At 43.3% G+C, this 288,358-nt stretch overlaps 1 pseudogene; it reads right to left on the bottom strand.

Moving 5' to 3' along the window:
- Nucleotides 1–85,055: 85,055 nt before the first annotated feature.
- Nucleotides 85,056–210,939, bottom strand: LOC120050693 (annotated as a pseudogene).
- Nucleotides 210,940–288,358: the final 77,419 nt, after the last annotated feature.

Raw genomic sequence — 288,358 nt, forward strand, 5'->3', positions numbered from 1 at the left:
AAGAGGTGTCACTACAGTCCCTGGTTCGAATCCAGGCTGTATCACATCCGGCCGTGATTGGGAGTCCCATAGGGACCGCACAATTGGCCTAGCATCGTCCGGGTTTGGCCGGGGTAGGCCATCATTGTAAATAAGAGTTTGTTCTTATCTGACTTGCCTAGTTAAAGGTTAAATAAAAATTCAAATAAACAAAAAATGGCACTGACCATGCTAAAACGGCCTTTTGGCCACTAGAGGCTTTCATTCTTTATTGTCTTAGCCAATCAGTCAGTCAGGACCAAGGAGAGTTCCTACATTAACTAGCCAGGGATGGGCAACTCCAGGGCTGCATTCAGTACAAAAAAACACAATAGAACGTTCAATTGAACGGAAACGGTGCTGTACTGAACGACCAGTTGAAAAACAGGGAGGGGTTAGGTTTAGGGTTCAAAATGCACCACCCTTTAATAAATACGTCACTCATTGCTTAAAGCCACAACGGAGGAAACGTATCTCAAAGTCTGTTCAAGAACGTACAAGAATGTTTTGGGAAAACGTGTCATTCAGTCCAAACCGTTCCGCAACGTAACAAACATTCAAGCGAAATGAACACACCTCAGTCCTCAGGGGCCGGTGAGGTGTCACACTTTTCCCCAATCCCTAGATTAAGCTAAGTGCATTCTAAACAGACGATCCTGATTAGTTGATTATTGGAGTCAGGTGTGTTAGTTGCCCATCCTTGAGCTAGACAGTTCCTAGCATTACTTGCCAAGCTTAGTGCAGAGCAACAACTACAACTCAATCTGAGCTCACAACACCGTCACTCTCCTGCAGTAGATGAGTCAGTAATAGGCCTGATAGAGAATGCAAGAGTCCTCACAGTAGACACTTATCCCTAAGATCAACAATGGCATGAGAACCTCTGCTAAGTTTGGTCTTTGCTCAGAAATGTATTCCAATACTCTTTTCCAAAACAGTCGAATCATCATAAAAAATATGACATTCAGATATAGTTTTTCAAAATACACAGTTGTCTGTTCTTAGAAAATATTTAGGCTTGTATACATTCTCGGCAATGATATTGTACTATCATAGGTTACACAAACATACAGTAGCTGTACAACCTATGTAAAAAAGGTAAATGGTTTTATGGTTTGGGCCATAAAATAGCTTGGCATCAATGCAAAAATGAACTCGTGAAATCCTTTGGAGATTCTTACAGAGTTCACAGAAGAGGACATTGACATTACAGCAGAAACTGGGGGCAGTGAAGTACTGGTAATCCGTGACTTAACACAAATTAATAGGTGTCAGCAACATAGTTTTCACCAATCCAGCCATGGCAGATCAGTGAATTCCTCCAGGAAGAGAGGAAGGAACGACCTTCGGACAGGGCCTGTTTCTTCTGGAATGCACCCCTTTCAAAGAACACAGGGAAATGACACTCACAAGAGAGAAAAAGCCTTCCTCTACAAACCTGCCAGTTCTGCCTATTGACTCTCACCAGAGAAACCATAACTGCCATTAATCATAGGGCTGGGACGATACCGGTATTGAGATACTCGTTAGTATAGTGGCAAGGAAACAAAACAAAAAACAGATTTAACTTCTTTAGGAGAACCCCCACTGCTGGAAACAAACATCATTATGTTGTCATCTAGAGTTACATATTTACAAGGTATAGCGCATAATATTTTACATACAGCAGGTTTTTAGAGGACCAAAGAGTTTGATCTGCTTCCTGTTTTCATTTTTCCCATGGAAAAAATATTGCGATATTGGTATCGTCGCAGCCCTAATTAATCATCTGTCACTTTTGGGGCTTTGTAGGGGGGAGAGAGCGAGAGTGAGAGCTAACATTTGTCCTCTACACAAAAGCTCCTGGCTGCTGGGGTGTGGGGAGTCGACTAATTACTTTATTAATCATAGGGCTGGGACGATACCGGTATTGAGATACTCGTTAGTATAGTGGCAAGGAAACAAAACACGAAGCAAATTGAACTTCTTTAGGAGAACCCCCACTGCTGGAAACAAACATCATTACGTTGTCATCTAGAGTTACATATTATTTCAAGGTATAGCACATAATATTTTACATACAGCAGGTTTTTCAGCAGGTTTTGTCACTTTTGGGGCTTTGTAGGAGGGAGAGAGCGAGAGAGTGGGGGCTAGCATTTGTCCTCTACACAAAAGCTCCTGGCTGCTGAGGTGTGGGGAGTCGACTAATTACCTTATCACATTTTGTCTTCAGACAATAAATGAACAAATCGATGAAGCGAACATCTGTGGAGCACCTTGTAATAGCACATGTGCCTCCTTAGCAGATTTCACACTGGGAGAGAATGGGCTGTACTGCGAAGGTATAGGAGATATTTTTCCGGATGCCAAGTATCAGTGTCAAGGGATGGGCTTCGACTCAAATATATGATCAGCGGGACAATGAAAACCAGGGATCTATCCCAAATAGCACCAGATTGCATTTATAGTGCACTACTTTTGAAAAGGGCCCATAAGACTCTGTTAAAAAGTAGTGCACTAATAGGGTGCCATTCGGGACGCATTCTAAGGAATAAAAAAATATTAGTTTGGAGGTAGGTACATTTCAAATGATGTAGGACTAGAAGGTGCTATAGGACATCAGAAATTCAGAATAAGAGAAAATTTCATTTTTTAAAACTTGATTTGGTAAGCAAACACATTGATCTAATATAAAAAAGGTAAGGATTTTTGGATATGAACCTATTATTCCTCTTCTTGGTATGACACATCAATGTCTGACCAGAGGTCTCTCTCAACTGCACAAGTTTATAATCATATTTAATAAAGAACCTGGGTTGTGTTCATTAGGGTATCCCACATAAAAAAATTGCAACCAGAAAGCGAACATGAGTGATTATTACTGGAACAAATCCAGGTTGACCCTCCACTTTCTGCCTTTAGGTACATAATGTACACGACATCATAACCATTAGCGGTAGTTTAACCCTCCTTATTGAAACACATTTATTTCATACCAAGATGAACCAAGACGAACCCAATTGGAACATGTTGATGTGATGATTGATTTGTCAAGATACAGACAAACATAAAAGGGATCTATAATGCACAACATGTTATCCAATCTTAATTAGATATAATTTGATCATGGACATATTAAATTAATTAGACTTATACTGTTTGCCCCCAAGAACTACTAGTGTTGTCAGGTGATCCATCAAGATGTAATTTTATCAGCAAGCTCTCTCAGTACTTTCCGCCATTTGACAATTAAAGATAGTCTAGTTTCATTGCTATTTTTTACATAACATTTTGATTTGAGTATGGCTGTATGTTTCATATATATAATTGTAATGATGGGGCGTTGAGTCGGAAGCAGGTGAAACTTTTTAATAAAACAACAAAACCAAGAACACGCCACTAACATAAGGCAGACAGCCGATACACAAGAACAATACCAACTGGTGAGTGAACCTGGGAGAGTGACATATAAAGGGGAAGAAATAATGAAGGTAATGGAGTCCAGGTGGGAATCATAATGATTCACAGGTGCGCGTAATGATGAGTGCCAGGTGTGCGTAATGATGAATCCCAGGACCGGTGGTTAGTACTCTGGCAAAGTCGTACGCCGGAGGGGAGGAACAGGAGCAGACATGACAGTACCCCCTCCTCTGACGTGCGGCTCCAGCCACAGGATGACGCCGACCAGGGGGACGACCCCGAGGACGAGGAGCGGGTCGGTCCGGGCGGCGAAGGTGGAAGTCACGGATGATGTTGGGGTCCAGAATGTCCTCCACCGGAACCCAACACCGCTCCTCTGGGCCATACCCCTCCCAGTCCACAAGATACTGGAGCCGACCCCCACAACGTCGGGAGTCCAGTAGGGATCTGACAGAGTACGCCGAAGGGGAGGAGCAGGAGCAGACATGACAATAATATTAATCAATTTATTAACTCATGAAATCACACAAATCCTTAGTTTCAGGTAAATGTATATATATTTTCTCAAGGTTGTGGGGAAGTGTATAATGAGGTATTTTATGGACAATATTCCTGTCCATTTTGGGGATCCCCCACAGAAGCAATATATCTATATTGCCTTTTTAACGTACTGTCGTCATAGTATGACTACAATTGTTTTGAGTAAAAAGAGCAGAAACACCCAAATAAAGAGAAACACCCAACTGCATTTGCCATCCACAGTCATAACAGACGACTCCAAATATCATAGCTGACTCAAGATGTGCTCATCACATCCATCCGGCGACTAACCTTCTCTGGCTAATCCTAATCGGATAAGAAATCCTCCCAATGTCCTGCCTGCTTGTCCTGAATAGGTGAGTGTTTTGGAGATGATGTAGGTAGAATCCATAACCAAACCTTAGCCCACTTTTCAATTTTGTTCACATCCCTTTATCGGGTTGGGAAACTCCAACCTGAAATAAGGGACGTGTTCATTCAGCACCAAATGAAGGGACTACCTTGACTTGTCCAATAAGAAATGCTAATTTTTGTTTTCCGTTACAAATCATTTCAAAACGTTTCCGTTATGTGCCCAAATAAATTTAACCCACACAGGAATATACCTCCAAAGCAAGACACGTCCCCCCAGTAAATTGCCAATGAGATTGTATTAAAAAACAAGCCAGCATCTTGGGGTTCTCTGCCAGTGAAAAAATTACTTGGGAGGACATTTTGACCTATTGAACATCAGTGGGGAGGCTCGTCGTTGATTTTGGAGAGCGGGCGAGTGCACCGCGGTGGGCTTGATTAATGCTGAGCTCCCTCCCACTTCAAATATTTCCCTGAGTCATTAAGAATTGCACTTGTTAAAAGTGGAGTTTTCTGTCGACAATGAAACTTTCCCTCTCTCTGCCTACTACTAATTGACAAGGTCAATTCCACTTGTCTATAAGGATTCACTCAGGAGTCTAAAGATGTCTTTCCAGGGTTCTGAGTAAAGAGACACCTCTGGCATCCAAATTACTTCCTTGGAGTGTTAACCCTGCAGTGACTGATGTCTTTGTAATGTCTAATTGTTGCTGAACTAATTGTTAGATCATGAGGTATTAATCTCAAAGACTCAAACTACTTTGACTGAAAGGAGAACAAGGGGTTGTCAAAAATCACAAATTAACATGATTGCAATAATGCACAGTCATAGATTTACAGAGATTTTAGAGTATATGTGAGCTTAAAGGGATAGTTCACCCAAATGACAACATGACATATTGGTTTCCAGTCTATGGACTAAATGCTCATGTCTGTCCCATGACTTGAATGGGATTTGTGCTACTAATGCTAAAATGTGAAAACGCTGCCAGGGAAACTAAACCAAAGCATGAATTGCTGTCATACCTTGTCCATAGACTGCTTGAATCAACATTGTTTCCACGGCATTTCAATGAAATTACGTTGAACCAATGTGGAATAGACGTTGAATTGACGTCTGTGCCCAGTGAGATGTCCTTTTGTAATTTGGGTGAACTATCCCTTATCCCTAAGTCTACAAGATAAGTTGTATTGTCAAATGTAAGTGTAGTAAACTACAACCCAATGCCTTATATTGACTCAAACCACAGCCAAAATCTGGCAACTGTGATTATGTGTGTGATTTTGCAATGAACAAGACATTGTCAACTCATCCACTCAAGTTAACTGTGGGTAACTTTTGTGAGATAATTAAGTGTAGAATCGTTCAACAAGTTCCATTCCCCTGAGGTCAGTTTCATTGTTTACATAATTTCCCCCCTCAGACACTGGCTCTCTCTCATCTAGAGGAAAAGCACTTTGTCATAATCGTCTCGATTGAGAGAGATGGGAAGAGAGAGAAAGAGTGAGAGAGAGATGAAGAGAGAAAGAAAGCGAGAGGGAATGAATGAGATAGATAGTGAGAGAGAGAAGATTGACAGAACGAGAGCGAGAGATAAATAGATAGATAGAGAGAGATTAATAGATACCAGGAGGAAAAGGGAGAAGCAGAGCGAGAGAGCAAGAGAGAAAGATGAATAGCTACAGAGAGGAAGAGAGAGGAAGAAACAGAACGAGAGAGAGGTAGAGGGAGGGAAGCTGCACTAATTGCCTGGGCTCTGGGGGTGCCCGGTCGTCTGAAGCTGCGCGGTGACATTAAAATTGATTTCTTCTCTCCTGCGCAGCTGCCACGGATCACCTGCACCCTAGGAGATAAATCACAGTCACGCCACAACCTCGGCGCTGCCGGCCGTGAGGACAGGAGAGGGAGCAGGGGCACAGGAGGTCAGCACTGCAGCCCTCGGCAGCTGCGCATGCAGGGATGCAACGTGTGTGTGTGTGTGAGAGAGAGAGTGTGAGTGAGTGTCTATGTGTGTGTGTTTGTATAAGAGAGAGAGAGTATGAGTGTGTATGTCATGTTTGTGTCAAAATGATATCTACAATGCAAGTCTGTGGCATGGGCAGTTATCAAGGATGTGTTTCTTGCTTGTACAGTAGAGGGGTTGACATGACTTGTGTAGACCACAAGTTCTCTCTTTAAACCCCTACAACATTCTAATTCCCTTACTGTAAATTGCAAACCAGAACCCTACACTGGGTACGATTAGTGGGCCTTTCTACAATAACAGCCTCTTCCAACTTTATAGTACCTTTGTCTGGCACTAAGGCTGCTAGCCTGCTACCTTTACAGCTCTCTTTCTTAATCTCTCCATCTTATCTCTCTCTTTCTCACTCACCATTCTGAAGGGGGGAAAAGGTGTGCGGAGGTTCTCACATCTGTTGCATCTGATCAAGGATTCCTCAGCTGTGCACCATGGTAAAACGTCTTCATCAGTATCTGTCAGAAGAGAGCTTTGCTGCGAATCCAGACCTCTTCAGATGCTCAAGGCAGAACACGCTGCCATGTGAAGTGTGATGCTGCTTCCTTCTAAAAAATACCTGCTCTGAATTTGCTAAACTAACACCCAGGAAGCCCCCCGTGGGACCAGCGAACCGTAAACCCACCGTGCACGTTCGCACTTGTGCTGACGAAGATGACAGCTCGTGGTCGGCGTTCCTCGTTTTTACAAGGTGGTGCGCTCTAATATTTAATTATTTGGCGGTGAGTGACTTCAAGGAACCAAAAGAGCTCTCTTGTGATCAACTCCCCTATAAACCAGTCCCGGTGAATGAGGATTCCTCAGAGAGGGAGATGAGAGGGTGTGTGAGGGAAGAACACTGATAATTACTCACAGGATTGTTTCTGTAAGCTACTGAACAGTTCATACAAAGCATTCATTTCCATTTCATCTGTCAGTGTATTTGGAGCCCCTCTATAGGATATCATATGAGAGAAAAATATGGTATAGATATCAATATAAATTGGCTGGTGTGAACTCTGCAAGATATAGGTTTATCACATCCAATGTGCAGCAAGGATAAATTAAAAAATTGCTAAAGTTGTCCGTGATAAGATTCGAACTCGCAATCTCTGAGTTGCTAGATGTTCGTGTTATACGCCTACCCACCCTCCTTTGGTTTTTGCTTTAAGTAATCATCTGTCTTATGTAACCATACCAAACGTAACATATGATTCTAAATGTGACCCAGCACCTCTTTTCAGTCTGATGTAGCAACATTTTAAATTGTATTTTTTACATTGGATAAAAGTACAGACTCAGAGCTACAAAACTGTATATCATACACTGCAGTTCAGGAACAATGGGAAAGTAATTCTGCTTTGAAAGTTGATAAACTTGTAACCCCACTTTTGAGAAAATTGCCCTTAAATGTTTTGTACACCTACTGGAGAGCTCTTCTTTGTCTACACCCATTCAGCGTTATTCACACCCTCTTAAGCCTTAGCCCCAGGTAAAAATACACTTTATCTCGTCCTTAGCCTATATCCTAATCTGACTTTGGTGCAGGTCATGTTGTTCTTCACAGTACCGTCTCTGGCAAACACACACTATATCAAATCAAATCTAAATGTATTTCTCACAAGCACAGGATACAGACGGTATAAACAGTATAGTGAAATGGTTACTTGCATAGTAGCAGTATCAAAAATAGAACGTGTACAGATGAAAATATTTTATAATTATTAGATGATGCTTACCCAGACACACTTGTCTAAATTGATGGGTCATGTGAAAGAAATTCTAACCACCCCCCAGCCACAAGTGGATGGGTCACTATTGTCTAGACATGTACACATGTGCATGAAATACAATAGATGACCATAATCACCCCCAGACACACCAGGCTAACTTGATAGGTAATGTGAAAGAGAGGCTATAACCACCAAACAGCCTTTTCTAGCTAAGTGGATTGGTATCTACATAAGGTGTAAATGGTACAGTGAAATGGTTACTTGCATATTTGTATAGTAGCAATATCAACAAACAAAAAAAGAACAAAGTGTCAATGCCAGTAGAGAAAGAACAAAATAATATACAGTACGTACAAGAACAATATCAGTGATATTGGTGATAGTTGAGGTACTGTAGTTATATGCATACAATCTGGGGTAAAGTGGCTGAGCAGCAGGAGAAAAAAAAAATTGTACCAGCAATGTGTGTGTGTTAGGAGAGAGTCATGTGAATGTGCGTAGAGGCACTGTAGATAGTCCGTTTGACTGGGAACTCACCCCCAGTGATGAAGTGATCTGTCTGCACCACGCATGAACAAGGAAATCTATATTCGGACAGACAGTTTCTGTCCTGCCCTTGACTTTGGTGCACGGCATGTGATGTCCATGCCCTGTTCTTTGCAAAACTTCCTGACTTTCTCAAAAAAATACAGTGCGTTTATCTAGTTGTGTCCAGTCCAGGTAGTGCTTGTACAGGCAGACCATCTATCGGAGGAAGGACATCAGTGTTGCGCAGCAGCTGAAACGTGGTCCCGACTGAGTCAGAACGCTCCTTGGCGACAACAACACCACGCTCCAGAGCATCGAAGCTGTAAAACAGGAAAAAAGACCCCCAAAAATGTAGAAGACATTACAACATTGCATAACATCAGTTCACCTCCCAAGTTTAGATAAGAAGAATAACCTCATACAGTGCAATGAGAATTTGATCTGTAGCAGCGACCTGAAGTACGGAGTCAGGTGTTGTTGCCAGCCATAGCTTTCCACCAGCACCATACAGTTGTCATGACGCTGGCCTGGGGGTAGGTATACCTCTCCCCCCCTTTTTTCCTCTCTCTACCCTACTGATGTGACTATTGAAAATCCCTTGGTTAACATAGAGATTCTGGGAACATCAGAAGGTGGGGGGAAATGAACCATATTTTGGTAATCCGACCAGTTGAACATATGCATGGGTACTTAACTTCTACTTGCACACAATCCCGGATTGTGAGAGTATTTCATTTGCTGTCCAACCTGTATTTTTTAGTCAAGTCTATGATTAGTTACTGATTAGATTAGGTGCCTCTCCCAAGATTTCTCCCGACATATTGTTGGCAGCTTGGCTACTATTCTCATTGTATAACCACGATTTGTGCCGCTAAATATGCACATTTTCGAACAAACTCTATATGTATTGTGTAATATGATGTTATAGGACTGTCATCTGAAGAAGTTTGAGAAGGTTAGTGAAAAAATTAATATCTTTTGCTGGTTTATTCGTTATCGCTATTGTTGGCTTGAATCAATGCTGTTGTGTGGTTGGCTATTGTAGTAAGCTAATATAATGCTATATTGTGTTTTTGCTGTAAAACACTTAAAAAATCTGAAATATTGGCTGGATTCACAAGATCTTTGTCTTTCATTTGCTGTACGCTGTGTATTTTTCAGAAATGTTTTATGATGAGTATTTAGGTAATTCACGTTGGTCTCTGTAGTTATTCTAGTTGCTTTGGTGAGAGTTGTGATGGTGGCTGCAATGGTAAACTATGATTTATACCTGAAATATGCACATTTTCCTAACAAAACATATGCTATACAATAAATATGTTATCAGACTGTCATCTGATGAAGTTGTTTCTTGGTTAGTGGCTATTTATATCTTTATTTGGTCGAAATTGTGATAGCTACCTATGCAGGAAAAAAATGGTGGGAAAAAAAAGTTGTGTCTTTTGCTATCGTGGTTAGCTAATAGATTTACATATTGTGTCTTCCCTGTAAAACATTTTAAAAATCAGAAATGATGGCTGGATTCACAAGATGTGTATCTTTCATCTGGTGTCTTGGACTTGTGATTTAATGATATTTAGATGCTAGTATTTACTTGTGACGCTATGCTAGGCTATGCTAGTCAGCTTTTTTACTGATGGGGGTGCTCCCGGATCCGGGATTGTGTGCAAGTAGAAGTTAATGCAATCGCTGTGTTAGATTTTTAAAATGAACGTTACTACGACATACAGCGTGCGTTAAAGCGAGACCGCACCGAAATTAATGGCGGAATATGAGTTTTACATTTTTCAACAGAACAACGAATTAACATCATAAATAGTTCTTACTTTTTGATGAGCTCCCATCAGAATCTTGGGCAAGTTGTCCTTTGTCCAAAATAATCGTTGCTCGGTTGTAGATTGTCGCCTTCAACTTTGGAATTAGCAGTAAACATTAGCCATGTGGCCCAGACGTGCCCAACTCACCAGAACGCAGCACAAATAAATACCCGAAAATCGCAATATACTGATATAAACTGATATAACTCGGTTTAAAATAACAACATTATGATGTCTTTAACACCTATATCGAATAAAATCAGAGCCGGATATATCTAAGGGCTATAACGGGAGCTTTCTAGAACGCCATCCTGAGGTCTGTCTTGCGTCATGGCGAACGAAGGAAAGAGAGGACCCCACGTTGCCAGCCCATTTATAAGGCCTCAGATCTGCCTAGCAACTCCATTCCAATTCTCACTATTTGCTGACATCCAGGGGAAGGCGTATGCAGTGCATCTCAACCAATAGAAGACATGCAAATTAATAAACTGACCTCAGAACAGCCTGCAGATTTCAGATTTCTCACTTCCTCATAGGAAAATTGCTCCAACTCGTGTTCTGTTTTACTCACAGATATAATTCAAACAGTTTTAGAAACTAGAGAGTGTTTTCTATCCAATAGTAATAATAATATGCATATTGTACGAGCAAGAATTGAGTACGAGGCAGTTGAATTTGGGAACGAAATTTTTACAAAGTGCAAACAGCACCCCCTATTGAGAAAAGGTTAATGAATATGATGTCAGTTCGGTTGTCATCTGAGACATTCTCATCAATGATAGGATGACATAAACGGTACAGTGGAAAGTCTACACATTATAGTTATCAGATTCACATGGAATTGTTGTGCAATTTAAATGTTTGAATATACAATTATTGGTGAAAAGATTAAAAGTAATTTTAGCTTCCAAATGAGAGATTTGGGTTTTCATAAGGTTAGGGCTCTGCTCAATCAGTGGCCCGCCCCTGTGAAGAGACATGCGTTATAAAACTATGAAAACACACCCTTCTCCCTCCACTATATAAGCCCTGGACGAAAATGTAACCTCCTGTTCCGAGGACGTGAGGACGATGGTCCATACGTTAAAAAGGACTAACATGTCAACTACAGAACTAAGCCAACCTCAGCGTTAGCTTTGGTTGTGAATGGTATGAACTTTGAACTCTTATTCACTAAAGAAGTGAGACATCCTAGCTGTTGAGTTAGCAACAGCAGCTGTAAACGTGGGCTAGGAAAGGACAGACAGAGTATCCCATCTACCACACAATGACACTACAACGTATCCCGTTCACCACCAGAGACACTCTTCAAAGGACAAAGGACTCTGTTGGGCAACACGGCCTTCCATCTACCACCAACCTATTGAAGCGCAGCTCAGAGTAAATATTTATTGCATTTTCCTTTTCCAAATGGGCGGTAATTTAGAATGCATAAGATTCTGTATTTACGATAGAGTAGCTGCCTACGGCCCGATAGAGACATCGCTTCTCCCTTTGTTCTTCAGTCTTCCCTCTCTTTCACTCTAACCCAGCCCCCTTTTCTTTGTGTAACCAGCTGTCATATCTGTTCCGTCTGCTAGGGACGTTTTCCTTTATGACATAATTTGTAATCAAGGTATTTAGGTATTTAGTAAATAAATAATTAAACCCAATTTTGTATTGCTGATTCAACTTGTTAGCCAGGGTTCGTGAAGATAACCAAGAATTTACAACTTTCAGATGAGACTGAAATAAGGTGACGATTAATATTGACTGCTATTGATGTAAAATATTACTAGGTCTTTAAGAGTTTATTCGGAAGATAACAGCTCTATAAATATTATTTCGTGGTGCCCCGACTTTCTAGTTAAATACATTTACATGATTAGCTCAATCGGGTAATATTAATTACGGAGAAAGGATTTTATAGAATAGCATGTCATATCACTTAATCCGGCATAGCCAAAGACACGACACAGTCCTCCAGTCCAACCAGCTGTGGGATGATGACCCATGCCAGAGTACTTGTCCTTCACCACACCAGCAATCTCTGACAGTGTTCACTCTGGTCTTTCTGAAGCGCTGCTTGATTAGGTTCGAAGCACTAGTCGGGAGAAAACTTGGTGTGACCTGTGATCAGGAAGTGAAGGTCCAGACTGTGGTGAAGCTTGTGCATGATACAGGTCCAGCAGTACACTGAGATGGAACATTTTATGTTTCTGCTTTTCTAATAACCAATTTCTGTGTTCTATGTTTGTGTTTTTCTAATAACATATTTCTGTGTTCATGCAAGTGACTGAACAATCCTCACTATCAGTATCTGCAACTTGGCAGTACGCCCAGAACCTTGTTTTGAGAACGAAAGGATATCTCAGTTTCAAGTTCTCAGCTTGGAGAGAAGAAGCCTCGTGAGGTATTGGTGGGTCACATGCATGAACCAAATGTTAATGATACATTAATTATGATTAATGAATAACCTAATCATGCAAATATAACTTGTCTGTGTAAGCAGTATATAAGAGAACTAACGGGACTGCCGCATGGGAGCGTTCATATCAGACCGGTACTTTATACATCTAAGTTTGACTGTGAACTCTCCAGCTTGATTTTTTATGGAATATCTACAGTTGAAGTCTGAAGTTTACATATATTTTGGTTGGAGTCATTAAAACCCGTTTTCAACCACTCCACACATTTCTTGTTAACAAACTATAGTTTTGCCAAGTCAGTTAGGACATCTACTTTGTGCATGATAAAAGTAATTTTTCCAACAATTATTTACAGACAGACTATTTCACTTAAAATTCACTGTATCACAATTCCAGTGGGTCAGAAGTTTACAGACCATGCCGTTAAACAGCTTGGAAAACTCCAGAAAATGATGGCATGGCTTTAGAAGCTTCTGATAGGCTAATTGACATCTGAGTCAATTGGAGGTGTAACTGTGGATGTATTTCAAGGCCTTCCTTCAAACTCAGTGCCTCTTTGCTTGACATCATGGGAAAATCAAAAGAAAGCAGTCAAGACCTCAGAAAAAAATGATAGACCTCCACAAGTCTGGTTCATTCTTTCCAAATGCAATTTCCAAATGCCTGAAGGTACCACGTTCATCTGTACAAACAATAGTACGCAAGTATTAACACCATGGGACCACGCAGCCGTCATACCGCTCAGGAACGAGACGCGTTCTGTCTCCTAGAGATGAACATACTTTGGTGTGAAAAGTGCAAATCAATCCAAGAAGATTAGCAAAGGACCTTGTGAAGATGCTGGAGGAAACAGGTTCAAAAGTATCTATAGCCACAGTAAAACGAGTCCTATATCGACATAACCTGAAAGGCCGCTCAGCAAGGAAGAAAGGCCGCTCAGCAAGAATACGTTTTGTTATACTCACAGACAATATTTTGACAGTTTTGGAAACTTTGGAGTGTTTTCTATCCTAATCTGTAAATGATATGCATATTCTACGATCTGGGCCAGAGAAAATGTCAGTTTACCTTGGGAACGATATTTTAAGAAAAAAAAAAATCTGACCCCTAGCGCTAAGAGGTTAACTTGCTAGGTAGAGACTTAGTATGGACAGAGCACACCACCTATTGGGGACTTATAGACAGTGCCAGCCCAGTTATTGTGAAAGTTGATCCCAGAAAGAGACTCTAGTCTTGAGAGCTACTTTAAAAAAGGAAGCTCCCTCCAAAGTTCCTCTTCCCTTCTGAATTGGCCGATGCATTTTATAAATTCAGCGCATTACATGTTAATCTTAAAATAATAGACATTTAATAAGTATGACGCAGAAAGTGAATATCCAACAGAAATTGGTAATAAATACATAGAGTAAAACTGTTTGGGTAGACTAAAATTAAAACAATGCCTTCCAATATGGAGAAAGTTATCATGTTTGTTTTGTATTTAAACCTTGCAATAGGGGGGAAAGCAGACCATTGTTTGAGAGTGATCCGACTATATTAGCAGTAGAGATTGAGAAGGTCTTCCAATGGGGAGGAAGGGAGTCCTAGTTGAAGGAAACAGATATGGAGACTAGTGAAAGTAACAAAGTGAATGGTAAAGTTAGTGGCTTTCAGATAGCACTCTAGTAATGCAATGTCTTAGTAATTTGTAAATGTAAAATTAAATGTTTCAATAAAAGGGCACATGACAAACAGAGGGATTGAGCATTGGGACTGATATTAAATTAGAGGCTGCCATCTGTTATTTGGGCTAAAGATAAGCTTCCTGTGGAAAATAAGTAGTACTCACTGAATTCAAACAGGCTGTAAGGGACACAGTGGGACATTTGGCACAGAGGTTTAAATAATTGAATAAGAGACATTTTTGACAATTTCAAATTATTATTACTGAATTCTATAGTTTGGGTAGCACCAGTGATTTAAGTAAGAAGGTAATGTCATCTAAAACAATAATTTGTTTTGACTACATGGAACTGTGTCCAGAACTGACGTGCATCCAAGTAAATGTTTTAGTACCGAATATTGAGCTGATAAGCTAGCACCAACATTTTGAAGGTCCTAGCAGATTTGTTAAACAACAGGTTTCATATTTTGACTAGTTTATGTCCCAGGGACAGTTAGTACAGAACTGTATGTCAATGCAACAGGTACAAAATTACAATAAGATTACAAGAGAAGGGCTCTGGGATTGTTTACTTTAGAAGGTGCCTATACCGCTTGTCGGGACACTGTGTCATCTGATGTGTCTGAAGTATAATTCTGTATACGCATGGTTTAATCAAGACTCCCTGCCCAAGATGCAGTAAACTCAATTAAGATTAAGAATTTTTAGGACTGATTATTTTTATTTTTTTCTTCCAAGACTTATGGAATGTCCACTAACAAGTATTCTGATGAGTTTAACAATGATTCTGTATCTCTCCCTTTGAAATGCTTTCTGAGGCAGGTGCCTTGGGAGAACAGTTAGAATAAATGTACCCAGGACCGGTTGTTAAGAGAGCTCTCAAATTATGTAAGGCCTGGCCATTTTGTTTGTTTGTTTGAAATATACTGAAAAACCCAACATAAACCTGATTTACAAAATGTTTGAAATATATTTAAATAATGTCTGAGGTACAGGGAAAGAAACACCCACTTAATGGGGTTGAATGACCTCTGACCTCTGTTCTGACTTTCTGCTGAAGCCTGATCACCCTAACTAGATAGACAAGAGACATTGGGTGAGATTTAAATGGACTATGTTATCACTAATAATTAGGAAGAAGTTTATAATTTATAAATAGTCCTATGTGTGATTCGTACCACGAGAACGACAGAGAGAAAACGCTGCCCCTGAATGAGGGACACCTGTCTCTAGTCCTTGAATTACCTTTTGGGATACAATCAAGTTAAGGTGGAGTCATCAAGGGTTGTGATTCTAATTTTATTTGTTATTTTGATTTAACAAGCAGTGTTGTTGTTTTTTTGGACTCATAAATCACAATGTGAGTCATGTGTCTAAAGGGGGAATTACCAGTCCCCCGGGGCCCTTTGGTAAATATGCAAATTGATTTTGTTCATATGCCTGCCTGTAAAAGGAAGTGTATTGCTGTTGTTAGTTTTGTTTATGTCTTGCTTCAATATAAATCTCACCAGATTGGGTCTGGTGGATGGTTGGGATTTCTCCCTAAGGATTAGTCCTCTAACTCCCTGACCCTGTAACTCTGCGTAGAGGTCCTCAAGATGATAACGGAGTATAAGGCAATTTGAAAAAAATATTGTTTCAACTATGACATTTGTCTTAGACATTTGTATTAAGAATACTGGTAGTAGTAATAATTTGTCATACAGTTGTCTGGATTTCCTGAATCAGTAATTCCCAAAACTAAACTGTTGTTCTGTCCTCTCTCGAGGTCATGGTGATCCCAGATGGTATCTAGATGCATGGAGGCGATAATTCAACCGAGAACATTGTGAGCTTCACCCCCTCTAACCAGCTGAAGTAATGGCGACAATGGCGTTCACCACCAAAAACCTGTACACAGAATCCAGTCAACTGCCTTTTCTTTCAGGAGTGCCAACATTTTTTATTTATTTTACCTTTACTTAACTAGGCAAGTCAGTTAACTTCTTATGGCTGCAGCCCGACGTCGGTACACTTATGACAACAGCCAGCTCAAAGTGCAGGGCGCGAAATTCAAAAGATATTTTTTTTTAAATATTTAACTTTCACACATTAACAAGTCCAATACAGCATATGAAAGGTACACATCTTGTGAATCCAGCCAACATGTCCGATTTTTAAAATGTTGTACAGGGAAGACACAATATGTAAATCTATTAGCTAACCACGTTAGCAAAAGACACCACTTTTTTTACTCCAACAGTTTTTTACTCCATCAGTAGCTATCACAAATTCGACCAAATAAAGATATAAATAGCCACTAACCAAGAAACAACTTCATCAGATGACAGTCTGATAACATATTTATTGTATAGCATATGTTTTGTTAGAAAAATGTGCATATTTCAGGTATAAATCATAGTTTACATTGCAGCTACAATCAGAAATTGCACCGAAAGCAGCCATAATATTTACAGACACCAACGTCAAATACCTAATTACTCATCATAAAACATTTCTGAAAAATACATAGTGTACAGCAATTGAAAGACAGGCATCTTGTGATTCCAGACAATATTTCCGATTTATCAAGTGTTTTACAGCGAAAACACAATAGAGCGTTATATTAGCGTACCACAATAGCCAAAAACACAAGCAATTTCCCATTAGCAAAAGTTAGCGATCGTAACAAACAAGCAAAAGATATATAATTTTTGACTAACCTTGATTTTCTTCATCAGATGACAGTCCTATAACATCAGGTTATACATACACTTATGTTTTGTTCGAAAATGTGCATATTTAGAGCTGAAATCAGTGGTTACACATTGTGCTAACGTAGCATCTTTTTCCCACAACGTCTAAACAGCAACGATATTTTTCTGACACGTTTTCTGACACACATATTCTGACCAAATAGCTATTCATAAACATAAGTAAAAAATACATGTTGTATAGGAAATGATAGATCCATTAGTTCTTAATGAAATCGCAGTGTTAGAATTCTAAAAAATAACTTCATTACGACATCCAGCTTCGGTATAGCTGAGTACCCCAAAGTTGGGCGCCCACGACTAATTCACATGCACGACAGATATATGAATTAGCATCATAAAATGTTTCTTACTTTTGGTGATCTTCCGTCAGAATGTTGGACAAGGTGTCCTTTGTCAAGAACAGTCGTTGTTTGGATTCAGAACGTTCATTTTCCCTCTCGATTTAGCACGCACACTTGCCAAGTGGCACAAAGCTCTCCAAGTCAACAAACGGAAGAGAACGGAACACGGCAAAACTCCCGAAAAATTTTCAATAATCTGATGAAACTATATTGAAAAAACATACTTTACGATGATATGGTCACATGTATCAAATAAAATCATAGCCGGAGATATTAGTCGTCCATAACGACAGCTAAACAGAAGGCAAATCCATGTCCCTTTCGCGCGCTCCAGAAAACAGAAAATGGACGGTCACGTCATACAAAGAGCTGTTATTCCACCTCAGACCAAGATAAACACGAAATTTCTTCTCTCACCGCCTCTTGACACCCAGGGGAAGGTGTATGAAGTGCACGTAGACTCTTACGTATCATGCCCATGTATAGGCAGGGAGTAGAAGAGAGCCTCGGTTTCAGACATTCCACTTCCTGGTCAGGAAGTGTGCTGCAGAATGACTTCTGTTTCACTCAGAGAAATAATTCAAACGGTTTTAGAAACTAGAGAGTGTTTTCTATCCAATAGTAATAATAATATGCATATTGTACGAGCAAGAATTGAGTACGAGGCCGTTTGAAATGGGCACATTTTATCTGGCTACTCAATACGCCCCCTGCAGCCCAAACAGGTTAAGAACAAAGTCTTATTTCAAATCAAATCAAATTTTATTTGTCACATACACATGGTTAGCAGATGTTAATGCGAGTGTAGCGAAATGCTTGTGCTTCTAGTTCCGACAATGCAGTAATAACCAACAAGTAATCTAACCTAACAATTCCACAACTACTACCTTATACACACAAGTGTAAAGGGATAAAGAATATATACATAAATATATATGAATGAGTGATGGTACAGAACGGCATAGGCAAGATGCAATAGATGGTATAGTGTACAGTCTATACATATGAGATGAGTAATGTAGGGTATGTAAACATAAAGTGGCATAGTTTAAAGTGGCTAGTGATACATGTATTACATAAAGATGGCAAGATGCAGTAGATGATATACAGTACAGTATATAGATATACATATGAGATGAGTAATGTAGGGTATGTAAACATTATATTAAGTGGCATTGTTTAAAGTGGCTAGTGATACATTTTTACATAATTTCCATCAATTCCCATTATTAAAGTGGCTGGAGTTGAGTCAGTATGTTGGCAGCGGCCACTAAATGTTAGTGGTGGCTGTTTAACAGTCTGATGGCCTTGAGATAGAAGCTGTTTTTCAGTCTCTCGGTCCCTGCTTTGATGCACCTGTACTGACCTCACCTTCTGGATGATAGCGGGGTGAACAGGCAGTGGCTCGGGTGGTTGTTGTTCTTGATGATCTTTATGGCCTTCCTGTGACATCGGGTGGTGTAGGTGTCCTGGACGGCAGGTAGTTTGCCCCCGGTGATGCATTGTGCAGACCTCACTACCCTCTGGAGAGCCTTACGGTTGTGGGCGGAGCAGTTGCCGTACCAGGCGGTGATACAGCCTGGTACGACAGGATGCTCTCGATTGTGCATCTGTAGAAGTTTGTGAGTGCTTTTGGTGACAAGCCGAATTTCTTCAGCCTCCTGAGGTTGAAGAAGCGCTGCTGCGCCTTCTTCACAACGCTGTCTGTGTGGGTGGACCAATTCAGTTTGTCCGTGATGTGTACACCGAGGAACTTAAAACTTTACACCTTCTCCACTACTGTCCCGTCGATGTGGATAGGGGGGTGCTCCCTCTGCTGTTTCCTGAAGTCCACAATCATCTCCTTTGTTTTGTTGACATTGAGTGTGAGGTTATTTTCCTGACACCACACTCCGAGGGCCCTCACCTCCTCCCTGTAGGCCGTCTCGTCGTTGTTGGTAATCAAGCCTACCACTGTAGTGTCGTCCGCAAACTTGATGATTGAGTTGGAGGCGTGCATGGCCACGCAGTCGTGGGTGAACAGGGAGTACAGGAGAGGGCTCAGAACGCACCCTTGTGGGGCCCCAGTGTTGAGGATCAGCGGGGTGGAGATTTTGTTACCTACCCTCACCACCTGGGGGCGGCCCGTCAGGAAGTCCAGGACCCAGTTGCACAGGGCAGGGCCTAGGAACAGTGAGGTTAACTGCCTTGTTCAGGGGAAGAACAACAGATTTGTACCTTGTCAGCTCAGGGATTTGAACTTGCAACCTTTCGGTTACTAGTCCAACGCTCTAACCACTAGGCTACGCTGCCGCCCACATTGATTGAGCATGGAGACAGATCCCGTCCAAACTTCTCTCATGCAGTACACACTGGTAGGGAAATGGACTGGACATAATGGACCATAAACGACATTGGCGGCTCAGGTGAGAGATTCGTCTGCTTTGAAATTGGGACATTATCAAGGGCCATCCACTTTGAACATGTGTGCCATTGGGAGGATGAACTGTAAAGCTATCTGAAGAAGAAAATTAAGAAACGCCAGAAGAAAGAGTGCCTTGGAGGGGGGTGGTCATTCGTACCCATAATTGATTTAGGCTTGTCCAAAATTGTAAATTTGGGGTATCAGGTTGATTGTGGAGGTCTGCACACTGCGAAATTTATAGTAATTTAGACTAAGAATGCATTGAGATACCAATCTGTCATTATCACAAATGGGGGCCATGATGAGAAAAGTTTATGCTAAAAATATAAGATGAATGACTATATAAGATGAAATGTTTTTGTGGCCAGAGGCAAAGTAGAAGGAGTCCTGAGTGAAAGGGACCAATGCTGGCCCGGAGTAGAAGCCAAGGAGTAGATGGTCATCGTGTGTCATAAGTGTAGAGAGGAGTAAGCAGACACAGGTTTAGAACTACTGAATTTATTAACGCACTATATAGTATATAAAAGCGTGACGAAACCCAAAGTGCAAATAATAAAGTACTCAGGAGAGAGGAGAGATTTCTCTCAGGAAAACAAGAAACATTTACAATGACCGACAAAGACAAATGACAGTGACGACCGTCTAGATTGTCATTGTATACTGTAATGTTAATATTTCCCTTCACTGGAGCTAAGGGGCCTAGCCCCAGACAACAATTCCTCCTCCACCAAACTTTATAGTTGGCTTAATGCATTAGGGAAGGTAACCTACCACTTCACCGCTGAGCCGTTGTTTCTTCTAGACTTTTCCATTTCCCAATAACAGCACTTACTGTTGACCGGGGCAGCTCTAGCAGGGCATAAATCTGAACAAACTGACTTGTAAGGTGGCATGCTATGACGTTGAAAGTCACTGAGCTCTTCAGTAAGGCCATTCTACTGCCAATGTTTGTCTATGGAGATTGCATGGCTGTGTGCTTAATTTTACACACCTGTCAGCAACGGGTGTGGCTGAAATTGCCGAATAGACTATTTTGAAAAGGTGTCGACATACTTTTGTATACAGTTGCATTCGGAAAGTATTCAGAACCCTTGACTTTTTCCACACTTTGTTAAGTTACAGCCTTATTGTAAAATGGATTAAACCTTTTTTTCCCCGTTCATCAATCTACACACAATACCCCATAATGACAAAGCAAAAACAGTTTTTTATAAAAAATAAAAAATAAATCACATTTACGTACAATACCGTTCAAAAGTTTGGGGTCACTTAGAAATGCCCTTGTTTTTGAAAGAAAAGCACACTTTGTTGAAGCACCTTTGGCAGCGATTACAGGCTTGAGTGTTCTTGGGTATGACACTACAAGCTTGGCACACCTGTATTTGGCGAGTTTCTCCCATTCTTCGCTGAAGATCCTCTCAAGCTCTGCCAGGTTGGATGGGGAGCTTTGCTACACAGCTATTTCAGGTCTCTCCAGAGATGTTCGATCATCCGGGCTCTGGCTGGGCCACTCAAGGACATTCAGAGACTTGTCCCGAAGCAACTCCTGCGTTGTCTTGGCTGTGTGCTTAGGGTTGTTGTTCTGTTGGAAGGTGAACCTTCGCCCCAGTCTGAGCTCCTGAGCGCTCTGGAGCAGGTTTCCATCAAGGATCTCTCTGTACTTTGCTCCGTTCATCTTTCCCTCGATCCTGACTCTTCTCCCAGTCCCTGACGCTAAAAAACATCCCCACAGTATGATGCTGCCACCACCATGCTTCACCGTAGGGATAGTGCCAGGTTTCCTCCAGACGTGATGCTTGGCATTCAGGCCAAAGAGTTCAATCTTGGTTTCATCAGAACAGAGAATATTGTTTGACATGGTCTGAGAGTCTTTAGGTGCCTTTTGGCAAACTCCAAGCGGGCTGTCATATGCCTTTTACTGAGGAGCGGCTTCCATCTGGCCAATCTACCATAAAGGCCATATTGGTGGAGTGCTGCAGAGATTGTTGTCCTTCTGGAAATGTCTCCCATCTCCACAGAGAAACTCTGGACCTCTGTCAGATTGACAATTGGGTTCTTGGTCACCTCCCTGACCAAACCTCTTCCATTTAAGAATGATAGAGGCCACTGTGTTCTTGGGGACCTTCAATGATGCCACATTTTTTTGATACCCTTCCGCAGATCTGTGCCACGACACAATCCTGTCTCGGAGCTCTAAGGACAATTTCTTTCAAGCTCATGGCTTGGTTTTTGCTCTGACATGAACTGTCAACTGTGGGACCTTATAAATACAGGTGTGTGTCTTTCCAAATCATGTCCAATCAACTGAATTTACCACAGGTGGACTCCAATCAAGTTGTAGAAACATCTCAAGGATGATCAATGAAAACAGGATCCAACTGAGCTTAATTTCAAGTCTCATAGCAAAGGGTCTGAATACTTGTGTAAATAAGGTATTTCTGTTTTTAAGTTCAAATACTTCTAAAAACCTGTTTTTCACTTCTCATCATGGGGTACAGTGTGTAGATTTGTCATGACTTCCGCCGAAGTCGGCTCCTCTCCTTGTTCGGGCGGCGTTCGACGTCCCCGGCTTTCTAGCCATCGCCGCTCCATTTTTCATATGTCCATTTGTCTTGTCTTGTTCCATACACACCTGGTTTTCATTTCCCCAATCAAAATACTTGTATTTAACCCTCTGTTTCCCATCATGTATTTGTGTGTAATTGTTTCATGTTATGTGGTGTTTGATTTATGCGCTTGACTTTTATTTATGTTCCGTGTTTTGAGCGAGTTTGATTATTGTAGTGCTCTCGTTTTGGAACGGAAAATAAATGTGCGCCTGTTAACTATACTCTGCTCTCCTGCACCTGACTTCGCCTCCAGTACACGCCATAACAAGATTGATGAGGATAATGTTTTATTTAATCAATTTTAGAATAAGGCTGTAACGTAACAAAATGTGGGAAAAGTCATGGGGTCTGAATACTTTCCGAATGCACTGTATATAGTGTATCTAGAGCAGTGTATCTAGTGTATCTAGAGCCCAAGAAGGGTCATGGTCATTGGCAACAGATAAAATTACATCAAATCACGTTATATCTACAGTACAGTAGCTTTGATTGGCTATGTCAACATCATACTTTCAAAATCTTAGCTAGCAAGCTAGCATTCATCATCATGAATCAAGTCAATCTACTGGCAAATGCTTTTTAATCCTTGTCATATGAAGATAAATAATGAAGATAAATTATAGATAAAACGTATTGGTGCTCATCAGCCATTGGTCATTAACATGACACAACAAATTGGAAATTGCAAATTCAACAATGAGTGGTTTGGAAGGAATCAGTGGCTAACTGCAACCATTGCAAAGCAATCACTAGCCTGCTATTGGGTGGAGTAGGTGTGTGGTCCCAAGTCTGGGTTTAAGGGTGTAGATAAATTATAGATAAAACGTATTGGTGCTCATCAGCCATTGGTCATAAACATGACACAACAAATTGGAAATTGCAAATTCAACAATGAGTGGTTTGGAAGGAATCAGTGGCTAACTGCAACCATTGCAAAGCAATCACTAGCCTGCTATTGGGTGGAGTAGGTGTGTGGTCCCAAGTCTGGGTTTAAGGGTGTCTTTTCCAAGCTTAAAAGGATAAACATTCAACATTGGACATGCTGTCAATCCAGCATGACTTCTGCCGTTCTCAGAACATCTGGAAACTCGGAACTGGGAACTATGACTTCAGTTAGTTCAAGACAACTGGGAACTCAGGAAAAGAAATTAGCTCCGACTGGGAAAATACGTTTTCAATGGTCATCCAACTCGGAATTGCAAGTTGGGAACTCGGTCTCTTTCTAGAGCTCCAACCTGAAGATTACTGACGTCATCATGATTCTACTTTTTTTTTTTTTTTTTTTACAGAGTTTCCAGTTGTCTTGAAAGCACCATAAATTCAGAGAATTTCCAGACTTTGATGACAAAGTTTGATGACAACATTTTCCCACACAGGATCGCTGCGCCACCTTCCTGTTCAAGTGAGCATAGCGCAACAAGGTGAGTCCAAAAATGTATTGTATGCTGCTGCAAAAATTATGCAATATGCCAGGAGATATGTATACTGTAGCTAAGAAGGTAATACTAAGTGTATGTTGTTTAGTAAGCTGTTAGTAGCCCATGTGCCTCACCCTAATAATTTGGTCCCTTTTCCTCTCTTATTTTCACCTACTGTTCTGACTTGGTGGTGTACATGTAGTCTATAGCCTGTTTTAGAGAAATGTATTCATTGAATATTATGCTTATATGGCCCCTATATTTATCCCACGGTTCTGACTTGGTGTACAGGGAGAATACTGTGATAACGGCCCATGTTCTGAATTCTATCGCTTTACATTTCTAAAGCGCTCAACAAATAGTTATATTGACTATGTTCGTCTTAGATCACTCATTAATGTCTCAATCGAAATTACAGATTGCCTCTTATCCGCTCTTCTTCCCCTTATGCTATAGTTTGTACTTCTCAATTGTCAGCAGAAACCAAATTTGTTTAAGCAAGTCAGCCATATCAGCTATGTTTTTTAAAGGCAGTAAATGAGTCTGAATGAACTGTTTTGCTGCCAGACAAGGCTCAGTTGAAAGCCAGGTGAAGCAGTGGTAAGGTGTTGGTACTGCTGTTGGGTCTCTGCTGTTGGGACTCTGCTGTTGGGACAGCTTTATATAAGGGCACAAGGCAAGACCTAAACGCAGACACAGGAGGCAGATGGTAGAGCTCCGATATTTATTATAACAAAGGGAGTAGGCAAAGGCAGGTCAGGGACAAGCGAGAGTTCATAAACCAGGTCAGAGTCCAAACAGTAACAGACGATAGGCAGTCTCGAGATCAGGCCAGGCAGGGGTCAGAAACCAGATCCAAGTCCAAAAACAGTACAAGGGGATAGGCAGGCTGGTAGCCAGAACAGGCAGAGTGGTCAGGCAGGCAGGTGGGTTCAGAGTCAGGACAAGCAATGGTCAAAACCAGGAGGACTAGAAACAAACAGAGACTGGGGAAAAATAGGAGCAATAAAATCCACTGGTTGACTTGGCAAACAAGACGAACTGGCACAGAGAGACAGGAAACACCGGGAAAAATACACCGGGGATAATAAGCGACACCTGGAGGGGGTGGAGACAATCACAAGGACAGGTGAACCAGATCAGGGTGTGACACTTTATGTAGATCCTAACAGTTTGTGAGCACCGTTTGTCACCGTTATAGCCCAATTAATGTATTGTTTAGTGTTGTGTTGTGTAGTGACTTTGCTGGCATGCAAAAAAAAATTATAATAATGTTTGCCTCACCAACATTTACATGCTAAAATCCCCACTGATTTATTGACAAAATGCATCCTAGGATGCAAAACGTATTATCATGATGATGTGGCAAGTGACACTGCTTCCTGAAAATCCTATATATAGAAAACTTGACTGCTGACAAGTAATTTTTGGGGGGTTAAAATAAAAAATATTTTTCCTTGAACTGTTCTGCAAAAATCTGATGAAATTAAAGAACATTTTGGTAACCACAGCCTTCTTCTGTGGATCCACTCCACATGTTTTGAATACAAATGAGCCAGGCATTAATTATGGTGATTTAATATTTTTTTTTTTTGTATTTTACCCCGTTTATCTCCCCAATTTCGTGATATCCAATTGCGATCTTGTCTCATCGCTGTAACTCCCCAACGGGCTTGGGAGGGGTGAAGGTCGAGTCATGCATCCTCCAAAACATGACCCGCTAAACCGCACTTCTTAATAACACCCACCAGTTTAAACACCTGCCCGCTTAAACCGGAAGCCAGCTGCACCAATGTGTTGGAGGAAACACCTCCATTCAACTGACGACAGAAGTCAGCCTGAGGAGTCACTAGAGTACGATGAGCCAAGTAGGAGCCAAATCAAACCAAACAATTAAAATAAATAGTACAAAAATAGTGCATATGGTGTCAAAATAAGTCAGCTTCAACATTAACACATGAGTTGGCACTCATACGCATGGTGAAAAAAAAAAGCTGTTAGAAACACAACCGTGAGCTCATTCTTTTCTGGGAAATAAAAGGAGCTGGATGTAAAACGAGCTGAATTACCATGGCAACCTATTTTAACCGTGCTAGCTTCCAATTTCGTTACACCCATTCCTTGTCTTTCTGGCTCCGTACATATGGTGTCAAAATAATTCGGCTTCTGGCTCTGGAGCGTCCGTGCGCCAAACGATGTGAGGTTAAGTCATTCATCTATCGCCAAATCACGCAGCTAGCTTTCGCTAGAGCAGATCTTCTATTAGTTTGTGGCTGTGGTACCCCATCTGTTTAGGTAACATGCAGAAAGCGTAACATTAACTTCTTAGCTTTGTATGTCCATATTTCTTTAGTGTTGCAGTCTTAGGTTTCCACAACAATCCTCTTCAATCGTGATGGATTACTACTTATTATCAGTTAATACTACACAGATTACTACACAGACTACTTTATCTTTTTTGCCTTGCAATGCAATCAGAAATGTAGGTTGAGTAATAGGGCTACAGGTGATCATGGCCTGCTATGCCATGGCTGAGATATGAGTCTATGGCTACATGAGCCCAATGATCACTTGTAGACAAGCCTATGTGTGAGATCAACGCCTGTCTGAGCGGGTGGTTTTGTGCTTCAGACACAGCTAAAGGTGAGAACAGGTGGCTGACTGTCGCCCTGTAATGCTTATAGATCTCAGTCAAAACATTCAGGGGAATATATGAGCTGCCAGGCCTGTGAGATGTGACATAAAATGACTGCAGACCATGGTTGGAGTAGCCTCTTGTGACAGACGAAAACATTAAAATGTCTGTCAGTCTATGATCATTACTCCAGTCCAGTGAGCTGGATTTGCATCAATGTTATAGTTGGACAAATCATGATTTTGCATAGATGCCCCTACAGCTAACACCTTTGGAATTTTCAGAAGGGGAGAGGTATTTTGGCAGAGGTAATCAAGGGGACTTCTAGCCGCCAAAGAGGTTATTAGCTGCCACTCTTTAGCATTAGTCCAAACATCACATTCCATGTCCAGTACCAAATCAAGTAGCTGCAGCACTCACATAAGATTTGGTACTGGGCTGCCAAGCTTACGGTTAGGTCCAATTCCATTTCAGTAAATTCATTGGTATTGACATTTTAGGTTACTTTCTGAATTGACTGAATTAAAAGAGAACACAAATTAACTCCCCTTCCCCTTACACCCGACTGCTACCTGCGCTGGTTTGCAGGGAGCTTCGACTTGATCCTAGTAGAACCACATGTCAACACATCTCCCCAATGCCTCCAAACCGAGGTGAAGAGGGAGTCTGCAAAGCACATTGGACACCAGCTCTCTTAAAAGTCACAGAAAGCTGAATATGAATGTATCAATTACTAATAGGCTATTTTTAAAAGCGATGCCATAAAGCAAATGAAGCAAAAGCTCATTTTAATTGCAGAACAAATTAACTCGCTGACACATTCAAGGGTAAGGTGGCCTGAGCTGAACTGCTTGGGATGCTAAAAATGGCAAGGATGCGCCATACTCATTTCTGTACAGGCATAATCCAATACAGATTCTAGCAAGCTTTTAATATTGCATTGTAAGATTTAGGCACACACTAAACCCATAGAACCACTCCTCTGTTTAATGAACAATGTTTATTCAAGTCTGTTTAATCTAAAATGGAATCTTGCCCTCCCAACAAAGCAAGGCTCAACTGTTCTTTTCCTCCCCTCTACAGAATTATCTGAGCTTTGTATATTTGGTGCTATATTTGGTTCAGACAATTTAACCCCGGCCATATTGGAAACAGGTTACTGCGGGGTTAATGGATGAATTCTGTGCAGGCCCTGAATCTACAAATATATTTTAAACCGTGTTCTAGCTGTGTGGGAAATGTGGTGCCTCCATAACTAAAGTCACAATCCAAAAACATAGCTGCCCCACTAAATGTCATTCTTTGTCTATTGGTTGAGCTTCCAACATTCTAATGTTGATGGCACTATTTTGGCCCCAAAAAATTACAATAATTGCAGCTTTTGCTTTCAAAGTTGGATATATCATTTGAAAAGGTAATTGAATGACCTTTCGGAACTACTTGTCAAACAAAGTTTAAAACTGAATAGGGTTTAATTTTTAAAGAAATGTATACAGGTAAATTATATATTACCTAGAGGTCATAGGTTCTGATCACCCAAACATTGTGATCGAAGCATTGCAATGATATATGATTAAAGTTGCAACCCGAACAAATTCACATAGAAATGTGAGTTATAGATCTATCACTCTCATTGAAACCAAGTCTAAGAAACGGTAGATCTGTTCCATGTACGCTATTTATATGCTTCCCGTTCTTAAGTTTAGTTTTTGCATCTTTTACTTTCGGTTTTGTACACCAGCTGAAAATACAATATTTGAAGGTATTGAAAAGATATTTCACAGCGGTTTAGATGGTACAATAATTATCTACACTCTGAGTGCTTATTTTGTCACATTTAGGTGAATTGTTAGAATTTTAGCAACCAGGAAATGCCGGAGTGATTTCTTCATATTGCACATTTGAAGGGTATTTCGAGCAATAACTTGTTGTATAGTGACATTGTTTTTAATAGGGCAAAATCCTTATGGGAAAAATGAATGGGATGGAGATAGGAGTGATAACACTTAGAAAACTATCATTGCTGTAATGCTATCACACATTTTCCAACTCTAGGGACATAAATCTTCAAAAAAAAATCACTATGAGACATCTTCATCCCAAATCAGGGCTCTTCAACCCTGGGGCCTCATTTATAAAACGGATTTACGATACATTTTGATCTTAAGTATGACTTACACAGAAAACCACGTATAAGTAGTTATTTATAAAACCTTACTTTAATGTAAAGCATAGAATTAGCTTCCAAACGAGGTTACAATATTTCTCGAGCTATGTTTATACATTTATAATATAACCTGTTTTTCTGTTACACATAGTACACAGTTGGGTACCAGAGTGATCCTCTGGTCATGAACGGATGCCGGGACCTACCAGAAAGAGCAAAGATGGGTATCATAATTGTCATGCCTGCTCTTGCTCTCCCTCTCTGGTGCTCGAGGGCTTAACGCGCAGCTGCGCAATATTGGACTCCATTACTTTATTGATTACACCCTCTATCTGTCTGCTCCTCAGTTTGTTCCCTGTGTCAGCATTGATGTCGATATGTTTCCCCTGTCCAGACGCTGTTCCTGTTCTGGGTCATGTCCATTGTTTATTAAATGGTCTCCCTGTACCTGCTTGTCATCTCCAGCGCAGATCCATACAGAATGCTGACACCACTAAAGGAAGCATCAGGGAGTTTTTATTTTGGTTGCTGACGTCGGGTCTGGGTGCCGTCGCCGATGGAACCAGGGGTGCCTCAGCTAGCTCGTTGGGCTTCCACGCCTTAGCTGGCTCGAGGTCTTCTTGCCTCGGTTGGCTTGGCAGGCGCCTACCTCACATCATGCTTCAGCCGGCCCATCAGGCTCCTACGCCTAGGCGGGATCGTCAGGCTTTCACGCCTCAGTCGGATTGTCAGGCTCCCATGCCTCTACCGGCTCGCCGGGCTTCTACGCCTCAGCCAGCTTTTCTAGCGCCCATGCCTTGGCCGGCCCGTCAGCCTCGCCCAGGTGGGACGCCGGGTGGCACGCCTAGAGGGCGGGGTACTGTCAGGCCTTCTCCCACTCCCCCTCTCTGGCACTCAAGGGCGCCAGGCTGCCCTTCATTACGCACACCTGTCACCATCATTACGTGCAGCTGCGCAATATTGGTTTCACCTGGACTCCATTTGTTCCCTGTGTCAGCATTGATATCGTTATTTTTCCCTTGTCCAGACGCTGATCCTGTTCTGTTTCAAGTCCGTTGTTAATTAAATGCTCCCCCTGTACCTGCTTCTCATCTCCGGCGTCGATCCTCACAATAACATGTCCAGCAATGGGATTGCAATGGTTCAGCCACCTCCAAAAATTATTGTTCAATTGCTTTTTTCACAGCTTGTCAGGCAAGACCTCAGAATAAAAGTGTGCTATGCGCAGTGGCAATTTTAGCATGTAAATCTTGGTGGGGCCAACTCCCTCAATTTTTTTTAGATGCATGCCAGCAAAGCTACTAAACGACACAACACTAAACAATGCATTAATTGGACTATAACAGTGACAAACGGTGCCTGCTGTAACGGTGTTCCTCCTCCTCTTCATACGAAGAGGAGGAGTAGTGATTCGACCAAGGCGCAGCGTTGTGATATGACATGATATTTATTTAAACAAGACGAAAACAAACTATACTTGACTAACTAACAAAACAATAAACGATGTAGACAAACCTGGACGTAAGAACTTACATGTAACACGAAGAACGCACGAACAGGGAAATGACTACATAAAAACCGAACGAACAAAATGAACAAACAAACCGAAACAGTCCCGTATGGTGCAACATAGACAGACACTAACACAGGAGACATCCACCCACAAACAAACAGTGTGAAAACACCTACCTTAATATGACTCTCAATCAGAGGAAATGAAAACCACCTGCCTCTAATTGAGAGCCATATTAGGTCACCCTTTAAACCAACATAGAAACAGAAAACATAGACTGCCCACCCAAACTCACGTCCTGACCAACTAACACATACAAAACTAACAGAAAACAGGTCAGGAACGTGACATAACCCCCCCTTAAGGTGCGAACTCCGGGCGCACCAGCACAAAGTCTAGGGGAGGGTCAGGGTGGGCATCTGACCACGGTGGTGGCTCAGGCTCTGGGCGAGGTCCCCACCCCACCATAGTCAATCCCAGCTTACGTCTCTCCCTCAGAATGACCACCCTCTTACTCCACCCACCTAATATACCGGGTAACATCAAAATAAGGGACAGCTCCGGGACAAGGTAGCTCAGGACAGATAGGTAGTTCAGGATAGAGAGGTAGCTCAGGATAGAGAGGTAGCTCAGGATAGAGAGGTAGCTCAGGATAGAGGGGCAACTCCGGACTGAAGGGCAGCTCCGGACAGAGAGACAGCTCTGGACTGAGGGGCAGTTCTGGATACATGGCAGCTCTGGACTGAGGGACAGCTCATGGTTGGCTGACGGCTCTGGACGCTCATGGCTAGCTGACGGCTCTGGACGCTCATGGCTAGCTGACGGCTCTGGACGCTCATGGCTAGCTGACGGCTCTGGCTGATCCGGTCTGGCGGAAGGCTCTGGCTGATCCGGTCTGGCGGAAGGCTCTGGCTGATCCGGTCTGGCGGAAGGCTCTGGCTGATCCGGTCTGGCGGAAGGCTCTGGCTGATCCGGTCTGGCGGAAGGCTCTGGCTGATCCGGTCTGGCGGAAGGCTCTGGCTGATCCTGTCTGGCGGAAGGCTCTAGCGGCTCCTGTCTGGCGGAAGGCTCTAGCGGCTCCTGTCTGGCGGACGGCTCTGTAGGCTCATGGCAGACGGGCGGCTTTGCAGGCTCATGGCAGACGGGCGGCTTTGAAGGCTCAATACAGACGGGCAGTTCAGGCGCCGCTTGACAGACGGGCAGTTCAGGCGCCGCTTGGCAGACGGGCAGTTCAGGCGCCGCTTGGCAGACGGGCAGTTCAGGCGCCGCTTGGCAGACGGGCAGTTCAGGCGCTGCTTGGCAGACGGGCAGTTCAGGCGCCGCTGGACAGACGGCAGACTCTGACCGGCTGAGACGCACTGTAGGCCTGGTGCGTGGTACCGGAACTGGTGGTACCGGACTGGAGACACGCACCTCAAGGCTAGTGCGGGGAGCGGTAACATGACACACTGAGTTCTCAAAGCGCACTATAGGACTGGTGCGTGGTACCGGGACTGGTGGTACCGGGCTGAGAGCACGCACCTCAGAATGAGTGCGGGGAGAAGGAACAGTGCGTACAGGACTCTGGAGACGCACAGGTGGCTTAGTGCGTGGTGCCGGAACTGGAGGCACTGGGCTGGAGACACGCACCATAGGAAGAGTGCGTGGAGGAGGAACAGGGCTCTGAAAACGCACTGGAAGCCTGGTGCGTGGTGTAGGCACTGGTGGTACTGGGCTGGGGCGGGGAGGTAGCACCGGAAATACCGGACCGTGCAGGCGTACTGGCTCCCTTGAGCATTGAGCCTGCCCAACCTTACCAGGTTGAATGCTCCCCGTCGCCCGACCAGTGCGGGGAGGTGGAATAACCCGCACCGGGCTATGTAGGCGAACCGGGGACACCATGCGTAAGGCTGGTGCCATGTATGCCGGCCCAAGGAGACGTACTGGTGGCCAGATATGTAGGGCCGGCTTCATGACATCCGGCTCAACGCTCAATCTAGCCCTACCAGTGCGGGGAGGTGGAATAACCCGCACCGGGCTATGCACACGTACAGGAGACACCGTGCGCTCTACTGCGTAACACGGTGTCTGCCCGTACTCCCGCTCTCCACGGTTAGCCTGAGAAGTGGGCGCAGGTCTCCTACCTGCCCTTGGCCCACTACCTCTTAGCCCCCCCCCAAGAAATTTTTGGGTAGTACTCACGGGCTTTTCGGGCTTCCGTGCTAGACGCGTCCCCTCATAACGCCGGTTTTTGGCTTGATTCTCCGGCCTCCAGCCTTGCTTCCTTGCTGCCTCCTCATATCGCCTCCTCTCAGCTTTAGCTGCCTCCAGCTCCTCTTTGGGGCGGCGATATTCTCCTGGCTGCGCCCAGGGTCCTTTGCCTTCTAGGTCTTCCTCCCATGTCCATTTCTCCAAATAATTCAGCCTCTCCTGTTGCGTGTTCCACTGCTCGAACTCACGCTGCTTGGTTCTGGTTCGGTGGGTGGTTCTGTAACGGTGTTCCTCCTCCTCTTCATACGAAGAGGAGGAGTAGTGATTCGACCAAGGCGCAGCGTTGTGATATGACATGATATTTATTTAAACAAGACGAAAACAAACTATACTTGACTAACTAACAAAACAATAAACGATGTAGACAAACCTGGACGTAAGAACTTACATGTAACACGAAGAACGCACGAACAGGGAAATGACTACATAAAAACCGAACGAACAAAATGAACAAACAAACCGAAACAGTCCCGTATGGTGCAACATAGACAGACACTAACACAGGAGACAACCACCCACAAACAAACAGTGTGAAAACACCTACCTTAATATGACTCTCAATCAGAGGAAATGAAAACCACCTGCCTCTAATTGAGAGCCATATTAGGTCACCCTTTAAACCAACATAGAAACAGAAAACATAGACTGCCCACCCAAACTCACGTCCTGACCAACTAACACATACAAAACTAACAGAAAACAGGTCAGGAACGTGACACCTGCAAAATGTTAGGGCCTACATAAAGCTGTCCCAACATCAGAGTCCGACTCATGGTGTAATTATTACAACGTACAGGAACTCAAGTCCTTTTGTTCACCTGACTTCGAATTCCTAGAAACCATATATCCTGAGGCTGTATTTATTGTAGCTGGGGATTTTAACAAAGCAAATTTGAGAAAAAGGCTACCTAAATTCTATCAGCATATCGACTGTACCACTCGCGCTGGAAAAACACTGGACCATTGTTACTCTAACTTCCGCAATGCATACAAGGCCCTCCCCCACCCTCCTTTCGCCAAATCTGACCACGAATCCATTTTGCTCCTCCCTTCTTATAGGCAGAAACTCAAACAGGAAGTACCCGTGCTAAGGACTATTCAACGCTGGTCTGACCAATCGGAATCCACGCTTCAAGAGTGTTTTGATCACGCGGACTGAGATTTGTTCCGGGTAGCCTCAGAGAATAATATTGACGTATACGCTGATTCGGTGAGTGAGTTTATAAGGAAGTGTATAGGAGATGTTGTACCCACTGTGACTATTAAAACCTACCCTAACCAGAAACCGTGGATAGACGGCAACATTCGCGCAAAACTGAAAGCGCGTACCCCGCATATTTAACAATAGCAAGGCGACTGGGAATATGGCAGAATACAAGCAGAGTAGTCATTCCCTCCACTAGGCATTCAAACAAGAAAAATGTCAGTAAAGACACAGGGTGGAATCGCAATTCAATGGCTCAGACACGAGACGTATGTGGCAGGGTTTACAGACAATCACGGACTACAAAAGGAAAACCAGCCACATCGCGGACACCGACGTCTTGCTTCCAGGTAAACTAAACACATTTTTTGCCCGCTTTGAGGATAATACAGTGCCTCCGACGTGGCCCGCTACCAAGGACTGTGGGCTCTCCTTCTCCCTGGCCAACGTGACTAAGACATTTAAACGTGTTAACCCTCGCAAGGCTGCCGGCCCAGACAGCATCCCTAGCTGCGTCCTCAGAGCATGTGCAGACCAGCTGGCTGGTGTGTTTACGTACATATTCAATCTCTCCCTATCCCAGTCTGCTGTCCCCACATGCTTCAAGATGGCCACCATTGTTCCTGTACCCAAGAATGCAAAGGTAACTTAACTAAATGACTATCACCCTGTAGCACTCACCTCTGTCATCATGAAGTGCTTTGAGAGACTAGTCAAGGATCATATCACCTGTTCATTGACAATAGCTCAGCATTCAACACCATAGTACCCTCCAAGCTCATCATTAAGCTTGAGGCCCTGGGTCTCAATCCCACCCTGTGCAATTGGGTCTTGGACTTCCTGACGGGCTGCCCCCAGGTGGGGAAGGTATGAAACAACATCTCCACTTTGCTGATCCTCAACACTGGTGCCCCACAAGGGTGCGTGCTCAGCCCCCTCCTGTACTCCCTGTTCACCCATGACTGCGTGGCAATGCACGCCTCCAACTCAATCATCAAGTTTGCAGACGACACAACAGTAATAGGCTTGATTACCAACAACGACGAGACAGCCTACAGGGAGGAGGTCAGGGCTCTCAGAGTGTGCTGTCAGGAAAACAACCTCTCACTCAATGTCAACAAAACAAAGGAGATGATCATAGACTTCAAGAAACAGCAGAGGGAGCACCCCACCAGCCACATCGACGGGACAGCAGTGGGGAAGGTGGAAAGTTTAAGGTTCCTCGGTGTACATATCAATGACAAACTGAAATTGTCAACCCACATAGACAGTGTGGTGAAGAAGGTGCAACAGCACCTCTTTAACCTCAGGAGTCTGAAGAAATTTGGTTCGTCACCTAAAAGCCTCAAATTTTACAGATGCACAATTGAGAACATCCTGTCGGGCAGTATCACCGCCTGGTACGGCAATTGCACCGCCCACAACCGCAGGGCTCTCCAGAGGTTGGTGCAGTCTGCACAACGCATCACCGGGGGCAAACTACCTGCCCTCCAGGACACCTACAGCACCCAATGTCACAGGAAGGCCAAAAAGATCATCAAGGACAACAAACACCCGAGCCACTGCCTGTTCACCCCGTTACCATCCAGAAGGCGAGGTCAGTACAGGTGCATCAAAGCTGGGATCGAGAGACTGAAAAACAGCTTCTATCTCAAGGCCATCAGACTATTAAACAGGCATCATTAGCACAGAGAGGCTGCTGCCTACATAGACTTGAAAGCATTGGCCACTGTAAATGGAACACTAGTCACTTGAATACACTTGAATACTCATCTCATATGTACAGTATGTACTGTAATCTATACTATCTATTGCATCTTAGCCTATGCTGCGCTGAAATTGCTCTTCCATATATTTATATATTATTTTTCTATTCCTTTACTAAGTTTTTTGTGTATTAGGTATTTGTTGTGGAATTTTTAGATATTACTTGTTAGATGTTGCTGTACTGTCGGAACTAAAAGCACAAGCATTTCGCTACACTCGCATTAACATCTGCTAACCATGTGTAGAAAATTTGATTTGACATTACCACTCACCTGGCTATCACCGGAGCCTTGTCTGGCAGCGAAACAGTTCATTCAGCCTCATTTACTGCCTTTAAAACAAACATAGCTGATATGGCTGACTTGCTTAAACAAATGTGGTTTCTGCTGACAATTGAGATGTATAAACTATGGCATAAGGGGACGACGAGCAGGTGCAATCCGTAAGGTGCAATCCGTCATTTTGATTAAGACATTAATGAGCGAGCTTGGACGGACGTAGTCAATATAACTATTTGTTCAGCACTTTTGAAATGTTCAGCGACAGAATTCAGAACATGGGTCGTTCTTACAGTATTCTCCCTGTACACCAAGTCAGAACCGTGGGATAAATAAAGGGGGAATATAAGCAGACAACGAAAGCTCTTACAATATTCGATGATGACATTTCTCTAAAACAGGCTATAGACTACATGTGCACCACCAAGTCAGAAAAGTAGGCTAAATTGTGAGGGGAAAAGGGACCAAATTATTATGGTGAGGCACATGGGCTACTAACAGCTTACTACACAGCGTACACTTAGTATTACTTTCTTAGCTACAGTAAACATATCTCCCTGGCATATTACATAATTTATGCAGCAGCATACAAGACATTTTTGGACTCACCTTGTTGTGCTATGCTCACTTGAACAGGAAGGTGGGGCAGCGGTCCTTCGTGGCCAAATTTTGTCATCAACTTTGTCATCAAAGTCTGGCATTCTCTGGATTTATGGTGCTTTCAAGACAACTGGGAACTCGGAAAAAAACACGGTTGAATCATGACTTTGGTGATCTCAGGTCGGAACTCTAGAAAGTTGGATGACCGTTCAAAACCTATTTTCCCAGTCGGAGATCATTTTTTTCAGAGTTTCCAGTTGTCTTGAACTCACTGAAGTCTGAGATTTCCCAGTTCCGGGTTTACAGTTGTTTTGAAAGTGTCAGAAGTCATGCTGGATTAACAACATGGCCAATGTTGAATGTGTATCCTTTTAAGCTTGGAAAAGAGACCCTTAACCTGTTTGGGCTGCAGGGGCAGTATTGAGTAGCCGGATAAAAGGTGCCCATTTCAAACGGCCTCGTACTCAATTCTTGCTCGTACAATATGCATATTATTATTACTATTGGATAGAAAACACTCTAGTTTCTAAAACCGTTTGAATTATATCTGTGAGTAAAACAGAACTCATTTTGCAGCAAACTTCCTGACAGGAAGTGGAAAATCTGAAATCGATGCTCTGTTCTAGGGCCTGCCTATAAATGTCCTTGATATATATCAGTATACATGCACTTCATACGTCTTCCACTAGATGTCGACAGGCAGTGAGAGAAGAAATGGAGTGTGTAACTTGATCTGGGGTCGAACAAAAGCTCTTTGTATGACGTGTCACCAGTTTCCTGTTTTCTGGAGAGCGCGTGAAGGGACCTGGTTTTGCCTTCTGTACAGCTGTCGTTATAGACGACTAATATCTCCGGCTTTGATTTTATTTGATACATGTGACAATATCATCGTAAAGTATGTTTTTTCAATATAGTTTTATTAGATTATTGAAATTTATTCGGGACGTTAGTGTCACGCTTTTTCTAAAGTAGAACCCAGAAGCAGACCAGGACAAGGAGAGTAGGACGAAGGTGAGTATTTATTTACAAGTTTAAATGTAGAGGTAGAAAGATCCAGGTGGCGGAGCGGGCAGCGGAGGTGAGTTGATGGGAATGAATAGGCAGATCCAAGGGAGTAACAGAAGCCACCGACGACCAGGCAGGAATGGGGTGAGTGTTCCGGGTGAATTACTGTAGACAGAACAAACGGAGGTAAGTTCAAGGCAAGCAAGACGTACAAAACAACAAAACAAACTCTAACAAACTGGAAGCTGATACGCTGGCACAACATACTGTTCATGGCTAACGATCCGGCAGGGAATGGATGTCAGGTCAGCGCTTATGAAGTGGAGGGGTGATGATCAGGACCAGGTGTGCAGATAGCTGATGGGATACAGGTGCGGGTACTCAGAGATCTTCCAACTAGCTACGTCGCCCGGCAACCAGACAGGGTGCGTTCCAGGACACCGGAAAAAACACTCCAGGACAGAACACAGGCAAAAACAGACTCAGGAAGCGGGATTCGTGACAGTTAGGCGTGTTGCGTTGTGTGCCTTTGTTCAGGAAGGAGAGCTTCGCGCCACTTTGCTAGCTTTCCGTGCTAATTGACTGGAGAAGAGGACATTCTAAATCCAAACAACGATTGTTCCCGACAAAGGACCCCTTGTACAACATTCTGATGAAAGATCGTCAAAAGTAGGACCCATTTTATGATGCTATTTCATATATCTGTCGAACATGTGAAATAGTCGTTTGCGCCCAGATTTTGGGTACTCTCTCGCTATACCTAAGCTGGATGTCGTAATGAAGTTATTTTTAGAATTCTAACACGGCGATTGCATTAAGAACTAGTGTATCTATCATTTCCTATACAACATGTATTTTTTAGTAACGTTTATGTATAGTTATTTGGTCAGAATAGTTGAGTGCCATAAAAATATCTGCACATTCTGGGAAAAAGATGCTACGTTAGCATAATGTATAACCACTGATTTCAGCTCTAAATATGCACATTTTTGAACAAAACATAAGTGTATGTATAACCTGATGTTATAGGACTGTCATCTGATGAAGCTTATCAAGGTTAGTCAAAAATTATATATCTTTTGCTGGTTTATTCGCTATCGCTAACGTGCCTATTGCTATCGCTAACGTGCCTTGATGAATGAATGCGGTAGTGTGGTAGGCTATTGTAGTAAGCTAATATAATGCTATATTGTGTTTTCGCTGTAAAACACTTAAAAAATCGGAAATATTGGCTGGATTCACAAGATGTTTGTCTTTAATTTGCTATACACCATCGATTTTTCAGAAATGTTTTATGATGAGTATTTAGGTATTTGACGTTGGTGTCTGTAATTACTCTGGCTGCTTCGGTCCTATTTGTGACGGTAGCTGTGATGGTAGCTGCAATGTAAAACTGATTTATACCTCAAATATGCACATTTTTCGAACAAAACATAGATTTATTGTATAACATGTTATAAGACTGTCATCTGATGAAGTTGTTTCTTGGTTAGTTTGGTTGGTTCTTGGTTAGTTAGGTTGGCTTTGTGCATGCTACCTGTGCTGTGAAAAATGTCTGTCCTTTTTTGTATTTGGTGGTGAGCTAACATAAATATATGTGGTGTTTTCGCTGTAAAACATTTTAAAAATCGGACATGTTGGCTGGATTCACAAGATGTTTATCTTTCATATGCTGTATTGGACTTGTTAATGTGTGAAAGTTAAATATTTCTAAAAAATATATTTTGAATTTCGCGCCCTGCACTTGAAGTGGCTGTTGTCATATTGTGCCCGGCTTCGGGCTTGCAGCCCAAAGAAGTTAAACCCAGGCTTGGACCACTGGATCCACTCCACTGAATAGCAGGCTTGTGATTGCTTTGCAATGCTTGCAGTTAGACACTGATTCCTTCCAAACCACTCATTATTGAATTTGCGATTTTCATCTTGTTTTGTAATGTTTATGTCCAATGGCTGATGAGCACCGATATGTTTTATCTATAATTTCTCTTCATAATTTCTCTTCACATGGCAAGGATTGAAAAGGATTTGCCAGTAGATTGTCGACTTGATTCATGATGATGACTGCTAGCTAAGATTTTGAAGGTATGATGTTGACATGATCAGTCCAATCAAAACTACTACAGATATAACGTGATTTGACATCATTTTATTTGTGGTCAATGACCTTGAGCCTTGGATGGGCACTTCTAATATACCTCTATGGCAGCCCCAAAGGGGCTTGAATTCTTTTGTGCAACCTGTAGATTTTGTGGTGATGTAGTGTCCCCATGAGTGACAGAACACTGAGCCAATCACGGCGCAACTAGAGAACATTACCAACCCCATACGCTCCGTATTTGTCACGTTCCTGACCTTATTTCCTTTGTTTAGTCTTTATTTAGTTGGTCAGGACGTGAGCTGGGTGGGTATATTCTATGTTCTGTGTTTCTATGTTTAGGTTTGTCATTTGGCCTGATATGGTTCTCAATCAGAGGCAGGTGTTTTTCATTGTCTCTGATTGGGAACCATATTTAGGTAGCCTGTTTTCACTATTGGTTTGTGGGTGATTGTTTCCTGTGTCAGTGTTTGTGCCACACGGGACTGTTTTGGTTAGATTCACTTTTGTTATTTTGTATTGTGTCTTGTTCAGTTGATTATATTAAAACATGGACACTTACTACGCTGTGTCTTGGTCCGATCCCTGCTACACTTCTTCAGACGAAGAGGAGGAAATCTGCCGTTACAGTATTTTCTGCTGGCTACCCCACCACCACAGAAAGCATTGAGCTGGGCTAAAACACCTACATTTTGGAGCTGCCTTACTCAAGAAAGCAAAAAAAGAGACCATGTTTGTATGCGGCTTTATTAACTCAATTATTTTTTTTACATTGTTTGCAAACTAATATGTGACACGTATTAATGCCAAAATAACATGCAAAACTGTTTTTACGCTAAACAGGTGGGGCTCAAAACGGGTATCACAAGTATCCTTGTGATACCTTCTCCGTTGTTGCCAGAGTTTCCTTCGACTCCTATGAAAAGGACATGTCCTCAGGAGGCCTCTGATAGTGACTGCCCTGATGACACAGATGTTTTCATCAACAACAACAGGTAATGTGTGTTATGTGAAATGTTGTTTTAAAAAATACCCGACTTGATTAAACAGTAGGCTAATTCCCCAGCCAAGCAGATACAACTAGTAGAGTCATTGAAGTCCATCAGCAAAACACATGGTCCTTTCTTTAGAACAAAATACAATTTACCACTTGGCTGTGTATTATATCACATATATATTATATATGTCACAGGCTCTCCCAGTCAACACCACCTCATCAGATCGCCTGCTGCAGTTGTGCGAGAGATGTCCAGTTTGCAGCAGAACATGCAGCATAGAGAAGATCAGCAATGGGGCATGCCCTCGCTGTGAGCATTCCTATGAATGGAACAGTCAGCTACATGTTGGCAAGTATCCGGTCAGCAACCTTCACCTGTAAGCAACAATAGCTTTTGTACAAATACAGAAGGTAACCCACTTCATTACTTTGATACATTTGATAACCCAATTGTGAAACAATTTATGTAAACTGACATTATTTGTTGCTTATTTTCTTCTTCTCAGATGCATATAATGTCAAGGGCATAACCCTTCCACCAGCCTAATCTCTGTGTTCACCATTCTATTTCACTTAACGTTTTATGATATTTGAAGTGAAATAGAAATGTGAATACAGCGATCAGGTTGGTTCCACCAGGTTAATCATAACCACCATTGATAATGCCATTAGTGCTCTCTGTGTGATGTGGGGCCAGGAGCTGATCTATGCTGCTATGTCCATCAATGGGGCTCTGGCAAAGACCTCACCTATTTAGTCTGACTTGTTCAAACTTCAACATAGTATATGTTTGTGTGTCAGATATCACCTATCCCTCTGCCATTGGTAATTGAACAGTGACTGTGTGTGTATTCACAGATGCATGAGATGCAGAGAGACCTGGCCCTCAACTCATCCACTCAACACATCCACAATGAGGTGATTATAGAACAGTAACTATGTGTGTGTGTTCACAGAAAAATGTACAGTGCCTTTAGAAAGTATTCACACCCTTTGACTTTGTCCACATTTTGTTGTGTTACAAAGTAAGATTCAAATGTATTTAATTGTAATTTTTTGGTCAATGATCTACAGAAAAAATTCAAATGTCAAAGTGGAAGAAAAATCAATTTAAAAAACAACATTTTATTATGGAAAATAAATCACAAATGTATCTTGATTAGATAAGTGTTCTACCTCCTGAGTCAATACATGTTAGAATCACATTTGGCAGCGATTACAGCTGGGAGTCTTTTTGGGTAAGTCTCTATGAGCTTTGCACACCTGGATTGTGCAACATTTGCCCATTATTCTTTTCAAAATGTGTCAACTGCCTCTGTGGCACAAGAGAACATTCATGGTTACCAAAGTATCCAACGTATCCATCTCAAGACAAGGGTTTAGATGTCCTAAATTTAAGTACATTTCCAAGAAGAAATCCTAAAACATTATTTTCAAGAATCCCGTTTCTTCTTAACTTTTTTTGTTAGGAAGAAACATAGGGAAAAAAGTAAGAACATTTCCAATAACTTTATTGAGGAATAGCAACTTTGCTTAACTTTCTTCATAAGTCTATAGTTAAGGACAAAATGGCAGTTAAGAAGAAATTTCTTCTTAAGAAGGTTTTGTGAATCCGGCACCTGGATGTATACTGTTTTGAATGGCATCTTATAGATTTTATGCATTTCTATCAAATCAAAAATCAAATTTGTATTATTATTTTTTTTAAATATTCAAGCTCTGTTAAGTTTGTTGTTGATCATTGCCAGACAGCAATTTAAGTCTTGCCATAGATTTTCAAGCCAATTTAAGTTACAGTTTTAACTAGGCCACTCAGGACATTCAATGTCGTCTTGGTAAGCAACTCAAGTGTGTATTTGGCCTTGTGTTTTAGGTAATTGTCCTGCTGAAAGGTGAATTTGTCTCCTAGTGTCTGTTGGAAAGCAGGATTTTGCCTGTGTTTAGCTCAATTCGGTTTATTTTTATCCTATAAAAAGTCACTAGTCCTTGCAAATGACAAGCATACCTGTAACCTGATGTAGCCACCACCGTGCTTGAAAATATAAAGAGTGGTACTCAGTGATTGTGTGGTTTTGGATTTGCCTCAAACATAACGCTTTGTATTCAGGACATAAAGTCTATTTCTTTACCACATTTTCTGTTGTATTACTTTAGTGCCTCATTCCAAAGAGGATGCATGTTCTGGAATATTTGTATTCTGTACAGGCTTCCTTCTTTTCATGCTGTCATTTATGTTAGTATTGTGGAGTAACTACAACGTTGTTGATCCATCCTCAGTTATCTCCTATTACAGCCATTAAACTCTGTAGCTGTTTTAAAATCGCCATTGCCATTGGTGAAATCCCTGAGGTTTCCTTCCTCTCCTCTGTCTTTGTAGTGACTGGGTTTATTGCTATACCATCCAAAGTGTAATTAATAACTGCCCCATGCTGAAAGGGATATTCGATGTCTATTTGTTTTTTGTGAACCTTTGGAAAACGTCTCTGGTCTTTGTGGTTGAATCTGTGCTTGAAATTAAGCACTTTTACTCCTGGACATACTGTATTTAGGCTTGCCATAACAAAAGGGCTGAATACTTATTGACTTGAGACATTTCAGCTTTTCAGTTAAAATGAATTTGTAAACATTTCTAAAAACATAATTCTACTTTGACATTATGGGGCAATGTGTGTAGATCAGTGACATGAAATCCAGGCTGTAACACAACAAAATGTGTGATTATTATTTTTTGAACCTTTATTTAACCAGGTAAAATACTGTCTGAAGGTACTGTATGGAGCCGGCACATGGAGACTTGCAAGATGATGTGATGGTCCAGACGGACAGATGGGCTTGATACTTATGTCTCTGAATGGAGAGAGACCTGGCACTCAGCATAAACATTTTACTAGACAACTTTTACTTGTATTGTCTTTTTTTTAATTGAATGGTATCAGTCAATATTGGGAGGGAGAAACCCTGTGTGTTTTGCTCCGGGATCAGGGAACTCCTGTTGTATACAGGACACCACACAGGAAGGTATGACCACTCTGACATGTTTGCCAGGGTAGCCCCAATACCACCAGACAAAATGCCGATGGGAACAGTATCTGTATCGGCTGGGAATGATGATGAAAGTGTACATTGTTATATTAGCAGAACACTGCTTCTATGGTATAATGTAAATAGTTGTTTATTCTACATGGACCTGTTTGAAAGTTATCCAAGCACTTAGCTTAGAATATCTTGTTAATATTACTGTGTATTTATTCCTTGTTGTTTTTCTTTCTCTGCATTGTTGGGAAGGGCACGTATGTAAACATTTCCCTGTTAGTCTACACCTGTTGTTTACAAAGCATTTGACAAATACAATTATTTTTACAAATGTGATCTACATATATTCAGCAATTGCATTCCTCTCATATTACTCTGTAAGCTACTGACCGATTCAACTTTTCTTCCGGCATCTCACCATACATCTGCCTGTAGTTATTGAACTCAACCTGCAGGAGGTTTGTTTGTTGTGATTGAGTGGGGGGAAAACAGCTGCGGGCAAGGTTCTGACAGATGGGTGTGTCTTGGTGGTGACAAGGAAACACCCCCAAAACACCTAAATTAAACCACACCCCCAAGCCAACTCACATTTGGCTTCTGTCATGGCTGCCAGCATTTCTTGAGGAGTTCCCCTTTAATTGGACCTGATCTGAATAAAGCACAATGCTTAATGTTTTCTCCCTTTGCTGCTGCGGCATCTGCAGTTATTAACCCTTACCCCGCCTGCACCAGAGCTCCCTCCTGGGTGTAGTGGATAGACATGGGGATACATCATGATACGTTATCATTATGTTTGATAGACCTCTAATAGAAAAAGATAAATGGGACGAGAGGAGAAACACGAGACAAATGATGAGTTGGTGTTGTGTGCTTCGTGATAGTGTTGCCCTTTGGAGGAGAATAGGGGCCTCTGAGGCATTGGAGCCTCTGATGCATTGGATTTCTGGGTGAGTTGTTTGTCCGGGCTCTGTTTGAGGATGTCGAGCTGTTGAAGCATCTGTATGCCTTAGCACCACATTCGCCCAATTAGAAAGATCCTTTACGAGGCAAATATTTACTAAGCACGGTCATGACATAGATAGAAGCGCAATATAATAAGTGACAATATTTTGAGCTCACTGGGAATGTATATTTTCTAATGCAGAAACGTGATATTTTGTTCAATGTACATTTTAAATATTGTACATACTGAGCAATACTGTGGGCATGGCCTCCCAAGCGGGATACTGCAGATCAATCTATTTTCATACAAGGTGCACTAAAATGTAAAGGTACAAGGACAGTGTCATTTGATGGCACGATTAAAGGGATAGTTTGTGAGATGTTTTCATACCTCAAGTCACTACACAGCTGGTTCATATACTGTAGCGTCAGTGGCGACCCGTCATTCAGGGTTGTTTTGAGCCCCACAGGCTTACCTGTTTTGCATGTTACTTTGGCATTAATACGTGTCACATATCAGTTCGCAAACATTGTAAAAAAAAATTATACAACATTGAGTTAATAAAGCCGCATACAAACAGGCAGCTCCAAAATGCAGGTGCTTCAGCCTACAGTAGCTCAGTGCTTTTGGTGGTGAGGCAGGCCAACAGAAAATAGGAGCATTGCACCGTGATTCGCTCAACGTTCGGTCACTCATGGGGACACTGCATCACTTGCCTTTAGTAAGGGTAGACATCAAGAATGTGAGCCCTTCTGGTGCTGCCATAGAGTTACATTAGAACTGCTCTTCCAAGAAGCCTCTTTTGCCACAGAGAAAACCTCGTCAAATCTACAATAGCTTTGATGTCATCTTACTTTCAAATCTTAGCTAGCAGTCATCATACATCAAGTAGACAATCTACTGGCAAATCCTTGTCATATGAGAATTGAAAATAAATTATAGATAAAATGTATCGGTGCTCATCGGCCATAAACATTACACAAGTTGGACATCTCAAATTTAACAATGAGTTGTTTTGAAGGAATCGGTGACAGTGGCTAACCGCAAGCATTGCAACTGGGAAGTCAGACTGGGAAAATACGTTTTGAACGGTCATCCAACTCGGAATTGTACATCCTTTTCTTTAAATTACTAAATTTGCCAACAGGGGACCGCCGCGCACAACAAGGTGAGTGCAAAAATGTCTTATACGCTGCTGCATAAATTATGTAGTATTGAAGGGAGATATGGTCAGCCATATCAGCTATGTTTAAAAAAAAAAAAAGGGCCGTAAACAAGGCTGAATGAATTGTTTCGCTGCCAGACAGGTGTAGCGGTGGTAAGGATTCACTCTGGAAAAAAAGCTCTTCTGTGGGCACCGCTTGTCACCATGAATGTATTGTCTAGTGTTGTGTAGTGGCTTTGCTGGCATGCATCTAAAAAAAAAAAAAAATGGGGGGGGTTTGCCCCACCAACATTAACATGCTAAAATTGCCACTGTGTAGAGTTACAAATGATAGTAAACATGTGCATACAGTTCATTAGATGGTTCAACTCCGTCCCAATAGGGTATGTCACAGATTTGCTTTGACTGCTGATGCATGCTGATGCAGATAAGCTGCCAACACCACAAGCCTTCATTTAAATGAGAGAGGATTGGCTCAACAAGATTAATGACTCGCAAATTACAGAGACTGCACACACTGATTGTCGCAACTGTCACTCCAACAAATTGCCTCCAACAGTTTAAGACTTCCTTCTGGTTATCAATGTCCACTTACCCTACAAGGGAAATGCCATTCGTTTTGAGGGCCCTGATTGGGTGAGCCCGGAAGAGGAAACATTGCCATAGGTTTAAAAGATAGGGGTAAAGAACTTTCAGGGTTAGATATTCATGGAGTACTTAACGAGGTCGATGCATAGTGAAGGAAAATTCACAAGTCATAAAAAATAGCAGTAATACCAGTGTCATGAACAAGCTCAAAGCCTGGAACAAAAAGGAAGACACCTTTGAGATAATTAATAAATACATATTTTTGTTATTCATTGAGGTAACCTATATACAAATAAACAATGGTGTGTCTAGTCAGTAATCAGTAGTTTGAGTGGTTGCGTTTATAGGTGTGATAATGAGGTGTTGAAAGGTGCCAAAGCAAGCGCGCAAGCAGGCCACAAAAATGCCACAGCCAAAATCAAACAGTTTGTCTGCATGGAGAGCGTCTCCTCAAATGAATGGGGAAAAGGTGTATTTATCCTGGGACACACCCGGGCCCAGGTGTGTCCCATTTCGCTGACGACCCTCCAGGCGCGTTCCCCCGACATCCTAATAAGGAAAACAAGAGCAAAGAGAAAGAATTCGGCAGAAAGAGTGGGAGGGTCGTCACCCAGCCCCCCATAAAACCGGAGACCAACAAGGACCCCGGAACACCACACCAATCACAAACAAAATACTGTCCTGTATCCTAGTAGAAGACCCAGCCTGCATCCCAAATGACCCAGCCTGCATCCCAAATTCATGAGGGGGTACGTGTTCACACTTCCACTTGCCCCAGCCAACCTCGTCCTCCCCAGACCTCAGCAACCTTTGCGCACAGGAAGGAACCTTTAAGAGGAAAGAAGAAAAAGAGGACAGCAGGGAACAGACAGGAGCGACAGAACATGACAATACCAAACAAGATAAACAATGGTCAGTCACGTAGACATTCAGGAACAGGGCGCACAAGAGCGCGCGTCAGCAACAAGCTCCAACGAAAAGAACGTCTCAGGGTCCTTCTCATAGAATTTTGGCAACAACCTTAAGTTTCCAACAATATCAAATGAGTCCGGGGCACGATCGAAAGAGGAGCAACCGCCAGGTAAATCTGGGTCACCTTCCCAGAGCAAACTCTCCCCTGAGAGCTTTCCTTCCCTAACCAACTCTAGCCGCTCTGGTTGCAACTTGAGTTTAGCGCGCTCCAAATCCTGTTTAAAAACCAATTCCTTTTTATATTTTGCACAACCATGCTCTAGCTTAACACGATCATACGCTAGTTGTACGAGAAGCAGTTCTTTCTGGTGTTCAAAAGACAGACTACTAGGGCTAACAGATGGAGCGGACATTGAAACGAAATGGGGAGACGGCGAGTCCTCCTCAGAGGCTGCCCCAGTGGAAACTTCAAGAACACCACTCTCCATCAGATTGGCTTTCAATATCAACCTAACAGAATTTTATTTCAGACACCTATCACTAATTTCAACCGTGTAGGGTTCAGCGTTCAACAGCTGTTCTTTAGTACATCATTCTAACAGTTCCTCTGATGGAAAGCGACTGAACGTGTCTACGTTAGACGCCATAGTCAAGTAAATACCCCCAAAATTCTCACTCTTCCCCTCTGCTGAGCACACCACACCGGACCACAATAGAAACACCAATCACACTGGGCACCACAGGAGAGAAATGAGATATATGGAGCTTCCCCAAAACCTACAATAACTCAACCCTAGTCTTCATGCAGATTCGTGGTGGGTAATTACTCACTGTAGCCCGCTGGCAAGGAAAAACCACCCAGCATGCTGGCAGATTCCCCCCAAGCCACAGATGTGCCCCCGAGACAACTGCTCAGTCCACGGACACCACACAAAAATAAACAAAATAACCATGCCCAAATTATTCCAAAGTGAAACACATTACTAAGCCTAAAAGGGGAAAAAGAAAGGCTATAGCGCCGGGTAGCAAGTGGCACTACCCTACCCAAATCTCCCACTGAGGTACACAGCAGATTGTATTCACCTCAGACCGATGTCCCAACAGCGAGTAGAGCAAGAGTTTCCAGCCTGTGCAGGGGCCTGGAAACTAACCAATGTACTCTCTCCAACGCAGCACACAACCAACTATCCACCGCAGTGGCAAGTTTACCAAGCAGGCAACCAACACTGGGCCTACCAAACATTAAAACTCAAAAGCTGTAACAAAAGATGCAAACACAGCACCTACAGAGTCCTCAAACATTAACTCCACATTTTCTCCCAAACACAATACACATACCAGTAAGCCCAACAACACTAGTATTAGGCCCACTGGCATACTCTACCAGACAACACACTTGTTTAATGATGTCACCGGACAACCAAAATCACTGATACGTATCGAAGGCACTATACCAAACACCGTGAATACCAACCAAAGCGCATTCCAATAAGCATTAACCCATCATAATGCAACAAAATACTATCCACAAAAATGTCTAGGAACCAACCTTATGATCCCGGATGACTCGCACCACAAAGCGAGAATCATACCTTTCAGATCCCAGACAAGCCCCCACTTGTCACGTACCGGCTCGAAGCCCATAACAAAAAGGGAGACAACGTGGAGATTAGGAATAACAAAAATATATTTATTAACTGAGGTAACCCATATACAAATAAACAATGGTGTGTGTAGTCAGTAGTGTAAGTGAGTGGTTGCGTGTATAGATGTGATAATGAGGAGTGTTGAAAGACACCAAAGGAAGCCGGCCACAAAGCTGCCACAGCCAAAATCAAACAGCATATCTGCATGGAGAGAATCTCCTCAATGAATGGGGAAGAGGTGTATTTAACCCGGGACACACCCAGGCCCAGGTGTGTCCCATTTCGCTGACGACCCTCCCGGCTCCGCCCACCGACATCGTAATAAGGAAAACAAGAGCAAAGAGAAAGAATTTGTCAGACAGAGTGGGAGGGTCATCACACCAGTAAAAATACTTTATTTTAAATCCCGGTTTAAGCTGGTACTGTACAGTACTATAATGTACCTGGTATTTACATGGTAACTAAGAAACTATATGGGAACAACGGATACTTTCTGGTACTTACCTCAAATAATTTAATTGTAACTATGCGATACCAAACAGTGATGCTTGTGTCAAGAAAGCTCAAACAAATTGTGTAATTACTGTGTAATTATTAGGTAATTACTGATTTAAATAATTTCAAAGTAACTACCTGGAAAATAGCGGTAATTAAAGGGCTATTGAAATGTCTATAAACATGACTGTCCACAGGATACCTGCCACAGACATTCGTTGACAAGCAGGACTATTTACTGTCTTTTGGAGCATAATTAAAGCTTTTGAGTATCTTACGCATAAAGATCTGAGTCATGTGGCTAGGGATGGGTATTTTCTCGGGGGCCTTTTTGGTTTCATAACTCTGCACGAATGCTAGCCAACACACCTGAAGACAAGACAATGATTACAATTGATTACTTGAATCATGTGCAATAGCTGGGGCTAGGGCAAAAGTGTGACACCAAACAGGCCCCTGATGTTGTTCCCCCCTGCACTAGGCAATTTATTATGTTTAATGTCTTTAAAAAGGTCGACTTAATTGTGCCATTGATTCTTTCTTTTATACCTCTTGAACTATTGGGCTTCACAACACAGGTTTGAGACAAGAAGCAACATGTCTTCGCAACATGTCGATGTTAAGACAAGACAGGAGAGCATCCTGCTGCTCCTCACTTACCTAAGCGTAAAGCTTTGGGCTTCTCAGTGTGCTGGAAGACATACAAATCTTTAATGTTTAAGATAAATACCACATGCTCTGTTGAAGTGCAATCTTCAAAGATGTAATGGCAGACACTGTGTGTGCACGTGTATGTGCTTCAGAAGGAGGTTAAAGGGGAAATCTGCAGTTAAACAACAATGTAGAACACCTTGCCATTGTTTCGGTAAACAGCTGAGGGGTTGGGCTGGAGAAGCCACTTTTAAAATCATAGACAGCGCTATGGATGCATGGACTGCCCACACAAAATTATATGTATATAGTGCATTTGGAAAGTATTCAGACCCTTTTGACTTTTCCACATTTTGTTACGTTACAGCCGTATTCTCAAATGGATTAAATAAAACAATTTATTCATCAATTTAACTACAATACCCTATAATGACAAAGTGAAAACAATTTTTTTTTTTTACATTTTGCAAATGTTGCACTTAAAAACTGAAATACCTTATTTATATAAGTATTCAGACCCTTTGATATGAGACTCGAAATTGAGCTCAGGTGCATTCTGTTTCCATTGATCATCCTTGAGAGGTTTCCACAACTTGATTGGAGTCCACCTGTGGTAAATTCAATTGATTGGACCTGATTTGGAAAGGCACACACCTGTCTATATAAGGTCCCACAGTTGACAGTGGATGTTAGAGCAAAAACCAAGCCATGAGGGGCCGAAAAATTTGCAATCAAGGGAGAAGGGCCTTGGTCAGGGAGGTGACCAAGAACCCCATGGTCACTCTGACAGAGCTCCAGAGTTCCTCTGTGGAGATAGGAGAACCTTCCAGAAGGACAACCATCTCTGCGCCACTCCACCAATCAGGCCTTTATGGTAGAGTGGTCAGACGGAAACCACTCCTCAGTAAAAGTCACGTCAGCCCACTTGGAGTTTGCCAAAAGCACCTCAATTCTCCGGTCTGATGAAACCAAGATTGAACTCTTTGGCCTGAATGCCAACTGTCACGTCTGGAGGAAACCAGGCACCATCCCTACAGTGAAGCATGGTGGTGGCAGCATCATGCTGTGGGGATGTTTTTCAGCGGCAGGGACTAGGAGAAGAGTCAAGATCAAGGGAAAGATGAACTGAGCGAAGTACAGAGAGATCCTTGATGAAAACTTGCTCCAGAGCACTCAGGTCTTCAGACTGGGGTGAAGGTTTACCTTCCAACAGGACTACGACCCTAAGCACACAGCCAAGACAACACAGGAGTGGCTTCAGGACGAAAATAATGTCTCAGGGTCCTTCTCATAAAATTTCCTCAGGGTCCTTCTCTCTGAATTTCCTTGATTGGCCCAGCCAGAGCTCGGACTTGAACCCAATTGAACATCTCTGGAGAGACCTGAAAATAGCTGTGCAGCAATGCTCCCCATCAAACCTGACAGAGCTTGAGAGGATCTGCAGAAAATAATGGGTGAAACTCCCCAAATACAGGTGTGCCAAGCTTGTAGAGTCATACCCAGGAAGACTAAAGGCTGTAATCGCTGCTAAAGGTGCTTCAACAAAGTACTGAGTAAAGGGTCTGAATACTTATGTAAATGTGATATTATTATTTTTATGTTTTAATACATTTGCTAAAAAAAAAAAAAAAAAAATGTTTTTGCTTTGTCATTATTGGGTATTGTGTGTAGATTAATGACGGAAAAAACCATTTAAATCGATTTTAGAATAAGGCTTTAACGTAACAAAATGTAAAGTAAAGCGGTACATTTTACCCACTTTTCTCCCCAATTTCGTGATTACGATCTTGTCTCATCGCTGTATCTCCAACGGGCTCGGGAGAGACGAAGGTCGAGCCATGCGTCCTCCTGTCACGGATCCCTCCGGAACTCTCATTACGAACATTTGGCCCATATTTCCATTGTGAGTACCTATGGTATGTTGTTTTGGCTTTCGTGCCACGTATATTGTACAGATGATTATGGGTCTCGTCCCGTGTGATCATCATTGTGCAATTGTGCATTTATTTGAGGTACTCCTCGCTCTTTTGTATGGGGTTCTACCCTGTGTTTTGTATACGTGTTTGTTTTGTCTTCGTCCCCGTGCCTTTACAAGGCACGCTGTAATTTGGGTTTCCCGAACATTAACATGGATTTTTTGGGGGATTTGTATCATTTGATTTATACAACATGCCTACCACTTTGAAAATGCAAAATACTTTCTCTTGTGAAACAAACAACAAAGAAGACAAAAAAATTAAAACTTGAGCGTGCATTACCATTCACCCCCCCCCCCAAAGTCAATACTTTGTAGAGCCACCTTTTGCAGCAATTACAGCTGCAAGTCTCTTGGGGTATGTCTCTATGAGCTTGGCACATCTAGCCACTGGGATTTTTGCCCATTCTTCAAGGCAAAACTGCTCCATCTCCTTCAAGCCGGATGGGTTCCGCTGGTGTACAGTAATCTTTAAGTCAAACCACAGATTCTCAATTGGATTGAGGTCTGGGCTTTGACTAGGCCATTCCAAGACATTTAAATGTTTCCCCTTAAACCACTCGAGCGTTGCTTTAGCAGTATTCTTAGGGTCATTGTCCTCCTGGAGGGTGAACCTCTGTCCCAGTCTCAAATCTTTGGAAGACTAACAGGTTTCCCTCAAGAATTTCCCTGTATTTAGCGCCATCCATCATTCCTTCAATTCTGACCAGTTTCCCAGTCCCTGCCGATGAAAAACATCCCCACAGCATGATTCTACCACCACCATGCTTCATTGTGGGGATGTTGTTCTTGGGGTGATGAGAGGTGTTGGGTTTGCGCCAGACATAGGGTTTTCCTTGATGGCCAAAAAGCTCAATTATCGTCTCATCTGACCAGAGTACCTTCTTCCATATGTTTGGGGAGTCTCCCACATGCCTTTTGGCGAACACCAAACATGTTTGAGTATTTGCTTCTTTAAGCAATGTCTTTTTTCTGGCCACTCTTCCGTAAAGCCCAGCTCTGTGGAGTGTACGGCTTAAAGTGGTCCTATTGACAGATACTCCAATCTCCGCTGTGGAGCTTTGCAACTCCTTCAGGGTTATCTTTGCCTCTCTGATTAATGCCCTCCTTGCCTGGTCCGTGAGTTTTGGTGGGCGGCCCTCTCTTAGCATGTTTGTTGTGGTGCCATATTCTTTCCATTTTTTAATAATGGATTTAATGGTGCTCCGTGGGATGTTAAAAGTTTTGCATATTTTTTTTATAACCCAACCCTGATCTGTACTTCTCCACAACTTTGTCCCTGACCTGTTTGGAGAGCTCCTTGGTCTTCATGGTGCTGCTTGCTTGGTGGTGCCCCTTGCTTAGTGGTGTTGTAGACTCTGGGGCCTTTTAGAACAGGTGTATATATACTGAGATCATGTGACAGATCTTGTGACACTTAGATTGCACACAGGTGGACTTTATTTAACTAATTATGTGACTTCTGAAGGTAATTGGTTGCACCAGATCTTATTTAGGGATTCATAGCAAAGGGGGTGAATACATATGCACGCACCACCTTTCTGTTTAAAATAAATTCATTTTTAAAAAAGTTTTTTTTTCATTTCACTTCACCAATTTGGACTATTTTGTGTATGTCCATTAAAATCTATTTAAATTACAGGTTGTAATGCAACAAAATAGGAAAACCGCCAAAGGGGGATGAATACTTTTGCAAGGCACTGTATATAGGCCTATGTAGCCTTTAATGTATTTATCTTTTGCAGTCAACTTGGTTTCATTTCAAGTATCGTTCAATTTTTTTGCTTGTTTGTAACAATTGCAAAGACATTGGCAACTTTGTATTAGCAGTCACCTTCGTTCTGAAGTTATCAGAGGTCAATGAGAGACAGATAAACCTCTTGATTCTGTGTTTAGCAGAGATCTTCTGTGTATAAAGTGATGCAGAAGTGCAAAAATTAAATGCACTTATCTGTTCTACTAGTGTTCTGAGGCCTCAATCACACCAGAAGTACATTCATTTTCATGGAACACTGCTTTTGCCTTGCATTACAGAGGCAGTTGCAATGTGTTCTGTGTCATGCATACGTTGGATTTGGCCGGCAGTGAGAAGAGTTTAACATTCGACTCCCGAGTGGCGCAGGAGTCTAAGGCACTGCATTGCAACCCTCCCCAAACCAGGACAACGCTGGGCCAATTGTGCCCCGCCCCATGGGTCTCCCAGTTGGCGACAGAGCCTAGTCTCAAACCAGGATCTCTAGTGGCACAGTTGGCACTGCGATGCGATGCAGTGCCTTAGACCACTGCGACACTCAGGGGGCGAACATTGAACTTCTGTTGCACACATATCCAGATGATGCTGCATACCATTTTGCGCAAATATACTGTAGGTATGATCGAGGCGAGGCGAGGCAGTCAGTAAATACGCATTTTCAAGTGCAAGTGTAGTAAGGATGGTTTTGTGAAACAGCTTGGCTATTAAAAATGTATCGTAACATGCTGACCAGAACGTCCACGTGCACCATTGCGGGCATGTTGATTTTGTCCACCCACACCAGATGCGATCAGGACACGCATGTTGAAATATCAAAACAAACTCTGAACCAACTCAATTAATTTGCGGCAATTTACTAAATGTATGGCAATTTAGCTTGCTAGCTTGCTGTTGCTAGCTAATTTGTCCTGGGATATAAACATTGGTTTGTTATTTTACCTGAAATGCACAAGGTCCTCTGCTCCGACAATTAATCCACAGATAAAAGGTTAAACCGAGTTCGTTTCTAGTAATCTCTCCTCCTTCAGACTTCTTCTTCTTCTTTGGACTTTATATTGCGGTTGGCAATCAACTTTAAGGTGCATTACCACTACCAACTGGACTGGAGTGTGGACCTTAGTTCATCTTTCAATCCCCCACGTGGGTTTATGCTCCTAAAAACCAATGAGGAGATGGGAGAGGCGGAACTTGCAGCGCGTCAAGCGTCACAAATAGAACCAAGTTCTATTTTAGCACCCGACTATACAGACACTCGTTGACGTGCTCGAGCAGTGTGGGTGCAATGATTGAATAACATGTACAGTATGTGTACATTTATTTTGCAAAACGAGCAGTGTGGACAGAATGTAAGATGGTTCTAATGATGATCTTAACGCTACGAAGGCTCTGGGAAATGAGAAGCTGGACTCCTAAGTACTGTCTTTAATTTCCTACTCTTTCAGTGGGTGAAAAATACCTTATGTTTCTCTTCAACTTTCCCAAATATCTTGGTGCCGTGGCTCCATGCTCTAGCTTGGTTTTGTATTTTTTGAGAAGGTCAAGTTCCTTACTTCCCATCGGTATGTTTGAGGTATGGTCATGCACTAATGGCCAATTCTCAAAATGGCAAATGTGCAAAGTTGTCTCTTAAAGGTACACATCTCTGTCAGACTTAAGAAGTAGTCTGGAGGTTAAGAGTACCGCTGAGGATAGGCCTCACCTCTGAGCATGGGTTCCTCTCTAGATTTCTTCCTTCTAAAGAGTTTTTCTGGATACTTAGCTTCTGCTTGGTCTTTGGAGTCTAGGCAAGGTTACTGTAAAGCTTTGTTACAACTGTAAAAAAGGGATACAAAAAGATATTTGATTGATAGATTTTTGTCCCTGGTAATGCATTGATGAATAAATATACCTGGTTAGACACACCTGGTGTGTCCCAGGTCTGAACCAGTTCCAGAAGAGGTAGGGAGAATGTACCATGTTTAATAAACCTATGATTTTTTTTAAACTCCAGTTCCGAAAAACATTCATTTCAAAACTCTCTCTACTAAATCTATTTAAAAAACATGTTATCCCTTTAAAATCGGATTTAATTGCCACCCACGTACACTTATCACGTCACAATTCAATTTGTACTCCCAGGGGCTTTTTGTTCTCTCTGTTCCTCTTCAACCCATTCAAAAAAAAAGAAACACAAATAGAAACATTGTCATAAAGAAGGGGCCCTTTCTTTCCCAGGTCTTTTCTGTTGGGTCAGTTTGTCAATCTAGCGCTGTGTAAAGACTACATACCCAAATGGCAGCAGTGAAACAACAGGGGAATCATGACGGCCTCGAACGAAGATTAGATCCAGGGGATGATGATGTGGGAACGTTTCAAATGACTTCTTAATGAAGAGGCTTCCAGCGCATAATAAAATACGGAACTCAATAGTCTCATCTGGTATTTATATGGATTCTTACAGTCTTAAATAGAATAGCGGGTGTGGGGGATCTAGTGTGAATGCATAAACACTCTGTAAACAAGACAATTATCTAATGAGGGCACAGGTTGTTCCAGTATAAAATGTAGTATAAAATCATTATCGCAGCTCCTCAAATATGTGTGCTCTGCTCCGAAGGAACGATTGCCACGACTTTAACCAAACGTCGCCGTTTATTTGAAATCACCTGTTAAGCAAACGGACATGAAGGACACTCTTTGTACTTTCACCCAGCACTGAGACAATACCCACTTATATTCTCAGGTAGTGCACCAACACCAACCAATACCATCCTCCCTCCCCACTGTTAATAACACATCCTTTAGGAATATACTACTAATGCAAATGTACAAAATGAAAACTCAAAAGGACTGTATTGCCAATTGTGTTTGTTCGTTGGTCTCTCTTACCAGGCTGGCGAGGAGCCAGTGGCATGAAAGGCTTTAGGTGAAGGCATATTAAATCAAACACATTCCCCCTCTGGCGACACGATGCTGTGGATTGAGCTATTTAGGAACGGCCGCCCGCCGCTTCACATGAAAGGTTACTGGAGTCTGTAATGATAAGAGTGACTTGGTACTACAGCGGTAGTAGATCCTAGAGTAGATCTGCCTCTCTGTCCATAATAATTATCTGATCATTTCATATACTGGGGTTGGAACTGAAATTATTTTCCAATTGTTCTTAACAAAACCATCATTTTTGTTCATCCCTTTCCACTGTTTCGATCAGCAAAATAAAGTTCTGAACCGGGTCGAAGCAAAAAAGTAACGATTTTATCAAAATAATTGATTTTATTTTTTACATTTAGCTCAACATTAAATTACTTCAATCATTGTGCAAATAGCAACTTGCTATGGAGCAGCTTGCTATGGAGCGGGCAAGCTATAGTTGTTTAAATGCATTGGACAGACAAGGGTAGGGCATAAGATGCGGCTGAAATTTTGCAGGTGGGGAGAGAGCGAGAGAGTGCTGGGCTTCTTGTTATTTGGTATTTGGTATTTTATTAGGATCCCCATTACCTGTTGTAAAAGCAGCAGCTACTCTACCTGGGGTCCACACAAAACATGAAACATAATACAGAATGACATAATAAAGAACATCATTAGACAAGAACAGCTCAAGGACAGAACTACAGTACATACATTTTTAAAAACACACACGTAGCCTACATACAGTGGGGAGAACAAGTATTTGATACACTGCCGATTTTGCATTAATTAATTACTTAAAAATCATACAATGTGATTTTTTGGGATTTTTGTTTTAGATTCCGTCTCTCACAGTTGAAGTGTACCTATGATAAAAATGACAGACCTCTACATGCTTTGTAAGTAGGAAAACCTGCAAAATCGGCAGTGTATCAAATACTTGTTCTCCCTACTGTATCAATGCATACACACAAACTATCTAGGTCAAATAGGGGAGAGGCGTTGTGCTACGAGGTGTCGCTTTATCTGTTTTTTGAAACCAGGTTTACTATTTATTTGAGCTATATGAGATGGAAGGAAGTTCCATGCAATAAGGGCTCTATATAATATTGTAAATTTTCTTGAATTTGTTCTGGATTTGGGGACTATGAAAAGACCACTGGTGGCATGTCTGGTGGGATAAGTGTGTGTGTGTCAGAGCTGTGTGTAAGTTGACTATGCAAACAATTTGGGATTTTCAACACATTGATGTTTCTTATAAAAAGAAGAAGTGATGCAGTCAGTCTCTCCTCAACTCTTAGCCAAGAGAGACTGGCATGCATAATATTTATTTCAGCCCTCTGATTACAATTAAGAGCAAAACGTGCCGCTCTGTTCTGGGCCAGCTACAGCTTAACGAGGTCTTTCCTTGCAGCACTGGACAACACGACTGGACAATAATCAAGATTAGACAAAACTGGGGCCTGCAGAACTTGCTTTTTGGAGTGTGGTGTCAAAAAAGCAGAACATCTCCTTATTACGGCTTCACCTCTCCCCATCCTTGCAACCATTGAATCGATATGTTTTTAAATGTTTACATTTTTATTTCACCTTTATTTAACCAGGTAGGCCAGTTGAGAACAAGTTCTCATTTACAACTGCGACCTGGCCAAGATAAAGCAAAGCAGTGCGACAAAAACAACAGAGTTACACAAACAAACATACAGTCAATAACACAATAGAAAAACGTATGTACAGTGTGTGCAAATGTAGAAGAGTAGGGAGGTAAGGCAATAAATAGGCCCTAGAGGTAAAATAATTACAATTTAGCATTAACACTGGAGTGATAGATGTGCAGATGATGATGTGCAAGTAGAGATACTGGGGTGCAAAAGAGCAAGAAGGTAAGTAATAATATGGGTATGAGGTAGTTGGGTGTGCTATTTACAGATTGGCTGTGTACAGGTACAGTGATCGGTAAGCTGCTCTGTCAGCTGATGCTTAAAATTAGAGAGGGAGATATAAGACTCCAGCTTCAGAGATTTTTGCAATTCGTTTGTCATTGGCAGCAGAGAACTGGAAGGAAAGGCAGTCAAAGTAAGTGTTGGCTTTGGGGATGACCAGTGAAATATACCTGCTGAAGTGCGTGCTACGGGTGGGTGTTGCTATGGTGACCAGTGAGCTAAGACAAGGCGGGACTTTACCTAGCAAAGACTTATAGATGACCTGGAGCCAGTGGGTTTGGCGATGAATATGTAGTGAGGGCCAGCCAACGAGAGCATACAGGTCGCAATGGTGGGTAGTATATGGGGCTTTGGTGACAAAACGGATGGCACTGTGATAGACTACATCCAGTTTCCTGAGTAGAGTGTTGGAGGCTATTTTGTAAATGACATCGCCGAAGTCAAGGATCGGTAAGATAGTCAGTTTTACGAGGGTATGTTTGGCAGTATGAGTGAAGGAGGCTTTGTTGTGAAATAGGAAGCCAATTCTATATTTAATTTTGGATTGGAGATGCTTAATGTGAGTCTGGAGGGAGAGTTTACAGTCTAACCAGACACCTAGGTATTTGTAGTTGTCCATATATTCTAAGTCAGAACCGTCCAGAGTAGTGATGCTAGTCGGGCGGGAGGGTTAGGGCAGCAATCGGTTGAAGAGCATGTACTTAGTTTTACTAGCATTTAAAAGCAGTCGGAGGCCACAGAAGGAGTGTTGTATGGCGTTGAAGCTCGTTTGGAGGTTTGTTAGCACCGTGTCCAAAGAAGGGCCAGGTGTATACAGAATGGTGTCTTCTTCGTAGAGGTGGATCAGAGAATCACCAGCAGCAAGAGCGACATCATTGATATATACAGAGAAAAGAGTCGGCCCGAGAATTGAACCCTGTGGTACCCCCATAGAGACTGCCAGAGGTCCAGACAACAGGCCCTCCAATTTGACACACTGAACTCTATCTGAGAAGTAGTTGGTGAACCAGACGAGGCAGTCATTTGAGAAGCCAAGGCTATTGAGTCTGCCGATAAGAATGTGGTGATTGACAGAGTCGATGAAGACGGCTGCACAGTACTGTATTTTATCGATGGCGGTTATGATATCATTTAGGACCTTGAGTATGGCTGAGGTGCACCCATGACCAGCTCGGAAACCAGATTGTATAGTGGAGAAGGTACGGTGGGATTCGAAATGGTCGGTGATCTGTTTGTTAACTTGGCTTTCGAAGATTTTAGAAAGGCAGGGCAGGATGGATATAGGTCTATAACAGTTTGGGTCCAGAGTGTCTCTCCCTATGAAGAGGGGGATGACCGTGGCAGCTTTCCAATCTTTGGGGATCTCAGACGATACGAACGAGAGGTTGAATAGGCTAGTAATAGGGGTTGCAACAGTTTTGGTGGGTAATTTTAGAAAAAAAGGGTCAATGGGCACCTTTCATCCAAGCTACTCAATACTGCCCCTTCAGCCATAAGAAGTTAACCATGTCCCATTGTCCTAGGTCACCTAACAGTATGAACTCTGAAGATAGATGGGGGCGATCAATTCACATATGGTGTCCAGGGTACAGCTGGGGGCTGAAGGGGGTCTATAACAAGCAGCAACGGTGAGAGACTTGTTTCTGGAAAGGTGGACTTTTAAAAGAAGACGCTCGAATTGTTTGGGTACAGATCTGGATAGTATGAGAGAACTCTGCAGGCTATCTCTGCAGTAGATTGCAACTCCGCCCCCTTTGGCAGTTCTATCTTGTTGGAAAATGTTATGGTTAGGGATGGAAATTTCTGGATTTTTGGTGGCCTTCCTAAGCCAGGATTCAGACATGGCTAGGACATCCGGGTTGGTGGAGTGTGCTAAAGCAGTGAATAAAACAATGTTAGGGAGGCTTCTAATGTTAATATTCATGAAACCAAGGCTTTTACGGTTACAGAAGTCAACAAATGAAAGCGCCCGGGGAATGGGAGTGATGCTGTGGGCTGCAGGGCCTGAGTTAACCTCTACATCACCAGAGGAACAAAGGAAGAGAAGTATAAGGGTAAGGCTTAAGGCTATACGAACTGGTCGGCTAGTGCGTTCGAAACAGAGAGTAAAATGAGCAGATTTCTGAGAGCAGAAGAATAGATTCAAGGCATAATGTACAAACAAGGGTATGGTAGGATGTGAGTACAGTGGAGGCAAACCTAGGCATTGAGTGATGATGAGAGAGGTTTTGACCATGACATGGTTTTGACCATGACAGTTTACAATCTAAGGTAACGCCAAGTAATTTAGTCTCCTGAACTTGTTCAACAGCCACACCATTCATTACCAGATTCAGCTGAGGTCTAGCACTTAAGGAATGATTTGTACCAAATACAATGCTCTTAGTTTTAGAGATGTTCAGGACCAGTTTATTACTGGCCACCCATTCCAAAACAGACTGCAACTCTTTGTTAAGGGTTTCAGTGACTTCATTAGCTGTGGTTGCTGATGCGTATATGGTTGAATTATCAGCACACATGCTTTTGTTAATGCCATTGGCAGGTCATTGATAAAAATAGAAAAGAGTAGAGGGCCTAGAGAGCTGCCCTGCGGTACACCACACTTTACATGTTTGACATTAGAGGCGCTTCCATTAAAGAAAACCCTTTGAGTTCTATTAAATAGATAGCTCTGAATCCACATTATGGCAGAGGTTGAAAAGCCATAGCACATAAGTTTTTTCAACAGGTTATGGTCAATAATATCAAAGGCTGCACTGAAATCTAACAGTGCATCTCCCACAATCTTCTTATTATCAATTTATCAATCATCAGTCATTTGTGTCAGTGCAGTACATGTTGAGTGCCCTTCTCTATAAGCATGCTGAAAGTCTGTTGTTAATTTGTTTACAGAGAAATAGCATTGTATTTGGTCAAACACAATTTTTTCCAACACTTTTCTAAGAGCTGGCAGCAAGCTTATAGGTCTGCTGTTAGAACCAGTAAAGGCTGCATTACCACTCTTGGGTAGCGGAATTACTTTGTCTTCCCTCCAGTCCTGAGGACAAAGACTTTCCTCTAGGCTAAGATTAAAAATATGACAGGAGTGGCTATAGAGTCAGCCACCATCCTCAGTAGCTTTCCATCTAAGTTGTCAATTCCAGGAGGTTTGTCATTATTGATCGTTAACAATCATTTTTCCACCTCTCCCACACTGACTTTACAAAATTCAAACTTGCACTGCTTTTCTTTCATTATTTGTTTTTTTATGCATTAATACACTGCTCAAAAAAATAAAGGGAACACTTAAACAACACAATGTAACTCCAAGTCAATCACACTTCTGTGAAATCAAACTGTCCACTTAGGAAGCAACACTGATTAACAATAAATTTCACATGCTGTTGTGCAAATGGAATAGACAACAGGTGGAAATTATAGGCAATTAGCAAGACACCCCCAATAAAGGAGTGGTTCTGCAGGTGGTGACCACAGACCACTTCTCAGTTCCTATGCTTCCTGGCTTATGTTTTGGTCACTTTTGAATGCTGGCGGTGCTTTCACTCTAGTGGTAGCATGAGATGGAGTCTACAACCCACACAAGTGGCTCAGGTAGTGCAGCTCATCCAGGATGGCACATCAATGCGAGCTGTGGCAAGAAGGTTTGCTGTGTCTGTCAGCGTAGTGTCCAGAGCATGGAGGCGCTACCAGGAGACAGGCCAGTACATCAGGAGACGTGGAGGAGGCCGTAGGAGGGCAACAACCCAGCAGCAGGACCGCTACCTCCGCCTTTGAGCAGCAGGAGCACTGCCAGAGCCCTGCAAAATAACCTCCAGCAGGCCACAAATGTGCATGTGTCTGCTCAAACGGTCAGAAACAGACTCCATGAGGGTGGTATGAGGGCCCGACGTCCACAGGTGGGGGTTGTGCTTACAGCCCAACACCGTGCAGGACGTTTGGCATTAGCCAGAGAACACCAAGATTGGCAAATTCGCCACTGGCGCCCTGTGCTCTTCACAGATGAAAGCAGGTTCACACTGAGCACATGTGACAGACGTGACAGAGTCTGGAGACGCCGTGGAGAACGTTCTGCTGCCTGCAACATCCTCCAGCATGACCGGTTTGGCGGTGGGTCAGTCATGGTGTGGGGTGGCATTTCTTTGGGGGGCCGCACAGCCCTCCATGTGCTCGCCAGAGGTAGCCTGACTGCCATTAGGTACTGAGATGAGATCCTCAGACCCCTTGTGAGACCATATGCTGGTGCGGTTGGCCCTGGGTTCCTCCTAATGCAAGACAATGCTAGACCTCATGTGGCTGGAATGTGTCAGCAGTTCCTGCAAGAGGAAGGCATTGATGCTATGGACTGGCCCGCCCGTTCCCCAGACCTGAATCCAATTGAGCACATCTGGGACATCATGTCTCGCTCCATCCACCAACGCCACGTTGCACCACAGACCTTCCAGGAGTTGGCGGATGCTTTAGTCCAGGTCTGGGAGGAGATGCCTCAGGAGACCATCCGCCACCTCATCAGGAGCATGCCCAGGCGTTGTAGGGAGGTCATACAGGCACGTGGAGGCCACACACACTACTGAGCCTCATTTTGACTTGTTTTAAGGACATTACATCAAAGTTGGATCAGCCTGTAGTGTGGTTTTCCACTTTAATTTTGAGTGTGACTCCAAATCCAGACCTCCATGGGTTGATAAATTTGATTTCCATTGATAATTTTTGTGTGATTTTGTTGTCAGCACATTCAACTATGTAAAGAAAAAAGTATTTAATAAGAATATTTCATTCATTCAGATCTAGGATGTGTTATTTTAGTGTTCCCTTTATTTTTTTGAGCAGTGTATAATTGCTCACTGAATGTCATGGGCATTTCCTTCCTAAGTTTGCCCACTGTGCCAATGAAATATTAATTAAAATAATTGGCAACATCAAATGGTTTCTGATGAATAAGCCATCTGATTCGATGAAAGATGGAGTTGAATTTGCTCACAATTTCATTTAAAGTACTCCAAAGTTTTTTTCCATCATTCTTTATATCATTGATCTTGGCTTCATAATAAAGTTCTTCTTCTTTTTGTTGAGTTTAGTCACATAATTTCTCAATTTGCAGATGTACAGCCAGACGTATTAGCCACTCCTTTTGCCCCATCTCTTTCAACCATACAGTTTTTCAATTCCTCATCAATCCACAGAGTTCTAACAGTCCGTTTCCTAACAGGTGCATGTTTATTAATAATTGAAAGAAGCAATTTCCTAAATTCATCAAGTGCAGCTTCTGGATGCTCCTCATTAATCACATTAGACCAACAAATATTTTTAACATCATCCACATAAGAGTCACAGCAAAATCTTTTGTATGATCTCATATACACTATTTTAGGCCCAGCTGTTTGAACTTTGGCTTTCCTGGATATAGCAACTCTATTGTGATCACTGCATCCAATGGGTACGGATATAGCTTTAGAACAATGTTCTACAGCATTAGTAAAAATGTGATTGATACATGTGGATGATCTTGTTCCTTTAGTGTTTGTAAACACCCTGGTAGGTTGATTAATAACCTGAACCAGATTACAGTCACTGGTTACAGTAAGAAGCTTCCTCTTGAGCGGACAGCTTGATGAAAACCAGTCAATATTCAGGTCCCCAAGAAAGTAGACCTCTCTGTTTACATCACATACACTATCAAGCATTTCACACATATTATTTAGATACTGACTGTTAGCACTTGGTGGCCTAAAGCAAAACGCCCCAAAAGAAAAGGCTTTAGATGTGCCAAGTGAACCTGCAACCACAACACTTCAATAACACTTGAAATAAGATATTCTCTAAGCATTACTCCTCCCGCATAAGCATTTCTGTCTCTTCTATAAATGTTATATCCTTGTATTGCTACTGCTGTATCATCAAATGAATTATCTAAGTGAGTCTCAGAAATGGCTAATATATGAATGTTATCTGATGTTAGCAAGTTATTGATTTCATGAACCTTATTTCTAAGGCTACATATATTATTATGGGCTATTTTCAGCCCTTTCCTGGGTAGCTTATCAGAGATAGACATAATATTGAAAAGAGCAGACAAAGCAAGATAAATAAATATACATTCAGCAGTCCATTAATCAATCAATCAATCAAGTTTATTTTATATAGCCCTTCGTACATCAGCTAATATCTCGAAGTGCTGTACAGAAACCCAGCCTAAAACCCCAAACAGCTAGTAATGCAGGTGTAGAAGCACGGTGGCTAGGAAAAACTCCCTAGAAAGGCCAAAACCTAGGAAGAAACCTAGAGAGGAACCAGGCTATGAGGGGTGGCCAGTCCTCTTCTGGCTGTGCCGGGTGGAGATTATAACAGAACTATGCCAAGATGTTCAAAAATGTTCATAAGTGACAAGCATGGTCAAATAATAATCATGAATAATTTTCAGTTGGCTTTTCATAGCCGATCATTAAGAGTTGAAAAACAACAGGTCTGGGACAGGTGGCGGTTCCATAACCGCAGGCAGAACAGTTGAAACTGGAATAGCAGCAAGGCCAGGCGGACTGGGGACAGCAAGGAGTCACCACGCCCGGTAGTCCCGACGTATGGTCCTAGGGCTTAGGTCCTCCGAGAGAAAGAAAGAGAGAAGGAGAAAATTAGAGAGAGCCAAGATTTTCAAAATGTTCATAAATGACAAGCATGGTCAAATAATAATCAGGAATAAATCTCAGTTGGCTTTTCATAGCCGATCATTAAGAGTTGAAAACAGCAGGTCTGGGACAGGTAGGGGTTCCGTAACCGCAGGCAGAACAGTTGAAACTGGAATAGCAGCAAGGCCAGGCGGACTGGGGACAGCAAGGAGTCATCATGCCCGGTAGTCCTGACGTATGGTCCTAGGGCTCAGGTTCTCAGAGAGAGAGAAAGAAAGAGAGAACGAGAGAATTAGAGAGAGCATACTTAAATTCACACAGGACACTGGATAAGACAGGAGAAGTACTCCAGGTATAACCAACTGACCCTAGCCCCCCGACACATAAACTACTGCAGCATAAATACTGGAGGCTGAGACAGGAGCGGTCAGGAGACACTGTGGCCCCATCCGAAGATACCCCCGGACAGGGCCAAACAGGAAGGATATAACCCCACCCACTTTGCCAAAGCACAGCCCCCGCACCACTAGAGGGATATCTTCAACCACCAACTTACAATCCTGAGACAAGGCCGAGTGTAGCCCACAAAGATCTCCACCACAGCACAAACCAAGGGGGGGCGCCAACCCAGACAGGAAGATCACGTCAGTAACTCAACCCACTCAAGTGACGCACCCCTCCTAGGGACGGCATGAAAGAGCACCAGTAAGCCAGTGACTCAGCCCCTGTAATAGGGTTAGAGGCAGAGAATCCCAGTGGAGAGAGGGGAACCGGCCAGGCAGAGACAGCAAGGGCGGTTCGTTGCTCCAGAGCCTTTCCGTTCACCTTCACACTCCTGGGCCAGACTACACTCAATCATATGACCTACTGAAGAGATAAGTCTTCAGTAAAGACTTAAAGGTTGAGACCGAGTCTGCGTCTCTCACATGGGTAGGCAGACTGTTCCATAAAAATGGAGATCTATAGGAGAAAGCCCTGCCTCCCGCTGTTTGCTTAGAAATTCTAGGGACAATTAGGAGGCCTGCGTCTTGTGACCGTAGCGTACGTATTGGTATGTACGGCAGGACCAACTCGGAAAGATAGGTAGGAGCAAGCCCATGTAACGCTTTATAGGTTAACAGTAAAACCTTGAAATCAGCCCTTGCCTTAACAGGAAGCCAGTGTAGGGAAGCTAGCACTGGAGTAATATGATCAAATTTCTTGGTTCTAGTCAGGATTCTAGCAGCCGTATTTAGCACTAACTGAAGTTTATTTAGTGCTTTATCCGGGTAGCCGGAAAGTAGAGCATTGCAGTAGTCTAACCTAGAAGTAACAAATGCATGGATTAATTTTTCTGCATCATTTTTGGACAGAAAATTTCGGATTTTTGCAATGTTACGTAGATGGAAAAAAGCTGTCCTTGAAACAGTCTTGATATGTTCGTCAAAAGAGAGATCAGGGTCAAGAGTAACGCCGAGGTCCTTCACAGTTTTATTTGAGACGACTTTACAACCATCAAGATGAATTGTCAGATTTAACAGAAGATCTCTTTGTTTCTTGGGACCTAGAGCAAGCATCTCTGTTTTGTCCGAGTTTAAAAGTAGAAAGTTTTCAGCCATCCACTTCCTTATGTCTGAAACACAGGCTTCTAGCGAGGGCAGTTTTGGGGCTTCACCATGTTTCATTGAAATGTACAGCTGTGTGTCATCCGCATAGCAGTGAAAGTTAACATTATGTTTTCGAATAACATCCCCAAGAGGTAAAATATATAGTGAAAACAATAGTGGTCCTAAAACGGAACCTTGAGGAACACCGAAATGTACAGTTGATTTGTCAGAGGACAAACCATTCACAGAGACAAATTGATATCTTTCCGACAGGTAAGATCTAAACCAGGCCAGAACTTGTCCGTGTAGACCAATTTGGGTTTCCAGTCTCTCCAAAAGAATGTGGTGATCGATGGTGTCAAAGGCAGCACTAAGGTCTAGTAGCACGAGGACAGATGCAGAGCCTCGGTCTGACGCCATTAAAAGGTAATTTACCACCTTCACAAGTGCAGTCTCAGTGCTATGATGGGGTCTAAAACCAGACTGAAGCATTTCGTATACATTGTTTGTCTTCAGAAAGGCAGTGAGTTGCTGCGCAACAGCTTTTTCTAAAATTTTTGAGAGGAATGGAAGATTCGATATAGGCCGATAGTTTTTTATATTTTCCGGGTCAAGGTTTGGCTTTTTCAAGAGAGGCTTTATCACTGCCACTTTTAGTGAGTTTGGTACACATCCGGTGGATAGAGAGCTGTTTATTATGTTCAACATAGGAGGGCCAAGCACAGGAAGCAGCTCTTTCAGTAGTTTAGTAGGAATAGGATCCAGTATGCAGCTTGAAGGTTTAGAGGCCATGATCATTTTCATCATTGTGTCAAGAGATATAGTACTAAAACACTTAAGTGTCTCTCCCCATCCCAGGCCCTGGCAGAGCTGTGCAGATCCAGGACAGCTAAGCCCTGGAGGAATACGCAGATTCAAAGAGGAGTCCGTAATTTGCTTTCTAATGGTCATGATCTTTTCCTCAAAGAAGTTCATGAATTTATTACTGCTGAAGTGAAAGCCATCCTCTCTTGGGGAATGCTGCTTTTTAGTTAGCTTTGCAACAGTATCAAAAATAAATTTTGGATTGTTCTTATTTTCCTCGATTAAGTTGGAAAAGTAGGATGATCGAGCAGCAGTGAGGGCTCTTCGGTACTGCACGGTACTGTCTTTCCAAGCTAGTCGGAAGACTTCCAGTTTGGTGTGGCGCCATTTCCGTTCCAATTTCCTGAAAGCTTGCTTCAAAGCTCGGGTATTTTCTGTATACCAGGGAGCTAGTTTCTTATGACAAATATTTTTCGTTTTTAGGGGTGCAACTGCATCTAGGGTATTGCGCAAGGTTAAATTGAGTTCCTCAGTTAAGTGGTTAACTGATTTTTGTCCTCTGACATCCTTGGGTAGGCAGAAGGAGTCTGGAAGGGCATCAAGGAATTTTTGTGTTGTCTGAGAATTTATAGCACGACTTTTGATGCTCCTTGGTTGGGGTCTGAGCAGATTATTTGTTGCGATTGCAAACGTAATAAAATGGTGGTCCGATAGTCCAGGATTATGTGGAAAAACATTGAGATCTACAACATTTATTCCATGGGACAAAACTAGGTCCAGAGTATGACTGTGGCAGTGAGTAGGTCCAGAGACATGTTGGACAAAACCCACTGAGTCGATGATGGCTCCGAAAGACTTTTGGAGTGGGTCTGTGGACTTCTCCATATGAATATTAAAATCACCAAAAATTAGAATATGATCTGCTATGACTACAAGGTCTGATAGGAATTCAGGGAACTCAGAGAGGAACGCTGTATATGGCCCAGGAGGCCTGTAAACAGTAGCTATAAAAAGTGATTGAGTAGGCTGCATAGATTTCATGACTAGAAGCTCAAAAGACGAAAACGTCATTTTTTTTTTTGTAAATTGAAATTTGCTATCGTAAATGTTAGCAACACCTCCGCCTTTGCGGGATGCACGGGGGATATGGTCACTAGTGTAACCAGGAGGTGAGGCCTCATTTAACACAGTAAATTCATCAGGCTTAAGCCATGTTTCAGTCAGGCCAATCACATCAAGATTATGATCAGTGATTAGTTCATTGACTATGACTGCCTTTGAAGTGAGGGATCTAACATTAAGTAACCCTATTTTGAGATGTGAGGTATCACGATCTCTTTCAATAATGGCAGGAATGGAGGAGGTCTTTATCCTAATAAGATTGCTAAGGCGAACACCGTCATGTTTAGTTTTGCCCAACCTAGGTCGAGGCACAGACACAGTCTCAATGGGTATGGCTGAGCTGACTACACTGACTGTGCTATTGGCAGACTCCACTAAGCTGGCAGGTTGGCTAACAGCCTGCTGCCTGGCCTGCACCCTATTTCATTGTGGAGCTAGAGGAGTTAGAGCCCTATCTATGTTGGTAGATAAGATGAGAGCACCCCTCCAGCTAGGATGGAGTCCGTCACTCCTCAGCAGGTCAGGCTTGGTCCTGTTTGTGGGTGAGTCCCAGAAAGAGGGCCAATTATCTACAAATTCTATCTTTTGGGAGGGGCAGAAAACAGTTTTCAACCAGCGATTGAGTTGTGAGACTCTGCTGTAGAGCTCGTCACTCCCCCTAACTGGGAGGGGGCCAGAGACAATTACTCGATGCCGACACATCTTTCTAGCTGATTTACACGCTGAAGCTATGTTGCACTTGGTGACCTCTGACTGTTTCATCCTAACATCGTTGGTGCCGACGTGGATAACAATATCTCTATACTCTCTACACTCGCCAGATTTAGCTTTAGCCAGCACCATCTTTAGATTAGCCTTAACGTCGGTAGCCCTGCCCCCTGGTAAACAGTGTATGATCGCTGGGTGATTCGTTTTAAGTCTAATACTGCGGGTAATGGAGTCGCCAATGACTAGGGTTTTCAATTTGTCAGAGCTAATGGTTGGAGCCTTCGGCGTCTCAGACCCCGTAGCGGGAGGAGTAGAGACAAGAGAAGACTCAGCCTCAGACTCCGACTCGCTACATAATGGGGAGAACCGGTTGAAAGTTTCTGTCGGCTGAATGAGCGACACCAGTTGAGCATTCCTACAGCATTTCCCTCCAGAAGCCATGAGAAAGTTGTCCGGCTGCGGGGACTGTGCGGGGGGGTTTATACTAACGTTACTATCTGTACTTACTGGTGGCACAGACGCTGTTTCTTCCTTTCCTACACTGAAATTACCCTTGCCTAACGATTGCGTCTGAAGCTGGGCTTGTAGCACAGCTATCCTCGCCGTAAGGCGATCGTTCTCCTGTATATTATGAGTACAGCGACTGCAATTAGAAGACATCATGTTAATGTTACTACTTAGCTTCGGCTGTTGAAGGTGCTGACGAACCATGTCCAGATAAAGCGTCCGGAGTGAAAAATTTGAATGAGGGAAAAAAGTTGCGATGGAAAAACTAAAAATATAAACGGTAATTAAAAAGAAAAAAAAAAAAACGTAAAGTTGTCAGCTAGCAAAGTAAAGTTGGCAGCAAAACGCACAGCAATAAAACGCACAGCAACACGTCTGCAAATTCAACAGGAAGTGATTCAACAGGAAGTTTGTGAAGATATCCCTCTAGTGGTGTGAGGGCAAGCTCATTAATCAATTGGTGTGTGTGTGTGTGTGTGTGTGTGTGTGTGTGTGTGCTGCGGGGTTGAGGCTATGAACCCATAGGCTTGGCTCTCTCATCCCTTCCAGGCTTCTGGGAAGGAGGGTGGACAATTAGGACCTTAGAAACTTATCACCTGGGCCGGTGGTGGGTTTTCCAATCCTGTGGGCGCGCTCCACCTCAATCTTCCTGTGATCCATCTTCAATTTCTCTGAGATGATTTCCCTCACTTTGTCCTCAGATTCCATCCAGGTCTCATGTGGAGATTCTGCAATTCTGTCCACAACCATGTTGTTTCGCCTTGATTGTCCCTAGAGATAGTCTGATTTATCTGTCATTGTTACCATGGATTCACACACAGAACTGATGTCCTCTCTCAATGACTTACAGATTGCTGTCCTCTTGCTGTTCTCCTGTTTGAACTCGTTGAGCTGACCCTGGGAGAACTGCAAACTGTTCTTCAGGTCCTGGACCTCTCTGGTCAGGTTGTCCATTCTTTTATTAGTAGAATCCACGAATATTTGGACAAAACACTTGAAACTATTTTCTGTTGTTGTAACAACTGCTTATAGGTCTTTTTTTGTTTGTTTAAAAGATCCTTCACGTGTGATAGAGAGACACCACTGGCACTGTCCTCAACAGTACTCCCGCCAGCTTTGGTCTTTGTCATGGTAGCTAACAACGTATGAAAGGCTGTTACTCCTCGCAGTTCCAGATAGGGCAGGTCACGGGGAAAATTGAAAACAACAAACAGCAGGGATTTAGACAGCCACAAACCCGGAACAATCCGCGGTCCCAGCCACAATGGCTAACTGCGTCGCGGGTTGTGTTCAAGAACACCTCGCTAGCTTGATGTCCAGTTAGCTAGTAGCTGCGATGCCAAATAGCTCCTCAGACCCTTCCTTGGTCGGCAGGATAACCGGAAAGATACAAGCAGTCCCAGAAACTGATGCCAACTGCGTCACGGAATCCAACATAAGAAGCCAAGAACTTTCCAATATACTTTTAAACAGCAAACTTTCCAAACAAACAAAATCGAGCTCTTCCTCGTTGACATGCATTATCTGAATTAGGCCCACAGAATTATACCTATGGAGTAGTGGCATCTATGAAGGAACTTTGAATGTCTGAACTTCCGAGAGTTGGCTTAACGTTGGACCAGAGCTAGCTAGATAGGTAACCAGCGTGTGTGCAGAACGGCACCATAATTAAAATAAAAACACGTCTTAACATTTTGGAGTTAATAAACCCAATGTGAAATGTGATAACTATAGTTCCCTTAACTAGCATTGAAAAAGTTCATCCATTCTTCTCTAATAAAAAATCTCTCTCCCTAATTTTTGAATCACACTTGTAACGTCAGTAGGCTACAGTAGCCTATGCTTCAGAGGGGGAGGGGCAGGTAGCCTACACAAACACACATTATCATTCTTCAATAAAATATGAGGTCAAACAAATGCAGTTCCCCCGGACACACGCTGTGATTTTGTTAATTACATGTTGTGTGACTCTCCAGGCTACTCTTTTTAGAAATTCAGGAGTGAGAAGACCTATTTTCAGTGAGTGAAGAGGGTATCCTGCAGACAAAGCGTTACAAACTGACCTACACACTGGTTGTAATGTGGTTGTAATCATTATAACCAGTTTTGTCTATTGGGTAAAGGGCTCAGACTTGTTATGTATCTATAGTCACAAGAGCGACAGAGCGAGTGACAGAGTGATGAGATCAGCGATGTTTAGAGGGATGTTTGGAGGAGTTGGGCTGGGCTGAGGGGAAAAAGAGCTGGGAGGAGGCCCAGTGCCAAAGCAGGAAACCCACTCTAATTGGTTCCAGTCAGCTAGAGAGAAGACTGCTCCCATTAGCCTGGGACAATCATGCACCCTTTTCTCGCTCTCTCTCTTTCCCTCTGTCTCCGAAACTCTGACTTGCACACACACACACACACACACACACACACACACACACACACACACACACACACACACACACACACACACACACACACACACACACACACACACACACACACACACACACACACACACACACACACACACACACACACACACACACACACACACACACACACACAAAGATTTTCAGCAGGCAGACACTGGAATAAGTTTCTGAATGACAGAGTGAGGGCTTTGCATTGGCACTTTGTTCTATTTTTTTGTGGGACTCAAAAATGCTGGAATTTAAAATAACATGATTAACTGGTTCCCATAGATGCGGAAAAGAGGTCGATCGAACTCGACCAAAACAATGGATGGAAACGCGTGGGCAAAGGGCCGTGAGGGAAAGATCCCGAATCTCCTCATTGCCCCCCAGAATAATTAGCATACATTTAGGCTATTGTATATATGTGTATTTCACACTATGTTGAGCTTAAAATGTGGAGTATAATGCTTGTATGGATGTCATCCCCAACACATGTTCATGTCATCGTTACTAAGCAACTGCATTACAGTTAAAAACTATTTTGACTATGACCACCGATTTCTGTATGCCAGCTATGATAACCAGCTTATACAAACGGGAGTTAGCATTTAGCAGTCACTTCTTCTAAACCTGACAACTTCTCCATGTTATGCAGTGAAAACAGACAAATATATCCAAATCCGACTTAAGTAACCACATTGTGGGCCTGTTATAATACATAAATCACGATGGATTTGATGAATATCCACTTTGGATCTATCTAGGTCAATGGATCTATGCTTTTAAAATAACGGTTCTGTTCAAGAAAAGTATAGATAACTTTCGTTCCCGGTTCTGATTCTGTTCCTCAAAAAAGGCCTTTATTTTCCGGGTTTCAGGTTCTCCTCCCTGAACCGGTTCCAACCCTTGTATGCCACTTAGCATACGTTTTTGTTCAAAGCAACTTACAGTACAATGAGAGCACATATTTTTTGTATGTGATCCATGCAGTAATTGAACCCACTAGTGCTAAGCTCTTACCAACTCTGCCACACAGGACCACTATCTAACAATCACATGAAAGGACACCTGTCCTTACACTTTCAAGGAGGTCTAGTAGGTACTACAACCAGTTCCAGTCTCACACTTGAAACATGGAGCTCATGCTTAGGGCTGTGGCGGTCATGAAATTTTGTCAGCCGGTGATTGTCAAGCAAATAACTGCCAGTCTCACGGTAATTGATCGTAAATGAACATAAACTCATTCAGCATCTCCTGGTTTCCACGCATAACCTACAAGCCACTGACACAGACCTTTGGAACATCTACATTTTAAAAAGTCTAATATATCCATTTAATATAGCCTACACCATCACACTAAATCCAATATTTATTTTAGACAGGTTTAAGGAAACATGATATGAAGAAAATGTAGTCAATTTCAGAAGAACCTAATAGCATATTCTGAGTTGTGCTTATGTTAGGCCCTGATCTGGCAATGCCATTTGGCTGTGGGCTACACTAGTTCATTTAGCAGGCAATATTTGCTTAGAATTCCGTGGAATGATTTTACATAATTTTTTATAGTATGACGAACACAATTGAACATAGCTGAATAAAATAGAAAGGAGATTTTCTCCAAACGATTTGACGGAGTGCACATGTGGCTATTCTGTGTTGAGCTGTTAACAAAAAAACAGGTCCTCATTTGTTTTGGTACTGTCCATATGTAGCTTGTTTTTGGTCACAGGTCCACGAATGGCTGAAGAATTGCAATATTTACCTGGAGCTAACCCTGCAGATAGCACTACTGGGTGATCTGAAAAGTCATAGTCAATCGATCAATAATATTATAATACTTTTAGCATTTTTTTTTCAATTTGTATAAACAATGAGAATAGAAAGGTTCAGAACTTTTGTGAAACATCACAGCACAGTTGAAAAACATATGACAAATAGAAATCCAATATGGATGGTGTTAAGAGACAGATGGCAGGTTTTGAATGGAGCTGAAGGTTGGGACTAATAACAACAAGATAACTAATGCAAAACATACTGTGCCCGTAAAACGAATATAGGTTGAAAACCTTTTTGAAAGAGCACATATGGCAAATAGAAATCAAATTGAATGGACATAAGAAATAGATGGAAGAGGTTGAGGAAGGACAGGAGTAAAAACAAACAAAATAAAATAAAATATATATAATATGTATAAGCTGGAAATGCAGGCCTAAGTGTTGTTGTTCACTAGTTTGCTCCAATTGTGGGAGGGGTGGTAGGGTTGGAGGGTAATAAGGAAGATAAAGAAAAAAAAGAAGGTCCTCCTATTTGCTTAATTTAGAGTTATTTATGCAACTTTAGTTGTGATTCAAATGTTGGGGTATATATTTAGATTTTTAATACATTCTAAGGCTGCATGATGCGACTCTAAAGATGATCTGAAAAAAGACATGAGCACCAAATCGTTTTTTTTTTGCAAAGGCTGCACACACTTCATCAGTGGCATCCCCTTTGTGTGGTCATAATGCCCCCTAAAAAAATCCATGCCTTTTGCGGACAGTGGCCATTGTGCCCTTGGGCTGAATATAATAATTAGAATTCCCTTCTCCTGGCTGCATGCTCCGAAGCACCTCTCAAACTCATGGCTCTCTCAGATATCTCAATTCTTATTAGCCAATTCCAGTCATGTGACTGGGTCCTTCTCACAGCATCTCGGGTCCTTATCACAGGCTACAAGTGAAGACAGACACATTTGGGAAGCAACGGCGCGCGTCCTTATTGAATTCGGACAGGGTATATTGAAGATGTTGGAAGAACTGTCCACATTTACTTTTGTCAGCCAACAAGATGAGAAGGCCAAACGAACAGCAAAAGTACTAGCCTATGTCGATCTAATATCCCTCATAGTACAAAAGTTGACCTATTTTATTGGTCAACTTGTCCTTCTGTGCGAGAAACAAATATTCCAAACATAGTCTGGGACAGTTGTGGGATGCGATGGATCCCAAATGATTACAATCACTAGCATTAAAAAATTATTTAAAAGCAATGAGGCTGATGCAACAGATCAGAACGTTAAGCTTAAAATGTCGATACACTATTAGGCTATTAATTCACATTATAAGTGCAGCAATGTGCACACGGCAGTAGGATATAAGCGTGAATGTTCCAAAATGCAATCAATTAAAATGCAATCAATTACCCCATAATGACATTTGCAAATGTTAAAAAAATAAAAACAGAAACACCTTATTTACATAAGTATTCAGACCCTTTGCTATGAGACTCGAAATTGAGCTCAGGTGCATCCTGTTTCCATTGATCATCCTTGAGATGTTTCTACAACTTGATTGGAGTCTACCTGTGATAAAATCAAATTGATTGTACATGATTTGGAAAGGCACACACCTCTCTATATAAGGTCTCACAGTTGACACTGCATTTCAGAGCAAAAACCAAGCCATGAGGTTGAAGGAATTGTCTGTAGAGCTCCGAAACAGGATTGTGTCAACGCACAGCTCTAGGGAAGGGTAACAAAAAATGTCTGCAGCATTAAAGGTCTGCAAGAAAACAGTGGCCTCCATCATTCTTAAATGGAAAAAGTTTGTAACCACCAAGACTCTTCCTAGAGCTGGCCACCCGGCCAAACTGAGCAATCAGGAGAGAAGGGCTTTGGTCAGGGAGATGACCAAGAACCCAATGGTCACTCTGACAGAGCTCCCATATCCTCTGTGGAGATGGGAGAACCTTCCAGAAGGACAACCATCCCTGCACCACTCCACCAATCAGGCCTTTATGGTAGAGTGGCCAGACGGAAGCCACTCCCCAGTAAAAGGTACATGACAGCCCGCTTGGAGTTTGCCAAAAACACCTAAAAACTCTTAGACCATGAGAAACAAGGTCTGATGAAACCAAGATTGAACTCTTTGGCCTGAATGCCAAGCGTCTGGAGGAAGCGTCTGGAGGAAACCAGGCACAGCTCATCACTTGGCTAATACTATTCCTACGATGAAGCATGGTGGTGGCAGCATCATGCTGTGGGGATGTTTTTCAGCTGCAGGTACTGGGAGACGAGTCAGGATCAAAGGAAAGATGAACGGAGCAAAGTACAGAGAGATCCTTGATGAAAACCTGCTCCAGAGCGCTCAGGACCTCACACCCGGGCGAAGGTTCACCTTTCAACAGGATAATGACCCTAAGCACACAGCCAAGACAACACAGGAGTGGCTTCAGGACAAGTCTCTGAATGTCGTTGAGTGGCCCAGCCAGAGCCTGGACTTGAACCCGATCAAACATCTATGGGGAGACCTGAAAATATCTGTGCAGCGACGCTCCCCATCCAACCTGACAGAGCTTGAGAGGGTCTGCAGAGAATGGGAGAAGCTCCTCAAATACAGGTCTGCCAAGCTTGTAGCGTCATACCCAAGAAGACTTGAGGCTGTAATCACTGCCAAAGGTGCTTCAACATAGTACTGAGTAAAGGGTCTGAATACTTATGTAAATGTGATATTTCAGTTTTTATTTTAATACATTTGCTAAAATATCAAAAAAAGTTTTTGCTTTGTCATTATGGTGTATTGTGAGCCGATGAAGGGAAAAAACAATTTAATCAATTTTAGAAAATGGATGTAACGTAACAGGTACTTAATTAGTTATTTCTGTTTTTAATATTTCATAAATTTGTAAAAAAATCACCTGTCAGGGTTGTGTGCAGAGAAGTAGCGGAGTCAAGCGCAGGACACAGGTGTTGAGCGAAACCACAGCGTTTACTCAAAAATTCAGCAAAATTCCTCAAATGGAATAATAATGAACACACACGTAAACAACAACCACTAACGCAACAAACAATCACGGACAAAACAGAAATGAATGCCAGAGGGTTAAATAAGGAACATGATAGGGGAATTGAAACCAGGTGTGTATAATACAGACAAAACAAAACGAAACTGAAAAATGGATCGATGGTGACTAGAAAGCCGGTGACGTCGACCGCCGAACACCACCCGAACAAGGAGAAGGGCCGACTTCGGCGGAAGTCGTGACAGTACCCCCCCCTTGACGCGCGGCTCCAGCAGCGTGACGACACCGGCCTCGGGGACGACCCGGAGGGCGAGGTGCAGGGCGATCCGGGTGGAGACGGTGAAACTCTTGTAACATTGACGGATCTAGAATGTCCTCCACCGGTACCCAGCATCTCTCCTCCGGACCGTACCCCTCCCACTCCACGAGGTACTGAAGGCCCCTCGCCCGACGCCTAGAATCCATGATGGCTCTTACGATATACGCCGGGACCCCCTCGATGTCAAGAGGGGGCGGAGGAACCTCCCGCACCTCAGACTGCTGGAGCGGACCAGCCACCACCGGCCTGAGGAGAGACACATGGAACGAGGGGTTAATACGGTAATCAGGGGGGAGTTGTAACCTATAACAAACCTCGTTCAGTCTCCTCAGGATTTTAAATGGCCCCACAAACCGCGGACCCAGCTTCCGGCAGGGCAGGTGAAGGGGTAGGTTTCGGGTCGAGAGCCAGACCCGATCCCCCGGTGCATACACCGGGGCCTCACTGCGGTGGCGGTCGGCACTCGCCTTTTGTCTCCTGATGGCCCGTTGTAGCCGCACATGGGCAGCGTTCCAAGTCTCCTCTGAGTGCCGAAACCATTCATCCACCGCAGGAGCCTCAATCTGGCTCTGATGCCATGGTGCCAGGACCGGCTGGTAACCTTGCACACACTGAAAAGGTGATAGGTTGGTAGAGGAGTGGCGGAGGGAGTTTTGGGCCATCTCCGCCCAGGGGATGTAAGCTGCCCACTCCCCCGGCCGGTCCTGGCAATAGGACCTCAGAAACCTACCCACATCCTGGTTGACTCTTTCCACCTGCCCGTTGCTCTCGGGGTGGAAACCTGAGGGTAAGGCTGACCGAGATCCCCAGGCGTTCCATAAACGCCCTCCAGACTCTAGACGTAAATTGGGGACCCCGATCAGAAACTATATCCTCAGGCACCCCGTAGTGCCGGAATACGTGGGTGAACAGAGCCTCCGCAGTTTGTAGAGCCGTAGGGAGACCGGGCAAAGGAAGGAGACGGCAGGACTTAGAAAACCGATCCACAACGACCAGGATCGTGGTGTTACCCCGCGACGGGGGAAGATCCGTCACGAAATCCACCGATAGGTGTGACCACGGTCGCTGTGGAACGGGAAGGGGTTGTAATTTCCTTCTGGGCAGATGTCTAGATGCCTTGCACTGTGCACATACCGAACAGGAGGAAACATAAACCCGCACGTCCTTAGCTAAAGTGGGCCACCAGTACTTCCCAGCAAGGCAGCGCACCGTCCGACCGATACCAGGATGACCAGAGGGGGGTGACGTATGAGCCCAACAGATCAAACGATCGCGGACATCAAACGGAACGTACAGACACCCAGCTGGACAGTCAGGTGGAATGGGCTATGTACGTGACGCCCGTTCGATGTCCGCGTCCACCTCCCACACCACCGGTGCCACCAGGCGAGAGGCTGGAATTATGGGAGTGGGATCTGTGGACCGCTCCTCTGTATCATACAGCCGGGACAGTGCGTCTGCCTTAACGTTCTGGGAACCTGGTTTGTAGGAAAGGGTGAAATCAAAACGGGTGAAAAACATGGCCCACCTTGCCTGGCGAGGGTTCATTCTCCTCGCCGCCCGGATGTACTCCAGATTGCGGTGGTCAGTCCAAATGAGAAAAGGGTGTCTAGCCCCCTCAAGCCAATGTCTCCACGCTTTCAGAGCCATGACAACAGCCAGCAACTCCCGGTCCCCCACATCATAGTTTCGCTCCGCCGGGCTGAGCTTCTTCGAAAAGAATGCACAGGGGCGGAGCTTTAGTGGCGTGCCCGAGTACTGAGACAGCACAGCCCCTATCCCTGCCTCGGACGCGTCCACCTCAACTATGAATGCTAAGGAAGGATCAGGATGAGCCAGCACGGGAGCTGAGGTAAACAGAGCCTTCAGGTGACCAAAAGCCCTGTCCGCCCCAGCTGTCCACTGCAGTCGCACCGGTCCCCCCTTCAGCAGTGAGGTAATGGGAGCCGCTACCTGACCAAAACCCCGGATAAATCTCCGGTAGTAGTTGGCAAACCCTAAAAACCGCTGCACCTCCTTTACCGTGGTTGGAGTCGGCCAATTACGCACAGCTGAAATGCGGTCATTCTCCATCTCTACCCCTGACGCTGAAAAGCGGTACCCTAGGAAGGAGATGGACTGTTGGAAGAACAGACATTTCTCAGCCTTGACGCACAGGTCATGCTCCAACAGTCGACCAAGCACCCTGCGCACTAGGGACACATGCTCGGCGCGTGTAGCGGAGTATATTAGAATGTCATCTATATACACCACTACACCCTGCCCGTGCAGGTCCCTGAAGATCTCATCCACAAAGGATTGGAAGACTGATGGAGCATTCATTAAAACCTCTTGGCAATAGGGGGGCGCCATTTCGACTTTGTAAAAATTCGTTCCCAAATTAAACTGCCTCGTACTCAATTCTTGCTCGTACAATATGCATATTATTATTACTATTGGATAGAAAACACTCTCTAGTTTCTAAAACCGTTTGAATTATTTATCTGAGTGAAACAGAACTCATTCTGCAGCACACTTCCTGTCAAGGAGTGAGATTTCTGAAATCGAGGTCTCTGTTCTGGGGTCAGTTTATAAATTCCCATGTAAGCTATGGGGCTACATGCACTGCATACGCCTTCCTCTAGATGTCAGTAAGCGGTGAGAATTTGAATGGAGTGGATTGCACCATCTGGGGCCCTATATAAGCCCGTGGAACGGAAGGTCCGACCTTTTCAACGGGGCGCCTGGCGCAGGAGGGACATCACAATGGCGTCCTGAAAAGCTTTCGTTTTAGCAGTTCTATATCTCCGGCTCTGATTTAATTTGATTTTTGTCTTAAAAACTTCATAAGGTAGTTAATTTGAACCGACTTATAGCAGTGTATATCAGTTTATTGCGATTTTCTGGAATTTCTTTGTGTCGCGCTATCACCAGTTGGACACCTCTCCTGCACATAGCTAGCGTTAGCTGCTATTTCTACAGGAGAAGAGGACATCTTTCAACCAAAAGACGATTGTTCTGGAGAAAGGACACCTTGCCCAAGATTCTGATGGAAGCTCGTCAAATAGTAAGAAGTCTTTATGCTGTTAATTCGTATTTATGTTGAGAAATGTTAAACAATAATTCCGCCATGAATTTCGGTGCGGTCTCGCTTTGTAGCAGTAACGTTAATTTAAAAAATATAACACAGCGATTGCATTAAGAACTAATTTATCTTTCATTTGCTGTCCAACCTGTATTTTTTAGTCAAGTTTATGATTACTTATCGATTAGAATAGGTGCCTTTCCCAAGATTTCTCCTGACATTTTCTTTGCAGCTTGGCTACTTTTCTCATTGTATAACCACGATTTGTGCCGCTAAATATGCACATTTTTGAACAAACTCTATATGCATTGTGTAATATGATGTTATAGGACTGTCATCTGAAGAATTCTGAGCAGGTCAGTGAAAAAATTAATATCTTTTGCTGGGTTATACGTTATCGCTATTTTTGGCTTGAATCAATGCTGTTGTGTGGTTTGCTATTGTGGTAAGCTAATATAATGCTATATTGTGTTTTCGCTGTAAAACACTTAAAAAATCTGAAATATTGGCTGGATTCACAAGATGTTTGTCTTTCATTTGCTGTACGCTGTGTATTTTTCAGAAATGTTTTATGATGAGTATTTAGGTAATTCACGTTGCTCTCTGTAGTTATTCTAGTCGCTTTGGTGAGAGTTGTGATGGTGGCTGCAATGGTAAACTATGATTTATACCTGAAATATGCACATTTTTCTAACAAAACATATGCTATACAATAAATATGTTATCAGACTGTCATCTGATGAAGTTGTTTCTTGGTTAGTGGCTATTTATATCTTTATTTGGTCGAATTTGTGATAGCTACTGATGGAGTAAAAAAATGGTGGAGTAAAAAAAGTGGTGTCTTTTGCTAACGTGGTTAGCTAATAGATTTACATATTTTGTCTTCCCTGTAAAACATTTTTAAAATCAGAAATGATGGCTGGATTCACAAGATGTGTATCTTTCATCTGGTGTCTTGGACTTGTGATTTAATGATATTTAGATGCTAGTATTTACTTGTGACGCTATGCTAGGCTATGCTAGTCAGCTTTTTTACTGATGGGGGTGCTCCCGGATCCGGGTTTGGGAGGAATTAGAGGTTAACCCGTACAGCATGACGAGGTACTCATAATGCCCAGAAGTGGTGCTAAATGCTGTCTTCCACTCATCTCCCCCCTTGATACGCACCAGGTTGTAAGCGTTCCTGAGGTCCAATTTTGTGAAGAAGCGCGCCCCGTGTAATGACTCGGTCATACATGAGTGGTAGCGGGTAACTGTATTTTACCGTGATCTTATTTAATCCTCGATAATCAATACACGGGCGCAAACCTCCATCCTTCTTCTTCACAAAAAAGAAACTCGAGGAGACAGGTGAGATGGAAGGCCGCATGTATCCCTGTCCCAGAGATTCGGTGACATATGTCTCCATAGCCACCGTCTCCTCCTGTGACAGAGGATACACGTGACTCCTGGGAAGTGCAGCGTCTACCAAGAGATCTATCGCACAATCCCCCGGTCGATGGGGTGGTAATTGAGTCGCCTTCTTCTTACAGAAGGCGAGTGCCAAATCGGCATATTCGGGAGGAATGTGCATGGTGGAAACCTGGTTTGGACTTTCCACCGTAGTGGCACCTAAGGAAACACCTACACACCTCCCTGAACACTGACAGGACCATCCCTTGAGAGCCCTCTGTTGCCACGAAATAATCGGATCATGAGAGGCCAACCAGGGAAGACCCAACACAACAGGAAACGCAGGAGAGTCGATCAAGAAGAGACTAATTCTCTCCTCGTGATCCCCCTGCGTTCTCATAGCAATGGGCGCTGTGACCTCCCCAATCAGCCCCGACCCCAAAGGACGACTATCTAAGGCATGTACAGGGAAGGGAACATCAACAGGAATAATAGGGATCCCTAATCTATGTGACAAAGAGCGGTCAATAAAGTTCCCAGCTGCGCCTGAATCTACTAGCGCCTTATACTGGGGATGCGGGGAAAACTCAGGAAATTCTATCGGTAACCACATGTGTGCAACAGAAGGCTCTGGGTGAGTTATGTGCCTACTCACCTGAGATGACCCACCAGTGCTCCGCCTGCTACCTCGACTTCCAGGAGAAACACCCCAGCACCGGATAGCAGTGTGCCCTCTGCGTCCACAGTTGGTGCATGGAATGGTCCCCCCTCCGGTCTCCCTCCTAGCAGCCCCTCCTAACTCCATAGGTGTTGGATCCAAGGTGCTGGGTAATGGAACGGGCGGACCCCGATCTAGACGTCCGCGGGAGACCAACAGGTTATCCAGCCGGATAGATAAATCCACCAGCTGGTCCAGGTTGAGAGTGGTGTCCCTGCAGGCTAGCTCCCTACGAACGTCCTCACGTAGACTACACCTGTAGTGATCGATCAGGGCCCGCTCATTCCATCCCGCACCAGCGGCCAGAGTTCGGAAGTCCAGGGCGAATTCTTGAGCGCTCCTCATCCCCTGTCTTAGATGGAACAATCGCTCTCCCGCCGCTCTCCCTTCAGGTGGATGATCAAAGACGGCCCAGAAGCGGCGAGAGTCATCATAGTTATCCAGGGTTAGGCCCTCTCTTCCCCAGATGGCGTTAGCCCACTCCAGGGCTTTACCAGTCAGACAGGAGATGAGGGCGCCCACCCTCTCGCGTCCCGAAGGGGACGGATGAACAGCTGCCAGGTAGAGCTCCAGCTGTAGGAGGAACCCCTGGCACCCGGCTGCTGTTCCGTCATACGCTCCTGGGAGCGAGAGCCGAATCCCACTGGGTCCTGACGATGGAGGGATGGACAGTGGTGTAGGTAGAGGTGCGGGTGGAGGTGATGGGGTATGATTTACCGGGAGATCTCCTCTCTCCCATCTGTCCATTGTTTGCAGCACGCGATCCATGGCTGTCCCTAAACTGTGCAACATGGTCGCGTGCTGTTGAACTTGCTCCTCCACTGGGAGAGAAGGGCTGGCTGCGCCTGCTGACTCCATTTGAAGTGGTCCGTGATTCTGTCAGGGTTGTGTGCAGAGAAGTAGCGGAGTCAAGCGCAGGACACAGGTGTTGAGCGAAACCACAGCGTTTACTCAAAAATTCAGCAAAATTCCTCAAATGGAATAATAACGAACACACACGTAAACAACAACCACTAACGCAACAAACAATCACGGACAAAACAGAAATGAATGCCAGAGGGTTAAATAGGGAACATGATAGGGGAATTGAAACCAGGTATGTATAATACAGACAAAACAAAACGAAACTGAAAAATGGATCGATGGTGACTAGAAAGCCGGTGACGTCGACCGCCGAACACCACCCTAACAAGGAGAAGGGCCGACTTCGGCGGAAGTCGTGACATCACCAAAACTTTTTTGGCTTTGTCAGGGGGTATTTTGTGTAGATTGCTGAGGAAAAACAATTATTTTATCCATTTTAGAATAAGGCTGTAACGTAACAAAATGTGGAAAAAGTCGAGGGGTCTGATCAATTTCTGAAGGCACTGTACTAATTAATATATGTGTGAAATTTGTTTTGATTTAGAATGGACCACTATCATGCACCTGTCTCGAAACATGGATAGTGGAAAAAGTACATGTCATCTATGCACTGAAATTGTCACGATCGTTAGATGGTGGAAGAGAGGAGGACCAAGGCGCAGCGTGATAACAATACATCTTCTATTTATTATAACGAAGACGAAGAACACTTAAACAAACTATACAAAAAACAACAAACGAACGTGAAGCTATAATTACAATAAGTGCAGACACAGGCAACTTACATATAGACAATCACCCACGAACTACCTAATGAATATGGCTGCCTAAATATGGTTCCCAATCAGAGACAACGATAGACAGCTGTCTCTAATTGAGAACCAATCTAGGCAACCATAGACATACATACACCTAGACTAGACACTGCCCCATAAACATACAAAACCCCTAGACAATAAAAAACACATACATCCCCCATGTCACACCCTGACCTAACTAAAATAATAAAGAAAACAAAGATAACTAAGGCCAGGGCGTGACATAAATAGCAAATGGAGGATGCTTTTCCCGTGGTTCATTTTCACGTAATTTTCATGCGTACCTGGTGTAGGCTATAATCCTGTTGTAAAGAGAAGCAATGTTCTTAATATTCGGAAAGTTCAAAAAAATAAATAAAGTAGCCTATAGAAAGCTGATGGGATCCTCCTCCTTTTAATAGAGGCCATCAAAACGTGTTTTCTCATGCAATTGCATAGCCTATACAAATGTTGCCTAACATGAGCTCATGGGCTCTCATGAAGTGTTTGATTAGATTTTCGATCACATTTGCATTGATGTCAGAGTGATTAGAGGGAACATAGAGCGCTGAGTATCAGGCAGTTAGCAAGTTTGGTAGGCTACTAATGACCATCAGCAGCATCAGAACTTGGAGAAGCCTAGTTACCGTGACTAAACGGTCATGTGGAATTTGATTGCGGTTATGACTCGTGACCTCTGGTGTGGGTGTAATACGGTCACCATAACAGCCCTTCTCATGCTTATGTTCCGTAGGGCACACAGAAACAAATGAAAATACATTTTTCAAGGTTGTGCCTGTTTTAAAAACAACCCCCCCCCCCCCTTCCGTGCTTACTGAACACGACCCACGGGAGGGGGCGGCGGAGGGTGTCTCAGTACTGCCCCTTTACGCCCATTCCTGCTCGGCAGTGTGCTCTATGGCGGCGTTGAGAAAGCGCACCTCCTCCTGGGTTAGGGTCCTCTCCATGTGCCGGTAGGTGATGCGGTAACAGTGGCTTTGCTTCTGCATCCTGCGGAGAGAGAAGAAGGTTAGGAGGACAGAGAGCTCAAGGGAGGGTGTAAGTCACAGGGAATCGTAGTCGATTTAGGAATTTAAACTTCACGAACATGATTCAAAAACACATATATTTTTGGAAATCTGTAATGCAGAATAATGAACACAAAAAAACCTAAATGCAAGAGCTATGTTTGACCTCTTCAGTGATATCCACATTGACAATCCCAATTAGATCAGACGATGCTTTTACAATATTCAATTGTCACATGTCCCCCTATTCCTGATAGGCATGAAAAGACATCAGAAGGTGAAATATTATACATTTACCCAGAGCAACTTACAGTATTGAGTGCATACATTCTTTCAGAATGGCCCACCATGGGAATTGAACCGACAACGCTGACGTTACAAGCTCCATGCTCTACCAACGGAACTACATGGGACCACAGTAGTTGGGACTAGCCTACAGTAGTCAAGATACTGGATTGCGCACACACGCATGCACGCACGCACGCACGCACACAAACGCCACACACACACACAGTCCCTGTCTCTCTAGGGGACAGAAAATTACGATCTTCAGAGCACAGCGAAGGAAAAAGAGATAAACAACAGTAGTATTAAAAGGCTAAGCATGTGCCTTTTGTCATTTCCATATTTCAGGGCTCATTGAAACCAACGGCTGAGATTTTGTATTGTGCCCCAGAGCACCTAGCTAACACAAAATGTCTGAGAGAATACTTCTGAAAGACAGAGCCTTGGGATTCCACAGTCCAAACCCCATGGGATCCCCTAGAAAAGCCTATTTAGAATCGGCTTCATACCAGCAGACTCCCACTGTCAGGACGACACATCTGGTGTCTACTGCTGCAGAGATAATAATGCAAACAGAGAAGTGGTGACTAAGGGCGCATGTCAAAAGCCTTCCTCGGCACAGCACCCCCCCCTCAAAAGAGAAGCCTTTCGTGAACTAACACTCGCACTTGACTCTCTTCCCCCTACTATCTCTAACTTCACTGATATATTGAGGAAAAATGTACTTACTATAACTGTGATATAAGGTTGTCCCACCTAGCTACAGTATCTTAAGATGAATGCACTAACTGTAAGCCGCTCTGGATAAGAGCGTCTGCTAAATGACTAAAATGTAACGGAATATGCAAACACTGGGCGTCAGAAAGTGACAACTGTTTTCTGATCAAACAAATGTGTTTCTACTTTCCACTACCAGTTCGGTGAGACTACACAAGACAATAAACTCTTAATTTATCAAGGCTACAGCAGAGACGTCACAGACTATGCCTGGGAAGTTTCACGGAGTAACGAAATTCCAGTCGCCACTTATCATTACAACATGGGGGCTCATTTTCTAAAACGGTGCAGACGACTGCGGCTCATTACTGTGAAAACATAGGCAAGCTCTTTTCTCTGACACTACAGATATCCACTGGAAATGAGACGCCGCAACTACGACGAGGCAGCGGCGGCAACACTCGGGCCGGGGTTGAAATGGAGCCTGGGCCTTAGCTACGTTTAATCAGGAAACCCTTCACACCCATAAACGGGAGATACACTCTTGCCTTTCATTTCTCTCCAGCGGACAGGAGAATAGATTACATTCTTCCATCTTTCGCGGATTTACAGTGTTCTATACGGTGGCAGGGGCTGTGCCGGCAGTGTCTCTTGCTCCCGTACTCTACTCTCTGAAAGGGCAACCTTGTTTCACAGATAACCCCCCCCCCCCCCCTCGCGGGCTGCCACGCTAAGAATAGCGGTAGCCCGAGAGAGTGTGATCTCCGGGGAACATCATCGGGAGGTGACTGACGGATTAGAAAATATAATTTTGAGGAAAGAGATAATTGGTCTATCGGGCCGACATCCTCTTTATAGGGAAACACAAGGAGAAAATACATTAATTAATGCGGGGAAGAGAGCAGAGGAGAGAAAACGCAGAAAATAACTAGTTGAGTTGGTTATTAATAGGCTGGAAATGTTTTTTCCCCTTAAAGTGGCAGCAGAAACACAGGACACAGTTTTCCAGTCCCCCTCACTAGCCTATGGATTCCAGCACAGCTAGCTGGTGTAGGCTTCGTCTGGCTGGTGCCGTCCCTCACACTCTCAGCCAGAGAGCTACTATGGGCAGCTTCGCAAATATCAACCCTGACAAATTTAGGCCACCACTGATTGCCACTGGGACACATATGCTTGCTTCGCACTGCACACACACACACACACACACACACACACACACACACACACACACACACACACACACACACACACACACACACACACACACACACACACACACACACACACACACACACACACACACACACACACACACAGCCAAAAGCAGCTCTGAGCTTTCTCATTGTTCTTCTCCCTCTCCCTCCATCATTGACTCGACATGTCAACAGAGGACAATACTTCACGTAGAAATGCAAATTAATGAGCTAATGGAATTAGCTCCAAACTAGAACTGTGAATCAATGATAATAGCAAGCAGCCCAAAACTATAAGGGAGAGGAGGGGACATTTCCTGAGGCAATTCCGACTTGATAATGGAGAAATAAATTATTCAGGGTTCGAGCCCATTGAAAATAATCAATGATCAGCTATGACGCCCTGTTAGAAAAGGCTGTTTTTGACGGCGGATGGTTTACGCATAGCTTCCCTTGTTTCTCTCTCTTTCTCTCCCTCCTCCTCCCCCCTCTGTCTCAGCAAAAAGAGCATCTGACATTTCCACCAAACGCACAGGTGTTCAATAATTCAACGAGCGCAGGAGGAGAACAGTGATCCAAACATACACAACAATTGCTTTTTATTGTAGCAGTCTCCATTTTTATTGCCCTGCAGAATTTTGTTTACAGTGAGACACCTGGCTGTGGGTTATTCACAGTGGCTTCTTCCAAAGGGAGAAAAACAGACCTGTCCAGGAGAACGGAGGATGGGGCAGATGTGAGAAAATAATCGAACAAAGATTGGAGTACTGTAATCGGGAATGTATGTTCAGAAAGAGTTATGTAGTGAAGCAAAACAAGCTATGTTGTCGCAGGAAACTCTAGTCAGACTTACAGCACATCAGCTGACAATGTCGAAACCAAATGTATTATCATTCTTCAATAAAATATGAGGTCAAACAAATGCAGTTCCCCCGGACACACGCTGTGATTTTGTTAATTACATGTTGTGTGACTCTCCAGGCTACTCTTTTTAGAAATTCAGGAGTGAGAAGACCTATTTTCAGTGAGTGAAGAGGGTATCCTGCAGACAAAGCGTTACAAACTGACCTACACACTGGTTGTAATGTGGTTGTAATCATTATAACCAGTTTTGTCTATTGGGTAAAGGGCTCAGACTTGTTATGTATCTATAGTCACAAGAGCGACAGAGCGAGTGACAGAGTGATGAGATCAGCGATGTTTAGAGGGATGTTTGGAGGAGTTGGGCTGGGCTGAGGGGAAAAAGAGCTGGGAGGAGGCCCAGTGCCAAAGCAGGAAACCCACTCTAATTGGTTCCAGTCAGCTAGAGAGAAGACTGCTCCCATTAGCCTGGGACAATCATGCACCCTTTTCTCGCTCTCTCTCTTTCCCTCTGTCTCCGAAACTCTGACTTGCACACACACACACACACACACACACACACACACACACACACACACACACACACACACACACACACACACACACACACACACACACACACACACACACACACACACACACACACACACACACACACACACACACACACACACACACACACACACTTGGAGTCCATATACTGTATGTCTGGTCGGTTTAGCACAACACACTTTACATTTCTTATACAGCCACTCTAGTCTCTTCAAATTGAGATGTTTTCCCACCCTCAAACAATCTTTGTTTGTTTTAATGTTGATTGCAAGTCATGCCATACTAAACATGCTATATTTTCAAGTAATTCATCTATAGTCCGGAGGGATGTTATCCTATACGCACCAATGTAATTGAGAAATAATCTCGAGTAACCGCAGCATACAGGAATCGGAACATCTTCCGCATTTGCATAGAATTGTTTGTCTTTTCAGTTTGTATTTTTTTCTTAAAGCTTTGTTTTCTATTGTCTCCTTTTCTCTCTGTTGCTTTTCACACTGATGTCATACTGAGCGGAGCATAGAGACTCTCTGCATCCAATTTATATTATTCTCGAAACCCCTGAAACAAGAACTGGGGGGATACATCTAAACCATCCTTCATCTGAAAATAACCATGATGAAATTGGTGCTTCAAACCCGACACATTATACACACGCATCATGATATGTAGGTCACTTCTAAACTGAGACAGTTCATTGACTACGGGAGCATGGGATTTGCATTATCATGCAATGTAATGTATCGGCAATCTTGCCAAGAATACATTTCTTTGACACAAGTCTCACAAAACAAAAAAGCATAACAGTCGTACAAGGTATATCAATCACATGCCTCGTCAGATCGGGGGTTTATCTGAGGCAATTTGCAGATCCAGGGGATTTTGGGGCGGCAGGAATAAGCATTCATTTTCATGTTGCGTATGTTGCTTTAGGCCTGGGGATGGGCAGCGGAAAGACGAGTGTAGCATTTCATTCACAAGAGGGAACGGGGGAAGGCTGCTCACTGAGACAACACCCTTGAAAGGCCTGTTAGTTCTTCCTGAGATTATATTCCGAGATGAGAGGAAAAAGGAGCAGACCGGGGACTCTCCAGACTCCATGCTATGCGAATGGTGCCAAGCAGTACTGCTAGTAACCCACAAGGCACTGGGGTAGTAATGCGATACACATTTAGCGATGCTGGATCAGGTTTTCACAACGCGGATGTGTTTGGGCTTGTTTCGTTTGTCTCTTCGTCTTTGGGATGAGTTTCTATACAGTCTCGGCTGTTGAAGAGGAGATCTCAATATCTTTTCACTTCAAAGACACAGGCTCTAAGACAGGCTCTCTTTTTTCATGATGGCGTGGTTTTGCCAATGTTGAGGGCTGTCCTATTGTCATCATTGATGTGGTTGTGAGAGTGAAGAAATTGCTTTCTATAAACCACACACATAGCCACCCCAATAGTACATGCGATTTTCCAAACTGTAGAGCTTTATTGAACAAAAGAGATGACATCACAGTCTGGCAAAGAACACACAAAAATGTGAGTTCAGTTACTGAGAAATCCCAAATGAGGAGAAAATGTGTGTCTCTCAAGATGTCTACCTTCATTAGTGCTAGATATAGATGACAGCTACATGTTAGCAGTAGAAGAAGACATAGTGGTACCTCTGTAAGAGGGTTTGGCTCAGGTTCGAACACTAATCTGCGTCCGCCGGCCCGAATGAAAGGTAGGTGGCGGAAGAAAGACCTGTTCCCTCTCAAAAAAGCGATGGCAGCCTTCGGGTTCAGATCTTCACCTAGCTTGGAAGAGATGTGGGCACAGAAATCAATTTGCATTCCATTAAACTTTCCTATTTCGCCCTCTCGACTTTCTTTATTAATCCGACAAGTCATTCATTTTCTAATTAGACCCAACAGACAAGTAGGGTTACAAAACAACACTCCCTATTTTTTTCAGAGCGGGAGAACTCATCTTCGTCCAATGGTTACGCAACAGGGCCAGGTTGGATGATAATGGAAGAGTCTTTTCTTTTTGCAGTTTTGCTGTTACTGGCCCACTTCTGGTCAACATGTGGCCCCTAACACTTGTTTTGGAGGGGTGGGGAGGAGGGTCTTTGGAAATACCAAACCAAAGAAGAGGAGAAGCCAGAAATCTTTGTGAGTGCTTGTTTGTCCAGTCATGTAAATGGTTGAAGAAAATCTGTGCAAAGTCTGTGTGCAAAGTCAGTGAGCAACACATATGCTAAAGTAACTGACAAGTATAGCTTTCAGTCGAGGGCAATTAAATGTCTCCGTGTCATGCAAGGTTACTAATGATGTGAGGACTTGGCACACCTTGGTTAGACTAGATGTACTATAAGTGTGCATAGTTGATATTCGTCTTTCATTTTGACAGATTTTGTTAACCCTTCATGCTGTAAAACAAGGGGGGTGGAGGGGGGGTTGTCAGCAAATCCTCAACCCTTGACTGAGAAAGTGTTGGAACACTGAATCTCATTTCGACACACAAATCCGGAGGAACCACCTGGTGCACCAGTCGCTCACATTCCCTTCATGTTAAATTCAACAGCATCTCTCCCCTATCTGCACCGACGCCCCAGATCTCCAAGACAATGAGTGGAAGAGACACATTGCACATGACAAAATAATGTGCCTAAATAAAGTGAAAGAAAGAAAGAAAGAAAAGAGAGGAAGAGAGGGAAGAGAGCAAGAGGGAGAAATCGAGAGAAATCGAGAGAGATTCTCTCACGATGAGAACAAGAAACTATGCTGAGGCCCCGAATTAAAATTCAAGCTCAGATGAGCAGAAGAAGTCTCCCGGCGGAACGTCAGCGATTTAATTATTAAGATCTCCTGTCACAAAAGAGGGGGAAACACTTCTATCTATCAATAGATGGATCTGGGGAGAAAGAGATAATAAGTGTTCTTCCATGCACATCACGATGGTGGGGCCAAATGAAGCAGGCATCCAGTAGGGCCAGTGGGAGGCTGGATACAAGACACACAAGGGGCCATATGATTATGAGTATGATAATCATTCCATAAATGTATCGCTGACTGGAACAGAGCGGTAGGGGGTTGATGTCACAGCTAGCTTACCACTGACAAATTCTCTATAGAGGGATATACCATTGGAGATGTTGATGTATTTTTACAAACATGTTACCCTACTCATCTGATCTAGGTGTGTGTGTGTGTGTCCCACTGAAATCACCTCTATTATAATGGATAACGCCATTGTAATGATGTCATTCCAACAGGAGACATTTATTTTAGATAATGACCAGATGAAGACCTAATAATGGGAACGCTGTTTTAATTGCGATGGGAATTCTGTTTTTAATACTGTGGGGGGAGGGGGGGGGGGGGGGGGGGGGGGGGGGAGGGGGGGGGGGGCATTGCAACGTTCATATAAGGTTTTATTATTATTGGTTAGGGTGTGTTCTTCACATATGCAGCTAAAAGCTGAATTCCAGACAAGAAAAATTAAAAATAACTACCTGAAAAGAACTACAGATCCAGTTCAACTCACTGTCAATGAGTACGGTTACATGCACAAAATAATGCGATTATTGTGGATAGTCAGATTGTGTAACGGCTCTCGTCGTTGGAAGGAGAGGAGGACCAAAGCGCAGCGTGGTATGTATCCATATTTATTGGAATACTACTTTCAATACGAACAAAAAAACAATAAACAGACGAAAACAACGAAGCTACAGTCCTGAACCTGAGAACATAAAACACATGAACGCACGAACAGGAACAATCACCCACAAACAAACAGTGAAAACAGGCTACCTTAATATGGTTCCCAATCAGAGACAATGACAAACACCTGCCTCTGATTGAGAACCATATTAGGCCAAACAACAAACCCAACATAGAAACACAAAACATAGAATGCCCACCCAGCTCACGTCCTGACCAACTAAACAAAGACTAAACAAAGGAAATAAGGTCAGGAACGTGACAGATTGATATAATAGTTTGATTAAAACGTTTACATGCTTTGCAAGAAGAACGATTTACCTATTAATCCTATTTACATGGACACATCTCAAATCTGGCTACCTGATAATATACTCTGACAAATGCAGAAAATCGCCAATCAAAATGAACATTCTACCGCAGAGAACATGTTATTTTTGGGAAGCATATTTGGATCTCAGTTCGGACATATGAAGTTTGTATGTGAAAACTACATCTAAGATCAGTTGTTCCCGAACACACTTCACTCGCCCTAAAGAGGGAGACCCGCTCGGCTGGTGCTAGCACATTCACAGATCAAATACACATCCGGAACGCAGATTAAGGAGTTTACATGTCCTAATAATTTGAAAGATTGCTCAGAAAAATTAGGTGTTTTAATCGGAGTATGCTTACTTTGATTTTGACCTTACACCGACTAAGATAAGCAGAGTAACGTGTTCACATGACTATTGCATAATCTGCCTACTGCCATAATTGGTTTAATATCGAGTTACTAGTGTGCATGTAAACGTACTCAATGAAGGAGTTAGAGCAGTCACCAACGTTACGACGTAAGGTATACAAAAATCACTGACTGTGTTGAAAATCAGCTTATAGTCAATTAGATGTATTCTTTTTTCAGTATGAAATGTAGCAACTCTGGGTGCTATCAGCTTTCATACTACTAAAATAAAAACAAATCAAGCAAATCAAAATCTTATCTGTGTGTGGGCCACACATCTATTATTCCATGTACTCTATATTGTTTCAGGTGATCAGCGTTAGTAGAGTCAAACTATTTACAACGTGCATGTGCTGCTTTTTGAATTCATTTGTTTTTAGTGTGGGTTGTTTGCTGAGGAAAAGGGGTGGAGATGAGTGGGAGAGGTGAGTCAATTAAGATATTAAAGAGCAGGCTCAGGTGGTGAAACACCCTGGAGGGAGAGGGGCCCTTGGGACATTCAGCATTTCCCCAGTGGATAGTTTAAAAAGGTAGTCTGGTCCCAGATGTGCTGCCCTCATAGCCTGGTTCCTCTCTAGGTTTCTTCCTAGGTTTTGGCCTTTCTAGGGAGTTTTTCCTAGCCACCGTGCTTCTACACCTGCATTGCTTGCTGTTTGGGGTTTTAGGCTGTGTTTCTGTACAGCACTTAGAGATATCAGCTGATGTACGAAGGGCTATATAAATAAATTTGATTTGATTTGCTCTCTTGCCAACTCCTATGCCATTGTCATGCCATTGGCAAGACAGCATAAACAGATCTGGGACCAGGCTTCCAAAAAAAGCAAAGCATTAATAAGAAGGAGGGGGAAAAAACAGTGAGATGACAATGATTAAACAGGTGACAATTCATCAGGAAATGTACTCGCGCTCAGGGATGGTCTGTCAATTATTTGTCAATATGAAAGCGCTTCCATCGCTCGCTTACACAGTTGCCTACTTGCCATCTGTTCCGATCGCAAGCTGCCGTTGAGTCTTTCCTGTGAATCAGAGACCGGATGGGCCCCTGCTTTGAAGACGGCCCATAATGGGACAGTTGCGTGGTACACAACATGCCCATACCTGCAGATGGATGGAGTTTTTGATTTGGATGAGCGAAACCAGTGCGGATGCTGTTACCTTGAGATACAGCACCAGAAGCATTTACACAGAAAGGGATGATCGATCCAGCCAGCATGGATATGGTGTTGCCATGATTAGCCTTTCAAAACGTCTGTGCATTCCGGTGTCAGAGACAGAGTCTTGATCTCGACAGTCTTGGCCCTATTATGGTCTTGGTCTTGGCCTGTATCTTGACTTCATCACTGGTTGGCCTTGAGGAACCAGCAACAGATTCTGACAGCTAGCCTATAGCGAGCTACTGCACAGACAGCCATGTGAGGGTAGCTAGAGTAATAAAGCATGTCTACTTTTCTCTACCAGTAACCACAGTGACCAGGAGGAAAAGGAAACATTGCTTGCCAAGGTTTATCATACTTGAAGACACTAACTACCTTTAAGAGGACAACGGTACATGGGGACGGCGATTGTTTGTCGAAGGATCAGAGGCTAACACGCGGCTGCTGCTTCCTCTTCGCCTGGGGTCTTGCTTCGGCACTGTAAATAACTCAAAGCCCGGGCTCTCCATGGGGGGGGCTCCACTGCAGGGATTTTCCAGTATTTGCCTTTACGACTTGAACCTCCAGTGGGGGCCTGGAGTCCCAGGCTCAGAATATATGAGTAATAAACCCTCCCTCCCCTAGAAGCGAGGCCCCGGCCTTTGAGATATTGATGGTCTGGGATAAATCCCGCATGGGCAGCGTCGAGGGCAGCGGCGGCTCTGGATGGAGCGGCGAGCCAGAGCTCAAGTAATAACGTGGCCCTTACTGTCGTCATCATGGCAGGCTGCCGAGAAAAAGCTTAGCGGGAGAGTGCAGAGATCAACAGCCGACATGATTCACACCACAGCGTGGTGCAACGTTCATATAAGGTTTTATTATTATTGGTTAGGGTGTGTTCTTCACATATGCAGCTAAAAGCTGAATTCCAGACAAGAAAAATTAAAAATAACTACCTGAAAAGAACTACAGATCCAGTTCAACTCACTGTCAATGAGTACGGTTACATGCACAAAATAATGCGATTATTGTGGATAGTCAGATTGTGTAACGGCTCTCGTCGTTGGAAGGAGAGGAGGACCAAAGCGCAGCGTGGTATGTATCCATATTTATTGGAATACTACTTTCAATACGAACAAAAAAACAATAAACAGACGAAAACAACGAAGCTACAGTCCTGAACCTGAGAACATAAAACACATGAACGCACGAACAGGAACAATCACCCACAAACAAACAGTGAAAACAGGCTACCTTAATATGGTTCCCAATCAGAGACAATGACAAACACCTGCCTCTGATTGAGAACCATATTAGGCCAAACAACAAACCCAACATAGAAACACAAAACATAGAATGCCCACCCAGCTCACGTCCTGACCAACTAAACAAAGACTAAACAAAGGAAATAAGGTCAGGAACGTGACAGATTGATATAATAGTTTGATTAAAACGTTTACATGCTTTGCAAGAAGAACGATTTACCTATTAATCCTATTTACATGGACACATCTCAAATCTGGCTACCTGATAATATACTCTGACAAATGCAGAAAATCGCCAATCAAAATGAACATTCTACCGCAGAGAACATGTTATTTTTGGGAAGCATATTTGGATCTCAGTTCGGACATATGAAGTTTGTATGTGAAAACTACATCTAAGATCAGTTGTTCCCGAACACACTTCACTCGCCCTAAAGAGGGAGACCCGCTCGGCTGGTGCTAGCACATTCACAGATCAAATACACATCCGGAACGCAGATTAAGGAGTTTACATGTCCTAATAATTTGAAAGATTGCTCAGAAAAATTAGGTGTTTTAATCGGAGTATGCTTACTTTGATTTTGACCTTACACCGACTAAGATAAGCAGAGTAACGTGTTCACATGACTATTGCATAATCTGCCTACTGCCATAATTGGTTTAATATCGAGTTACTAGTGTGCATGTAAACGTACTCAATGAAGGAGTTAGAGCAGTCACCAACGTTACGACGTAAGGTATACAAAAATCACTGACTGTGTTGAAAATCAGCTTATAGTCAATTAGATGTATTCTTTTTTCAGTATGAAATGTAGCAACTCTGGGTGCTATCAGCTTTCATACTACTAAAATAAAAACAAATCAAGCAAATCAAAATCTTATCTGTGTGTGGGCCACACATCTATTATTCCATGTACTCTATATTGTTTCAGGTGATCAGCGTTAGTAGAGTCAAACTATTTACAACGTGCATGTGCTGCTTTTTGAATTCATTTGTTTTTAGTGTGGGTTGTTTGCTGAGGAAAAGGGGTGGAGATGAGTGGGAGAGGTGAGTCAATTAAGATATTAAAGAGCAGGCTCAGGTGGTGAAACACCCTGGAGGGAGAGGGGCCCTTGGGACATTCAGCATTTCCCCAGTGGATAGTTTAAAAAGGTAGTCTGGTCCCAGATGTGCTGCCCTCATAGCCTGGTTCCTCTCTAGGTTTCTTCCTAGGTTTTGGCCTTTCTAGGGAGTTTTTCCTAGCCACCGTGCTTCTACACCTGCATTGCTTGCTGTTTGGGGTTTTAGGCTGTGTTTCTGTACAGCACTTAGAGATATTAGCTGATGTACGAAGGGCTATATAAATAAATTTGATTTGATTTGCTCTCTTGCCAACTCCTATGCCATTGTCATGCCATTGGCAAGACAGCATAAACAGATCTGGGACCAGGCTTCCAAAAAAAGCAAAGCATTAATAAGAAGGAGGGGGAAAAAACAGTGAGATGACAATGATTAAACAGGTGACAATTCATCAGGAAATGTACTCGCGCTCAGGGATGGTCTGTCAATTATTTGTCAATATGAAAGCGCTTCCATCGCTCGCTTACACAGTTGCCTACTTGCCATCTGTTCCGATCGCAAGCTGCCGTTGAGTCTTTCCTGTGAATCAGAGACCGGATGGGCCCCTGCTTTGAAGACGGCCCATAATGGGACAGTTGCGTGGTACACAACATGCCCATACCTGCAGATGGATGGAGTTTTTGATTTGGATGAGCGAAACCAGTGCGGATGCTGTTACCTTGAGATACAGCACCAGAAGCATTTACACAGAAAGGGATGATCGATCCAGCCAGCATGGATATGGTGTTGCCATGATTAGCCTTTCAAAACGTCTGTGCATTCCGGTGTCAGAGACAGAGTCTTGATCTCGACAGTCTTGGCCCTATTATGGTCTTGGTCTTGGCCTGTATCTTGACTTCATCACTGGTTGGCCTTGAGGAACCAGCAACAGATTCTGACAGCTAGCCTATAGCGAGCTACTGCACAGACAGCCATGTGAGGGTAGCTAGAGTAATAAAGCATGTCTACTTTTCTCTACCAGTAACCACAGTGACCAGGAGGAAAAGGAAACATTGCTTGCCAAGGTTTATCATACTTGAAGACACTAACTACCTTTAAGAGGACAACGGTACATGGGGACGGCGATTGTTTGTCGAAGGATCAGAGGCTAACACGCGGCTGCTGCTTCCTCTTCGCCTGGGGTCTTGCTTCGGCACTGTAAATAACTCAAAGCCCGGGCTCTCCATGGGGGGGGCTCCACTGCAGGGATTTTCCAGTATTTGCCTTTACGACTTGAACCTCCAGTGGGGGCCTGGAGTCCCAGGCTCAGAATATATGAGTAATAAACCCTCCCTCCCCTAGAAGCGAGGCCCCGGCCTTTGAGATATTGATGGTCTGGGATAAATCCCGCATGGGCAGCGTCGAGGGCAGCGGCGGCTCTGGATGGAGCGGCGAGCCAGAGCTCAAGTAATAACGTGGCCCTTACTGTCGTCATCATGGCAGGCTGCCGAGAAAAAGCTTAGCGGGAGAGTGCAGAGATCAACAGCCGACATGATTCACACCACAGCGTGGCAGGTGGATAGGGCCTTGCTTCTGAGTGCGTATGCAACTAGACTGTGTTTGTGTGTGTGTGTGAGTAGGTCAGTGAGGGGTTAGAAGACATTACGCTTCTTTCTCCATCTGATTGAATTCCCCTGCCAGAGACCAAGACACATTACAGTGGGAGGAAAATGATGTGAGCAGGTCACACACAGTTAGCCTGAACCCACCGAGGCCCTCTGCTGTACTTTGCATCCACTCCCTTCTCATTACCCAGACTACGGAGCTCAGTTCAATCAAACTAGTTGAAGCAATGCTGTTAACGCAGTATCTCTGTTTACACACACTGACAGCACACCTCTTGTCTGGAACCTGAAGTAGAGTTTATCTAACGTTAATTTTACAATTGTTTTGTAGAATGCCTGAGAGAAAGTCAGTTTTTGTGACTTCTATACTCCAAAATGAATGAAAATAAAAAAGATGCTGACAGCACCTAAAATATTATTTTCCCTTCTAGAAATCATTTATCCTTTATTTAACTAGGCAGTCAGTTAAGAACAAATTCTTATTTACAATGACGGCCTACCGACGATGCTGGGCCAATTGTACGCTGCCCTATGGGACTCCCAATCACAGCCGGATGTGAGATACATGTTATCAGGCTGCTGTGTTATTTAGTAATAAGCATTATCACCTGTATCATAAATTATGCAGCATAGTGGCTATAAAAAAAATAGGCTGAAGCATGGGGTTGCCCATCTGTATTTGTGCTAATTATTAGCTAGATTAGTGCTTGCTAAACTTTTTAAGTTACGCCCCCCTTTCATCATGGGAGAGCATCCTGTGCCCCGCCCCCCCATGCCCCCTTTTTTCCTCCCCGATTGAATGAACTGCTACTATTTTTACACAAAAATATGGTACAAGAATAACACAATTGTTCGCATTAAGTTAATAAATTTGCCTTATACTCATCAAGAAACACTACATACAAACACCTGGTTTCCCTTCCATATTGAAATCAATAAGAAACATTTAATAAAGGACAAATAAACTAGCTTACTGCTTTGCAATGTGGCATGCATCCATACACACTAAATACAAATAGTTCTATATAGTGCTAAATAAGGGTTATTTGGCTTGTAACCATAGCGGATCCCTTTAAGGTGCTATATATAAAGCGAGACCGATTCAAGACCAAGACTGGAGCAAATTGAGTCCGAGTCAAGACCGAGACCGGGAGGGGGGCGAGGGTTCCGAGACCGAGCCAAGACCGAGACCCCAGAAAAATGTGAGTCCAATTCAAGACCGTGAATTGTGTCAAATCGCCACCAAAACAAAAGTTAATAATCTCCAGTATTTCTGTGTTAATATGTCAGAAGAAAATATGGATTCTTTAGACCAGGGGTATGTAAACTTTTACAGCCTGAGACCCAAATTAAAATATTCCCCCTTTTTGCCATGGGGTAGAGAGAACATTTAGACATTTTATAACAAATGTCCTGCAATTCTACACATTTTGCCATGAATTATGCCCTATATCTGAGTGAGAGTGACTAAGAAAATCAATGTGTGACCCACCTGGAGGTCAAGGCCCCTGGGCACGTGCCCTGCTTGCCCGGTCGGTATTCATCCACGATAACTAAAAGTTTAGAAAGCTGGCTAGAATAACTTACCAATCCAAAATGTGTTAGCTGACATGACTAATTGAGTGACTGTCATGACAAGAGAAAAACTGCTGATGCATAACCAAATTTCGAAATTGCACCTTGAGTCTTCTATTATTCAACATGAAAGGTATGATCCGTTGTAGCTCAGCTGGTAGAGCATGGTGCTTGTAACAACAGCGTCGTGGGTTTGATGCCCAGGACCACCCATAAGTAAAATGGTGGCACACATGACAGTAAGTTGCTTTGGATTAAAGTGTCTGCTAAATGGCATATGTTATATGATATGTTCTAACTCTCAACAGTAATTTGAGACCTTGATTGAGTTCCTAATTATTATGGGCTCGCCTACCAACCAGTAAGAACTCTGGCTCTCACAGACCTGTTAGTTTTTCTTTAAGAAGCTTTTTCTTTAAGAAGGACAATAGGCAAGCAGCTTGGTGAGAAGGCAACAACTGTTGGCGCAATTATTAGAAAATGGAAGAAGTTCAAGATGACGGTCAATCACCCTCGGTCTGGGGCTCCATGCAAGATCTCACCTCGTGGGGCATCAATGATCATGAGGAAGGTGAGGGATCAGCCCAGAACTACACGGCAGGACCTGGTCAATGACCTGAAGAGAGCTGGGACCACAGTCTCAAAGAAAACCATTAGTAACACACTACGCCGTCATGGATTAAAATCCTGCAGCGCACGCAAGGTCCCCCTGCTCAAGCCAGCGCATGTCCAGGCCCGTCTGAAGTTCGCCAATGACCATCTGGATGATCCAGAGGAGGAATGGGAGAAGGTCATGTGATCTGACGAGACAAAAATAGAGCTTTTTGGTCTAAACTCCACTCGCCGTGTTTGGAGGAAGAAGAAGGATGAGTACAACCCCAAGAATACCATCCCAACCGTGAAGCATGGAGGTGGAAACATCATTCTTTGGGGATGCTTTTCTGCAAAGGGGACAGGACGACTGCACCGTATTGAGGGGAGGATTGATGGGGCCATGTATCGCGAGATCTTGGCCAACAACCTCCTTCCCTCAGTAAGAGCATTGAAGATGGGTCGTGGCTGGGTCTTCCAGTATGACAACGACCCGAAACACACAGCCAGGGCAACTAAGGAGTGGCTCCGTAAGAAGCATCTCAAGGTCCTGGAGTGGCCTAGCCACTCTCCAGACCTGAACCCAATAGAAAATCTTTGGAGGGAGCTGAAAGTCCGTATTGCCCAGCGACAGCCCCAAAACCTGAAGGATCTGGAGAAGGTCTGTATGGAGGAGTGGGCCAAAATCCCTGCTGCAGTGTGTGCAAACCTGGTCAAGAACTACAGGAAACGTATGATCTCTGTAATCGCAAACAAAGGTTTCTGTACCAAATATTAAGTTCTGCTTTTCTGATGTATCAAATACTTATGTCATGCAATAAAATGCAAATTAATTACTTAAAAATCAAACAATGTGATTTTCTGGATTTTTGTTTTAGATTCCGTCTCTCACAGTTGAAGTGTACCTATGATAAAAAGTACAGACCTCTACATGCTTTGTAAGTAGGAAAACCTGCAAAATCGGCAGTGTATCAAATACTTCTTCTCCCCACTGTATATATATATATATTATATTTGAGATTCTTCAAAGTAGCCACCCTTTGCCTTGATTACAGCTTTGCAAACTGTTGGCATTCTCTCAGCCAGCTTCATGAGGTAGTCACCTGGAAAGCATGTCAATTAACAGGTGTGCCTTGTTAAAAGTGCATTTGTGGAATTTCTTTCGTTCTTAATGCGTTTGAGCCAATCAGTTGTGTTGTGACAAGGTAGGGGTGGTATACAGAAGATAGCCCTATTTGGTAAAAGACCAAGTCCATATTATGGCAAGAACAGATCAAATAAGCAAAGAAAAATGACAGTCCATCATTACTTTAAGACATGAAGGTCAGTCAATCCAGAAAATTTGAAGAACTTTTAAAGTTTCTACAAGTGCAGTCGCAAAAACCATCAAGCGCAATGATAAAACTGTCTCTCATGAGGATCGCCACAAAAAAGGAAGAACTAGTGGTACCTCTGCTGCAGAGGATACGTTCGTTAGACTTAACTGCACCTCAGAAAGTGCAGCCCAAATAAATGCTTCACAGAGTTCAAGTAACAGACTCATCTCAACATCAACAGTTCAGAGAAGACTGCGTGAATCAGGCCTTCATGGTGGAATTGCTGCAAAGAAACCACTACTAAAGGACACCAATAAGAAGAAAAGACTTGCTTGGGCCAAGAAACACGAGCAATGGACATTAGACCGGTGGAAATCTGTCCTTTGGTCTGATGAGTCCAAATGTGAGATTTTTGGTTCCACCCGTCGTGTCTTTATAAGATGCAGAGTAGGTGAACAGATGATCTCCGCATGTCTGGTTCCCACCGTGAAGCATGGGGTAGGTGGTGTGATGCTGTTGGGTGCATTGCTGGTGACACTGTCAGTGATTTATTTAGAATTCAAGGCACACTTAACCAGCATGGCTACCCCAGCACTCTGCAGCGATACGCCATCCCATCTGGTTTGCGCTTAGTGTGACTATCATTTGTTTTTCAACAGGACAATGTCCCAATACATCTCCAGGCTGTGCAAGGGCTATTTGACCAAGAAGGAGAGTGATGGAGTGCTGCATCAGAGGACCTGGCCTCCACAATCACCCGACCTCAACCCAATTGAGATGATTTGGGAAGAGTCGGACCGCAGAGTGAAGGAAAAGCACCCAACAATTGCTCAGCATATGTGGGAACTCCTTCAAGACTGTTGGAAAAGCATTCCAGGTGAAGCTGGTTGAGAGAATGCCAAGCGTGTGCAAAGCTGTCATCAAGGCAAAGGGTGGCTACTTTGAAGAATCTCAAATATAAAATATATTTTGATTTGTTTAACGCTTTTTTGGTTACTATATGAATCCTTGTGTGTTATTTCATAGTTTTGAATTCTTCACTATTATTTTACAATGTAGAAAATAGTACAAATAAAGAAAACCCTTGAATGAATAGGTGTGTTCCAACTTCTGACTGGTACTGCATATTTATATTCCGGAATCTGCCATTGCTAGTTCTTATATTTCTTAATTTCTATATTTTTATTTGGGGGATTTATGTGTATTGTTATGTACTACAATGTTGGAGCTAAAAACATTAGCATTTTTCTGCACCTGCAATAACATCTGAAAAATATGTGTACGCGACCAATAAATGTTGATTTGAGGGACCCTCTTAGTGTGTATCAATGAAGATTAGGGTGGCTCAATTTCTATTACAGATTCTCAAATTGAAATAAAACATTTTGTTAGTTCTGGAGGTATTTTAATGGTGATTATTAGGTTGCATAAACATGATTAGTGGTTTCCCCTCACAATTGTTGCCTTCAAATTGGCATAATTAAGGAGGATAGGCTGCTACTGTTGGTCAATGGTCAGGGTCTGGGAGACAGGCAAACTGCCTCTGACTTGGGAGAAAAATTAATGAACACAAGGGGAGACAGAGAGCTGGTTTCAAGTGCAGGGCGCAGCAGGGTGTTTATTGCAGAGGACCACAGGAGGAGGCAGGTAACTGGGTCCAGGGGCAGGCAGAAGGTCATACACAGGGGGTCCAAAAGGGCAACAGTACAGGCAGGGAAAAGGCTTGTAACGTAGTCCGGGAGATCAGTCAATAGGTTGATAACAGGAAATCCAATAGGCTAAAGTACAGGCAGGGAATAGGCAAAAGGCATCGTTAGTGAGGCAGGCAAAAACTATCATATACAGGACAAGTACATCACAGGAAACCCATGCTCTGAAAGCCGTGTATCACAAAACAAACAATACCTCACAGTGATGGGGTGCAAAGAACTGAACTAAATAGTGTGTGATAATGACATACAGGTGTGTGAACAGGTGATTATAATTCAGGTGATTGGGATCACCTGAAGTGAGCTGCGTTCAGGGGATCTAGGTGTTTGAGAGTGGGAGCTGGAAAGTGGGCTGGAAAGTGAGCTGCGTTCAGGGGATCTACGTGTTTGAGGGTGTGAGTTGGAAGCAGATGTTACAGAAACAGGCTTGCTTGAGTCTACTGCCTAAGATTAATAGAAACAACCCTTCTCTAATAGCCTAATATAAACTCAATCTTTTAAGATTCAAAATACTATCAAAAGTTTCCTTTGAACACTCAAAGTTCAGCCCAATATAACCGTTACCAATTACTAGTTTTGAGAAATAGTGCTCTAATGTGCTTAGCCATAATAGATTGTGACCCTACACTTGCTTACAGCTACACTGGGCCCGTACACGCTTCCTGTTTAGGTTAAAACACCACAAAGCCGGTGTGAGATAATGCTCGGAAAAATGTACCTCAATCCAGGGCTGATAAATGTGTTGTACTATGAATTGTCCCATTATCCCAACTGTTACACCGAGAAGATTGAAGGACTGCTCATTTTTAAGTAAGCTACTGTTTTCGTCCTCATGTTAGCTAGCAGTAGCCACAGCAGCCATTATGGATGGAATGACATGTTGCATTGCAAAACAAAAGGAGCTGATTGGCTGACACTGCCATTCCAAAATGGCTGCTGTGGCTTCTGCTATCTATCATGAGGACGAAAAGGGCAGTTTTCCAGAAAACTACCAGTCATTCAGTCTTCTCGGCGTAACAGATAATTATCACGACTCAGGATATGACCCTGATGCAGACACGGGAGGCGGATAGTACAGTTCTCAGATGATTTATTAGAAACACGGGGCAGGCAAAGTGCAGGTCGAGGGCAGGCAGAGGTTGGCGATCAGGTCAGAGTCAGTCAGGTACAGGATGGAAGGCAGGCTAGGGGTCAGGGCAGGCAGAGGTTCGTAATCAGGTCAAAGTCAGGCAGGTAAAGGACGACAGGCAGGCAGAATGGTCAGAACCGGGAAAAACTAGGAAACAGAACTAGAGAAACAGGAAGGCGGGAGAGAACGCTGGTAAGACCTGACAAGATGAACTGGCAACAGATAAACAGAGAACACAGGTATAAATACACAGGGGATAATGGGAAGATGGGCGACACCTGGAGGGGTGTGGAGACAAGCACAAAGACAGGTGAAACAGATCAGGGTGTGACAATAATGGGACAATTCGGAGTACAAAGCATTTGTCATCCCTGGATTGAGGTATGTTTTTCTGAGCCATACAGTCCCAGTCAAAAGTTTGGACACACCTACTCATTCAAGAGTTTTTCTTAATTTGACTATTTTCTACATTGTAGAATAATAGTGAAGAAATCAAAACTATGAAATAACTCATATGGAATCATGTAGTAACCAAAAAAGTGTTAAACAAATCAAAATATATTTTATATTTGAGATTCTTCAAAGTAGCCACCCTTTGCTTTTGCACATTCTTGGCATTCTCTCAACCAGCTTCACCTGGAATGATTTTCAATGTGGAACATAGTAAAAATAAAGACAAACCCTTGAATGAGTAGGTGTGTCCAAACTTTTTATTGGTGCTGTATCGCGCAGGCTCCAGGGTGTCTTAATCTTAACAGGAAGCCTGTCCAACCCCAGTGCAGCTGTAAGAAAGTTTAGGGTCGGAATCTATTCTGGGTAATACGCGAGATGCGCATTTCATCACTTCAAAATAGAAACTTTCTCCATTTGAAAAAACATCACTTTCTATATCACTCTTATTCATGCTGCTGAATTTACCATGTTAAATTTGACTAATATTTTTAAGTTTCAAGTTTCATAGTTAGCTCACAGATTTGAGGGTTTGTTAAGAAGAGAGAGAAAGAGAAAGGAGATATTGCGCGTTTATCTGTTCTCCTTACAAGTTTGCTCCCTTTCACAAACCACGGCCTCTGAGGACCGGCCCAAACCAAGAGCATATTGGCGGCAATCCAATCATAAAATTAGGAATTGAGTAGCACAGTGTTGTGTAAAGACACAGAAAGCTAGTTACTGCCTGATGCTTTATGGTGTATTTTTTTCCCTATCAATCAAATGCATCATGGTATATTATTGGGGGGGGTCAAATTGACCCGTCTCTAATATAGAGGAGGGGGGCAGGTTCTTGACCCCTCCTGTCCACCCCACAAGATACACAGCTGTGGGTGACACTATCACTTCCAGTTCATGAAAGTCTATGAATGTGCTCATCTCATGTATGTCTCATTGACACTGCATGCTGAATGAGGCTAAGGCCAAAACCCGTCCGTGCAGGTAATACATTAATTATTGAAGATAACCTTTTGGACTGCTGTCCATTGAACTTTCTATGTTTCCCCACTTAAATGTGAATGAGATGCCTATGGCAATTGCACAAGAACAAGAATTAGGAACGTTTATCTCCAGGTTAACAAATAATGACATTTGTAGTTAATCAGATATCCAAAAAGTTTTTCTTTCTGGAAGTGTATTAGCATCAAATCAAATTGTATTTGTCACATGCGCCGAATACAACAGGTTCACCTTACAGTGAAATGCTTACTTACAAGCCAACAATGCAACAATGCAGTTTTAAGAAAAATACCTAAAAAATAAGAAATAAAGTAACAAACAATTAAAAAGCAGTGGTAAATTAACAATAGCGAGGCTATATACAGGGGGTACCGGTACAGAGTCAATGTGCGGGGGCACCGGTTAGTCGAGATAATTGAGGTAATATATACATGTGGGTAGAGATATTGAAGTGACTTATGCATAGATAATAACAGAGAGTAGCAGCAGCGTAAAAGAGGGCTTGGGGGCAATGCAAGTAGTCTGGGTAGCCAGACTACTCCGCTTGCCGTGCGGTAGCAGAGAGAACAGTCTATGACAAGGGTGGCTAGAGATTTTGATTATTCTTTGGGCCTTTCTCTGAGACGGCCTGGTATAGGAGGTCCTGGATGGCAGGAAGCTTGGTCCCAGTGATGTACTGGGCCGTACACACTACCCTCTGTAGTGCCTTGCGGTCGGAAGCTGAGCAGTTGCCATACCAGGCAGTGATGCAACCAGTCAGGATGCTCTCGATGGTGCAGCTGTAGAACCTTTTGAGGATCTGAGGACCCATGCCAAATCTTTTCAGTTTCCTGAGGGGGAATAGGTTTAGTCGTGCCCTCTTCACGACTTCATGGTCCAAGCACTACTTGGTGTGCTTGGACCATGTTAGTTTGTTGATGATTAGGACACCAAGGAACTTGAAGCTCTCAACCTGCTCAACTACAGCCCCGTCAATGAGAATGGGGCGTGCTCGGTCCTCCTTTTCCTGTAGTCCACAATCATCTCCTTAGTCTTGAACACGTTGAGGGAGAGGTTTTTGTCCTGGAACCACACGGCCAGGTCTCTAACCTCCTCCCTATATGCTGTCTCATCATTGTTGGTGTTCAGGCCTACCACTGTTGTGTCATCGGTAAACTTAATGATGGTGTTGGAGTCGTGCCTGGACATGCAGTCATGAGTGAACAGGGAGTACAGGAGGGGACTGAGCACGCACCCCTGAGGGGCTCCCGTGTTAAGGACCAGTGTGGTGGATGTGTCATTACCTACCTTTACCACCTGGGGGCGGGCCATCAGGAAGTCCAGGATCCAGTTGCCAGAGGGAGGTGTTTAGTCCCAGGGTCCTTATCTTAGTGTTGAGCTTTGAGGGCACTATGGTGTTGAACGCTGATCTGTATTGAATGAATAGCATTCTCACATAGGTGTTCCTTTTGTCCAGGTGGGAAAGGGCAGTGTGGAGTGCAATAGAGATTGCATAATCTGTGGATCTGTTGGGGCGGTATTTAAATTGTAGTGGGTCTAGGGTTTCTGGTATAATGGTGTTGATGTGAGCCTTGACAAGCCTTTCAAAGCACTTCATGGCTACAGACGTGAGTGCTTCGGGTCGGTAGTCATTTAGGCAGGTTACCTTAGTATTCTTGGGCACAGGAACTATGGTGGTCTGCTTGAAACATGTTGGTATTACAGACTCAGACAGGAAGAAGTTGAAAATGTCAGTGAAGACACTTACCAGTTGGTCAGTGCATGCTCGAAGTACACCTCCTGGTAATACATCTAGCCCTGCGGCCTTGTGAATGTTGAACTGTTTAAAGGTCTTACTTACATCAGCTGCGGAGAGCGTGATCACACAGTCGTCTGGAACAGCTGGTGCTCTCATTCATGTTTCAGTGTTACTTGCCTCACAGCGAGCATAGAAGTAATTTAGCTCGTCTGGTAGGCTCATGTCACTGGGCAGCTCTCGGCTGTGCTTCCCTTTGTAGTCTGTAATAGTTAGCAAGCCCTGCCACATCCGACGAGCGTCGGAGCCATTGTAGTATGATTCGATCTTAATCCTGTATTGATGCTTTGCCTGATCGATGGTTCGTCGGAGAGCATATCGTGATTCCTTATAAGCTTCTGGGTTAGAGTCCCGCTTCTTGAAAATGGGGGTTATACCTTTTAGCACAGTGCGGATATTTCCTGTAATCCAGGGCTTCTGGTTGGGGTATGTACGTACAGTCACTGTGGGGACGATGTCATCGATGCACTTATTGATGAAGCCAGTGATTGATGTGGTGTACTCCTCAATGCCATTGGAAGAATCCCGGAACATATTCCAGTCTGTGCTAGCAAAACAGTCCTGTAGCTTAGCATCTGCTTCATCTGACCACTTTTTTATTGCCCGAGTCACTGGTGCTTCCTGCTTTAATTTTTGCTTGTAAGCAGGATACATTTTTTTTTAAATGTACCTTTATTTTACTAGGCAAGTCAGTTAAGAACAAACTCTTATTTACAATGACGGCCTAGGAACAGTGGGTTAACTGCCTTGTTCAGGGGCAGAACGACAGATTTTTACCTTGTCAGCTCGGGGATTCAATCTAGCAACCTTTCAGTTACTGGCCCAACACTCCAAGCACTAGGCTACCTAGTAGGGAATCAGGAGGATAGAATTATGGTCAGATTGTCCAAATGGAGGGCGAGGGAGAGCTTTGCATACATCTCTGTGTATGGAGTAAAGGTAGTCTAGAGTTTTTTCCCTCTGGTTTCACATGTAACATGCTGATAGAAAATAGGTAAAACAGATTTAAGTTTCCCTGCATTAAAGTCCCCGGCCACTAGGAGCGTCGCCTCTGGATGAGCGTTTTCCTGTTTTCTTATGGCGGTAAACAGCTCATTGAGTGCGGTCTTAGTGCCAGCATCGGTCTGTGGTGATATTTAGACAGTTATGAAAAATACAGATGAAAACTCTCTAGGTAGATAGTGTGGTCTACAGCTTATCATGAGATACTCTACCTCAGGCTAGCAAAACCTTGAGACTTCCTTAGATATCATGCACCAGCTGTTGTTTACAAATATACATAGATTGCCACCCCTTGTCTTACCAGAGACTGCTGTTTTATCCTGCCGATACAGTGTGTAATCCACCATCTGTATGTTAATCATGTTGTTGTTCAGCCACGACTCGGTGAAACATAAGATATTACAGTTTTTAATGTCCCGTTGGTAGGATATACGTGCATTTAGCTCGTCCAATTTAGTTGGTCCCCTTGTTCGATAATATGCAAACGTATGGCCTGGTAGCAAATGTCATCGCCATTGAGCTAGTTATCATATTAGCAGTAAACAGCAGCCAGCAAGTGATATGAGCGATGGAGAGCGGTGTGAAATGGAGCGGAGTTACAGCCTCACTCTATCCAATCGTAGCAGTAGGATCAAGTTACAACCTGCCCATTTCTTGACAGATAGCTGAACTAGCCAATTGAGTTGTTTGGATATTAGTCCTGGCTGCTGAGTTGTTTGGAGATGCGCAGAGCCAGATGTATTACCAGGACGTATACTCCGAGCATTTTTCAATCAAGTTTTTTTACGTCTTCTAGACCATTCTCAAAATACAATGAGCAAATGTCATCAGGACTGGCAGTTGACTGACTTTGACATGTCGTTTTCACAATCAGTCCAAGAATAAGTGACAGAAATGATATGGTCACCCGCAAAATATTAGATCCGACAATGGTAGTGTAATGACAGCTCCAGCTTTTCAGCAACTTGACAGCTGTGTCAACCCCTAATGTTATCTCGCAGTCCATCTTTCTGATGTGGCATTGACACAACATCATTATTTCCATCCCAAACATACACGCTATAGTAGAGAAACAGCCCATCATGGTGAGAAATACTCAACAAGCTCCCCCTCCCCCCTGAATATTTCACCAACTTCAAGTGATCCCATGCCCCGGGTTGAAATAAATCAAAGCTGTCACCATCACTCCTTTCCACCTTGCATCAACAATTAATTATTGCCCGTGCAGCAGTGTGACTACCTTCCTCTCTGCAATAACCATCAGGCACCCGCATGGGTAGCCGCATCTTTGGTAATGTGGGCTCCGGTGAAACGTCTACTTGGATTTCCGTAAAATGCCTCAGGCTGTCGTTTGTTGGATTTGTTTGTTTTCTGCCAGGATCTTAATATCTTCTAAAGACAAACATTGTTTTTATTTATGTGCTGTATTAGCATACGCATTGCTCTACTCTTTCACGAGAGTAACATCTATTTCTATCTATTTTTGGTAATTTGTCATTATGCCTGCACATGGGTATTTTGTCCAATCATAGCCTGCATAGAGCAGCACATATATAGCCCACTCATATTTGTATATTGTGTCATGCATCATCTTGCAAAAAATATTGGCATTGCCACTAGAGAACGCATTAATGCATCAATTTTAAAATCGAACAATACATTTGACTTTTTATCAACCTAACTACATAACATAATGGTAATACTTTTATTTGAATGGTAAATCTCTTGATAAACTTGGTAAATTAAGATGGCATAGGGCAACTCACAATACAGGTGAATGCATATTCAGTAGGAGTGTGTATGCATGCATTGAGTTATTCAGCTTATTTTGGCTGATCAGTGGAGTCTATGGTGCTACAGATGACAAACAAGCCATTTGCCTTCAATGTGGGACTTATATTAACCTGCTGATAAACAACATTTGCATAGAAGCATCACTTCAGCATGTCATGCCTGTATGGAAGGACATCATATAGGCACTGCTGTTGGTTTGAGAATTTAAAATATCTATTCATTGCAAATGGGTCCAACGTATCGCCATGATTTGTGATCATGGAAGCTTCTGACTTTTCTTCTCATTTTTCGTGATCTGGAAAAATATATTTTTGATCAGAACAAAAGTTTTCAGCTGAGCTAACATAATTACAAAAGGGTTTTCTAATCAACAATTAGCCTTTTAAAATGATAAACTTGTATTAGCTAACACAACGTGCCACTGGAACACAGGAGTGATGGTTGCTGATAATGGGCCTCTGTACACCGTATGTTGATATTCCATAAGAAATCTGCCGTTTCAACCAACAATAGTCCTTTACAACATTAATAATGTCTACATCGTATTTCTGATCAATTTGATGTTATTTTAATGGACAAAAAAATTGCTTTTCTTTCAAAAACAAGGTCATTTCTAAGTGACCCCAAAGGTATGTGGACACCCCTTCAAAGGAGTGAATTCGGCTATTTCAGCCACACCTGTGGCTGACAGGTGTATAAAATTGAGCACACAGCCATGCAATCTCCATAGACAAACATTGGCAGTAGAATGACCCATACTGAAGAGCTAAGTGACATTTAACGTGGCACTGTCATAGTATGCCACCTTTCCAACAAGTCAGTTTGTAAAATTTTTGCCCCGCTAGTGCTGCCCCAGTCAACTGTAAGGGCTATTATTGTGAAGTGGAAACATCTAGGAGCAACAACGACTCAGCCGCAAAGAGCTAGGCCACACAGGCTCACAGAACGGTACCATCAAGTGCTGAAGCCCATGTAAAAATGGTCTGTTCTCAGTTGCAACACTACAAATCGGTGTGGAAGAACTTGACTGGCCTGCACAGAGCCCTGACCTCAACCCCATCTAACACTTTTGGCCTGAATTGGAACACCGAATGCGAGCCAGACCTAATCGTCCAACATCAGTGCCCGACCTTACTAATGCTCTTGTGGCTGAATGGAAGCAAGTCCCTGCAGCAATGTTCCAACATCTAGTGGATAGGCTTCCCAGAAGAGTGGAGGCTGATATAGCAGCAAAGGGGGGACCAACTCCATATTGACGCCCATGGTTTTTGAATGAGACGTTCGACGAGCAAGTGTCCACATACCTTTGGCCATGTAGTGTATATTCTTTTGTATCTAGAATTGTGACCTGTCAGATTCAATGAAACTCTATGACTGTTATATGACTGAGTGGAATTTCTTAAAATTAGACTGAATAAATTAATATTTCCTGTCACTGAAATTCAAATTCTACATCCTGTGGGGTATGGTCAATTAAATTAGAATTTCAACTCATGAGTTGAATGGGAGTCAACTGCAACACAACAGTTGCAACTGCAACAATTCTAAAGTTCTGAATTGAGCACAAGCCTGGCAAGTAGAAGTAGTCAAGAGCTGGCCATCTGAGCAACCGGGCAAGAAGGAACTTGGTCAGGGAGTTGACCAAGAACTCAATAACCACTCCGACAGAACTAAAGATTTCCTTGGCTGAAATGGAGAACCTGCCAGAAGGACAACAGTCTCTACAGCATTTCACCAATCTGGGCTTTATGGTAGGGTGGCCAGATGGAACCCACTCATGAGAAAAACACACATGACAGCACGTCTGGAGTTTGCAAAAAGGAACATGAAAGACTCAGAATATAAGGCAAAAGATGTGCTCTGATGAGACAAAAATGTAACTCTTTGGCATGAATGCAAAGTGCTCTGTCTGGAGAAAACCAGGCACAGCTCATCAGTCGTCTAACACCATCCCTACCGTGAAGCATGGTGGTGGCAGCATAGTGCTATTGGGATGCTTTTCAGTGGCAGGTACTGGTAGACTGGTAAGGATAGAAGAAACATTGAATGGAGCCAAATACAGGTAAATCCTTGATGAGAACCTGCTTCAGAGTGCAAACAATCTTAGACTGGGGCAAAGATTTACATTCCAACAGGACAATGACCCCAAGCATACAGCCAAAGCAATGCTGGAATGGCTACAGAACAAGAATGTGTCCTTGAGTGGCCCAGCCAAAGCCCAGACTTGAATTCCATTGAAAACAGTGGAAACACTTGAAAGTTGCTGTTCACTGCCACTCCTCGTCTAATTTAACAGAGCTTGAGAAAATCTGCAAGGAAGAACGGGAGAAAATCCAGATGTGCAAAGCTGATACAGACATACCCAAGATGACCGAAAGCTGTAATTGCCGCCAAATGTGCTTCTACAAAGTATTGGCTCAGGGGTGTGAATACTTATCTAAATGAGATATTTCTGTATTTAGTTTTAAATAAATTTGCACAAAAAAATACATGTTTTCCCTATATTATTATGGGGTATTGTGTGTAGATTGGTGAGATTTTTAATTAAGGCTGTAACACAACAAAATGTGGAATAAGCCAACAGGTTTGAGTACTTTCTGAAGGCACTGTAGTTCAATATCTTTCCTGCATGCTTTCTATCTGGTTTTGGACGTTTAATTTCACACAAACTGTTTTTCCATCCTGTAATTAGCTCCAATGACTGTCATTTCCTCCATACTAAAGGTATAGTTCGAGATTTTAGCAATAAAGCCCGAGTCGGATGAACAGGAACAGCTAGCATGGTAACTATTCCTGCAGACTTCCAATCATTGAGCTAACGCTACTTAGCATTGACTTGTGAAACTAGCTCTAACTTTCTTCATATTGGACGCAGAGACATAAAAATGGTATCCACGATGATATTCTTTTGCAGCTAGCGATATTCATACAATAATTGATTTCCCAAACAATTATTTTTTTTTTTTACATTTAAGGACCCCCTGCTGTACTTCCGCGGAACCCCAGGGGGCCCCAGACCCCAGTTTGAAACCCCCTGGCATAGCCTATAGAAATGTTGCGCAATGACTGGGCTTATAAGAACACTTATTTCATTCCATGCATCAACCAGCTATTTGAGGAGCTGGCTCTTGCTGCACTACAGTTTTAAAGAGCACCGTTTTGGAGAAGACTAGTTACGTGACTGAATGGTCCGCGTTAAATTTGAATACAGTCATGACTTGTGACTGTCGGTGTGACGGTAATACGGTCACCGTAACAGTCCTAGTGATGGACTACTGCCCTAGTTCTGTACATTAGCACATAAACAGGAAATCATGTCTGTGTACTGTGCACTCCCTTAAGGTACTGTAAACTGCAACAGTCAACTTCCTGAATTTACAGTGCAGTAGTGCGATTAACCAAATTTCCTTTTTTGGGGGGGTTATTAAAACCTCTACCGATTCACCCTCCCGGATCCGGGATCCTCCTCATCAGAAACGCTGACTAGCATAGCCTAGCCTTGCGCCACAGGGATATCATATAATATAATTTCATGAAATCACAAGTCCAATACAGCAAATGAAAGATAAACATCTTGTGAATCCAGCCAACGTGTCCGATTTTTTAAATGTTTTACAGCGAAAACACAATATATATTTATGTTAGCTCACCACAATAGCCAAACACACAACGCCATTTTTCCACCGCAAAGGTAGCTTTCACAAAACCCACAAATAGAGATAAAATTCATCACTAACCTTTGAACAACTTCATCAGATGACAGTCTTATAACATCATGTTATACAATACATTTATGTTTTGATCGAAAATGTGCATATTTATAGGTATAAATCGTAGTTTTACATTGCAGCCACCGTCACAAATAGCACCAAAACAGCCAGAATAATTACAGAGAGCAACGTGAAATACATAAATACTCATCATAAAACATTTATGAAAAATACATGTTGTACAGCAAATGAAAGATAAACATCTTGTGAATCCAGCCAATATTTCCGATTTTTTAAGTGTTTTACAGCGAAAACACAACATATATTTATGTTAGCTCACCACAATATCCAAAAACACACCGCCATTTTTCCACCGCAAAGGTAGCTTTCACAAAACCCACAAATAGAGATAAAATTAATCACTAACCTTTGAACAACTTCATCAGATGACAGTCTTATAACATCATGTTATACAATACATTTATGTTTTGTTCTAAAATGTGCATATTTATAGCTACAAATCCTGGTTTTACATTGTGAATACGGCGCCATAATGCACCAAATTGTCCGGAGAAATTTTGGACAGTCACGTAATCTAACCAAAAAACTCATCATAAACTTTGCTAAAAAATACATGTTGTACAGCAAATGAAAGATACACTGGTTCTTAATGCAACCGCTGTGTTAGGTTTTAAAAAATAACTTTAGTACAAAGTACAGCATGCAATATTCTGAGACAGCGCCCAGCCATTCTCCGCCATGTTGGAGCCAACATATTCCACAAAAATACGAAATAACATAACAAATATTCTCTTACCTTTGATGATCTTCAATCAGAATGTAGTGCAAGGAGTCCTAGTTCCACAATAAATCGTTGTTTTGTTTTAGAATGTCCATTTCTTCTGTCAAATTAGCAACTTTGGCTAGCATTGTGGAGCGCACAATGACCGTAAACCATTGCGCCTGTTCTTTTCCGGCTCGGACGCAGATGGATACACTTCTAGCCTGCTACATTAGGTTAGATACACACACAATGACCAGAGAGAGGGATAGAGAGTTCATGAAAATATGACTGACCTACTTTGAAGAACTAGTAAAATGATAACATCAGACAGCGTTCTTAGGCTAGACTAGCCTAGCTAAATGGGATGACTAAAGACAGTAGCCTACAGTATGGGGAGAACAGAGATTACATTAGATAGTTGTCTGGCTGGCTGGCTACTACTGCCTGAGCAGAGATAAAGTGAGATTATGACTTTAAGGACTGAAACATTTTATAGTCCTGAAATAAAATATACACAATTTCAATATTGAATTATCTAATAGTAATTTCCTATTTTTCTATGTGGATCTGACAGACACAATGGACTACTTTCAATGTTTTAGACAAATGAATGTTCACTATTTTTGGCTTTGGCATTACCATTAAAAAGCTCTAATCATGTCTTTATTTCATAATGCATTTAATGTAAAAAAAAAAGAAAATTGAAACCCAAAAACCGTGATTAGTTTGTAATAATCAAACCGAAACCGAACCAACCTTAAAATGTACTAATCGGTCAGCATTACAGTACAGTAGCGACAGGTGCTTCAGGGTGAAACTAGCTGTAGCACACCATTAGCACTAGTGCTTAGCTATGCTAAAAACAGTGCTAATGGTAGTCCTGGTTGTATGATGAGGGGGCTGTTCAGGACTGCCACACTGTTCCAACCATAGAAATATTATTACTAGAATGGATATTCACATTTAAATTAATCCTCTGATGGGAGGAGCGGCGGCCATATTGTGTGTACCCATGAGTGGTCAGGTCAAATTGCTGTGGTCCGAGGGGGTTTTGCCCGTTCTAGTAATTCTATTTCCATGGTTCCAACACCATGGCCAAACAGGAGCACAGCAAGGATAATAAGTCATTAGGCCAAAAGAGTCCTGGGTTTGTGAACACACTTGACATTAGCCTGGATGATTCACCCAGAAATTACCCCTGCTCATTCCTGTTATTTCATTGAATTATTTATGCCTATTTATTTTATAGCTGCCAATTCCAGACTGGCATTTCCTCCTGTTAATTTCTTGTTAAACGTTCCACTTGACCTTTATTGGAAAATAAAACAATTCCGGGTTCCATCTTGCCTATTTTTTTCTTTAAAACACCACAACTTTCACAGACAGTTTCTGTATTTCTTACTCTGGTTTTAAGAAACCACTTCTTTGATTGAGACGATGCATGATATCAACACGGGATTGCGGGCTAGCTATCTGTTCACTGTCCATTCCCCTAGTGAGGTTGACTAAATGGGGACTGAAATAGATTCAGAGTCCCCTGACCTCTACTGACAGCCATCTTTCAGTCGGTGAGACTGTCAGGTATTGTATCGCTCCCGTGGTGCAGGCAACAGTGAGGGTGACAGCAGGAAGCAGCATAGGTAGTCACCGGCATAAATGTTTAATACGGCTGTGGCATTCTGGCAGATCAATAATGGCTGGCGACTTGAGCATTATGGGTGATTGCCGAGACAGGGGTGGACCCCATGCTGTTATTGAGGTCAGGTTTTCACAGTCCGTGATTGTTTTTGGGCTTGTACACCCATTGATATTGCAGGTGTTATTTGCATAAACAGATGAGATAGCAATCAAACCGTAGCTTTCTAATGCGGCCCGTGATTTGTGTTTCCCAATTACCAGGCAGGTCAATCATTTCATTTGGTCTAGACTAGACTGGTTAGCACTGGCATGACTCACTTCTAATCTTGCGGGGCCATAAGTATCCAGGTGATGAAATTGGTGGCTACAGCACATAAACAAGTGGAGGGGAGTGTAAATACTCTCAGTAAAACCCCTAATTTTCTCTCCCGCTAAACTACTCTGAAGTTCGTTACAAGCGGCGGTGACGCAAACACACATCGACACACACACTTACTTGTATACGATAAGACATATAAGAGTAGACATACTCATACAAACTGTATAGCACTTAACAAGAGTCAGTGCGGTCATAAATACAGATTCACTCTTTAAAAAGAGAAGAACTTTGGAAGAAGTGGGGGGATAAAGACAGCCATCATGTCAAATGTAAATCAAACTGATGTTACTTTCCTACAGTACCACTTGGGCAGAGATGAACAACAACTTAATACTGGCTGATGAGGAAGATTCAAAACACAAAATGGCTTCTACCATAGCACTGCATACAGAGATATACCTTAACCCGGGTATCTTCCCTGCCTCACCCTGGAGTCTCGCCAGTGCAGAAGCCCAGAAACCCAAGAGAAACCCAAGCTCTTGATAATTAGTGAGCCAGAGCCGCAAACTGATGCTGCACTTTCCACTACCCGGGACCCTGGGGGACACAGCGTGGGGCGCCAGGACTGCACTGTCTGAAACGTTTAACCGTCTCCCAGGCAGTGGTTAAGCCCAACGGGCCTGGTGCTGGCGGCCACAGAAACATACGATAGGGGGGTCATGAACTGGATATCCTTCAGCCCCCTGCCACCTCTTCAACTCCACATCTCCATAGCCTACTCTACTAAACGCTGAGCTAGTTTTGCAGTGTAGTCTTACGGTCGTAGAATTATACTGCAGTGGCCCTCCCATTGAGAGGACATGGAGGATGGGAGGCATACACCGTTAGATGAATAAAGAAGGCTTCCAGACCTCCCAACGCTTACATGAAGCATATTCTAACAAAGCCTGAGCATTCTAATATGAAGTATCACTTACCACGTTTCCATTCACAGTCTTTATAAAGTAAAGACATACCATATAAAAACTCCCCCACAACAGTTGTGATGGAAGCAGGAAGTTTCTGATATTGAAAAAAAAAATGCCTACAGATACACTATGTGGACACCCCTTCAAATTAGTGGATTCAGCTATTTCAGCTCACAAAACGGGACCGCTGAGTGCTGAAGCACGAAGTGCTTAAAAATCATCTGTTGCAACACTCAATGCCAAGTTCCAAACTGCCTCTGGAAGTGACATCAGCACAAGAACTGCTCGTCAGGAGCTTCATGAAAAGGCTTTCCATGGCTGAGCAGCCGCACACAAGCCTAAGACAACCATACCAAGCGTCGGTTGGAGTGGTGTAAATCTTGCCACCATTGGTCTCTGGAGCAGTGGAAACGCATTCTCTGAAGTGATGAATCATGATTCACCATCTGGCAGTCCGATGGACGAATCTGGGTTTGGCAGATGCCAGGAGAAAGCTACCTGCCTGAATGCATAGTGCCAACTGTAAAGTTTGGTGGATGAGTAATAGTGGTCTGGGGATGTTTTTCATGGTTCGGGCTAGGCCCCTTAGTTCCAGTGAATGGAAATCTTAACACTACAGCATACAATGACATTCTAGACGATACTGTGCTTCCAACTTTATGGCAACAGTTTGGTGATGGCCCTTATTTGTTCCAGCATGACAATGCCCCAGTGCACAAAGCGAGGTCCATACAGACATGGTTTGTTGAGATCGCCGTGGAAGAACATGACTGGCCTGCACAGAGCCCTGACCTCAACCCCATCGAACACCTCGGGGTGAATTGGAACGCCGACTGCAAAGCCAAGTCTAACTGCCCATCACTTTCCAGAAGAGTGGAGCTGTTATAGCAGCAAAGGGGGGGACCAACTCCATATTAATGCTCATGACTTTGGAATGAGATGTTCGACGAGCAGTTGTCCACATACTTTTGGTCATGTAGTGTAGTTTGTTCATTTGACACCGCGAGCTCTTTTTGTGTCTGTACAATTAAGTATGCAAGAAATGGTGGCGGTAATACCTCTATGCGCAAATATTGATATAATAAGCATCATATCGAAGTAAATTTGGAGTCACACAATGATATATCGTGTGGTCCTCCCACTACAACTTGGGAAAGCATACAGTTTATTAGGCTACAGATGAAATAACTTATGATGAACTTCACAAGGTGGTGAAAGTGCACAGTGATCTTGATGCTTCTTTCCAATAAATATCGCTAATTAAAATCCATAATAATCTCATCATGTAGCCTAACCCAGCCTACCAGCACTGTATCTGCGAGCTGTTGGCTAGAGCACGCTTGCCAAGACCAGAGTAACACATTGAACTTTAGATTTTTATTCGGTACATGAAAACTTAAGCAAAATACTACATTATGTGTGTACTATGTCATCCCACACTGATTTGGTGGAAACACACCACTGGTGGGATTTCTGAATATTCACATTCAAATCTGTCGCCAGTTGGATGGAAACCTAGCTTCCGACTGTGTTATTTTGAGTGCTCCAACGCCTTTTACCATAAATTTGTCCACCATTGGTAGTTTTTATTTGGTAAACCCTGTTTTCATATTCTAATCCCTTCAATCCAACTCACTGGCTGTGTCTGACAAGAAGAAAGATGGCTGTGTGCCATCTGGAGGGCAGAAGCAGAAAGGGGTGAAATGTTTAAAGGGAAAGTGTACATGTACCATCCGTAATGTCTTGTGATGTGCTAAACATGGCCCACTCTCATGGAGAGGCAAGGGTTAACTCAACTCCCCGGCTGTAATCTATCCTGTTACAGCGAGCTGAACCATCGATCATGTCTTCACATTTACATGGCAGACGCCAAACTCACTCTGACATCCCTCGAAGACTTTCAGCCTGGTTTGCGCAGCCTTCCTGGTTTGCGAATGTAATATTTACTTGGCTTAACGAGGCTGCCTTTCCATCGTTTGGTGGAAGCTTTCCTCTTTGGGAAAACAGTTGGCTGGATTGATCAAGCCTGGTCTTGGTTATGCTCCAGTGGAGAAACGTGAGTGTGCTATTCAGAACTTGGCTTTGTAAAGGGTGTGTCAGTGCACAGACTGCACACTCTGCTTTTGTGACGAATCACTGACGCAGTAATAGCGTCACAGCGCTGCAGACCGACATTCTAAGTGAGGTTGCGTACAGCATCACAAATAAGGATGACTAAGGATACGAATGGTAGGAATGGCTGGCTCTATCTTTGGGGAAAGGATCATCTGGGGGAGAGGGGGCAGTATCAGGAAATATAGTTTTCAATTGAGTGGTGAGGAGAATATTCACATGAGGACGCTGAGCTGCAGAGAATGCTGAGTTGCAGATCTGTTACGATTGCGTTAGCAATTATGATTGTGGTTAAATTTGTAATGAACCGCTCGCTGATTGATTGGCCAATGAACACAACAAGCTAAACTTTCTGTAATAATTGATCTGTGATATGAATTTCAGAGAAATGGCAGTGGACATAGAGGTTGAACTTTTGGTAGAACAGCACATTATGTATGCCCTGTGAGTCTGAGCAGAAGTTCTTCAAACTCTCTGCAGGTTTAATGTGATAGGATAGTACCTTGCTAGCATTGTTGCTTAGAAACCAAACAGTGACTGTGGCAGGGAACATTGTGACCGCTCCATTTTGTGTTCACGGAAATGTCAGTAGATCTGAAATACTGGTACAACAGGTGCCTTGTTCCCTAAAATGCACCTCAGCAGGGCAATGTTCCCCAAATATCAAAGCCTCATACGCAATACGAAATATCCATTCATCTGAAACCTGCAGACAAGCATGGTGTGTCAAAGGGCTACAGACTTTTTAATCACTTAACTCTGACAAACACTCAGCAAATGCAATTAGAAGCAAACAAACAAGCTCTCCTCCTTGCTCGTTGTCATGTGCCCTGGAGTGAGGCCTCTCTCTCTAATTATGAGAGGAATCAGTGGGGCAGGGAGGCGGTCGATAGGGTTTACAGAGGGTGTGTGTGTGTGTGTGTGTGGTATGGGGGGGTAGAAGAGCTAAGGGAAGCTTAAGAGGGGTACATCCTCTCTTTACCATCACCCCATCGCCACACACATCCTAATTGCAACAAAGATGGCCGATAACAATCAGGAAGACGCTCATCATTACTGTAAAATGGAAATTATATCAGCTTTCTACTTATGATCACATAGCCACAAGTCCGGGGCCACACCTCTCTCCCCACGACGAAATTCATTCAAACGCTTCTTCCGCGAGCGCACAGGTAATTTGACCGTGTTGTGCTTCGGATGGCTGCTCGGGAGGAGGTAATCAATAGCTTTAATGCTGGGTTAAGTTAATCCACCTTGTGTATTAGAGCGCCTATTCAAAAATAGAGTTGTGCTAAAAGGACTCGGGTCCTGGAACTGGGAAGCAACAGGTTCGGAGGAGGAAACAAAAAGCGGATACCAAAGTGGGGCTTGGTTTTTCTGTTGTTGTTGCATGTGTCCTGCCTGCACGCACATGTGTCCTGCATGTGTCCTGCCTGCACGCACATCCATTACGTGCTCTTTGGTTGGAAACAGTGGTTGGTGTCTGTTGTCTGCCTCTCCCGAGCCTCAAAACCGACATCTCCGTTGATAAGGGAGTGGTTATCCATCATCCATCATTGAGATATTATTATTACTATTTCTATGATCTACATACTCCTTAGCCACTGCTGTTAAAAAAAACTATACAGATCAGTTTACAGTGAAAACGACACAATAAAAAATACCAGAGTGTATACAGCTGTACTGCTAACTTACGGAGAGTGATGGGGATTGGAGGCGGGTGGTCCTGCAGCAGTGGTTCCTATTTACACACACACATACCTGTAGCTCAGTGGCACTGGTGTCTCGGTTAGCTGTCTGAGCCCTGTTTGTGCCCAGAGCCCCAGATGCCGGTAAAAGCCACAGTCACAGGCCAGGGTTTGTTTAAGGAAGTGCAGTGTCAGAGGCCTTTGACTGAGAGAACAACATTACCCTTAAATCAGTATCTCAGAAGTGGATATAAATCTGTTATGAGGAGCAATGAGCTGTATTGCATGTTCATAGTAAGTTTTATAATCATTTCTGTATGCACTGATGAAGGCTAATCTAATAATCCATGGGCTGTTCGAAATGGACAGGAGGTAGTATAAATGAGTTACTGTACCTCATAGAAAGTGTTATAATCCCAAATAACATACCCACACAAGTATCAAATGAAAGTACTGATCTTGGTTTGTAAATTAAAGGGATAGTTCACTTTTTGAAGTTAGAGCTTATTTCCAACCTAGGGTGTTATATTGTTTCAACAAACTGTTTTTAAGTTTGTTAGCTTGTTATTGGTTAGAAACAATGAAAAATATTAATAATTTTAAAAAAACTATCTTAAAAAGAGGTGGGTCATTGGTTGCCTTCGGGGGAAACTAATGGAACACTGCCAGGCACTATTGAGAATTCACATCTGAATAGGAAATTACTTTTTTCAATTACGAGGAAAGTTTGCTTGTGTGTGGTGTATCACAAAGACATCATATAACCTGCATTTGCATTTCCTGCGTGTATTGCTCGCTTGTTTTGTTGGGGGGGCTGAGGACAATCAGGTGTGCAACCGTGTTTTCCTTTTCTACCCAGCTTCCTATTGTGCTTTCGGCGATGCAAATTGCTTTCTCCGCCCAGATCTAGTTAACACACAATTCTCCATAATGAAGCAAAATCCTTTTTAATGAAAGCCAGAGACTGCTAAATAATACAGGGGCGAGACAATGCACCCGTCACCCGAGTGATGGAGTGAGAGAATAGCCCAAATCACTGTGCAATCAATCTGTCAGCGAGGTATCCCTCCAACACACACACACACACACACACACACACACACACACACACACACACACACACACACACACACACACACACACACACACACACACACACACACACACACACACACACACACACACACACCAGCGGAGGCTGGTGGGAGGAGTTATAGGATGACAGGCTCATTGTAATGGCTGGAATGGAATGAAAGGAAATGGAGTCAAACATTAAACACATGAAAACCACATGCTTGGCTCCGTTCCATTCCTTACATTCCAGCCATTACAACGAGTCAGTCCTCCTTTAACTCCTCCCACCAGCCTCCTCTGTGAGACACACACACACACATCCCTCCATTCTCCCTGAGCGAGGGACGAGGGTTACAGGAAAATAACAACGCTGGAAAAGTCAATGTAGCATCAGCAAGCCTCAATCATGATGTGAGTTTATCCCAACCAGTCTCTGTACCATTAATCTTCTTCCTGTCTGTCTCCTGCTTTCCCCTCATTTCTCAATCTATAGGTACAAATCAGAGGATGTGAGCAGAGTAGAGCTGGAGTGGAGCGAGGAGCTTAGTGTGGGTTATTTGGCTGGAGCATGTGTCTGTCGGCTCCGGTACCGCTCAGCCACAAACTGTTAGCCTACCCCACCACTAATGTGCAGAGACATTGATATGAGTCGACCAAGAAATATGTCACAAAGCCTTTATAATTGATAGCAAGACAACAAACGAGCCCATGCAGCAGCAATCGCAGACGTTTTGATTTCTAGATAGGCTATTGTTAACAAAAGATTTTGTAACAGTTTGTAACAGTGCTAAAGTTGTCTATCAACTGTAAAATGTGAGCGCAAGAGAGCCAGTTAGGCCTACAACTGAAGTATCCGATCATCAATAGATTAGAGAAAAAGCTATTTGTTTTTTTAACACAGCGGCTGCAAATCATCAGGAAGGTCCTTTTTTAATAGCCTACGACATGTTGTTGAAATGTTGAAGCTTCTTACGATAGCCTACTTAAAAACCAAATGGCAGAGGTGGTACCACAGGTCCCAGAGGGGTGTGACCAAAAAATTAAATCCGGGGCCTGTAGTTATTTCTGATTTGGTAACCTAACCAGGTAAAACGCCGGACCATACGGTATGATGTGATTCATCTGTTGTAAAAAGGTTTAATATGGGCTATGATGGGACCAGACTTTTTCTAATCAGATCACATGGTTTAAAAAAAAAAAACGAATTGAAAAACCCCTGGCCTTGGGGAGGATGAAAACCCTGTCAAACTGCAGCGACCTTGTACGTGTTCATATAAATTATATTTTAAAGAAGGACTAGGAGGATTTCCTATACACAGACTAAGTAATAAAACTCACAGGGCTGAGCTTGCTTTCTGCAGGTTTGTATTGTGTAGTCCTGCCCTATGCAATTGCAGGGTTAATTAAAAATTAACTCACAGTCTATGTCAGCTATTATGTTTATTGATTCATTCCAGTTAATTATTTTGGATTGAAAAAGTCTAGGTAGCCTAATCAGCGCAAGTTTGAATATAAACCAAATTTGATCCCATTCACATTTTCTCACAATGTCACGCCCTGACCATAGAGAGCTTTTTATTCTCTATGTTGGTTAGGTGACTAGGGTGGGTGACTAGGGTGGGTCATCTAGGTGATTATATTTCTATGTTGGCCTGGTATGGTTCCCAATCAGAGGCAGCTGTTTATCGTTGTCTCTGATTGGGGATCATATTTAGGCAGCCATTTCCCCTTTTTGCTTTGTGGGATCTTGTCTAGGTATAGTTGCCTGCGAGCTATACATTTAGCTTCACGTTTCGGTTTACGCTCTATTGTTTTTTCTTTGAGTTTCTCTTCCAATTAAAGAGGATGAAAACATACCATGCTGCATCTTGGTCCACTCATTATAACGATCATGACACACATAGAAATGGGCTATAAATACACAATGATACCGCTTTGTTTACCCTGGCCAGAGGGCGTATAGTAGGCTAGACTATGCAGCTACTGTTGTTAGTAGCCTACAGTTGATCAGACTGAAAAATAGTATAATATCCATGCTTTATAGCATGTCAGATCGCTAATGTTTAGGTGTATAGGCTGATACATTTATGTAAGAGTTTTTGCTTATGTCTGTCGGGAGTGATGTGTTATAATGCTTGCAAAATAAATACTGGAGAAAAAGTGGAGGGTGCCTTGAGATTTGTGCACTGTGCTCGACCTGCGGCAGCCTGTGATTCCCGTGAATCTTATTGGTCAAGACATGCAAAGAGCCTGCAGCAGCACTCCGATGTAAAGGACAGAGAGATTGTGCATGAGATGACAAATCACAAGGCAAATCGGTCTACAAAAAAGCACTTTGCCCCTCTTTTTAACACTTTGAGTCGATATACTGTATTTTATTAAACTAAATGCCACACCTGATTGAAAAGGGATGTGGTACACGCTGCCTCACCACATGTTTCCCGGCGGCCCTGGAATGGAGTGAATTTGGAGGGAGATTTTTTTTCTTCTGTGAGCTTTGAGCTATTTTCTGCGGAGTGGGAAAGGATGTTGAGTGCCTGAGCAGTGTGCAAAGACCGCTCCCAAACGCTCAACTCCACTCACATACTCTGGTGTGAATGAGCGCCAACTCCTATACATCTTCAATATCATCTACTACTGTATCGTCCATTGTTTCCCACTCTCGCCATTTCGGTTGAAGGATCTACAATCATGCCTGACAAGGCCAATGAGATCCATGCCTCGCTGGCGGGAGGCTCTGATTCATTCCTTCAATTATTCTGCTCTTCACCTCAACAATTCAAGCTACTAAAACAAACAATTGAAATACGAGAATGTCTTACATTGCGCCAACAATACTGTCCCTTAGTGGTAGAGCGTGCTCACCCCCTGGACGTTGTGTGCCGAAGGTTCTCTAAAGTTTTGTAATCATGAACAATTAGTTATTCTTTGAATTGCTTGGCCTGGCTATAGCAATAAGTAATATAGCTAACACGACGAAGTCAAACAAGCCTGGTTCGGGTTCGCAACCATGCCCCAATGAATAAAAAAAGACTTGCGTTTGTTGTCTTTTATGTCTCGGCGCATGCTCGGGCTGCCCTCAATTTGTGTGTGAGACTAGGGGAAGGCTGGCACTGTTCTCCTACTAGTCCGTGGCGCAGGTTTTCTTGACAATCGTGTCGCATTCTTCATGGGGCTTGGCGTTTCCGATAGTGGCATCCTCTCCCGGGTGCCCATACCTTGGCTGAGTCTGAGTTGCGTGACGTGGAGTTGGTCGAGTCGAATGTATCCCGTGCGCTCTGTCAACGGTTACGGAAGGCTACTCGAAGAGATGGGTGACCAGGTTCTGTGGATATCCCCCTGCCGCCCATGTCTGCCTCAGTTAAGCACTGCTTGCCTCTCTTCCCAAAAGTGTCCGACCTCTGTGATCCGTTTCTACGTAGCCTGTCGAGACCATGGCTAGCTAACAAGCACTGCATAGCGTGCTAGCCGGGTTAACTAACTCGCCGAGGTGAGCAAGCTACTACTAGCTATTCCTGCCTGCCCATGGTGGAGTTGCTTGGGTAGCTCTCTTGTTAAGTATACGTAGTGTTAAAGTTGCTTAGTTATTCTTCATGGACGGTGCTGCACTCAAAGAGGCGAGCTAACCTAGCATAGACTAAAGACCCTCCTGACTATTTTATTTAACCTTTATTTAACTAGGCAAGTCAGTTAACCTGTCTGGCTCTGGCGTTCCGCTAGCGGAACTCCTCCCACATTCCACTGAAAAGGCAGAGCGCGAAATTCAAAAGATATTTTTAAGAAATATTTAACTTTCACACATTAACAAGTCCAATACAGCAAATGAAAGATACACATCTTGTGAATCCAGTCAACATGTCCGATTTTTTAAATGTTTTACAGCGAAAACACCACATATATTTATGTTAGCTCACCACCAAATACAAAAAAGGACAGACATTTTTCACAGCACAGGTAGCATGCACAAAGCCAACCTAACTAACCAAGAACCAACCAAAGTAACCAAGAAACAACTTCATCAGATGACAGTCTTATAACATGTTATACAATAAATCTATGTTTTGTTCGAAAAATGTGCATATTTGAGGTATAAATCAGTTTTACATTGCAGCTACCATCACAGCTACCGTCACAAATAGGACCGAAGCAGCCAGAGTAATTACAGACACCAACGTCAAACACCTAAATACTCATCATAAAACATTTCTGAAAAATTGATGGTGTACAGCAAATTAAAGACAAACATCTTGTGAATCCAGCCAATATTTCCGATTTTTTAAGTGTTTTACAGCGAAAACACAATATAGCATTATATTAGCTTACTACAATAGCCTACCACACTACCGCATTCATTCATCAAGGCACGTTAGCGATAGCAATAGGCACGTTAGCGATAGCGAATAAACCAGCAAAAGATATATAATTTTTGACTAACCTTGATAAGCTTCATCAGATGACAGTCCTATAACATCAGGTTATACATACACTTATGTTTTGTTCGAAAATGTGCATATTTAGAGCTGAAATCAGTGGTTATACATTGTGCTAACGTAGCATCTTTTTCCCACAACGTCCGGATATTTTTCTGACACTTTTTCTGACACACATATTCTGACCAAATAACTATTCATAAACATAACTAAAAAATACATGTTGTATAGGAAATTATAGATACACGAGTTCTTAATGCAATCGCCGTGTTAGAATTCTAAAAATAACTTCATTACGATATGCAGTTTACGTTATGGCGAGAGCGTGCCCAAAACCTGGCCGCAAACTACTAGTTCACATGTACGACAGATATATGGAATAACATCATAAAATGGGTCCTACTTTTGCTGATCTTCCATCAGAATGTTGTACAAGGGGTCCTTTGTCCAGAACAATCGTTGTTTGGTTTTAGAACGGCCTTTTTCCCTCTCGATGGCGCGAATCTCTCCATCGTCAACAAACTCAGAGAACGGAACACGGCAAAACTCCCGAAAAATTTTCGATAATCTGATTAAACTATATTGAAAAAACATACTTTACGATGATATTGTCACATGTATCAAATAAAATCAAAGCCGGAGATATTAGTCGTCCATAACGACAGCTTATCAGAAGGCAAATCCAGGTCCCTTCTCGCGCTCTCCAGAAAACAGGAAACTGGTGACACGTCATGCCAAGAGCTATTATTCGAGCCCAGATCAAGTTACACACTCAATTTCTTCTCTCACTGCTTGTCGACATCTAGTGGAAGACGTATGAAGTGCATCTAAACTAATAAACATCAAGGACTTTAATAGGCAGGCCCTAGAACAGTGCATCGATTTCAGATTTTCCACTTCCTGTCAGGAAGTTTGCTGCAAAAGGAGTTCTGTTTTACTCACAGATATAATTCAAACGGTTTTAGAAACTAGAGAGTGTTTTCTATCCAATAGTAATAATAATATGCATATTGTACGAGCAAGAATTGAGTACGAGGCCGTTTAAATTGGGCACGATTTTCCCCCAAAGTGAAAACAGCGCCCTCTGTCCTCAACAGGTTAATAACAAATTCTTATTTACAAAGACGGCCTGTTCCGGCCAAACCCGGACGCCGCCTTATGAGACTCCCAATCACGGCCAAATGTGATACAGCCTGGATTCGAACCAGGTACTATAGTGATGCCTCTTGCACTGAGATGCAGTGCCTTAGACCGCTGCACCACGCAGGGAGCCCTAAAGTTGGCTAGCATGCATAACTTCTGGTGAATGAAGCTTACTGGCTTTCCTCCAGCGCTATGGCAACCCCATTCATATTTTCAATTCCTGGAGTTTGAGGTAGTAGAGAAAGGGTGGGCTTTACTTCCTCCAATGAGGAAGTAGCCCCCGAGCAGCTGCACCCCCACATTTTGTTACGGCAAACAGGGTGCTACGTCAGCCATTGCCAGAACCCTCTGTGCCCATAAGGCTATACAGTCTCACGGAAGCACAACTTGTGTTGAAAGCTTGTCCATCTTTAATGCCCCTCTGGTACCCCGTGTTCCACGGTCTTCATCAATCTCCCCAGCGTGGGAGTAATAAGTTCCAGTGGCTCTCTGTTCACAATGGGGCACCCCTCCCCCATAGATGCCTCATTAATGGGATTCATTGGGGATTCCTGCCTAAAGCTCACTAGTCACTATGTGGTCTGTAGTGATACAGGTTATGGGCCTTGTAGGCAAATGGTGGTTGGTAGCGGCTTCAAGGGAACAAGCAGGATTGGACACGACCATGCTATTATCAAGTCAAATCTAATTTTATTTGTCACATACACATGGTTAGCAGATGTTAATGCGAGTGTAGCGAAATGCTTGTGCTTCTAGTTCCAACCATGCAGTAATATCTAACAAGTAATCTAACCTAACAATTTCACAACAACTACCTTATACACGCAAGTGTAAAGGAATGAATAAGAATATGTACATAAAAATATAATATATATAGTAGATGGTATAGAGTACAGTACATACATATGAGATGAGTAATGTAGGTTATGTAAACATTATATAAAGTGACATTGTTTAAAGTGGCTAGTGATACATTTATTACATCAATTTTTCAATTATTAAAGTGGCTAGAGTTTAGTCAGTATGTTGGCAGCAGCCACTCAATGTTAGTGATGGCTGTTTAACAGTCTGATGACCTTGAGATAGAAGCTGTTTTTCAGTCTCTCGGCCCCCGCTTTGATGTACCTGTACTGACCTCGCCTTCTGGATGATAGCGGGGTGAACAGGCAGTGGCTCGGGTGGTTGTTGTCCTTGATGATCTTTTTGGCCTTCCTGTGACATCGGGTGGTGTAGGTGTCCTGGAGGGCAGGTAGTTTGCCCCTGGTGATGCGTTGTGCAGACCTCACTACCCTCTGGAGAGCCTTATGGTTATGGTTGGAGCAGTTGCCGTACCAGGCGGTGATACAGCCTGACAGGATGCTCTCGATTGTGCATCTGTAAAAGTTTGTGAATGTTTTTGGTGACAAGCCGAATTTCTTCAGCCTCCTGAGGTTGAAGAGGCGCTGCTGCGCCTTCTTCACCACACTGTCTGTGTGGGTGGACCATTTCAGTTTGTCCTTGGTGTGTACGCCGAGGAACTTAAAACTTTACACCTTCTCCATTACTGTCCCGTCGATGTGGATAGGGGGCTGCTCGCTCTGCTGTTTCCTGAAGTCCACGATCATCTCCTTTGTTTTGTTGACATTGAGTGGGAGGTTATTTTCCTGACACCACACTCTGAGGGCCCTCAACTCCTCCCTGTAGGCCGTCTCATCGTTGTTGGTAATCAAGCCTACCACTGTAGTGTCGTCAGCAAACTTGATGATTGAGTTGGAGGCGTGCATGGCCACGCAGTCGTGGGTGAACAGGGAGTACAGGAGAGGGCTGAGAACGCACCCTTGTGGGGCCCCAGTGTTGAGGATCAGCGGGGTGGAGATGTTGTTACCTACCCTCACCACCTGGGGCGGCCCGTCAGGAAGTCCAGGACCCAGTTGCACAGGGCGGGGTCGAGACCCAGGGACTCGTGCTTAATTACGAGTTTGGAGGGTACTATGGTGTTAAATGCTGAGCTGTAGTCGATGAACAGCATTCTTACATAGGTATTCCTCTTGTCCAGATGGGTTAGGGCAGTGTGCAGTGTGATTGCGATTGCGACGCCTGTGGACCTATTGGGGCGGTAAGCAAATTGGAGTGGGTCTAGGGTGGCAGGTAGGGTGGAGATGATATGGTCCTTGACTAGTCTCTCAAAGCACTTCATGATGACGGAAGGGAGCGTTATGGGGCGGTAGTCATTAAGCTCAGTTACCTTAGCTTTCTTGGGAACAGGAACAATGGTGGCCCTCTTGAAGCATGTGGGAACAGCAGACTGGGAAAATGATTAATTGAATATGTCCGTAAACACACCAGCCAGCTGGTCTGCGCATGCTCTGAGGACGCGGCTGGGGATGCCGTCTGGGCCTGCACCCTTGCAAGGGTTAACACGTTTTACTCACGTTGGCTGCAGTGAAGGAGAGCCTGCAGGTTTTGGTAGCGGGCCGTGTCAGTGGCACTGTATTGTCCTCAAAGCGAGCAAAGAAGTTGTTTAGTCTGTCTGGGAGCAAGACATCGTGATCCGCGACGGGGCTGGTTTTTCTTTTGTAGTCCAGGATTGACTGTAGACCCTGCCACATACCTCTCGTGTCTGAGCCGTTGAATTGCGACTCTACTTTGTCTCTATACTGACGCTTAGCTTGTTTGATTGCCTTGCGGAGGGAATAGCTACACAGTTTGTATTCGGTCATGTTTCCGGTCACCTTGCCTTGATTAAAAGCAGTGGTTCGCGTTTTCAGTTTTGCACAAATGCTGTCATCAATCCACGGTTTCTGGTTGGGGAATGTTTTAATAGACGCTGTGGGTACAACATCACCGATGCATTTGCTAATAAACTCGCTCACCGAATCAGCGTATTCATCAACGTTGTTGTTCGACGCTATGCGGAACATATCCCAGTCCACGTGATCGAAGCAATCTTGAAGCGTGGATTCCGATTGGTTTGACCAGCGTTGAACAGACCTGAGCGCGGGTGCTTCCTGTTTTACTTTCTGTCTATAGGCTGGGAGCAACAAAATGGAGTCGTGGTCAGCTTTTCCAAAAGGAGGGCGGGCGAGGGCCTTATATGCGTCGCGGAAGTTAGAATAACAATGATCCAGGGTTTTTCCAGCCCGGGTCGCGCAATCAATATGCTGATAGAATTTAGGGAGCCTTGTTATCAGATTAGCCTTGTTAAAATCCCCAGCTACAATAAATGCAGCCTCCGGATATGTGGTTTCCAGTTTACATAGAGTCGAATGAAGTTCTTTCAGGGCCGTCGATGTGTCTGCTTGAGGGGGAATATACACGACTGTGATTATGATCGAAGAGAATTCTCTTGGTAGATAATGCGGTCGGCTTTTGATTGTGAGGAATTCTAAGTCAGGTGAACAAAAGGACTTGAGTTCCTGTATGTTGTTATGATCACACCACGTCTTCGTTAATCATAAGGCATACACCCCCGCCCTTCTTCTTACCAGAGAGATGCTTGTTTCTGTTGGGGCGATGGGTGAAGAAACCAGGTGGCTGTACCGACTCCGATAGCGTGTCTCGAGTGAACCATGTTTCCATGAAACAAAGAAAGTTACAGTCTCTGATGTCTCTCTGGAAGGCAAACCTTGCTCGGATTTCGTCTACCTTGTTGTCAAGAGACTGGACATTGGTGAGTAGTATGCTCGGGAGCAGTGCGCGATGTGCCCGTCTACAGAGCCTGTCCAGAAGACCGCTCCGTCTGCCCCTTCTGCGGCGCCATTGTTTTGGGTTGCCGGCTGGGATCCGATCCATTGTCCTGGGTGGTGGGCCAAACAGAGGATCCGCTTCAGGAAAGTCGTATTCCTGGTCGTAATGTTGGTGAGTTGACGTTGCTCTTATATCCAATAGTTCCTCCCGACTGTATGTAATAAAACCTAAGATTTCCTGGGGTAACAATGTAAGAAATAACACATAAAAAAACAAAATACTGCATAGTTTCCGAAGAACGCGAAGCGAGGCGGCCATCTCTTCTCTTTATTTGCAGTCTCGCTGCTTCATATGAACCTCGAAATTAGCTGTCTTTCTGCTGCTCAGTGCTTTTGATTCCTTGGAATTAGATTAGATTAAGAATCACCCTGTCAATTACCACAGAAGGGGTCCGTTTTTTCTTAGCTGTCTCTCCCATTCCCAGCTAGGTTACAAGATGCTTTGTTGCCAGTAGGCTACCCATGACTGGTCGGTAAGATAAACTCCATGATAAAGTTTTTTCCCTTGGGTCTATTTTTTATGTGTGTGGTCCAGCGCTGGGTGCAAGCCGGTTAGTGGAACGCTTCTTAACACCTAAACCGAGTGAGGCTCGTTGTGATAACAGTACCCCCATGTGGCACTGCCAATCGGGCTATGTCACTGATCGCCAGAGTGGGCTGGGCTTTAGCCAAACCTTGGCACGTAAACACAGTTTCCACAATGTTCACGGGTGTCAAAAGTGTTGTGCATGTGATTTAGATAAAAAGTATCCCTTCTTCATGTTCAGACACACGGTTGTCAAGAGTGGTGGGAATGGAAAAATAACCAAATCTCTCCCAGTCCACAAGGTGGTGTCCCACCCCTTCAGATAACACTTCACGGTAGGCTCGCTGTCTGCTCCGACCAATGGCGTGCATGCTCAGTGTCAACCTGGATCATGCGAACAGTGACGTCAGGGTATAGGCTAATTTGTTGTGCGGTCCCACGCTTCTGCAGCGTCATCACATCAACTGTTCCCGAGGTCTCTGCGCACGTTTTGAGAGAGGAAATATCCTCCCATCTCCAGAAGCAAGCAATCCGAATGGTTCCTATGTCGAAGATCCAGGATGGCTGGTACAGACGGTATTTCCTGGTTCCGAAAAGGGACGGGACTTTGTGTCCCATTCTAGTCCTAGTGCCCTCAGTAAGCACCTAAGAGTTTACAAACTCAGAATGCTCATCAGCCGCCAGTGTTGCACACATCCATGCTACTGTCCCGTATTCTATCTCAAGGTTTCATAAGAAACCATAAAAAGAGCTGTCTGACTCCATCTCAGCGCATTCCGTTTCTGGGTCTTGAGCTAGACTCACTTGCGTATCACGCTTTTCTATCCCCACGGAGGCTGTCCGAGTTCCGGCTCTGCTTTGTCAAATGTAGGCTTGGCACCACAGTGTGTTTTCGCCAATGCAAATGCCTACTGGCATTTGTTGACATTAAGACCGGTGTTTTGCGGGTACTATTTAATGAAGCTGCCAGTTGAGGACTAGACTCTTACCCGTATACATGGATGAACACTTCATGGCAGACTGGAACCATTTAACTCTGTTTTGTTTGTAGCTACATCTTGTTTGGTCAGTGTTGTCCCAAGTCACTCCGGTTCACACTGACTGTGGCGTGGGCAGAAAGTAGCACATCACTTTTTCCAACTGATCTGCCAATAGCACCAGCTAAATTCAGAGCATCAGCTAAATTCAGAGCATCAATGTTGTTGAGAAAAGTACATTTTTGGCGTGGTAGAAAGGACTATAAAGACATACTGAACAGCTCACGTTATAGACAGAAGCATGCTACATGACAGACCAATCCAAACTCATCTTCCGGCATGTCCAGCCCACCCATTATCTCAGCTAATCATGGCTAGCGGGAAGGTTCCTGTCTTTTTACGTGGCTAAACCAACTAGTCTCGTATTTAAAAAAATATATATTTGTATTTATGGATGGAATTCAAGTTTGTTATTAAGGTACATGAAAGTTCACATGTTCCAGAAGGCATTCCTGCCAAAAAAAACACATTTTGATATTTTAAAACATGTTTATGTTCAAATGCCACTCCTGTGAAGCAGTGACGTGCGACATACGCCTACTTTCCTGAAACGAGTCACATATTTTGAAGCATGCATTGATGCAACCACATAAAAAATTACGCTACATTTCTTGAAATAAATGGAAGCCATTATTTGAGCTGAAGGTTGTGAAAATACACTCCAACTTCGAAATAAAATGTTGCCTATTCACATATGTTGCCTTACTACAAATTTATCTTGATACGTTAAGAAATACATGCTGTGTTAATTTTGGCATGTTTACCTGCCTACGTACCGTAGATCGCAAGCCCATAATAAGTAAATAGGGCTAACTGGCTAGCTACTGTTAGCTAGCCAGAAAAAAGAAAAAAAGAAGGGAACATGGCCGCAGGCCCTTAGCTTTTGAGCATTTTTCCATTTCGCCTCCTCATTTTGCTTCTGAAGCGCAACAGAGGTTACACTGTGTCCGGTGCGAGCTTTATGAATATACATTGAACGGACCCGGGATATCCAGTTATGTGACCAGCTTTTTGTCCTTTTTGATAATTCAGCTTGCAGCAGGGCACTCTCTGCTACGGTGAGTTGGGCATCACCAGACACTTTTGTGAGGTTTTATTGCTTGAATGTCACGGATCCCAGTGTGCTTACAGCTGAGACAAGGGAAAGTCACTAGGCAGTGCGCTGTGTGTGCAATACTCAGACTGATGCATCTGGCAGGGTCAGGTCTGGTTGTTCTGCCATGGGCTGTTTCCTTTAGTATCCATTGGGGTCAGCTTGGGGTGTGATTTCCCCATAGTATGTTGTACTGAAGTTGACTGACTGAAAGGGAACGTAACGTTATGAATATAACTCCTGTTCTATGAAGGAGGGAAACGAGGTACAACACCTGTTTGGCCCCGTCTCCCTCCTTCAGGGAACAGTGGTTATAGTCATAACGTTACATTTGTATACTCCCCCATGTGTATGGGGAGAAAGTGTGTGTGGTGTGAGAAAGTGGATGAATTAATCTCCTTTTCCTGTCCATCATCCTCTTCTCCATTTCTTCCTCCACTTCCACACATTAGCAGTGACCTCCCTCTCTCCCCCTCCCTAACCTCCCTTCTCCTGTCACTCCCTCTTCTTTCCTCTCCTCCCTTCCCCTCGCCCTCCCTCTTCTCTCCTGTTATAGGCGTGTCACTCATGCTGTGATTGATGGCCTCTGGACTGTAGACTGTTCTACAAGGCAGTGGACAGTGATGGGTATATTCAGCTCGCTGTCTGTCTTCAGAGGCTGTAAAGTCGAGAGGGACAGCTGCAGGACTGGGTGTGTGTCCGTGTGTGCATTCACGCCTGGGAGTGTTGTTTGTAATGATGATTACTGAGCAAGGTTTTGCCGAGCGAGTTCCAGGCAGAGTCCCCCGCGACCCTCTGTTTATAAGAGCAGAGTAAAGAGTGACATTCAACTTGACCTTTTGCTGGCAGCATTAGTCCCCTAGACGCCTAGCCAATGGCCAGCACTGAAGCTGCAAACGCCAAATTCAACCAGGACGATGTCATTCCCCTTGCTCTAACGTGAAGTATTCAAACAGCCTCTCACTTACATGCTCTCTGTTGCTGTTTGACTCAATATTCCATTGGTTACCTGCCATCCCGGACCAGTGCTTTGCCCTGGATGACAGTCTGGGGCCAAAAGCAAAACTTTTTAGAGGTTTTCCATTCCAATACTGCTTCTCAAACTCACTAAGACTATTGTGGTTGACCATAGCTGATAAACCAAACATATCAATGCACAAAGTCACAAATACATACACAAGTCCTGCATTTCAAATCATCTTTCCATGATCCCTCAGAGGCGAAGGAAAGAGACATTCCAGCCTGGCTTTTGTCACCTGTCTGCCTTGCCACTGCTCTAATTACTGAATTGATCCAGTAGATAGCCCTAAGCCCCAACTCTCTCTCACTCCCTATTTCTCTCTCTCCTTCTCTCTTTCTCTCACCCTTTCCTCCCCTAGAACCATCCTACTCCAAGGACCCTCTTCAGTCTGGCCGGATCGAAGTTCATCATCACCGCGACACATCGGAACAAGGCCCCACTTCATTTCTTAGAAACGAGCTACGTGAGAAGTCCTTGTGAAGGAAAGAATAACTTTGTAGAATAAGTAATGAAAAAGAAAATGCGTACCCTTTGCTCAACAGACAACCGACTCAATTGGAGTGTTTTTGAAACGGCACTTAATATAAGTGCTTCCCTCACCGACTTCTTTCAGTGGGATGAGGATAATGGCCGATAGGATAAAAATCTAAAGTAATGGCGGCAGAGATGCCTTTAGAGTAAATTGTGGCAGAGGCTCCCATTTATTTTAGCGTTCTCCCAAGGCCCAATGCTCATTACATAGACCCCATTCACTACCCACACACATTACCCATCCATGTCTTCCGCTAATTAGTAAACACTATAATTAGAGAACATTCCATTGATACTCCCCTCGGACCGCGGAGCTAACCCGGTGCATCTCTCTTCCTTGCTCCGTGGTAGCTTTTTTGCGTCCGTGTTAACCATTTATTTGATTTCCATGCCATTTGTTAAGGCACTTTACTAATCATTTTTGTTTTGTTTTTGGGGGTACCTGCTAACTGTGTATAGTCAATAACACGAAACCAGGCAATCATGTAGATTCAGGCTTCAATCAGAGTGAACAAATAGTACCCCTATCTGGGACTATGTTTACGTTCAGATTTTTTCCCGTATGATTTTGTTCATTCGGTTGTCGGTCCCTAGTCAGTTTCCCTATAGCTTTCCCAATCCATTTGGCTGCCCATGTCATGGAACCCTCTCTACCCTGTTCCTTGTTGGTTGTATTGGGAGTTCCACTAGAAATCCAAAGTGGGCTTTTTTGGGCAATGTGCCTAGTCAACAGGGTCGTAGTTTTAAGCCTGGTACGGCCATTTAGTTGGCCCATGCGGCTGGAGAGCGAATCATTTCCTCCCTTCGTTAAGTGCGTACACAGTGCGAGTATACAGGGAGAGAGTGGCGGCGACTGGGCACCAGTGAGAGAAAGCGAGGACTCGCGGTAAACAAGCACTTTGGCCACGCTACACCGGCTTTCATCAGATGGCACAGCACTTCATGACGGGATGAATCACCACGGCTAAACTCTCAGGGATCCACTACTACGGACTGTGACTCAGCGCCAAGAGCAGTGATTCAAGGAGGCTCTCGTCCAACTGTGGTCTTCCTCATAAAACAACCTTACATAAACTGTTTGCGATGCGAACGGGACGATGAATCAGTGCTGGACCAAGGACAAGAAGCACCTGCCTCGCTGTGCTAGGAGGAGGAGGGCGTACCGCCGTACGCATGACTTCCCAAACAAGTTACATCTTTCAAAATGGCTGATGTCCGTCCCTGAGGTAGTAGACGGAGATTCCTTGTCCGTATTCTTTACGACAGCTCGGGGGCTTGTGGGGCGGATGAATGTGATGAATTGGTCAATATCTTGACAAAATAATAAGAGGGGACAGTGTAGAGTCAGCAATAACTGATGAGTGTCGGTTGTCTGAAGGATCTCAGAGAATTGTCCGACATTCTCTGCTCTTAGCCAAAGACGCAGCGGGCCTCAGCCAGCTAGGGTGGAGCGGCGTCTCCACCGATGGGCCGGATGTTCCTAATCAACACTGCTTAGCTATGACGTTGACGAACATTGGTTATGACAGGCTGAAACTCCAGACTGCTCTTTCCAAGTTCTCTCTACCTCTCCTCCTTCCCTCCATCTCTCTCTCTCTCCTTCCCTGTCTCTATCTCTTCCTTTTCTGAGTTTCAAATTTGACAGCTCCATTTGAAGCCTCTCACCCTAACAGAATGGTGTTTGCTGTTGGAAATCAATGGGAAGCTGTCTGCGGGAAAAGGTGCACCTGCATCTGCAGCGATTAATTGAGGATGCCCGTGCACCGGCAGTCCACCTGTTAATGAGGAAATAAAACCAAGTTGGACAGCCTTTATTTAATAAAACCCGGGCAAGAACGTTAGCAGATTAAATGGTTTATTGGTTATGCTGACAAAATGGCACCATGTCACACATATCAAACTGATCACAGAATAGCATGCTTGTAGATGGAAAATTTACTATGAGGATTTACAGTACACTCCTTCTTTCCCTCTGTCAAAGGGTCACTCACTATACCAGTGTATTACTACTGTATGTTCACCTATGTCAGGAGCCACAATACTGGAAAAGTCTACACGGCACCAAAACAGTGCATTGTGGCAGACCTGTCAGCCTGAGGGGCTCTTCCCCTGTGACCCCCACTCTCAATTACATCCAGATTACCCAGCTGCCCCGGGCCGCTTGGCAGCACCTTCAGCATAAATCTGGTCGAGCTCCCATTACGCTCAGTTCAGCCGGCTAATGTCATAAAGCACTGCCTGTTAGAAAACTCTGGGGGATACGGTGCACTGTGCACTAATGCTGTGGGCTAATAAAGACCTAATAACTTGGGGTACTGTATACGAACAGGAGATCATAAAGACGTTGGGATTCTATTACGTACAGAAGGGAAGGGAGACTGGGAATTTGTCATTCTTTCTTTAATGATTTCGAAAGGGTTGTCATCTCTAAAGTATGGAATGTTAATTTCATAATATGGATCCCCCTAATGATTTCAGATTTTTAATTAGAGAAATCTAATGTTATGTAATGGTTCACATTTCACACTTGACAAATCATTTGAAGGCAAATGTAATTTCCCTTTTATAACGTTTTGGCAAATACTTTACCATCTGCAATAGCACTGTAATTTGCGTTCTATATGCATATACTTTTAAACATCTTACATTTTGTGAGTAACAAATTGTGTGTGATATAGAGTAATGCACTCTGCACTGTACCGTATTGAAGTGTACACGGTAAACAACGATGCATTATTCACAGGCGTTTCCTGCAGTAGCTCCTCTCAGTGCTCCATTAAACTCAATCCCCTCTTTCTCCCTCCCTGGTCTCTCTCTCTCTCCTGTCTCTCACTCTCTGCCAGCCCCCCACCCCCCTCCCCATATTGTCGCTCCCAGGATACCCCACTCTCCCTGCCAGTTATCCTTCTCTCTGTCATGCCCCTCTCTCTCCCTCCCTGGGATTTTCTCTCTCTCCAACGGCTCCTACTCGCTCCCCAACACTATCCCCTCTCTAGCTTCCTCCCGGGTCTCTCTCTCTCTCTCTCTCTCTCTCTCCCTCTCTCTGCTCCACTCTGGCTCAGGGGCGGTGCTGGGCATTAGCCTGCTGCTTCGCCTCGCCTTCTGGAAAGATCCCTGGAGGGTTCCAACAAAGAGGGCAGATTTTTAACAAGTCTAGCTCTCTACAGCAACTCACTGCTGAAGACAGCCATTTGTCAACCACACACACACACACCTCTCCATTTATCTCTAAACATTTCACTGATCCTGTGACAGGACGCTCTGCATGGCTCTCCCTCTTTCACGTACGCACGCACTCCCTCCATGTTCCTGTTGTCTAAATCTCTCCCCCTCCCCCCGTTTCAGTTTTTTTCTCCCTGAGTGTGGAAGCAGTAAATCGTTCATTCAATCCAAAAGATGGCGGCCTGGTGCTCACTTCCCTGCTGAGTAGAGGAGAGACGCGTGAGCCTTGTAAGGGACAGACGGAGGGTCAGGCCAGGTGTGGTGGAGGTGAGAGGTGCTTTGGGTCACACTGAGTTAAGGCCAGGCAGGGTTAAAGAGTACCCACACAGGGACGCACCCACTCACACACGCATGTGCCTTTACACACACACTTGGTCATGTGCGTCACACATAGAGAGCATGCAGCTTATCACAGCGACCAGACAACAGCCTGGCATACACCATGACGACGCACATTGGTTTTGACAAACCATGCTACAGCCTCTTCTCGTAAATATAAACCAGCAAGGGGGGTATCAATGGAACTTGCCCCCCTCATAAGATTGTAGAGTTGTAACATATACTGCTACTTACATAGTAACACCTTTGTAGCGACATGGTAATATAGCTTAACGGATAAACTACTATGTAACTACATGTTAATATAATGTTACTAATGTTACTAACCGACTGTGCCATTCACTGACTCAGGTAAGAGACCGGTATCGAAACAACACCGGGGAAAAAAACAAAAAAAAACAGCCCAGATTTTACTACCTTCCCTGGGAGGTTGTAAAACACCTCATCTGCTGCAACGCAACATCATCCACGCGGGGCTCAGAGTAAGACCTTTCTCGCCGCTCTACCCGCCTGCCCACCACTGGCGTACAGAAGTACTTCCTGTCCAAGCTGTCAGCTTGATTGACAGCGCAGTCGACTTCCCAAATTAATCTGTCCCGATTACATCTGACAGCGTTACGGACCAATAAATGCAGATTTGTGTTACATTTTAGTGCCTATCAGCTTTGATTTGTAGCGCAACGTCCGAGGAATACTAGTGCAGGCCAGTAAAACGTCTCACTATCGACTACAGAACGGCACAAAAGGCAACCCAAACCATTGTTGTCTTTCCAAAACGGCATTCAAACGGAATTCTCGACTTTGAGCTGATTAGACTTTGATGTGACATTTCTGGCAATGCAAACTTGTATTTCACCCCATCAAAAAATCTTGAGAAAGATGGAATGGTTTGTTTGAATGTCAGGTGCTGTACATCACCTGGAGGAGTTTCCGCGGTGATGTGACATTTAAAGGAGTTACGTATGCCTGTCATATTGCGATTTCAAAGGCTATAATAGAAGAATACTGTTTGGGGCCTTTGCGGACTTTTAGACAGAACGAGACACAGACCTTTGAGTCGGAATGATGAATTGATGAATTGAAGGATCAGTTGGCTGATTGATTGATTGACTGATCAAATGACTCTTGCTGTTCTTTTGTCCAATCCCTGGACCTCTAGAGGTAGTTTGTCACGCCCTGACCATAGATTGCTTTGTATGTGTCTATGTTTTGTTTGGTCAGGGTGTGATGTGGGTGGGCATTCTATGTTGTATGTCTAGGTTGTCTGTTTCTATGTGTTTGGCCTAGTATGGTTCTCAATCAGAGGCAGGTGTCAGTCATTGTCTCTGATTGGGAGCCATATTAAGGTAGCCTGTTTTTCATTGTGTTTTGTGGGTGATTGTATTTTCTGTTCAGTGTTTTTTTGTATTCACCGTTCAGGACTGTTTCGTTTCGTTCTCGTTGTTTTGTTTTGTGTTCATGATAATAAATTATCAATATGGACACTTACCACGCTGCGCATTGGTCCTCCTCTTCTCATTCCAACGACGAGCATGACATAGTTGAACTAATAGTATGCTTAAAGGCAGACTCAGTAATGTGTGACATAATCTTACACTGTGGGGAAACGTACTGCTTCAAAAGATTGCCACCATTGGCAAACTGGGAAGAGGCAATAGCATGCATCATTTTTCAGATTTAAATTTGACCATTGTTGATATCTGTGATCAGGAAGTCACCCAGCTCTACATGATGTCAGATGACTGAGTCTGTTGTAACCTAACATTTTGGGTAACACTACTTTACAGTGTTCATATCACAGTGTAATTGCAAGTACAATCATTACATACAGTTGGGAAGAACTATTGTATATTAGAGCGGCGGTAACTCACCAGAAATAACAGCATTACGACCAGGAATACGGCTTCCCTGGAGCAGATCCTTCGTTCACTCACCCCAGAGCAATTTAACTTATTCCAAAGGCCGACCCAAAATATCCTTTCGGCAAATCTGACCACGACTTCATCTTGCTCCTTCCCGTCTTATAGGCAGAAACTCAAACAGGAAGTGCCCGTGCTTCCTACTATTCAACACTGGTCTGACCAATCGGAATCCTCGCTTCAGGATTGTTTTTATCACGTGGACTGGTAGTGTGGGAAAATAATCAAGATGCATACACGGATACGGTGACTGAGTTTATAAGAAAGTGTATAGGAGATGTAGTACCCACTGTGACTATTAAAACCTACCCTAACCATAAACCGTGGATAGACGGTAGCATTCTCGCGAAACTGAAAGCACGAACCACCGCATTTAACAATGGCAAGGCGACTGGTATTATGGCAGAATATAAACAGTGTAGTTATTCACTCCGCAAGGCAATCAAACAAGCTAAACGTCAGTATAGAGATAAAGTGGAGTTGCAATTCAACAGCCCAGACACGAGACCTATGTGGCAGGAGCTACAGACAATCATGGACTACAAAAGCAAACCAGCCACGTCGCCGAGACCGACGTCTTGCTTCCAGACAGGCTAAACACATTCTTCGCACGCTTTGAGGATAACAATGTGTCACCGACGCGGCTCGCTCGCTACCAAGGACTGTGGGATCTCCTTCTCCGTGGCCGACGTAAGTAAAATATTTTAACGCTTTAACCCTCGCAAGGCTGCTGGTCCAGACGGCATCCCTTGCCGCGTCCTCAGAGCATGCGCAGACCAGCTGGCTGGTGTGTTTACGGGCATATTCAACCTCTCCTTATCCCAGTCTGCTGTCCCCACATGCTTCAAGATGGCCACCATTGTTCCTGTACCCAAGAAGGCAAAGGTAACTGAACTTAATGACTATCGCCTCGTAGCACTCACCTCTGTCATCATGAAGTGCTTTGAGAGACTAGTCAAGGATCATATCACCTCTACCTTACCTGCCACCCTAGACCCACTACAATTTGCTTACCGTCCCAATAGATCCACAGACAATGCAATCGCCATCACCCTGCACACTGCCCTATCCCATCTGGACAAGAGGAATACCTTTGTAAGAATGCTATTTATTGACTATAGCTCAGCATTCAACACCATAGTCCCCTCCAAACTCATCATTAAGCTTGAGTCCCTGGGTCTGAACCCCGCCCTGTGCAACTGGGTCGTGGACTTCCTGACAGGCCTCCCCCAGGTGGGGAAGGTAGGAGACATCACCTCTACTCCGCTGATCCTCAACATTGGGGCCCCACAAGAGTGTGTGCTCAGCCCCCTCCTGTACTCCCTGTTCACCCATGACTGCGTTGCCAAGCACGCCTCCAACTCAATCATCAAGTTCGCAGACGACACAACAGTAGTAGGCTTGATTACCAAAGATGACGAGACAGCCTACAGGGAGAAGGTGAGGGCTCTGGGAGTGTGGTGCCTTGAAAACAACCTCTCACTCAACGTCAACAAAACAAAGGAGATAATCGTGGACTTCAGGAAACAGCAGAGGGAGCACCCCCCCCATCCACATCGACGGGACAGCAGTGGAGAGGGTAGAACGTTTTAAGTTCCTTGGTGCACACATCACTGACAAACTGAAATGGATCACCCACACAGACAGTGTGGTGAAGAAGGTTCAACCTCAGGAGGCTAAAGACAATTGGCTTGTCATCTAAAACCCTTTACAAATATTTATAGATGCACAATTGAAAGCATCCTGTCGGGCTGTATCACTGCCTGGTATGGCAACTGCACCGCCTGCAACCGCAAGGCTCTCCAGAGGGTGGTGTAGTCTGCACAACGCATTACCGGGGGAAAACTACCTGCCCTCCAGGACACCTACAGCACCCAATGTCACAGGAAGGCCAAAAATATCATCAAGGACATCAACCACCCGAGCCACTGCCTGTTTACCCCGCTATCATCCAGAAGGCGAGGTCAGTACAGGTGCATCAAAGCTGGGAACGAGAGACTGAAACACAGCTTCTATCTCCAGGTCATCAGACTGTAGACATAGACTAGGAATCACTGGCCACTTTAAGGAATGGAAGACTAGTCACTTTAATAATGTTTACATATCTGGTATTACTCATCTCATGTGTATATACTGTTTTCTATACTATTCTACGGTATCGCATTCACCTACTAATGCTTACATATCTTGCATTACTCATCTCATATGTACAGTTGAAGTTGGAAGTTTACATACCCCTTAGCCAAATACATTTAAACTCAGTTTTTCACAGTTCCTGACATTTAATCCTAGCTAAAATTCCCTGTCTTAGGTCAGTTAGGATCACCACTTTATTTTAAGAATGGGAAATGTCAGAATAATAGTAGAGAGAATGATTTATTTTAGCTTTATTTTAACATTCTCAGTGGGTCAGAAGTTTACATACACTCAATTAGTATTTGGTAGCATTGCCTTTAAATTGTTTAACTTGGGTCAAACATTTTGGGTAGCATTCCACAAGCTTCACACAATAAATTGGGTGAATTTTGGCCCATTCCTCCTGACAGAGCTGGTGTAACTGAGTCAGGTTTGTAGACCTCCTTGCTCGCACACGCTTTTTCAGTTCTGCCCACAAATTTTCTATAGGATTGTGATGGCCACTCCAATACCTTGACTTTGTTGTCCTTAAGCCATTTTGACACAACTTTGGAAGTATGCTTGGGGTCATTGTCCATATGGAAGACCCATTTGCGACCAAGCTTTAACTTCCTGACTGATGTCTTGAGATGTTGCTTCAATATATCCACATAATTTCCCTCCCCATGATGCCACCTATTTTGTGAAGTGCACCAGTCCCTCATGCAGCAAAGCACCCCCACAACATGATTCTTCCACCCCCGTGCTTCACAGTTGGGATGGTGTTCTTCGACTTGCAAGCCTCCCCCTTCTTCCTCCAAACATCACGATGGTCATTGTGGCCAAACAGTTCTATTTTTGTTTCATCAGACCAGAGGACATTTCTCCAAAAAGTACGATCTTTGTCCCCATGTGCAGTTGCAAACCGTAGTCTGGCTTATTTATGGCGGTTATGGAGCAGTGGCTTCTTCCTTGTTGAGCGGCCTTTCGGGTTATGTTGCACTTTTCTCACCAAAGTATGTTCATCTCTAGGAGACAGAATGTGTCTCCTTCCTGAGCGGTATGACGGCTGCGTGGTCCCATGGTGTTTATACTTGCGTACTATTGTTTGTACAGTTGAACGTGGTACCTTCAGGTGTTTGGAAATTGCTCCCAAGGATGAACCAGACTTGTGGAGGTCTACAATTCTTTTTCTGAGGTCTTGGCTGATTTCTTTTGATTTTCCCATGATGTCAAGCAAAGAGGCACTGAGTTTGAAGGTAGGCCTTGAAATACATCCACAGGTACACCTCCAATTGACTCAAAATATGTCAATCGCCTATCAGAAGCTTCTAAAGCCACGACATAATTTTCTGGAATTTTCCAGCTGTTTAAAGGCACAGTCAACTTAGTGTATGTAAACTTCTGACCCACTGGAATTGTGATACAGTGAATTATAAGTGAAATAATCTATCTGTAAACAATTGTTGGAAAAATGACTTGTGTCATGCACAAAGTAGATGTCCTAACCGATTTGCCAAATCTATAGTTTGTTGACAAGACATTTGTGGAGTGGTTGAAAAACTAGTTTTAACGACTCCAACCTAAGTGTATTTAAACTTCCGACTTCAACTGCATATACTGTTTTCTATACTATTCTACTGTATCTTAGTCTGTTCCACTCCGACATTGCTCGTCCATATGTATATAGTCTTAATTCATTCCTACTTAGATTTTTGTGTATTGGGTATATGTTGTGTAATTTGTTATATATTACTTGTTAGATATTACTGCACTGTTGGAGCTAGAAGCACAAGCATTTCGCTACAACAACAATAACATCTGCTAATCACGTGTATGTGACCAATAACATTTGCTTTGATTTGGCAGTGTAACAGGTATTACACTGACAGTACAGAAGTAACCCTAACTCTAAGTACATTGTAATAATAAGTAATTACAGTACTTGTTGCTCTAAACGATGATTGTTATCTGCTTGTTTTACCTACTTTAGTTGAACTCACTGATGGTAAGATGCTCTGGATAAGAGCGTCTGCTAAATTAGTAAAATGTAAATGTACTAAGAACTAAAATGGTTTACAATGTAGTGGACAGTGACAAGGAGAAAGCTTGTGCATTTATTGATTTGTGGCGCAGTGTCCTCTTTCCACAGGACACGGTGTACACCAAGGAGATGGGGGAAACAAGGCTCGGAAGACTCCTCTCTCCTTGTGCAGGTTAAATATAAATGACGTACAGACAGAGACACAAGGGTACTGTCGCCCGTCCGCTCTCATCAGGAGCAGCTTGCCCAATTCCATGAGTCAGCGTTTCTGCTGGGGGAAAAAAAACAATTAGCCAGCCATCTTGTTCATAAAAGTGACATTTCTAAAGGTTAACAGGGAGGACATCTGTCACGTTTAGCTGGGGCTAAAATGGAGTTTGATTATCACGTGGCGGTAATTTGAGTAATTGTGAAATTTATTGTCAAAGGGGGGCTGCGTATCGATGTGAGCACGGCCACCTCGGCTCATCTCTTTGTGGGTAAAAAAGGGGATAATGCAGGGGCTCTGATGCCTTGGTGATACTGCGCCACAAATGATCCCAAAATTCTGATGACTTTGAGGAGGTTCAGTGTCATAATATGCTGTTTCAAATTCACACATACTAACACCCTCAAAGACACACACATACCTGATAGACAGGAGAACAGGCAGACATACAAACAGACAGACATTTACGTATTGTGAAAGTAAGAGACTTGTAATGATCCTGATGACTGTGATCATGTTCTGTCTCAAGTTCACAATAAACACATGCGCACGCACGCACACACACACAGACACACACGCGCGCATGCACACAGACCCATTAGACCCTAATGCCACCACGGAATGTATCATATTTATGGATGTCATTAATGGAGTGTAGGGAAAAGGTTGCTATTTAAAAAAGATTAAGAACAGGGACAGAGATGAATGTTCACAGGGGGTTTTACAAACTGCGGGCCCCTTGTTTCGCCATTAAACACAATCCACACACTCTGTTCGGTAAACCAGTAGGACGCGGGGTGGGCATAAGTCTTTTGCCACACTCTGTCCACCGCCCGCCCCTTACGCCCTGTATTTAAAAATGAGACATCAACCACTGAGGCTTAGGGGTGAACGCCAAGGACCGGTTTGTGGAGGAAAAGGAAACAGCTTTGTCACTACAGGGAGGGAGAGGGTCCCTCTCAAGAGTGCATCTCAATAAGTTGGTTAAGTGACTTCCTCTCTTTGTCTCCTTTCCCTGAGCGGCAATGACTTGTAAAGAGTGGATTGGTGAAGTGAAGACATCTGCCATATTGCTTTCACCCATCCTGTGTTTTCAGGTTTATTGCAAATTTCAAACGTAAAAATGGGGGAGAACAAGGCAACGTCCTACTAAAAAGTTGTTACTGCTACCTAGGCTTGGGAGGTATATCGTATATACCGTATACCGGGGTATTTGGAAATAGTCATGGGAGGGTTTTTCTATACCGTCACTTCCGTTGAAACTATTTTTTTTTTCTTTTTTTTTTTTACACATTTTAATATTTGTAGCTACTTTGGATGTCTGTCCTGCAAATATTTTAGGTCAGAGACTTTGTACAATTTTCGCAATGCGCTTGTTAGCATTTAGTTACTATTCTCTATGGTATTTTACATGTATTTGTTAGCATTGCTAACCTCCGGAATACAAAGGCTCAGTGAGGTTTGAAAATACCGCCCCTTCTGTTCAGTGCTGGTATGGCACAAGGTAGGTATGAACGCCCACGCCTGCTGCTACCTTTCAACACAGAGCCTTCATTGTCCGCAACTCTAAATCCTTGATAGGAATGAGATGGAATCAGGCCTCTGATGTGGTAATTCATTAGCTAAGGCAAAGCCAATCAGTCTTTGTGATTGATCTGTCACTGGGCCAATCCTGTTTGTTCCTGTCAGTACTGGGATTAGTCCAAAAGGCTCTGTTTGTTAATTGTGTGCGTGCGTGCGTGCGTGCGTGCGTGCGTGTGTGCGTGTGTGTGAGAGAGAGAGTGAGTGAGAGAGAAAGAGAGGTTTGTGTCTATGACAAAGAGAAATAGAGATTAAGAGAAAGAGAGATATCGAAATAGACAGCGAGAGAGACAGAGAGAAAAAGAGTAGGTGTGTGCGTGAGTGAGTGCAAAACAAACAGAGCGAGCCTCAAGTCGGCGACGTGAATCAGATCAAATGAACATGTGCCATTAACAAACATTGACCCTTGGTCCTTCATTGTCATTAGATTAAGGGCTCCACTCAGAGCAAACAGCACTTGGCTCAGTTGGGCCACATTATCTTGCATAATAAGTAGGTGTGGCATATCAATAAACTGATTAAACATCAAGATCATTACACAGGTGCAACTTGTGCTGTAGAAAATAAAAGGCCACTCTAAAATGTGAAGTTTTGTCACACAACACAATGCCACAGATGTCTCAAGTTTGGAGGGAGCGTGCAATTGGCATGCTGATTGTAGGAATGTTAGAGAATTTGACAGTACGTCCAACTGGCCTCACAACCGCAGACGACGTGTAACCATGCCAGCCCAGGACCTCCACATCCGGCTTCTTCAACTGCGAGAAGCAAGCCACCTGGACAGCTGATGAAACTGTGGGTTTGCACAACCGAAGACTTTCTGCACAAACTGTCAGAAACCATCTCAAGGAAGCTCATCTGCGTGCTCGTCGTCCTCACTAGGGTCTTGACCTGACTGCATTTCGGCGCCGTAACGAACTCCAGTGGGCAAATGCTCACCTTCGATGGTCACTTGCACGCTGGAGAAGTGTGCTCTTCACGGATGAATCCCGGTTTCAACTGTACCGGGCAGATGGCAGACAGCCTGTATGGCTTCGTGTGGGCGAGCGGTTTGCTGATGTCAACGTTGTGAACAGAGTGCCCATTGGTGGCGATGGGGTTATGGTATGGGCAGGCATAAGCTACGGACAACCAACACAATTGCATTTTATTGATGGCAATTTGAATGCACAGAGATACCGTGACGAGGTCCTGAGGCCCATTGTCGTGCCATTCATCCGGCACCATCACCTCATGGTACAGCATGATAATGCATGGCCCCATGTCGCAAGGATCTGTACAAAATTCCTGGAAGCTGAAAATGTCCCTGTTCTTCCATGGCCTGCATACTCACCAGACATGTCACCAATTGAACATGTTTGAGATGCTCTTTATCGACATGTACACCAGCGTGTTTCAGGTCCCGCCAATATCCAGCAACTTCGCACAGCCATTGAAGAGGAGTGAGACACCATTACACATGCCACAATCAAACAGCCCGATTAATTTTATGCAAAGGTGATATGTTGCGATGCATGATGCAAATGGTGGTCACACCAGATACTGACTGGTTTTCTGATCCACGCCCCTACCTTTTTATTTAAGGCATCTGTGACCAACTGATGCATATCTGTATTCCCAGTCATGTGAAACGCATAGATTAGGGTCTAATTTATTTAGTTCATTTGACTGATTTCCATATATGAACTGTAACTCAGTAAAATCTTAGAAATTCTTGCAGGTTGCGTTTATATTTCCATTCAGTGTAGATGCTATGAGACACATTCGCTATAAAACAGCAAACAAGCCAATCCCGAGCCCCTCTGATGAATTGAGTATAGCTTAACCTTTGCTCTCCGAGCCTATTTGTCGAGCAGTGGAATAGATCCAATTTACCCCTAATCTCAAACAAGCCTGTACAAACCAAACAAAGAACATTCACTGCATCTTGTATTATTATAATTAGTCAGTTTAACATATTTGATACATTTTCGTAATATGTAATGCATAGAGTCATTTGTTTTAAGTTGTTGCATACGTGTTATATGTGGGGGGGTTTTGTCTCTCACAACAAGCACATTTTATCCTGTTATGGCTGCAAGGGAAAGTATTGAGTAGCCAGATAAAACATGCCCATTTCAAACGGCGTCGTACTCAATTCTTGCTCGTACAATATGCATATTATTATTACTATTGGATAGAAAACACTCTCTAGTTTCTAAAACCGTTTGAATTATTTCTCTGAGTGAAACAGAACTCATTCTGCAGCACTTTTCCTGACCCGGAAGTTCAAAGTCTGAAATCGATGCTCTGTTCAACTTCATGCCTATACATGGGCAATGAACGTAAGAGTCTACGTACACTTCATACACCTTCCTCTGGGTGTCAAGAAGGCTGTGAGAGAAGAAAGGAGGTGATTATCTCGATCTGGGATGGAATAAATCCTCTTGGAATGACGTGTACCCAATTTCCGGTACTCTGAAGAAACGCAATTTGGACAGTGGGGTTGCCTTTTGTTTTGCTGACGTTATAGGCGAATATTATTTCCGGCTTTGATTTTATTTGATACATGTCACCATATCATCATAACGTATGTTTTTTCAATATAGTTTCATCAGATTATTGAAATTTTTTCGGGAGTTTTGCCGTGTTCCGTTCTCTTCCGTTTGTTTACATGGAGAGATCCGTGCAACCCGGCTAGCGCGCTTGCTAAATGGAGAGAGAAAGTTGCCATTCTGAATCCAAACAACAACTCATCTGGACAAAGGACACCTTGTTCAACATTCTGATGAAAGATCAGCAAAAGTAAGACCCAATTTATGATGTTATTTCATATATCTGTCGTAGTCGCCGGCGCCCAAGTGTTTCTATTGTGCTAAGCTAAGCTAATATAACGCTACATTTTGTTTTCGCTGTAAAACACTTAATAAATCGGAAATATTGTCTGGCATCACAAGATGCCTGTCTTTCATTTACTGTACACTATGTATTTTTCAGAAATGTTTTATGATGAGTAATTAGGTATTTGACGTTGGTGTCTGTAAATATTATGGCTGCTTTCGGTGCAATTTCTGAATGTAGCTGCAATGTAAACTATGATTTATACCTGAAATATGCACATTTTTCGAAAAAAACATATGCTATACAATAAATATGTTATCAGACTGTCATCTGATGAGGTTGTTTCTTGGTTAGTGGCTATTTATATCTTTATTTGGCCGAATTTGTGATAGCTACTGATGTAGTAAAAAACTGATGGAGTAATAAAAGTGGAGTCTTTTGCTAACGTGGTTAGCTAATAGATTTACATATTTTGTCTTCCCTGTAAAACATTTTAAAAATCGGACATGTTGGCTGGATTCACGAGATGTGTACCTTTCATATGCTGTATTGGACTTGTTAATGTGTGAAAGTTAAATATTTAAAAAAAATATATTTTGAATTTCGCGCCCTGCACTTGAAGTGGCTGTTGTCATAAGTGTACCGACGTCGGGCTTGCAGCCCAAACAGGTTATAGGGGTGAATGGGGTGGGCATGGGGGGGAATGAGGGGGGATATGGGGAGGGTTGTCTGTGTTTTTGGGATAGTGAAAACCTGATCGCGGTGGTAGCAATTCATTAAGCAATTCAATTAAAAGTAATAAACCAATGTTTCAGCTGTAATGCCCTCATCAGAGTGTGACGATATGCCCATCGTTGTTCCGTGGTGGCGCCCTTGGCCTGCTGTTTGAGTTCCACTACTGTACATCTTGTTGAGGGAATGTTGTCTTACCTTGGATGTGTGACGGATGAGAGCTCTGTTTCTCAAACCTCCTCTCGAGTACCCCCTGCAATTCTACTTATTTGTCTCAACTGGTCAACTAATCATCAAGCCCTTGAATCAGATGCACTAGCTAGTAGAGCGAAACACTGTGTTAAGAGTAACCAGGGTCGTATTCACTAGGAACCGAATGGAAGTAAACTGACTGAACCGTGGTGCGACTACCTGAACTTGTCCAATAAGAAACGCTTGTTTTCCGTTGCAAAACGGTGCTACGGTGTGCACTAATGAATACGACCCAGGTGTGCTAGCACTGGGAAACACTGTGTTAGAGTATCAAAGCTGTCTTGTGAAGAACATGGCGTCTTTCTTTGGATGTGTGAACTGGTTGATCTCCTCCACTAGGTCTCTTCCGACGCCCCTCACCAGGTCATAGAAGTCCTTCTCCGTGTAGCCCTCGGCCAGAAGTAGATGTCGTTGGTCAGAGGTGGGTACATACTGAGAGGTTGAGAAGGGGAGGAGGAGGAGAGGGACGTGAACGAGAGAGAAAAAGAATTGAGTGCACTTTTAGAAAAAAAAAACTAAAAAAGGAGAGACCGCAATCCGCACTTTGCGTTTGTCACCAATCGCTTTGTTTTAGATTTTTAAATCAATTTCTAACCAACAGCCAATGGAATTCATGCTTTGAATTTCATACCCAAATCATCTAAGTCACTTCAAACCTAGTTATAGAGCTGCTACAAGCTATTTTTAGATCATTTTAGACCAATTATTTGGCTGATCCATTTAGGGTAAAGAGTTTCCACACAGAGAAACTAAGAGGAAGATGAAGAAGAGCAAAAGAGTGGGTGATAAAGAACCGGTAATGACAAAAGAGTAGAGACGCTGTGACAACATTCCCTTTCGAATCGTGTTGCGGAAAGCAGAGGTTGAAACAAATCACGTCAAACATTTTCGGTGGAGGATAGAACAGGAAGATAAAAACACATTCAAATCTGTGGAACTTTCCACAGGCTACACTGGAACAGACTGCAGGGAGGCGAACCAGACAGGCCTGTGTGTTGTGAAGCCAGGAGTCGGAGTTTGACTCGTACCCGACGGGAGTTGCACAACATCCGGGCTTTGGGAATCCCTGGTCTCTCCTCAGACCCCTCACACTGGGGAAATATGAGGCTAATTAGACACTCTCGCTGAATCCCAAATCAAACTCTAGCCCCTCTTCACTAGGCACTTCGGTAGAAGGCACTTCTGTAGAAGGCACTTCTGTAGATCTGAAGAGATTGGATAGGGGTAAGCAATATGGAAAAATTCCACCAAGCCTATCTGAAGGCAAAGTGAAGCAAGTAGCATTTTGCTTACACTTATCCCTTCAGATCTACAGGAGTGGCTAGGGGTTGATTTGGGATTTAGAATAAACCTCTTCTTCCAAAGACATAAATGGATCCCCTTGTCTTTGGTAGTACTGTACAATAGTACAATAATGGTCTTTTAGCAAAGGCTTTCATCCAAAGCAACTTCCAGCTAATGCATATCCTCAAACCACCAACTATGCTGCATCAAATACCACAGTCCAACCGAGCCATAAGAAATATGGGTCCAAAAAACACCTCCCCTGGCTGAAAAGAGGATGAATAATCCCAAGTGTCAACCAGTCCAGAGCGTTGTTGGTCTCTGGGGCCAGGAGGGTGGACCAGGCCTCTGCCACCGGTCTTGAAGTGTATTCAGAGGGCAGTGGAAAACACAGAGGGAGTGAAAGGAAACTCTGCTGACCTCCCCGGTCACACCTCATTACCAGTCCAGCGTTTAGAGAGAGGATTGGGGGAGTGGGTGGAGGCAGGAAGAGAAGCCGTGACCAAGCGCAGCGAGAGTGCACAGGCTCTGGGCAGCAGCAGAGGTGACACGTCAGTCCATCCAAACCCGGTTCCCGGTACAAGTTGGAGAGCGCGGGCAATAAATAATGCCAACAAGGTCATTAGGCGTCATGTAGGGCGGGATTTACATTTTACATTTACATTTTTACATTTAAGTCATTGTGTCTCTCTTCTCCTACCCCTTCCTGCTCCTTCCTCCTTTACCGCTGTGGGCCCGGAGTGAGTGATGGAGGGAGGCTGAGGGGGAGATGGGCTGAAAAATGAGCGGGAGACGGAGTGATCGCTCACCGACTGCTTGCTTCCCACTCCAGGGCCACAGTCCGGCCCTGCCATATTGTGGGCAGTAGAGTGTCTTATATAGTGTGGGCATGGTCCGGCCCTGCCATATTGTGAGTTATAAAATGTCTTGCATAATGTGGGTGTTTCATAGGCCTGCAGAATTCCTATATTGAAAGGTGGTGGCTTTTTGACAACAGAAACCATTCTTGACTAATTAAAATTACTTGTGAAAAGTGTCTGCCATAATAAAAATTCCACTTGATACACTGTGCAGTGCAGCCATATTCAAGAAGTGTCGCATAGATAACTCGGTCAGGTAGGTGTTGACAAAGGTCAATGTAAACGTCTCATCATGTACCAACTTCAATCAAATCCAATTAAATGATGTGTAATTATGTTCAAAGTAAGCATGTTCAAAAAGTCTCCGGTTATGGCCCCCCAAAAAATCTATCAATACTGGGTAGTTAATATCGCCATTAAAAGCGATATTAGTTTCTGGCCAAATCCTTCAACAATGACGGCTACCATCGAGTCATCTCAGCCAACAGGTGACGTCCTAAGGACAATAGGCGACGTTATGTCCCTTTAAGGGTTTCGGCGAGACGTTATCCCACTGACGTTCTTGGGACCGTAAGAGGACGTTCAGTACAGGTCCCGGTCTGGTCGCAGTATAACTGTCACGACTTCTGCCGAAGTCAGCCCCCCTCCTTGTTCGGGCGGCGTTTGGCGATCGACGTCACCGGCTTTCTCGCCATTGCCGCTCCATTTTTCGTATATCCATTTGTCTTGTCTTGTTTCCACACACACCTGGTTTTCATTTCCCCAATTAACCTACTTGTATTTAACCCTCTGTTTCCCATCATGTTTTGTGTGTAATTGTTTTCATGTTAGGTGGTGTTAGTTTACGCGCTCTACTTTTATGTTCCGTTTTTTGAGCGCGTTTGATTCATGTAGTGCTCTCGTTTTTTGGAACTATAATAAAAGTGCGCCTGTTCATTATAATCTGCTCTCCTGCACTTGACTTCGCCTCCAATACACCATCCTGACAATAACATTATAATAAGGTATTTTGATGTTCATTAGGGAACGTTACGAGAAGGTTCCTGTTTGGTTCTGATAGGACGTTATCCATGTGACATTCAATGACCTAAAGGGGACATTTCATAATGGTCTTGACCAGTGGTTCTCAACTGGTTTTGCCTCTGGACCAAAATTGAACCAGGCTGTTTCAGTCGCGATCCAATATTCGTGTCGCAATTTTGTTTTTGTCAGGACCTTTTTAGGACATTCTCAGGACTTCCTTTTTACTAGTCCTTAGGACGTTGTGTGATGGACCCAAGGGAATGTTCTCTTGGGGACCTTTGTCTAGTTCCCTGTAAGTTACCAGGAAGTCACTGAGGACCAGGTCAGGACCTTTTTAGGACTTTGATTTCACTAGTCCTTAGGACGTTGCGTAACAAGGGAATGTTCTCTGGGGGACCTTTGTCTAGTTCCCTTTAACTTACCAGGAAGTCATTGAGGACCATGTTAGGATGTTTGTAAGATCTTCTCAAGACATTTATTTTACCAGTAGTCAGGATGTTACACGATGGTCCCAGGTGTCCCAAACCATTACAAACCGCGATATGCAACTGTTCAGGGAAGTCAGGAACCAATACACGCAGTCAGTCAGGAAAGCAAAGGCCAGCCTTTTCAAGCAGAAATTTGCATCCTGTAGCTCTAACTCCAAAAAGTTCTGGGATACTGTAAAGTCCATGGAGAACAAGAGCACCTCCTCCCAGCTGCCCACTGCACTGAGGCTAGGTAACACGGTCACCACCGATAAATCCGTGATAATCGAAAACTTCAACAAGCATTTCTCAACGGCTGGCTATGCCTTCCTCCTGGCGACTCCAACCTTGGCCAACAGCTCCGCCCCCCCCCGCTGCTACTCGCCCAAGCCTCCCCAGCTTCTCCTTTACCCAAATCCAGATAGCAGATGTTCTGAAAGAGCTGCAAAACCTGGACCCATACAAATCAGCTGGGCTTGACAATCTGGACCCCCTATTTCTGAAACTGTCCGCCGCCATTGTCGCACCCCCTATTACCAGCTTGTTCAACCTCTCCTTCGTATCATCTGAGATCCCCAAGGATTGGAAAGCTGACGCGGTCATCCCCCTCTTCAAAGGGGGAGACACCCTGGACCCAAACTGTTACAGACCTATATCCATCCTACCCTGCCTATCTAAGGTCTTCGAAAGCCAAGTCAACAAACAGATCACTGACCATCTCGAATCCCACCGTACCTTCTCCGCTGTGCAATCCGGTTTCCGAGCCGGTCACGGGTGCACTTCAGCCACGCTCAAGGTACTAAACGATATCATAACCACCATCGATAAAAGACAGTACTGTGCAGCCGTCTTCATCGACCTGGCCAAGGCTTTCGACTCTGTCAATCACCATATTCTTATCGGCAGACTCAGTAGCCTCGGTTTTTCTAATGACTGCCTTGCCTGGTTCACCAACTACTTTGCAGACAGAGTTCAGTGTGTCAAATCGGAGGGCATGTTGTCCGGTCCTCTGGCAGTCTCTATGGGGGTACCACAGGGTTCAATTCTCGGGCCGACTCTTTTCTCTGTATATATCAATGATGTTGCTCTTGCTGCGGGCGATTCCCTGATCCACCTCTACGCAGACGACACCTTGGACACTGTGCTATCTAACCTCCAAACGAGCTTCAATGCCATACAACACTCCTTCCGAGGCCTCCAACTGCTCTTAAACGCTAGTAAAACCAAATGCATGCTTTTCAACCGTTCGCTGCCTGCACCCGCACGCCCGACTAGCATCACCACCCTGGACGGTTCCGACCTAGAATATGTGGACATCTATAAGTACCTAGGTGTCTGGCTAGACTGCAAACTCTCCATCCAGACTCATATCAAACATCTCCAATCCAAAATCAAATCTAGATTCGGCTTTCTATTTCGCAACAAAGCCTCCTTCACTCACACCGCCAAACTTACCCTAGTAAAACTGACTATCCTACCGATCCTCGACTTCGGCAATGTCATCTACAAAATAGCTTCCAATACTCTACTCAGCAAACTGGATGCAGTTTATCACAGTGCCATCCGTTTTGTTACTAAAGCACCTTATACGACCCACCACTGCGACCTGTATGCCCTAGTCGGCTGGCCCTCGCTACATGTTCGTCGTCAGACCCACTGGCTCCAGGTCATCTACAAGGCTATGCTAGGTAAAGTGCCGCCTTATCTCAGTTCACTGGTCACGATGGCTACACCCACCCGTAGCACGCGCTCCAGCAGGTGTATCTCACTGATCATCCCTAAAGCCAAAACCTCATTTGGCCGCCTTTCCTTCCAGTTCTCTGCTGCCTGCGACTGGAACGAATTGCAAAAATCTCTGAAGTTGGAGACTTTTATCTCCCTCAACAACTTTAAACATCTGCTATCTGAGCAGCTAACCGATCGCTGCAGCTGTACATAGTCCATCGGTATATAGCCCACCCAATTTACCTACCTCACCCCCATACTGTTTTTATTTATTTACTTTTCTGCTCTTTTGCACACCAGTATCTCTACTTGCACATGATCATCTGATGATTTATCACTCCAGTGTTAATCTGCTAAATTGTAATTATTCGATTTATTGCCTACCTCCTCATGCCTTTTGCACACATTGTATATAGATTCTCTTTTTTTCTACCATGTTATTGACTTGTTTATTGTTTACTCCATGTGTAACTCTGTGTTGTTGTCTGTTCACACTGCTATGATTTATCTTGGCCAGGTCGCAGTTGCAAATGAGAACTTGTTCTCAACTAGCCTACCTGGTTAAATAAAGGTGAAATAAAAAATAAAATAAAAAATAAGTAAATGAATGAAATGGTATGGTGGTTTTAAGGTAAGTGGTACGCTGTTCAGCTAAAACTGTGTCAAAATATTTAATCAATGACAATGATGATTACATTTGACATGATCACTTAGTAGTATTGACTTTCAATATGACTCCACCTCAGATTTGAACTAGGGCTATTACTGTGACCGTATTAGCGCCACACCGGCGGTCACGATTCATGATGGCAGTCAAATTCCACGTGACCGTTTAGTCATGGTAATTAGGATTCTCCAAGCTCTGATGCTGCTGATGTAGTAGCCACTAAACTTGCTAACTGCCTGGTACCCGCAATTGTTCCTCTAATTACTCTGACATCAATGCACATCTAATCAAACACTTAATGAGAGCCCATGAGCTGATGTTGCACAACATTTCTATAGGCTATGCAATTGTGTGAGAAAACAGAGTGATGGCCTCTATTAAAAAGAGGAGGATTCCATCAGCGTTGGAATACTGTATATTGTCTGTTAACAAATTGTTTACACGCAATGGATTAAAACAACTTTTTGGGAGGTTATGATGGGGTAAAACAGTTGAGCTACGCTCATGAGGCATTTATAGTTGACAGCCTATTCTTTAATAATCAATAGGCATATACAGTATAATTCATGTAAATGATCAAAACAGCTGTAAATATCACCTTTAACACTGTGTTTAATTGACCAAAGGGCCCGGTTAAAAGGCCCCCCATAAGGGTACAGCAGCGGCGGCTTCACCTCTGCCTGAACCGGCACCTGCACTCCACCTGTCTCTACGCAGTGAGAAGGACTCATGCATAAAACATCCCGACAGTGGGATAGCATTGAGTGGCATGCGCAAACCTGTCCTCTCGACCCAGGCCGTGGAGAATAAAAGCCTGAGGTAAAGTGAAAAAAGAAAGTATGTAGTAGGTAACGTAAGAGTTATGAGTGATGCTGAACTGAAGTGGTACTTAATAGTTCTTAGCAGTATGTTACTTGAAGCGGATGTGGTTCAATGTCTAAGCTGAGTGTCATTCTCTCGGGGAAACCAAACAGGATATACAATTTAAGAAGCTATTACGTGCAGTTGCCACACCCCTGTGGCAAAAACAAATGTTCGGAAAATACTTAAATGCAAGATTATTTGACGGGAGCACAATGTGTAAGCGAATTAGGAAGCAGGCAAACAATGACAGTCATGCTGTGGTCAACATGGATAAGCTAAACTGCTTCGGCAGCTCTACATTGGTCCTTTCCTGGTGAACAAAATCTTGGTTTTAGTGGGATAATGGGCATGCTTGGGCATTCTTATTCACACAACCGAGGAAAAAAACAGCTCATGAAAACACATTACAGTAAACACGGGCGTGACGAGGAATACCAATGGTCCCAGACGGCACAGAGGGCATTAGGAAAAAGAGAAAAACTCTCCTCCAGGAAAGAGAATAGAAGAGGTGGATGGAAAAGTTAATGCGCTTTCAAACATGAGCTATGAAGGCTATAGGCGTTCAGGAGGGAAAATGTAAAACGTGTGTGTACACGTTTGATGAGTGGGTGGGGGGTCAGGGTCAGGGAGACGAAGGCAGAAGCAGAGACGGAGGGTGTAAAGCAGCAGTATCTAAACAAACAGAGACTGTCAAAAGGTAGAGGAGGAGAGAATATTAAATATCTATCTATAGTGTCTGAAGTGGAGCATAATGTAGCCTGCCTGAGCAAGAACCTCCATTGAATGAAAACTAACGAGCCATACACTACCTTCAGGTATGAAGTATGAAACAGTGTGTTCCTCTGTGATTCGACAATCGACATGCGTATTACCTTGTGTCAATTCGAGAGAGATTTTCGAGAGAGATTTTGGCCAATCATTCTTCATCCATGCCTTCCTTCATTCATTAATTCTTATATTCAGTTTTGGGGTTCTAATTGTATCGTTTGATTGTTATTGTTTAATGATCCAGGAGCTAGAATGTAAGAAATTCCGGAACACTATGCTTGAAAAGTATCACTTATTTATTTTACTTCTGCAGTGCCTTCAGAAAGTATTCACACTCCTTGACTGTTTTCACATTTTGTTGTCTTACAAAAAGTGGGATTAAAATGGATTTAATTGTCATTTTTTGTCAACGATCTACACAAAATACTCTGTAATGTCAAAGTGGAAGAAAAATGTGAACTTTTATTTCAATTTTTATGGAAAATATATATATTTTTAAATCTTGATTAGATAAGCATTCAACCCTCTGAGTCAATACATGTTAGAATCACCTTTGTGGGTAAGTCTCGAAGAGTTTTACACACCTAGATTGTGCAACATTTGCCCATTATTCTTTAAGAAATTATTCAAATTGTCAAATTTTATTTTTTAGGGGGTAGATCAGCTTTATTACTGCAGATAGATTGTGGCTTCTACCAATTTAATTGTCTTCATCATTTCCAATCCCTCATATATTTTTGGGGTAAATATATAAAATATATATATATCTTTAATACATTTCCCCCTAACCCTACCACCCCTCCCCAAATTGGAGTAAACTAATGGAGAACAACACTTAGGCTTCTACTTCCTGCTTATACATACTAAATACATTTTACAGACACAGTATATTTTACAATAGTTATCTTATGTTTGTTTTTAGTCCAAATTTGGCCCACAGGTGATTTTATTTGGCCCCCTAAGTTTTCTGAGCAAAAGAAAAGTTAAATTTTTATTGTTGGACCTAAAAGACTCTAAAAACACCAGCAAATCAGCTCTATGTGATTTTTAGGCATAGTAGAGATGTACAGCATATGTAGGGTTGCAAAGCTACCGTTAATTTACCAAAGTTACCAGAATTTTGGTTATTTTGGTAAAAATAAAACATTTAGCTGATTCTAAGTAGAGATCATTTAATATAAATGCTGAGCGAGTAGAATAAGAGGTGGCACGTTAACAGTGCTTAGTATATTAATGTATGTATACATACTCAAATGTATAAGTGAGTTGTTTACCTAAACAATAAAATATAGCAAAGAGTAGCCCAAGAGCCCAAAAGTTACCAGAATTTTGGTTATTTTGGTAATTAACAGAAAATAAATGGCAATCTATCGTAACTTGGTAATTTATACTTGAGTAACTTAAAAATATATATTTGTACAGTGCCTTTCAAAATAATTCAGACCCCTTGACTTTTTTCACATTTTGTTACGTTACAGCCTTATTCTAAAATGGATTGAGTAAAAAAAATCCTCAGCAATCTGCACCCAATACCCAATAATGAGAAAGCAAAAACAAGTTTTTTGAAATGTTTGCAAATTAATAATAAAAAATAAAAATAAATACCTTATTTACATAAGTATTCAGAACCTTTGCTATGAGACTCGAAATTGAGCTCAGGTGCATCCTGTTTCCATTGATCATCCTTAGATGTTTCTACAACTTGATTGGAGTCCACCTGTGGCAAATTCAATTAATTGGACATGATTTGGAAAGGCACACACCTGTCTATATAAGGTCCCAGGAATTTTCCGTAGAGCTCCAAGGCAGGATTGTGTTGACACACAGATCTGGGGAAGGGTACCAAAACATTTGTGTAGCATTGAACGTCCCCAAGAATACAGCGGCCTCCATCATTCTTAAATGGAAGAAGTTTGTAAGCACCAAGACTCTTCCTAGAGCTGGCCGCCTGGCCAAACTGAGCAATCAGGGGAGAAGGGTCTTGGTCAGGGAGGTGATCAAGAACCCGATGGTCACTCTGACAGCGCTCTAGAGTTCCTCTGTGGAGATGGGAGAACCTTCCAGAAGGACAACCATCTCTGCAGCACTCCATCAATCAGGCCTTTATGGTGAAGTGGCCAGACGGATGCCACTCCTCAGTAAAAGGCACATGACAGCCCGCTTGGAGTTTGCCAAAAGGCACCTAAAGACTCTTAGACCATGAGAAACAAGATTCACTTGTCTGATAAAACCAAGATTCAACTCTTTGGCCTGAATGCCCAGCATCACGTCTGGAGGAAACCTGGCACCATCCCTACGGTGAAGCATGGTGGTGGCAGCATTATGCTATGGGGTGTTTTTCAGTAGCAGGGACAAGAAGACTCAACAGGATCGAGGCAAAGATGAACGGGGCAAAGTACAGAGAGATCCTTGATGAAAACCTGCTCCCGAGCGCTCAGAACCTCAGACTGGGGGCGAAGGTTCACCCTCCAACAGGACAACGACCCTTAGCACACAGTCAAGACAACGCAGGAGTGGCTTCGGGACAAGTCTCTGAATGTCCTAGAGTGGCCAGCCAGAGCCCAGACTTGAACCCGATCGAACATATCTGTGCAGCAATGCTGCCTATCCTACCTGACACAGCTGGCGAGAATTTGCAGAGAAGAATGGGAGAAACACCCCAAATACAGGTGTGCCAAGCTTGTAGCATCATCCCCAAGAAGACTCAAGGCTGTAATTGCTTCCAAAGATGCCTCAACAAAGTACTGAGTAAAAGGTCTGAATACTTATGTAAATGTGATCTCTTTTTTTATAAATGAGCAAATATTTCTAAAAAACTGTTTTTGCATGGTCATTATGGGGTATTGTGTGTAGATTGATGAGGGGGAAAAACTATTTTAACAATTTTAGAATAAGGCTGTCACCTAACAAAATGTGGAAAAAGTCAAGGGGTCTGAATACTTTCCGAAGGCACTGTATAAAGTATTCATTTTTTAAATATATATCTGAGTCCATTAGTTTGTAGTAGATCGGCCATATGGTTCAAGAGAAAATAGCCTACTGAATGAAACAATCATCTATTCAACAATGTTATTATTTTAAACTAACTCAGCAACTCTTCCAACTATTAACATTTTTCACAACTGCCACCAGTTTGACACCAAAACATTGACAACAAATACATATTGACATAGTAAAAGAGATAATTTTAAGTATCCAACAGGGCCACTAGATATCTTATGATAGATTACATAAAATCCTTGAACAATACTAAAATTCTGATAGTTTACTGGTAAACTTTCGAAAGTTTCCAGTAATATACCCTCCCTGTGCAACCTTAGATATAATGTTTGTGGTTGTATACAAGTGTAAGCATGGTTTGAAGTTATTTAGTCAAAAATGATATCTGATTGGGCATCTTGCAGTCTACATTTTTTTTGCAATTATTTTCAGACCCCTGACCATCTGCTCAAGAAAAAAAATCAGCCAGTAACTGAATCTAGTTGATGATCCCTGCTTTAGTACCTTGTTGCAAACAGAATGCATGTATTGGAATATTTTTTATTCTGTACAGGCTTCCTTCTTTTCACGCTGTCAATTAGGTTAGTATTGTGGAGTAACTACAATCTTGTTGAGCCATCTTCAGTTTTCTCCTATCACAGTCATTAAACTCTGCAAATGTTTTAAAATCACCATTGGCGTCATGGTGAAATCCTTGAGCGGTTTCCTTACTCTTGGGCAACTGAGTTAGGAAGGACGCCTGTATCTTTGTAGTGACTGGGTGTATTGATACACCGTCCAAAGTGTAATTAATAACTTCACCATGCTCAAAGGAATATTCAATGTCCTATTTTTTTTACCCATCTACCAATAAGTGTCCTTCTTGCGAGGCATTGCCTCCCTGGTCTTTGTGGTTGAATCTGTGTTCGAAATTCACTGCTAGACTGAGGGGCATTACAGATAATTTTATGTGTGGGACAGATATGAGGTAGTCAAGACATTTCAGCCTAATTATTTTTATTAATATGTTTTTAAAAAAAACATAATTCCACTTTGACATTATGGGGTATTGTGTGTAGGTCAGTAACAAAACATCTCAATTAATCAATTTTAAATTTAGACTGTAAAACAACAAAATGTGGAAAAAGTCAACGGTTGTGAATACTTTCTGAAGGAACTGGAGTTTATTGGTAGTTCATAAACAAAGATGCATGGAATGTGTAGTCTGAACAAGCCACGTTTGGTGATTTACTGCCATCTGCAGTGCTGGAATGTTTGCTCAGGAGTATAATTCATTGGTTGATCCCTCCTGCTGACCTGGATGAAATTCTGTGACCCCTCCGAAGTATCACCCAGTTGACAACTTTAAAATGGGCTTTGTGGCAAGTGCTACTTCTATCCAGATCTAGGGTCGAAACCTCAACGGCCTAAAATGGCGGAGTAATAGTGTTTAAAAAAGACTAGGGCTTTACCTGGAAGGTGACTGGGTTGTTGATGTTGGGAAGGCAGAACTGCTTGAGGAAGCGTTCATCCTGGCTCCAAGAGATCCCGTACAGCACCATGGCCAGGCGCTCCAGGCCCAGTCCAAATGCACAGCCCATCTTCTTAGTTGCTCCAGCTGGGAAAGGATACAATAAGAAATTAGACCAGTTGTTCCCAGACCTTTTTGGAGTGGTTACCCACCTAAAGCTGATTGGGATTTACCTGTTACCTAACATTTTTACAACACCGACACATTGAGTATCACAGTTTTAAGTGTTTTGAGAACTGATAGTCTAGAGCAGGTATTCCCAAACTGGGGTACACGTAATGCCTTCAGGGGGTACACGTAATGCCATCAGGGGTGCGCAAAATAAAAATGTGATTCACAATCACAATCACAATCACATTTTAATTAATTTATTTTTTTATTCTTCACATTTTCAAACACTCCATTTATATTTTCCAACGGGGCTATACATTTGGGTGAGGTTTTTTCTCTCGCCTGAGTAGCCTCGTTTCATTGCCAAAAATAAAATTAAACCATCTAGTGTTCAGCGAAATAACAACACAATGTCAAATACAGGTAGCCGAGTCAAATAATTAACATCCAATCATATTAACTGTTACTCTCTCGTGGGAATTCCACTAATGATCCGTATGTAGCCAAACGTAGCTGCTGCTCATTGCTCGAAAATGGATGAATGGTTAAAAAAAGTAAGGCCCGCGTCCATAGAGACACATACCAGCTCTACTGATAGTACTGCTACTACCAGCAGTACTACACCTGCACCTGTCGACGACAGAAATTGTTCTGCTTCCACGAGCACATCAAATGCAAGCATCAGTAATTCTGCATTTGTTGTTAGCCCAGCTAGCATGGACACTGACAGTTGTGAATCTGATGCAGCCGAAGAGCTACTGCCCCCTTACCCGGGAAAGCACCGAACAACAGACAGGGATGTTGGACCATCTGAGAGGGGCAAATATGATGAGAACTACATTGATATGAGGTTCACTTATATTGGGAGTAGTGCATTTCCTCAGCCACAGTGCAAAAGTACTATCTCACAACTCAATGAAACTGTTGTGTCTTTGGCATCATTAAAGTTAAGACTGTTATTTTATCAAATCAATTCTCTGTAATTATTATTATGTGATTAAACTAATCATGTAAATGTAATTAACTAGGAAGTCGGGGCACCAAGGAAAATCTTCAGATTACAAAGTTATGATTTTCCTAATATAACTTTTCAGATATTTTAATATCTGATCAATTAGTCTTCTAATTAATGAATTATTCTTTACCTCACGTTAGTTTCATTCCAAACGTCGTAAATTGTTGGTTATCTGCACGAACCAGGTCTTCACTATGAATCATCCATACATCAATTGTCTTAATAATTTATTTACTAACTAACTAAATAATCACAGAAATGCATAACAAACAAACAAACAGTAGGTATGGTTACAAGAAAATTATAGGGGATGTGCCCTAGTGGCTAAACCGGTGTGGCGGCTTGATAGACAAAGGGACTGAGAAGGGCGCGAAAGACAAAAGACACTACACAGTTGATAATTATATTGATAGAAATACTAATCCTTTGCACATGAACGCTCACTCAAATATTTGCAATCAAAATATAGATTTACGCTCAGTGTGTCGTCATGATCTCTGTTGGAATCGTCCGTCTTTCTGTTGGAAAGTTCATCTGAACTTCACTTTGCGTCCCTGGAGTCTTTTGTGGTTAGATGGATACTTCAGAGTCCCATTCAGAAATGTTCTTATAGAATAGATATTTTGGCGGTTGCCGGTCTTCGCATTTCAGGTCGACATAACTTCTAGCTGCAGACTAGTAATTAGGATCGAAGATTTGCTCTTATTCTGTCGGATCGATAGTCTCAGAGATTAACCACGTGGTATGGTTAAGAATTCATCAACCATTACAACCTTTGCTTATCCTGTGGTTTTTGTGGTCTCTACTCAAACCTTAGCCCTCTCGGTAATCGAGGTGCGCATGGTCTGAAGTGGGCTTCTCTAGGTGGGTTTTTTATTTGTAATAGCAGAAAAGGCTGTCCCATGATGCCAGATCAATGTTTGTGCTCATGGGGCGGGCCAATGACTTAGTTAAACTCTAAAGGGAATTGGATTCTCTTTCATTAAACAGTTTAAAATCACATTACATAATTTCACAAATAGTTTCATCTTTACTCATTCATTTATACAATAATTAGATGCAAATCTCATAATGGAGTCTCTTGTATAAACAGAGTTATGGTAATGTGGCTGTATTGTCTCTCAATGAGGTCACAAACATTAAACAAAATGGACCGGTCGTAGCTGGATTCTCCACCGACCGTTTACGCTTTCTCCAAAACATGAACATTGTTCAGTTCTCAAGTTCTGTGATGTAGAAGAAGTTCCTTTGTTCTACTGTGAACCCTCTCTCTATACTGCATGAGGGAGAGAGTCTCCTCCAGGAATTTACGACCTGAGATAACAGAACCTGGGTGTAAGAGGGAGAGCGGGGGTGTCACGGCCGTTGAAAGAACTGGACCAAGGTGCAGCGTGGTGAGCGTCCATTTTCTTTATTTATATGAAAAGACGCCGAACAAAACAATAAACACTACAAAACAAACCGTGAAGATAAAGGCTAAGTGCCATAAACAAAGTCAGGTGGGAAGTATGGTTCTCAATCAGAGACAACGATAGACAGCTGTCCCTGATTGAGAACCCTACCCGGCCAAAACATAGAAATACAAATAATAGAACATAGAATACCCACCCCAACTCACACCCTGCCCAAACCAAAATAGAGACATAAAAATTATCTCTAAGGTCAGGGCGTGACAGGGGGAAGGCACTCGCTATACCCAGTGGGCCACGTCATGACAAAACCTTCACTCGTGCGCAGACATTTAGAAACAAAACATGCTAATTTTGAGAGAGAATTAAGACGACTTTTGAGTAGTAAGACATGTATAAAAGCAACAGATACTATTAATAAGAAGGGGCTAGAAGCGTCTTATATGGTGAGCTACCGAGTGGCTAGGACAAGCAAGCCCCATACTATTGTGAAGGACTTAATTCTTCCTGCTGCCACGGACATGGCTGGGACAATGCTGGGGGAAAATGCCCAAAAAACTATAAAGACAAATTCTTCATCAAACAACACTGTTTCACAACGCATCAGTGACATGGCAGGAAATGTTTTGAAACAATTACTGCTCTGCATACAAGCCAGTGAATTCTATGCATTACAGCTGGATGAGTCAACAGACGTGGAAGGCCTGGCATAGCTCCTGGTATATGTCTATTACGTTTATGGAGGGTCAATTAAGGAAGACATCATCTTCTGCAAACCACTGGAAACCAGGACAACAGCAGAGGATATTTTAAAGTACTGGACAGCTTTGTGACATCAAATGGACTTCGTTGGTCAAGATGTGTTGGTATCTGTACTGATGGCGTAAAAGCCATGACAGGGAGACATAGTGGAGTGGTAACGCTCGTGCAAGCAGTTGCTCCCAACGCTACTTGGGTACAATGCAGCATTCACCGAGAGGCTCTTGCTGCCAAGGGAATGCCTGACAGCTTGAAAGACATTTTGGACACTACAGTGAAAATGGTTAAACACTACAGTGAAAACTTTGTTAAAGCAAGGCCCCTGAACTCTCGTGTATTTTCTGCACTATGCAATGATATGGGCAGCGACCATGTAACGCTTTTACAACATACAGAAGTGCGCTGGTTATCAAGGGGCAAAGTATTGACACGTTCTTTTTAATTGAGAGACGAGCTTAAAGTTTTCTTTACTGACCATCATTTTCACTTGTCTGACCGCTTGCATAATGTTTCTCACACAACTGGCCTATTTGGGTGATGTTTTTTCTCGCCTGAATGATCTGAATCTAGGATTAGAGGTACTCTCCTCAACTATATTCAATGTACAGGACAAAATTGAGGCTATAATTAAGAAGTTGGAGCTCTTCTCTGTCTGCATTAACAAGTACAACACACAGGTCTTTCCATCATTGCATGATTTTTTTTGTGTGCAAATGAACTCAAGTTTACGGACAATGTAAAATATGATATAGCGAAACACCTGAGTGAGTTGGGTGCACAATTACACAGGTACTTTCCTGAAACGGATGACACAAACAACTGGATTCGTTATTCCTTTCATGTCCTACCTGGCTTCCAGTTGAAGCTCGCATCCGCTACAAGACCATGGTGCTTGCCTACGGAGCTGTGAGGGGAACGGCACCTCCGTACCTTCAGGCTCTGATCAGGCCCTACACCCAAACAAGGGCACTGCGTTCATCCACCTCTGGCCTGCTCGCCTCCCTACCTCTGAGGAAGTACAGTTCCCGCTCAGCCCAGTCAAAACTGTTCGCTGCTCTGGCACCCCAATGGTGGAACAAACTCCCTCACGACGCCAGGTCAGCGGAGTCAATCACCACCTTCCGGAGACACCTGAAACCCCACCTCTTCAAGGAATACCTAGGATAGGATAAAGTAATCCTTCTAACCCCCCCCCCCCCCCCCCCCCCCCTTAAAGAGTTAGATGCACTATTGTAAAGTGGTTGTTCCACTGGATATCATAAGGTGAATGCACCAATTTGTAAGTCGCTCTGGATAAGAGCGTCTGCTAAATGACTTAAATGTAAATGTACCTCCAGTCCACTTACTGATATCTGAACAAGAGAGCCTTGCAACAAACGGTTCTGTGAAAATTGAATTTAATCAGAAGCCACTGCCAGATTTCTGGATTGAGCTGCGCTCAGAGTATCCTGCCTTGGCAAATCGCACTGTTAAGACACTGATGCCCTTTGCAAAAACGTACCTATGTGAGAGTGGATTCTCGGCCCTCACTACCATGAAAACTAAATACAGGCACAGACTGTGTGTGAAAAATGATTTAAGACTGAGACTCTCTCCAATACAACCCAACATTGCAGAGTTATGTGCATCCTTTCAAGCACACCCTTCTCATTAACCTGTGGTGAGTTATTAACAATTTTCAATTAACAAATAAGGTTTTATATGTAAGATGGTTAATTAAAGAGCAAAATGATTGATTATTATTATATTATTATTTGTGCCCTTGTCCTATAAGAGCTCTTTGTTACTTCCCACGAGCCGGGTTGTGACAAAAACTCACACTCATTCCTATGTTTAATAAATGTATCATGTAGTGTGTGTGTGGCAGGCTTACAATGATGTCAAAAAACAACATTTGAAAGTGCGCTGATCCTGGTGCTAGAGGGTGTACGCAGCTGGAGGTTGAATGTTTAAAGGGGTACGGAACTATAACAAGTGTGTTGATCTGATTCACTGATCTAGCGAATAGGAGTTTTTAAGTCCTTGGGCCTCTCCACCCTACACATTTTAATTGAAGACCAAAGATAGCACACCCAATCCAACTATTCAAGTCCTTAACTGGACTTGAAAAGCCCTGGTCTAGGGGACAAACTTGTCAAGCAACGAGGTATTTGCAGGTGCGATTCTGGACAGCAAACTGTATCATCCAGTGCGTCACCTTAATAGTGTGTCAATAATCAATAGCAAGTTGTTTTGATGTCGATTGTTCTCTGACGATCCGGAATGTATTGTCAATGCATTTAATTGCCTTAAGATCAGTCCTGTATTGATGAACTATCTACAAGCCTAATGGAACATGCTTTTGTCCTATGCGGCTGAAGCTCGGTAAAGTTAGCAAACCAGACAGACTAATAAGCCTTTCATTTGTGAGGAGGAAACCAGCAAAAAAAAAACTATTTCCAAAAATAATAAAATCAGGGAAGACTAGGCAATGTATAGTGTGTTTTTATTAATCTGATATTGTCCATGATATTTACATGACAGAAAATGGAACAGCCCTCACATACAGTGAGGTCCAAAAGTATTTAGACAGTGATTATTATTATTTTCTTCCCAATTTGGTAGTTACAATCTTGTCCCATCACTGCAACTCCCGGACTCGGGAGAGGAAAGGGTCGAGAGCTATGCGTCCTCCGAGACACGACCCTGCCAAGCCACACTGCTTCTTGACACACACATTTAAGGAACCAAAAATATTTGGACAAATTCACTTAGATGTGTATTAAAGTAGCACACAATGACTACTTCAAGCTTGTGACTCTACAAACAGGTTGGATGCATTCACAGTTTGTTTAGGTTGTGTTTCAGATTATTTTGTGCCGAACAGAAATGAATGGTAAATAATGTATTGTGCCATTTTTGGAGTCACTTTTATTGTAAATAAGAAAATAATATGTTTCTGAACATTTCTACATTAATGTGGATGCTACCATGATTTTGGATAATCCTGAATGAATCGGGAATAATGATGAGTGATGGGTTCAGTAGAGCTAACATTTTTTGATTGTCAAACAGCAGCTGTACCAACTGAACTCACCCAATAGGAATGCTGATATCGTATCATCCTTCATCTAAATATCGTGGCCACCAGTTAGTCTAAACGACAGTGATATAGATTTTTTTGCCCTGCAATCACCTTGCTACAATCACTTAAAATAGTAGAGGGCAGCAGTTGTCTTATGAGTGACAGGGGAAGATATCCAAAAACCTTTAGTCTGGAGGTGAAATCTGTCGCTTGACAGGGAAGGATAGGGGTGTCATCTGTACTCTGTTTCTGATGATTCTGATGATTATTTGCTTAGCCAACTCTGTGACCCGCACAGAGATGAAGGCAGAGCAAACAGCAAAGCTCCTCGTTTCCACTCCGGTCTCGTACTTTTCCCTCGACTGCAGAGGGATTCTGCTTTATATGGTAATGAGCAAGGGGAGCATGGAGGGTCAATGCTGACTGAAAAACACATATGAATAAATCTGAACTTCATAAGGAGGAATCAATCAGCCTCCCTTCCTTCCTCATGCACAAAGTGAATACATTTACGTGTAATGAGATATACACATTCCCGGTTAAATCTCTTAGTTACTTCCGTCCGCACACATACAGTGCAGTTGAGGTCGTGTATTGCTGTAGTGCACTGTGCAGCTGTTCAAAAAGAATCATTGTGCTCTTTCACTCACTGATCTGTGAGTGAGAGGCAGTGACGCACAAAAGATAAAAGACGGGAGTAAAAATCCTGACAGACGCTTGTGTGTTGCAGAGCTGTGCTGTGAGTCTTTGGCGACGAGCACTGACATCGCCTCGGGTGCCAAGGACGTCAGCCAAAGGATGGCACGAAAGACGCACAGCATTCAGCTATGACCTCAGACGAAATACAGGGGGAGCGGGTCTGGAAGGGAGCGGGGGGGTGTCTTACGAGGCCTGCCCAGCCCAGCCCTCCCTCCACATCACACCCCAGTACCGCATAATCCTGTGACGCTAGCCGCTTTCTCTTAGCCAATCACAGTGGGCGAGAGGGGATGTGTTTGGGGTGACGGGAGTGTGGAGTCTGACGGTATATCCACCTTGTGGTGACATCAGTAGTTCTAATAGTGTTACAACACGCACACACATCCATTGGCAGGGTTCAGTTTCACAGAAACTTTTATCCATTCATCTCTCCCTCCTTTTTTTCTCAAAATCTCTGCCACATTCTCTATTCCCCCAATAACTACCCACCCCTCCAATATCTCTTCCTCTGTTCTCTCCAATGCTTGCCCCCCGTCTCCTTCTCTCCATCACTCACTCACATTCCTTTTCACCTCCTCTCCTTTCCTTCCCTGCTGTCTGCCTCTTTCCATCAATTTTCATCTTGCTCTAGTTCCATTTCCTCTATCACTCCTTTGATCTCTCTTCATTCATCTTCACCCGTTTCGCCTCTCACTAAAGCCAGATTTACCCACACCTCTTCTTCCTCTAGCCTAAATCCTATTGGCGGTCCCACAACCCATGTAAGTGGGAACTATGGGTAACACTTTACATTAAGTTGCTCTAGTTTAATAACACTAATTACACTAGTTACAACATGTTAATACAATGTTGTTACATAGTATTTGGTAACTACATTATAACTGCATATTAATGGAGGTGAGTGGTTTTTGTAATTACACAAGATGAATATGATGGACTGTGTAATTACACAAGATGAATATGATGGACTGTCCCTTATTCCACCTGTGAAATAGCAAAAACTACTTAACATCATTGACATGTTGACGTTGACAAGACCCATGACTGCCTGGGCTCCAATACAGAGACCAAGTGAAAATGTATTCACTGAATAAATAATTATCCTGGGTCATTCCATGTCATTTCAGCAAGCCATGACACCCTCCATCTCAGATTATTCTGAAATTGTTTCTGTAGCTAGAAATAGATAAAATAAGCATTCCAGAAACATTACTTGGTTGAAATATAATTTTATCTCAGAGAAATGAAGCTAATTGATTGCACCCAAATTGGCCATTTTAATTTATAGGACTCATATAATATTCAATAATGATATTAGCTAACATCTGATTTGGACCAAACTTTTTTCTAACAATGAGTAACATGAGAAATCCAAAGAAATTGTCAAAAGCTATCCACGGCCCCTTCGTACTCCACGCCAATCATCCTATGTAATGTATTTTTCCTGTTCAGAGAAATGTGTCATTTAAGTTGTTGGGTTTATATATTACCAGGTTCTGACCACTAGATGGTGCCGTTCCTGCTATTAGGCGATTCTTTAAAAAAGACAAGAGTAAACTTACAATAGCGTGCTAAATATACTATGTTAAGAGACTACAGGCACCCGCAATTTTTTTGACATGGTCAATGGAAATTGTAAGGTAAGGTAATTGTGATATTTACACCGATCTTCATTTGCATAGTGTGATTAAAATAGATTTCCATGACAATATTGGCTCAGGCGTTCTGTGGTGCCGTATTGAACCACAATAATGAATAATTAATGCCGCGGCATAAATAATGCAGTTTGATTAGCAACAAAGTGCAATGTTTTTGTTGCGATTTATAAATCAATACAAGCCAAGGGAAGAGATGAGGTGGGTTTAGAAAAGAGATGGGTTTCTCCTTTCTGATAGAAAGGTAGAGAGAAAACATTGTATGCAATAAGCCAGTTTTTTACATTTTGGGGTGAAAGGTAGCCCAAAGGAAGGCATCAAGTGATGAAGAAGTGATGACTGGCTACCGGAGGGCTTCTAGTGTCAGATCATTACTACCACTATGCTTGAGCAAGGCAACTCCAAAAATAACTCTCCATCCAGGGGCACTGCACCATGGCTCACCCTGTGCCTCTAAACATGTGTGTGTGTGTGTGTGTGTGTGTGTGTGTGTGTGTGTCGGGCTTGGGAAAAAGCATTAGGCAAATTTCCATTCTAATCAAATGGACAAAGTATTTGATTTTATGTTGCCAATTCACAAGCAGCCTGTGAGTTACCTGTTCAAACCCAGACCTCTTTCAGTCATCTCACTTTCAGACTTTCAGGCAAAGATAAATCAACTTAAAGCAATAGAGGCAATTAAAGAGAAAGTCACATTGGCGCTGCACATAATCGAAGCCTCTGCAGGTGCAGTCAAAAGACTTTTATTCATGCGACAATGAACCATGTCGTCTTTGAAATGAAAAGGAGTGGGCCTTTCCCCAGACCTCTCTATTTAGCTTCCTTTACAGAGGGAAAAGTGGACATGTTCTTCCTACTCTGAGGAGCAGAGACGAACTGGCCATAGGGCAATTTCGGAAATTTTGGAAGCACGGCTTAACCCTGTCAGATGGGCTGGCTAATCTTGAGCCCAATGGGCCTGGCCGTTGTGGTGCTTAGAAGATACAGATGATACAGTCTTATACTCAGCTGGCCCCTCCCTGGATTTTGTGTTAAATGCTCTACAACAAAGCTTTCTTAGTGTCCAACAAGCGTTCTCTACCCTTAACCTTGTTCTGAACACCTTCAAAACAAAGGTCATGTGGTTTGGTAGGAAGAATGCCCCTCTCCCCACCGGTGTGATTACTACCTCTGAGGGTTTAGAGCTTGAGGTATTCTCCTCATGCAAGTACTTGGGAGTATGGCTACAGTACACTTTCTTTCTCAGCACATATCAATGCTGCAGGCTAAGGTTAAATCTAGACTTGGTTTCCTCTATCGTAATCGCTCCTCTTTCACCACAGCTGCCAAACTAAACCTGATTCAGATGACCATCCTACCCATGCTAGATTATGGACACGTAATTTATAGATCGGTGGGTAAGGGTGCTCTCGAGTGGCTAGATGTTCTTTACCATTCGGCCATCAGATTTGCCACCAATGCTCCTTATAGGACACATCACTGCACTCTATACTCCTCTGTAAACTGGTCATCTCTGTTTACCCGTCGCAAGATCCACTGGTTGATGCTTATTTATAAAACCCTCTTAGGCCTCATTCCCCCTTATCTGAGATATCTACTGCAGCCCTCCTCCACATACAACATCCGTTCTGCCAGTCACATTCTGTTAAAGGTCCCCAAAGCACACACATCCCTAGGTCACTCCTCTTTTCAGTTCGCTGCAGCTAGCGACTGGAACGAGCTGCAACAAACACTCAAACTGGACCGTTTTATCTCCATCTCTTCATTCAAAGACTCGATCATGGACACTCTTACTGACACTTGTGGCTGCTTCGCGGGATGTATTGTTGCCTCTACCTTCTTGCCCTTTGTGCTGTTGTCTGTGCCCAATAATGTTTGTACCATGTTTTGGGCTGTTACCATGTTGTGCTGCTGCCATGTTGTGTTGCTACCATGTTGTTGTCATGTTGTGTTGCTACCATGCTGTGTTTCTCATGTGTTGCTGCCATGCTATGTTGTTTTATTAGGTCTCTCTTTATGTAGTGTTGTGGAGTCTCTCTTATCGTAATGTGTGTTTTGTCCTATATTTATTTAACATTTGTAATCCCAGCCCCCAAAAGGAAGCCTTTTGCCTTTTGGTAGGCCGTCATTTTAAATAAGAATTTGTTCTTAACTGACTTGCCTAGTTAAATAAAGTTTAAATAAAAAAGAAAGAAAGAAGAAGAAAAATGGGCCAATGCGGTTAATCTTTCAACTTAGGGGCCTGGCCGGTGTGTGGGGACTAGAGGGAAAAAAATGGGCTGGTGTGATAAAAATTCCTAGGCCGATTTCTGGTCCCAGTCCATTCCTGCTGAGGAGGCATGGAAGCCAAAAAGGTCAGAGGGCCCATAATGGTGGATAATAAGATACTGAGATGGATGGGTTAATCTCTCTAGGGTCTGGAAGGGATGAGCCCTGCTTTCCAGAGGAAAGCATATTGACTGCATGTAAAAAATGTGACACAGAATAATGAGCTTGTGTCTCCAGTATGTACAGGTCACCACACAAGTGCCCTTAGCCTGCAATTGCACATAACACACTTTTCAAAGAACCAATCCCACTGGGCACAGATGTCAGTTCAAGATCTAGTTTTGATTTACATTTGGTTGAGTTAACAACTAACATGAATTCAACATGAAATCAACAAAATATTTCACCATGTCTTTAGATTTAGGTTAACAGTTGGGTGAAAAAAATACAAAATGCCCCTACGTTGTTGACTTTTAGCAAATCCAATTACTTTCCCACGTTGATTCAACGTCATCACATAGATTTTTTGGGTTGAAATGACGTCGAAACAATGTTGATTCAACATATTTTTGCCCAGAGGGATGCCTTTATTTCCATGGCTTTAAAAAGCTGAATAACGTTCCCCTAATTGTCGGGTGTCTTGGTGTCAGATCTATGAGCTAATTCTGCCTTTGTCTTAAATCTCGGAGGACTTTGACTCCAAACTTCCTTTTCGACAACGGCGTCGAGAATAGCAAATTATTCATGAGGGGGATGACAACGAGGCTTAACCTGCTCTAAATGGCGGATCAAGACTAAGCTGTGTCGAGTTCCAGTTTAGGAAACTTCCTCTCTTCACTCCCCTGCCATTTACCTCTAATCCTTTTCAAATTAAATGTGCCTTTCAGCGCTGCATATCTGATTCTTCGATGTATACGCAAACAGTGTTTTTTTTTCTTCCTGGCATGCAAATAAAAATTTAAATAAATCCATCTGAACAAGGAGCTTTGTCAAATGTCGGTTCCAGAGATCACTGACCAGCGTCGGCCACCTTTCGAACCAAAGACAGTTGTGAAACTCCTATTTATTACTAACCTTCATCCCAATTACAAAATTCCATATTTGTTTCCTCACTTTGTTATTCTGTGGACAAGGACAGAGTGCAATCCACCATTCCACCTTCCGGTATGTTAACGTAGCCACTGTCACTAGCCGCTAACTTGAGCGTTTACCAACCAAATTGATCATTTGGGTAAACTATGCCTTTAAACATTCAGTGAAATTAGCTTGTTGGGTTAATAATTAAGCCATTACGTCTCAATTAGCTTAACATGGCTGATCGTGGATGACTGTTGGGTCCCAAGTCTGCAGCTGCCAGGGGATGCAGGGCCCACGCACTCACAGTGACATGTTCATCATCACTCCCTCGCTACTTCTTCACATCAGGAAGTCAATTCACAAACAGATTCATATGCAGCCAAAAAAATCTGTCTGTGTCTGGCAATCCAATTTGGAGTTCTGACTTCATTTCCTTTTGGGAAGGGGCAATAAAGTCTCTGGTTGACTTCACATCAAATTATTTTGCCATCTTTGTATATTTGAGGTTGTAGTGTACATTTACTCAGGATATTGATACAGTATGCAGGTTCCCTTTGTTTTATGCAGAAGTGAAAAGGGTGCTATTACTCCACTGCAGTATTTTCTATCAGCACACAATTTACTGGCAAACTAGGCAAGCCAGGCTCTTTATCCAATGTAAAGCTAAGTTAATCAGTTCATGAGGAAAGTGTTTCAGTGTAAGGAAAAAGACCAGTCACTGAACACACCAAGAACAGAAATATTGATGAGTGTTGAACCCAGTGGAGTCTGATGAGAGGACGGCTCATAATAATGGCTGGAACGGAGCAAATGGAATGGCATCAAACCATGTGTTTGATGTATTTGATACCATTCCACCTACTCCACTCCAGCCATTACTACAAGCCCGTCCTCCCCAGGTGCCACCAACCTCCTGTGGTTGAACCCCCTTTCTGTTGGGGTGCCGTGAGGGGTAGCGTCATCATAGCCATGCCCTCGCCAGCACCTTAAGTCATGTAGTCAGCCTGGAACATGCCTGCTGGCTTGTAAGTGTACACAGCTGACTGATGAACTCTTTAAGGGTGTGGCTGGCAGCTCAATTAGCCACCATACCATTATCGTCTCACATGTCTCTGTACTAGAATCTTAGCCTAGCTTAGAGGGTTATCCTACGAAGCAGGTTTTTGGGAGTTTGTGAGGTAACTTTGGTCAACTCTGAGTTCAACTCAGGATAACCGGTCATACGAAAGTGGCTCACCTTTCAGCCAGGTAAATGTCTATGGCAATGAATCCTTCAGAATAAACCTGCTCCGGGGCAGGCTAACTCCACTTACCCTGAAGGAAATGACTGAGCTGCACGTTGAGGACCAATGAATTCAGATTCCCTCCCTTTTGCAAAGATTGCGTCATCATCCCTTAATTTGAGGACGACTGATATTTTAGTAATCAAATGGTATTTTTTGTAAACTTTTTGTTGTTGTTGAAATATCACATTTAGTAATGTAACACTTTGTGTGACTTAATCAAAGACACCAAAGACAGCATTAATGATAAGCAATAAAATGAAGACGGCACTTCTAAAAGCCTCTTTCACGCCATAGCCTGCTGAATTTGTAAGATAACTTTTCTTTCACTTTGATTTCATCAAAAATGAAAATGTGGGGTCTGACTCACCAATGGATTAATGGTTCAGCATTGTCTCAATGAATAGTTTGGCGTTTCGACTAGCCATGTGCGACATGCATGCTCAGTTACAAGCCTGCTAGAGTAAGCGGCAGGTGGATGAGCAATATCCACCATCATAGTACGGATAAAGCCTGAGCTGGAATGTGAAGCTAACAGAAGCTGGTAAGAGTTAGAAAACCCTTGTAGATCTAGCTTGCTTCGTAGGATATCCCTCTTGTCTGTGGCAGCACACATCCCCACGTGCTGCCACAAAGTCTAGTCCCCAAATCTGGTATGTTTCTCTTATAGTCAGTTACTTTGGTGTAAAAAGCTGTTTCCTCTGCAATCACCCTGCAATTTGTATGTATTCCAATACCTACAAATGTTATAATAAACTTGAACTACCCTTTAAACTCTTACCCTTAGCTTTGGCATAATATGCCGTAAGAGTATCCTTACATCACTTTGGTGGAGATCATGAAGAATCTTAGGAAGCAACTTTCCAAAGGTTGTGAATTAACATATAATAGTTGCCAGGACTGGGATCAATTCCATTTCAAGAATGGAGAAATCCAGATTTAAAAAAAAAATTGAACTTTAAAATGGGACCCAACGCTGATTTTAACCATTTATTTAGGCATTGAATAACATTTCCTTTGGGATTTTTCACCTAATGGAATGACTGAATAACCCCCAATGCTAACCCTTCTCTAGCTAGAGATAGTCATCCTGTAAAGTTGGTGTTGTTGTGAGATTATCTTCCCCTGTCCAATCAAATCCTCTCCTCCACAATATCGATCCCCTTCGTCTTTCTCACAGAACCCTCACAAACTAATCTCTCCCTCCATGTTTATGTCTGCCTTCTTCTCTGTCTACCAAAAATAGGCTAATTAACAGATTGCTAATTCAATTATGTCATTTAATTAAACTTCTGTTGAAATATACATTTGAAGCTCGAGGTCAACTTGTTCCTGCAAATTTGCATTTGACCTACATTCATTTCAACCACTGTAATCACTCCCTGATTATTTCATCATCACAAACACTGCTCCTGTTTTGTACGGAAGAGTATAGGGACCAACAGTGTTTTTGATTAATATCAAGATTAATATGTTCATTCTTTGAGATCGAAGACAAAATACTTGAATAAAGTTGAAATATTTTGAGAATAAAGTCAAAAGAATTTGAGAATAAAGTCAATTTGTTTATTTTATTGGCTCAAGCGGCCTTATAATAGTGAGCAGCCAAGTGACATAAAGGCCTATTATGGAATATACCCTATATGAAGCATGACATACAGAATTGTGCTTCCCTAATTCATTTGTGTGGTATGCATCCAAATGCTTTCTGAACCCTTTTAGTCATTTTCATCAAAAGAAAGTGAGCTACTGCACTTCTACAACATGAATATAATAAAGCAAAATACACCTAGCAAAATATAGCACTGCTTGTTGCCAGGGCTGTAAAAAGACATGGTTAAATGACTTGCTCTACCATGGACTACTTGCATTGCTGATCTGGAATATATGAAGTTGTAATTTGCTTCCAAAACATTTTCCACGATAAAGATGATTGACTTACCCAATTTCCCAAACATTTAAATAGTCCTGTGTCATAAATACGCAGACTTGCTTAATACTGTATAAACCCATCAATGGATTGCATGATTATACAACAGAGTGAGAGCGAGCGATCCAGGCACCTTGGAAAGTGGGTTGAATCAAGAGCTATTTTCTCTCCCATCATAGCAAATTATAAGAACACGCAAACAAAACCATGAGGGAAATGTAGAGTTCAAAACGGTTCTTTACCAAGGTGGAATGTGCTGCCTTTAACGTCCAGTAAAACTACGTTCCTCAACTGTGTACTTACTGGCTGAAGAAAAGCCGCTATTATTAGTACAAAGCTAATCCTTGTAGGTGTTATCCAAAACATACACTTTTTGCAAGCATGAGCTAACATAGAATCAACAATGTAACGTACTAGAGTAGCTGTACTCTCGAAGCATCTGCGTTTATAACCTGTAGCAAGCTGACGTGTAACCATGACGACATGGCCTCGAATCTGCATTAGCATAAGGCTACTCCCACGGGTTACCTCTGAAATAGGATTGGATGCAGATGGGAGAGATTCACTGTACAATACATCATTATGATGTGTTTGGAACAACAACTATCTATCTGGGAGCCAGTGATTCACTGTCACTTTGATTGCACTCCTGACTGATTTCCATTCGGGCTGCATTGGTGGTGCTTGGAGCGGTGGGTTGTAAACTACCAAGTAAATGTTGAAGGGACATTTCAACCACTGCTACATAATTCATGCTAGTAATTACCAATACTATTTATCTGAATACTTCCTGCACCATTCTGATCACCACAACACCCACACATTTAACAAGTGGTTTAACAAGGTCGAGGGATTGATTTTTCCGGAATAGTCTGAGATGAGCCAGCGGGGAGGGAAATAACTAGTGTGTAACTCAACAATCTAAAGTACCTAACTCTCCTTGACTTTATCCTTTCATCTGCGCTGCTGATGTGAAAGAACTGAAAAGGCAGTCAGTCTCTCTCTCTGCATTCATTGTGTTTGAGGTTTTGGTGGGACAGGATTGGAGGGCAAGATGAGACATGTTATCATATATGTCAATATCTCTACATACAGTGCATTCGGAAAGTATTCAGAACCCTTCCCTTTTTCCACATTTTGTTACGTTACAGCCTAATTCTAAAATTGATTAAATGAAACAATGTCCTCATCAATCTACACACAATACCCCATAATGACAAAGGGAAAACAGGTTTTTAGAAATGTTTGCAAATGTATTGATTTTTTATTTATTTTTAAATACCTTAATTACATAAGTATTCAGGCCTTTTGCTATGAGACTCGAAATTGAGCTCAGGGGCATCCTGTTTCCATTGATCATCCTTGAGAGGTTTCTGGAACTTGATTGGAGTCCACCTGTGGTAAATTCAATTGATTGGACATGATTTGGAAAGGCACACACCTGTATATATAAGGTCCCACAGTTGACAATGCATGTCAGAGCAACAACCAAGCCATGAGATCGAAGGCATTGTCCGTAGAGGTCCGAAACAGCATTGTGTCGACACACAGATCTGGGGAAGGGTACCAAAACATTTCTACAGCATTGAAGGTCAACAAGAACACAGTAGCCACCATCATTCTTAAATGGAAGAAGTTTGGAACCACCAAGACTCTTCTTAGAGCTGGCCACCTGGCCAAACTGAGCAATCAGGGGGAGAAGGGTCTTGGTCAGGGAGGTGCCCAAGAACCCGATTGTCACTCTGACAAAGCTCCAGAGCTCCTCTGTGGAGATGGAAGAACCTTCCAGAAGGAAAACCATCTCTGCAGCACTCCACCAATCAGGCCTTTATGGAAGATATGCCAGACGGAAGCCACTCCTCAGTAAAAGGCACATGACAACCCACTTGGAGTTTGCCAAAAGGCACCTAAAGAACTCTCAGACCATGGAAACAAGATTCTCTGGTCTGATGACACCAACTATTTGGCCTGAATGCCAAGTCTGGAGGAAACCTGGCACCATCCCTATGATGAAGCATGGTGGTGGCAGCATCATGCTGTGGGGATGTTTTTCAGCGGCAGGGACTGGGAGACAAGTCAGGATCGGGAGAAAGATTAACAGAGCAAAGTACAGAGAGATCCTTGATGAAAACCTGCTCCAGAGCACTCAGACTGGGTTGAAGGTTCACCTTCCAACAGGACAAGGACCCTAAGCACACAGCCAAGACAATGCAGCAGTGGCTTCTGGACAAGTCTCTGAATGTCCTTGAGTGACCCAGTCAGAGCCCGGACTTGAACCCGATCTAACATCTCTGGAGAGACCTGAAAATAGCTATGCAGCAACGCTCCCCATCCAACCTGACAGAGCTTGAGAGGATCTGCAGAGAAGAATGGGAGAAACTCCTCAAATACAGGTGTGCCAAGCTTGTAGCGTCATACCCAATAAAACTTGAGGCTGTAATTGCTGCCAAAGATGGTTCAACAAAGTAGTGTGTAAGAGTGTGAATACTTATGTAAAATGTGATATTTCAGTTTCTTATTTTTAATACATTTGTTTTTGCTTTGTCATTAGGGGGCGTTGTGTATAGATTGAGGGGGGACAAAACGATTTAATCAATTTGAGAATAAGGCTGTAACGTAACAAAATGTGGAAAAAGTCAAGGGGTCTGAATACTTTCCGAATGCACTGTACACGTGCTATTTACTCCATAAATGCCCATTCGATGCTCCCTCAGGGCTACATGTTTATCTGGGCACAAAGCGACACAATGTTTGGTGGAAGAATTTTTAGCTTGATGGGCTTTGATAACCAGATCAGCCTCAAGCTATTTTGCATCCAGCAGGCACAACCTGGCATATGACGTCTTGACATAATTTTCTGGTTTTCTGGTTGAGAAGACATTACCAGATGACAACCAAATTGTCTCTGTTACACCAGGTAACCTTATTGTTTCTGACAACAGGGAAAGACGTCATATTTTTTACGTTATCTGGTTTGATAAAAAGATGACAACATCCATATTGGAGACAACATCCATACAGTTTTGGCCGCTGGGCACAGTTCATCCCTGTACCATTGAACTCTCTCTCCATGTCATCTATCGGTCTTTGCCCCCACCTGGGATGAGACAAATGTCAAAGGCTGTGTTCTTGCAGCTGCTGCTGCAGACTCGGTGGAACAGCACATTTCCCTGCAGAAAAGGCTTTTTTTCAAAGCTCCTGAAGCGGATTAACACAGTGACGGCTCTTGTCCCATATCCCCGCTCATTAACGAGAGCCTGGACAAAGGAACAAGCTGCCACGGGCCCGTAGCCCGACATGACTAAGGGAAAAGTAGAGTTGCTGTGGTGTCGCCACTCGTCCGTTCCTTCTCCTCCTTGTCTTTGTTCGCCACTTGCGTTATAATTAGCATTCTCTTCTCTCGCGCTCCCGCGCAGACGGCTCCCCCCCCGGTCACCGCATCGCGGGGGAAACAAATTAACAAAAATAAGCTGATCGACTAATAATGCCATGACAACCGCAACAGCATCGTTTTGGCGAAACAGGCTTTCGAGGCCCCCGCACATCTCTTATGCCACCTCGGTAAAGCCGCAATGCACAAGTGGCGTGTGCTCATTAAATATAATTGCTGCACTCATGTATATCTTCATTAGCGTACGGTCCTATCGCGTAGCGAATAAACATCTGTGTTAGTAAAACACACACGCTTTCACTCCCACACAGACACACACACACACACACACACACACACACACACACACACACACACACACACACACACACACACACACACACACACACACACACACACACACACACACACACACACCACCTTCACAGTTCGAAGCAGGGGTAGAAGTGTGAATGACAGGTGATGCGACACATGCTACCATGCTGTAGCACACGGTGTCTTCTCACTGTCAGTGTCTTTCTTTTCTATAGACTCTCCCCCTCCCTCCCTGCCTCCCCGTTCTCCACCTTTCCTCACCAACACATTTCAAGCCGTGTTTACCTGGCTCACTGACTCTCCAGTTTCAAACCACTAGTATTTGTTTGCTGAGCAGAGACTCGCGACTGATAGACCCTGTTTCTACGAATGACTTTTTACAAGCCGAGAGCTTGTCTCCTTTTCCAGAGTGCTTTGTTCCTTGTCTGTCGATTCCCCATGCTGGCGAGGTGCCAGACGCCATCCTTCCTTCCCCGGCCCGCGTTTACGATGCGCCTCACATCGCATATCTTACTCCATTGATTGCTGAGTCAGCGAAGGGCCTGCACACACACACACACACACACACACACACAAAATCTCTCTCTCTCATACACAGACAAAGCAGACAGACCATTTAATGAACGCTCACTGTAGATGAAGGCAACATTGCTCCAAACTTCTAGCAGATATTATGACACAATATTCCAGCTCATGACAATGGACTACCACTCAAACAGACTAAAAACGTTGGCTGATGTTACGTTTGAGTTCACAAGAAAATATAAGCCCTTTGAGCTTTGGAAAAGCTCTAATATATTACTATTATTAGGAATATAATATATGGGGGCCTCCTGAGTGGTGCAGCAGTCTAAGGCACTGCATCGCAGTGCTAGCTGCGTCACTACAGATCCTGGTTCGATCCCAGGCTGTATTGCAGCTGGCCGCAACCGGGAGACACATGAGGCGGTGCACAATTGGCCCAGAGTCGTCCGGGTTAGGTGAGAGTTTGGCCGGCCAGGTTATCCCTTGTCTCATCGCGCTCTAGTGACTCCTGTGGCGGGCCGGGCGCAATGCACTCTGACACGGTCGCCAGGTGTACGGTGTTTCCTCTGACACATTGGTGCGGCTGGCTTCCGGGTTAAGCGAGCGTTGTGTCAAGAAGCAGTGCGGCTTGGCAGGGTCGTGTTTCGGAGGATGCACGGCTCTCGACCTTCGCCTCTCCCGAGTCCATACGGGAGTTGCAGCGATGAGAGAAGACTGTAACTACCAATTGGATATCACGAAAAGGCGTAAAAAAAGGCGTAAAAAAATATAACAGTTATAAGAATATAACATAAGGTATGACCTTTAAAGCTGAATTACTGCTGTCCAAAGTCCACTCTATTTCAGTGGCTTCTGCACATCATTGGTTGAACTAAGGCTGTTCTGACTAAAAACAAGGCCTATTGAAACCTATTGAAATCAGCAAGGCATACTGTGGCAAAATTAAATCAATGTTTATCAATTTTACTTGGTTCGAAAATGTTCTCTCCCATTTCGTGCCTTTTGTCTTCTCAATAGAGCAAAACAAATGGATAAAGACTGAATCAATAGCAACTCACAAGGATGAAAATCTAAACTGGACAAGAGCAGGTATTGTAAAGTATCTGTCACGAGGGTTCTGTATTTACAGGACAAAGGAGCTGGATATGAATAACAATCGAAAATTATTCCACACTAAGAAATAAGAAAAGTTTGCATCAAAGATACATAGACCTCCACCTCGGGATCATCTTTCACGCAATTATGCATATACACACATAATGAGCATATTAGTGAATATATATATATATATAACATGTTGCGCAATAGGGGGCCTAAGCCACTGCATCAAGCCGGTGTTTTAACTAGGCCACACTGACTCTCCTGCTTTTACCTCCATTTTGCCCTCTCAATGACAACCTATCTCCCTCTCTCTATTCATCTTGCTCTCTCTGTTAGTATTTTTCTCCTTAAATGTCTGGGTCTATTTGGCCCCTGCCTAGGCAAGCTGGCTGAAATGGAACGCTGCACAAACAAATGTTCGTTCTGGCCCCTGCAAACCCAGGGGACAGGGGGTTGTAGCTGGTGTGTGCGCGTGTGTGTGTGGACCAGCTGTCTCCATCCTGTCCCACCAGTGATTGCCTCCAGTGGGACCACTGGGACTGGGGCTAGAGGAGGGGGAGGGGCCGCGTGCCAATTGCTTTGGGGTTAAGGGCCAGAGAGTGGGAGGAGTTGCCACCTTAACAAAACATAAGGGGTCACAGCGTTGACTGGTTGCTTCTTGTCTCCAGTCTCTCTTTTCCCTCTCTCTGCCGCCCCTCCCGCATTCCCTCTCTGTATCTCTCTCTCCATTACAGTCTATAGATATTCTCTTTGTATACTGCCGTCTCCATCTTTGTCTCTCAGTAGAGATACCAATCACTGACTGTAAATATGTATTGTTTTTAATCGATCCTTCCGTTGCTCTACCTCTTATCTACATCTTTTCCCACCCTAATCACTCATCAGCAGCGTTTTACTTCCCTCTACCTCTATCCATGCATCCTTCTCCAACAAGGGGGAACTGGCTTTAATAATTTAAAAAAAGATGGGTGCGGGTAGACAGTCAGGGGGGGGAATTGAGTAAACCGTCGACGAAGGGAAATAAAATCTCCGATCTGACAGAAGAAGGTGTAATGTGGGTGGAGACATCGAGAGGGGGTGGGTCAGAATTTGCTCATGATTTATTCAGAAAAAAAAGGGTGTGGAAAGGGGAGGGAGGCATTAAGACTGAAGGTGCCACCTGAACCAACCTCGATCCCACCAGCGTATCCACACGCCCCACGCCCCTCTGCTATCCCTTGAGCCCTCGGGCACCTCTGGCACGGGGACTTGAAGGGCCGTTAATTGTCACCAGAACACGGTTTTAATCACATTGACGGTGCCTCCCCCTCCACAACAGAAGACCTTTCGTGCCCTCCGGGGCGTGACTAACCTGAGGCGGAGGGGGGAGGGACGTGTGTCGTCAGTAACACCGGGTCCCATATGCTGTGGCCGGTATCTGGGGAGGCCCTCAGTAGCACACCCCTTCCACCACACACACCCTTGTCCCCCCTTCAGCTCCCTGTGGAATAGATGCGTATGAGGGGATTACACACCGGCGCTCTAATGAATAACTAAGCCAGCACTAATGGAGACTGGAGACCCCATCTCCCCCTCCCTTACTTCATCCATCCATCCCTCCTCCTTTGATCCGTCCCTTAACCCCAAGCCTGTGGCACGCTTCGTCCACGTTCCGCATATGGCTGGTCACGCTCGAGAGACAAATAAATAACCACCTCACACACACACACACACACCCACACACACAACCCCCCCGCTGGCATCCCGGCTGCTGGTCCCGTCTGGAGAGAGACCCCTGCTACATGTTTAATTCTCTCTCTCTCTTTTCCTCTCTCGTTCTCTCTCTGCCAGCTTTTTCTTATTGTCTCACTGCTCCAAAGAGAAAGGGGGAGTGCCTGCATGTGTGAGTGTGTGAGGGTGGGTGTGTGTGAGGGGACTGAATGAGGAGTTGCCTTGGAAACGGGAGGCACACTGATGTGCCGCAGTGAAGAAATGGGGGGAGAGGGAGAGGGAGAGAGACAGAGTTGAGAGAGTGAGAATGAGGAGCTAGTGTGTAAGAGTGTGGGTGTCTGTGTGCATGTGTGTGTATGTGTTAGCGAGAGAGAGGGAATGATAGTGGCAGGGTGCGGTTAACAAAGTCCCTGCAGTGAAGAGGGGAAGAATGAGAGAGGGAACTTGGGATAGAGACTTAAAGGTGTGCATATGTGGGCACGTGGTTTGTGTGTGTGTAGTTTGACAAAGTCATTGAATAAAAAGCCTCTCCCATGCATAATGTCAAGAGCATGGCAACAGAGCCCAAGGGCGGAGGGACACTTCCATTAATATGCAATCCCTCTCCACTCCAGTGTGGACTGGTCCCATTAAAATGACACACAGACACACACACAAAAAGACGCCTGAGTGGAGTTCCCACATCCGGTTTTCAGCGGAAAAGAAAGCTAGGTTGAATTAGCTGTATCCCTAAAAAGTGGATGGGGTGCTCCCTCCCAGACATGCTGATGGCTCTAGAGATGGAGTTTACAGCGACATAATGTGTCACCCCAGTTTTGCATGCCTATTCATTTTCCCAGTGCAGGTAGAATGAACAGGGTCTACAGAGCCATAAACAATCCCAATCACAGTCAATGGAACAGATGATATTTTCCACTGCAACCAGTTGTCAATTCTACATACAAACAGCCACATGAAGATTGTCAACAGTAGCACCACCGACGGTCAATGCACAAAGGATCTGTGTTCAAAAGTCACGAAACAGAAGAAAACATTCCAGAACGACTAAAAATGAGGACATACTATTTGAACGTGTCTAATAAGAAATGCTAGTTTTCGTTTTTGCGTTGCAACGCTCTTTAAAACCTTTTGCCACGGTGTGCCCTGATGAACAAGGCTACTAGGTTTCAAAGATTTAAAAAACTTTAATAGTGTGAGAAGAAACATAATCACAACTATATTTATAACATAATCAAGTCAATCATGTTTGACAACAATGGTTGGTAAAAACACCAAATTGCATTGCTGGTATAATTTAAAACACTGTGTGTGGGTTTGATTGGATAATAGAGCCTGTCCCGGGAACATTTCCCAGAATTTTTTTATGACAAAACCCGGGAAATTACAACATTTCTCCCCAATGTCGGCACTAATGCAATTCCACAAAATACACAACGCGAGCAGCATACGATTAGCAAAAAATGTAAAAGCACATTATACAAACAGGTTGTCGCATGGAAGCCTTTAGCCCAGCGTATTTACTTCACACAAAGTCTGCATAAATTCAAAGCACACGCATAATTGACACTGCCGAACTACACAAGCGACCTAAATGCAGTTAATAAACCCTACAGGAAATCCCTACAGTATAGCCTATAAAAGAATGTGTCTCTTTGAGCTGTCATTGTGAGTTTTCAGACAGTCACACATTTGATAGGTCTATGCAAAATTCATTACATATGCATCTCTGTCACAGACATGAAGTCTGTTAGCATTTGTCCTCATGCCTCTGAATTGTTATCTCCTCCTATCCTTGAGCCTTGGCTATTTTTCTATCCAGTCCCAATCCCAATCCCACTGAAACCCAAAATCCTTACTCGCATGAAAACTCCTAACTTTATTCTGTAATACTGTATATAGGTTGCATTATCAAAGCACGTCTCTTGCCTATGCATGTCAAAATATCCCCTGCTTCTCTGTGCTGTCTCGTATTTGCTTCCCATATGAGAGCTTTGGTAGATAATGTGTGGTCAACAAACGGTTTGACATGGATATTTTTATAACAGAATTGGTCCCCATTGAGATACCTTGATATTTAAACTATACTGAACAAAAATAGAAACGCAAGATGCAAGAATTCCAAAGATTTTACTAAGTTACAGTTCATAGAAGGAAATCAGTCAATTTAAATAAATTCATTAGGCCCGAATCTATGGTTTTCACATGACTGGGTATGGTGCAGCCATACCCACCCACTGGGGAGCCAGGCCAAGCCAATCAAAGCCTCACTGGTCATCCCCAAAGACCCCCCGCCCCGCAGGAGAAGAATCTGGATGTGGAGGTCCTGTGCTGGCGTGGTTATACGTGGTCTGCCGGTTGCCAAATTCTCTAAAACAACATTGGACACACTTATGGTAGAGAAAAAAACATACAATTCTCTGGCAACAGATCTGGTGGACATTCCTGCAGTCAGCAATCCGATTGCATGCTCCCTCAAAACTTGAGACATCTGTTGCATACTGTTGTGTGACAAAACTGCATATTTTAAAGTGGCCTTCATTGTCCCCAGCACAAGTCGCACCTGTGTAATGATCATGCTGTTTAATCAGCTTCTTGATATGCCACACCTGTCAGGTGGATGGATTATCTTGGCAAAGGAGAAATGCTCACTAACAGGGCTGTAAAGAAATTTGAGAGAAATTTGAGGGATTTTTTTTATTTATTAGTTCAGCTCATTAAATACGGGACCAACAAGATAAAGCGACAAAACAACAACACAGAGTTACACATAAACAAACGTACAGTCAATAACACAATAGAAAAATATATGTACAGTGTGTGCAAATGTAGAAGAGTAGGGAGGAAAGGCAATAAATAGGCCATGGAGGCTAAATAATTACAATGTAGCATTAACACTGGAGTGATAGATGTGCAGATGATGATGTGCAAGTAGAGAATAGAGATACTGGGGTGCAAAAGAGCAAGAGGATAAGTAACAATATGGGGATGAGGTAGTTGGGTGTGCTATTTACAGATTGACTGTGTACAGGTACAGTGATCAGTAAGCTGCTCTGACAGCTGATGCTTAAAGTTAGAGAGTGAGATATAAGACTCCAGCTTAAGTGATTTTTGCAATTTTTTCCAGTCATTGGCAGCAGAGAACTGGAAGGAAAGGCAGCCAAAGGAAGTGTTGGCTTTGGGGATGACCAGTGAAATATACCTGCTGGAGCGCGTGCTAAGGGTGGGTGTTGCTGTGGTGACCAGTGAGCAGAGAAGGCGGGGCTTTACCTAGCATAGACTTATAGATGACCTGGAGCCAGTGGGTTTAGCGATGAATATGTAGTGAGGGCTATCCAACGAGAGCATACAGGTCGCAGTGGTGGGTAGTATATGGGGCTTTGGTGATATAAGAGATGGCACTGTGATAGACTGCATCCAGTTTGCTGAGTCGAGTGTTGGAGGCTATTTTGTAAATGACATCGCCGAAGTCAAGGATCGGTAGGATAGTCAGTTTTACGAGGGTATGTTTGGCAGCATGAGTGAAGGAGGCTTTGTTGCAAAATAGGAAGCCGATTCTAGATTTAATTTTGGATTGGAGATACTTAATTTGAGTCTGGAAGGAGAGTTTACAGTCTAACCAGACACCTAGGTATTTGTAGTTGTCCACATATTCTAAGTCAGAACCGTCCAGAGTACTGATGCTAGTCGGGCGGTGTGGGTGCGGGCAGCGATCGGTTGAAGAGCATGCACTTAGTTTTACTTGCATTTAAAAGCAGTTGGAGGCCTCGGAAGGAGTGTTGTATGGCATTGAAGCTCATTTGGTTTATATTTTTGTTCATTGTATTTGCATCATCTCCTCATTATTCATGAGCTGATCTGCATAATCATCAACTCAATTTTGACAAATATAGGAGGTATTCTGTCATTCGTTGAAGGAGGTTATCTAGCAAGCTTAGGCAACTTTAGTCATTTGACTTTTTGTAATTTGACTGCCATTACACCGTTTGTATGAGTCGGCAATTCTATATTCTGGGTGCGCTCTGTGCGTCCTGAGCGCACTCTGTTTCGAGACAGCCCACTGCTGAAATGCGTTGAATTAATTGAGGAACATGATAATGCTTGGAATTCATGAACAGGCTGTTTCGCAATTCAGAACAATGTAATTGGCGATCAATGATACTTACTCTATCATTACTAAATCTAAATTGAATTTGCTCTGAAATCTTTACATAGTGGTCGCAGCCAAGCCAACATGGTGGTGCAGCGCCCCTCTCATTTGGGGAAAACCATGGCATAGGGATCATATTATGGTTTTAAGCGCTTTAAAATGGGCACTTGCGGTATTTCTCGGGACTCTCAGGATAAATATAACTATTCCCGGTATCGAAACTGGAAAATATGAATCCCATTCTGATAGTACCTTTTTTTACCAGATGTAAACAGGAAGTGAAGCTCTTGAGTGCTTCCTTTATGAAGAAATGCCGTTTTCAGTGGATACAAGAAGATGTTACGTGTACACCTATCTGTCAGAGCACCTTAAGACACAACAGTTAGCTATTTCTTGTTCCGGGAATCCCGCTTAACAGACAGTTTAAAGCCTGCTTAACAGAGTTGGTAACTTTAGCGAGCAAGCTAAGCTGCTAGCCATCAAGCTAACGAAGATAACTGATTGGATGGAGGCCTCCTCATTCAGAGGAAGAGGCGAATGCTTCCTGCGTTGTAGGAGTTGTGTTCACCATGCCTCTTTTCCGGGACACTGTGCGGAGGACTATGGGATACAGCTGTCTAGCCAAAGCAAGCAAATTTCCACGTTGCACTTCCACCATCTCTACACTTCTAATACGGTGAGAGAATCACAGGTGCTTCACAGGGACCTCACACTGAGGAAGTCTCCCCCGAATGTGGAAAATTTAACAGGACCGACGCTTCTAGAGGACTTAGCGGATGCCACAGTCTCCGATCACTATCCAGCAATGTAATCCCATCATCCATCGTAAGCCTACTGGAAAGCAGTGGTCAATGGTGAACATGGCTTCTTTGGCTTTGGGAAGCCCAATCCAGACATAAAACAGCTTCACCCCGCTGGCCTCGGAGGTTGCAGTGCCATCGGCCTCTACCCTGTTTCCAACCCAGGGTGGTCCTATCTCAGGTTCAGATCTTCAGAGCTCCCCCCTCATTGGACCGTGAGGGTGCGAGACGCCGGCCCCGTCAGCCACAATCGATTATATGGCTGGCTTGCGTCTATCGGGTCTCACCTCCCATTGGTCCTCGAGGGGTCTCCTAAACCCCTCTAGGCGGAAAAACAACCGGACCTCCTCGGCCATTTCACCAACTGTCATCATCGGCAGCTCTATGATGAGAAATATCTCGGTTCCCGGGTCAAAAACCCTGTGCTATCCTTGAGCACGAGTACAGGAAATTACAAGGCTACTTCCTACCGTTCTGTGACAGCTGCTGGGTCCTGATGCTGTCGTAGTCCATGTGGGGACAAAACGGCATTAGGAGGGCTAGCTCAGAACTGCTGAAACTGAACTGATTCTAGCTCTGAAAGACTCCAAAAAACAGCAGATCATTTCAGGCCCTGTGCCATCGCTGGGACGCGGCTGCGAAAGATTCAGCAAGCTTCTGGCATTACACATCTGGCTAAAGGATTACTGTAGCTCTGTTGGCATAACTTTTATAGATAACTTTGACACCTTTCGGAAACGGAAGATGCTCTACAGCAATGACGGAGTCCACCCAAATAATTTTGTTGCCTGGCCGCGAGAGACAATTACTTATTAGTGACCCAAGATCTGCTCAGATAATCCCTACCATTGTGTAGCTGAGTTGTCATAGTGCTGCTGCTAATGTACAATGTCCCAGGGGTGTTGGAAGTCATAATGTAACAGTGGAGGCTGCTGAGGGGAGGATGACTGCATCACCACTTGTCTTAGTGAGAGGGATTGACATGTTGGAAGTACCAAGCTGTCTGTTAAAGCGACTAGCGCACAGCTCATGCACCCATGCATACCCCACAAGACATGCCACCAGGGGTCTCGTCGCAGTTTCCAAGTCCAAAATAGACTCTGGCAGCAGCTAATGGGGAGCAATAATAAATACAAATACAAAAAAAACAAGGAATATTAAACGTTATATAGTATAAATCACACCAGCAACACACTCACCTATTCTGATTGACCAATTTCCAAAGTTAACACAAAAAATGAGGGGTTCAACCATAGCCATGGGAAGTAATGGGCTGCATCAGATGACCTGGCCTCCACAATCACCCGAATTCAACCCAATTGAGATGGTTTGGGATGAGTAGGACCGAAGAGTGAAGGAAAAGCAGCCAACAAGTGATCAGCATATGTGGGAACTCCTTCAAGACTGTTGGAAAAGCATTCCCGGTGAAGCTGGTTGAGAGAATGCCAAGAGTGTGCAAAGCTGTCATTAAGGCAAAGGGCGGCTACTTTGAAGAATCTCAAATATAAAATATATTTTGATTTGTTTAACACTTTTTTGGTTACTACATGATTCCATATGTGTTATTTTATAGTTTTGATGTCTTCACTATTATTCTACAATGTAGAAAATAGTAGAAATAAAGAAAAACCCTTGAATGAGTAGGTGTGTCTGAACTTTTGACTGGTACTGTATTATATACCCCCAAAAATGCTACTAGTCCTGTATTAGCAGACCAACATATTTGTCCGTTGGCGAAAGATCGCAGCACCCCCAAACTACATCCCGCGGGTTCAACATGAGTTCTTCAAAGATAGAGTAGTATTGCTCACAGAGTAGCATTGCTTTTTATGAATCATAACAAACAGAAAATGGCATGACAAATGTTTTATACAACAATTTAACCCCAGTAGCAGTGTCATAAAGACAAAAAGGCTTTTTGCACAGACCCTCCTACGTTAAATTGAGAGATGAAGTATAAATAGTATTGCAAGGGATGTCTCCTTTGTTAAAAAAAATAAAAAAAGGAGAGAGAGACTCTCGCAATGCCCTGACAAAAAGCTATTTTTAAGGAGGCGCCATGTCAGAAATAGGTTTGGATGTGCTGATTCTACATCACTGATTCTACAGTGCATCCGTTGCTCCAAAATGAAAATGGGAGAGAAAACGAGAGAGAGAGAGAGAGAGAAATATATATATAGAGAGAGAGAAATATATATATAGAGAGAGAGAAATATATATATATATAGAGAGAGAGAAATATATAGAGAGAGAGAGAGAAATATAGAGAGAGAAATATAGAGGGGGTAAGAGAATGGTAAAGAGGGAGAGAAATATAGAGGGAGTAAGAGAATGGTAAAGAGGGAGAGAAAGAAAGAAAGAAAGGGAAAGCGAGAGAGAGAAAACTAAATATGGAACAAATGCTTTTCTTTCTCCTTTTTGGGGGGGGGATTAACAAAACAGAGTGTCTTTGTTGGGATGAGGTCAGGGGTGTTCAATTATTGACGCCCTCAAAATGCCAGAGAGCACAGTCGGCGGTAGGTTCCAAAATAAGCCAGATGATGACTGCACCAACAAGTGGACACACTTCCAAACTCCGGGCCCATCAACTAAGGCATGTTGGAAGGAGCACTCAGCACTCAGGGAGAGTAATGTAGCATCCAACACACAATCTTGGAATGGAGCCGTTTGTTTTGTAGCATCCAACACACAATCTTGGAATGGAGCCTTATGTTTTAGAGTCTGATGCACAAGATTGGAATGGAGTTGTTTGTTTTGGACCATTCAACGGTGTGCTCCAGCATAGCTCATAATAGAACAATAAGACGGCTTCATTAAAACAACACAACAGTGTTAAACCTGCCAGTGCTCTCGCATTAAACTCAGAGACCTTTCACATAGAGTAGCATTGCTCACAGAGTAGAATTACTTTTTCCGAATCATAACAAACAGAAAACTGGCCTTTCCAATGGAAATCTATCTTATACATGCTTTTTTAAGACACATTTATTTTTACACACAACTTTCCCAGGCTTTGGAATGGTATCTTAGAAGTTTGGGCTTCTGAGACAATATAAGTCTAAACAGTGTCTAAACAGTTGGCCCTATAATGTGAAACGTCTTTTGCCTCACACTATAGGGCCGACCCAAAGCATACTGTTCTGGCCCATATATTTTCTTTTCACATTGTCCTTTACATCATGGTTCCAGCAACTATAGTGGAGGCGTAACCAGGCCAGCCCAATACAGCTTGGCTGGGCTCAGTTTGGCTCTATAATGTGATTTAGGCACTTGTGGAACAGTGTCACGAGCAGGCAGAGCCTGAGCCAATTGGACATAACTATTTAATCAATGTGTCTGGAGGTGAAAGGCTAGGGGCTGAGTGCTAAGAGGGTTTTTCCACTGTAGTGCAGAGCTGGAATCAGGAGATCTCCAAACATATTCCCTCTTCTTTAATGCCTTTAGTAACAGTCTAGGGATGGCAGGCTCGCTGGCTGCAAGCTACTGTTGAAGCGCGAGGGGGTCATTCAAGGTCCTCTCCCCCCGGAACAAGCCTCTGTCTGGGCCGCTGAACCAGACCCCGTCCCCTGGGGCCACAGAGAGTGTCTCCGTCCACACACTCCCCAAACAGGAATCCCACCACCCTCAGGCTCACCTGCACCCCTCAGTTGCACAACACTGCCATCTGCTGGTGGAGGCAGGAAGTGTGACTGCACTGCAGCAGGGTCGAAGACAGAGGAGAAAGGTTTGACCTCAACGACCTCAGCCACAACAGCCTTCGTTGTGTGGGGAGAGAGCAAACACTATAGCTAAACAGGAGTCATGTTGTTTTGGCGTCCATTTCATGTATTATTGATTTCTAGACAAGTGGGATGTTTATTGAGGCACGTCAGCACACAGCTTTGTTCAAGGGCAAAACAGCGAGAGTTATCTCTTAAGTACCGCAGATCCAAATCTGTAAAGAGTAATCTGTTGTTTTGGTTGTTTGTGTTTGCCTGTGTGTGTGTGTGTTTGCCTGTGTGTGTGTGTGTGTGCGTGCGCGCAAGGGTATTTTTTAAAGCATGTGTGTGAGAGTGTGTGCATGCGTACGTGCGTGTGTGAGAGAGAAAGAGTAAGTGTATGCAAGACCTACAGTACGAGTTCATGTTTGTGTATACAGTACGTGCATGTGTGTTCGCAAGCGTGAATGAGTGTGTGCCTGTGTGTGTATGCGTTCGTGTGTGAGTGTTTGCGCATATGGGGGTGCTTATATTTGTCCTGTTTCACACATGTACAAGTGTGAGGTGTGAAATGGAAATGTGTTTCTTGCATATCCCACTGAGACACCCTTGGAGAGTGAGGTCACGGCCAGGGATCAGCCATTATTGACGGCGACCCTGGGTCAAGTGCCTTTCTCAAGGGCAGTTCGACAGATGTTTTACATAGTCGGCTGGTTGGCAGGGGATTCGAACTAGCAAACTTTCAGTTACTGGCTCAACGCTCTGACCGCTAGGTTACCTGCGGCCCCATGTGCATGAGTGTGTGCATTTGTCTGTGTATATTTGCATGTGTGTCAACAGCCATGCTTACCAGCTCCTGCTCCATCACCCCACAGTCCAACACCTCCAGCCAGTCATCCTGGAAATGCACCTCTATCTCAAAGGAGGGATGTGTGAAGGGGAACTAACACTCCACCCAGCGGATCTCCAGCTCTGGCACAGAAAAGAGAGATGAGAAGGATGAAGGGAGATGGAGGAGAGGAAAGAACGGGTTGAGACAAAGGGCGAGGGACTGATGCCAAAATTATCAAAAAGTTACATTTCCCTGTATCCTTTCCTTCAAGAGACCAATGGCCTAAGAGGACTATGGGCCTGTTAAAACAATTTTAAATGGATCCTTTAAAATCCGTAAGAGTTCATCTAATCCGTAAGAGTTAATCTAGCAAGCTTTCACCAATGCAGTCATGCCAGACCATTTCAAGGAAGGGAAGAAGTATTGGAACAGAACCTTGGTAGGTGAACGCTACATGAAGAATTATGTTGACTACCATGGGGTATCAATATTGTGGGTACGTGGGTATCCATAAACTTGGAACGTTGTTTACCTTCTCCAAACAGGTGTCTGACCATACGGTCAAGGGTCTGTTTCAGGTCTCCTGCTTCTGAGGGGTCCGGCGCACCCTGCTCTCGAAGAGAGACTGGTCCTCTCCGCTCTAAACCTTGGCAAGCAGCTGAAAAACACACACACACACACACACACACACACACACACACACACACACACACACACACACACACACACACACACACACACACACACACACACACACACACACACACACACACATACTTCAGAGACAACTCTTCAAAACAACACTGCTGCTAATGCTGTTAATATGGCTGATGATTGGACTTCATGTAGAATTAACTATTGTATGTGTATCTAAGTTTACTTCTCAATGTCTTTGCAGTACTCAGCAAATTATATGCAATCGATAAAACTGTAGCGCTCCACGTTGTGTAACAATGGGATACTGTATTCATCCTACATTGTGAGTCCTACTCTTTGGCTTGTTGTGACCCTACACAGAAGGCCTTGACTTTGTGGTCTGGAGGAGAAGCGAATCAATAAAACTGGAGCTACTCATGGCAGTGTTATGTTTAGTTTAAATGTTCCAGTACCTTAACTCCACCAGCATTGGTTTTGATTTCAAAAGCTTTATGGGGACATGATACTGAAGCTCCCTAGTTCTCCTTTACTATAACCCTATACCCTTTTCACCTGAACCAAGCTGTCCTCTTGCTATGATTTTTTTCGTCTTCATTCTTCTTCTTCACATTGTCCTTGTGAGCAGGGTTCCAGAAACTATGGTGGATGAACTACCAGATCAACTCAATGCAGCTTGGTTTGCCTTGGCTTGGTTCGGCTCATTAGTGTGAAAAGCCCTCTACTAACCTGGTGGTTAGAGAAGAGGCGCACGCCCAACATCTGATGGAACACGGGGAAGTGGCTGGCATCAATCTTGTCCCTCGGTTACACTTCGCCCCCCAGCAGGAAGGCGTCCAGTCCCGAGCACACCAGCTCCCTCTGGTGGGCCGAGATGTGAGTGTGCAGCATGGTGCCCCGGTTGAGGTAGTAGCTGTCGCCTCGCTTCCGGAGGGAGTGGTCGGGCCGGATGAGCAGGCTGTTGAAATTCTGCTCTGTCGTCACCACCGGACTGAGGTTGTCGTGGCCCGAGAACAGCGGGTTGCACTAGCGCATGATGTAGGCACGGTAGAAGTGGGCTTTAATTTGCTCTATGATGAGCCAGAGAAGATGGTGGGCTTGGTTGTGCAGGTTGCGGCCCACCTTGGCCAGGATCTTGCTGGTCACATTGGTGAAGTCGTCACAAGTGTAGGAGTGGATTTTCTCCTACCATATCTATTATGTTATATTCTCCTACATTATTTTAACAGTTCTACAAACATTAAAGTGTTTTCTTTCCAATGGTACCAATTATATGCATATCCTGGCTTCAGGGCCTGAGCAACAGGCAGTTTACTTTGGGCACGTCAGTCAGGCGGAAATTGAGAAAAAAGGACCCTAGCCCTGAGAAGTTAGTATCTCTGTGTTTGAGGTTACATGAGGCAAATAAATGAACTGATGAACACTCCGGCAAGAGGCTAGACGTTTCTGCAGGGCAGACACTATGAGCTCATCTAAAATCGAATATATACCCGTACGTATCACATTACATTTATGAGCACAGCTATAATAATGGACTGCAGGCAAAAGCAGCGATTCATTTAAGAACGACTTAATTCAATCAACCCTGTGTCTCTCTTCCTCTTTTTCTTTCTCTCACTCTTTACATCTGGAAGCATTTGCCAGGCAGGTTTGCTTCAGTGGAGAAGACCGCATTGGAGCACCTGGGAGAATTGAGCTGTATTTATTAGGGACTAACAGTAGCGCTCTATCGGCTGCTCTCAAATATTTGCCCTTTCCCAGCAATTTTTCATGAGCTGAGAGGAGGGGATCTGAGTTTGTTCTTCCACGGTCCTCTCACTTTCTCTTGCTGGCACGCAATGGTGAAATAGACACACACGCACGCACGCACATACACACCGACACTAGGGACACACACACATACACACACGTACTGAGAGACTAAGGACAAAGGATGTTGCATTGCAGGGGCATTGCAGCAAAGTGGATTATGGTTCTTGATCTGGAAAGCTTTAGCCAGATCTAAATCGTAGGCTGTACAAGGTGTGGCCCGCATGACCATAACTCACTAGCTGTATGCACGAGCATACACACACACACAGTCCCTCCATCAAACATACACTGCAACCCCACCAATCCTCAAAAACATTTATTTTATTATCCTTAAGGGGACCAAACAACTGAAAATCCAATTTTCCCTAAACCCTAACCTAACCCTAACCTTAACCCCAAAACGAAACCTAGCCCTAACTCCTAACACTAACCCCAGTACTTAACTTGTAAATTGGGAGGTGCCGGAACAAAAAGTGAGCCGAGAGGGGGGCCTCTGAGGTAATAGAAAAAAATTTGAATAAAGGATTGCATACATATCATCGGTTTTGCGTGCTGGCATAGAGCAGTAGAGTAGAGGTGCTTGCATAAATTGCATACATGGGCCTTTTATAAATGCATTTCATGCAAATGTACATTATTTTCGATGGCTGGAGACTTTAGCAGAATCTTTTTTAATACTTCACAAATGAACAAAATGAAAGGCTACTTTGACACTGACAAACTGAGAATCTGAGATCAATAAAAACGACCTTTTCTTGAAACCCATCAATAGCATAGACCTAAGTGTGTGAAGACTCACATATTGTATAACAAAAACAAATAATAATATGCTATTGATCCGCTGTGGCTAAATTATAGGCCTACTCCTGGTGTAGTATTCTGAAAGATTGAATTTCTTTCTGAACAGACAGGAGTAATTCTATAACTTTGGTAAATGTATTTCAATTTATCAGGGTTACCACGGCAATGAAGTGCAACGCTGGAGAGGTGAGAGTTGCAGGGACATGTCTATCAGAGCAGAGAGAGGGAAAGTGAATCTTATTCTAGTTCTGTGAAAGATACAGGTGCGCTTCTTTCTCTCACCACAGCAATGGCCATGTGTTGGCCTATACAGGCTACAATTTCGCGCAAAACTTTAACCTGGGCCGGCCCAACACTAATCAATTCTTAGAATATCAGGCACGTTTTTTATTGGGCAAGATAATTACTGAGGCAGTGGCGACCCGTCATTCAATTTTGAGCCCCACGTTTTTGGCACAAAAAAAAATACATATCAGTTTGCAAACAATGTAAAACAATATATATATAATTGAGTTAATAAATCTGCATACAAACCTGGTCTCTTTTTTGTTTTCTTGAGTAAGGCAGCTCCAAAATGCGGGTGTTTCAGCCTAGCTCAGTGCTTTCTGTGGTGGTGGTGGGGCAAGCCAGCACAAAATATGGAGCGTTGCGCCATGATTGGCTCAGTGTTCTGTCACTCATACTGTCACCGCCAAGTCTAAGGGTGGAGCTAGAAAATTCCAGCCCCTTGGGTGTTGCCATAGAGTTACAATAGAAGTGCCAATCCAAGACGGTTCAAGATCATTGGCCACAGGTAAAATTACGTCAAATCACGTTATATCTACAGTAGCTTTGATTGGACTTTCAAAATCTAGCTTGCAGTCATCATCATGAATCAAGTCGACAATCTACTGGCAAACTCTTTTTAATCCATGTCATATGAAGAGAAATAATGAAGAGAAATTATAGATAAAATGTATCGGTGGCTCATCGGCCATTGGAAATAAACATTACACAACAAGTTGGAAATCACATATTCAACAATGAGTGGTTTGGAAGGAATCAGTGACAGTGGCTAACTGCAAGCATTGCAAAGCAATCACTAGCCTGCTATTCAGTGGAGTAGCTGTGTGGTCCCAAATCTGGGATTATGGGGCGTTTTTCCAAGTTTAAATGATAAACATTCAACATTGGCCATGCTGTCAATGAAACATGATTTTTGCCGCACTCAAAACAACTGTTAACTCAGAACTGCGAAAACTTGACTTCAGTGAGTTCAAGACAACTGGGATGGCGGGAATAAACAAGCTCCGACTGGGAAAATACGTTTTGAACGGTCATCCAACTTGGAACTGTAAATCCGGCCTCTTTCTAGAGCTACGACCTGAAGATCAATGACGTCATCATGATTCAACCTAATTTTTTCTGAGTTCCCAGTTGTTTTTGAAAGCAGCATAAATCCAGAGAATGCCAGACTTTGATGACAGAATTTGCCCATGAAGGACCGCCGCGCCACCTTCCTGTTCAAGTGAGCACAGCACAACAAGGTGAGTCCAAAAATGTGTTGCATACTGCTGCATAAATTATGTAATATGCCAGGGAGATATGTATACTGTAGCTAAGAAAGTAATAAGTGTATGTTGTGTAGTAAGATGTTAGTAGCCCATGTGCCTCACCCTAATAATTTGGTCTATTTACCCCTCTTAATTTCGACTACTGTTCTGACTTAGTGGTACACATGTAGCCTATAACCTGTTTTAGAGAAATGTAATCATTGAATATTGTACGAGCTTTCATTGTCTGCTTATATGGCCCCTTTATTTATTCTACGGTTCTGACTTGGTGTACAGGGAGAACACTGTAAGAACAGCCCTTGTTCTGAATTCTGTCGCTGTACATTTCAAAAGTGCTAAACAAATAGTTATGTTGACTACATCCGTCCTAGCTCGCTCATTAATGTCTTAATCGAAATTACGGATTGCCTCTTATACATCTCAATTGTCATTAGAAACCACATCTGTTTAACCATATCAGCTATGTTTTTTTAAAGGCAGTAAATGAGCCTGAATTAACTGTTTCGCTGTCAGACAAGGCTCTGCTGATAGCCAGGAGTAGTAGTGGTAAGATGTTGGGACTGCTGTTGGTACAGCTTTATGTTGGGCCTAACCGATTTTGGGCACCGTTTGTCACCGTTATAGTGCAAATAATGTATTGTTTAGTGTTGTGTTGTGCAGTGGCTTTGCTGGCATGCATCCCACCTTTTTTTCTTGATGCCCTACCAAGATTTACATGCTAAAAATCGCCACTGAAGGAGGCAACTTGAAATAACAGATTTTATTTTATTATAATTTTTGACTAACCCTAATTGTAACCCTAATTGTAACCCTAAACCTAACCCCTAAAAAAGCCTTTTTCCTTGTGGGGACCGGCGCAATGTCCCTACTTGCCCGAATTTTCCTTGTTTTACTATTATTGTTAGGACTTCTGGTCCCCACAAGGATAGTAACCCCCCCCCCCCACACACACACACAAAGTAAAATGGGGGCTCATGAAATAAATAATTTAGTAATCAGCCAACCTCCCCGGTCTCTCCTTCCCGCTGGTGAATGGTAGGTAGAGAACGAGTCACCTCGTCCTCACATCACGTCACCTGCTTCTGACTGCACCCCCACATAGCACAGTTAGCCCCGTAAATGCTGATGTTTAATACTACAAATCTAGTCAGTATGCAGCAGTGTCAGAGAGAGAGAAAGAGGCTGAGGAAGGGAGGGGTCTGAGTGTGTGTGAGAGTGAGTGGGGAGATTTGTGTGCGAGAGCGAGTGTGTCAATGTGTGTACGGGGAAGAGGGATGTGTGAGAAGGAGAAAGTGTGTGTGTGTGAGAGGAGAGAGGAGAGAGAGAGAGGCACACACAGTGTGGGAGGAGAGCACAGAGGTAGAAGAAAGTCCTGCATAATTCATGGTGAGGGGCACCACTTGATTCACAGCACATCTCCCTACAGAGCTTTGAATAAGACCTGAGGTAATGTCACCTGAAATAGCTGCCTTTGAGTCACAGATAACCTGGCAGATCGAGCCGGGACCTCTCATTGCAATAATGAATGAAAGGACTTTGTTGCTGCTTGTAGTGTACTGTATGTCAGTGCGCTTGCCTAACGTACTGTGACAGTCTCTGTCTGGCAAACCATGGACACAAACCAACACAAATGACACACTCCCATAGCTAGGGTGATAACTATTACCCAACCAAGGTCTTCGTTGGGCATGCGTGTGAGACTACTCCAGGTCCCAAGACGGTTGATGTCAACACACAATGGATACTAGTAATGACAAGCCTGTTCATATCTGCTACACTTGTTAGTGAGGATCACGTGTAATAGGAGACACATTTTTCTTACAGACATGCAATTAGTCACGTTTGGGAGAACTGGATGCTGGTGCTACTTCCAGGATCAAAAAGCATTCGAATCCTGACGGGCCGTATTTCAAACAAAATAAATGAACATTGAATGTTTTGTTTCTCCACTTGATCTCAAACGTGTTTGATCTAAGAGCAAAGTAATTTACTAAATGCTTGATTTATGATTGCGTTGTGTGGGTACTAGAATAGGTGTACAAGCCAATAGAGTGTGTGTGTGTGTGTGTGTGTGTACGCGTGCACGTGTATGTACACTGAGTGTACAAAACATTAAGAACACCTGCTCTTTCCATGACATAGACTGACCAGATTAATCCAGGTGAAAGCTATGGTCCCTTATTGATGTCACTTGTTAAATCCCCTTCAATCAGTGTAGATGAAGGGTAGGAGACAGGTTAAAGAACGATTTTTAAGCCTCGAGACAATTGAGATATGGATTGTGTATTTGTGCCATTCAGATGTGGAATGGGCAAGACAAAAAATGTAAGTGCCTTTGAACGGGGTATGGTAGCAGGTGCCAGGTGCACCGGTTTGTGTCAAGAACTGCAACACTGCTGGGTTTTCCACGCTCAACAGTTTCCCTTGTGTATCAAGAATGGTCCACCACACCAAGGACATCCAGCCAACTTGACATAACTGTGGGAAACATGGGCCAGCATCCCTGTGGAACGCTTTTGACACCTTCTAGAGACCAAAAAGAAATGAGGCTGTTCTGAGGGCAAAAGGGGGGGGGGGTGCAACTCAATTTTAAGAAGGTGTTCCTAATGTTTGATATACTCAGTGTATGTGTGTATACACATATATGTGTTTGCATGATGGAACCCACATTTCAAGGTGTGATACACACATCAATTCACATAAATGCCTGTGTGCAAGCATTAATGAGTGTGTCATGCTGCCCACACCGCCCGCGTTGCGTACGCTGCAAAATAAATGTACACATACATGTTATTCAATCATTGCACCCACACTGCTCGTGCACTTCAACGACCGTCTACTTAGCCAGGTGCTAAAATAGAACTTGGTTCTATTTGTGATGCTTGACTTGCTGCAAGTCCCGCCTCTCCCATCTCCTCATTGTTTTTTAGGAGTATATACCCACATTGGGTGACTGAAAGATGAACTAAGGTCCACACTCCAGTCGGTGGTGGTAAAGCACCTTAAAGTTGGTTGCCAACAGCCATATAAAGTCCAAAGAAGAAGAAGCTTGAAGGAGGAGAGATTACTAGAAACAAACTCGGTTTACCCTTTTATCTGTGGATTAATTGTCAGAGTAGAGGACCTTGTGCATTTCAGGTAAAATAACAACCCAATGTTTATATCCCAGGACAATTCTAGCAACAGCAAGCTAGCTAGCTAAATTGCCATAAATGTTGAATGCTTTTCGACCTGTCCCCAAATTAATATAGTTGATTCAGAGTTAGTTTAGATATTTCAGCCTGCGTGTCCTGATCGCATCTGGTGTGGGTGGACAAAATCAACATTGTGGTCAGCATTTGAGCGTGCTTGCGTTGAGGGTGGGTGTGTGTCAGGTTGGTAGGCGGAATTGTGCGGAGGTGGCAGCGGCTGATTGTTTTGCAGTCAGCTATTCATCTCCCTGAGCCCTAAATGAAGAGGCAGATTGGGCTAAATCAATATGCGCTGTCCACACCAGCTACAACAGCTAAATGCCTGCTCCAGTACCAACACTTACATAGATACACTACCTAGCTAGCGTTAGCGAGCTAACCAGGGCCGGACTAACGCATTTCAGGCACGGGGCACCTAAATCCAGTGGGCCCCCCAACCCAAACAAGTCCTTCAGCACTCTCAAAGGTAAACAAAGTGAGGAGGTAGTAGGAGGTGTCTCCACACTCCACAGTTCAGTGTGTGTGTGGGAGCTGTAAAAGGGTAAAGGTCACAAATATAAATGGGCATGATGGTCTATTACTTCACTCCCAAAATCTAACCCACCAAAGCCGCAACACCCACTCTTTCTCCACGGGCTGAAACGCCATCTCTTTCCCACTGCAGCTTGGCCTTTCCGCTCCCAACCCCGCTCCGTGTACTTGTCCCCTTTTCTAGATCACTAGCGATTGCACACTTACTCAGTTAGCAACACCGTAGATATAGAAATACTAGTAGGGACATTCCGATTAAAGCAAATCTATTTCTATGTGCACCTACCTCTATTCAAACAGTCGCTTGCACAAGCCGCCCATAATATGACAGCACCATTAAGAGACTAGCACTTGGTCTAATTGGTGGGAAAGTCTTCGTCGTCTGCGGCTCTTCCTTTAAGGCCCATGGAACAACTCTGTAGGAGAGGAGTCTCACGTGGGGAAACACTGTGGAGCTCAAAGCCCTTCTACTCCACTTGGCAGAAGGCGCCACTGTTGCAGTCCCTTTATTGATGTCTTGGCTTAGAGAGGCAAGCAGCGCTTTGCCACATCATCGCAGCGGGAGGTGCTCGCAATCTCGCTCTCCATACGTCTGCCGTGAAAAACAACTGCGGGCAGACTCATTCAAGCAGCCACTACCAGTCACCTGAGAATTAGGATGCGATCAAAGGAGGTGCTATTGATGATGACAAGAGTGATGATGTCCAAGGTAATGATGATTAAGGTGGTGGTGATGGTGATGATGGCAACGGTGATGATGATGATGACGACGACAGTGGTGATGATGAGTATGTGATGACAAAGCTGACAATGATCCTGAGTAGGACACCAGACAATCCCTATGTTCAGTTGGGGGCTTAGGGAGATTCCGCCAACACATATTCAGTCTAAACCTAATCATGATAACCGTGATGACGTCAAAGAGCAGTAGAAATAACAGTAGCAATGACAGCGATGCGGCAGAAGCCATGAAGAGGATAAATGAGGAGGGTGTTCAGATGACGGGATGACCCAATTTGGACAAGTCACGTCCTCTGAGCCAGCCTGCTTGTGGGGAGACTCCGCTTCACAAGAACATATCATCTCCTTGATGGCAGAGAGTGTGACGTAATCGATCATCTTTTCATCAGGCTTCAAATGTTATGACAGGGAGGGAGCGAAAATTCAAACTGTAGAGATGAGAGAACAGAATAAAAGGATAGACGAGGACATAACAGGTAAAGAAGGAAGTGAGAGACAGTCTCTGAAAGTTGGACGACAGAGTGAACAGAGTAAAAATAAAAAGGACAGGAGAAAAGAGGGAATCACCTGAAATGGAAACGTTTTTCTACAAAGAGAGAGGGGGATGCAGGACTAGAATAACAGAGAAGCAGTGAAAGAGGGAACAGAGAAAGTCAGAGACAGTAACAGGGAGAGGGAAGAAAAAGAGAGAATAAGGAAGTGGAGACACTGAGCGATACAAAGAGGGAGAGAGAATAAAAGAGGAAGAAAAATCACTCACAGTGGGAAGGTACGGAGAGAAAGGGCGCGAGAGAGGAGGGGGAGATAGATTTGGTATTTATCGGATGGCTGCACGCTCTCGTTTACTCCCCGGCGTGCCCCGCCTCATTGCGCCACGGTAAGGCGTGTGGGTGCACGCGGATGCGGCTCACGGCTGTCGTGGGCCCAGGAGAGCAACTGTAATTGATGGTGAGAATTACGCCGGCCTTTCCTGTGGATGTCTGCTCAATGAGCAAGGCCCTGCCGAGGACCCAGTGGAGTCATATTTCACACCGGTTCTCAGGCCCCGACAGCTATGTGGCTGCTGAAGCACAACCACCAGTGAGGAACCAAAATGGTGTGAAAGTAGTGTCAAAGCATACCACTATAATGACAACTGGAGGAGGACACTGATAAGATACAGGTAACTGCTGAAATAAAGGGAACAACAACAAAACGTGTCTTCATAGGGCGTTGGGCCACCACGAGCCCCCAGAACACGAGCCACCAGAATAGCTTCAGTGCGCCTTGGCATAGATTCTACAAGTTTCTGGAACTCTATTGGGATATGACTGTTACACTACACTAGTAGTAAAAAATATACATATTTCTACCGAGATGTGCTTTTAAATGGATAGTGCAAGACTGTCAATTAAGCCCCTTTTCTACTTACCCATCGTCAGATTAATTCTCTGCATTTAGTTTGAAGGAATTTGCTAATTGGCGTTAGCGCATTTGCTAACTAGCGTGCATGGACATGAAAAAGATATCCATTCGTTCATCTGACTCTGGGTAAGTAGAAAAAGATCAGAGTGACAAGTTATAATGTATATATGTTGCTAACAGAACGAGCAGTGGGGCGAATGAGCCACGAGCATACAGCCATCGTTTGCTCCTCATCATCGCCGTACAGAGCAATGGCGAACTTCAGTTATATTTGTTGTCAACATAATTACATTTTCATGTATTTTTGGGTAGAATGTCTTAAAAAAAAGGCAATCTACTCCCGGACACATTTGGCAAATGGGGCTTATGGTTTGTGTTCAGAATGTTCTAGTGCAGTGGCCGCCAACCGGTCGATGGTCGATCTTCAAGGCATTCATAGTTGATCACCAAATATTTCTGTAGAAAAGCCAACGTTGCGGTAGGTGCACTTGATTCAGAAGCCATGTGCACCAGGTAAGGAAAGTGCTCTCATTTTGAACCATTTCATTGTTCGAAAAGACAAACTCTGCCTACCCGGTGGACCGGGAGATCTGTGGCAAAATCCAGTTTGCCTCCTGCGCTGGCCAATCGGATAGCTCAATTCACTGTGCCTAATACCACCATGACCGCAGAGAGACTGTCAAAGAATACAGCAAAGAGCTGCTGTTTGTATGAGTGAATTCGTGTTGAAGTTTTTATTCAGCACTGTCACCACTGTTTTAATTCAACACTATTACATAACATAAAACGTGCTACTTCCACTCGCACTGCAGTTGCAATGAACGAGTAGCCAAGTGCATCGATAGCGTTTTTATTATCATTAGCAGCTCATCGGGTCTATTTTATTATCAAGGAATATTTCACTTTCTCTGGTCATAGGACCAAAGTGAATTTGTGCATGAGGCAGATGCGGTGCGACTTGAGTTGGAAGAGCTGGAAGACGGTGTCCTCTCTCTCTGGTCAGTCTCACCGGAGGGAAGGAAGGAGAGAGCAGGGACCGTGAGAGGCGGACCCCGTGCTGCTCTCTCCCTCCCGCCGCTGAGACTAATGCTGTGTTCAAAACAACTGTGAACTCGTAAATCTCCGACTTCCGTGCGTTCAAGACAACTGGGAACAAGATCCGACTGGAAAAAATCGTTTTGAACGGGCATCCGACTCAGAATTCCAAGTAGGAAACTGAGGCATCTTTCTAGAGCTCAGACTTTCTGACCTGAAGATCACTGACGTCATGATTTGACCTAGTTTTTTTTCTCGATTTCCCAGTTGTCTTGAAAGCAGCATGACCATCAGATGTATGTACCATCAGCAGTCGAATCAAAAAGCGAATTATCTAAATTTATGCGGCGCAGTGCCTCGCAAGTGGTACAACAACTAATCTATTTTGTTATCAAAGCTTGAGTTTTGAAATATAATATGGTCTGAGAATAACAATATTGCCAGGCCAAGCATATAGCCAATATGCTGTGATATTGTATTAGGCCTACTGCCCAAACCTCATCTGTACAGAAATGTTTTTATTAGGTTAATGTAAAAAATGTTAAGTCATGTTTCAAAAACTATCTGAGCGGTAGGTCTCAGGTTGCTATTTGACTGCGAAAGTGATCTTGACTCAGAAAAGTTTGGCGACCACTGTCCTAGTGGGAGCATGGTATCATTTCCAGGGCTAGAAGGTCTAGATGCTACATAGCCTAAATACGTCTTATTTCTCGCTGATACACAATCAGGCCGCAGTTTACAAGTTGGTTGTGTTCTTTGTTTAAGGTTGTGGTTTAAGGTCCTGTGGTTGTTGTTGTTTAAGGTCCTGTGACTCCTGTCCACACTGGTAGACGAGTGCAACTCATTCACACTGGTAGAGGAGTGGTTGACGCACTCGACAGAGGAACAGGACAGCAGCCAAAGGCTACTCCTCTGCTCCCTGTGTTCTTTTTTAGGCTGACCAGGCTGGCATGGTCGATGAGCCATACGCTTGTTTCCATGGCTGCTTGGCTAACGTACACACCTCTCCTATCCCTGAGCACCACAGGCCCCCGCTGAACCAACTCACCCAGACTTAGTGAGTGGCTTGGCACGGACCTGTGTCAGAGACCTGCCGGAAAGTAAAACAGGAAGAGCTACCATAGGTCCAGGAGACACAAATAGGACTTGGTAACGCTTTATTTTACATTTTAAGATGGTACTAACATAATATTAACTAAGAAACTAGCCTGCTAAAAGACTTCAACACAACTGCTAACTAAAGAGGACTATCTCTGACAGGTCTCTTATTCCTTTAACATATTCTTTATTTTTTGTTATTTTATTTAATGAAATCCTGAAACAGACATAATGACAGTAGCAATTCCCCAAAATATATGGTAAGAGGCCAAGAAGGAAACAGCAGAACTAGGTATTAAATAGGGCTAGGAATTGCCAGAGACCTCACGATACGATAGTATCACAATACTTAGTTGCCAATACGATATGTATTGCGATTCTCACGATTCTATATGTATTGCAATTCGATACTGCGATTTTATTGCAATTTGATGTCCCAAACATATCGCTCACTATACTGTAGGTCTGCTGCAGAGACAAGAGAGAGCGTGATCATTTTGGGGGGGGGGTCGGACAATCATGGAAATAAAAGTGCTTTGGAGTCAAAGTATCGATATAACATCGTCCAAAATAATATTGTGATGTGTAACGGTATCAATATTTTTGTATTGAGGTGAATTCACGACAAACCTTGGCCCACCTCGCCGCTGTATGCAGTCTCTTGGCGCCCGGTGTTTATAGAAACATTATTTATGCAAGTAGGCCTACAACTCTGTTGTGTTGGTGTTTTTCCAGGTTGCCCTTGCAATAATTACTTCATCAGATACGAATGTATTGATCAACGGTGGTATTTGGGGCTACGCTGAGGGGAGGATAAACATCTGAATCTCTAGAAATGGAACTACAATCCAGCTACTCAAGCATCCCAGGCCCTGCCGCGAACATATATCCCCAAAAATAATAACTAGATCAGAAACCACAGAGATCAATACCGCACTTCACCAAATTCAACGTGGTAAACAATTCAAACGCAGAGAGACATCCTGGGTGCCTCGTAGTATGTGGAGGTTGGATTTCACCCTATAAAACTGTTATTCGGGGGACAGTGACTGAGTATACCACATTTTAAGAATCCCTGCTCTTTACATGATATAGACTGACCAGGTGAATCCAGGTGAAAGCTACCGATCCCTGGTTGATGTCACTTGTTAAATCCACTTCAAAATCGGTGTAAATGAAGGGGAGGAGACAGGTTAAAGAATGACTTTTAAGCTTCGAGACAATTGAGACATGGATTGTGTATGTGTGCCATTCAGAGAGTGAATGGACAAGACAAAACATTTAAGTCCCTTCTTAATGGGGTATAGTAGTAGGTGCCAGGCGCACCCGTTTCTGTCAAGAACTGCAGTGCTGCTGGGTTTTTCACACACTCAACAGTTTCCCGTGTGTATCAAGAATGGTCCACCACCCAAAGGACATCCAGCTAACAACTTAACACAATTGTGGGAAGCATTGGAGTAAACATGGGCCAGCATCCCTGTGGAACACTTTCGACACCTTGTAGAGTCTATGCCCCGAACGAATTGAGGCTGTTGTGAGGGCAAAAATGGGGGGGGGGGGGTTCAACTCAATATTAGAAATGTGTTCCTAATGTTTGGTATACTCCGTGTAAATCAGCCTCTGCAGTCCGGGTGTAAACCATGTTGTTGTTTTTTGGGGTGGCAAACCGTGGCATCATGCCGTCTTCTGAGAGACATGACAGGAATTAGTAAGAGACAAAAAGCCACCCAAGGTCAATGAGGTAATAACTTGGCAACTCGGCCATGGCACAGAACGACATGCGTCAACACCCTGCTGCCAGTCGAAGTTGCTGACGTTGAAAGAGACATTATATATAGAAAGTGTTCAATATTTTACAGAAATATTACAAAACAAGTAACACAACTCGATCAATGATGGCATGGTGAGGTACAGTTGCATATGTTCTTCATACCAGTATTTCCCTTACCTTAGCCTCAACCAGACATCACCCTTTCTCACCTAGTGCTGTTGCCACTACTATATTATTTTGATTTCAAGTAAAACTCAGAAATAACAGGGAAGCACTGCTTCTTCGCACCTCAGATGGTGTGTGGGTCGAGAGGGTTAGGCCTAAGCGGCTTCAGGAAAGCAGGAGAAAACTGCCCTGTGGTCAACGCCCCCTCACCGCACGCACAGGGACATGGATGAGCGGATGAGCTGGCCACGGATACAGGAAACCGCGAGGCGAGGAGCCCTCATGGCGTCTGCGGAGAGGTCACATCTGGGCACTATGCCAGTAACAGGTGGTGCCCATTCCTCTCTCTCTCTCTCTCTCTCTCTCTCTCCATAGGCAGGCCCTGTACCACCAGCCAGGGAGGGGCAGCTCCACTCCGATCTCTCGCCCACGCACCGATGGATGGCGTTTCTCCTGCCACGGCCAGAACACTGCTTCCTGCGAAGCCTGCGACTCTTCCTGTTTACCTTGTTAGCCTGCTGGTGTTTCACATAGTGCTCAGAACTGACCATGTGGTCTTTTACTCGGCTCGTAAAAAAAAAAAAATGCATCTACAGTAACAGTGAGCTCAATGTCACTCGTTCTCTCTACGACCTTTAACGCAGAGAGAACAAAACAACTTTTGACTTACGATATTCGATTAAACTTGCAATGCCAGGGATACAAATGCAATAAAGAGGCTCCCCCCCCCCCTTTTTTTCCCCCCACAGCAATTATCTGAGGCCAGAGTGGGAGTTGTGGGTCGAAGACAGCACAAACAAGGTAAAGTTTTATGGGCGGCTGAGAAATGTGCGAGGCTGCACTCTTCACTCATCACTCCCACCCCATATATTCAATTTGTTTCTCCTCACAACATGTCACAACCCCACACCATCAAAGCCAGGCACTACTCCACTGGCCCTTGGGGGCCAAACATATTCTATTTGCCGTGGCTCTATTTGTCCAGTCTCCAACTTCATAGCACAACCGCCACGTCTGATGCAATAACGCTAACATAACGTTAATACAAAACCATCCTCCAGTATGCAACTTACTACACACTTTCTACTTGTGGCGAAACGTTCAGGTGTGGCTCATCTTGTCACTGTGCTGTCGAGCCTCTCTAAGTGATGGGCATTGGATACAGAGTCATGGTGAGGCCATGTTGCTCTAAGGTGACATGGTGTACTGTAGTGGGAATAGAGTCTACATTTCCCTGGGACATGTCATTGTGGGAGGAAATAAACTGGATTTATTCCCTGAGACTGCGGGCTTGTTCGACATTGCAACCGACAGTGCAGGCGACTGCCAACTGACTGATCTACAAAGAACCTTGCATCATCAATAACTACTCATTATTATTTGTAGATCAGTCAGTCAGTCACAATTTAGCCATAATACATTACTATTTTGATCCTCTCAAACACGGCCACTATCTCAGGGTTGACAGGGGCAAACGCAACTCGATTCCTCCTGCGACAAATGTAAAAAGGGCTGATTCAATAGGCGGCAGGCGGCTCTCCTTTTGAGAAGTCATTAAAGACTCCGCCAGCAGGGTTTGTGTGTAGTCTGCTGTTTTTAGAGCATTCAGAGATTCTCAGCTCACTCAACTATCACGTACAAGATCAAAGTGTCAGAGAGTTGGTCCTGAGGGTCCTTTGTCAGGATTTAAAGTCTAAATAAAAACACAAGCGTGAGACACAGCACCTGAGCATTTGTTCTTGAATGGAAGTTATGGATTCAGGTGACATTCTACTCTTAAGGGATATTGAGGAATCGATTCAATCAACCGCTCATTGCAGTATTTATGCAGTAGCATTAGAACAGAATTATTCCTTTGGTGAAATACAAACATGGAATTATTTTAGGTAGGGAAGGTGTCTAAGTGAGTGTTAGTGTTGGTACAGCATAAAAATAAAATAAAACTTATATAGGAAGCTACTAAGCAAACACACCTGTTGTGCCATCTTTGAACTACACAGAAGGGTTGGATAGAGGTATGGACTGAGAGGGAACACTAAAATATATAGAAACAGCGAGGGAGTTGCAGACCACCTTGTGTTGTTGGAAGTGGTGTGGGCGTACTAATACTAGCAGGGACCGGGCAGGTGCTCAAGGAGGCGGGTGATGGGAGGAGATGAGGTGCACGCATGCACACACTCGCACGCCGGCACACACACACACACACACACACATTTCAATTCGCTGACACCACTGCATCTGATTGCTGTCACTGAAAGGTTATTGCACACTGACCACCAGTGACAAACTGCACTGCTTTCTGTCCGGAAATGGATGGTAAGGGGAATCGAAAGAGTGTAACACGACCATTGTAAAGCAGGTTGATATTACATAGTTCTGGGCTTGCCCCACAGGGAGACACGATATCGAGCTGAACCGGTGCCAAGGGGTCTGATTGGCATTGGCGCCCTCCAAAGAATACAACAGCACCTGAACACATCCATCATTGGATCCCTAGTCTCTCTCTCTCTCTCTCTCAAGCTACTGTCATGCAGATGTTGTGTGTACAACTCCAAACCAATTTTGGAGTTAGTCTGTTCACGAGAACCCATCTATCAAGGATCATGCCTAGGCTTTTTGTTATTCGTTTACTCATTTGGTCTCCTGCAACCTGGGAGAACATGATTACATTGTATGTGGAACATATTGATTGCTTTCTAACAGAGAAATAGTGAACAATTCTCTGCAGGTTCGACCCAGCGACCGCTCAGCCCACATATCAACTCCTAACTACCGCCCTTGAGAACTTTTTGTGTGAAAGCCCCGCAGGACACTACAAAGGGAGCCCACACAGCACAGGGATGTATTCTTACATCGCCTTAGATTTTTTAATCAAAGTTTGAGCAAAGCCGCGGTTATCCAATGGTTTCTTTTTACTCCAAATCCACTTTTCATGACCTGTGGATTTCTTTCGGGAAAAGAAAGGCCGTCTTTGAAACACAACGGTCCCCTTAAACTTAAAGTGCCTTGGTAAGACTCTGATCTTGTATGTGAGCGCTAAAACTTCTCCCTGAAAAGAAATGGCGGAAAACCGAGCTTGCTCTCCAATGACTATTGCTTTGTGGACGATTGGACGACGCAAGGCTGCTTACTTATTCTGTTATTGCTTGCTTAGGCCTATGGTTTGAGGACATTGTTTAAGGTTGTTGACGTCAACCATCATCTCACTAATCCTAGTGTATGAACAAAGATCACCTGATCTGTAAGCCAGTTGTCAAAAATGCCCTCAAACCTGATCACTCTCAAAGAAATGAGTTAAAGTTCAGATCAGTCAAATGAAGTCTCAACCCAGTTAGTTTCAATCTCAATGTGAATCTACCAAGAACAGAATTAAGCTAAATGGCAAAGGGGATAAAATCTACAGGAGCTCCACTGTCCTTTGCCATTTGCCAAATTACAACAGGTCAGAGAGTGCAATGAGCTACAATGGATGACTTGGCAAATGACAAAAGCCATTTACTCACTAATCACTTAACAAGACATGTTCTAATCTAAAAAGGTACTAATACAACGAAGAGTTTATGATTTATGAGAGACTTGAGCAGCAACCATAACAGACAGTCATGAGCCCTAAGTCAATTAACATGATCTCTTTAAGGGAACAAGTGATGAAATCGATTGCTGAATTAAGTATTGAAGCCAGGATGTGGGCCTTGACAAGCTTTTAAATGAATAATACATGGAATTCATCTCATCCAAGCATTATTGCATTGTGTGTGTGTGTGTGTGTGTGTGTGTGTGTGTGTGTGTGTGTGTGTGTGTGTGTGTGTGTGTCATAGACATTCTTGTGATATGCGTGTGTGCTGTACTGTACACACAGGCATGCATGTAGGTCCCACTATATATGCTAAGATGTATGTCATGTGCATAGAATAGACCAATAGGGTGTGTTTGTTTTAAATGGTCGCGTGTGTGTGTGTGTGTGTGTGTGTGAGTGTTGTTGTAGGTGAATGGGGTAAGGGCAGGGTGCGTTCCCATGTTACATCATAGGGCAGCTGGCTCTCTGGGCTCTGTAAGTGTGTGTGTGTGTGTGTGTGGATCTGCTCACGGGCAAAGGCTTGGTGCTGGGGGGCACAGCGGGTTCAGGAAGAGCTTTACTGAGCAGATGGGGGACACCGACCGAGACCTCGCCATACACCCGAGAGAGGAGAGACCCGCCCTCAAGATAATAAAGCCTATAGCAACTATAAAGGCTTGAACAAGCGTGCTTCCGAGGAATCCGTTGCGTTGCTGTGGCCAAAACAGTAACACCACACAGCAACAGAACTGAAACACTTCAAACATTCAGTGCAGCATTTGTTCCAAACTGGTATAAAACAGGCAACATCCCACTGGTGGTTTGCTAATTACAATCTAATGTACTGCAGATGTTATCTACCACAAGCCAGAGAAAAATAATAACCAGAAACTCACTGATCCCTCCGAGAGCAAACCATTGAAAACTTGTTAGAATAAGAGTTTAGGTTTGACTCAAACCTTAAGGCCGTAGAACCACAACCTCTAAAGAGCTTGGCTAATCAGGGATCAAGATCTTGAGGCCTACCGCAAGAGTACCAGAAGAGAAAAACGAGTAAAATGTCTCTTTTGGTTTTATTAGCTTCAGTTCCTTTTACCAGGCAAACTCCCTGACAACCTTGGTAAAATCAAGGTCCTATTATCTTACGCATGCATTTGCATATAAAGGGAAATTTGCATCACTCCCAACCACGGTGAGTTTTAAGAACATGGATATGGGGCCCACTTGTCTCCCTTTTTGAGTTGGACTGGGCAATTTGAGATGCCGCACCTTGCCCCAATGCATCTCTGGCAATTTCCAACAATTATCAAACTGGCTGATCTATCTTGGTGCCAGGCAAACAAAAGGTCATTACCGGGGAATTTCCAGCTTATGTATTTACTCACATCTTGCAAGACCTCCACAAAAAAAAGAAACAAGTGATTAAGGTTCTCTGCAACACAATTACACTCAAGGGAACAGCACTCAAAACTGCCTGTGGCCCTGTACCACTATAATGTACACAGTACAATTCCGTTAATAGCCCAGGTTTCCGGTCCCTTTGATAAAAGAGGTGTTACATGGCCTCTAAGCTCCTGCTTTATCAAGGTCACTTTGGATACGGCTCGAGGTGGTGGCCATGGTCATAATGCATGGACACTCGCTATTTCTCCAATACCCATGCTAATACCCTCAGTCCTACCTTGTTGCTAAGCTATAGCTCCAAAATGCTAATGGTTAACTATTGATTGCTGTCAGAAGAAGGCAGGTGTGGTTGCCTAGTTGATGGTTTGGACTCGAGCATGGATTCACATTAAGCCCTAAACTGTGGAAATGTCGAGCAAAATGCAACTGTTGTTTTTTCTAAGCAGCCTAATAATGGTTTCTGCCAGGGGCTAGGAGCTGATTTGTTTCCTTTTCCGTTTTCCCTTGGAATAAAGCGCTTAGTCCCGTCTGTTGTTTAAGTTTGTTTGCTTCCTTTCACGTCGACCTCCCTTGCCAGATGGCACCGCAGGCAGGTTGGATCAATCCTTATTTGGATGGCTTGCATTTCTTCATAAGGAAGCTCCTCTTGTTTGTTTTTGCCCTCTCTCTGGCATTTTTAATTTTCTTGCTTTCCCCCTCATCATGGGGACTGGGATGATCTGACTAGTGGCTATGATTTCTCCTTGCTGGTGTACGAGAGGACAAAGAGTGAGGTCTTTTCCGATTCCCCGGGAAACTCAAGCTCTCTCCGGTGATAATCATGCGAGTGAAGATTTAAAGAGGGAGAGACACCGCCTAAATGTAGCTTGATGATGGCCTGCGAAACAAATGTGAGGTAATAAACATTTCACTGGCAATCTAGGCTCATGTCGAGCTCATCTGACTTATTCACCGCCAAGAGGCAACAGAGTTAAGATGGACTTGTTTAATTTGTGGTAAGAGACTGGGTTGAACTAATAACCAAATCCCTCTCAGACATCAAAATAGACTCTAGGCGCTCCCGCTGTAAGCAGGTGAACTGCTTTAAAGGGAGAGTTCACTCTTTTTGTTTAAGCTTATTTTCCAGTTACCTAGGGTGTTTGTTTAATCTAAACAGTTTAAAGTTTTATTTAGCCTAGCATCTCCTAGCTAGCATTTTATAAGCATGTAGCAATGGTAATGGGAAGACTCGCCTAGCAGTGCACTCAAAAGCATTAAAAAAAGTGACCTCTGCCTTTAATGCATCAGTTTCCTGTATAAGCAATTATGTGGCTGTCAACGTACACAACAAGGCATTCAGAAAGATGAGGTAGTAGGGTGAAATTTTGACAGCATAAAGAGGTTGCTATTTTCAAAGCACAAAAAAGGCTCCAAAAACACAACTCGAGCGGTTTCCATTACCAGCTGTGCTGCTTCTCAGTGTAGCCCATGCAGCACTTTGTGGAGAAAGTTCGGAATGACACAATTTCATGTGTACAACATCTAAAGACTTGCAGCACTATACTTACTGAGAGCATTGCTGTTTCTAAAGGGACATATTTGGGTGTTTTTGGAGCCTTTGTTCATGTTTTTGTGTGCCCATACAACTGCTGAACGAGAATGAGGAAGTATATATCGCTGGAGGGGCAAGTTTCTCAAAAACAAGTGAGACTGCAAAAAAAGTGTCTTAACACTTCTTCTAGAACATGCTATTTACATTGAAAATAGAGATTTGCTTCAACTAAAGTGAACTTCTCCTTTAAGTAATATAACCATCATAGTGTCACACTATTCAAGTCACACACCCTCCTACCGGACTGGTCACTCCAACTACTGTGCTATGTGACAGTGCACCAAGTAAAAAAAGACAACAAAACAAGGAGATCAATACAATGGTCAACATGGGCAAAACAGCATGCCAGGTACCTACCTCTCCAGGGTGAACGGTGCAGAAGACTTTGGGCTCTTGTTCCGAAGGATGAGAGGAGCGAGGAGGACGGTGTATGTGTTGTTTTCCAGTTCCGGTCACAGCCCGCACCCACTGGCCTGGATCCTTCTGGGCGCCTGCACATAAGAAAAAATCGATTTGATCAAAAGCTGGCTTTGTCAGGGGTAGAGCAGGTTACTATAACCATTAGAGGCAACAAATACACTATATATACAAAGTATGTGGACACCCCTTCATATTTGTGGATTTGTCTATTTCAGCCACATCCGTTGCTAAAAGGTGTTTAAAATCGAGCACACTGCCATGCAATCTCCATAGACAAACATTGGCAGTAGAATGGTCTTACTGAAGAGCTCCGTGACTTTCAAAGTGGGACTGTCATAGGATGCCACCTTTGCAACAAGTCAGTTCATCAAATTTCTGCCCTGGTCAACTGTAAGTGCTGTTTTTGTGAAGTGGAAAAGTCTCGGAGCAACAACAACTCAGCAGCGAAGTGGTAGGCCACACAAGCTCACAGAACGGAACCGCTGATTGCCTAAGCACGTAAAAATAATCTGTCCTCGGTTGCAACACTCACTACCGAGTTCCAAACTGCCCCTGGAAGCAACGTCAGCACAATAACTGTTTGTGGGGATCTTCATGAAATGGGTTTCCATGGCCGAGCAGCCGCACAAAGCCTAAGATCACCATGCGCAATGACAAGCGTCGGCTGGAGTGGTGAACAGCTCGCCGCCAATGGACTCTGGAGCAGTGGAAACACGCTCTGGAGTGATGAATCACGCTTCGCCATCTGGCAGTCCGATGGATGAATCTGGGTTTGGCGGATGCCAGGAGAAAGCTACCTGCCTGAATGCATAGCGCCATCTGTAATAAGGGTCTGGGGCTGTTTTTCATGGTTCGGGCTAGGCCCCTTAGTTCCAGTGAAGGGAAATCTTAATGCTACAGCATACAAAGACATTCTAGACAATTTTGTGCTTTCAACTTTGTGTCAACAGTTTGCGGAAGGCCCTTTCCCGTTTCAGCATGACAATGCCCCCGTGCACAAAGCGAGGTCCATACAGAAATGGTTTGTCGAGATCGGTGTGGAAGAACTTGACTGGCCTGCACAGAGCCCGCCCCTCAACCCCATCAAACACTTTTGGGATGAATATAACTCTGACTACGAGCCAGGCCTAATCGCCCAACATCAGTGCCAGACCTCACTAATGCCCTTGTGGCTGAATAGAAGCAAGTCCCCACAGCAATGTTCCAACATCTAGTGGAAAGCCTTCCCAGAAGAGTGGAGGCTGTTATAGTAGCAAAGGGTGGACCAACTCCATATTAATGCCCATGATTTTGGAATGAGATGTTCGACGAGCAGGTGTCCACATACTTTTGGTCATGTAGTGTAGACCTGTAACAATACTACTATAGGAATTAGGAAATCAACATTTCCTACCAACTTCTCTTTTTGCTCCTAATAGGGGATGACCATTTCTCATCGCTTTTTCGAAAAGAAGCAGTAATCTCCTCTCACATACACAACCCCACACGCAAACCCCGCATGCCGGGCAGAAGGCGCCACCTCTCTTGGCCTGAATCTCTCAGCAACTGCGAGCCACACTATGTCACCGGGTAATGAGTGGCCCATTGGAATTCAATAGGGGGGAGACTCGACTCCTGACTGACTCGTCTTCTGAAGGGGACAAGTGGCTGCAGACCTGTGTTATGGCTCTTCAATGCAGTCAGCCTCAGTGATGGGTGGCTTGAGCTTTCATTGCCCCCGCTCCACGCTACCTGGAGTTCAGCCAGTCAGACAGCAGGCGAGCAGTAGGTTCTGCCTGGTGCTGGAAAGGGAGTGAGTGAGTGTGTTGCGCGTGTAGAGTCACAGCAGGCATCCAGCTGCACCGAGTGCTCTCATTGACAGGCCTACTCAATGGCAGAGGTTCTCTGACACCCTCTTGAGTAGCCTGAGGGTTCCAAGCATTCCGTTTTACAGTATAGAGCCTATGTAAGAAGAACAGAAGCTTTGGATCCATTTGATTAATTAGGCTACCTTTTATCTGCTTTGTTTTGGTGGACTTCAATGGATGACAAAGAGCTTTAGCAGAAAGGCGAAGTAGTATGAATCAGATATATCAATATCCCTTGTAGTGGTACGGTAGCCAAATTAAAAGAGATATTTTGTATGGAAACCTGACATTCACAAACTGAGTGTTTTTAATTAAACAACAATGCAAGGAAATACCTATTAATAGCTAAAAGATGTGTGATGGTGACCACAATAAAGAAACAATTCTTCCTCATTGATTCGGATGTTCGGTAGCATTATCAGTCATTATTTAGCCATCCTTCTTTTCCTGCCTAACATCTTAACTCGGGGCTCTCATTTCCCCACCTTAATTGGGCCTGTGAACGATTAATCAATTAACCCCCCCAGCCCCTTTTTGCTCAAAGGCCAAAAGGTCAGCTAACAGGATGTGTCGGTGAACCTATCCCCATCGTGCTAGAGCGCATGCCTTTAACAGGCCCTCCCCAGACCTCGGCCGATACAACACCTCATTGCAAAACATATACTGGGTTATATACGGGCCAACAGGCCTACATTTCTCAGGGGAGAGAGATATAATAGGTATCTAGCAGGCATTGAAGGGCCCGTTCTGATTGGGTTCTCGGCATTAGTGATGCTAAATCTGTTGATTAGTTGCTTGCCGCTGTGAAAAGTCACTGTATAAATGACGAATGCACAAATGTTTTGGTCATCTTGTTGAATACCTAGGATGCATGTGCACTGGAAAAAAAGACATGTTGATTTAAAGTACAATTGTAATGCAACCGGGTGCAATAGGATTGTGAGTTTGCTCAACAAAAATTGTGTGACCATTTTGTTGAGCAAACTCTAAATCCTATTGCAGCTGGTTACCTTACAATTGTACGTTGAATCAATCAATATCCCAGGCACCACCTGTCGTTGTGCCCTTGAGCAAGGCAAATAAACCCAAAACTGCTAACCCAGCTGTGCTGCTCCCAGCCTGTAGTGTGTAGGCTGTGTGGTATGCCAGGTTGGGTACTTTGAAGGAAGAATGTATGTGCAAATGGATAGATAAAGATGATATGCTCCATTTCACCATGGATTCCAGGCTAAAATAAATATTATATAAGTAGCAGCCACATGTGCTCTCCTACTGGATTGTCCAAATTTCCCAATGTATTGTGCATTAATGTTTAAAAATAAAATAGGCATATCATCTGGTCAGATTCAGATTCATTTTTCAAGGGTAGCAGGTAAGCCTTCTAACCTTTTTATTTGATTTAACTAGGCAAGCCAGTAAAGAACAAATTCTTATTTACAATGACAGCCCAGGAACAGTGGGTTAACTGCCTTGCTCAGAGGCAGAATTACAGATTTTTACCTTGTCACCTCAGGATTTGATCTAGCAACCTTTCGGTTACTAGTCCAATGCTCTAACTACTAGGCTAACCTGCCACCCCTTACAGATGTTAGCATGGACCCACCAGCACTCTGAACTCCGACAAGAGTCTACTTCTGATGTTGGTAAAGGTGAAGTTACTGTGACACTAGGCTAGCTGACCTTTTCTATGCTACAGGAAGACTTCAGCCCAGAGGTTCTGTTTACCAAAGGCTGGTTACGTTTTACAGCCACCCTCTGTATGGTCTGCACCATCAGAGTAGGCCTAAGCCACCAATAAAAATGCAATGGAGCAAGTGCAGTGCATGACATTTCCAAGTGCACATAGAAGATTTAGGGGTGCTGAGGAGTATTTCTGTCTGTAATACAGCCCTTTTTGGGGGAAAAACTCATTCTGATTGGCTGGGCCTGGCTACCCAGTGGGTAGACTTGGCTCCCAAGTGGGTGAAATCCATAGATTAGGGCCTAATTTATTTATTTCAATTGCCTGATTTATGAACTGTAACTCATTAAAATCTTTTAAATTGTTGCGTTTATTGTTGTTCAGTATACTTATTTAAACATGGTGCTAATATTATTTGCAAAGCCTGATGAGGAAAAACAACCATGTTGTTCTTGTACTTATACTACTTGTACTAGTTAGCTAAAATAGCTAATCCCATAAAGGTATGCCAAATTATTCTAGGCTATTCATGAGATATATTTAAATAACTGGAAACCTTAAAGACTGTAACAGTAAGGTAGCTCTCGAGAACTCAAGGGGTATAGCTACCCAGCCCTAGATGTAATGACATGGAATTTGAGTCATGCATAAGGGTAAACAACAACTAACATGCGATAATTCTGCGATATCAACAGCTAAATCGTTTGAGTGTTATTCATAATTCTGACCAATGTATTAAATGTATAGGCATGGGTCATATGTTATGATGACTTGTGCCCATAAACATGCTCTTGTTGAATACTTATCCAGTTCATCATGGGAAGATCATCTGTGGTAATCTTATTTCAAGTAAACTCATTCCTACCAGCGCTGCAGTCGATACAGTAAGACATTGAATATCTGTATGTCTGAAAAGGTGTTTGCAGTTGTATTCACAAAAAGCGTAGCAGAAAGATAGCTCACCTTTTACCACCACTGTGGAACGGTCGATTGTTTTGTTAATACCGAAAATATGCCCTGCATAAATTGAGAAATATTTACAACTGTTTTAGAAATGTTTCGTTTATATTACTAATGAAATATAGCCATTTTCGTTTCTTAGTGAACATTTGTTATGGTAATGAATCTTAGATGCTTTCAAAAGCTAAACTAAAACGAGTGATTATATACTGGCGCTCACTAGCCGCGTTTAGTTGAGGTTCGGTACGGTCTGAAACCGAAGGGCTGACCGTTATTTTCAAGATGGCAGCGTCCATAAGAGCGCAGGTGCTTTCTCTGTATCGCTTGCTTATGAAAGAAAGCAAGAAATTCTCCTCGTATAACTACAGGTAAAGGCTTTGCTGTTTCCTATTATCTGTGTTATAGCTAGCTAAATCACACAAGCTGTCAGTGTATTTTTCTCGAGGGAGAGACCTTGTTTAAATAGCGTCAATGCTGGTCAACAAACTGACAGATTGGGTTGTACAGAACTGAAATTGGATTTGAAAGAAAACTGGCTTATATGAATGTGACTTCAAATAATTTAAGCCTTGTTCACACTGCAGGCGCAGATTCTCAAATCTGATTTGGAATACTGCCTGTCCAAACAGCGTGCGTGTGTTTTCAGACAGCAGTCATTTGCTGACATGTCTACGCAAATTCGCATAGTAACGACGGTATGTGTAGGCTTATTGGTGTTGGCGCTCGTGCTTCCTATCATTCAGAAGTCATGAAGCTAGTAAGCGAAGGCGACAACAATGCCTGCCATTGACCTTTACCAGTTGCTTTGAATGTTAAAAACCAGTGTAAGAACACATTAAAAGCCTCAAAGGATAAGATTATCCAAATGTTGTATTTTTTGGGGCTAGCCACAGCAATCAGTTAGCTGTTTTTAGCTTTTTTGTTGTTGTAAATAATTAAGGTAGTTAGCTACCACATGGTCTTGTCAGAGTAGCTACCAAGCAACAAGATATGCCAAGTAACAGTCTAGAAATCGCTTGAGGGCAAATGCTGTAAATAAGATTTGATTGTTCAAACACTAGTCGCATGGCCAGGAATCAGGTTTGCATCTGATTTCAAACCACCTACAAAGATGGATAGAAATATGGCTTGAAATATCTCATTCCATGTGCTTTTTGGCTGTTCAGACTGGAGGAAAAAGAACCATCTCCATCAGATATGCATTTTTTTTGTCACTTCAAGCTGCCAATGTAGAACAAGACTGAGTTTATTAATTTTTTTACAGGGACAGTGCACATTAATCAACGTTTCAGTAAAAGTGCCGGTTTTAGCCAGCCGGCTAATTTTCAACCGCAGTTCCTGGGCAGGTTATTAAAAACAATTACAATATAGACAATCATTGAGCAGTGAGCAGACGCAGAGCAACATAGGACAAGCAAGACATAGCATACAGACAGAGCAACATAGAACAAAAAGCAGCAAGACTTTAATTGGGGTTTAGCTGTTTAGCACCCTTGGCCAATCCTGATTAATCAGACTAAGCCATGGTTTGCTTTGTGAATCTATTAAACTCAGCAAAAAAAGATTTGTCTCTTTTTTTCAGGACCCTGTCTTTCAAAGATAATTTGTAAAAATCCAAATAACTTATTAACAGATCTTCATTGTAAAGGGTTTAAACACTGTTTTCCATGTTTGTTCAATGAACCATACACAATTAATAAACATGCACCTGTGGAACGGTCATTAAGACACTAAAAGCTTAAGGTCACAGTTATGAAAATTTAGGACACTAAATTGGCCTTTCTACTGACTCTGAAAAACAGGGTCCCTGCTCATCTGTGTGAACGTGCCTTAGGCATGCTGCAAGGAGGCATGAGGTCTGCAGATGTGACCAGGGCAATAAATTGCAATGTCCGTACTGTGAGACGCCTAAGATAGCGCTACAGGGAGACAGGACGGACAGCTGATCGTCCTCGCTGTGGCAGGCCACGCGTAACAACACCTGCACAGGATCGGTACATCCGAACATCACACCTGCGGGACAGGTACAGGATGGCCAGAACTGCCGGATTTACACCAGGCATGCACAATCCCTCCATCAGTGCTCCGACTGTCCTCACAAAGATGAGAGAGGCTGGACTGAGGGCTTGTAGGCCTGTTGTAAGGCAGGTCCTCACCAGACATCACTGGCACTGGTGTTTTGCTGCTACTATTTAATGTTGCTGCTAGTTGAGGACTTGTGAGGTGTTTGTTTCTCAAACTAGACACACTAATATACTTGTCCTCTTGCTCAGTTGTGCACCGGGGCCTCCCACTCTTTCTATTCTGGTTAGAGCCAGTTTGCGCTGTTCTGTGAAGGGAGTAGTACACAGCGTTCCATGAGATCTTCAGTGTCTTGGCAATTTCTCACATGGAATAGCCTTCATTTCTCAGAACAAGAATAGACAAGTTTCAGAAGAAAGGTCTTTGTTTCTGGCCATTTTGAGCCTGTAATCAAACCTACAAATGCTGATGCTCCAGATACTCAACTAGTCTAAAGAAGGCCAGTTTTATTGCTTCTTTAATCAGGACAACAGTTTTCAGCTGTGCTAACATAATTGCAAAAGGGTTTTCTAATGATCAGTTAGCCTTTTAAAATTATGTACATGGATTAGCTAACACAACATGCCATTGGAACACAGGAGTGATGGTTGCTGATAATGGGGCTCTGTACGCCTATGTAGCTATTCCATAAAAAATATGCCGTTTCCAGCTACAATAGTCACTTACAACATTAATTTTTAATGGACAAAAAATCTGCTTTTCTATAAAAAAAACAAGGACATTTCTAAGTGACCTGTCACATTCCTGACCTGTTTTCCCTTGTTTTGTATTTGTTTAGTATGGTCAGGGCGTGAGTTGGGGTGGGCATTCTATGTTGTGTGTCTAGTTTGTCTGTTTCTGTGTTCAGCCTAATATGGTTCTCAATCAGAGGCAGCTGTCAATCGTTGTCCCTGATTGAGAATCATATATAGGTGGCTTGTTTTGTGTTGGGGATTGTGGGTGGTTGTTTCCTGTCTCTGTGTTTGTGTTCTGCACCAGATAGGACTGTCTCGGTTTTCACGTTTGTTGTTTTGTATTGTTGTAAGTGTTCACAGTTCGTTATATTAAACATGTTGAACACAACTGCGCTGCATTTTGGTCCTCTCCTTCATCCCAGGAGGAAAGCCGTTACAGAACCACCCATCTAACCCGGACCAAGCAGCAGCAGCAGGAGAGGCTGTACTATTTGGAGGAATGGACATGGGAGGACGAATTAGACGGCAAAGGACCCTGGGCAGAGCCAGGGGAATATCGCCGCCCCAAAGAAGAGCTGGAGGCAGCGAAAGCGGAGAGGCGCTATTATGAGGCGCTAGCACGACAGAGCGGCTGGAGGCCCGAGAGGCAGCCCCAAAAATTTCTTGGGGGGGGGGGGGCACACGGGGGGTGTGGCAGAGTCAGGAGTCAGACCTGAGCCAACTCCCCCTGCTTACCGTAAGGAGCCGGTCAGGGCGGAATTGGAGGTGAGCGACGCAGAGACAGTGAAGGAGTTAATGGGGAAATTGGAGGAGAGAGTTATGAGGGAGGTGCTGGTTTGGTGCATGAGGCACGACATCCGCCCGACTGAACGTGTCGGGGAGTTGATGTCACCGGGAACAGCTCTCCATACTCGTCCTGAGGTGCGTGCTAGCCGTCTGGTTAAGACTGTGCCAGCCTCACGCACCAGGCCTCCTGTGCGCCTCCCTAGCCCTGCATGTCCTCTGCCAGCTCGGCGCTACAGCTCTCCCAGCCGTGCTTCCAGTGGAGAGAGAGGGCGTCGTACCGGGCAGGCACCGTGTTATGCGGTGGAGCGCACGGTGTCCCCGGTGCGTGTGCTTAGCCCGGTGCGCAACATCTCAGCTCCCCACATCTGCCGGGCTAGGGTGAAGATCCAGCCAGGGCGGATGGTGCCAGCCCTGCTCTCAAGACCTCCAGTGCGCCTTCACGGTCCGGTCTGTCCAGTACCACCAGTGCCTACACCACGCACCAGGTTTCCAGTGCGTCTCCAGAGCCCAGTTCCTCCTCCACGCACTCTCCCTGCGGTGCGTGTCTCCAGCCCAGTACCTCCAGTTCCGGCACCACGCACCAAGCCTCCTGTGCGTCTCCAGAGTCCTGTACGCACTGTTCCTTCTCCCCGCACTCGCCCTGAGGTGCGTGCCCTCAGCCCGGTACCACCAGTTCCGGTACCACGCACCAGGCCAATAGTGCGCCTCGAGATTCCAGTGTGCCCTGTTCCTTCTCCCCGCACTCGCCCTGAGGTGCGTGTCTCCAGTCCGGTACCACCAGTTCCGGTACCACGCACCAGGCCTACTGTGCGCCTCAGCAGGTCAGAGTCGGTCGTCTGCCCAGCGCTGTCTGAGCCATCCGTCTGCCCAGCGCCGTCTGAGCCATCCGTCTGCCCAGCGCCGTCTGAGCCATCCGTCTGCCCAGCGCCGTCTGAGCCATCCGTCTGCCCAGCGCCGTCTGAGCCATCCGTCTGCCCAGCGCCGTCTGAGCCATCCGTCTGCCCAGCGCCATCTGAGCCATCCGTCTGCCCAGCGCCATCTGAGCCATCCGTCTGCCCAGCGCCATCTGAGCCATCCGTCTCCCCTCCAGTCATGAGCTCACTGTCTCGGTTTTCACGTTTGTTGTTTTGTATTGTTGTAAGTGTTCACAGTTCGTTATATTAAACATGTTGAACACTAACTGCGCTGCATTTTGGTCCTCTCCTTCATCCCAGGAGGAAAGCCGTTACATGACCCCAAACTTTTGCACGATAGTGTATGTTAATTGTGTAGATGGTCCAAACCTTATGTCTATCATCTGTTTAAAAGTTATTGGAATTTTTACCCTTGAAGGATGGCCAAAATAAGGGTGACTAAATCAACGGCCAGAGAGGAAAAAAGTTGTCAAATCAGGAAAATAGCATTGCATCAGCTAATTGACAGGCTCACCATTAAACTTGTAATTTTCTCTAATCCGGAAGTAGAGGTAAAATGGATATTGATTTTGAGACATGTAGTGTTTTCATAATTTAGTATACACTTTTCATATTTATGCAAAATTCCTTTCCGTTTTTAAATATTTCTAATATAAACAAATGTATTTCTGTGAAATGTCGACAGAACACTGAGCTTACCGCAAAGCCTTTTACATTTTATTCAGCTCGTGTAATGCCAATTTAGATTTTTGCGACCTGCGGAAGCAACTTGTCTATTTCAAATCTTTTCTCATTGATTGAGAGAGGTGGGTGTCCACCCCAAAGTGCCATATGTCATGACACTCACATGATGCCGATTCTGTTTCTTAAATGAAGGCAAACGGAGTGAAACATGGCGGGACCTACCTGATTTTGACAAATATAAACTCTTGTTTGTTTTGCAACTGTTTGGACTAATGATTACACCCCTGACTTGATCAATGAGAGATTTGAAATAGACAAGATGGCAGCGTACACTGTTGGATTAGCCTACTTCATGGAGCAAAACATTTTACTTAATTTAATAACAGAACATTTTCTAAATTCAAAGGAACACCCTGCAACTAGACATGGAAGTATAGAAGACATTGTTGTCTTCTAAGTTGGGAATTGAGGAAGTATCGCCAATTAAAGGTTGGTCAAAAGTGATTTGTGCTACGGTTAACGTTACCCACCTAATAACAATAGGAATTACTTTATTGTCCATTTACGTGGAAATTCATTATGTGACATCATCATATAAATACACATTACATGCAGTACAGAAAACTGGAAAGTTGGTTCAGAAGTCACACATTTCCATTTCACATATTCAAAGTCTCTGCGGCCTACTGTCCAACCGTGTATTGGGCCTGCATCTGTCCTATGTCCCACTGTTCAGCAGCTCGATGGCTGATGGAATGAAACTTGCATTGCTCCTACTCTTACTGAACAGTGAGAACCGTCAGTAAACTTCAGAATCTCCTTGAGGACAGCAGCTAAAAACATTGGGCAAGATTTTGTGTGGGGTCCTCTATGATGCGTTTGGCCTTGTCCCTTGCCGTTTTTCAGAGAGGCCTTGAACCCCCCTCCACTGCAGCCTGCAGAGCTTGGACCCTAGGTCTGCCTGAGGATACCCTTATTAGCAACTGACACACTGTCTATATGGCAGGTGTAGTAGTTGGAGAGTATCCGGGTGTTGACATTTAGTTTTTTCAGTCTGCACAGGAGGTACAGTTGTCGTTGGCATTTTTTTATTGATGTTCTGAGTGTTGGCATTAAATGAGTTTGCTGTCCATGATTGTTCCCAGGAACTTAACTCCCCATTGTCTTTACCTCACCACCCAGGTCTAGGTGGCGCACTTGGGTCTAACTACCTCTGGAAATCAATGAGCAGTTTTGTTGATGTTGATTTGTGTGGGGTAGTTGCTATTGCACCAGTCATGAACTCTGTGTACTTCTGTTTGGAATGCCTATCAGCCAGCTGGAACAGTAATGGTCTGACTAGGTTCAAGATGCTAAGTTACACAACACATGCTAGTAAATTTTCATGAGCCTATTCTAAGACTTTTGAGGAGTAAGCTATATTTCATTAACCTAGTATTTCATTCTTAGCTGGAATTAGCAACAACGAGCTGAAACAATTTAATAAAAGTCCCATGATAGTAGTTACTGCCCATTATCACTTATTAACCATGTATTCACATTACTTTAATATAATATCCTCATCTCTATAGAGCTACTGCCTATGCTGTCTGATAAAATCACTATTTTAGTAGTTGCTGAATGGGTACTATCTATCACTTACAGTTGAAGTCGGAAATGTACATACACCTTAGCCAAAAACATTTAAACTCAGTTTTTCACAATTCCTGACATTTAATTCTAGTAAAAATTTCCTGTCTTAGGTCAGATAGGATCACCACTTTATTTTAAGAATGTGAAATGTCAGAATAATAGTAGAGAATTATTTATTTATTTCATCACATTCCCAGTGGGTCAGAAGTTAACATACACTCAATTAGTATTTGGTAGCATTGCCTTTAAATTATTTAACTTGGGTCAAACGTTTCAGGTAGCCTTCCACAAGCTTCCCACAATAAGTTGGCTGAATTTTGGCCCATTCCTCCTGACAGAGCTGGTATAACATAGTCAGGTTTGCAGGCCTCCTTGCTCGCACACGCTTTTTCAGTTCTGCCCACAGAGGTCAGGGCTTTGTGATGGCCACTCCAATACCTTGACTTTGTTGTCCTTAAGCCATTTTGCCACAACTTTGGAAGTATGCTTGGGGTCATTGTCCATTTGGAAGACCCATTTGCGACCAAGCTTTAACTTCCTGACTGATGTCACTTGGGTCTCTCCAACTGCTTCAATATATCCACATAATTTTGGTTCCTCATGATGCCATCCATTTTGTGAAGTGGATCAGTCCCTCCTGCAGCAAAGCACCTCCACAACATGATGCTGCCTCCCCCGTGCGTCACGGTTGGGATGGTGTTCTTAGGCTTGCAAGCCTCCCCCTTTTTCCTCCAAACATAACGATGGTCATTATGGCCAAACAGTTCTATTTGTTTCATCAGACCAGAGGACATTTTTCCAAAAAGTACGATCTTTGTCCCCATGTGCAGTTGCAAACCGTAGTCTGGCTTTTTTATGGCGGTTTTGGAGCATTGGCTTCTTCCTTGCTGAGCGGCCGTTCAGGTTATATTGATATAGGACTCGTTTTACTGTGGATATAGATACTTTTGTACCTGTTTCCTCCAGCATCTTCACAAGGTCCTTTGCTGCTGTTCTGAGATTAATTTGCACTTTTTGCACCACAGTCATCTCTAGGAGACAGAACGCGTTTCCTTCCTGAGCGGTATGGTGGCTGTGTGGTCCCATGGTATTTATACTTGCGTACTATTGTTTATACAGATGAACGTGGTACCTTCAGGCATTTGGAAATTGCTCCCAAAGTTGGACCAGACTTGTGGAGGTCTACAATTTTTATTTTTTTCTGAGGTCTTGACTGATTGTTTTTAGTTTTTCCCATGATGTCAAGCAAAGAGGCACTGAGTTTGAAGGTAGGCCTTGAGATACATCCACAGGTACACCTCCAATTGACTCAAATGATGTCAATTAGCCTATCAGAAGCTTCTAAAGCCATGACATAATTTTCTGGATTTTTCCAAGCTGTTTAAAGGCACAGTCAACTTAGTGTATGTAAACTTCTGACCCACTGGAATTGTGATACAGTGAAATAATCTGTCTGTAAACAATTGTTGAAAAAATTACTTGTCATACACAAGGTAGATGTCCTAATCGACTTGCCAAAACTATAGTTTGTTAACGAGATTTGTGGAGTGGTTGATAAACGAGTTTTAATGATTCCAACCTAAGTGTTTGTAAACTTCCGACTTCAACTGTAGATCATGCATTTTCAGGTAGATACCTCACGAAGCAACTGCTCTCAATCGCACGTTCTTCTCTTGGCTCTCCCCCTCCATGTCTGCTCCACACAGACCGGACACCATTTTTGCACTAAACTATGTAGTTTCCAACAGGCCAATATTCTACAATTCTCTACTAAAAAAAATGTCCCGCGGCTGATTCTAGTTGCTTAGCTCAATGACATCGCTCAATGAGTCGTTTCTTAAGGCTTAGGTCTATTTATGCAGCACCTTATTTAGACAGGTGAGTAATTGAGAACAAATTATCTTTGACAATAACAAAATAAGTTGTGTGCTGTGTGCAGCGTTTCCATTCAAGTCATTTTTGAATAATGTTACATTATGCAACAGAGGATGATGCTGTCTGCGACAAAGAACAGCCTTGATTAATAATTGAGGGCTTAAAGAAAATACTGTTTCTCACTGCTTAAAGAAACAATGTGTTGCACCTAGTGCTGTATAGTGTAATAGACCTCATGGTCACAGAACCTCAAGCAAGTACAGTGCTTTTGGAAAGTATTCAGACCCCTTGACTTTTGACACAGTTCGTTACGTTACAGCCTTAATCTAAAATTGATGTGGACAAAAAATTATTTCAACAATCTACACACAATACCCTATAATGACAAAGCAAAAACAGTTCATTTTTTAAAAATCACAAAAACAGATCACATTTACATACAGTACCAGTCAAAAGTTTGGGGACACCTACTCATTCAATGGTGTTTCTTTATTTTCTACATTGTAGAAAAGTAGTTAAGACAAACTACCAAATAACAGCTATGGAATCAGGTCATAAACAAAAGTGTTACACAAGTCAACATATATTTTAGATTCTTTAAAGTAGCCACCCTTTTGCCTTGATGACGGTTTTGCACACTCTTGGCATTCTCTCAACCAGCTTAACCTGGAATGCTTTTCCAATAGTCTTGAAGGAGTTCCCACATATGCTGAGTACTTGTTGGCTGCTTTTCCTTCGCTGCGGTCCAACTCATCCCAAACCATCTCAATTGGGTTAAGGTCGGGTGATTTGTGGAGGCCAGGTCATCTGATGCAGCTCTCCTTCTTGGTCAAATAGCACTTAACACAGCCTGGAGTTGTCTTGGGTCATTGTCCTGTTGAAAAACAAATGATAGTACCACTAAGCGCAAACCAGAAGGGATGGCGTATCACTGCAGAATGCTGGGGTAGCCATGTTGGTTAAGTGTGCCTTGAATTCTAAATAAATCAGACGGTGTCACCAGCAATGCACCATCACACCACCTCCTCCGTGCTTCATGGTGGGAACCACACTAGGGTTGCACATTTTGGGGAATATTCAGAGGTGGAAACTTTCTGTGGGAATTAACGGGAATATATAGCCAATGCAAAAACATTTGCATGTATTTACCATATCATATGGAGACAAACATAAACCTTTCTACTTATCATAAGTAGTTAATTGCAAATTATTAAATCCTTCCAATAGAAAAACAATTTAGTTAAATTCTGAACTTTTAAATGAGTTGACTCTTCACATGGGATGACTTCACTGAACAACAAAAGAAAGGGAATATTGAATGATCCATCACATCTCCCAAAAACATTTTCAACATACATCTGTAAAATGATAGTCTAGAAACTAAAGCTTTGGTTGTCTTCCCCTCAGGTTTCCATGTCTTCTCCCTGGACCTCCTCAATGTCCACCTCTTGAACAGCAGACTCTGAGGCCTCATCTTCACTGTCACTTTCCAACCTTGTTGATGATGACTCATTGTCAGGCTCAAAAAGCCTCAAATTTGGCTGGATGGCCACCCGTTTTTCAACCCTTGTATTGGTCAGCCTGTTGCGTGCTTTGGGGGGTGTGTGTGTTCCCAAACAAGGACCAGTTGCGCTCTGAGGCGGCTGATGTTGGTGGGATTTGGAGGCAACAGCCTCAGATCCACAAAGTCCCTTTCACCATGTGGCTGATGAGATATGTTGGCACGACTGCCATATTGCATCTCCATCCCAAAGCCCTTGCTTGGAAGTGTACTTTGCCAGACTGCCAAGAATCTTACTCTCATCCAGGCCAAGGTGGCGAAACAAAGTAGTGATGACACCATAGACCTTGTTGATCTCTGCACCAGACAGGATGTTCTTGCCAGCATACTTGGGGTCCAACATATGTACTCTGCGGCATGTATGGGCTTCGGGCAGCGGTCTATATGCTTTTTGATGTATTTCAAACTGCCGTTTCCTCTGCTTGGAGCAACAGTGAAGTTGACAGGGCAGTACGGATTTCTTATCTAACATCTGCAAGCAGAGTCTGAACATCAGACAGGATGGCATTGTCTCCCTCAATCTGTGCAATGACTACTGCTATAGGTTTCAGGCTGCTTACTACTCTCTCCCAAACTACATCATCCAGGAGGATCCTCTTGATGGGGCTGTTGATATCGGTAGACTGATATGGCCATTTCTTGGAGAGACTCCTTCCCCTCCAGGAGACTGTCAAACATGATGACAACACCACCCCAACGGTGTTGCTGGGCAGCTTCAATGTGGTGCTCTTATTCTTCTCACTTCGCTTGGTGAGGTAGATTGCTGCTATAACTTGATGACCCTTCACATACCTAACCATTTCCTTGGCTCTCTTGTAGAGTACATCCATTGTTTTCAGTGCCATGATGTCTTTGAGGAACAGATTCAATGCATGAGCAGCACAGCCAATGGGTGTGATGTGAGGGTATGATTCCTCCACTTTAGACCAAGCAGCCTTCATGTTCACAGCATTGTCTGTCACTAGTGCAAATACCTTCTGTGGTCCAAGGTCATTGACTGCCTTCAGCTCAGCTGCAATGTAGAGACCAGTGTGTCTGTCCCTTGTGGAATACTGGTTGATAGGTGGAGATGTCTATTATTCCTTGCCCACGAACATTCAACCACCCATCAGAGATTATTGCAATACAGTCTGCTTTCTCTCTGATTTTCTTGACCTTCACTTGGAACTCTGTTAAACTCTGCATCCAGCAAATTAGTAAATAAAGCATGTTTGGTTGGAGGGGTGTATGCTGGGAGAAGAACATTCAGAAATATCTTCCAATGCACATTGCCTGTGAGCATCAGAGGTGAACCAGTTGCATACACAGCTCGAGGGAGACATTCATCAGCATTTCTCTGACTACGTTCAGTCAAAAAAGCTTCTGATTCCAGGAGGACCATGAGCTGTTGCTATCGATAAGGTGTCTGATTCATATTTTTCACCTCGAATATAGAAGTTGTGAGCGCTGAGAGAACTTTATGCACTTGGCCAGCTTATTCTGCATCTTTGTTGCATTCTTCACATGTGATTTTGCACAGTATTTGCAAATGTACACAGCTTTTCCTTCTACGTTAGCTGCAGTGAAATATCTCCACACATCAGATAGTGCCCGTGGCGTTTTCCTGTAAAGATTAGGAAAAAAACTGTTAAAAAAATAAATGTGTGTGTGTGTGTATATATATATATATATACTGCTCAAAAAAATAAAGGGAACACTTAAACAACACAATGTAACTCCAAGTCAATCACATTTCTGTGAAATCAAACTGTCCACTTAGGAAGCAACACTGATTGACAATAAATTTCACATGCTGTTGTGCAAATGGAATAGACAAAAGGTGGAAATTATAGGCAATTAGCAAGACACCCCCAATAAAGGAGTGGTTCTGCAGGTGGTGACCACAGACCACTTCTCAGTTCCTATGCTTCCTGGCTGATCTTTTGGTCACTTTTGAATGCTGGCGGTGCTTTCACTCTAGTGGTAGCATGAGACGGAGTCTACAACCCACACAAGTGGCTCAGGTAGTGCAGCTCATCCAGGATGGCACATCAATGCGAGCTGTGGCAAGAAGGTTTGCTGTGTCTGTCAGCGTAGTGTCCAGAGCATGGAGGCGCTACCAGGAGACAGGCCAGTACATCAGGAGACGTGGAGGAGGCCGTAGGAGGGCAACAACCCAGCAGCAGGACCGCTACCTCCGCCTTTGTGCAAGGAGGTGCACTGCCAGAGCCCTGCAAAATGACCTCCAGCAGGCCACAAATGTGCATGTGTCTGCTCAAACGGTCAGAAACAGACTCCATGAGGGTGGTATGAGGGCCCGACGTCCACAGGTGGGGGTTGTGCTTAAGCCCAACACCGTTAAGGACGTTTGGCATTTACCAGAGAACATCTGTGCTCTTCACAGATGAAAGCAGGTTCACACTGAGCACATGAGCACATGTGACAGACGTGACAGTCTGGAGACGCCGTGGAGAACGTTCTGCTGCCTGCAACATCCTCCAGAATGACCGGTTTGGCGGTGGGTCAGTCATGGTGTGGGGTGGCATTTCTTTGTGGGGCCGCACAGCCCTCCATGTGCTCGCCAGAGGTAGCCTGACTGCCATTAGGTACCGAGATGAGATCCTCAGAGCCCTTGTGAGACCATATGCTGACACATGCACATTTGTGGCCTGCTGGAGGTCATTTTGCAGAGCTCTGGCAGTGCACCTCCTTGCACAAAGGCGGAGGTAGCGGTCCTGCTGCTGGGTTGTTGCCCTCCTACGGCCTCCTCCACGTCTCCTGATGTACTGGCCTGTCTCCTGGTAGCGCCTCCATGCTCTGGACACTACGCTGACAGACACAGCAAACCTTCTTGCCACAGCTCGCATTGATGTGCCATCCTGGATGAGCTGCACTACCTGAGCCACTTGTGTGGGTTGTAGACTCCGTCTCATGCTACCACTAGAGTGAAAGCACCGCCAGCATTCAAAAGTGACCAAAAGATCAGCCAGGAAGCATAGGAACTGAGAAGTGGTCTGTGGTCACCACCTGCAGAACCACTCCTTTATTGGGGGTGTCTTGCTAATTGCCTATAATTTCCACCTTTTGTCTATTCCATTTGCACAACAGCATGTGAAATTTATTGTCAATCAGTGTTGCTTCCTAAGTGGACAGTTTGATTTCACAGAAGTGTGATTGACTTGGAGGTACATTGTGTTGTTTAAGTGTTCCCTTTATTTTTTTGAGCAGTGTATATACATTTCCATGTACAGATAGTTAAGCAGTTAGATTAAAAAACTCCTTTGTAAGAAATGTTTTAAAATGAAACATGTATGAGGGTTAATTCACCTGTTTCCAATCAGTTAGCAGGCTCAAGCAAGCTAAAACCCACACGGTAGCGAAAATAATTTCTGCTAGTTAAGTTAGAAATGATTTAAACACACTTTGCTGTAGGCTACTATTTACTAAATAACAAAAACTCATGTTTGTCATATAAAATATATTCACCCCACCCAGTATTGTGATCAAAACTTACCAGAAAACATGTAGTCCTTGGCTCAGACAGTGTAGTAGTGTGGGCTCAATAGCTTCTCATTAGTGTGCAAGATCTTGAGTATCAGCTGTACATGTGACGGAAGAATACACTGTGCATTGCAATTCCATTGAATTGGGGATAGTTTAACCAAAATATGCCACAAGACCAAGAATTGCCTTGTGTATCCCACAAAAAAGGTTCACTGTTATACGCTAACTTTTTTTGATGAATTTAAGCAAAGTTTCCAAAATTCCAGGGCTTAACTTCCCATGAGAAATTTTCGGAGAAAGTCTGGAAATTTACCGGAAAGTTTCCGACCCTTTGCAACCCTAAACCACACATGCAGAGACCATCCGTTCACCTACTCTGCGTATCAAACATTTGGACTCAGACCAAAGGACAGATTTCCACCTGTTTAATGTCTATTGCTCGTGGTTCTTGGCCCAAGCAAGTCTCTTATTGGTGTCATTTTAGTAGTGGTTTCTTTACAGCAATTCGACCATGAAGGCCTGATTCACGCAGTCTCCTCTGAACATTTGATGTGTCTGTTACTTGAACTCTGAAACATTTATTTGGGCTGCAATCTGAGGTGCAGATAGCTCTGTTGCAGAGGATAAGTTCATTAGAGTTATCTCTGGGTCTTTCCTTCCTGTGGCGGTTCTCGTGAGCCAGTTTCATCATAGCGATTGATGTTTTTTTGCAACTGTACCTGAAGAAACGTTCTTAATTTTCCGTATAGACTGACCTTCATGTCTTAAAGTAATGATGGATTGTCGTTTCTCTTTGCTTGTTTGAGTTGTTCTTGCCATAATATGGACTTGGTCTTCTATCTAATATGGACTTGGTCTTCTATCAAATAGGGCTATCTTCTGTATACCCCCGTACCTTGTCACAACACAACTGATTGTCTCAAACGCATTAAGAAGGAAAGAAATTCGTCAAATTAACAAGGCGCACCTGTTAATTGAAATGCATTCCAGGTGACTACCTCATGAAGCTTGTTAGGGGAATGCCAAGCGTGTACAAAGCTGTCATCAAGGCAAAGGGTGGCTATTTGAAGAATCTGAAACTTTTTTTTGGTTACTACATGATTCCATATGTGTTATTTCATAGTTGTGATGTCTTCACTATTCTGCAATGTAAAAATAAACGTTCAAAGTTCTTGAAATGTTCCGCATTGACTGACCTTCATGTCTTAAAGTAATTGTCTGTCGTTTCTTTGCATATTTTGAGCGGTTCTTGCCATAATATAGACTTAGCCCTATTTGGTAAAATACCGTCTTCTGTATACCACCCCTACCTTGTCACAACACAACTGATTAGCTCAAATACACTATTTAACTTTTAACAAGGCACACCTGTTAATTTAAATGTATTCCAGGTTACTACCTCATGAAACAGGTTGAGAGAATGCCAAGAGTGTGCGACGCTGTCAGCAAGGTGAAGGGTGGCTACTTTGAAGAATCTCAAATGTGAACGACCGGCTAAAATCGGTCTTAAAGTATGTAGCAAAATTAGAAATTGTGTTTTTTACTTTGGATAAAAGTACAGACTCTGAGCTACAAAATAGTATATCATGCACTGTTTTTGAGGAACAATGAGGAAGTAATTCTGCTTTGAAAGTTGATCAACTTGTAAACTCACTTTTGAGAAAATGGCCTTTGAATATTATGGTACACCTACTGGAGAGTGCTTCTTTGTCTACTACACCCATTCAGCATCGTTCTGCTTGATGAGGCCGAAGGACCAGTCGGGGGCAAAGTGAAGGTCCAGACTCTGGTGGAGCTTGTGTATGGTACACAATACCAGAGCACAAACTTGTTTTGGCCACTGCAGTTTGACTCGAGGATACTGGCCTTCTAAGCAGAGTTGCAAAGACAAAGCCAAATCTCAGATTGGCCAATAAAAAGATTAAGATGGGCAAAAGAACAGACACTGGACAGAGGATCTGCCTAGAAGGCCAGCATCCCACAGTCGCCTCTTCACTGTTGACGTTGAGACTGGTGTTTTGCGGTTACTATTTAATGAGCTGCCAGTTAAGGACTTGAGGTGTCTGTTTCTCGAACTAGACACTCTAATGTACTTGTCCTCTTGCTCAGTTGTGCACCGGGGCCTCCCACTCTTTCTATCCTGGTTAGAGCCAGTTTGCGCTGTTCTGTGAAGGTGGTGATAATAGTACACAGCATTGTACGAGATCTGCAGTTTCTTGGCAATTTCTCGCATGGAATGGCCTTCATTTCTCAGAACAAGAATAGAGACTGACGAGTTTCAGAAGAAAGCACTTTTGTTTTTTGCCATTTTGATCCAGTAATCGAACCCACAATTGCTGATGCTCCAGATACTGAACTAGTCTAAAGAAGGCCAGTTTTATTGCTTCTTTAATCAGAACAACAGTTTTTAACTGTGCTAACACAATTGCAAAAGGGTTTTCTAATGATCAATTAGCCTTTTAAAATGATACACTTGGATTAGCTAACACAACGCGCCATTGGAACACAAGCGTGATGGTTGCTGATAATGGGCCTCTGTACGCCTAATGTAGATATTTCATAAAAAATCTGCCTTTTTTAAATTTAATTTAACCAGGTACGCCAGTTGAGAACAAGTTCTCATTTACAACTGTGACCTGGCCAAGGTAAAGCAAAGCAGTGCAACAAAAAACAACAGAGTTACACATGGGATAAACAAGTCCAGTCAGTAACACTATAGAAAAAATGAAAAATCTATATACAGTGTGTGCAAATGGAGTAAGGAGCTAAGGCAATAAATAGGCCATAGTAGTGAAGTCATTACAATTTAGCAAATGAACACTGGAGTGATAGATGTGCAGATGATGATGTGCAAGTAGAAATACTGGTGTGTAAAGTAAATAAAAACAATATTGGGATGAGGTAGGTAGTTGGATGGGCTTTTTACAGATGGGCTATGTACAGCTGCAGTGATGGGTAAGCTGCTCAGATAGCTGATGCTTAAAGTTAGTGAGGAAGATATAAGATTCCAACTTCAGCGATTTATTATATATACATTTTTTGCAATTCGTTCCAGTCATTGGCAGCAGAGAACTGGAAGGAAAGGCGGCCAAAGGAGGTGTTGGCTTTGGGGATGACCAGTGAGAGATACCCGCTGGAGCGTGTGCTACAGGTGGGTGTTTTATGGTGACCAGTGAGCTGCGATAAGGCGTAGCTTTACCTAGCAAAGATTTAAAGATGACCTAGAGCCAGTGGGTCTGACGACGAATATGTAGCGAGGGCCAGCCGACAAGAGCATACAGGTCGCAGTTGTGGGTAGTATATGGGGCTTTGGAGACAAAACGGATGGCACTGTGGTAGACTGCATCCAGTTTGCTGAGTAGTGTTGGAGGCTATTTTGTAAATGACATCGCCGAAGTCGAGGATCGGTAGGATAGTCAGTTTTACGAGGGTATGTTTTGCAGTGTGAGTGAAGGAGGCTTTGTTGCCATATAGGACGCCGATTCTAGATTTAATTTTGGATTGGAGATGCTTAATGTGAGTCTGGAAGGAGAGTTTACAGTCTAAACAGACACCTAGGTATTTGTAGTTGTCCACATATTCTAAGTCAGAACCGTCCAGAGTAGTGATGCTAGTCGGGCAGGCGGGTGCGGGCAGCGATCGGTTGAAGAGCATGCATTTAGTTTTACTAGCGTTTTAAGAGCAGTTGGTGGCCATGGAAGGAGTGTTGTATGGCATTGAAGCTCGTTTGGAGGTTTGTTAAGTGTCCAAAGAAGGGCCAGATGTATACAGAATGGTGTCGTCTGCATAGAGGTGGATCAGAGAATCATCCGCATAAAGAGCGACATCAATCAATATTTATATATATTACACACACACACACAGAGAAGAGTCGGCCCGAGAATTGAACCCTGTGGTACCCCCATAGACTGCCAGAGGTCCGGACAACAAGATCGCCGATTTGATACACGGAACTCTGTCTGAGAAGTAGTTGGTGAACCAGGCGAGGCAGTCATTTGAGAAACCAAGGCTGTTTAGTCTGCCAATAAGAATACGGTGATTGACAGAGTCGAAAGCCTTGGCCAGGTCGATGAATACGGCTGCACAGTACTGTGTTTTATCGATGGCGGTTATGATATCGTTTAGTACCTTGAGCGTGGCTTGGGTGCACCCCTGACCAGCTCGGAGTTAGAGCTACAGGATGCAAATTTCTGTTTGATAAAGCTAGCCTTAATTTTCCTAACGGACTGTGTATTGGTTCCTGACTTCCCTGAAAAGTTGCATATTCTTTGGGACCATTCGATGCTAGTGCAGTACGCCACATGATGTTTTTGTGCCGGTCGAGGGCAGTCAGGTCTGGAGTGAACCAAGGGCTATATCTGTTCTTAGTTCTACACTTTTTGAATGGGGCATACTTATTTAAGATGGTGAGGAAGGCACTTTTAAAGAATAGCCAGGCATCATCTACTGACGGGATGAGGTCAATGTCCTTCCAGGATACCTGGGCCAGGTCGATTAGAAAGGCCTGCTCGCTGAAGTGTTTTAGGTAGCGTTTGACAGTGATGAGGGGTGGTCTTTTGACCGCGGACCCATAACGGATGCAGGCAATGAGGCAGTGATCGCTGAGATCCTGACTGAAAACAGCAGAGGTGTATTAGGAGGGCAAGTTGGTCAGGATAGTATCTATGAGGGTGCCCATGTTTACGGATTTAGGGTTCTACCTAATGGGTTCCTTGATAATTTCTGAGATTGAGGGCATCTAGCTTAGATTGTAGGATGGCCGGGGTGTTAAGCATATCCCAGTTTAGGTCACCTAACAGAACAAACTCTGAAGATAGTTGGGGGGCAATCAATTCACATATGGTGTCCAGGGCACAGCTGGGAGCTGAGGGGGGTCTATAACAGGGGGCAACAGTGAGAGACTTATTTCTGGAGAGATAAAAAAAAAAAATAGAAGCTTGAATTGTTTGGGCATAGACCGGGAAAGTATGACAGAACATTGCAGGCTATCTCTGCAGTAGATTGCAACTCCTCCCCCTTTGGCAGTTTTATCTTGATGGAAAATGTTGTATGGAAATCTCAGAATTTTTGGTTGTCTTCCTAAGCCAGGATTCAGACACGGCAAGGACATCAGGGTTGGCGGAGTGTGCTAAAGCAGTGAGTAAAACAAACTTAGGAGGAGGCTTCTGATGTTAACATGCATGAAACCAAGGCTTTTCCGGTTACAGAAGTCAACAAATGAGAGCGCCAGGGGACACACAGGGCTTGGGTTAACCTCTACATCACTCGAGGAACAGAGGAGGAGTAGGATGAGGGTACGGCTAAAGGCTATCAAAACTGGTCGTTTAGTGCGTTGGGGACATAGAATAAAAGGAGCCGATTTCTGTGAGTGGTAGAATAGATTCAGGGCATAATGTACAGATGTGGGTATGGTAGGGTGCAGTGGAGGTAAACCTAGGCATTGAGTGACAATAAGAGGTTGCATCTCTGGAGTCACTAGTTATGTGGGAGGTGGGACAAAATAAGTATCTGAGGCATGTTGAGTGGGGGTAGGGGCTCCGCAGTAAAATTAAACAATAACTACCCTAAACAGTATACAAGGTATATTGACATTAGAGAGACATAAAGCAATCATAGTTGTGTTGTGGTCTTAGCTAGCTCTCCCAATCAACAACGGGTAACACCGCAACAGCTAATCTGCTAAGGCAACAACAGGTAAAAGGTCGATGAATGGGCAGAGAGGGTCAGTTAACTACACACAGGGCCTGAGTTCAAGGCTGCGGCCGACGGATAAACAAAATGGAGTACCGTGATTAATGAACAGTCCGCTATGTAGCCAGGTGATCATAGGGTCCAGTGAACAGCAATAGATGCAGCAGGGAATTCGATACTACGCTAGCAAGCGGGAGACACGACGTTCATAAAGTTAGCAGGATGGGGCTAGCAGAAGCGTTTTCACCGTCTGACAAAGGCCGGTTGAGGGCACATCGGACGGAATTACGTTGGCAGACCAGTCGTGATGGAGCGACAGTGCACCGTGTCGACAAAGGGTCCAGGCCAATTGGCAAAAGAGGTTTTGTAGCTGGAGTAATTTCGTTTGCTAGCCGGGAGATGCGCCTGTCTCGAGGCTAACTGGTGCTAGCTTCGGGACAAGGGCGTTTGCCACTCGATAGCAGCTAGCTAGTTGCGATGATCCAGGTACAATAGTCATTTACAACATTTACAATGTCTACACTGTATTTCTCATCAATTTGATGTTATTTTAATGAACAAATTTGCTTTTGTTTCAAGAACAAGGACATTTCTAAGTGACCCCAAACTTTTGAACGGTAGTGTATTTTGTTTCATAATTTGGATGTCTTCACTATTCTGCAATGTAGAAAATAGTAAAAAATAAAGAACCTTTTCAAATCAAATTTTATTAGTTAATGTGCCGAATAAAACAGTGAAATGCTTACTTACGAGCCCCTAACCAACAATGCAGTTTAAAAAAATTATACAGATAAGAATAAGAAATAAAAGTAACAAGTAATTAAAGAGCGGAGTGTATCTATTTTAGAATGTAATATAATGTGGAAAAGGGGAATGGGTCTGAATACTTTCCGAATGCGCTGGGTTCCAAAGGGGCCATTTCTGTGAACTCTTAACATCAAGAATACCGCACATCAGTGCAAAGACAACTGTGAGGCCATACTTGCGAACATAAGCAACCATTTACATTTTAACAGATTCTACAGCTCAAAATGCCTATTTTCCAGTTAAAATCGTTGCTCCAAATTGTCTGTAGCAATAACACTGCATTCACCGGCAAATGTAGAAGAGAAACAAGAAAGTGCATGAGGCCCTTCCAACTTTCACTCCCTCTTATGGATTAGCAATGGTGGTAACTCGCTCCAGCTAAGTTTACCCCATTTCAAGCCATGATGGGGAGTGTGCATGTTCACAATTCAGAAGGGGATGTAGGCATGCCGTGTGAGAGCCATAGAATAATACTGAGGTGAGAGTGAATGAATAGCAGAGGTGCTGCACTGCGAGAGAAGATCAGGTAGACCGAGACTGTGGAAAAAAAATCTACTCTGGAGATAGGGAGACTCTGAGAGGGACTGAGAAAAAGGGGAAAGTAAGACAGAGGTGATATTCCGTGAGGGAGAGATGCAGACTTTATTGCAGACACGCTGCAGAAGATGAACCATATCACAACGAGCGGACTGGCAGAAGTAGGCCATCTCTTGCGTATGTAAAGAAAAGTGTCTAGCCTATTAAAAATAACATTTTCCCCCGTGGCTTCTGGCGGTAACACTACGTAAGTGTGAAGTCTGCGATGAGTCATGTGCGGCTCTGCGCCGGCTCTTAGTCATAAAGCAGACTGTCAAGTGTTAACTTGAAAAATAAGTGATTACGGCAATCCATCCTCCCACCACATGGAGTATTCCCTGTGAAATATCTCCATATCCGTCTGAGCGTTTCCCTTCAGGCATGTTGTCGCGTTTGAGGGATTGGAATGCGTCCATATTCAGCCATGTTCACAGCTATAGGGTGCAGCGCAGACCATGTTTTGTCTTCAAACAGTACAGAATTCTGTATGCCTTGATGTTTGTCCTTAACACCTTAGTCTGTATTGTCATTGATCCATGTTTTAGTATTTGTCAGTATTTGTCAGCAGCCTTCTTTTTTTTCTGTCTACTTCTTGATTTCTTTCCCATTCTTCATTCAGAGAGATTCATCAGGAGATCACTAATCACTGCCTCATGCTGTAGTGTGGAGCCTCCCTCAATAGGGGTGTCAGTCATTTTGGTTCCAAAGGGGCCATTTCTGTGAACTCTTAACATCAAGAATACCGCACATCAGTGCAAAGACAACTGTGAGGCCATACTTGCGAACATAAGCAACCATTTACATTTTAACAGATTCTACAGCTAAAAATGCCTATTTTCCAGTTAAAATCGTAGATTTACTTGCACGTGACAGAGGTTGTATCTGGTTTCATCAGATAACATGGCACACATAAGCCCTATGCTAATCTCACCATGCGGCAGTGATTGATGAAGAATTTCCAGAATATAGCCTATCGACATCCATGTCTTCGGCGCCCGGGGAACAGTGGGTTAACTGCCTCGCTCAGGGGCAGAATGACAGATTTTTATGAGTTTTGATGGCATAGCTGTAATATGCATCTACAGGTAGCTAAAGCTTACCAACTAGGTTCAATGTTAGCTAGCTAACATTAGGCTATAACTAGTAATGCAAATGGGTTTCTGATTTTAAATAATATTACTAGCGAGCCAGCAAGCTAACGTTCGCTAGTTAACGGTACGCTTTAACTTGCAATGAAAATGACTTTGACAATTAGACTTTTTATATCTGAAAATGTAGCTAGACTCTTTCTCGTATACATGGATGAACGCTTCACCGCAGACTGGAACCAGTAGGTGGCAGTTGTATAGGATGACCCAGGTCGAGAATACAGTATGTACATATAAAGTGAGTAGAATATTAGCTATATTTCTCAGACATAAAATACAATTAACACAATGTACAGGTATACTTTATAATGCATATGTAACAAAGCAGATAATTATAAAACAATGTAGGCCTACATTTAGATGTACACATCCATGTAATATAGTCAGTGGTGGAAAAAGTACTACATTCTCATACTTGAGTAAAAGTAAAGATGCCTTAATAGAAAAACTCAAGTAAAAGTGAAAATCACGCAGTAAAGTATTTGGTTTTAAATATACTTAAGTATCAAAAGTAAATGTAGTTGCAAAAATATAACTAAGTATTCATATTTTAAAAATTCCTTATTAAACAAACCAGACTGCACAATTAAATTTTTTCATGGATAGCCAGGGTCCCACTCCAACACTAATTTACCAACAAGGACTTTATGTTTCGTGAGTCCGCCAGACCAGAGGATGTACGGATGACCAGGGATGTTCTCTTGATAAGTGTGCAAATTTGACCGTTCTGTCCTGTTAAGCATTCAAAATGTAACGAGTACTTTTGGGTGTCGGGGAAAATGTATGGAGTAAAAAGTACATTTTCTTTAGGAATGTAGTGAAGTAAAAGTTGTTAAAAATGTAAAGTACAGATTAGTACTTTAAAGTATTTTTACTTTACACCACTGAATATAGCCTAGGCAATAGCAGTATGTTTCTGTGTAAGGCTTAGAGGTTTCTCCTTATTAAATTAATTCTTAACCTACAGCTTGAAAATTAAGGTTATGACCTTTTTCAACCCATTAACACAATACATGTAAATCTAAATTTCAAAGTGCGGGAAAAACTCATGTGAGATTCGAACCCTTGCCACAATCTGCAACAATTACATGGATTAGGAACTTTACAAAAAGTAATTTGACCTGTCAGTCAAATACATGTGATAGTTGCTTTGATGATCAGAACATGCTGTTGAGCTGACGTATGTTAAGGACGCTTCCATGAACAAGTGTTGGAACACGTCCAACTACTGCAACGATTTTTAATTGGCTGATGAACTTATTCCAGGATATAATCACTGCCACCTGGTGATGTTAGCTTATGGCTAACATGCGCCATTTTATCTGATGGGACCAGCTACAGTTTAGCATGCTGTCACGTCCAAGTAAATGTTAATTGGCTGATGCTCATTTTGAGCCGGAGAAACTGTTTTAAATATAAATTGTTTGCAAGTATGACCCCAATGTCACCAGAAAAGCCTGCCATTTGTGTACCTACATGCTCATGTGGGTGTTGTTCATTAGGGCACACAACAGGAAACATTTTAAATTGTGAGCAAAAGCATTGGCCACAAATTACGCCACTTTTCACTTCCAACAACCCACTCTGCTTTTCTCATGTTTGAATGACTATGGCTCTCGCTCACTCATAATAACCAATGGCCCTCATTTATGAAATTATCATAGAAATGGCATTCTGGTAAGAAATGGCACATCTGATTCATCAACTCTTGTAATAGGTTACTAGGCCTATAGATATAGGCCTGTTTGAGAAATTTGGGCCATGGTCTGAATTGTGGGGAAAATAAGCCTTTTATAAATGAAGAATGCAGCATGATTTAAAGTGTCACCCATAATTTATTTGCTATTATGATCACTTATGCAAAACTCAATCTTGGAATGATCCTTGTGTCAAATCAAAGTTAGTTGGTTGCGTACAGAGATTTGCAAATGTTATCGCAGGTGCAGCGAAATGCTTGTGTTTCTAGCTCCAATACCTAGCAAAACAATAATCCCAGAAATATAAATTACGAAATATCAGAATGTTAGTGTCTGGAATGTATACAAGTAGCTTTGTACCCCATTCAAAGGCTCGTAAATATTGTCTTTCCCATTCACCCTCTGAATGGCGCGCACACACACAATCAATCCATGTATCAATTATCTCAAGGCTTAAAAGTAATTATTTAACCTCTTCTCCCCTTTTGTCTACACTGATTTTAAAGTGGATTAAAGTGACCTCAATAAGGGATCATATCGACTGACCAGGTGAAAGCTATGTCATGGAAAGAGCATGTTTGTTTTGTACACTCAGTGTAAAATGGTGTGTGTGTGACTAGAAAAGGTGTATACAGCAGTAGCTATATAGGATGAGCCATGACTAGAATACAGTATATACATATAAAGTGTGTAAAACCGTATGGAAACATTATTAAAGTGACCAGTGTTCAATGGCAGGTTTTTTTTTCTGGATCAAAATGGGGCATAGGTGTTGGGTGTGGCGGGAACGTGGCCAATGGTGCAGTCGCCGACCAAACATTTGAGGCCCTCCTGTTGGCCACAGTGACAAAGTTTCTGTTTTAAAGCAAGTTTCCTGCAATTCTACACATTTTGCCATGGCTTATGCCATGCTATTTGAGTGACTCAAACATTACAATGAAATCAATGGGGGCCACATGCCATGAAAAAAAATACTCCTAAATGCATATGGTTAGTTATCAAAGATCTTATTTCAAAATATATAGGTCCATTATCTTTTCTACATAGTGAATATCTGGTTTTAGTCATCTTCAGTTTAAACTGAATGTTTTTCCATCACACCACACCCACCACCTAAGCCCCATTTTGATCCAGAAAAAACCCCTGCTATGTACACTTTTTTATATATCACCTTTTATTTAACCAGGTAGGCTAGTTGAGAACAAGTTCTCATTTACAACTGCGACCTGGCCAAGATCAAGCAAAGCAGTTTGACACACAACAACAGTTACACATGGAATAAACAAACATACAGTAGAAAAAGTCAATATAAAGTGTGTGCAAATGAGGTAAGATAAGGGAGGTAAGGCAATAAATAGGCCATGGTGGCAATGTAACTACAATATAGCAATTAAACACTGGAGTGATAGATGTGCAAAAGATGAATGTGCAAATAGAGATACTGGGGTGCAAAGGAGCAAGATGAATAAATACAGTGTGGGGATGAGGTAGTTGGATGGGCTACTTACAGATGGGCTATGTGCAGTGATCTGTGAGCTGCTCTGACAACTGGTGCTTAAAGTTAGTGAGGGAGTTATGAGTCGCCAGCTTCAGTGATTTTTTTTTTTTTTTTTTTGCAGTTCGTTCCAGTCATTGGCAACAGAAAAACTGGAAGGAAAGGCCAAAGGAGGAATTGGCTTTGGGGGTGACCAGTGAAATATACCTGCTGGAGCTCGTGCTACGGGTGGGTGCTGCTATGGTGACCAGTGAGCTGAGAAGGCGGAGCTTTACCTAGCAAAGACTTGTAGATGACCTGGGGCCAGTGGGTTTGGCGACAAGTATGAAGCGAGGGCCAGCCAACGAGAGCGTACAGGTCGCAGTGGTGGGTAGTATATGGGGCTTTGGTGACAAAACGGATGGCACTGTGATAGACTGCATCCAGTTTGTTGAGTAGAGTGTTGGAAGCTATTTTGTAAATGACATCGCCGAAATCGAGGATCGGTAGGATGGTCAGTTTTACGAGGGTATGTTTGGCAGCATGAGTGAAGGATGCTTTGTTGCGGAATAGGAAGCTGATTCTAGATGTAATTTTGGATTGGAGATGCTTAATGTGAGTCTGGAAGGAGAGTTTACAGTCTAAACAGACACCTAGGTATTTGTAGTTGTCCACATATTCTAAGTCAGAACCGTCTAGAGTAGTGATGCTGGAAGGGCGGGCAGGTGCGGGCAGCGATCGGTTGAAGAGCATGCATTTAGTTTTACTTGCATTTAAGAGCAGTTGGAGGCCACGGAAGGAGAGTTGTATGGCGTTGAACCTCGTCTGGAGGTTAGTTAACAGTGTCCAAAGAAGGGCCAGAAGTATACAGAATGGTGTCTGCGTACAGGTGGATCAGAGAATCACCAGCAGCAAGCGCGACATCATTGATGTATACAGAGAAGAGAGTCGGCCCGAGAATTGAACACTGTGGCACCCCCATGGAGACTGCCAGAGGTCTGGACAACAGGTACCGATCAAACGTTTTAAAACACCTACTGATTCAAGGGTTTTTCTTTGTTTTTACTATTTTCTACATTGTAGAATAATAGTGAAGATGTCAAAACGATGAAATAACACATGTAATCATGTAGTAACCAAAAAAGTGTTATATATTGATTTTTCTATATTTGAGATTCTTCAAATAGCCACCCTTTGCCTTGATGACTGCCAAGAGTGTGCAAAGCTTTCTCTCAACCAGCTTTATGAAGTAGTCACCTGAAGCACATTTCAATTAACAGGTGTGCCTTGTTAAAAGTTCATTTGTGGGTTTGATGCGTTTGAGCCAATCAGTTGTGTTGTGACAATGTAGGAGGGGAATACAGAAGATATCCCTATTCGGTAAAAGACCAAGTCCGTATTATGGGAAGAACAGTTCAAATAAGCAAAGAGAAACAACAGTCCATTACTTTAAGACCTTGAAGGTCAGTCAATATGAAAATTAAGAACTTTGAAAGTTTCTTCAAGTACAGTCGCAAAAACCATCAAGCGCTATGATGCAGTTGGCTCTCATGAGGACTGCCACAGGAATGGAAGACCCAGAGTTACCTCTGCTGCAGAGGATACGTTCATTAGAGTTACCAGCATCAGAAATTGCAGCCCACATAAATGCTTCAGAGATCATTAACAGACACATCTCAACATCAACTGTTCAGAGGAGACTGTCTTTGTGAGACGCGGTGTGGGTGAACGGATGATCTCAGCATGTGTATTTCCCACCGTAAAGCATGGAGGTGGTGGGGGTGCTATGCTGGTGACACTGTCTGTGATTTATTTAGAATTCAAGACACACTTAACCAGCATGGCTAACACAGCATTCTGCAACAATACGTCATCCCATCTGGTTTGGGCTTAGTGGGACTGTCATTTGTTTTTCAACAGGACAATGACCAGCACACCTCCAGGCTGTGTAAGGGCTATTTGACCAATAAGGAGAGTGATGGAGTGCTGCATCAGATGACCTGGCCTCCACAATCAGCCGACCTCAACCCAATTGAGATGGTTTGGAATGAGTCGGACCACAGACTTAAGGAAAAGCAGCCAACAAGTGCTCAGCATATGTGGGAACTCCTTCAAGACTGTTGGAAAAGCATTCCTCCTGAAGCTGGTTGAGAGAATGCCACGAGTGTGCAGAGCTGTCATCAAGGCAAAGGGTGGCTACTTTGAAGTATTTGTTTCACACTTGTTTTGGTTACTTCATGATTCCAAATGTGTTATTTCATAGTTTGATTTCTTCACTTATTATACAATGTAGAAAATAGTAAAAAATAAAGAAAAACTCTTGCATGAGTAGGTGTTCTAAAAGTTTTGAGCAGTAGAATACATAGCCATTGAACACTGGCCACTTGAATAACGTTTCCATACCATTTCACCCACTTCATATGTCTGTACTGTATTGTAGTCATGGCCCATCCTATATAACTACTGCTGTACACACCTTTTCTGTTGGGAAGTGTATATACACTGAACAAAAATATAAATGCAACATGCAGCAATTTAAAAGATTTTACTGAGTTAGTTAATAAGAGGAAATTAAAGGAAATCAGTCAATTGAGAAATTCTGGGAATACAGATGCATCTGTTGGTCATAACTTTTAATAAAAAGGTAGGGGCGTGGATCAGATCGTCATTTCCAAGTAGATTTAATTTAAAACTAACTCGGCCACTCAAGAACATTCAATGCTTTCTTGGTAAGCAACTCATGTAGATATGACCTTGTGTTTTAGGTTATTGTCCTGCTGAAAGGTGATTTCATCCCCCAGTGTTTGATGGACAGCAGACTAAACCAGGGTTTCCTCTAGGATTTTGCCTGTGCTTAGCTCCCTTCAGTTTTCTTTTCTATCTGGGGGAAAAACCTCCCCAGTCCTTCATGATAACAAGCATACCAATAACATGATGCAGCCACCACTATGCTTGAAAATATGGAGAGTGGTACTCAGTAATGTTTGTATTGGATTTTCCCCAAACATAGCACTTTATTCAGGGCATTTTTTAAGTAATATTTTTGTGCCTTGTTGCAAACAGGATGCATGTTTTGGAATATTTGTAATCTGTACAGCTTTCTTTCTTTTCACTTTGTCAATTAGGTTAGTATTGTGGAGTAACTGCAATGTTGTTCCATCCTCAGTTTTCACCTATCACAGCCATTAAACTCTGGAAATGTTTTTAAAGTCACCATTGGCCTTCATGGTGACATCCCTGAGTGGTTTCCTTCCTCTCTGGCAACTGAGTTAGGAAGGACACCTGTATTTTCGTAGTGACTGTGTATTGATACACCATCAAAAGTGCAATTAATAACTTCACCAAGCTAAAAGGGATATTCATTGTCAGCTTTTTTTTAAACAAATAGGTGTCCTTTGAGGTTTTGGAAAACTTCCCTGGTCTTTGTAGTTGAATCTGTGTTTAAAATGATCTGTTAGACTGAGGGACCATACAAGTATCTGTATGTGTGGGGTACAGAGATGGATGTAGTCATTCAGAAAAAGTATTGCACACATAATGAGTCCATGCAATTTGACTTAAGTATGTTTTTACTCCTGTACTTATTTAGGCTTGCCATAAAAGTGGTTGAATACTTATTGACTGAAGACATTTCAGCTTTACATTTTTTATTATAGTCTGAACATTTCGAAAAACAATACCACTTTGACATGGTGAATGCTTTCTATATAATCTACATTACCAAAAGTATGTGGACACCTGCTCGTCGAACTTCTCATTTCAAAATCATCGGCATTAATATGGAGTTACCCCCCCCCCTTTGCTACTATAACAGCCTCTACTCTTCTGTGAATGCTTTCCACTAGATGTTGGAACATTGCTGCAGGGACTTGCTTCTACTCAGCCACTAGCATTAGTGAGGTCGGGCACTGATATTGGGCGATTTAGGCCTGACTCGCAGTCGGTGCTCGATGGGGTTGAGGTCTGGGCTCTGTGCAGGCCAGTCACGTTCTTCCACACTGATCTCGACAAACCATTTCTGTATGGACATCTCTTTGTGCACAGGGGCACAAAGCCCGTCATGCATAAATAGGAAAGGGCCTTTTTCCAAACTGTTGCCACAAAGTTGGAAGCACAGAATCATTTACAATGTCATTGTATGCTGTAGCGTTAAGATTTCCCTTCACTGGAACTAAAGGGGCCTAGCCCGAACCATGGAAAAACAGCCCCAGACCATTATTCCTCCAAATTTGATTGGTCACATACAGATATTTAGCAGATGTTATTACTGGTGCAGTAGTATCTAACAATACACACATCTAAAAGTACAAATGGAATTAAGAAATATATAAATATTAGGATGAGCAATGTCAATTCACTAAAATACACTATATACAAATGAAATAAGTAAAGCAGTATGTAAACATTATTAAAGTGACCAGTGATTCTATGTGCATAGAGCAGCAGCCTCTAAGGTGTAGGGGTGAGTAAACGGGTGGTAGCCGGCTAGTGATTGCTATTTAACAGTCTGATGGCCTTGAAATAGATGTTTTTCAGTCTCTGTCCCAGCTTTGATGCACCTGTACTGACCTCGCCTTCTGGATGATAGTGGGGGGAACAGGCTGTCTCTCGGGTGGTTGATGTACTTGATCTTTTTGGCCTTCCCGTGACATCGGGTGCTGTAGGTGCCCTGGAGGGCAGGCAGTGTGCCTCCGGTGATGCGTTTGGCCCGCAACCCTCTGGAGAGCCCTGCGGTTGCGGGCGGTGCAGTTGCCATACCAGGCGCTGATGCAGCCCAACAGGATGCTTTCAATTGTGCATCTGTAAAAGTTTGTGAGGGTCTTAGGAGCCAAGCTGAATTTCTTCAGCCTCCTGAAGTTGAAGAGGCGCTTTTACGCCTTCACCACACTGTCTGTGTGGGTGGACCATTTCAGATTGTCAGTGATGTGTACTCTGAACTTAAGCTCTTCACCTCCACTGCAGTTCGTCGATGTGGATGGGGTGTGCTCTCTCGGTTTCCTGAAGTCCACGATCCGCTCCTTTTGTTGACGTTGAAGGAGAGGTTATTTTCCTGGCACCACTCTGCCAGGTGGAGGAAACGTGGAACATATCCCAGTCCCCGTGAGCAAAACAATCTTGAAGCATGGATTCCGATTGGTCAGACCAGCATTGAATAGACTTTAGCACGGGTACTTCCTGTTTTAGTTTCTGCCTATAGGAAGAGAGGAACAGGATGGAGTCGTGATCTGATTTGCCGAAGGGAGGGCAGGGGAGGGCCTTGTAGCCATCCTGGAAGGGGGAGTAGCAATGGTTGACAGTTTGATGCACAAGTACTACAGGCAATGTGTTGATAGAACTTCGGTTGCATTTTCCTCAAATTTGCTTTGTTAAAATCACCAGCTACCATAAATGCAGCCTCGGGGTATGTGGGTCAGGTAGGTAGGTCAGGTGAACAGAAGTACTTGAGTTCCTGGACATTATCACAATCACACCATGAGTAGTTAATCATGAAACAACATACACCATGTCTTTCTTCTTCCCGGAGAGTTCTTTATTGCTTTTTGCGTGATGTACTGTGGACGGTACACCAAACTCTACAGTTGCCACTATGCATTTGGGAAGGTAGCGTTCTCCTGGCATCTGCCAAACCCAGATTAGTCTGTCGGACTGCTAGATGGGGAAGCGTGATTCATGTGATTTACCTGATTTGTTTGATATTTAGCAATTATTTACTTAACTAATACTGTAGTAAGACATTTCGTTGCTTCCTTCTGAGTGAACTGAGAGCAGTTTTTTTTTTTTAAGCTGGGGCTGGCAACTTAAGTGATGGCTAGGTAAAAACCTACAGCTGGCATGCCATAGATAAATGTGGTGGGTGTCACTGAGAGAGAGCCTGGAAGAACAGAACAAAGGCCTCCGTATTCCTAGTCTTCCTGGAGACACCACCAGAGGCAGATGACCAAAGTGGCTTATGGGGCACCCAATCTAAACTCAGCAACAACAAAAAAAGGTCCTCTCACTGTCAAGTGTTTATTTTCAGAAAACTTAACATGTGTAAGTATTTGTATGAACAAAAGATTCAACAACTGAGACAAACTCAACAAGTTCCACAGACATGTGACTAACAAATGGAAAAATGTGTCCCTGAACAAAGGGGGGGTCAAAATCAAAAGTAACAGTCAGTATCTGGTGTGGCCACCAGCTGCATTAAGTACTGAATTACATCTCCTCCTCATGGACTGCACCATATTTGCCAGTTCTACTGTGAGATGTTACCCCACTCTTCCACCAAGGCACCTGCACGTTCCCAGACATTTCTGGGGGGAATGGACCGAGCCCTGACCCTCCAATCCAACAGGTCCCAGACGTGCTCAATAGGATTGAGATCCGGGCTCTTCACTGGCCATGGCAGAACACTGACGTCCCTGTCTTGCAGGAAATCACGCACATAACGAGCAGTATGGCATTGTCATGCTGGAGGGGTCATGTCAGGATGAGCCTGTTGGAAGGGTACCACATGAGGGAGGAGTATGTCTTCCCTGTAACGCACAGCCTTGAGATTGCCTGCAATGACAACAAGCTCAGTCCGATGATGCTGTGACACACCGCCCCAGACCATGACGGACCCTCCACCTCCAAATCGATCCCGCTCCAGAGTACAGGCCTCGTTGTAACACTCATTCCTTCGACGATAAATGCGAATCCGACCATCACCCCTGGTGAGACAAAACAGCGACTCGTCAGCGAAGAGCACTTTTTGCCAGTCCTGTCTGGTCCAGCGACGGTGGGTTTGTGCCCATAGGTGACGTTGTTGCCGGTGATGTCTGGTGAGGACCTGCCTACAAGCCCTCAGTACAGACTATTGCGGACAGTCTGAGCACTGATGGAGGGATTGTGTATTCCTGGTGTAACTCGGGCAGTTGTTGCCATCCTGTCCCGCAGGTGGGATGTTCGGATGTACCGATCCTGTGCAGGTGTTACACGTGGTCTGCCACTGCGAGGACGATCAGCTGTCTGTCCTGCCTCCCTGTAGTGCTGTCTTAGGCGTCTCACAGTGCGGACATTGCAATTTATTGCCCTGGCCACATCTGCAGTCCTCATGCCTCTTTGCAGCATGGCTAAGGCACATTCACACAGATGAGCAGGGACCCTGGGCATCTCAGTCAATCACATTTATTTATAAAGCACTTTTTACATCAGCTGATGTCACAAAGTGCTGTACAGAAACCCAGCCTAAAACCCCAAACAGCAAGCAATGCAGGTGTAGAAGCACGGCGGTTAGGAAAAATTCCCTAGAAGGTCAGAACCTAGGAAGAAACCTAGAGGAACCAGGCTATGAGGGGTGGCCAGTCCTCCTTCAAAATATCTTTGAAAAGACCGGGGCCTGAAAAAGGAACGTTGAACCAGCTATGACACATCTACTTCCGGCGCCGACCGAGATGGCCGCCTCGCTTCGCGTTCCTTGGAAAATATACAGTATTTTTTTTTTTAATGTGTTATGCCTTACATTGGTACCCCAGGTAATCTTAGGTTTCATTACATACAGTCGGGAGGAACTACTGAATATAAGAGCAACGTCAACTCCCCACCGTTACAACCAGGAATATGACTTTCCCGAAACGGATCCAGTGTTTTGCCTTCCACCCAATACAATGGATCTGATCCCAGGGGCAAAGGGGCAAACGTAGCGGTCTCCTGGTCAGGCTTCGGAGACGGGCACATCGCGCTCCACTCCCTAGCATACTACTCGCCAATGTCCAGTCTCTTGACAATAAGGTTGATGAAATCCGAGCAAGGATAACATTCCAGAGAGACATCAGAGATTGTAACGTTCTCTGCTTCACGGAAACATGGCTAACTCAAGAGACGCTAACGGAGTCGGTGCAGCCAGCTGGTTTCTTCACGCATCGCGCCGACAGAAACATACATCTTTCTGGTAAGAAGAGGGGCGGGGGTGTATGCCTTATGATTAACGAGACGTGGTGTGATCATAACAACATACAGGAACTCAAGTCATTCTGTTCACCTGATCTAGAATTCCTCACAATCAAATGTCGACCACATTATCTACCAAGGGAATTCTCTTCGATTATAATCACAGCCGTATATATTCCCCCCCAAGCAGACACATCGATGGCCCTGAACGAACTTTATCTGACTCTTTGTAAACTGGAAACCACACACCCTGAGGCTGCATTCATCGTAGCTGGGGATTTTAACAAGGCTAATCTGAAAACAAAACTCCCTAAATTCTATCAGCATATCGATTGTGCTACCAGGGCTGGTAAAACCTTGGATCATTGTTATACTAACTTCCGCGACGCATATAAGGCCCTCCCCCGCCCTCCTTTCGGAAAAGCTGACCACGACTCCATTTTGTTGCTTCCAGCCTACAAACAGAAACTAAAACAACAAGCTCCCTCGCTCAGGTCTGTTCAACGCTGGTCCGACCAATCTGATTCCACGCTTCAAGACTGCTTCGATCACGCGGATTGGAATATGTTCCGCATTGCGTCCAACAACAATATTGACGAATACGCTGATTCGGTGAGCGAGTTCATTAGAAAGTGCATTGACGATGTCGTACCCACAGCAACGATTAAAACATTCCCAAACCAGAAACCGTGGATTGACGGCAGCATTTGCGTGAAACTGAAAGCGCGAACCACTGCTTTTAACCAGGGCAAGGTGACCGGAAACATGACCGAATACAAACAGTGTAGCTATTCTCTCCGCAAGGCAATCAAACAAGCTAAGTGCCAGTATAGAGACAAAATAGTCGCAATTCAACAGCTCAGACACAAGAGGTATGTGGCAGGGTCTACAGTCAATCACGGATTACAAAAAGAAAACCAGCCCCGTCGCGGACCAGGATGTCTTGCTCCCAGACAGGCTAAATAACTTTTTTGCTCGCTTTGAGGACAATACAGTGCCACTGACACGGCCCGCTACCAAAACCTGCGGGCTCTCCTTCACTGCAGCCGAGGTGAGTAAAACATTTAAACGTGTTAACCCTCGCAAGGCTGCAGGCCCAGACGGCATTCCCAGCCGCGTCCTCAGAGCATGCGCAGACCAGCTGGCTGGTGTGTTTACGGACATATTCAATCAATCCTCATCCCAGTCTGCTGTTCCCACATGCTTCAAGAGGGCCACCATTGTTCCTGTTCCCAAGAAAGCTAAGGTAACTGAGCTAAACGACTACCGCCCCGTAGCACTCACTTCCGTCATCATGAAGTGCTTTGAGAGACTAGTCAAGGACCATATCACCTCCACCCTACCGGACACCCTAGACCCACTCCAATTTGCTTACCGACCCAATAGGTCCACAGACGACGCAATCGCAACCACACTGCACACTGCCCTAACCCATCTGGACAAGAGGAATACCTATGTGAGAATGCTGTTCATCAACTACAGCTCAGCATTTAACACCATAGTACCCTCCAAACTCGTCATCAAGCTCGAGACCCTGGGTCTCGACCCCGCCCTGTGCAACTGGGTCCTGGACTTCCTGACGTGCCGCCCCCAGGTGGTGAGGGTAGGTAACAACATCTCCACCCCGCTGATCCTCAACACTGGGGCCCCACAAGGGTGCGTTCTGAGCCCTCTCCTGTACTCCCTGTTCACCCACGACTGCGTGGCCATGCACGCCTCCAACTCAATCATCAAGTTTGCGGACGACACTACAGGGGTAGGCTTGATTACCAACAACGACGAGACGGCCTACAGTGAGGTGAGGGCCCTCGGAGTGTGGTGTCAGGAAAATAACCTCACACTCAACGTCAACAAAACAAAGGAGATGATTGTGGACTTCAGGAAACAGCAGAGGGAGCACCCCCCTATCCACATCGACGGGACAGTAGTGGAGAAGGTGTAAAGTTTTAAGTTCCTCGGTGTACACATCACGGACAAACTGAATTGGTCCACCCACACAGACAGAGTTGTGAAGAAGGCGCAGCAGCGCCTCTTCAACCTCAGGAGGCTGAAGAAATTCGGCTTGTCACCAAAAGCACTCACAAACTTTTACAGATGCACAATCGAGAGCATCCTGTCGGGCTGTATCACCGCCTGGTACGGCAACTGCTCCGCCCACAACCGTAAGGCTCTCCAGAGGGTAGTGAGGTCTGCACAACGCATCACCGGGGGCAAACTACCTGCCCTCCAGGACACCTACACCACCCGATGTCACAGGAAGGCCATAAAGATCATCAAGGACAACAACCACCCAAGCCACTGCCTGTTCACCCCGCTATCATCCAGAAGGCGAGGTCAGTACAGGTGCATCAAAGCAGGGACCGAGAGACTGAAAAACAGCTTCTATCTCAAGGCCATCAGACTGTTAAACAGCCACCACTAACATTTAGCAGCCGCTGCCAACATACTGACTCAACTCCAGCCACTTCAATAATGGGAATTGATGGAAATTATGTAAAAATGTACCACTAGCCACTTTAAACAATGCCACTTAATATAATGTTTACATACCCTACATTACTCATCTCATATGTATATGTATATACTGTACTCTATATCATCTACTGCATCTTGCCATCTTTATGTAATACATGTATCACTAGCCACTTTAAACTATGCCAATTTATGTTTACATACCCTACATTACTCATCTCATATGTATATACTGTACTCTATACCATCTACTGCATCTTGCCTATGCCGTTCTGTACCATCACTCATTCATATATCTTTATGTACATATTCTTTATCCCCTTTACACTTGTGTGTATAAGGTAGTAGTTGTGGAATTGTTAGGTTAGATTACTCGTTGGTTATTACTGCATTGTCGGAACTAGAAGCACAAGCATTTCGCTACCCTCGAATTAACATCTGCTAACCATGTGTATGTGACAAATAAAATTTGATTTGACTGAGTGAAGACTGTTGGGCTGACGGTTTCATTATTGCAATAAATCATCGATATTAAATAATGTTTGACGACATGATCAACTGAATTTCCACGACATTCATAACTCCAGAGAACATTTTTCCACTGCTCCAGAGTCCAGTGGCGGCGAGCTTTACACCACTCCAGCCGACGCTTGGCATTGTGAACTTGGGCTTGTGTGCGAATGCTGGGCAATGGAAAACCATTTCATGAAGCTCCCGACGAACAGTTCTTGTGCTAATGTTGCTTCCAAACACAGTTTGGAACTCAGTGAGTGTTGCAAACCGAGGACTGGCGATTTTTTTTTTTTACGTGCTTCAGCACTCGGCGGTCCCGTTCTGAGAGCTTTTGCTCCTAGACGTTTCCACTTCACAATAACAGCACTTGAGTCAATGACATGACATGCATATTTTGGTGTCCGAATGAAATGTTTTCCAAAATCAACAGCCAATTTATACATATTTTATGTTATCTAACTATGCTCTTTTTTAATGAGTCCTAAAATAGTTAATGGTTAAACGTGAACTCACTTCAGTGTTTTAAAGTCATATGGAGCAACTGTCCTAAGACATGAAATCTATATCAACATTAAAACATCTCAAATAATAGCAAAACTGTTAACCTATTTTTTTTTTAAATGAATACATATATTTTTTTCAAATGGACTATTTCACTATACGTCTGAATGGGTAAGACCGTTTAGGCAGAAAGATTTTAAATACTTTTGTCCCGTTGTCATTTGCCGCGACCGACATTTTCATCATTTTGGATCGAATCACATGGTACTCATGTGACATCCATTAAGATGCCTGTTTTGGTTAAGAATAAAGGTTTGCAAGTCTCTCTCGTAAATGTTTAAGTTTACACTTCCTGTCAGGTTTTACTCCCAGGTTTTACAGGGTGAATCCTGTAGATGTGGGACGCACACAATCCCCACCCTTCCCCCACAAACAACCACAAGCTCAGATATTAAAGTTGTTCCATCCTTGAGCCCAACTCATGAAGACTTGATGTGCGAATGCATATACAGTTGTAGCTGTTTGTGACGGCATGCACAATTGAGCAAGAATGGGGAGGTTTGATTAACCAATTTCAAGTTCCAGCTGATGGAGCTCAGATACAACCCCCTACCCTGAAACACACATGCTAGTCCCCCATTGTGACCATTTTACCAAGCATCTCTGTGCAGTCAGACTTTCATTATTTTGTGCCAGCAGGCCCACAATCATTTGCCCCCAGTAACAATGGTGCCGGAGAAGAAGGCTGACGTTTTGCGTGTCCCCAACTGATTTTTTATTTATTTTTATTTGCGTTGTTTGTAACTTAATATTTTATTACTTATTTCGTACATAATGTTGGCGCTACATCTCTTATGACCGTAAATACCTTCAGGACATCGGGACTGCGATTAATCACCACGGACTGGCAGAATCCTTTTTCTCCTTTAACGAGTCTGACAACCCCCACCGCGAATGATCTACTGCCTTCTCGGGAACAGGCCCAGATCCCTGTAGATTGCATGAAGAGGTGGAGAAAAAGGGGCCAGAGGGCAGGCTGCCTTCTGAGAATTTGTAGGCGATCGAATAAACCTCCACTTCCTTCCATCCTGCTAGCAAATGTGCAATCTTTGGAGAATACAATAGATGACCTACGCGGAATATTAAATTACCAACGGGACATTCAAAACTGTATCTTATGCTTCACGGAGTCGTGGCTGAACGACGACACTATCAACATACAGTTGAAGTCGGAAGTTTACATGCACTTAGGTTGGAGTCATTAAAACTCATTTTTTAACCTCTCCACAAATTTCTTGTTAACAAACTATAGTTTTGGAAAGTCGGTTAGGACATCTACTTTGCATGACACAAACAATTGTTTACAGACTGATTATTTCACGTATTCACTATCACAATTCCAGTGGGTCAGAAGTTTACATACACAAGTTGACTGTACCTTTTTAAACGGCTTGGATAATTCCAGAAAATGATGTCATGGCTTTAGAAGCTTCTGATAGGCTAATTGACATAATTTGAGTCAATTGGAGGTGTACATGTGGATGTATTTCAAGGCCTACCTTCAAAAACTCAGTGCCTCTTTGCTTGACGACATGGGAAAATCAAAAGAAATCAGCAAAGACCTCAGAAAAAAATTGTAGACCTCCACAAGTCTGGTTCATCCTTGGGAGCAATTTCCAACCCTCCAAGCAATTTACCCCTGAAGGTACCACATATCTGTATAAACAATAGTACGCAAGTATAAACACCATGGTACCACGCAGCCGTCATACCGCTCAGGAAGGAGACACGTTCTGTCTCCTAGAGATGAACGTACTTTGGTGCGAAAAGTGCAAATCAATCCCGGAACAACAGCAAAAGACCTTGTGAAGATGCTGGAGGAAACAGGTACAAAAGTATCTATATCCACAGTAAAAACGAGTCCTATAGCAACATAACCTGAAAGGCTGCTCAGCAAGGAAGAAGCCACTGCTCCAAAACCGCATAAAAAAAGCAAGACTACGATTTGCAACTGCACATGGGGACAAAGATCGTACTTTTTGGAGAAATGTTCTCTGGTCTGATGAAACAAAAATAGAACTGTTTGGCCATAATGACTATCGTTATGTTTGAAGGAAAAAGGGGGATGCTTGCAAGGCGAAGAACACCATCCCAACCGTGAAGCGCGGAGGTGGCAGCATCATGTTGTGGGGGTGCTTTGCTGCAAGAGGGACTGGTGCACTTCCCAAAATAGATGTCGTCATGAGGGAGAAATTGTGGATATATTGACACAACATCTCAAGACATCAGTCAGGAAGTTAAAGCTTGGTCGCAAATTATAAATGACCCCAAGCATACTTCCAAAGTTGTGGCAAAATGGCTTAAGGACAACAAAGTCAAGGTATTGGAGTGGCCATCACAAAGCCCTGACCTCAATCCCATAGAAAATGTGTGGGCAGAACTGAAAATGCGTGTGTGAGCAAGGAGGCCTACAAACCTGACTCAGTTACACCAGCTCTGTCAGGAGGAATGGGCCAAAATGTTTCACTCAAGTTATCCTGTTTGGGCTGCAGGGGCAGTATTGAGTAGCCTGGATAAAAGGTGCCCATTTCAAACGGCCTCGTACTCAATTCTTGCTCGTACAATATGCATATTATTATTACTATTGGATAGAAAACACTCTCTAGTTTCTAAAACCGTTTGAATTATATCTGTGAGTAAAACAGAACTCATTTTGCAGCAAACTTCCTAACAGGAAGTGGAAAATCTGAAATCGATGCTCTGTTCTAGGGCCTGCCTATAAATGTCCTTGATATATATATCAGTATACATGCACTTCATACGTCTTCCACTAGATGTCGACAGGCAGTGAGAGAAGAAATGGAGTGTATAACTTGATCTGGGGTCGAATAAAAGCTCTTTGTATGACGTGTCACCAGTTTCCTGTTTTCTGGAGAGCGCGTGAAGGGACCTGGTTTTGCCTTATGTAAAGCTGTCGTTATAGAAGACTAATATCTCCGGCTTTGATTTTATTTGATACATGTGACAATATCATTGTAAAGTATGTTTTTTCAATATAGTTTTATTAGATTATTGAAATTTATTCGTGACGTTAGGCGTGTTGCTTTGTCTGCGTATGTTCAGGAAGGAGAGCTTCGCGCCACTTTGCTAGCTTTCCGTGCTAATTGACTGGAGAAGAGGACATTCTAAATCCAAACAACGATTGTTCTGGACAAAGGACCCCTTGTACAGCATTCTGATGGAAGATCATCAAAAGTAGGACCCATTTTATGATGTTATTTCATATCTGTCGTACATGTGTACTAGTAGTTTGCGGCCAGGTTTTGGGCACGCTCTCGCCATAACGTAAACTGCATATCGTAATGAAGTTATTTTTAGAATTCTAACACGGCGATTGCATTAAGAACTAGTGTATCTATCATTTCCTATACAACATGTATTTTTTAGTTATGTTTATGAATAGTTATTTGGTCAGAATATGTGTGTCAGAAAAATATCCGGACGTTGTGGGAAAAAGATGCTACGTTAGCACAATGTATAACCACTGATTTCAGCTCTAAATATGCACATTTTCAAACAAAACATAAGTGTATGTATAACCTGATGTTATAGGACTGTCATCTGATGAAGCTTATCAAGGTTAGTCAAAAATTATATATCTTTTGCTGGTTTGTTACGATCGCTAACTTTTGCTGCTGGGGAATGGCTTGTGTTTCTGGCTATTGTGGTAAGCTAATATAATGCTATATTGTGTTTTCGCTGTAAAACACTTACGAAATCGGAAATATTGGCTGGATTCACAAGATGCCTGTCTTTCATTTGCTGTACACCATGTATTTTTCAGAAATGTTTTATGATGAGTATTTAGGTATTTGACGTTGGTGTCTGTAATTACTCTGGCTGCTTCGGTCCTATTTGTGACGGTAGCTGTGATGGTAGCTGCAATGTAAAACTGATTTATACCTGAAATATGCACATTTTTCGAACAAAACATAGATTTATTGTATAACATGTTATAAGACTGTCATCTGATGAAGTTGTTTCTTGGTTAGTTTGGTTGGTTCTTGGTTAGTTAGGTTGGCTTTGTGCATGCTACCTGTGCTGTGAAAAATGTCTGTCCTTTTTTGTATTTGGTGGTGAGCTAACATAAATATACGTGGTGTTTTCGCTGTAAAACATTTTAAAAATCGGACACGTTGGCTGGATTCACAAGATGTTTATCTTTCAAATGCTGTATTGGACTTGTTAATGTGTGAAAGTTAAATATTTCTAAAAAATATATTTAGATTTTTTTTTTTTTTAAGTGTTTTACAGCGAAAACACAATATAGCATTATATTAGCTTACTACAATAGCCTACCACACTACCGCATTCATTCATCAAGGCACGTTAGCGATAGCAATAGGCACGTTAGCGATAGCGAATAAACCAGCAAAAGATATATAATTTTTGACTAACCTTGATAAGCTTCATCAGATGACAGTCCTATAACATCAGGTTATACATACACTTATGTTTTGTTCGAAAATGTGCATATTTAGAGCTGAAATCAGTGGTTATACATTGTGCTAACGTAGCATCTTTTTCCCAGAATGTGCGGATATTTTTATGGCACGCAACTATTCTGACCAAATAACTATACATAAACGTTACTAAAAAATACATGTTGTATAGGAAATGATAGATACACTAGTTCTTAATGCAATCGCCGTGTTAGAATTCTAAAAATAACTTCATTACGACATCCAGCTTAGGTATAGCGAGAGAGTACCCAAAATCTGGGCGCAAACGACTATTTCACATGTTCGACAGATATATGAAATAGCATCATAAAATGGGTCCTACTTTTGATGATCTTTCATCAGAATGTTGTACAAGGGGTCCTTTGTCGGGAACAATCGTTGTTTGGATTTAGAATGTCCTCTTCTCCAGTCAATTAGTACGGAAAGCTAGCAAAGTAGCGCGAAGCTCTCCTTCCTGAACAAAGGCACACAACGCAACACGCTTAACGTCCCGAATAAATTTCAATAATCTAATAAAACTATATTGAAAAAACATACTTTACGATGATATTGTCACATGTATCAAATAAAATCAAAGCCGGAGATATTAGTCGTCTATAACGACAGCTTATCAGAAGGCAAAACCAGGTCCCTTCGCGCTCTCCAGAAAACAGGAAACTGGTGACACGTCATACAAAGAGCTTTTATTCGACCCCAGATCAAGTTATACACTCCATTTCTTCTCTCACTGCCTGTCGACATCTAGTGGAAGACGTATGAAGTGCATGTATTCTAATAAATATCAAGGACCTTTATAGGCAGGCCCTAGAACAGAGCATCGATTTCAGATTTTCCACTTCCTGTCAGGAAGTTTGCTGCAAAATGAAAGGGAACACTAAAATAACACATCCTAGATCTGAATGAATGAAATATTCTTATTAAATACTTTTTTCTTTACATAGTTGAATGTGCTGACAACAAAATCACACAATTATCAATGGAAATCAAATGTATCAACCCATGGAGGTCTGGATTTGGAGTCGCACTCAAAATTAAAGTGGAAAACCACACTACAGGCTGATCCAACTTTGATGTAATGTCCTTAAAACAAGTCAAAATGAGGCTCAGTAGTGTGTGTGGCCTCCACGTGCCTGTATGACCTCCCTACAACGCCTGGGCATGCTCCTGATGAGGTGGCGGTGGTCTCCTGAGGGATCTCCTCCCAGACCTGGACTAAAGCATCCGCCAACTCCTGGACAGTCTGTGGTGCAACGTGGCGTTGGTGGATGGAGCGAGACATGATGTCCCAGATGTGCTCAATTGGATTCAGGTCTGGGGAACGGGCGGGCCAGTCCATAGCATCAATGCCTTCCTCTTGCAGGAACTGCTGACACACTCCAGCCACATGAGGTCTAGCATTGTCTTGCATTAGGAGGAACCCAGGGCCAACCGCACCAGCATATGGTCTCACAAGGGGTCTGAGGATCTCATCTCGGTACCTAATGGCAGTCAGGCTACCTTTGGCGAGCACATGGAGGTCTGTGCGGCCCCCCAAAGAAATGCGACCCCACACCATGACTGACCCACCGCCAAACCGGTCATGCTGGAGGATGTTGCAGGCAGCAGAACGTTCTCCACGGCGTCTCCAGACTCTGTCACGTCTGTCATATGTGCTCAGTGTGAACCTGCTTTCATCTGTGAAGAGCACAGGGCGCCAGTGGCGAATTTGCCAATCTTGGTGTTCTCTGGCAAATGCCAAACGTCCTGCACGGTGTTGGGCTGTAAGCACAACCCCCACCTGTGGACGTCGGGCCCTCATACCACCCTCATGGAGTCTGTTTCTGACCGTTTGAGCAGACACATGCACATTTGTGGCCTGCTGGAGGTCATTTTGCAGGGCTCTGGCAGTGCACCTCCTTGCACAAAGGCGGAGGTAGCGGTCCTGCTGCTGGGTTGTTGCCCTCCTACGGCCTCCTCCACGTCTCCTGATGTACTGGCCTGTCTCCTGGTAGCGCCTCCATGCTCTGGACACTACGCTGACAGACACAGCAAACCTTCTTGCCACAGCTCGCATTGATGTGCCATCCTGGATGAGCTGCACTACCTGAGCCACTTGTGTGGGTTGTAGACTCCGTCTCATGCTACCACTAGAGTGAAAGCACCGCCAGCATTCAAAAGTGACCAAAACATCAGCCAGGAAGCATAGGAACTGAGAAGTGGTCTGTGGTCACCACCTGCAGAACCACTCCTTTATTGGGGGTGTCTTGCTAATTGCCTATAATTTCCACCTGTTGTCTATTCCATTTGCACAACAGCATGTGAAATGTATTGTCAATCAGTGTTGCTTCCTAAGTGGACAGTTTGATTTCACAGAAGTGTGATTGACTTGGAGTTACATTGTGTTGTTAAAGTGTTCCCTTTATTTCTTTTGAGCAGTGTATATATATGACAGATATCTATCTTTCAGGGGGGTTGGGTTATTAGCGGAAGTCAAATTTCGATTGGCCCTTGTGTCCAATAAAGTGATCTTAATCTTAATTTACGTTGAAGTACAATTTCTTATGAATCGTGGCTTCGATGTACTAAGATTTTCTCCAGAGAACGAGTTCCATGCATCTTTAGATTTTGGATTTGTCCTGTAGTGTTCTATTGGTGGTTAGCCTTTAAAAGCCTTTGGCCTACTTTTTCCACTTGGTGAACTGAAAATAAAATATCTTGCGCAGTCATGTTAAAAAATATTTTGCAATGTTTAAGCAGATCCAATTTTACTTCCTAAGCAACTAATAATTAGATAATGCAAAATATTATTTGTTTGCTTCAAAGCCTTTATGAGATTCCTGTCTGTCAGAACAACAATGCTACTTTTTCTTCAGTAAGCAACCGTTTTATTTTATTTTTCAACCAGTTTTTCAACTGTACCTCAACCGGTTTTGAGCTACCCCCCTCCCTACCCCTCTCTTTCGCACTCGCTCGTTCACTCTCATCTTCCACCTTGTTTTGAGAAAAAAGCTGGGTCCTGGCTGTCAATAGGAGCTGCTCGTCAGTTCATCTCTCAGCAGAAGAGCATCCCTGGGTGCCAGGAAGCCTCTTTGATCTTTGCATGGCACTGCACTTCCTGCCCGCTTCACACAGAGCTCGGAATACCAGATAAAAGGCATAACAGCCACTAATTTCCAGCCTCTTGTTTCCCAGTAAACGAAGAACCCCACCCCTGTTATCCGCAACCCCTTAACTAGGAAGCTGATAAGGTATCTCGTGGCATTCACATGACACAGCCCCTTGGCTAACAGCATTTTTCCTAATCAAATTAAACGGGTTATTTGCGCCGCCAAACTCTGTATAAATGAGTCCTGTCAATGGGATTTTAGGATTTTATAATGGGAATCAATGTGCACTAAACCGGATTTGGCAGGGGTTTACAAATGTTCATTGTGTGTAGCCTACATTGCATCGTTAGTGGTGTTAAATAGCGAATTTATTTTTATTTATTTTTCCCACTTTGACAAGTGCCACGTTAATCAATTGCTTCAGATTTGTTACCGATTTGTATACTGAATGCCGGATATGTTTTCCTCCAGAGTTGTATGTGTAGATTGATAATTTGTGTGTTTTCATTCAGGATGTATACCTTGCGCCGGGTGCAGGATGCTTTCAGGGCGAACCGGAGTGTTGAAGACTAAGACGGTGCAGCAGCTCTTAAACCAGGGCAGGGATAACCTAGACATCATCCAACGACAGGTAGGCTAAGCAACACACACACTGGTTCATGAAAGAACAGAGTTATTCCAGCGAGGATTTTGATGCTCACCGCATCATCTTTTCCCCCAACAATCATTCATCCCCAAAAAAAAATCTGTTAATCACCCACAAAAATGTCCCCTGGCCAGCATTTCTCTGTACTGTAGTTTCTAAGAACAGTGGGGATTCATCCTCCTACATTGCTCACTCCCCCTCGGGTAACCCCTCTACACAAACATGTCCAGATGCATGTAGATGAGCACCTGTTAAGTGTCTACCTGTCGACTCTCCCGCAGTGCCGCTGCAACAGAGTGCTAATCACAGCTGATGCCCTGCTGTTGGCTGCTTTGTCCCCATAATGCACTCCAACCTCCAAACCCATTCCCAGGGGATCATGGCGAAGGCTGCAACCCTCTCAGGTATATCTCCATCGGTCTGTCTTCTCGGTCTCCCTTTCTCTTTTTGCATATCATTCACTCTTTCTCTACCTGTAACTTCCTTCATACTGGACACATAGACCTGAACATGGTATCCACGAGTTCATCTGACTCTGGGGAAGTAGATGCCAAAATCCCAAAGTATCACTTTAACCATCAAGGTACGTTTCACTTTTGCTGTAGTTTGACTGACGGCTAACATACGTTAAAATATGCCGTTAGTAAAACGGCCACGTAGTCCATAATCTACACAGACGGGCCCACACGCCATAATTAAAACGGCCAGCCATTGTCTTACCTCTGTAGTGATGGGGGGGGGAAATCGAGTTACATATCGCAATATTATCTTTGAAAGATGAGTTTTTAAAAATATATATACATACATGCATACATACTGTGGGTAGTGCTAGTCTGCTGTACCTGTGCCAAAACGCTAGTATTTTTCATCCTTCAGCTTGTTCTCCATCTTCTAAATAGTGATAATCCTCTCAGCAGTTTTATTTCCCTCACTGATCACACTCGTTCTCATGCTCTCTCGTCTCTGCAGCAGACATAGTGGACAATATGTTTGGAACATCAATTCGCAATATCGAATCGCAATATGTATCATAGAGCTGGGCGATTTATATCGAATTAATTTGAGGTTGTTTTATCACGGTATTCCAAATGCCTGTGTCGCAAGCATCAACCTGTTTTTTATGAGCACTTACGTCCGCTTGTTGTCATGTTTTTCATCTCATCTCCTTTTGCTTCTTCCGCTGTGACTGTGCACCTTCCCATTCTCACACACACACACACACACACACACACACCAAGCTCCTGCTACTCACAACAACAAAGATGAAAGATCACTTCCTCTTTGACGACAAGCGGTTTCAACTCACTATTTGCATTTGAGGTTTGGTCCAACCGAATTGGTCATATGGACACACACATTGAGATATTATTTTACTATAATAGACGAGAATCACATTTCAAAAGGCACTCTCACATCTGAGCTGTCTTTGTTGCAGGTGCATGGTAAAAGTTGAATAAGATTAAGCTTTACGTATCAGAGCTCGTCAGAGCTCTCTCACAACTCCCATTATTAAAATGCAACGGAATTCCATATGTTGCATTATGACATTACAAATAATGAACAATTTACCGGTATAATCAGGTAATTTAAGTAAAGTGGCACTGCGGAAAGACCAAGAACCGAATGGGGCTGAAGAATACAACAAGCCAGGACCAAGTATTGAAGAGGGGAGATGCACGTGCAGCGCAAAGTAGTAAGAACTCCAGTCAGGAAGCACTCCACAGCACTGGAAATCTCACAGCGCCTTCTCACAGCACCCATCTGATGCCACCCCAGAAACCCAAGCCCAACCAACAAGATAATTAAATAGCCCAAGATGAGTGAAACCAAGGAATGGAACCAACTAGACCAAGACCTCAAAGTCCTAGAGCCACTAGCCGGGACAGCTTAATGGAAAGTTGACTCCTTCACAAAAAATAACTTATCTGGCGAGAGAATGCTCTGGCACAGTGGAAAAGGAGAACCGAACTGCACACCAGCCAAACAGAGGGGAGATCCAACGCCTGAGGAGTTCAAAAGAGACGGGCAGTGATCTGGCCACCAGTTCTGACCCGCCAATGGGAGGGTGTTACAGTTCAGGGTCGAAACACCTGAGGAAAGCTAGACAATGTCTGATGACATCAGCTTCTGGCCAAAGCAACAGTCATTGAAGCAAGTGACTGAAGGTGAAGCATCCCTAGATATACACTATATACAGTGGTTCCTCCTTTAAAAGTTACGTCATACTATGGCACACCTTGCGGGCTGCTGCAGCATTCTGTGGCACGTTATCTGTCAGACATTTTTTCTGTTAATGCAAGTAATTGCTAGTTTGACCACCAGAGGGCATCTTTGAGAAGCATTTGATAGTCTCCATATTACAAGCACGCGGGAGACAGGTTCAATCCCCCAACAGGGAGGAAGGATTAGGCTATCCTTGTAAATAAGAATTTGTTCTTAACCTCTCTGGTACAAGTGGGACGCTACCAAAACTTTTTTTGTCTTCCTGTTTTGACTGCGTTTGAGCCTGTGGATTACTGAAGAAAACGCGCGAACAAAACTGAGGTTTTAGGATATAAAGAGACTTTATCGAACAAAAGGACATTTATTGAGTAAATTAATGTCTGCTGAGTGCAACCATATGAAGATCATCAAAGGTAAGGGATTCATTCTATCTCTATTTCTGACTTGTGTAACTGTTCTACTTGGCTGGTTACTGTTTGTAATGATTTGTCTAGTGGGCTATGTTCTCAAATAATCGTACGGTATGCTTTCGCCGTGAAGCATTTTTAAAATCTGACACCGTGGTTGGATTCACAAGAAGTTAATCTTTAAACCTATGTAAAATATGTTTTGTTTTCTGAATTTTTATAATGAGTATTTCTGTATTTGAATTTGGCCTCCAGCAGTTTCACTGGCTGTTGAAGAGCTGGGACGCTAACGTCTCACGTACCCAAGAGAGGTTAATGCAACCGCTGTGTCAGATTTCAAAAAGGCTTTACTACGAAAGCACACTTTGCGATTATGTTAGGTCAGCTCCTAGCCACAGAAACCCATACAGCCATTTTCCAAACAAGGAGAGGTGTCACAAGTCAGAAATAGCATTAAAATTAATCTCTTACCTTTGATCTTCATCTGGTGGCACTCCCAGGTCTCCATGTTAGACAATAAATGTTTGTTTTGTTCGATAATGTCCCTCTTTATGACCAAAAACCTCCTTTTTGTTCGCGTTTTGTCCAGTAACCCGAATGCTTAAGTCCAGACGAAAAGTTTTTTTTAAAGTACAATAAAAGTTAGTAGAAACATGCCAAACGATGTTTAAAATCAATCCTCCGGTTGTTTTTGTCAAAGAATCAATAATATTTCAACCGGACAAAAGCTTCGTCAATAGGAAAGGAGAAACAAGAAAGGCACGTTCTCGATCAGGCTGATGTCTGGAAATGTCCACTGATTGAAAGTGCTGTATCTCCCTCATTTTTCAGAGTAAAAGCCTGAAACAATGCCTAAAGACTGGCCACATGTAGAGGAAGCCACAGAGCTCATGAACTGGGTCCTAAGTCTTTGTATAGTGGATAGGCTTTCAATGGAAAAACAGCCTTTCAAAATAATAGTACTTCCTGGTTGGATTTTCCTCGGGTTTTGCGCCTGCCATATCAGTTCTGTTATACTCACAGACATTATTTTTAACAGTTTTGGAAACTTTAGAGTGTTTTCTATCCAAATCTACTAATTATATGCATATCCTAGCATATGGGCCTGAGTAGCAGACAGTTTAATTTGGGCACGCTTTTCATCCAAAATTTTGAATGCTGCCCCCTACCCTAGTGAAGTTAACTGATCCCATATGTGTTATTTCATAGTTGTGATGTGTTCACTATTATTCTACAATGTAGAAAATAGTAAAAATATAGAAAAATCCTGAAATTAGTAGGTGTGAAACAATTTAATTATGTTTTTTTGCCGAAGTTTACTGATACCGGCCATATTCAACGGGTGTTGAGCGCTCAAATTAATTATTCTGCGCTCTGGTACACTCAGATGAGAGTGCTCTGAAATCGGTGTAGATAGCCAGAGTGAATTTACGAAAGCACCTGAATGTCCATTGAGAACGCACATCGACTATACCGTTTAGCTAAGCTAAGAATGACGGGAATAATCAAGTCAAAAAACATTGGGTAGTTAGCCTATAGTTAATATACTGGCAAGTTTGATGTATAACTACTAACATTAGGTAGCTAGCTAACATACCGGTACATACTGCTGTTATATGCAATGTGGTTCGTAAGGACAGCGTAGCTAACAAATTGTCAGCTACTAAAGAATTTAATAAAGAATAGTCTATTGTTCAGCTATTAATCCCCCTCTCCAACTTACAACAAATTGTTACTCCCATCTCGTTCCTCGCCCTCTTCCACGTGTCGTCATTCTGCGCCTGAGTGGCTCGCTTGTGGGCTTGCTGGCAGGATATGGCAGCACCTTCGGTTGTGCGTCAAGAATTCTGCATACAGTAGCACGTTTGTATAAAGGTGTGGTTATTCACAGGCAAATTGTTATATGCTATGGAGGTACATTTGTGTCTTTTTGTCGAGAGCAAAACTCTTTATTTTCAATCAAAAAAATTGTTCTGAAAACCACTTTTTTCCGACACAAAGGAAGTCATAGCGGGCACCTACGAAGGACTGTGTGATGATGGCATCTCAGGTAAGCAGCACTGGGCGTTCTTCCGTCCAAATTTTACATAGCTAGTAGTTAACTCCTACGATTAAGTGTCGGTTCATAACATTCTATTATATTATATACATACATACTGTAGAATGATAAATCATGCAAATTATTATTCTCAAGCTAACCAAAAGCATTTAGCTACGAACACCTGTTCTTGCCATTTTCAGTTGCATTAATCTAACTTATTTTCATGGCAACTCATAAGCAGGCCATGTCATATTTGTTTCATAGTCGATATATAATGATTTTTCATGACAGAGTTATGGTTAGCTTTTTTTACAAGCATCAAGTAGTATTTGTCTAGTAATGACATTATCTTCTATTGTTTGTCCTCATGTGTCTGTTTTTCAGCATAAAGTACTCTGTAACCACTTAGTGTGGACACCAGGTGAGACCACACACACACAATAAGTCTCTCTCCTTCACTTCATCCCTCTCCCCCTTCTCCCTAAATCCTCTAGGTTATATCAGCTGTGTTTGTCAATCCCTCCCGCATCTGAACTGGCTGACAGAGAGCACAGCATGATCATAGGTGAGAGGTCACTCGGTCGGGTCAACGGGTAGTATTATTAAAGATATGCTTTACATTGAAATACAGATAGATGTAGTAGTCCCAGAGTTAATGATCCAAGGTCAGTTTTGCATTTTCACCTAATGATTGATTGACCGACCGTGTTAGAATAAAAAAAAAACAAGGCTTAATCATGCTCTCTCTCTATCCATCTGTCTCTCGTCTGCAGGTATGTTTTGACGTGAGAGAGGAAGCCAGTCCCATCATCGCCTCCTCACCCGCTCTTAAGATAACCTTCGGGCCAACTGGGGGCCCAAGGCTGGTTAGGAGACACCGCTAGAGACACTAATTGTGATGAACTGAGAGAATATTAGGGTAGCACTGTAATTCATTAATCATATGCTGTCTGCCTCTGTTCTTACCGTTCCCTTTCCGTCTTCTACACCTCTCTCCCACCTCATCTTTGTTCCTCTTTTTTTATAATGCACACCATATGTGCATTGAAATACAGATTGAACTTGTATTTCTAATATTACAATTATTATAAAGTATGTATTTATAACACCTGGATAATGAACTTTCAATAAAGGGTTTCACATTCTCCACTGGTTGAAATTAAGTATCTCATTGAAATACTATCCTGTGTTCTCAGATTAATGCAGATGAAGGGAGTTAGATATGCATCGGGGTTTTTTTTGTATACGTGAATTACAAATCAGCTTTTAAATCATGTTTCTAGTCTATTGCATAGTTACAATGTGTAATCATTGATGTCCCAGGAGCAGGAGTGGTAAACACTGTTGAAGTGTGTAATTGTAATACATACATGCAGACACAGCATCATTCAAATAATGGAGTTTGGTTTACCTGGTATTGGATATGACTGAAAAAGAATCTTACCTAAACCGCACCTTTTATTTGCCAAGGAAGAGTCCATGATCAGTGAATATATTCAATGTACAGGCTACAATGTGGGGGATCTCATGTGTGGTAATAACTACAGTACATGTATATAGGACTTGCATCCTTGGCACAATAAAGTTATTATATTCTACTCTATCCATAGGCTTCATTTAATGCCATTCAGACTTGAAGTTGATACAACCACTATGATAGCTGAGGTTCATAGATAGGTTCTGAACTAATATTCATACCAAACGTTTTAGGGTCCTTACACAGATTGGCTACATACTGTAGCTAGCTACACATCCATAGGCATACATTTATTTTTATCCTCCAGTACACAATAAGTAGTTAGCTAGCTATGTTACTTGAGCTGCATTGCAAGGCAAGCTTACACAATTGTACATTCAATTAGCAGTAAATGCTTTAGCTAGCTAGATTCTTTACATCCACTGTTTCACAAGACAACAGCCTGGTTTGCTGCTTTTCTCAGGAGTCCCTAAAACATTAAACAACAAGAATTACAAATTCATTCTCCTAACACTAGCAAGCTGGCTAATGTTAGCTAGCCAGAACTTGCTAAATAGCGATTTTCATAAATTAACTTTATGACAAATATGCACAATCGTTTGTCTCTACATTAACGAACATATTCCCCTCAATTGTACAGTTTTATCTTGACTTGTTATGACGTTATAATTACTTACATTTGCTTCCCCCGTAATCTTTTGTCAGCCATCTTTGCTGAAGAAAGTCACAAGGGATGGGTGGCTCGCGTCAAATTCGTCATTGGAACCACTCGATATAATTGGTCATATAAAAGCTTTGGGACCCAAATGCATAATGAGTGCTCTAACTCCCCCTTGTGGTGGTCTGGAGCAATTAAGCCGTGATGCTGGGTACCTCTAAGTCCCGCGGTGTAAGCTCGCAACTTTTAAAGGAGGAACCACCGTATACACAAGTATGTGGTCACCCCATCAAATTAGTGGATTCTGCTATTTCAGCCACATTTGTTGCTGATAGGTGTATAAAATTGAGCACACAGCCATGCAATCTCCATAGACAAACATTGGCAGTAGTAAGGCCTTACTGAAGAGCTCAGTGACTTTCAAAGTGACAACGTCATAAGATGCAACCTTTCCAACAAGTCAGTTCATCAAATTTCTGCCCTGTTAGAGCTGCCCCCGGTCAACTGTAAGTGCTGTTATTGTGAAGTGGAAATTTCTAGGAGCAACAACGGCACAGCCGAGAGGTGGTAGGCCACACAAGCTCACAGAACGAGACCGCCAAGTGCTGTAGTGTTTAAAAATTGTCTGTCCTTGGTTGCAACACTCACTACTGAGTTCCAAACTGCCTCTGGAAGCAGCGTCAGCACAATAACTGTTCGTCGGGAGCTTCATGATATGGGTTTCCATAGATGAGCAGCCACACACAAGCCTAAGATCACCATGCGCAATGCCAAGCGTCGGCTGGAGTTGTGTAAAGCTCGCCGCCATTGGACTCTTGAGCAGTGGAAATGCGTTCTCTGGAGTGATGAATCACGCTTCACCATCTGGCAGTCGACGGACCAATCTGGGTTTGGAGGATGCCAGGAGAACACTACTTGCCCCAATGCGTAGTACCAACTGTAAAGTTTGGAGGAGGAATAAGGGTCTGGGGCTGTTTTTCATGGTTTCAGGCTAGGCCCCTTAGTTGCAGTGAAGGCAAATCTTAACACTACAGCATATCCTGTTTGGGCTGCAGGGGCAGTATTGAGTAGCCGGATAAAAGGTGCCCATTTCAAACGGCCTCGTACTCAATTCTTGCTCGTACAATATGCATATTATTATTACTATTGGATAGAAAACACTCTCTAGTTTCTAAAACCGTCTGAATTATATCTGAGTAAAACAGAACTCATTTTGCAGCAAACTTCCTGACAGGAAGTGGAAAATCTGAAATCGATGCACTGTTCTAGGGCCTGCCTATAAAAGGGCTTCATATATATCAGTATAGATGCACTTCATACGTCTTCCACTAGATGTCGACAGGCAGTGAGAGAAGAAATTGAGTGTATAACTTGATCTGGGCTCGAATAAATGCTCTTTGTATGACGTGTCACCAGTTTCCTGTTTTCTGGAGAGCGCGCGAAGGGACCTGGTTTTGCCTTCTGTACAGCTGTCGTTATAGACGACTAATATCTCCGGCTTTGATTTTATTTGATACATGTGACAATATCATCGTAAAGTATGTTTTTTCAATATAGTTTCATTCGATTATTTAAATTTTTTCGGGACATTAGGCGTGTTGCGTTGTCTGCGTTTGTTCACGAAGGAGAGCTTAGCGCCACTTTGCTAGCTTTCAGTGCTAATTGACTGGAGAAGAGGACATTCTAAATCCAAACAACGATTGTTCCCGACAAAGGACCCCTTGTACAACATTCTGATGAAAGATCATCAAAAGTAGGACCCATTTTAAGATATTTCATATATCTGTCGAACATGTTGTACTAGTAGGTTGCGGCCAGGTTTTGGGCACGCTCTCGCCATAACGTAAACTGCATATCGTAATGAAGTTATTTTTAGAATTCTAACACGGCGATTGCATTAAGAACTAGTGTATCTATCATTTCCTATACAACATGTATTTTTCAGTTATGTTTATGAATAGTTATTTGGTCAGAATATGTGAGTGCCAGAAAAATATCCGGACGTTGTGGGAAAAAGATGCTACGTTAGCACAATGTATAACCACTGATTTCAGCTCTAAATATGCACATTTTCGAACAAAACATAAGTGTATGTATAACCTGATGTTATAGGACTGTCATCTGATGAAGCTTATCAAGGTTAGTCGAAAATTATATATCTTTTGCTGGTTTGTTCCGATCGCTAACTTTTGCTGCCTGGGAATGGCTTGTGTTTCTGGCTATTGTGGTAAGCTAATATAATGCTATATTGTGTTTTCGCTGTAAAACACTTAAGAAATCGGAAATATTGTCTGGAATCACAAGATGCCTGTCTTTCATTTGCTGTACACCATGTATTTTCAGAAATGTTTTATGATGAGTATTTAGGTATTTGACGTTGGTGTCTGTAATTACTCTGGCTGCTTCGGTGCCATTTCTGACGGTAGCTGTGATGGTATCTGCAATGTAAAACTGATTTATAGCTCAAATATGCACATTTCTCGAACAAAACATAGATTTATTGAATAACATGTTATAAGACTGTCATCTGATGAAGTTGTTTCTTGGTTAGTTTGGTTGGTTCTTGGTTAGTTAGGTTGGCTTTGTGCATGCTACCTGTGCTGTGAAAAATGTCTGTCCTTATTTGTATTTGGTGGTGAGCTAACATAAATATACGTGGTGTTTTCGCTGTAAAACATTATAAAAATCGGACATGTTGGCTGGATTCACAAGATGTTTATCTTTCAAATGCTGTATTGGACTTGTTAATGTGTGAAAGTTAAATATTTCTAAAAAATATATTTTGAATTTCGCGCCCTGCACTTGAAGTGGCTGTTGTCATATTGTGGCCGGCTTCGGGCTTGCAGCCATAAGAAGATATAATGACATTCGATGATTCTGTACTTCCAACTTTGTGACAACAGTTTGGGGAAGGCCCTTTCCTGTTTCAGCATGACGTGCACAAAGCGAGGTCCTTACAGAAAGGGTTTGTCAAGATCTGTGTGGAAGAACTTGACTGGCCTGCACAGAGCACTGACCTGAACCCCATCGAACACCTTTGGGATGAATTGGAATGCCAACTGCGAGCCAGGCCTAATCCTTAGTGCCCGAGCTCACTAATGCTCTTGTGGCTGAATGGAAGCAAGTTCGCGCAGCAATGTTCCAACATCTAGTGGAAAGCCTTCCCAGAAGAGTGGAGGCTGCTGCTATAACAAATAGGGGACCAACTCCATATTAATGCACATGATTTTGGTTATGATGTTTGACGAGCAGTTGTACATATACTTTTGATCATGTCGTGTACTTCTACATGTACACATACATAGTCCTAATGTGTTAAGAATCATACCATGTTGTGTTTTGATCCTGGCATTTGTGCCGTCCTGTTGCCACTGTTCTAGGTCATCATCTGGTTGGGGCAAGTTGTTCTCCATCCTCCCATCTAGGCTGTTGACCATTGCAGCAAGTTGCGGCTGCTGCGGTTTCATGTGCTCCATCAGTGTTAGGATGTGCAGTTCAGCTGCTGCTGCTGCAACAAAAAAAATGAAGATTGATAGAATTTGAGTTCCATACCATGTTTCTACATAGTGAGATCGAGGGGAAATGATTATTAGCTAGTGTAATACTGTATATGAATATAACTGTTCCCTCCATTGGGAGTCGCTCTCAGTCAGTATCTCCGTATGTCTAAAATGGTAGACAACACAATGACTTTAACCAGAGTAACTTCCCAGTGGGAACATCGGGTGTATAACAGTAACAGTCACACAGTACATGACAAGTAACAGATACAGTACATCACACTGACTAAGGAGAAATATGGTTAATATGAAAAGGCTATGTTGTAGCTAATATTTTAAAGATGCATTACAAGCTCAGCAAATCACCAACAAGTACAAATTAATCTGTGGGTGATGGTGATTTCTGAGTAAACGTGGCGAGAGAAAAAAAACATTTTGAAGAAAAATACTCACTTTTGCTTCTTCCTTTCCCCCCTGCCTCCACCCACCTCATCATCGGACTGTAAATCTGACGACTCACAGGTCAACAAAGCCTTCAATTTCTGCCTGGCTCGCAAGTCATTGTCTAAAAATAAATGTGTGTTTTGTTAAATACCTATTAGCAGGACACAAGGAAGATTGCAAAATAACTCACCAGTAGCCACTTCAATTGAATTGTCAACTTTGTTCAAAAGGAACATTTGTTGAATAACATGTTATTGGAATATAAACTATTATGACATTAAACAGTCAAGCAAAATTATTGACCATAGTGTACTGTGTATATCAGCCTCAACTTCCCTTACTAGGTGATGCTTCTAAGGGCAGCTGCACTTCCAAAACAGATCTTCAGAAACAGAGCACACAACAAAAAATGCATTGTCAACATACCAGCTTTACCATAGACTCAAATGTGCAGTGTCAATTCGGTCATCTTTCTTACAACTAGGCTAGAAGGTCACACCGTCTTCAAATCATTCCTCTGGCACAATAATTGGCGTCCTTGCTTACAATGAATTGTACTAACAAAAACATCTGAAAAGACAGAACAGGAAATAAGCATTCCATAAATACAGTGATACAAATACAGCTAGTGTTAGTCATACTCTATAAAAGTGTACTTCTATTTTTTGTCCAGAAGCAAGTGATGAACGCTGTGATAGTCAGTAACATTCTAATTCAGTCAACCCTTCTAACCACACTCAAAATAATACTTAAGCGGCAGTGTTTTGTTTTAAAAATGTAAAATAAAAATATTTTTTTATATCATTTAAACTTCATAAATATTAAAATAATTGAAAAGTGACACCCACCCCACTACTCTTTTGGCTTTAGTCCTAAATATGCATTAGAGGTAAGGTCACAAATCCCTTCCTATGGGGCAGAACTATGCATTTCTGAAAGATACTTTGGCAAATTTTAGTGTTTCTGACGGTTGGGAAATTCTGGATATGTTAAGGAAGGATGAGCTGAATGGGTAACTGAAGAATTGTGACTTCTCTGAGAACTTTGTACATAACATACACTCCATCACTACGTTTGACAAGGTTGTGTATGACACACACATTGTTTCCAATGATAAAAATAATATCCCCTATTGATACTTTAATGGCACATTGCTCGCTGTACATTTCCTGATATTGTGCTGTCCCGAAAGACCACTGAGAATAAGACCAGCAAAGTGTTGCTTTTTCAACGGACAGACCAAACCAGTGTTCTTCGCAATATGTTTTACTTCAGACAGTCTCCTAATGACCTGGGTGAGGGGCTATTCTGGCTTCCTCACAAACTTCATCTTGTGAAGGTAATTTTCAAACGGAAACGCAGAAATTGAGTCTAGGCAACCTTGCCGTTGCACATCACATCAAGATTAACTAACCCATGCACATTTATAGACTAGTTGGTCTTTTCCATATATCTCACCATAGTGGCTGACAAAAGTTGTGAGCAATGTCTGTGCATACTGACGATGAGGAGCTAAAATGGAAATGCCACAAAAGAGCAGCATGAAGTTGTTGCACGCGTTACTGTCAAGAAACGAAGCCAGAACAACAAGACATGTGTATAGCAGAAACTGCCTAAAATCAATTGCCTTCCAGCGGTCAGCTTCTCTGCGTGATCTGGGTTTTCGGGCAAATTAAATGTGAGGGTGCGTTTCTATGAGATGGGATGATATACTGTCCATAACTTTGGCAGGCAAACAACATTTAAGAGAACATTTATCACAACCCGAATACCCATTGTGAGCCTTGGTGGCTTTTTTTTAACAAAATATCTTGCAGGGGTACAACCTATTACACTGTAACTTTAAAAATAGCCTTTTCTGTTCAAAAGTAAACCCTTGCTCTTATTCCTGAAGCTCTGTAACAAAATTTCTAAGGAACTCCTCTACTGAAGTGAGTTTTTTAGGGCCACAGTAAAGTCCAATTTCAACAGGTTCCTTCCTGTTTGCACTAATTAAGAGTCCTACGATGGGCCATAGTTGAATGTTGGAGCTCTTAAAGAATGCCAAGCCATCTATGTTGATTTGTAAGAGGGTACAGCCATCTGTAGTGGACGCTACTGTTTTAACGATTGCCTTTTCTTAGAGAGATGTAATAATTCCAAAATACTGATACTGACCTCCAGCCTTTTCAAGAATGGTGTATTGAGTTTTGGTCTTTGGGCAGGTCCCGGTGGTGGAATCATAGGACTCGGTAGAGCTGTCAAAGCAACCATTGAGATGCCAAAGGTGAGGGCCCAGTTGGATGGCCTATCAGCGAGGTTACTTGGTGGTTCTAAATGTGGTTAATCAGAATCCTGATTTGAATCAGATTTCCCCATACCAATCTACATTATCCTCATAACCACCAGGATCTGTATCCATGTCCTCATTATCTATGGGATCAGAGTTGTCTATGGGGTCAGTCACCTTCTGCAACTGATTCATCACCTACAGCTAGGCCTATGTCACTTGCTACACCCATCCTACAGTCATCCCTAATGTGTCCAAGTCGCCTATCTAAGTCTACACGTGCCCTCTGCCTTAGTCGAGTTAGGCACTGGTGCTGTCTTCCTATTCATTTCTATTTTCTAAAAAGGAATTTTCAAAGACACAAGAGCAAGCTTTCCGCCTGTTGAGTTATAAATATCTTTGTTCAAGCAACTATGTGAAAAACTAACCTCAAACAGTTGGAAGGAAAAGTAACAGCACAGAGCTAAACAAGCTAAACACCTTCACCCGCTTTGAGGATAGCACAGTGCCACCGACGCGGCCCTCTCCCAAGGACTGTGGACTCTCATTCTCCGTGGCCAATGTGAAATAAGACATTTAACCGTGTTAACCCTCGCAAGGCTGCTGGCCCAGACGGCATTCCTAGCCATGTCCTTTGAACATGCGCAGACCAGCTGGCTGGTATTTTACGGACATATTCAATCTCTCCCTATCCCAGTCTGCTGTCCCCACTTGCTTTGTGCCTATACCCAAGAAAGCAAAGGTAACTGAACTAAATGACTATTACCCCATAGCACTCACCTCTGTCATCATGAAGTGCTTTGAGAGGCTATCCCATCTGGACAAGAGGAATGCCTATGTAAGAATGCTGTTCAGTGACTATAGCTCAGCCTTCAACACCATAGTACCCTCGACTCATCATTAAGCTTGGGGCCCTGGGTCTGAACTCCACCCTGTGCAACTGGGTCCTGGACAGCACCCGATATCACAGGAAGGCCAAAAAGATCATCAAGGACATCAACCACCCGAGCCATGGCCTGTTCACCCCGCTACCATCCAGAAGGCGATGTCCGTACAGGTGCATCAAAGCTGGGACCGAGAGACAGAAGCTGTTTTTCAATCTCAAGGCCATCAGACAGTTAAATAGCCATCACTAGCTGACTACCACCCGGTTACTCAACCTTGCCCCTTAGAGGCTCATTCCCTACTGTACAGTGGTTGCTCCACTAAAAGTTGTGCGATTATGCTGTGGGACTTAGATGTCATTTGTGGTTTAGTACGGTACCCTGCGTCACTACTTCATTGCTCCAGAACAGCGCAAGGGGGAGTTAGAGCACTGATTATGCTTTGGGGTCCCAAGGCGCTGCTGTGTCTCTGCAGTACTGTAGCCTACTCCTGACCGGTTACGTTGTACATCGCCTTAGTTGCGCAGCGGTGTAAAACACTGCATCACAGTGCAAGCTGTGTTGCTACAGATGCTGGTTCAATACCTGTGCCGGCCTCAACTGGGAGATCCATGAAATGACTGTAGGTTTTTGGTTTCTCTTCCTCTAAAAACAGAAATAAATAATTCTAAATAACAAACTGGCTTTATTTACAAATTAGTAACAATGTCTCACCCCATGTCCAAGAATGGCCTTTTTCTCGCTCATTTTACGTTATTTGAAAACGAAAAAATCTTTTTTTTAACAAAGTGATTTATTATTAATTTAGAAATATATAAAAGCCCCTTGGATATTCTCACAGATATATTATTAACCCTGTTATTAGCAGGACAATATATATTGATCATAGCTCCCGAGTGGCACACAATGGGATTGCTTTGCAGTTCTCCAGCTGTTTCCACTGAAATAGAGGTGGGCGCACAAGGTTCAAGGCACGAGGGCAGGGGGCACGGGATGGGCCGCAGAGTTGCGCACAGAAGACGGACCTAGCCCATGGGAAAGGGAGGAGGAAGGGGTGGACCCCACTCCGCCCCACTGGGTAGCATGGAGCAACACTTTAAGGGGCATTGCGCTAATAATGGCGCTGACTAGGGAAACGTTCCCGCTGTTCTTAGTGTCAGTCTGCACGTTCAAACTAAAACAATGTAACTAATAATGGTACGAAAAATGCCCCTTAGATATGAATTCGGGGGGCAGATATAACATTTTAAAGCATTAGACCTCTCACTAAAGGCGTCACTCAAAAGTTATACTTAAATCCGAACTGGATTTAACGAAAAATGACATGAGAAGCACACATTTGTAAATCCCAAACTGTAAAAGTGTTTGGAAAGGTAGATAAAAATTATTTGTGACATTGTCGTTACAATAAAGAATGTAAACAAGATGCTGTGTTTTTATTTACAGTGGAGATGGACAGCTGGTGGCATTTTGAAAACAGGTTTTCAAACACTTTTTTTTTTAAGCCCGATTTAGCAGGACAATACTCTTTATAGCCCGGCTACTGTAGGTGTGAAAGTCACACCTTTCCAGTACTCCTCACCCCACCCCAAACTCCACTCTTAACACAATTACCATTCAGAAACTAGCTGTTTATCTGGGAAAAAAATTACATTGCGACCAAAGAGAACAGATGAAATGGAAATCGTTTTCATCAAGCCAGCTTCTTTCTTTGGTGCTACCCTTTCCAGGATTAGGACCAAAACCACGAGAGGACTTGAAAATGAGCCGGAGCTGAGAGGATCATCGAAACTTAAGGTATTTTGGTTTCAGTGCATTTTCTTTAAAAAACATGTAAACGCAGCAAAAAAAGAAACGTCCCTTTTTCAGGACCCTGTCTTTCAAAGATAATTTGTAAAAATCCAAATAACTTCACAGATCTTCATTGTAAAGGGTTTAAACACTGTTTCCCATGCTTGTTCAATGAACCATAAACAATTAATGAACATGCACCTGTGGAACGGTCGTTAAGATACTAACAGCTTATAGACGGTAGGCAATTAACTTTTTAGGGATAGGGGGCAGCATTTTCACTTTGGATGAATCGCGTGCCCATAGTGAACTGCCTCTACTCTGTCCCAGATGTTAAAATATATGCATATTATTATTACTATTGGATAGAAAACACTCTGGAGTTTCTAAAACTGTTTGCATTATGTCTGTGAGTATAACAGAACTCATATGGCAGGCAAACTTCCAAACAGGAAGTGGAAATTCTGGGGCTGGTTGATGTTAAACTCATCGTGTTTTCACATCCCAGTAAGATATGGATCTGTTCGCACTTCCTACGCCTTCCACTAGATGTCAACAGTCAGTAGAAAGTGGAATGAAGCCTCTAGTGTGATGTGGGGCCGGATGGCAGCTATTTGAGTCAGTGGTCTGGCAGAATGCTAGTTCCTGGTCACGCGCGCTAGTCATGATATGGCCATGTGTTCCATTACTCTGTAGACAAAAACGAATGCTCCGGTTGGAACGTTATTGGATATATATGATAACAACATCCTGAAGATTGATTCTCTACTTAATTGTATCAGTTTATTCGACCTGGAATATAACTTTTTGAAGTTTTCGTCCGAGTTCGCCTGGACCGGCGCCAGCGTTTGGACATGCGTGCTAGCAAAAGTAGCTAATTGGACACTAGTAATGGACATTATCGAACAAAACAACGATTTATTGTGGAACTAGGATTCCTGGCACTGCATTCTGATGAAAGATCATCAAAGGTAAGGGAATATTTATGATGTAATTTCGTATTTCTGTTGACTCCAACATGGCGGAGAAATGTTGTGTATTTCTGAGCGCCGTCTCAGATTATTGCATGGTATGCTTTTTCCTAAAGTTTTTTAAAAGTCTGACACAGCGGTTGCATTAAGAACACATGTATCTTTAATTATATGTAAAACATGTATCTTTCTTCAAAGTTTATGATGAGTATTTCTGTTATTTGACGTGGCTCTCTGTAATTACTCCGGATATTTTTGAGTCATTTCTGAACATGGAGCCAATGTAAACCGAGATTTGTGGATATAAATATGCACATTATCAAACAAAACATAAATGTATTGTGTAACATGATGTCCTATGAGTGTCATCTGATGAAGATTATCAAAGGTTAGTGATTCATTTTATCTCTATTTCTGCTTTTGTGACTATCTTTGGCTGGGAAAAATGGCTGTGTGTTTTTGGGATTTGGTGGTGATCTAACATAAATATATGTTGTGTTTTCAATGTAAAAGATTTAAAAAATCGGACACGATGGGTAGATTAACAAGATGTTTATCTTTCATTTGCTGTATTGGACTTGTTAATGTGTGAAAGTTACATATTTCCCGGAAAAAAAATTGAATTTCGCGCGCTGCCTTTTCACCGGAATGTTGTGGGTGTTCCGCTAGCGGAACCCCTGGGCTAGAAAGGTTTTAAGGTCACAGTTATTAAAACTTAGGACACTAAAGAGGCCTTTCTACTGACTCTGAAGAAAGATGGCCAGGGTCCCTGCTCATCTGTGTGAATGTGCCTTAGGCATGCTGCAAGGAGGCATGAGGACTGCAGATGTGGCCAGGGCAATACATTTCAATGTCCGTACTGTGAGACGCATAAGACAGCGCTACAGGGAGACAGGACGGACAGCTGATTGTCCTCGCAGTGGCAGACCACGTGTAACAATGGGCTGAGAGGCTGGACTGAGGGCTTGTAGGCCTGTTGTAAGGCAGGTCCTCACCAGACATCACCGGCAACAGCGTCGCCTATGGGCACAAACCCACCGTCGCTGGACCAGACAGGACTGGCAAAAAGTGCTCTTCACTGACGAGTCACAGTTTTGTCTCACCAGGGGTGATGGTCGGATTCGCATTTATCGTCGAAGGAATTAGCGTTACGCCGAGGCCTGTACTCTGGAGCGGGATCGATTTGGAGGTGGAAGGTCCGTCATGGTCTGGGGCGGTGTGTCACAGCATCATCGGACTGATCTTATTGTCATTGCAGGCAATCTCAGCGCTGTGCGTTATAGGGAAGACGTCCACCTCTCTCATGTGGTGACCTTCCAGCAGGCTCATCCTGACATGACCCTCCAGCATGACAATGCCACCAGCCATACTGCTTGTTCTGTGCATGATTTCCTGCAAGACAGGAATGTTAGTGTTCTGCCATGGCCAGTGAAGAGCCCGGATTTCAATCCCATTGAGCACGTTTGAGACCTGTTGGATCAGAGGGTGAGGGCTAGGGCCATTCCCCCCAGAAATGTCCGGGAACTTGCAGGTGCCTTGGTGGAAGAGTGGGGTAACATCTCACAGTAGAACTGGCAAATACGGTGCAGTCCATGAGGAGGAGATGCACTTCAGTACTTAATGCAGATGGTGGCCACACCAGATACTGACTGTTACTTTTGATTTTGACCCCCCCTTTGTTCAGGGACACATTACATTTCTGTTAGTCACATGTCTGTGGAACTTGTACAGTTTGTCTCAGTTGTTGAATCTTATGTTCATACAAATATTTACACATGCCGAAAATAAACGCAGTTGACAGTGAGGACGTCTCTTTTTTTGCTGAGTTTATATAGCCTATCAATGTGTAGGTATACTGTGTAATAAAATTGATAACCAAATAAAGGTTAAATAAAAAATATTGTGTACTAAAAACGTGAATGTGTTTTTGCAGAGCATACAACCATGCCGACAACCATCCGTGGAGATCAGTTGACAAAGGGCTGGACATCGGGCCGCACCGAAAAATCGTTGCCAAGAAAGCAGTTTGTTTTGCTAGATTCTTAAAATGTGTACACAGCATTTGTGTGTTGGGGTCACTTTTAATTCTTAATTGATCTACCGTTTCTATCATAGGCCACTGTAATTGAAGGGGGCTCAGGGCGGTACCATTCTGTTCATCTGATGAAGGTGCGCATGGATCAGATTCAAACGAATCTGATTGAAGACTGAGATTGAAGACAGACCAGCAGAAAGAGAAACATTATCTGAGGGCAGAGATACGGGCAACAGCTGACACATTGGTCTAGAGCCAGGCGGCATTGGCGGAGAGTCAGGCAGAGAATGACGCATTGAAGAGTGTGAGGAACGAGATGGAGTCACAATCCATGCCAGGCACACCTGTGAGCTCTGGAATTCCACCTCCGACAGGCAGAGTCAACATACCTGGCGGTTCATCAGGTCGTCGGTTCACCCTGACATTTCCATTCCTCTTCTGACAACAGAACTTGACCAACTGCTCACTAGGCACAGCAAGGGCCGTCCGGACCGTTATGCGGTTCTGCTATAACCTAATAAACAAATGCAGGTGGCTTATATCTTAAATGCTTTAAACGCTTTATTATCCAAATGTAGAAGCATATACTGTACAGTACTGTATTTTTTCATCAGCATCTTAATGCTTTCGTTAATAAAATAATGATTAAAAATACTCTTTCAAAATGCCAATGCTTATTTAATATGGATCCATAACGGATTACTATGTGAAAAAATATCACTGAATTACAGAAATATTGGAACAAAGTTGTCTAATGAAGGTAAACAAATTGTTTCTTACTGGAAAATACTCTTTCAAACACACACGGTCACGTTGTACAGCGCCATTATGGCTATTAGCAGGTAGCTGGACAATAGACATGCCTAGAAGGAGGGTAGGGTGAGAATTCTGTTGTCAAACGTATTTCTTAGTTCGGTTGGCTGTATCACAACTGGCTGTGATTGGTTGCAATTTCAGCTTAATCCACCAGAAAAGACAAAACAAATAATACAACAAAAGGTATTATTATGTATCACATCCAACCGTGATTGGGAGTCCCATAGGGCGGCTCACAATTACCGCAGCATTTCTCTCCCTCTAAAAACAGAAATAAATGTTTTGGCCTTTAGAAATATTATTTTTGCCTTTATTCAGATTACAAATGCTCACTTTAAATCAGTTTTTTGTTTTTTAAATGAATTAACCTCCAAAATCGTTATATATTATCAAGTTGATGGCACAGTCATACAGCCCGGCACCTACATAGAGCTGAGTGACTCACTCATTCATGGCTTTGGATCAAAATAAATATGTACTAACATTCTTTCCTAAAGTCTTTAATAAAGAAATGTTTTGGTTATCCTGACCTGGACACCATGTACAGTATTATAATAGCCCATTATTGGGCTATTAGTAGGACAATATACCTTTACCAACACCTCTCTGTATTTTGATGCTTTGTGGATGGGGCTTCCCCAGTGGCGCAGCTGTCTAAGACACTGCATCACAGTGCAAAATGCATTGCTACAGATGCAGGTTCGATACCTGTGCCTGCCGCCACCGGGAGACCCATGAGGCAGGCGGATTTTGGTTTTAATTGAGAATCTTCCAATTCTCTATGTAATTTATGGCGGAGAGTCACGTCATATTTTTCTATATACTGCAGGCTTACCGTAGGCGACATGAGTCTCACTAGTGTTGAGTAATGTGGTGTAGGTCTTATTTATTTAAAGAGCATATTGAAGTTAGAAGCAATAGGATTTGAAGCAACTATTTTAGCACCGTTTCGCACTGCTCTGAGACAAGCATGGGGACTGGTCTTGATAACTCAATGAGATTTTTATTTTCACTAAATCTCAGTTTGGGTATTGGTTAGACTACAATTAGGGTGTAGAAATGTTATGCTCTTAGTGTAACCTTTATTTAACTAGGCAAGTCAGTTAAGAACAAATTCTTATTTGCAAGGACAGCCTATTCCTTCCTCCCCGTCGGGGAATTGAACCCCAGTCTCCCGCGTGCCCGCACAAAACCGGGATTCTTTAGCTAAATAGGGCAGTACTGTAGCCTACTCCCGACCGTCACGTTGTACAGCTCCATATTTTCCATTCCATCCTAGTTTCTTGGAATAGAAACACCATACTGTTAATCAAATTAATTAAGCAAAACTTCTTAAAATCAGTCCCATATACTGTTCTTACAAAAAAGGTTTTAAATTCTCTAGTACAGCCACTATTGAAGGCTATCAAATGCTTCTCAAAGATGCCCTCTGGTGGTCAAACTAGCACTAACTTGCATTAATGGTAACAGTGGTTGACACTTAAATAACGTGCCATAGAATTCTGCGGCACAATGCAAGCTGTGCTGCAGTACGCTGCAACTTTTAAAGGACAAACCACTGTATGTACATAGACATGGAATCACTGGTCACTTTAATAATGTTTACATACTACTTTACTTAATTAACTTTAACCATGCACATCTTGGCTTCCTGTCCTGGCAAACATGACATATCTGGAGACTTGCAATAAGCCACAAAATTATTTGAAAAAGTCTGCAACGCCCCACTCCTGTCGCTTCATGAAGACCTCTTCAACCCACCAAAGATATACCTCCCCTCAAGAAAGTCGATTTGGGAAGACCGCTGGTATTGGGACAAATTCACTTAGTGTAAAGTTATCCAAAGGTACATTTTTGGTTCCATATATATATTTTTGTATTTAACCTTTATTTTGACAGGGAGTCAGTGCTCAGACCAAGGTCTCTTTTCCGGATGAGCCCTGTTAAGCACCACAAAACACTCTTGCAAGTACATCAAGATAACTCTTAGCGGTTGAGAACCATTCATTTAGGAGGACTTACATGTTTCCAGGAGATTCTGTCATTCAGAGAGAGGAAGAGTCCGGTCCGAGCAGTAAGACCAGGGTTGGTGACGGCTCTGAGATGGTCAAGACTATGAGAGAGAAAGAGACCGAAGACAAGTAAATGTGGCTGTACTGTAGGCTTCTGTAAAGAGAATCAACTGCTATATACTGTACACTTGCTGAAATATTATTATAGTAATTCCCTCAGAGGATGGAAGACACTGGTCTACGC

The sequence above is a fragment of the Salvelinus namaycush genome, chromosome 7 (assembly GCF_016432855.1).
Source record: "Salvelinus namaycush isolate Seneca chromosome 7, SaNama_1.0, whole genome shotgun sequence".
Lineage (NCBI taxonomy): Eukaryota > Metazoa > Chordata > Actinopteri > Salmoniformes > Salmonidae > Salvelinus > Salvelinus namaycush.